The sequence below is a fragment of the Macrosteles quadrilineatus genome, unplaced genomic scaffold (assembly GCF_028750875.1).
Source record: "Macrosteles quadrilineatus isolate MER2022 unplaced genomic scaffold, UCM_ALF_1.0 Scaffold_1__1_contigs__length_201487025, whole genome shotgun sequence".
Taxonomy (NCBI): Eukaryota; Metazoa; Arthropoda; class Insecta; order Hemiptera; family Cicadellidae; genus Macrosteles; species Macrosteles quadrilineatus.
The window spans coordinates 73,586,325-73,866,635 of record NW_026542594.1 but is presented as its reverse complement, the minus strand read 5'-3'; the positions used below and the strand labels follow the sequence as shown (position 1 = coordinate 73,866,635).

The 280,311-nt window shown below is 36.2% G+C and overlaps 3 protein-coding genes and 1 long non-coding RNA gene across 14 annotated transcripts; 3 read left to right on the top strand and 1 right to left on the bottom strand.

Annotated features, from left to right (window-relative positions):
* The first annotated feature begins 23,211 nt into the window (after positions 1–23,211).
* On the top strand, positions 23,212–99,014 carry LOC128983597 (methenyltetrahydrofolate synthase domain-containing protein). Of its 2 annotated transcripts, none has more exons than XM_054402942.1 (10): positions 23,212–23,393; positions 24,646–24,881; positions 50,742–50,828; positions 53,612–53,729; positions 64,539–64,651; positions 67,719–67,909; positions 71,287–71,512; positions 81,633–81,794; positions 95,040–95,165; positions 98,088–99,014. In XM_054402942.1, the coding sequence occupies exons 1-10, from the start codon at positions 23,369–23,371 to the stop codon at positions 98,259–98,261; spliced, it is 1,458 nt and encodes a 485-aa protein (XP_054258917.1). In that variant the 5' UTR covers positions 23,212–23,368; the 3' UTR covers positions 98,262–99,014. The 2 variants fall into 2 exon arrangements, with proteins under 2 accessions (XP_054258917.1, XP_054258916.1); XM_054402941.1 differs by having other exon boundaries at positions 23,213–23,393; positions 71,287–71,536.
* Positions 99,015–120,859: 21,845 nt separating this feature from the next.
* Positions 120,860–121,705, top strand: LOC128998016 (uncharacterized). The gene has a single exon (XM_054423947.1). It carries the CDS (start codon positions 120,860–120,862, stop codon positions 121,703–121,705), a length of 846 nt encoding a protein of 281 aa, XP_054279922.1.
* Positions 121,706–152,011: 30,306 nt separating this feature from the next.
* On the bottom strand, positions 152,012–279,674 carry LOC128983591 (ELMO domain-containing protein 3-like). 8 transcript variants are annotated; one of them, XM_054402930.1, is made up of 9 exons: positions 279,614–279,674; positions 241,774–241,925; positions 240,185–240,338; positions 215,665–215,785; positions 209,684–209,805; positions 200,454–200,662; positions 180,489–180,616; positions 157,702–157,819; positions 152,012–153,744 (listed from the first exon to the last, which is right to left on the bottom strand). In XM_054402930.1, exons 2-8 carry the CDS (start codon positions 241,833–241,835, stop codon positions 157,746–157,748), a joined length of 870 nt encoding a protein of 289 aa, XP_054258905.1. In that variant the 5' UTR covers positions 241,836–241,925; positions 279,614–279,674; the 3' UTR covers positions 152,012–153,744; positions 157,702–157,745. The 8 variants fall into 8 exon arrangements, with proteins under 8 accessions (XP_054258905.1, XP_054258904.1, XP_054258902.1 ...); XM_054402929.1 differs by lacking the exon at positions 279,614–279,674 and adding an exon at positions 263,952–263,975; XM_054402927.1 differs by lacking the exon at positions 279,614–279,674 and adding an exon at positions 255,631–255,677.
* On the top strand, positions 261,531–266,226 carry LOC128983592 (uncharacterized). Of its 3 annotated transcripts, none has more exons than XR_008489873.1 (3): positions 261,531–261,620; positions 264,568–264,712; positions 266,082–266,226. It is a non-coding gene; the product is annotated as an uncharacterized LOC128983592 (long non-coding RNA). The 3 variants fall into 3 exon arrangements; XR_008489875.1 differs by lacking the exon at positions 261,531–261,620 and adding an exon at positions 262,801–262,822; XR_008489874.1 differs by lacking the exon at positions 261,531–261,620 and adding an exon at positions 262,883–262,962.
* Positions 279,675–280,311: the final 637 nt, after the last annotated feature.

Genomic DNA, 280,311 nt, shown 5'->3' with positions numbered 1-280,311 from the left:
AAATATATAGTTGCTAGGCAACGGTGACAATAACACAATTCTATTGAAATGCTATGGATTTTGATTATGTTTTTAAAATGCATTCATGTTTTAAGTAAGTAAGCGGACAGCTGATTTTGCGGCCCCGGCCTGTAAAAACCTGCTCGGTCCCCAAATTATGGACAGCTGGCATCGCCAGCAAAACGCAACTTTCGGCCACCAATTAACGTATGTAATACAGCCAAAAACATGATAGTGTGGTGAAAAGTAAATTTCATGACCATTTTAACATGGGTTAGATACACAAGAAATAAATTGTAAACAAAACACACCTCTACAGTGCACTGGATGGAACTAACAATAAAATTAATTGTCTTCAGCCGATCCATAGGGATGACAATTGACAAATCTACTAAGGTATCTTTGACTAATAATAGTCAATGCTAATATACGTAGTAGCAAAGAAAAATAATACTCCCTCAGTAGATTTCTCATCCTTATGGAACAGCTGAAGCCAATTTTATTGTTACAGTAGTTCTGTCCGGTCCACTATGTAGAGTTCGTGGTTCGGGGGAGCGAGCTGGTCTAGTGGTTAGAGCGCCAAATCACCAATGGATTTTATCTAAGTGATAATGCCGCAAACCCTAGGTCTAGCCTGAAATTGTGCCAAAGGAATGGATTAAATTAATATTTTAAATGTCAGCTGGTTAGATTTTATTTGTTACAGTATAGTTTCCAAATTATTATTGTTACTATAAAAATAAAAATAAAACTGTGTATCAAACTCTCTCAACTTATACCAATTTTATCAAACTTTTAAACTTATAAAACTATATTCGACAGAAGTAATGTGAAAAACAATCCTAGGCTCGTGCCTAGCGTCCTAGGCCAAAAAACTCTGGGGTTCGTGTTTTGTTTACAATATGTTTATTGTTATTTCAGTCTTTTAAAACTTCATTTAACCAAATATACCCCCGCCACAGCAAACCTGCAGACTAAGCGATTTTCCATTTGCCTGATAGGATTTACACTAAAATGTCTCCTTCAAAATGTAACATTTATTCAATATTTAAATAGAATTATAGTTAAACGAGTACTTAGGATTGCTGCAACAGGAAGGGTAAAAAAGTGTGTTTTTATTGAGTGGAGCGAGCGAAGCGAGAGAAGCTCTTTGGGGTCAACTTCAATGCAATCAATGTAACACTCTAACTCAATAACGGCTAACCACATTTCAGCCAAACTTTACAAGAATACTTTGACTAGTAGTGAGACGGTTTGTAAACAAACAAATTTCAATTAGATGATGCTAATGCAATTTAAAACGAACTTAATAAACGGTATCAGCATTCTGACACATACTTTCTCCCATAAGTTTGTCAAAAACCTTTATCATGTGTAAGCGGTGAGAGTAAATATACGGAAATGGGATTTGTAAGATTTTCTTCAGAATTTAAAGGACTATAACATACTAAATTTTTATCAAAATCGTTCGAGCCAATATTGGGAAAATATGATTTTCCGTTATTTTATGGGGTTTTTATGGGGAAATAACATAATTTACAATAACTTTTGAACCGTAATTTTTACAGAGATGGGATTTGTACCATTTTGTTCAGAATATAAAGGACTATAACATACTAAATTTTTATCGAAATCGTTCAGGCCATTTTTGGGAAAATCTTTTTTTTCCGTCATTTTATGGGGTTTTATGGGAAAATACCCATTAAAAATAAACATTTCTAAGAAATGAGAAAAACTATCAAAATTGTAAGGATCATAACATACTATGTTAAATAAAAACGGATTTTTTTGTCTAAAATCCTATTTTTCGTTATTTTATGGGATTTTTATGGGAAAATAACATCATTTACCATAACTTTTGAACCGTAATATTTACAGAAATGGGATTGGTTTCATTTTGTTCAGAATTTAAAGGGCTACAACATACTAAATTTTTATCAAAATCGTTCGGGCCAATTTTGAGAAAATCCGATTTTTCCGGTTTTTTATGGGTTTTTATGGGAAAATCCCCATTAAAAATCAAAATTTCAAAAAAATGAAAAAAACGCCTGGAGATACCATGGATTAGAACCTACATACCAAATTTCATCGAAATCGGACCACAGGTGTAGTCTCTAGCTCTGTACACATCCAGACACACAGACACACAGACACACAGACACACAGACACACACACACACACACACACACACACACAGACATCACTTCGAAAACCACTTTTTTGGGTCCAGGGGGGCCCAAAACGAATATATCCACTCAAAACTCAAACTCGAAAATTTTGACGAAAACAATACTTTCTCCATTTACTATGGTATAGGGGGAGAAAGTAAAAATTCCAATTTTTAACATTAGGCTTATGGGACTAAAGTAGCCATGACAGTTTTATGAATTAACAAGGTAAATGTAAACAAGAGAATCATAACATATGGTCTTAACAAACCATCTACAGTATTTTAGCAAATTACAACGTACAGTCCAAAAGAAAAGAACATTTGGATTTGGGCCTTGGATCATAGCAAAACTAACATTTAATTTATGAAATGTGAATAGTTGTATATCATTAAATACTACTCTGTAATATTAATCCTCATTTGGTATATAGTTGTAACTGGAAGTATGTATAGTCCGTGAATTGGCAATAAAATAACAGTATTTGTAGAGTGTTTGTGTATAATAAATGCAAATTATGGGAACAAATTAATCAAGTAATTGTAACAACAAGAACCACAATGGAATGTTTACTTTTACAATATTATGAATTGATTAACAATTATCAGCTGTTATTTTTAATTTTAAATGTGAAGGCTAGTAGAAAAAAATTACTAAAAGAACTGAACACTCCCGGCCTTGAAGTGTCCTCACTTCAACAGTTAGTTTAGAACAAAACACATTAACACAAAAGTTGGTTGTAAGCCGGCTATAGCAGCTGGTTGCTTTTTTCTATTTCTGCTTTTCAACCTATACCATCTTTGCTGGGAAACAACTTAAAAACTGTTGCTGGAGACCACCGCGAAGTCCTAGCTCGTTGAAATGTTGATCATCAGAGTTTTGAAGGAACTTTGGTGTTTTATGATGAGATTGAGTAACAAAAGTGAAGAAGTGTTGACAGTTTCATAACACATTTTTTCAATTCAAAGCACTCTTGTTTCAATAATTCAACAAGTAGAGATTACATACAAGCCAGGTTGTACAGTTCTAATCTACAAATCAATAATTCTGCCTTTGATTACCTATGCATCTCCTATCTGGGGATTATCTATATCAAAAAACAAACTCTTCAAAATGCAAGTGATCCAAAACAAAATTCTAAGAATAGCGGTGAATGCTCCCTGGTTTGTAAGAAACAGGCATATACATGAAGAGCTAGGAGTGGAGTCTATCTCGGCCTTTAAATACAAAAATCGTCAAAGGCTTCCTCAAGATCTTTTGGACGAATGAAACTTAAAGAAGATTAAATATTTTTATCTAAATTAATTATGTTACAGGGTGTCTCAGGTGTCTGGGTGAACCCACGATGTTCTTATTGTTATTTTCTTGTTTATTTTGTTAACACTTCTGTGAATAATGTCATCATTGAACCAGAAATAAATGCTGTAAAAAAAGTTTATGACATGATACATAAAAGTCCCCACATTATAGTTATGAAGTACTCACTTAACAGTATTTTGTGTGTGTACTCACTTTGATGACCAAAAACAATAGTCCTCAGATAGTCTGCAATTATTCAACTAACGGTCATTTTGTATATTGTGTCCTCAGTGCGTTGGACTATTTTCATGGTCCTCACAAAGTATGGTCCGTAACAAAAAAGCTCAAATTCAACGAACAAAAATAAGGTTTAAATAAAAATTAAGGAAAATGAAACGTTTTGAATTTGGGTTGGCATAAATATTACAATGGGAAAAATGCGCGAGAGCCTGGATAGTTTGATTTACTAAAAAGAAAACTGAATTAACACTGTGCTGCATTTTCTTAGTAATTATTGAAAGAGCTGATTTGCAAACTATAGAAACATAGGAAAGTCATAGAACAACACCAAGAAAATAGTAAGATATTTACAAGAAGTGTTGATTATATCGATCTGTTATGAACATCTTGAGTACCGGTATTTCCATAATCTTTGAGTCGAATCTTTTAAAGACATAAGAAATTATTACTTTCATTCATTTTAAAATAACGCCTGTAAAACTTAGCAATTGCTCGAATTCGAGCAACAGGTACACTAGTGTAGCTAATAATCTATACTATTATAAAGAAGAGGTGGTGTCTGTGTGTGTGTGTGTTTGTATGAGCTAATCTCAAAAACTACAGAACCTACTGGTCTCAAATTGCACACAAATGAAGCTACAGCTCTGAGGATACATATAGAACTATTCCCGCTTCGATATTGACCTTGGGCTCTGCCCCGTGGGCTTTCAAAAGTCGGAGGTGAGAGATTAAAAAGTAAATATTGATGGATTGTATCCATGGTAACAATGAACAAACCTAGAAAGTTAAAAAATGTAAACAAGCAGAACTAACTATCAAATGAATTTTGATTTCACAATTCCACACAGCTGGTTCAAACATTTATTTAAATACTGCACGAATATTAGATCAGAGAGGGTAAGGATCATATTTAAAATAATGATGTCACTAGCCTGAATGTAAACATTATTTAACATTTACTTAAAAGGAGCTGTCAAACCATATGTAATTTCATTATAATAGGATTCTTTCAGTTACATCATTTGTTTATGTTTATAATCTATTGTAATGAGTCTGTTATAACATTTGTGATATGTTGTAATAATATTTTACAGTGAATATTGTAAAAAGTGAAACATTGTAAAAAGAAATCATTCATGGATATAGGAAATAATTAAGATTCTACAATCATTGCCGTATCAACTTAGGCCCTTATCCTGAGTTGTATGAAATTACAGTTTTAGATTTATTTTTGTGTAAACAGTAATTTAATATCTCTGCTCCAGCAAACCTATAGACTAGCGAGTTTCCATTTGCCTGATTGTAATTTTCCTAAAACATGTTAGAAAACTACACTATTGACAGGTTTGGAACTATTGTGATAGATTTTCGTTTAAAGTCCAAACTATTAATCAGGTTCTTTCATTATGCCTTAAAATATATCATTATGGTTTTGTATACTAGGTAGCCTAAAATAAGTATTCACAGTATGAGTGAACAAAAAAGTACTAGACCTATTACTATTAGGCTAATACAGTTCAATTTCGTTTATAAAATAAATGGTAGGGAGTGAAACTATTTGGCATTTTCAAAGAACCAGCATTCATTTTTTCATACTGACCCCGTTGCAAGGCAAGGGTATAGCTGCTAGCAAATACGAATAGTAGCGCTGGTTGCAGTACCACCAGTCAAATTTTTAAGTGACTGACACTACTAATTGGGACCGACTAGCAATAAAAAGCTGTGGTACACAATGAGACCTTTACTTTTTTATATGGTTCAGGGGCAGTGGTAGAACATAAGAACGAAACTTTCTTAAACAATGTCCTCACCCATAACTGCAATAAGCATTTTATAGGCCTACTTCCTACTTTTATAGGGGTCCCAACCCCGTACGAAGGACGGGTACTCTGCTAGTCTAAACATATAAAAGTAAAAGCCGTCACTCACTCATTCATCACTAATTCTCCAACTTTCAGACTAGATATATAGTCCAGGCGCTGAGGGGGTTTGAGCATGCATAAAAGTGTAACGAAATTTGACTTTTGATTGTTGCTATGGGTACCTAGTAGATAAAGAAAATCGATGTTGTCGCATTTCTAGGTGGTTAACAACATGGGGGGAGGGGGTGAAGTTGGGGGGCCGCCCGGGGGGCCGCCGCGCACAAAATAGCTTATATCTCGAGAACCAAAAGTCATATGAATACGTTAGACATGTCAAACTGTGCAGAAAAATGCATTCTACAAATAGATTATGTAGTAGTTTCACGGAAATTGACAAGAAGTTACTAAAAATTATATTTTTTAAATTTACGATAAGTATAATCAGGAGTATAATGGTTTTTGTTGTTGTTTAGAACCACTAATTTTTTAATTGACAACTTTTTAGAGTAGTACACAATAGGTAAATAGTACTTCTGTATAATGAAACTATTGCGGTACATAACTTAACAGCTATACAATCCTCAGATCCAATAAACATAACACAATCAAAGGCGCAAAACAAAAGAAACTAAGGGTTCACAATAAAAGTTTACAAAGGGTGGCAAATGAATTTACTAAATTAAGCTTTAGGCTAGGCCTATTACAATAGTTCTAATTTAGGTTACGGGGTTATATTGCATGGATCTTTATCTCAGGTGGGGTGATCGAGCGGCGTTTGAATTTAATCTTGTGATTATATATAGCCTAATTAAATTTTGTTTTGAAATATAAATTATGTTCGAATTATTTTCTGAAAGGTTAATTAATTTATGTTCTATATAAGCTTCTATTAGTTTCTTGACTTTTAAATTCTTGTATAAAAGTTCAAAAGTTAGGCTTAAAAGTGTTGTAATGGCTTCGATCCAAGGAAAGAAAATGTCTACTGGAGTGATCTCACCAAAATTGATGTCTTCTTCACAGTTAAATTTCTTGATGTTGTGTAGTTATTAATGTTTGTAACGAGGACGGATCTTCTTTAATCAAATTTCACTAATTTATTCCAAATATATGCACTTAAAAAAAAAAAATTATATTAAAATATGCAGTTTACAAAGTGAGGAAGGTTTGATGCATTGTTGCATTCACATATGTCAATGCTGACTTTATCACGGAAAATTGTAGGCCACTGTTCACACATATATTATAACAATTTTCATTTGCCATAGAGCTAAATTTGAATTTTGACAAGTTAAAATTATATTGAAATTGAAGCAACTTTGTTACAAAAAGTTATAGGTTATTATATATTTACATGAAATAAGGTTATTTGAAAATGTTCTATATTATAATGTATTGAATCAATTACCCATTGGTCTGTTTGGCCATATATTATACAAGGTTTGATAAAGAGAGATGGATTGACATATTGATAAAAGTAAAAACATATGGTAAAAATTAAATTATTCTATTGAAAATTTTTGTGAAAATACTAAATTGTTACAGCAGTATAATATTTATTTACTGTTGATGCAATAAATTTATTTCTCATACAACAATTAAATACAATTTGGTAATTAAAATAGTTTGGTAGTTTTTTATAATTTTATTTTTATGCGTATTAAAAAAAAACATTGATATTTCTACGTAAGGAATCATATTTTACACAACCTTAACATTTGGATAATATGGATAAAAACATTATTTTTATGATTTTTGCGGGTTGATTTAGACATTTCTAAGTTGAATAATCCAAAAATTTGCAAACCTCTTGCTATTATGCCTAAAAGCATTGCTGAAAAATATATATTTTTATATTATTATATTCTACATTTATCACTGAAACATAATATATACCTAATAGATATCTACTTATATGGGCATGTAACTGTTCTCTGGTGAATTATATGGTACCACTACAAAAGGGCCAAAATATAACCACCACTGGTACCCAGATAGGGTCAAGGATTGAGAGATAAGAAGTAAAATTATAATGCTTCGAACTTCAACTATAACTTCAGCTGTTCAGGTCAATTTAATTGTTAACGATTGGTGCGATGATTCGTTGCATTACTGTCAGAGACAATGAGGGGTAAAGAAAAAATAACCTCTCTTTTTAAGTTTTGAGTAGTGGTTTTTGGTAATTAAAATACTGTTGCAGGTTAATTAATGCACACAACTCGCGTAAATAGTGTTAACGACACTCGTAGAAGTTTTTAAGGCACTCGTCAAGGCTTGTAATTAACATTTTCTACTCGTATCGTTTACACTACCTTTACGCGATCGCCTAAACAGCTGTTGCACCAATTGTGCAGCCTGGTCAGGTGATGGAAACGTTTAACTACCAAATTTTGTATAAACTCTCTTCTTTTACAAACTATATTTCTCGCTACATAATAGTCCCTCAATACTATTTTATATATAGTAAAAATGAATCCTCAGAATCTCCATCTTTCTAAAAGTATAATATAAGTCTCAGCTTGAACTGTACTCGCCATTAATAGTTACGGCAGCAGGAACAATGACCGCGACGCGTTTTGCGCCTTTGTTTATGTTATGTTTATTGGATCTGAGGATTGTATAGCTGTTAAGTTATGTACCGCAATAGTTTCGTTATACAGAAGTACTATTTACCTATAGTGTACTACTCTCAAAAGTTGTCAATTAAAAAATTAGTGGTTCTAAACAACAACAAAAACCATTATACTCCTGATTATACTTATCGTAAATTTAAAAAATATCATTTTTAGTAACTTCTTGTCAATTTCTGTGAAACTACTACATAATCTATTTGTAGAATGCATTTTTCTGCACAGTTTGACGTGTCTAACGTATTCATATGACTTTTAGTTCACGAGATATAAGCTATTTTGTGCGCGGCGGCCCCCCGGGCGGCCCCCCAACTTCACCCCCTCCCCCCCATGTTGTTAACCACCTAGAAATGCGACAACATCGATTTTCTTTATCTACTAGGTACCCATAGCAACAATCAAAAGTCAAATTTCGTTACACTTTTATGCATGCTCAAACCCCCTCAGCGCCTCGACTAATAAGGCTGAAGTTTGGTATACTGATTCTTTAAGCATTAAATAGGAAAAGTAGTTATATTGATCTGAATTTTGGGCTCCAACCCAGTGGTTCTGCAGTTTCGCATGTTCACCTTATGAGTATCCTAATATCTACTACGAGCAATGTCTGTTTGTCTGTCTGTCTGTAATATACTACTGTATATCTCGAATTTCAGCGAGAGGATTTCAACTAAACTAGTGACTTGTATGGACATAAGTCACTAAAAAGCTCAAATGTAAAACAAATTATCTTACTAATATTATAAACTAGGTGAAACCCGTCGAAATCGACGGTTACTTTCAAGGCTTACGCTAATTCATTTAACTGCGATTAATTAAGTGACATTATACATATTTTTAGCATTTAGAATTGGTTAAAGAGTAATAAGTGTACAAACAATAATGATAATAATTGCGTTAGTTACCAAATATGGTTGATCATTCAATGAATAAAATATTTCCCATACCGTACGTCATCGGAGTATGTTAACTGGTATCTCTTATTTTGAAAAACCTTTAAGTAGTATTAAAATCGTAATGGTGGATCTTTTGTAGTTAAAAACTTTCGCGATTTCATCAGTGTAATAAAGATTAATCTATGATTTTATTTGAGAAAAAATATCTGTTTGTTGAGAAGACACGTTCCAACTTCAAAAAGAGGTCCATCCGTTACAGCGTAAGTTGATTTTTCCCTCGTCACGTTGCGTCAGTTCATATCGTACTTCTGTGCCAATGAATAACCCTCTAGCATAGTTTTGAGAAATTGGTTGTGGGGTTACTTTTAAAGCTGATAAGAAACTTCTGCACTCGTATTATTTTGTATTGTATTACACAATCGAAGATTTTCCCAATGATTGAAAACATGTATGACAATAATCTCATGAACCTATGATGATCTGTCTAGAATTATATGATAAAATATAGCCAAAAGTGGTGAAAAAGGCAGACACCAACCCGTACAATAGATATAAGATAGTCCAATCTATATAATTAATACGCTACATGAAATTTTGTCGGTTGAACTCCTCCGCCATTTCTTAGCCGATTTTATCTATTGTCGTCTCATTGGAAAGAGCGTGTCGCGTAGATTTGCAAACTGACCTTACATTTTTTTTAAGTCCCTTGGGCTCTGCCCAGTGGCTTTTAAAGTTCCCATGTTATCCTTATGAAGAACATAATTGTTTACATTTTGATCAGCTGTATAATGTAATTGCTGTTGCTGTGCATTGAGTACATTTATTTACTATTTGAGTTTGTGTAAACAGCTGTTGCCACAAGAAAACTCCAAACCTTCCTCAACAAATGTCTTAGAACCATACTAAACATATGGTGGCCCGATGTAATTTCCAATGAAGATTTGTGGACTAGAACCCAGCAAGAGCCTATTATAAGGCAGCTGAAAAGAAGAAAGTGGGGGTGGATCGGGCATATCCTACGACAATCTACAGTGGCGAGACAGGCCTTGGACTGGAACCCCCAAGGAAGCAGAAGACGAGGGAGACCAAGAACCACTTGGAGACGGTGGAGAGAGAGTTGGAGGGACAAGGCATGACATGGGCTAGAGCAAAGGAACTGGCAAACCATAGAGACCGTTGGAGAGTGTTTGTCGAGGCCCTATGCTCCCCCTAGGAGCTCAAGGAAATAAGTCAAAGTAAGTCAAACATAACCCCCAAGACAGACCGTGTTAGTATGGTTGTATCTTAAATTTGTGTATTTATCGTTGTTTTGTGTCGCTATGACGGATCGTGTTAGCATGATTGTAACTTAAATTTGTGCATTTATCGTTGTTTTGTGTAGATATACAATTTGTTTATAATAGTCAGCACCTGACCTTGGACAATCTCAACCATTAGGTTACAAATGCGCCCTTAACACTATCCCAAAACGACTTTTCGTTCTCATTTGGCCCTCTATCAATGACCTGTGTTGCCTGTACAGCGAGGCATTTTGAGAAGGAGAAAACCGTCCGTAATGCTTTAGGTTTATCAATAATGAAGATAAACATGGTTTGAGTTACACACCGGTAATCTCTGAGTTGACTCTTTTAAACTCATTGTAAACATGACTGTTATTCGTTTTGAAATAACTCCTGTAATACTTTGCAATTGCTCGAATTCGAGCAACATGTACACTAGTCTTACTAATATTATAAATCTGAAAGTTTGTGAGTTTGTGTGTGTGTTTGTGTGTGTGTTGCTCAATCACGCATAAACTACTGGACGGATTGGGCTGAAATTTGGCATGATGAAAGCTCACATTCCCGATTAACATTAAGGCATATTCTTATCTCAAAAATCCTTTCGGGCTCCGCCCCAGTGGTTCTGTAGTTCCCCATGTTAACCTTATGAGTATCTATATATTTAATACACAGTTGTAACACTGTTTTCTCAGTAATTACTGGACCGATCCACAAGATCTATATGTCAAATTAATTGGGATAATGCATAGATTTGCCGAACTTCCTTAGAATTTACGTTTTTTCTAAGGACTACGACCTACAGCCCTTCAAAGTTCGAGTCAATACAATTCTTATTGATGAATATAATACACAGTTTATAAATTATTTGTCAGCTGTTTAATGTTTGTCAGACATTTGTTATTATTTTTATAACCTCGCTTTCAGTATGTTATTATTAATCTAGGAGTTCCTGTTTATAAACACACGATTTTGATCAAGAAAAAGTGTATTTGTTCTTTTTATACCACATTATTATTTATAAATGTATTTGAACATTATTTGTATGTTTTGGTGAAAATTTTGTATTTTTGAAAGTTTTTAGTTTTCCTGTAAAGTGATATGAAGGAAAGTGGTAATTGAGTTTAAGTTTGAGTATGGAATGTGAAATAATACCCATAGTAGAGCAAGGAAACTTATTGTTTTGATCAATATAATTTATTCTCTATAGCCACCAGAACAATCATAGGGAAATCCACTTGCAAGTTGTACAGATGATTGCTAATGAGTGGGAAACATACAAACAATTTGTCTTAGGTGATGAATCTTACTCAAGATCAGTGTTTGACGTTCAGTAGTACCAAATTTTACCTTATCGAGACGGCGAGTACGCTGGGATACGTGGAACTACAATTTATCAGTGAACTATACTCTAACTAATTTTTTCGAGTACACAGGGAAGTTGCTTGAGAAACTGTGGCTCACGAATTCGGTTCTGGCGAAGAAGTATGTGAATTGATGTTTAATGGCAATGTTGACTCGGGATCATTACAGCGTTATGAAACTTTATCATTAACCCCATGGTGTGAAAAGTACAAAAGGAAAAAGAAAAGGTAATTAAGGGCGTAAAGAGACATACAGAACGAAAAAAACACGTAGAGAACCATCGAACTAAAAAAAGTAAAGAGCAGTGATGGTGTTAAATGTGCTCTGGAAGTCCCTACAAAAAACACCGACTCTTTTGAATTGTGGTCGTTAAATTGGATTTTTCACTACTGCAAATCTATGAATTTTGAGTCAGAACAGACTAACAAGGACACAAATATATTCTCCTTACGTTGTCACAAGGGAAAGATAAAATTAGCTCCTTATCAACATTTTGAGTTAATGGAAAATCTTATCAACGGGGCTACAGCGACTATAAATAAAGTATTAAGGATCAAAAGAAACAAAAAAAACTATTTGAATAAAATAAGATCATACAACTCTGCATTTGAAATGGCGAGTTCTAAGTCTCACTTGAATCAACATCTTTCTGGTAGTCTATATAATTTTAAGATCTGGGACTTCTTTTACCATCGGATTGGACCGTTAATAACCTATAAAATTAAACCAAAGTATGCCCAACTTTATATATGCGACGTAAACACAGCTGTTACTAACGGAATGGGTCAATGATTTGTGAAATGCGACCAACTGCTGATGCGTTATTTACATGTAAGTATCTATCTTTATTCCGTACAACAAATGTATTGAACAAAAAAACAACAAAATATAGGAATATACATGAACAAATTATCTCCATAGCATAAGTAGATTATTAGGTTATAGCATTGCACAATTTGTATACTATTTATTTTTCAAATGAAACTCAAATTAATGTAAAACATTCATTTGGTTAAACTAATATATCGGTTTTATTAACATAAAATAGTGAAAACAGGCAAACTATCAGTTAGTCTATTTCATGTAAAAAAATTAAGCAGCCCCTAAATAAAATACGAAGATAAACAGTATTTGTTAAATTATTATGTATTTTATTGCTGACCATATTCCCGTGGCGGAGCACGGGCGGTTAACTAGTTCATATTTAAAGGGAATTACTGTAAAGAATTTAGTCAGCTGTTTTAACATTTTCAAGTTGGTTCTATAATATGCAATAACACTAAAAAGTTGTAAGGTTTCCCAACAGGGTGCAGCACTATTATTTTTTTTTTGCATAATATATGACAACAGCTAATTTGAACTAAGCAGCAACAACAAGCTGTGATACACAATGAGAACTGTCAAAGTAAGATTGTTTACAGTTAGGTTTGAGTTTTTAATTTAATGAATAATTGGTGATATTGTTCGAATGTTTGATCATTTACTTTTTTCTATTGTTTAGGTGCAATGGTAGATGTGTTATACTTTATCATACCATAAATTTATGAACCAAATTCTATCAAACTGCGTCCTGCTCCATTGCAAACGCAAAGCTTGAGTATAACTGCACTAAGCATTTTATACTTATATACCAACCCCGTACGAAGGACGGGTACTCTGCTAGTAAGAAATAATTGTAAGAGTTACTAGAGGATAAAAGGATTTTCCACTGATTTTGTAATTGAACGTTATGTTGCAAAACATGACATGATACAGAAAAAAATCAATTTTAAAATCAGAAAATAATTAATTTGCAAATACTTCTTTTGGACAATTCAGTAACTCCCAATAAAAATGTGTGTTGTTTAAGGGGATACGCCACTATCTCCAACTTTTTTTTTATTATTTTATTTTTGTCAACCTAGTTAGTATATTTTGTTTATACTAGACTTAGTTAGAAGATTTAGGTACAAAAATATTGAATTTATAACTTATTTACTAAATTTATATGCGTTTTTAGTTTTTTTCACCAAAATTTTTAAGAATTCGTTATTGAGAATAACTTTTCAACTACTGATCAGAATGACATATTCTATTTATTTCCTGATTCAGGATGAAATAATGAGTAATTCTGTGTATAATCGTTATGGTAACTAAAAAAACCAAATTTTTAGGACACCTTTTATTCAAAATATAAAAAAGCTGAAAAAAATATTTAAAATTTTTGCGTAAACATAAATATTTTTAGTAAATGTAATGCTATAGGGCTTACTATACACACAATCCTTTATTACTATATAAAGAAGGTCTGATGAAAATTTGAATACTATAAGTATAGTACTAACGGAGTTATTCAAACTTTTGTACAATAATAACCTAAAAAACACGGTATTGAGATAATCGCAGGTGATGTAACAGGTGGTTGGCAGGAGAAAAATTCCCATAACTACACTAATTTATTATTTTATATTATATATAAAAATAGCAAAGTACTTATTTTGTTTTACATAAATGTACCCTACTTTATACCTTCATAATACATAATTATGATACACAATTAAAAGTGTACATATCAGGAACAAAAAAAATAGTTCAAAATTTTGTTAAATTGCTGGTTGCGGCGTTTTATATTTTATTTTTTTTATACTAGAAGGAGTTGTCAGATTGGCAAACAATTTTAGCTAAATGTTCACATTTAAATGACCTATCTAAAAATGCAACTTTTGGAAAATGTAAAAAAAATTTTAAATATGGCCTACAGATAGTGGCGTATCCCCTTAAAATACAATTTAAAAATTAACAGCTGTTTCATTAAAAAGTATTATCCACATAGCCAACATGTAAACAAATCTGTGGAGGGATCTTTAAAGGCTTCTGGGGCAGAGCCCTAAGCGAATTTACTTAGTTTTTCTTTTGATAACTCATCTACAGACCAAGACCTTTCTTTGGACATTCTACCAAGTTTCTACGCCCAGCCGTTCTCTCAAATTAGTGGAGACAAAGTTTCCAATTAAATATTTAGATTACCCCCATGTTAATCTTATGGGAGAAAACTCAGATTTGATGGAAGATCCTGCCCAAACTAATAAAGTTATCAAAAAACAAAAAACACTTTGCAAAACTACAGATCAGGGCAATTTTGATATATATAGAATAGATGTGAAAGTATGTGTGTTTGTTTGTTGGTGTATTTGAAGGTCTATATATTATTAATATATAAATACGCAAGCAGTTTTCTTTTCACAGTCATAACTCATTAACGGCTTGATGGATTTTAAAGTTCGAGACGTTAAATCAAAGGTATTTTCACGTAGATGTGCAAATACGTCTGAGAATATTAAGAAAGGGTTAAGAACGTTTGAAAGGCCTGTTGACATTAGATCAAACTCATTTCCTTTTGTTCACAAATAACGTATGTACGTAGTTTTAAATATTTTTTAAGGTTAACCACAGACTGCAGGATTTAAAACTTCCAGTATATTTTATCATATTTTGTTTATATTATATTATATTTGTTTATTATATTGTATTACTAGCTGTAACCCGCGGGCTTTGCCCCGTTTAACTTCTTAATTTTCAAGATTATCTCGTTCGCATGGCTCAATCACGTCCTGGTTGAAGTTTGTTCGCTACGCTCACTCACCTTTAGGTTGGAGCTCGTTCGCTACGCTCACTCGCCTTTAGGTTGGAGCTCGTTCGCTGCGCTCACTTGCCTTCAGGTTAGCTCGTTCGCTACGCTAACTCGCCTCCAGGTTGAAGTTCGTTCGCTACGCTCACTCACCTTTTGGTTGCAAATTAGCTGTTGTCATAAATATAAAAGAAATAATAGTGCTGCACCCTGTTGGTAATCCTTGTAACTTTAATGCTATTGAACATCATAGAACAGAACCAACTTGTTTAATTGAAGCAGCTGTTAAGATTCAATAATTCCATTTCTCATAAGGTTAACATGGGAAACTCCAGAGCCACTGGGGCGGAGCCCGAAAGGATTTTTGAAATAAGAATATGCCTATATGTCAATCGGGAATGTGAGCTATCATCATGCCAAATTTCAGCCCAATCCGACCAGTATTTTTCGCATTCACTTGTCACAAACATACATCCATACATCCATACATCCAAACTTTCTCATTTATAATATTAGTAGGATTAGTAGGATATTTTGTTTCAATCTATTAACTAAGTCTGGTTCATAATAAAGAGTTTCACATGGAGTTTCACAGGGCAGTTATCAGGGGATCGACAATTTCAAGGTTCATGACACATTTTACCACCGAGTAGGTCCTCTAATTTCTCAGGTGATTATCCTGAATACGCATAGATATATAAGTAAGTGCAATAATGTCACTAGAACCCATAGGAGAATTATGCACAATTCAAACAAAAAATGCAATGAATAAATATGCGGGAAATAGGGTCACAATGCCCATTTGCAAATCTTTGAAGACTGTGGCAGACATTATGTAGGGACGAGAGCTCCGAGGAGTCAAGTGAGATTCTTATGTTATTTTATTTATTTTATTTTATGTACATAATAAGAGGCAGAATAAGTGTCTTCCCTCGCTACAATGGTGCTACCTATGTAGGTGTCACAGCAATTTTTAAAGTTGAAAACAAAGCAGCGCCTGGCCAAATAAATTGTATAGTTTTTTCCAATTCTAATAATGTTAAACGCGTATCCATTGTAGATCTGTCGTTAGATCCATTTGCTTACCCTCTTATGTTCCCAACCAGAGACTTGGGTTGGGCTCTCTAATTGAAACACGCCTAAAACAGAACATATCGTAGAAATAATTTAACAATGCTAGAATAAGAGTAGCAATTGTTGGCATCAAGAGAGGAATTGAGCTACATTAAGTCAAAAGCTCACTTTACAGTGTGTGGTTGACATCGACGAGCTGATAGAGTGCACCCGCCTACTATACATAAGAGATTACCAAACCAGTATGCGAGTGAATGTAAATTTAAATATTGTAGATTACTTTTATATTTTTTACATCATCATATTTTTTATATTCTATAATCAGTCAGATAAATTATTTTAGAGTTACTCTTTGATTAATGTCTTGCTGTTTATTTTTTGTTTATTCTTTTAATACAAGTTTCAGTTTTGCTCGATTTCGAGTAACGGGTTATCTAGTTTGAACTATCAATTATCAATTATCAATTATTTAAGATGGGGACGCCACTATGTGCGTATTTTAACCCAAATATGAGTGAAGGATGAGTGTAGGATGAGTGGCGCGATCTTGTAGTCTTGTTAGTGACTAAGGCCGACATGTTCCTTAGACACAGCTGTTAATTAATAGCCCATACAGCTAATGGCAACTAAAGGACCTACAGTTTATAGTGGAATCCGAACGACATTTTTTCCTTGTAATTTACGAATTGGTTTAATTATCAGGATAGTACTGCCATAGATAAAACATACTCCCTTAGTAGATTTCCCATCCTTATGGAACAGCTGAAGCCAATTTTATTGTTAGTTCTGTACGGTTTTCTGTAGAGGTCGTGTTTTGTTTACAATTTGTTTCCCGTTATTACAGCCATTTAAAACCTCGTTTAACCAAATAATACGGTCTAATCATAAACAATAACTTGTCCCTTAGTTATATAACCAAACAGTAAAGCACAAATCAAGAAATTAACCCTAAAATAATAGAAACAAAGTTTCGTCGACACTAGCGCCTTTGTGTCACGTACATGAACTAGACACGAAAAACGTGCTTCAAAATTTACAATGGGATGAGAAGTCTACTTGTGTTGGTTAGTCTATGGTACTGCGGATAGTCGTAGTACTCACTAGTGCGGACGTTAATCCATACACTAAGCAGCAACAAACAACTGTGATACGCAATGAGAACTGTCAAAGTGGGATTGTTTACAGTTATGTTTTTGTGTTTAATGTCATGAATAATTTGTGATGTTTTAAATTTTGTAATACTTTATTTTTCTTTATTGTTTAGGTGAAGAGGTAGAACATTATGGCTATGGTAGATGTGTAATACCATAGTATACCGTCAATTTAAAGAAGCAAATTTTATCAAACTTTGTCCTCCCCCATTGCAAACGCAACGCAATGAGTATAACTGCAATAAGCAATTTAAACTTATATACCAACCCCGTACGAAGGACGGGTATTCTGCTAGTTGTAAATATTTAAACAATCTCAAAATCAAATTATATATGTGTCAGGATGGATATCCCAGTACAAGATATATTTTGTGTAGAAAACAGTATGTCGTTTGTCTTTGTTTGATTTTGTTGATGTATTTTCAATAAATAATTTAAATTACTCCTGAGGCTTCATAACTCTGCTAAAGGCAGCAAACAGCATGTTTGTGAATAAATGTTGGTTTACTAAGGTAGCTTTGGTCTTTTGGTATAACGGCTTCCCCGATTGAAATATTGGAAATTGTCTTCGTCAAATATGAATAGGAAAATAAAGATATGTTGAGATAAACTTAGTTCTCGGTCAAAACCGCTAAATTAGCACCCTGACCAATTTCATTTCTAAGTTCTTACCCCGCTTTTGTAATAGTTTAAATAAAATAAAGCCTTCATTGACCAAACATAACACTAGATTTGTTTCTGTTCAACATTATAAACTAGTATTAGTTAGTAAACTAGTAGTATAAACTAGTACCGCAAAGTGTAAGTTCATGTGGTGTTATAATCCTCCTAAAGGTGAGGTTAGAGTTTGACTTAACATATTCCATCAACAAAGGGCTTAATCAACGCATGATTAATGACTATTTTGCGACTGGTTAGATCTTCATTACCCAGTTATCGAAAACGATCACGAAATTACTTTTCATCAGCATCTTCGAGATGCATATTTTGGGTTAGTTTTAAGAAACGGCAACTACCTCTAGGTTTTAAGTCAAGGGAATTAATTCTATGTTTCATAAAAGTCAAGTGGTTTCAGGAGTATTTTTTTTTTTTTTTTTTTTTTTTAGGGTGAGGAGGGAAAATGCTTTTACGCACACAGGTAGCCAGCCTGTAGTGTGAGACTCCTGAGTTTATCACAGACTACTCACTAAAAAACCCCCTCTACTCTGTTGGACACAGACCTGGAATTGTTTGTCACATTACTTCAAGTCAGGCCAACATGTGACCTAAGCCCACAGGGCTCGCACCGTTTCTGGCATTATTTATTTTTTTGACCTACACCGCATCCCGGTCGAAGTCAAGCTTCTTGGCGCGGAGAACACCCTGGATGTAAAGTGACACACAGGTCCAATTGTCCTCACCCTCCATCATCATCGGTATGACCGTGTCCACCGACAGCAGTCCTACGAACTGTTGAGCCTCTAGGCGGGGCCTTTCCCAATGCTGGCAGTGGAAGAAAGTGTGTTCCACGTCATCGGGAATGCCTGGACAGTATATGCAATCGGGTGACACGGCTTTGCCCATCCTGAACAAGTACGACCGGAAAAAGCCGTGACCCGTCAGAAATTGGGAGAGGTAGAAGTTCACCTCTCCGCACCGCCGATTAACCCAAGGTTGGACCTGTTGTATCAGTCGCCTGGTCCAGAGCCCCCTTGTCTCCTGTTCCCAGCTTTCCTGCCACAGCTGGAAGGTCCGGGCGCGTTCCTCAATTCTTGCCTGGTCCTCCCCACGGCGCTGATAAATTGCCTTCCTCTCCGCCGCCAAAAGTTTGACGGGGATGACTCCAGCAACCACCAGGACGGCGGGTTCGGACACTGTTCGATAGGCAGATGCTACCCTTAGTGCTGCCTGACGCTGCACTCGGGCGAGCCGCATCCTATATATCTCCTTATTGAGAGCGTCTGCCCAGACTTCCGCACCGTACAGGAGCACGGACTGGACCGCAGACATCAACAGCCTTCTGCGGCTGGACCGCGGACCTCCGACATTGGCCATTAACCGACTAAGGGAAGAAACCATTTTAGCGGCCTTGTCCGCCGTACGGGTGATCTGTTCTCGCCAGCTGAGCTTGCTGTCCACCATGACCCCAAGGTACTTTGTACAATGTAGAGCCCGACCTCTACATCCATGCCGCACTCCCTGACCAAGGACCGAAGTGGCTGGCTTCTCACGACTCACTGAGAATACCCATCGGCAGTGCAGAGCACACATCAACCCCTGCAAACACAACAGGGGCACTCCCAGGGACTCCCAGTGAGAGCGTCGGTCACCCTTTTAGTCGCCTCTTACGACAAGCCCGGGAAGGCTGCGGTTCTATTCTAACCCCGAAACCGCAGGGGGAGGTTTCAGGAGTATAGGACTACAGTACTTCAAAGAAATATTTATTAAAACTTGCATTGAAGGATTCAAATATTTACAGTTAATGTAAAACCAACTGAATAACATTAGGACCTTTAACTGTGCATTGTCTACTCGGTAAATAATATAATTGACTTTAATACAGCAAACAACTAAAGTCATGTTTAATGAAGCCAATTAACTTTTGTGGCATACACATAATTGGAGTATATCGGGTAGTACCTGAGTATAGAGGATAATATTGATGGCTATTTAAAAAAAAATGACTGAAACCCTCAACTACAGTATATGTATATTTGCGTCAATGGTGGTACCATGTAGGCTACATTATCATTAGCGAAAATGCACATGCAAAATAACATGTATGTGGCTATGTATGGGTATAAGTTGGGAAACGTTTGTAGAAAGCACTAAAAAGGTAATCTTCAAAAAAATGTTATAATATTTACAAGAAACTTTTCTTATACCGAACTGTTCCTAACACAGTAAGTAATTCCATTAGATACATAAACTTTTAGGTGAGTATTTAATTAATTGAAAATTATGACTGTTATATGTCTTAAAATAGCTCCTGTAATACCGGTACTTGACAATTGCTTGCGCTCGAGCAACGAGTACACTTGATACAAATTCAACAATACATTAACATAATAAGCTCTCTTTCACGCTGCACGACTAGTAAACGGCAGAAGCAGAACGGCAGAACGGCGGTACTGTATTGGTTTACCGTAAATGCCTGCCACGATGCGCTGCAAACCGCCTGACGTGGCTGCACGACTAGTAAACGGAGGAGTTAAAGGCCCACCGCACACGAGAGACTTTTTGTCGGCCGACTGTTGGCCATCTGTCTGGCTGGAGTCGGGTGGACAATCGAAAAGTCGTCAAGACTGTTTGGTCGTTGACTATGGGTGCGCACACGAAACGACTGTTTAGTCGTCTTTCGAGTGTCAAAAGGATGTATATGACAGAAACCGCTGTCATATGTGCGTTACTGATAAGATTTTGTGCAAGAAAACTTAAGAGAAAATACTGGGTGTATCCAATTTATAGTCCGAGAACCTTGAAAGGCCAGATTTACCTCTATACTCGGATTTGAGGAAATATCCGGACAAATTTTTCCATGTACTCTTGAATGAGTGTTGATTTTTTGACCAATTGTTAATACCCCGGCTTCAAATACCTCATCCCATAACCTTTAGGGAATAAGCTGACCAGTCTGCCGACTGTCGGGGCAGTTTGGTGCTGACCGATTTTCCCGCCGACTGCTCCCCGACTCAACTGTCGTGTCTTATTGAGGCATGGAGATAAGTTTGATCGCGCACACTGACGACTAAAAAGTCTGTCTGTCTGACAGTTGAGTGCATTGTTATCATGTGTATTATTATTGTTATTATGATAAGTATTATTATTTGTGTGTTATTGTTATTATTATGGCTTCGACAGACGACAACTACCAGTGCAAGCGTTTTGAGGGACGAGAAAGTTTATAAACTTATCCATGAAGTTGAGGCACGGTCCCTTCTTTATAAAAAGACTTTGAAAGAGTATTTGGTCATAATAAAAAAATACCCCCGCTGCAGCAAACCTGCAGACTAAGTGAATTCCCATTTGCCTGATTTAATTTTTTATTTAATCTATTTCAATGAAATTAGGATAAATGAGTACCTAGGTTTGCTGCTACAGGGAGGGTATTCAGGGTGTGTTTTAGTAAAACATTAATAGCTGACTATAACATAAATATATTTGCCAAGTTTTATCAAAATACATCCATAAACAAGCAAACTACAACAGTTTACTTGTTCTACATTTAAATGACATGACAATTTTAACTTTAAATATTTTGGAAGTTATCGTGTTAACGGACAAATATATATATATGTGTGTGTGTGTGAATTTGAACGGATGGTGCTTTTGGCCTCTGCGGACATCAAACCGAAAAGGTAAATAGGTCCCGGGACCAGGTCTCACCATGAGACATATGGTTACAGCTTATTCCCTAAAAGTTATGGGATGAGGTATTTGAAGCCGGAGTATTAACAATTGGTCAAAAAAATTTGTCTGGATATTTCCTCAAATCCGAGTATAGAGGTAAATCTGACTAAGGGTCTAAGGTTGAGGTGAGGTTGGTAAGGTTCTCGGACTATAAACTGGATGCATCCAGTATTTTCTCTTAAGCTTTCTTGCACGAAATCTTATCAGTAACGCACATATGACATATGACAGCGGTTTCTGTCATATACATCCTTTTGACACTCGAAAGACGACTACTGTAAACAGTCATTTCGTGTGCGCACCCATAGTCAACGACCAAACAGTATTGACGACTTTTCGATTGTCCACCCGACTCCAGCCAGACAGATGGCCAACAGTCGGCCGACAAAAAGTCTCTCGTGTGCGGTAGGCCTAAAGCAGAACGGCAGAACGGCGGTATTGGTTTACCAAACGCCTGCAACGATGCGCTACAAGCCACGTGACGTGTAGCTAAATGAACTGTAGTGTAAGTGAACCTCTTCATTCCTGAATTATTAAATACTGTACTGTAATTCATACGCTTGGCTAATAGGCACTATGATCTGAAGAGTAAGTGAACCTTCAATACTATTTACGAGGCTCGTATAGGCTATGATCTGTAGAGTAAGTGAGCCATGTGTTTTAAGAATTACATATTTGGAGGCTCATAGTGTCTACGATTTGTAGTGTAAGTGAAGCTTAACCGTTTTCTAGTTATAAACGCTGTAACTAAACACAACTTTTTTTTATATATTAAGATATGCCAACCCCGTACGAAGGACGGGTACTCTGCTAGTTCCCTATATATTGGAAATTCGCTAAAAACTATCTAATCATAAACAATAACTCGTCATCTGGTAATATAGTTAAACAGTAAAGCACTAATCATAAAATTAAACCTAAAATAATAGAAACAAAATTCCCTTGACACTATAGCGGCCAGTGTCATCGGACATGAACTAGAGACGAAAAACGAGCTTCAACATTTACAATGGGATGAGTAGTTTTCTTGTGTTGGTTAGTCTATGGTAGTATGTTTCATCTATGGGTTTATCTATGTTAATACACAATTTCAACTGGTCTTGTAATATTTTCTTGATTTGATAAATGTAGGCCTACATACTGTAATCTTAACTTGGTCAATCGTTCCAACTTCGTCTTCGTTCAGTTGGCAACTTGGATGTAGTGTATAATATAGCGATTAGCGAAAGCGCCTCTCTGACTGTGACTGTGGTGACTCTGACGACAAACAAATATGCATTGTTGAACAGGTGGTGTGGTGGTAAACCGATCTGTTAGAACTTAGAACATTAAGTAGAAGGGTAAGAATCATTCAAGTTAAAAGTTAATTTTGCTAAGTATCAATTAATTGAACCCTAACATTTTTTATTGGGATGACTTCGAAAGAGGCCCTTTCATGTAGGTATCATTTACTCAATTCTATAGTTTTTAATTTAGGTATCTTTTAGGTTAAGTACCTTAAATTTTGAATTTCAACATTTATATTTGATGGAATAAGAAATATAAACAATGTGTTATCCTATGAATAAGCTATTCTACTATATGCTCCAGAATTAGTTAATATCAGACTATATATACCAAACAATTTGTCAATTTTCTGTGTCCATTTACAACTAATTTGAAATGAATTTACAACCACTGCATGTAATAACCAGCTCAATCCCAGATTACAAGATTCAACATGATTAAACACCTTCAACAAACTTGATTGGGTCTACTGTACATGAAAATGACTACCTGTAGCTCAAATACCTACTCACCTAGTAGTACCATTAGTAGGGCCTACTCAAGTTCAATATTTGAAACAAATAGAACTTGGATGATGTCTTAATTATCAGGCTGATAACTGGTAACTTATAAAGTACCTACAATCTGTGATGTCAAGTAAATTTTAATGTAGGCCTAACCAATACAGAACAATGCCATCATCTGATAACTCAAGAAGGAAATAGAAAGGTTAACTTAATGTATAACTGTTTTTAATTGCCATTCTGGTAATATTTAGAATATGGAAATGTATTAGACCATCTAAGCCATTACTGGTTACCCTCTTTGACAAGTTATCAGTTTTATCAATCTTGATGAACACTCTGGACCCTGGAAAAATAAATTTTAACCCTCCTTTTTATCCTAAAAACGTGACTGAGTTTTTTGATAGAGTTATAGCCATTAAAAATGGACTTAGAAAGTCACCAAACGGCTTTAAAAATACCAAATTATCCTGGGGGGGAGGACTCCTGAACGGTCTCCCCTCTTAGAGGGCTGTGGGACACCCTCTGGTAGCCCATCTCTTGACAAGGTCGTAGAACCGCCACTGTGAACTGTGGAATGATCCGGTGTTTGTCAAAAACAAGGTTTTGAACCTAAAGATTAATTTTCAATTGTAAGTACCTAAATAAATTAATAATAAATACCTAGGCTATAAATACCTTAATACCAAGTAGTTAAAAAAATCCTCCACTTCCCTGGAGTTATGAAGAGTCGTCACAGCATACTCTTATACACAAACACAAGCTGTTCAAATAGTAGTAGGCCTAGGCCTACTGATAGCGGACACGTGGTGTAGCCGGTACCGGTAGATGGTGGTTCATGACTGCATAGGGTACTACTGTAACGTTTGTAGGCCTAACATTTTATGTTTGTATTTTAGGTACACCTCATGAAGATATTGTTTCTAAAGGAACATTTCGCTTCAAAGTTTGGAATTTATTGGAAAACAAAGATCTTGTACGATTTCCACGACCTTGTAAAGGAAGGATTCCAAACTTTGTTGACTGTGTAGCGGCTGCAAAAAAACTGTCATCACTTGACATTTTTAAAAATGCTGAAAATATTAAGGTTAACATTGACAAACCGCAGGAGCCAGTTCGATTTGCAGTTCTTGAAGTAAGATAAAACATTGATTTGGTTTATTATAAATAAACTAAGTATACCGTAACTTAAGAGAATCTAAAATACAATAGGATCTTCAAATTTATCATGTTTGGCTAAAATAGAAATCTATAATTGTGATTTGCAGTAAGTAAGTTAGTTGGTTTATTTTTGCTAACAGGTACCATTCTTAGCCATCTTAAACTGTTCAGTGGTCAAAGAGTTTAACTATAGCCTAAATCGTGCACTTTGGTTGAAGCATGAAGCCTTATTTTAGAATGAAGATAATACACGAGTCATCTTCTACCGTACAGCCGTTGTTACGACATATTGTTGCAATTTCTTAAATGTCCAAGGTTAGGCTATAAGCTGACATTAGATGAGGTACTTTCCTGTTAAGGGGAACATTCATTACTATCGATGATTGCTTTTCGATATATCGATATTTTTGTTTTCCTTTATGACCCGGATCCATATTCCATCAGTTTTAATATCTTCAAACGCATTTAAATTAGGCCTACAGACATAGCAAATATGTTTAAATTATAGGCCCTACTTGGTTCAATAACCGAGTTATTGAGTTATAGCTCGTTTTAGAGAATAGGATCAAGAACTAATCTTGTTTAGGCAAAAATATTAGCCTATATATTGGTCTAGCAACAGAGCCCGTTGTGGTTAAATACAACGGTCTCTCTAGTAAAATAATGGTAATGAAATGCATACCGGAGTGAAAATTTAAAAACGTACGTTTTCATGTCCCTGGCCTTTTACTTCGTAGATACTGGATTTGTAGTTTACTATTATGTGTTTTAATATTTTTTGGGACGGGGGCAACATGTTACACAAAGGACGCGTTGCAGAAAGTCAACAGTCCCGGAAGGTCAAATAATTTATACCTGTGCCGCTAGGTCAAAAACTACAATGTTTGCAGTGTCTGTAGATCAAAAATCCCAGTAAGTCAAACAGTACAGTCCGAGCTAAAAACGTGGTCTATGTTAAAGCAATTGACTTATTGGGAATTTGACCTAATGCAACAGCAGTTTTAATATAACGAAATAAGATAAAATATAAGTTCAGTTTCGCCGAGTCAACAGTGCCGGAAGGTCAAAAGTATAATCTGTTAAAAACAGCGATAGTCCTCTCGACGCATGACTTCAATAATTTCGTGTTTTGGTCTACTTAAAGTTGTGCTAAAATTTTGAAAATTGGCCCACAGCTTCTTGGTTAGTCCTACTCGATGACTATTTTGTTGGAACTTTAAACTATTTACCGATCTAATTAATAAAAATTGATATGTATGGTGAAATAGTTTTAAATCGTGATTTCTAGCATGAAAAAGTTAGCATGCGAGATTTTTTTTGTTTTTGGGTTAAGGAGGTTTTGTCTGTGGCAAAGTTGTAGCCAAAAGTGTGATGCGTAAAATATATTTTTTTGAATTTTTTACAATCAGTGGTTCAATAGATAACTTGGGTTGAAGAGGACGGCAAATTTAACATTTCGCAACGCATGGAAAGAACTACATCGTACGATGCAACTGCTGAGTGGACTTTTAATTTACAGTTCTAAGAACAAGAAAAAGATGAATATACAGATCACCAGTACATTCATATTATTTATAAAACATCTTTCTGTATTACCAGCTTACATTTTTCACTTATAAGAATACATCATAAACAGGGTGTTAAAAATAAGCGGAGAGATACTTTACCTAGTAATTCCTTGTGTCAAAATAAACAGAAAATGAAGTATAACATTTTTCCAAAATTGTTTCGTTAACCAGATATCCGCCATTTTGTATTTTTTACATACAAATATTTATCTTTACACTTTTCCAACCGATGTTTATGAAACTTGGTATGTATCCAACTTGGTATGTAGGTAGGAGAGACCCATGTTATAAAAAAAGATTCATCTCGATTCACCCTAAAATTTCAAAATTTAACTTTTAACTACAATATAATATACTTTACTGCACCACAATATTTACGTATCACCATAAATCTTTAATAAAATAAAACGTTCACATTTTTAAAATCCAAAGTAAATCAATATAATCATATAATCAATATAAAAAAGTGCACTAGTACTTACTAGTGTCCAATAACAATTTGATGGATTTAACCAAAACCTTTTCTGTTTAACTTATTTTCAGCTGTTAAATTTCAAACGATACGTTTTAGCTACATCATTAACATTATTATCATCATCATCGTTTGAGTTTGGGTTTGCGGCAATGTATTTTTATAATTAAAACCTTTAATTTGATACCTACCAAACTTGACCTCTGCTGCTATTAATTGACTATATGGACTATTAATTAACAGCTGTGTCTAAGGATTACGTCGGCCTTAGTCACTAACAGGACAACAAGATCGCTCCACTCATCACACACTCAACTCCATTCATACTTGGCTTAAAATGCATACATTTGTATGGTCGCCATTTTAAAAACAGGTAAAATAGTATTAAAATTATATAAGAATTTTGTCTTAGTCTTTGTGGTCCATCCCCCTTAAGGGATTAAACAGTGATAATAGCTTAAGACAGTAGATATTTATGGCTATTATATTATTGATATACCAAGTCTCACTACTTTATCTATATTGTAAAAAAAAAAAATAGCCAATCCAGGACTACGCCAACACGAAATTTTTCCGTTGAACTCCTCCGAATTTCTTAGGTGATTTTGACCATTCATGTCTCATTAGAAAGAGCGTGTCACGTACATTTGCAAACCAACCTTACATTTTTAAATCCCTTGGGCTCAGCCCCAGCGGCTCATGTTATGCCTATGAAGAACATATTGATTTATTTATATTAGGATCAGCCCAGTTAATTGCTGTTATGCAATTCAAGGAAATAATGTAGGTTACATTATTAACATGTTACTGATTTGTTTCAAATACTATATTTACTATTTCTATTTGGGTTTGCAGGATAATTTAATCCATTTTACCAAACAATAAAATTAATGGACAAAGTACTATATTTCATGAGCTATCATTGAAAGGACCGATTGAAGTCCTCATCGACCAAAATAATGCCTACTAAAGCAATTAAAATTGAGACGAACATGTAATGCACGAAATCAGGTGGTTCTTAAGTATGTGAAAAAATGTATCGCTATTCAAAAACAGACGGAAAACTTGTAAACATATTCGTGACAACGGGTGTAACATGGCTACATTATCAATGACAAACGTGGACAACCTTATACGAGTGTGAGTACGTCCGAAAACAGAGTAAGTCCGAAAACAACTCTAAAAAACAATAAGCAATAAATTGCAAGAACCATTGCTTATATCATTGGGTACGGTATACACGTATCCACTGACGTGTATACTCAATGCTTATATCGAACTGTTATATGTACATCGTGAGTTGTTCCATTAGTTGTTTCATTTAGTTGTGTGTCCATTAGTATAGTAGTTTAGTTGACTCTTTTAAAGTCGGCGAAAATTGTGACTGTTATTACCCTTGAAATAATGTTTGTGAAGTACTTTGCAATCCTATCAATGCTTATAGAATCATACGATTACAATTTTCTGGTTAGAATATGTCGCATAGAGTGGTGACTAATGTATCTTTTTGGTTTGCTTGTAAAACAGGATCAACAGAGATTTTCCATCGACTTACAATACGACTACGACACAATACGATACTCCCAAATTGTTCATTGCAATAACAAAATATCACACAGTTTGATGAATATTTGTGTGTAAACCACATACAGTACACCTTTATTTTATCTATTTTACCTTTTATTTTTCCAAGACTTTATAGAAAATCACGCATTACGTGATCAGTGAAGAAAAGGCTGTATCCCATGTGTTTTATAGGTAAAGAAGACAAGGGCGCTCCTAGACATATATTTTGGGGGGGGGTCACTGGGGGCCTGGGGGGTATGGAATACCCCCCCAAAAAGGAGGGGGTCTTGGGGTTCCCCCCAGGAAAAATATATAAATAAATATAGGCTATACAGGGTGATCAACTCAAGGAGGCCACCATTGGGATATCGGAAACGGTAAAAATTAGAGAAAACTTAAAATGGAAGACATTCCTTTATTTTTTGTGGCAGTTTAAAATATGATTTTAGTCGTTTGAAATTCAGCCGCCATTTTCCAAAATGGCGGCCAAATTTGAAATTTCTTATCGAACACCCTATATTTTATAATGTTTTCGGACATAATAGGCAATTTTAAAACTTTTTTATCCTAGACATTTTTTCGATAAACCCACTCGTTTAGGAGTTACAGCCTATGGAAAAATGACTTCCGGTGTACATATTAAATCATGTAGCTCCTAAACATGTAAGTTTAAAGCAAAAATACGAGGAGTAAAAAAGTCTTACAATTGCATCCACATTCCAAAAAGACCATAAAATTAATTAAAAATATAAATTATATTATAAAAAAAATGGCGGCAAACTTGAAAAGTGGAAAACTTTTTATTTTATAGTCTTTAAGGAATGAAGATGCAATTCTAAGACTAATTTACTTTTTGCAATTTTGCTCTAAACTTACTCGTTTAGGAGCTACATGATGTAAAATGTACACCGGAAGTCATTTTTCCATAGGCTGTACTCCTAAACGAGTGGGTTTATCGAAAAAGTGTCAAGGCTAAAAAAGTTTTTAAATTGCATATTCTATCCGAAAACATGATAAAAAAACTAAAATCATATTTTTAACTGCCACAAAAAATAAAGGAATGTCCCCCATTTAATGTTTTCTCTAATTCTTACCGTTTCCGACTTCCCAATGGTGGCCTCCTTGAGTTGATCACCCTGTATATATGAATTTGAACGGATGGTGTTTTTGGCCTCTAGGAACCTCAAAACGAAAAATTAAATCGGTCCCGGGTCCAGGTGTTACCATAAGTACTACGGTAATAGCTTATTCCCTATATGGGAAATTCGCCAAAAACCTAATAGTTATATAGAACAATATTACATTCAACCAGCTGTTAGTTAAAACAAATTATATGGGACTAATACAAATCGATGATTACAAAGATTCCTTTAAAAAATAATTTGAACATCCTACTATTTTTCTATGCAAATTTAAATAATCTGCCATTCTCATACCTAGGAATTGAATGTATCAATGGTCAGCATTACACATAGTATAAATAAGTCAACTCTAAATATGTCTTTAAATTTGTTTCCAAATGCTGAATTTGTGTCACAAATGCTGAATGTTTACAGCTGTTATGCTAAGCAAATTATATTGTACTAAAAGCTGGCTTAGAAAGTTAGCGTCGGCTACTAGACTTTAAAAAAATTAAAACTTAATTTCTAAAAAACTGGGACCCTTAATTATAATTATGGCTTTGACATTCCCTAGTTCTCAAAATTATCTTTCTTTCAACACAAAAATAATGAAAATCCGTCGACTGGTTGATTCAGAATGTGAAAAAACCCCATTTACATTTTATTAATATATATGATAGTTTGGACAGGTTTCAACCCTTCCGAGGCGTAATACATTTACACAGTTTATGTGTAGACTACATTATAACTTATAAAATAGTTCTAAAATTAAATGGATCTCCTTTTTACAAACGTATATAATAACAAGAAATTTCAGATCGTCCTTGCGTGTATTTTATGCCACAAATTTTGACGAAAGGCTTTTCATTACATAAACTATACCTATTTACAGTGTTGACCAAACAGTTGGCAAGAAGCATTAATAGATAAGCTATGTACCAAATATGATAATTTTAGCTCTATTCTAATTATGACAAAACACGAAGTAACTAAAAGCAAGTTTTGTTGGTGTAGTAAGCGTTGCAGGAGGTCTACTTTACACTGAATCGACGTTCACTTTTATTGCTTTTGATCTTCCGGCACTGTTGACTCAGCGAAACTGAACTTGTATTTTACCGTATTTCGTTATATTAAAACTGCTGTTGCATTAGGTCAAATTCCCAATAAGTCAATTGCTTTAACATAGACCACGTTTTTAGCTCGGACTGTACTATTTGACTTACTGGGACTTTTGATCTACAGACACTGCAAACATTGTAGTTTTTGACCTAGCGGCACAGGTATAAATTATTTGATCTTCCGGGACTGTTGACTTTCAGCAACATTCCCTTACACAAATTTATTTGGTTTTAAATAGGTTCTAGGTATTTTTTTTGTATTTTTAAAGTCTCGAAATTCACGACCGTGACGTGTCCCTAGGGTACATTTTCCAACTTTCACGCTGTTTTTAGACTAATTATTCATGCCGAAATATATAAAGCCATATTTTAATGTCATCAATGGTTATTAAATTTACATAAAAGGAACATATTATAATTTTATTGTCATTGCAAACTGACTACCATGACAAAATAAGTCTGTCCCTCGATTTGGCGTCACGACCATTTGGGAAAAATTTTCAACTTTGGAGCACGACAGTGGCAAGCCTGGCGTCGATGGAGTCAGTTGGTTTTAGAGACTAGTTCGGGGTGTACGTCAGGATTGTAGTGCCGGTCGTTTTGAGTTGAAAGGAGGAATAACAAGATTAATAAAGGAAAGATTGTGTTTTTTGTAATTTTGGTGTGTCCATGACCGTACGTAGTCATTCGATGAAGTAGACATGGTGTTAATTTTTGTTTATTAGATATTTCAATTGCTAGATTAACCTAGAAGTCCACTTTGTATCCTAGAACATGACGTGCAGGGCTACCGCCAGAACAGAGCAAAATAACACGTAATTTCACGACCAAAGTTTCCCGACCATCGCGGGTTTTTTCACGACCAATCCAGCCTTATGGATTATAGTGTGTTTGGTCGTGACAATAACTTTAATATAATTGTAAATTGAACAGTTTAGTTCAATTGAAACACATATTTTTTATTATAACTAACAGTATAATTGAAAGATTGTTTAGAAAGATTTAGATTATTTCAGAAAATTCACGACCGTACCGCTTGTCCCTGACCATCAAGTTTATGATTTCTATCATAAAAATTTCAAAAATTAAAATATCGTCATATTTCAATGTTTTATACACAAAAGAAGCACACCTCTATACAAACATAACGATTTTTCGGGTCTCAGGTAAGTTTTTTCGGAGTTATACAAACTTAAAAAGATTTTATTGGCTTATTTTCAATTTTTTGAGTTTTTTTATTTTTTTCTAGAAAGACCAAATATACCAAAAGCTCAGGGACCTTTTTATTGTATAATGGTCATAAAAGTAAATTAGTTTATAGCAAAACATAGTTATAAAAATAATATTAACCATTTTTAATATTCATTTAAATGTCCGTTATGGTCGTGACAGGATTTTGTGTTTTTCCACTAAAGATGCTCTTTAAAAAAAAAACTACCAAAGATATTGCGTTACCAAGAACATTTTATGAAACTTCAAATGTTAATGAAATAAAAAAAATAATAAAAGTTTTGAAAAAAGGGGAAACAAATTTGCAAAGTGCTTTTCCTGAAAACGTACGTTTTTAAATTTTCACTCACCGGTACACCACTTTACTCACTAATATTAATGGTACTGATTAAGCGCACATAACATTAGAATCGCACACTTAACATAAGGAACACACTTTAAACACAAATGCAAATTATGAACAACAACATGTAATCAAAGAAAAATCAATTAAATTACAATATACCGGTAACAATACCGGTAAGCTGTTCATTAATTATAAACACATGTTTCATATGATTAGATTATGCATAATGGTAAACCAATTATTGCCATCTATAAAATTTAATTGGTTTTTAGCGAATTTCCCTACAGGGAAGTAGCTATTACCGTAGGTCTCATGGTAAGACCTAAGCCCGGGACCGATTTACTTTTTCATTTTGATGTCCCCAGAGGCCAAAAACACCATTCGTTCAAATTTTTATATATCTATATATATATGTGTCCATCCGCACGATAACTTGAGTAATTTTTGTCTGATTTTGATAAAATTTGGTTTGAAGGTGTAAGCTGTTATAAACTTGAATGAGTTCGCGAACCAGCATGATCGGACTATGGGAACGGGGGTTTATGGGGGGTTTTATGGGGTAAAAATAGGTTTTTCCCATTTTTGACCCTAAAAACACAAAATTTTACAATTTCTTTTTAAACCATTTTGTAGAGCTTAAAAAAACAAATAATTTAGTATATTGAAGAGTTATTATGCGCCTTATTGTTACGGAGAAAATTCAAAAAAATTGTAATTTTAAAATTCCCATGTTATTCTTATGGAGAATAAGTCAACTGTTGCAGTTTGCTTGTTTATGAACATATTTTGATCAAATTTTGAAAATAAATTAATTTCTCACTAAACCACAGTACATTTTAATATTTTACATTTAAAGAAACTTTTTTACCCTCCCTGTTGCAGCAAACCTAAGTACTCATTAAACTAATTCTGTTTAAATAAGGGAATAAATGTGATATTTTTAAGGATACATTTTAGTTCAAATCCAATCAGGCAGATGGAAATTCAGGCTTTCCAATGACCTATTAGTTATTAAAATTGGTTCTGTAGAACTGTGGATTTAATTGTACAAAGTTTAACAACAATATCTTTTAATTCAGTTTTTCCTCACTATATAACTTCCCATTGGCCATTGGTTAGCCTACTGTTCCGTGATGGCTCTATTGGGCTCAAAAGTTGTATCACGGAACACTTCCGTGATGAGTACAATGCCACTTAAATTGGTAGCCTATTTTTTTTTATTATTTTTATTTTTTTTATTTTTTTTTAATTATAATAATGACTAAGGTTGATTGTGAAAAACATACAAATAATTACATCTTATTGGCTTAGGGTAGAAAAAATTAAATTCATATTAAATTTTTCTAATTTTTTGGTACCGTATTTTACAAAAACATATGTTAAATTTTTATTGATTTATCTATTTATTTATTTTTTTATTTTTATGTAGGGAATTGTATTTTAAATACATGTTAGGTGCAAAAACCTATATAATTAATACGCTACATGAAACTTTGTCGGTTGAACTCCTCCGCCATTTCTTAGCCGATTTTATCCATTGACGTCTCATTGGAAAGAGCGTGTCGCCTAGATTTGCAAGATTGGCTCTGCCCCAGTGGCTTTGAAAGTTCCCATGTTATCCTTATGAAGAACATAATTGTTTACTGTTATAAATCGGAAGATTATTATTTATTTTATATTACACCTCAAGATATTCAGTTAATATTATAAAGTCTAGAAGTGGACATTTGGTTTTAAACATGTAGCCTACATAATACAATAGCAAGAGGAAGCGCTCGGTTGAGACAATGAAGACGACCCTTGTACTTTGCCCTACGCTTCTGGAAAGGCCTAGAAACAATCGGAGCTTCAGTCGAGTACGAGACACAGGTACGCATAGACTCGCGTTTCTGCCTGTAGTTGTAATCCGTAATTTATATTCTAAAGTTATATTCTGATTACGTTTTTAAGTAACGTTCTAATAACTGGCAACGAGGAAGTGCGTATTCACGCGAGTTACGGTGAAAAGTATAGTACTGTTTAAACGTAATTGAGTGATTAATCAAATTATTTCGAGGACTAGGCCTGGATCAAGTTTTCGTGTTGAGACAAAGTGCTCCATTTCATGTTTCTTCGTGATGATTTTATGTTGCAACATCGTGAGCACATGTTTTATGGATGATTTTATGTAAGTTTTCTACAGTCTGTAACCATGGCAAAACAACTCATCGGCAAGGTTAGTGAGTTTAATCAGGATTTAGAAAGTTTTGAAAACTATGTGGAGAGACTTGAACATTTCTTTACTATTAATACCATTGAGGATAAAACCAAGGTTTCATTTTTTGTGTCTGTTATGGGGCCATCCTTGTATTCAACCTTAAAGGATTTACTGCATCCTAAATTAGTAAAAGATGAGAAATATGAAGATATTATCAAAGTTTTAAGGAAATATTTCACCCCTAAATGTAACATAACCTATGAAAGGTTTATCTTCAACAGACGTATTCAAAGGGAAGGGGAGAGTATTAGTGACTATTCTATTCAGCTAAAGAAACTTGCTGCCACTTGCAATTTTAGCTCATTTCTTGATGAGGCCTTAAGAGATAAGTTTTTATGTGGTCTGAAATCCTCACAGATTCAAAGTAAGCTCCTAGCAGAAGGGGATTCTCTTACTTTTTCAAAGGCTCTTGAAATCGCCTTGGTCTTAGAAAATGCTGATAGTAATGTTCGATCCTTGCATCCAGAAAAACAAATGACTTATGAAGTTAATTATGTTAAGAATAGTAGGCCTAGTCATAAGGTACCTACTGCACCATCTGCAGTTAGGCCTAAGAGTTTTGAGGTACGAACCAGGGGTAACCAACAAAAATGTTACCGTTGTGGGAAACAGCATGATGTTAAAACTTGTCCATTCGTAGATTTTACCTGTTTCCAATGTAAAAGGAAAGGTCACTTAGCCAGTGTGTGTCGGTCTAGAAATAAGTTTAAGCCTAGCGGCAATAGGCCTAGGCCTAATGGAAATATCAATTTCTGTGATTCTCATGAGGACAATGATGACGGTCCCAGTCCAGATATTGGGGAATCGTCATACGAACTTTATACCATAGCATATGCTAATGATAACAAACCAAATAGTTTTGTAGTCAATTTGGTTGTTAACCAGGTTCCAATCTAAATGGTTATAGATACCGGTGCAGTTGTCACCTGCACGCCAGACAATATTTATTGTAAAAAATTTCAAAGGGCTGGCTCGGAGTTGGAAGATTGCAACATTAAGCTTAAAACATATACTGGAGAAAATATTCCTGTTCTCGGAAAGTTTCAGGCACATGTAACCACACATCGAAGGGGGAATACAAGTTACCTGTCGTCGTCGTCAAGAGCTCCCGAGACAATCAACCTACCTTGATGGGACGGAACTGGCTGGAACAGCTCCAGTTGGATTGGAGGGCGGTTACCCCGGGTCGATTGGAATGTACCAATGAATGTGCCAGTAAGGATGTGCATCTCGTGAACGGTAAGTCCGTTCCAGAAAGCTATGATGACCTAGTCGCTAAGATAAAAGGGAAATTTGCTCCTGTTTTTGATCAAAGGCAGTTCTGTTGATATTATTTTGAAAGAAAATTCCAAACCGGTCTTTTGTAAGGCCAGAAGTGTACCATTTGCCCTTAGAGGGGCGGTTGAAGACGAGCTGGAGAAATTGCAGAAAAATGTGACCATTTACCCTGTAACCAAGTCCTCATGGGCGACTCCCATTGTTGTTGTACCCAAGAATAATAATGAAGTTCGAATATGCGGGGACTTCAAGGTCACTATTAATCTTTGCTTGCGGACGGATCACTATCCGTTACCGAATCCTGAAGATATCCTTACTCGGATATCAGGGGCAAAATTTTATTCAAAGTTAGATCTCTCTGCGGCTTATAGCCAATTAAGGATTAATGAGTCCTCACAAGAGTTGCTCACAATCAACACACATAAGGGACTGTTTCGTTACAAAAAGTTAGCCTATGGTATCACTAGTGCAGGGTCTTTGTTTTAAGCGACTATGGATCAGATTTTGAGTGGAATAAGTAACACAGTGTGTTATATTGATGATATTTTAGTGTTTTCAAAGAGCCTATCTGAAATGGGAGTTTTAGTCGAATTAGTTCTTAGTAGGCTAATGGAATATGGAGTAAGAATCAATATTAGTAAAAGTGAGTTTTGCAAGTCTAGCCTTGTGTTTCTAGGCTACCGCCTAGATGAATTGGGAATTCATCAGAGTGAGGAATTAACCAAGGACATATTAAATGCACCCAAGCCAGAAAATGTTTCTCAGTTGCGGTCATTTTTAGGGCTCATCAATTTTTATGGAAAATTTATTCCTAATTTGGCAACTTTGTTACACCCGCTCTACAGGCTTTTGAATAATGATACAAAATGGTTCTGGTGTAGTAAATGTGAGTTCGCTTATGAAGAAAGCAAAAGACTGCTAGTTAGGGACAATGTCTTAATACCCTATGATCCAAATCTAGATGTAGTAGTCACGTGTGACAGTTCAAGCTATGGTATCGGTTGCGTCATCGCACATGCCTTACCTGACAAGACAGAGCGGCCGATTGCATTCGCTTCGCGTACGCTAACGAAATGTGAAATAAAGTATAGCCAAATAGAAAAGGAGGCTCTTGCGTTAGTTTACGCTGTGAAAAAGTTCCACAAATTCTTATACGGAAGGAAATTTATGTTGGTCACAGACCACTGTCCATTGATATTTTTGTTAGGGCCTACTAAAGGTATACCGACACTTGCAGCAGCCCGCAACCAAAGGTGGGCACTGACCTTGGCCGCCTACCAGTACGACATTCGGTACCAGAAGGGTACAGATATTTCTAACGCCGATGCGTTATCACGACTGCCCTGTGACAAGGGAGAACTCGAAGGTGAGATTTCTTTCTTCTCTTACGCTCACCAGCTACCGATTACTTCAAGGGAGATATCTACAGCTACAAGGTTCGATCCAGTTTTGTCAAAGATAATCGACTATGTTACGAACGGATGGCCAGGACATGTTGAACGAGAAGATATGAAACCTTACTTCAATAAAAGCACTCAACTTTCAGTGGAAAAGGGTTGCATTTGTGGGGTAATAGGGTCGTAACACCTCCCACACATCAGAAAGAAATTATTTTCTTGCTCCACTCAGAACATCCGGGTGAGAGCAGAATGAAAGCTTTGGCCCGTAGTTTCGTCTGGTGGCCTGGATTGGACAGACAAATTGAAGACATGGTGAGTACGTGCTCAATCTGTCAGAAAACACGCAAGTCTGCCCCATTAGCTCCACTCCAAACTTGGACTTGGCCGAAACACTGTTGGCAAAGGCTACACTTGGATTTTGCCTATTTTGAAGGGAAAGATTTCCTTATACTAGTGGATAGCTGCTCTAAGTGGATTGAGGTATTTTATATGTCCACAACTACATCTCAGCACACCATTGAAAAGCTCCGTCATTGCTTTGCGGCATTTGGGCTACCTTCAACAGTAGTAACGGATGGAGGACCGCAGTTCAAGTCATCTGAATTCAAGGAATTTATGGGAAAAAAATGGTATACATCATATCCTGACACCTCCATTTCGTCCTGCTTCCAACGGCTTAGCCGAAAGAGCAGTACAAACAGTGAAGGAATCATTTCTTAAACAGATTTTGGCTTCATCATGCCAAATGTAATAGCAAGCGCTCAACGCAACACCACATTGACGCTTTTCTGTTCACGTACAGGAACACACCCCATTCAATGACAGGATTGACCCCATCTGAATTAATGTTCAAATTCAAGCCCAAAACACATCTGAGTCTTTTGAAACCTCACTTGACCAGTCAGATGGAGGTTAAACAAGAAGGCATTACACGTACGGCCAACAATCACCGTGGTAAGCCTCGGAGTTTTGTAATTGATGACAAAGTTTACGTCCGAACAGTTCGGCAGGAAAAGATCAAGTGGCAGCCAGGAGTTATAACAAAGGTTGTCAGTCCTGTGACATATTTGGTCAGAGTTGATGGTAGGGTTAGGTTTGTCCACGCAGATCATCTCAGAGCAAGGGCCGGTGAGGAGGAAGAAGAAGATGATTTTATTCGTTTCCCAAGAGAAGCCTTTCGATTAAGTCCCAAACAAACTGAAACAACTGAAAGGAGCCCTCAGAACTCGCCTTTGAAGAAGGCTATCACTCCCGCTACCCCTTCTTCACCGCAAAGGTCACCAGAACCAGTCGTCACATATGATGCAGACCAACGCCACGACCAACATCAAGAACAGGCTATCCTTCGATGCTCGCAAAGGCCCTGGAGGGTACCTAAGAGACTGGACATGTAAATAGAGGAAGAAAATCCTCCCAAGTTTTGTTTTGTTTATTTTATTTGATGGAAGCACATTCTCTTTTTGGTTGGGAGGAATTGTTATAAATCGGAAGATTATTATTTATTTTATATTACACCTCAAGATATTCAGTTAATATTATAAAGTCAAGAAGTGGACATTTGGTTTTAAACATGTAGCCTACATAACACAATAGCAAGAGGAAGCGCTCGGTAGAGACAATGAAGACGACCCTTGTACTTTGCCCTACGCTTCTGGAAAGGCCTAGAAACAATCGGAGCTTCAGTCGAGTACGAGACACAGGTACGCATAGACTCGCGTTTCTGCCTGTAGTTGTAACCCGTAATTTATATTCTAAAGTTATATTCTGATTACGTTTTTAAGTAACGTTCTAATATTTAAATTTTGATCAGCTGTATAATTTAATTGCTGTTATTTATTTTTCAATTCAATGAAATTCATTGAGTACATTTATTTACTATTTGAGTTTGTGTAAACATAACCCCCAAGAAGGATCTTGTTAGTAGCCTATGGTTGTATCTTAAATTTGTGTATATATCGTTGTTTTGTGTCACTATGACGGATCGTGTTAGCATGATTGTAACTTAAATTTGTGCATTTATCGTTGTTTTGTGTAGCTATAATTTGTTTATTTGTTGTTTTTTCTTTTAAATGCCTCCGACGTGACGACAACGAAACTTAGATAGGAGGCGTAATCGTGATTTTAACAACCGCAGCTACAGAACAGTGGTGCGTAATAGGCTTAACTCATCACAGTCAGCACCTGACCCTGGACAATCTCACCTATTAGGTTACAAATGCGCCCTAACACTGACCCAAAACGACTTTTTGTTCAATTGGCCCTCTATCAATGACCTGTGTTGCCTGTACAGCGAGGCATTTGAGAAGGAGAAAACCGGCCAGAATGCTTTAGGTTTATCAATAACGAAGATAAACATGGTCTGAGTTGCACACCGGTAATCTTTGAGTTGACTCTTTTAAACTCATTGTGAAAAATATGACTGTTATTCATTTTGAAATAACTCCTGTAATACTTTATTTACTTTTTTTATTTTTTAACACGTTAGCTGCCACGTCACCCCGATTGGCTTGCCACCAGTTGGCTCGTATGTGAGCACTGTCACCCCGATCGGGGCGACAGTTGTCATTTGTAATAGTTTTTTTCTTTGCCGCTATTTCACAGTCTTTGATGTTCAACGGCAGTCAAACATTGTGGCTTATAAATACATACTCCAAGCTAACTAGATATCAATGTTATATTGCATTCTTATGTTTATAACATGTCCAAACTTACGTCACAAAGTACTGAAATGTTGTCACCCCGATCGGGGTGACGCTATTTTTTTCAACAATTTTATCTACTCTTTATTGAAATATGTACCATAAAATGACGTAACGTTTATCTTATTCAGTTGGTGTTTATATTTTATACGAGTTTTTTGTATCTTATGACTGATATTATTTCCCTAACCTAAACATAAAAGTAAGTATTTGGGTTATACTGATGAAAAACAGATAAGAAAGAAAACAAACATATTTTTTAAATCTTTTATGATGGATTTCGAGTCTACAACGGTCACACAATAGTGGTCAGTAGAGATGTTTTCTTTGAACCTTATCAGAAAGGAGAGGTTGTCAGAGCAGAGGGCATCACAGAAGATTGGGCCAAGACTGTTCCTGATGAAGATAAAGAACTTGACAAAACCGTATCTATTCCTATCCTATGCGAAGACAAGAGTCAGCCAATAAATTATCAAGAGGAAAATGAAGAAGCTGAACCTGATGAAATTGAATATTGTGAACAACCGGAAGAGGAAGATCGACCGGGAAGACAAAGGCAACCACCTAGTTATCTTCAAGATTATGTTCTTGTAGCTGAAGCTGGACCAACATAAAATGAGGCCGTTAGTAGTGAAGAGTGGTTTCATTGGCAGGCAGCTATGAATGATGAGATGGCATCTCTTCAGAAACACCAAGTTTACAAGCTCGTACCGTTACCCAAGAACAAGAAAGCAATTGGAGTAAGATGGGTTCTTACAAAGAAGAAAAATCCAGATCGATACAAAGCTAGGCTTGTTGCAAAGGGCTACGCTCAGAAAGAAGGAGTAGATTATTTTAGCACCTACAGTCCTGTAGCAAGATTCGATACTCTCCGTACAGTATTAAATATAGCAGCACAGGAAAGCATGTTTTTGAAACAATTTGATGTAAAAACATCATTTTTACATTCAAAGCTAGATGAAGAGGTTTATGTCGAGCAACCTGAAGGTTATAACGACAACTCCGGAAGAGTGTGGAAACTACAACGTAGTTTATACGGCCTTAAGCATAGTCCTAAGTGTTGGAATAAAAGACTTTCTGAGTTCATGAAATCTCAAAATTTCAAACCGAGTACAGCAGATCCTTGTTTGTTCCTTCGTGAAGGAAATGGCGAAAAGATGTTCGTCATAATTTATGTGGACAATGGACTCATAAGTGGTACTTGTGAAAAACAAGTGAATGTATTTGTGCAGAACTTGAAACAAAACTTTGAAATCAAAGTATCAAAACCTGAAACTTAACTTGGAATCGAGATTGTTCAAACAAGTGATGGAATAGTTCTCAGCCAGAGGGCATACTTAGATCAAGTTCTAGAAAGGTATCGGATGTCAAACTGTAACGCAGTGTCAACACCATTTGACAAATCCGATGTCAACACAAATGCAAAGCCTCTATCAACAGAAGTGACGTATCGTGAAGCTGTGGGCAGTTTCCTATATTTGACAAACACTCGCCCAGACATCTGCTATGCATTTAGTATGGTGGCACAGCATGTGACTAGTCCAACCATCAAAGACTGGAACCAAGTCAAGAGAATCCTTCGTTACCTGCAAGGTTCTAAGGACTACGTTCTACGCTACACGAAGCAGAGCGATGAACCGAAGATTCTGAAATGTTACACCGATGCAGACTTCGCAGGTGATGAAAACAGCAGAAAGTCACGTTCAGGATGTCTATGTTTGTTTGCTGGCGGAGCCATTAGTTGGTTTTCAAAGAAACAAAATTGTATTTCACTATCAACCACTGAAGCGGAATATGTTGCTGCTAGAGAAGCTGCTAAGCAAGTAATATGGCTTAAAGGCTTGTTAGAAGAAATCAGCAGTTCATCGATCAAGCAACTATGTACATTGACAATGCTGGTGCAGTACAATTAGCACACAATCCTTCAACGCATGGAAGAACGAAGCACATCAGTGTTCGGTTCCACTTTGTTAGAGAGCACTTCAACAAAGGATGTTACAAAATGGAACATGTACCTGGAAGACTTCAGTTGGCAGACTTCTTGACAAAGAGTTTACCTTCTAGTCGGCTGAAGGAACTTTTGAACCTCTCAGGTTTGAGGGAAAATTAAAAAAATTTTGAAACCTGAGAGCCTGTGAGTTGAGTTGGTATTAATATTCTTTAAGAACATGTGTTGTTTATTATTGAATGATTCTCATTCTACTCATAACATGGGCTTTGTTAAATAAAATAAAACTAATTTCTTTATCCAACTTTTATTGTTTTTATTTTAATCGACCAAAGTAGATGTGATATTCTGAAAGTGAATAAAATTTACTACAAATTACTACTATGAATTTCTTGAAAATACTAAATAAAGGCAGACTAAAGCCACAGAAAACATATTACTATAACCCAGAATGACAACCGCAAGGTAAAAAGCATTAAGTGTTTCGAGAGAGCTTTGCCTGTCAATCGTAGGCAGCGCCACCAGCGTTGCCATGCACTCAGCATAGCAATGCTGGTGGCGCTGCCTACGATTGACAGGCAAAGCTCTCTCAAAACACTTAAAATGCTTTTTACCATGTGGTTGGCATTCTGGGTTATAGTAGTATGTTTTCTGTGCTAAAGCTGGCTACAAATAGAAACTTGAATTACAGAAACTTGAAAAAAGCAGTTTTTAATGTAGGCTATTTTTGTTATTTTTACTTTTTTTACCACAAATATTTGATAAAATCACACTTTCATAACTATTTGCAAATCTACATAAATTAGGCTTTCCATGAAACAAAATCGGTCTAGTAGAAGTCTAGATTTAGTTGTACAAAGTTTAACAAAAATATCCCTAACTCAGTATTTTCCATCGAAGTATATAACACAACTGGAACACCGGGTAGATAGGAGATGTGGGATGAAAAGCGCGCCGGTTGCAACTAAAAATGTTAAACAAATATCACACCTTTACATGAAAAAGTTACTAAGCGAGGATTTTTTTTATTTTTTGGTCAGAAGCAAACTTCAAGCGACAAAATTGTAGCTAATGAGATGATCTTCAGCATATAACTAAGCAATTTCAAATACAATTTTCTAGTCAAGTGTAATGGAGTAATTAGTAACGCAAAGAGGTTCTTTATAAATCGCGCCGCAGGCCGTTCTCCCTGGTTCCGCTGATCTTTTTGTTTACGGTACTATAAACGTTTTGAGTATAGCCTAGCCAATAGTTATATTGAATACATTTTTATTACAGGTAACACATAACTAAATAGGCCTACTGTATTATCATCTTCTAGGTAAACTATTTACATACAATGTAACCGTAAATTAAAATATAAAATGTAGATTTTATATACAGGGACAGGGACTGGTAATCCCCCTTTGTTTAGTTGTAACAAGGGATCGTTTACTATCTGCTTTGTTTGGTAATTAATGAGAAATTTCAAATATTAAGGTTCAGAGCAAGTAATTGATAAGGTCATAAATACTAAACCTAGGAACGTAAAGGCAATAACAAAAATTGAATAGTAAATTTACAAATCGAATTGTTAGTCGTGTTCCTTTGACAATATGAGTACGGTATTTGTATAATGTTGCAAAGACACGATTAGTAAAAAAGTGTTTTGAGTGTCATTGTTATTCTGTATATGTTTTAAAATTCTTATCATCACACACAAGAGAAAACAGTTTGGTTAATAATACTAAACAGTACTTCTAAGAATATGTTTTACTGCCTACCATCGTGCTTAAATATAGTACAAATGTTGCATTACATGTTGTGAAACGAAACCAATCTCTTCAATCTCTGCCTTACACCTAACTTATTTTTGTTACATTCATTCATAATGTTCCTAGCATTGGAGAAAGAAACAGTTTTGTAAAACAGTGTCCCTAACAGCTTCATTCATGGGCGGCAGCCCAGTACCGGTCGGTATTGATATTTATCTTCTGCAAATAAATTAAATATATGATCACATCCATAGAATAGTTGTATTCTTTAACTTATATCAACTATTGAAAAATGTTAACATTTATTTAGCTTTACAATGATCAAGTAGCAAAAACGTAAAGAGTTGCTGGAGCTGGACTGAGGAGGTTGGTGTGACATAAAATCAACCTCGTCGCGCTATCTATATATTAATACGCAAGCAGTTTTCTTTTCACAGTCATAACTCAATAATGGCTAGATGGATTTTAAAGTTTGAGGTGTCAAATTAAAGGTATTTTCATGTAGATGTGCAAATACGTCTCAGAATATTTGGAAAGGGCACCACTTATGTACAGTTAAGGGCTACGATTTGGAAGGCGGCGCCATCTGTTGACATTTGATCAAACTCATTTCCCTTTGTTTACAAATAACATATGGACGTAGTTTGAAATAGTTTTTAAGGTTAACCACAGACTGCAGGACTTAAAACATCCAGAGCAAAGCTGGAATTTATATTTTGTTTCAATCTGTTAACTAAGTCTGGTTCATAAAGAAGAGCATCCTATCAATACTAGACAACAAAGTGTTTAGTAAGAATAAATATTTAATTCTTTTTATTATTAGTTTTTAAGTTTGACCATAGACTGCAGGACTTATTTATTCCAGAGCAAAGCCGGAATTTTATATTTTTATCCAAACATCTGTTAACTAAACCTGTTTCTTAAATAAAGAGTTTCCTAACAAAACTTGACAACAAATTGTTTGTAAATAGTTGAATGTATTTACCTTACATCGTATTTTACTGAATTATCGTGTTGTTTTGGTTACAGTTTGGTGTAGTGATGAAATGAATGTTTGAAAGTGATTATTTCGAGTGCAGTTACATCACCATATCATGTACTTTACAATGTGTATAACAATTCCGTTGTAGTATTTTCTGTTGTTTTGTTAACTTTTGTAATTTATCTAAATTAAAAATCATATGCCACCAGTAAGACGAAGACTGGGAGTGGCTGGAGGAAACGCGAACGTGGCCGCTTGCATCAATCTCCCAATGTATCATTTGAAGATTACAGAGTGGCAACCATCAGGTGGTGTTGTTTACATTGTGGTGGCTTTCATTTTAAGCACAAAAAAAGAGTCTGGCCGATACAGTTCAATTGTTACTCTTTGTTGCCATAAATGAGAGAACCATTTACCTCATCTGCGGAATCCACCATACTTTCAGGAACTTATTGGAAACTCCCAATTTGAAATCAGGGCTGTGAGGCATGGATCTAGAAATTATTAGAATAAAATTTGTCAATTCAATTCCGCCTTTGCCATGGTCAGCTCTGAAACTCATTTAGATGAGAGGATCATACAGGGGATCTACAATTTCAAGATCCATAACACTTGAAAGGAAAGATTCAATGAAAAAATATGTGGGAAATATGGTGACATTGCCATTCCATTTGCCCAATCTTTTAAAACTGTGGCAGAAATGTGTAGGGACGAGAGCTCCGAGGAGTTGAGGGTGATTCTTATGTACATAGTAAAAGATAAAATAAGTGACTTCCCTCGCTAAATGATGCGACCTGTATAAATGTCGCCGCTATTTTTAAAACTGAAAACAGACCAAATAAATCTTAGTTTTTTTTTTTTTTTACTAATAATGTTAAACACGAATCCGTTCTAGATCCGTCGTTAGATCCACTTGCTTGCCCTCTAATGTTCCCAACTGGAGACTTTGGTTGGGGCCCCTAATTTATACACGCCTAAAACAGAACCTATCGTAGAAATAATTTAAGAGTGCTATATTACGTGTAACCCCACCTACAATACATAACAATAATGACCAAAGCAGTATGAGAGCGGATCTATATTTAAATATTGTAGGTTAGTTTTATAATTTGTTACAACATAATATTTTTCGTATTTCTATAATCAGTCATAGACTTTAGAATTGCTCTTTGATTGAGGTCTTGCTTTTTATGTTTTTGTTGTTTATTTTTTTTTATTACAAGTTGCAGTTTTGCTCGATTTCGAGCAACAGGTTATCTAGTTAATCATTAAAAAAAACTAAACACTTAAGAGTAAATTTCTTGATCACATGTTAAAAATCATCTCTTCAACTACAACTTTGTCGCTTAAAGTTTGCTTCTGGCCCAAAAATAACATACTTCCTTGCATACTAACTTTTTTCATGTCACAATGAAGAAATCGTTGACTCTCTTTAACTATGGAAATTCTATTTCAAATCAAAAGTAAAATTTATTTATAACATTACATTCTGTATTTAATGCAGATTACGAATATATAAACATTATTGTACTTAATCTTTAATATTGAAGGCTAGGAGCGAGTTAACAACTTCGCGCACTATTCTATGAATTGGCTAAAATCCGCCGGGTCCCACATGATGGTGGGGGAAGGCTGACACAACGGCGCACTTTCGTGAACATGTACCTAGCATTCCAGTTGTGTTATATACTTCGATGGTACGGTATTTTCTCATTACTATAATTTTGGAAGCTGCTTAGCTTTTTACAAATAACTTTTAAATGGTGAGGAAATTGACCAAAGTGGAAGGTGATATTCTTAAGAGAATAAAATTTCCTACAAATTGATACCATGCACTTCTTGGAAATACTAAAAAAGGGCAGCCAAAAGTCGTACACAAATAAAAAGTGTGAAAAACACTGTTTTCAATGTATTTCTTATGGAAAACCTTTTTTTTCACCATAAATCATGACAAAAACAAACTTTCATAATTATTTGCAAATCTACACGAATTAAGCTTTCCAACGACCCATCTATATATAAATAAAATTAGAGTTTTGTCTGTACATTGTTCAAAATTATAAATTTTTAGGTTATTTTTATGTTTTATACATTAAAGAAGCCGAAACAAGTCTCATCTCTATTTCTGTCTGTTACGGCCCAAGAGGCATTTTACGCGGCCTTCTCCTGAAAAACGAGAGTACCTATTAAGATCCAAATCATTTTATTGTATTCACTGGATTGGCGAGTGTGTCTTTAGCCATTAAAATATGGCCTCACTACTTTGTAAATAAAATGACGGACTTTTATAACCACAATTTCGTGCGATTTTTGTCAAGTTTTCTCCAAATGTCCCATCACATAATCATCTATGAAATAACGAACAGCTGTTCGTACCAAGATTATTTTTCTAGCTGTCACTGATATGTTTACATTAAATGTTGTTTACAAATACCACAAACATTTCCGATCACGTTTTGAAAGCAAAATCCAAACCAAGTGATTTTAAAAACAATTTTTCTTAGATAAAGGATTTTATTAATCGCAAGTTCAATAATGTGTATTGTAACAGTAAATGAAATTAGAGATTTGTTGTGTATAAAACTGAAGTTTTGATAACCGGGAAAAAGACCTTGAATCAGTGTTGTATATGGCTAGGAAATTTACATTTATTAAATTATCGTAACCTATAGCTTACTAACAAGGTTTCCACTCATTGACGGCACTTCAATGGCGGTTGTGTTAAGGCCGCAACCCCTAGGTCTAGCATAAAGTAATGTGAAAAACAATTCCAAACTCAAGTCTAGCGTCTTTTTAGGACAAAAAAAGTTTATATAAGACATCTTTAAATGAATTTACATAAAATAAATAAAATGAACTTTTATAAAATATAGTTTGGTTGTATGCCATTTGAACTTAATGAAATTTATATAAGATACTTAGGCCTAAAAATAAGTACTAAATATGATGGAACACCCAAATATTTTGGTTGTGTTGTTGTAATGTTAGGTTTATGATGACAACAAATTAAATACAATCTAGGAATAAGTTGTTTTCAGAAGTAATGTTGGATACAATAATGAGATTTTGTTGTTTGAATGTTTGTTCAATAAAAATGTAGTTGCAACTAATTTTCAATTTACCTAATGTGTGTGGAATAACGTATACCTACTTTGTATGGTCGCCATTTCATTGAAAAGTATTTAAGTAAAGTATTTGGAAAAGTAGTTAAAATTATAGCTTTAGCTACATTTCATTGTAGCTGTAGTTGTAGCAAACTACTTTTTTGGAAATGTAGCAGTAGTTGTAGCTAGCTACATTTTAAAATTAGCTTCCCCAACACCTTAAATTAGCAAACTTATTGAATGTTTACATTAACATATGTTCTTCTTCTCACTTTTAATTTCTGACAAAAGCTGGAGTTTCATAACAATGTTTGTTTCCCATGTTAATCTTATGGAGAAATACAAAAATTTAAAGTGCCCCAGGACCTCAATCTCTAATTATTTCCCTAAAAAGAGAGTTTCCTGCACAACTTCACGCTACGCTCTTTCCAATGACACCAAAAACGTGTCAATCGGTTCAGTAGTTCGGAGGAGTAATTGTCACAAAAAACCTGCTTGCGTATTAAATAAGTAACTAGCAGAGTACCGTCCTTCGTACGAGGTTGGCATATAAGTATAAAATGCTTATTGCAGTTGTAGTTTGCATTTGCAATGGAGGAGGACACATTTTGATAAAATTTGCTGCTTTAAAATTATGGTATACTTTAGTATTACACATATACCATAGCCATAATGTTCTACCACTTTATAAACAAAAAAAAAAAATGTATTAGTAGTTAGCAAAATATCACAAATTATTCATGAAATTAAAAACATAAACATAACTGTAAAGAGTCCAACTTTAACAGTTCTCATTGCATATCACAGTTTTTTGTTGCTGCTTAGTTAAAATAGGCAATGGATCAAATTAGCTGTTTTTCATAAATGCAGAAAAATTATAGTGCTGCACCCTGTTGGTAAATCTTACAACTTTCAATGCTTTTGCATATAATAGAACCATTTTTTTTAGTTGAAACAGCTGACTAAATTCTTTAATTCCCTTTAAATATGAATACTCATAAGGTTAACATGGGGAACTACAGAGCCACTGGGGTTTGAATATGCCTAAATGTTAATCGGTTGAGCTATCATCATGCCAAATTTCAGCCCAATCCGTCCAGTAGTTTATGCGTGATTGAGCAACACACACACAAACGCACAAACTTTCAGAATTATAACATTAGTACAGTAGACCCCCTCTTATCCGGACACCTTTTAACCGGACAATTTTTATCAGCACATTGGTTTAAAACCGGACTAGATTGGCAGGAAGTGGGCAGTACTGAAATGACTGTTCTCGTGGGAAAGATTTGAGACCAGTGATCACGTGTCTAAATACAATGATCTCCTAAATTTAAGTCGAATATCACAGTAAACAGTCTGTTTTAACGAGTTGTTGGGGACGTCGGTTTAACCGGAAAACCATTATCCGGACTGGCCTCGGTCCCGAGGAGTCTGGATAAAAATAAATCATTTTATAATGGCTATAAAATATATAAATACGTTTAGTTGGATTTCCACTTTCTGACTCATATCATGTTTGACAATGAGAACAACTCCCTGCCAACTGCTGTCAAAGGATTATGGTTTGCTTATTAAATTAAAACGAGTAATGTCCAGTGGTCGAAACTCGACCAAAAATATGTAATGTACTCACTTATGTTAATGTTTCACCCCACACTGTAAATAAAACATGTGATTGTAGTTTCTTCCATTTGTTTTGATTTTCTGTTTATATTTCGTTGTTATTTCGTCACCAGCATGGCAACGCATAAGATCCATGTAAATTTTTCCAAATTTTTAAACTAATTTTTTGCGCTTATCTTTGAGCCTATTTAAATTTATAAAGGGATTCTGCACACCTACAGGAAAATAGCTTTCTAACGGTATGCGTAGATTTTCCCTACGATGCACACGAGCTGAGAAAAAAGGTTTTAAAGAAACATGCTTGCCTATTAATATATAGATAGATAGATTGTATCTGCAGTTTGAGTTTTTTTTTTCTACCGTTCATTATGAAATAATTCTCAAATAATCTCATTGCCTATTAAGACCTATAATATTGTAGGTTGTTTAGGTTTGTTAATTATGATATATACTTGATTCATAGAAACTAGTATTATGATAATTATTTTACAATTTTTACAACATGAACATCAACATATAAGCTTGTGATGTTCCTCAAGCGTATATTGGCTCTCCTAAATAATTATGCCTGGGTCATTTGATTCTTTGGAAGAAATTGTCATACTGTGACAGTTTAATTACCGGTAGCGGTAGCTGTTTAGTAGGCTATGTGTCAAGTTAATTTTGAGAATGAAAAAATCAAACAAGGAATTTGGTGCAAGGAATGGGCACCCGTGTATTCAACACAAGTTCAAAACATGCAAACACTATATAAAAGGGATTTATAAAAAGCCGATGCAGAAAATGTCACGGCGGCCGCGACATACTAGTGGAATGGTTGGACGAGAATGTACGAGTGGAAAGGGTTAACTCTAGAATTATTGGGGCTACAGTAACTAGTAACATACTAATCATCTTCTGCTGCAATGCTGATTTCGTAACCTGATACAACAATGTGGATAAATGACAATTAATACAAAATTGATGTACAAGTGCACAACTGTGTAAATGCAGAACTGAAACATTAGGAACTGGTCCTTCTTACTACACCTTTTCCTGTAAATTTGCAATCAATAGACAATTTTATTCAATTTTAAAATACTGTATGGTCCATTTGATGAATAAATCAAATGCACTATTTTACAGAGTATACTTTTACCCATCAAATACTCACAATTTTAGATAACATTTTACACTTACTTTTTAAAATGGTCCATAAAAATAACTCATTTTTTATGTCCTAAATATTACGTGGGTTGCTCCCAGACATCCCCAACCCCCCCGGTCTGCTATGTGAACCCCCCCCCCCCCTTTACATATCCCTGGCTTCGCTAATGATCTAACATTTCTTTAACAATACATGTTCCATTATTATTTTTTTTTCAGGAAAATAAGACTCTTTTGGTTCCGATTCCTAGACTTGCAAATGGTGTGCTTATGAAAGTCTGTCTTCCTGAAGATGTCAATAGACATGTAAGTCTCTGGATTTTATTTGAGAATTTATTGTACTCCTTGCCTCGGGACACGAAGTTAAATAGACCGAGCAAGCTCTTAAATCTTACCATATACCAACCAACCAACGGTTGCTATATAATTTATTTTGTGTAAAGAAAAAAAAGAAAATACTCTGGTTTATATATTTAAATATATACTACTAATCTCTCTGCAATATTCTCAAATGGTCCTATAACAATTATTTCTTAACAAATTTTGGTTGCCCCTGGGTTGGAAGAACAAACTGAATAAAAATAAACAACAGAGCGTTGGCAGTGGAAGCTTGGTGTTAAATAAAAATTGAGTGGGCCCTGTAGAATAAAATCATTCCCAGAGATCCTTAGGGGACGTCCCTGGTACTGTTTAAAGTTCTTCCAGAGCTGAAAACAATCTTATATATGTACACAGACTCTACTTTGCGCACTACCACACTAATTTTAGTGTTGCACCGCAATGTGAATCTGTTGTAGTGGCTTCTTATTTACTATAATTACCAAAACTCTTTTGAACGAATTTGTATTGCTAAAAATGAAATACCAAGGTTGTTGAAACTCCGAAAATATATAACAATTTGATTTATTGCACTGTACTTTTTATCAATTGAACAGAATATTGGGTTTTTTGTTCTTCCTGCAATTACAATATTTTAACAAACAAATTGAAAAGTAGACTTTAATTTTATTATTCAAAACTTGAGTGCAATGACAAAACACTTGATGCTTTTTACCATGCGGTTGGCATTCTGGGTTATAGTAATATGTTTTCTGTGCTCATAGTTATGGTCAGAGAACTCTTAAGTTCACAGAAACATAACCTTTGATAGGTGACTTTAGGTTTGTGGAAGCCATAGATACAGTAGACCCCCCTTAATCGACCTCGTATTAACAGATAATCGTATTATCCGCCTTTGATCGTAAAATAATACACTGTGTTTTAACTGACCATGCTTTGAGAGCAGTTCGGTTTAACCACCGCTTTCTAGGAATCTCGACATTTCCGCTCCCAAGCTGGGCAATGAGAACCGAACCATACGCTTATCTCCACAGGATATGACTAAGAATAAGCTATTTAGTATTGATCACAAAAAATATAGCATATTGTCAGTTTGTCATCATAGTTCGTGCGAGCATATCTGATCTGATTTGTTATCTGTGCGGCAAATTTATAACATCGTAAATTGCGATTTTGAGAACTGATTATCTTATCGCTGGAGTAAACAAATAAAGCAACTTGTGGGGAGGGCAGGGAAGGGGGTTAACAACTCCAAGGTCAAGATAGTTTTTGTGCCTCGAGCCTCCAGTGAGAGGCTATAAATAAACATCCTGTCTTGTAACAAAATGGCTGCTTGTATCTTTAATTTGTACAAAGGGCTCTGTACTGTATTACGATGGATTTGGAAAGCATCAATTAATAAATTACAGTACTAAATTTATTAAAATAGGAATTTTTATTGCCTCTTGCCTAGTACTATAATATATAATTCCACTGAAAGTAGGCATATTTGAATTAACCGTTTTTTGTGTTTATTTGTGACTTTCCTATCAATACGAAAAAGGAGATAAGAGTAGTTTATTTTAATGTAAGACTAAATTACTAACGTAATTCCCGTCACAGCTCAATAAAATATGTCAATTCAGGACATGTTTTGGTGTTCACCATCGTCAGCTTCAGGTACATATGTAGAGTTGATCAGTTGTTAACATCGTCAGAAGATAAACACAGAACGAACACAAACAAATACATAAAACAATTAAACATTTAAGAAACAGGCCTGTTCTAACCAAAGATGACCGACCGCACAGGTTAGCAAGGGACAGCTACATATGTACCTGAAGCTGACGATGGTGTTTTAACACCGAAACATGTCCTGAATTGACATATTTTATTGAGCTGTGACGGGAATTACGTAAGTAATTTAGTATTACATTATGTCCAACAGCTCAGGGCTACACACATGGATTTTAAGTTTATTTTATCAAGTATGACTTCAAAATAATGATTATATAATTCCAAATGAATAGCACTTCATTGTGTTATGATTTTAAGGATTGCCCGTTTTTACCGACCTTTTGAGTTATCCGACCTAGGTCCGGTCCCATTAGGGTCGGTTAAGAGGGGGTCTACTGAACCTGAAGGCATCTCTAACGGCTTAATCTCGAAAATTATTTCTATCTATGGTACGAAAATTGCAATCCTTACTTAGAAGTTTAAGCTCTTGTAGATACTTGTCTATGATTTCTTCTTTCTTCTGCTTGTGGTTTGCTAGCATGTGTCGAGCATAAATTTAATTCTTCTAAGGATTATAAATAGTTTGCAAGATTTAAACTGCTGACTTAAACGTGGAACATTCAGAAATGTACTTGTAGCAAGAAGCAAGAAAATAAATCAACACGTTAAGTCTCCTCTCTTCAGTATTTTCTGAGTCAGATATGAAGTTTTTAAGTGTCCTGAACCAGTGTTTGAATGCTCTACTTGCAGATGGATTTTCAGGATTTATATCAAACCTGTCTGGTTTTAAAAGCCTTTCCATTTTTATTTGTATTATCTTAATAAATTTAAGTTTATTAAATTTGTTGTGAATAACTGAACCTTTTAAGAAAATAAGGCTTTAATAAACTTAAATTCTTACATAGCTGGAAAGGTAAACAAATTGAAATTTCTAATACAAACAAAAAGTAAATAAATACTTCAGCTGATTACTAAGAACAGTAATTCATAACACATTTTTTACACTCAAAATTATTCATGGGATTTTTCTACAGGTACTAAGAACAGCTTGCAAAATGCGTGGTATAAACCAATATGGTAAAGTTGTTGATCAAGATGAAAAAATCCATGTTGACATGATTGTTTTGGGATCTGTTGCAGTATCAATGGATGGTAAGTGACACCTAGTCAAACTTGATTTAGTAATCTCTTCTTCTAGTAGTGTAGGAATATTTGTAAATACAGGAAGGTTTGTGGGATTTTGAATGAAGCAATTGTATGATTGGTGGCAATAGATAGGTAATCACATGTAGAATTGTGTACTACCGGGTGTTTTGTCTGAAAATGTGGCCTAGCTGGTGTTTTCAGTCGCCATCTTGGATCCTATATTGGAAAATAATAATTAAATTTTTTAATGATGTACAAACTAGATTTTTAAATGTCTTTTTTCCGTTTGGAAGATATATTATTCAAATGAAAACTCTCCCCCATACATTTCTTATGAACGTTTCATACTTTGAAAATTTTTTTAGATTATTTTTCTTATATCTCTAGTTCTTATTAACGCTTGCAGTTTGTTGTAGCCTTAAAGTATTCAGTGATCTAATTAGTTAAAGACATACAGGGCTGGTCATCAGTGTTACAACAATTTTTTGGTGTAATTACAAAGTAAATGAACTGTCATGATGCATAAAAAGGTTCAAAGTCTAAAAATTGGCTTTCCAAACAATTATTTTGACTTTTTCTTAACAAACCATGTTTTAAACACAATACAGCAATTTCTTATTATTTAAAAAAAAGTTAAAATCTTAGTGAAGCCAATTTTTAGACTCGGAACCGCTGGGGGTGCGAGCTTGTGTAGTGGTTAGAGCGTGATACTTCGGTTCCTGAGGTCCTGGGTTCAAAGCCCGCAAAATCACCAATGGATTTCATCTAAGTGATAATGCCACAACCCCTAGGTCTAGCCTGAAGTAATGTGAAAAACAATCCCGGGCTCGTGCCTAGTGTCTTAGGAAAAAAAGTACACGATTCTACATATTCTACCTATCTATCACCACCAATCATAAATTGCTTCATTCAAAATACCACGAAATTACATATGCACCGCAACTATAGGCAGCATTTACATTACCATAATTAGGAGGTTGGATTGGAAATTTATATTACTGACATAATGGTTTATGTAATAAATATAAGATGATTATCACACGTTTTCTAGTTTGTCTTATCCTAGTAAGTTATAACAAGGTACAGCATACTTGTGATAGCTAATAATATTTACACTCAATTTATATGAGTAGGCCTATATTTATATGACAGTATTAAATATCCATGGCCACCCAACTAAGTACGTATTGGTTTTTATAAAAATGATAGGTGATTGATTATGTATAAGTTGTGTTTTCCAAGTATTGTAAGTTTTTATGGTTTTTAAGTTATTTTTTTAATAAATAACTCCTCAGTTCAACAACACATTTTACAACATTAGCTAGCCTTAGGCATGTGCGAAAGATGCAGTCGCACAGGGCCCAACATCTCAGGGGGTGCTAAATACTAAATACCCCCGCCGCAGCAAACCTGCAGACTAAGCGAATTTCAACTTGTCTGATTACATTTTTACTCAAATATTTCCTCAAATTAGACATATTTATCCCCAATTTAAATAACATTAGATTTAACGAGTGCTTAGGTTTGCTGCTACGGGTAAGGTAAAAAGTGTCTTTTGACCAACCGCCAATAGTATAGGATGAAATAAATAAATTTGCCAATTTGTATCAACATATATCCATAAACAAGTAAACTACAATAGTTTTCATTTTATCCATAAGAATAACATAGGAATTTTAAATTTACACTTTTTTTGAATTTTCTCCGTAACCACTAGGCATACAACAATGCTTCAATATACTAAATTATTTCTGTTTTTAAGCTCTACATAATGGTTGGGGAAGAAATTCCAAAATTTTTTGTTTTTAGGGTCAAAAATGGGAAAAACTCATTTTTGCCCCATAAAACCCCCCATAAACCCCCGTTCCCATGGTCCGATCCTGCTGGTCCGCGAACTCGTTTGAATAAACGTAGGTTTACACGTTTATACCAAATTTCATCAAAATCGGATGAATTTTGTTCGAGTTATCGTGCTATCGGACACATATATATCTTACTAATATTATAAATGTGATATATAAATATATATAAATTTATAAATAAAATATATATAAATATAATATAAATATATAAATATATATATATATATATATATATATGAATTTGAACGGATGGTGTTTTTGGCCTCTGGGGACCTCAAAATGAAAAAGTAAATCGGCCCCAGGTCCAGGTCTTACCATGAGTACTGGGAAATTCGCTAAAAACTATAAAAAGTCTGTGAATTTTACACTAAAAGAGTACAAATACTAATATTTTAAATTGATATTCGTGTTAGGTAGTATTGTTCAGCTACTACTTTTTTTATGGTAAAGGGTCCCGCTTGGAATGTCTGCACTGGTCCCCGCACCTACCAAGGCCGAATCTGCTTATAGAATTATGTAGGTTATTCTTCAAGACTTCAGCTGTGTAGAAAAAGTATAAGAGTCCCAGATGTGATAAGTTGAAGGATTGTTTGCTCCCGATTTTTGGTGAAATTCTAGTGTTTTAAGTGGTTTTTAATACAAAAATTTTGTTCTAAAGTGTGCAGTTTTTATTTTTCTAATGAAAGAAGGTATTTATTTAGTGAGTTAATTTGTATGAAGAAAATATAAACCTATTCAACTTTTAGAAGAATTGTTGGTACCAGACTGATCAGGATCCTTATCTGTCTACCAGATAAGAGCCAGTCCTGACCTTTGACTCTCTGCTGCTCTACACAGATAGCCTGTATCTACTTTATTCCTGGACTGTTGATAATTAATTGTTTAACAGATAACTTGGTTTTCACAATTCATTCAAGCCTTTGTGTCCTAAATTATTGTAAATGTTTATAAACATTTCAGGATTGAAACACAACTAAGCTCACTATTTACTATTTACTTTTTTTATCTCAAGTTTTACCTTTTATTTTACAATTTTAAACAATGCATGTCCTATTTAAAATTAAACTGCAACTGAAGTAGGTACCTTAAACCTTACTACTTAGTACATTACATATTTCAAGATGATCAACAAGAACAATGATTTTAAAAAGAGTGATCTTATCCTTGCCAAAGTCCGTGGTTATTCTGCTTGGCCAGCTATCATAGATGAAATAGAAGTAAAGAATAATATTAAACACTTTCACGTAATTTTCTTTGGGACAAATGAAACAGGAGTAGTTAAACAAAACAGTATTTCTCAATATAAAGGAAGCAAAATTCAGCTTAGTAGCTCACAGGAAAATAACCCTAGGTTTAAGCAAGCTTTAGATGAAATTGAAAAAGCCCAAAAACTGAGAAAAGGTTGTTCAAGTACACCAAAGCAAAAAACTCCATCAGTTAAACCTAAGCCTACACATAAAACACCAGACACTGTCATCAATTGTACAGACCTGCAAACAAGTGACTCAGGAACTGCTCAAAATGAAATTCTAAAAAAAAAAAATGAAAATGCTGCAAGTATAGGCCTACATACAACCTGTCTGTCTGTAATGGAACCACAATTTATAAATGATGAAACTATTAGATCATATTATGAGTTACTTTCAGACAAAGTTATTGGAAAAGAAATATTATTGATGAATTCTATATTAACACAGGCAGTCAAATGCTTAGATGAAATTGACATATTAATTGAACCTCTGCATATGAAAAATAAATCTTACATATTTTTTCCTATTAATGACTCAGTTGCCGATGAAAAAAATGGAGGTTCACATTGGAGCCTTTTATTACTTCAAACAACGAATAAAAACTGGTTCTACTTTGATTCAGTTGGGGAGTATAACTTACATCATGCGGAGCAGGTCATCAAAAAGATTTCACGACACTTAAGTTTAAATGAACACTCAACCTTGAACAAAGCTACTGTCCCACAACAAAGTAACAATGTGGATTGTGGAATATATGCCTTGATCTTCACTGACATACTCATCCAGCGAATAGCTCAAGATAGAATTGAAGAACTCAAGAGTAACCCTAAAAACTTCTGGCCGGAGGTTAGGGAGAGTGACGTATTAACTAAGCGAGCGCAACTAGCATTATTTCTCCACAATTGCAATAAGAATGCACTAAGCCCCAACACCGTAGCCGATATGATGTTCAAAGCGCCCATTTCATCCACTCCAATGATTAATCCAACATCTTCCTGTACAACCACTTCTACTGGAGATATTTCATTACACACAGTTTCTACAAACAACAGCAATCTAAATGAAGTTAGTTATAAAAATAAAATTGAAAATTGGGAGAAACCAAAAAAAGTATACAAAATAAACCAACACCCCAAGACTATAAGTCCGGCAAACTTCACTATGAACAATAAGTATGACACACTGGAAATAAATGAAAGTGTAGATTCAGACAAAGGCACTGTTCTTCAAAGCCCAAAAAAGTCACACACTAGTTTCAGAAGAAGACAAAAGAAAGAATATTGGAACCATGAAAATAAGCAATCATTTAGACACTCATTTGAAATAGAATTGTATGCTGACAGCCATGGAAAAGAAATACCAGAAATGATAAAAAATTGTAGCAGAAGTAAAGTTACAGTATGTGGTCAAGTCATGTCCGGCGCCACAACTGAGAAGATTTATAGCCAAGCTAACAGATCTCGACATAAGTCACTATTAATAATTGCTGGGACTAATGATGTAATTCAAAAAACAACCTCAAACATTTACAGCAATTTGGAAAAGTATCTGACACACCTAAGTGAGGATAAATCATCTGTATATATTACCACAATCCCAAATCGCTATGACATTAGCTCAAATGATCCACGTCATGATGATATCAACTTGTTAAACAGTTACATTAGGGAAATAGTCATAAGAACAAACAAAGTGCATCTTATTGACCTGGACGAACTACAATGACGTCATTTTACACGTCACGGACTGCACCTAAATTATAAGGGAAAGAAAAAGTTATCATTTATTGTTATAAACAACATTAACAAAGTAACATCAAAATTGGCATCAAGAGAAAAAAATAATCCTAGTTTATTTCCAATTAATGTAATTCAGACAAACATGAGAAACATGATAAATACATTTCGAAATGACGAGTCTGTCGGCTTTGCTCACACCATTTCTGCAGACCTTGAAGATGAAAGGAGTCTGAGTGCAGGTGTGGCAGTTACCTTCCGAAAAGAATTTGGTAAACCATTGCCTTCAGACTGCCTAAGCAGCCACCTGGCTTATCAGAAGGTAAATAAGGGGGCTAGTGTCTTTAGCTTGATAACCAAACCAAGATACTACCTTAAACCAACCAAGTTTGATTATGATTACGCTTTCCAACAGTTGACAGAACAATTCAAAAATAAAAATCTAAAAATGCTTATTTGTTCTGCAATGGGCTGTGTGAGGGATCAGATGTGGCCAGATCACTTTGTCAGGAATCTGGTTCAATTTCAGGAGGCAACAAAAGCATCCATTAAAATAATCTGTTATTTTCAGCACTCAAACCGCCCTTTACACAATGGTGTTCCTTACCAATACTTTGTCAAACGTTTGCAGCAAGTTATTCACCATCATAACATACAAGAATCTTCACCAGTCCATGAACATCAATTAACTTCAGCAACTGAAACTAGAATGGTAAATGAATCTATGGCTCACTCAGCTGCTATGGACACAACTTCAAGTAGCCCGTCTAGCAATGTATCAACCGCTTCTTCTGACAGAACGACTACTTCAGACTTAAGATCACCTGGACCAAGCAACTGCTCTTTGTGTCAAGTGATGGGGGGCTGTCTGTCAGGGGTTGTGTTAGTGTTGGTGCCATAACGCAGCTACACAACGAGCAGCCTCAGAATTATAGTGTGAGTGAAGTGTCGGTTAAAAAGCAGAGTACCGTTTTACAGTGTGGTGTGCCAAGCAGAGATAATGATGAATCACATGTAAATACTAGAAATAAGTTAGTTCATATGGATTATGTAAATACCAATACGAATAACAGTATTTTTTTAGGAGAAGAAACCTTGTACCAATGAGGGGAAAAGTTGAGTTTAAGAATAAATTAAGTAATTGTGTTAATATTTTACATTTTAATGTACAGGGATTTTTAAATAACCATTTGGAGTTACAATTGTTTTTGGAAAATCAAGCAAAATATGTTGATGTTATTTCACTAAATGAGCATTGGTTGGACAAAAAAATATTCAATTGCTGAGTAAGTTGGATAACTTTTTGATTTCTGATTATTTTTCAAGAATAGATCAGTTAAGGGGAGGGTCATGTATAATGATAAAAAAAATGTAAATTTTAAAGTACGAGATGACCTAAAATTTTTAAATGAACCAAACAGTTTTGAAGGGTCTTTTGTTGAAGTAAAAGAGTGGAATTCTATTTTTATCTCAATATACAGAATTCCTGGTGATGAAATAGATAAAATATTTTTGGACAAATTTGAAATTTTACTGGACAGACTAGCATTAGAGTCACGATGTAAAGATATTTTTATTTCATCAGATACAAATATTGACTTGCTTAAACAAAAATCAAGCACTTACAATTTTTTAGAAATTTGTGAGTGCTATGGGTTTACCCCAAACGTCTTAACTGTAACGGGTCAAATGTGTAGGGGGTAAAATAACGGCTAAACCACGAACTTTAAACAGCTAAACATAAGCTGTTGAGTAAGCCTAGTCGCGACACTAAACTGACATCGTACCTAACCTCAAATTCCAAGACCGCAGACGACGCTGGTGTCAGTTTGGTTGTTTGGCTGTTCGACTGCGTCTGAGGCCGGGCTGCGGGAGAGAAGATGAGCAGCGGGGTCACCTTTGAGCGGTACGCGGCTGTAAGCCTGTTAAAGCTGCCATGCGCCTGCCTTCGCTGCCAGTTTTTTTTTTTTTCTGTAACTCGTGGACCAATCAGGAATCGTTTTAACTTTCGTCTCGATTCTGAGACGAAGGTGAGGGAAGAAGAAGGATTGTGGAGGAGAATTGTGAATTGTCATTCGTAATCCCGGCTTTTCGTAAGTTTGTTTCGCTTTTGGTTCGTTCTCGAAAATTCGTGCAAGTTAAAGTTCGTATCGCAAGCTCTGAAAGCTTAAGTTCGTATGTATTGTTTCGTAGTGAATATTTTGATATAATTTCGTCATCGGGTAAGTTTTGTAACTAACTTACAGATTATTGTATATTACTTGACCAGTTTTCGTGTACGAAACTTGGTTGAACTTGAAGGCTAGGCCTGATTCGCAGACCTAGTCATACGCCTTAACCAACAATTTGAGTAAAGTACTGCAGTTGGTGAAATATATTTTCAATTACGTTTCATAATCCGTGTTGGGACTTTCTTTTTTAATTCTTAAAACCCTTTTTTTAAAGTTCCCCAAACGTACCAAAGTCTGTTCCAGCAGACAGGTTTCTGCTGGACAAGTTCTGTCGAAGTTGGTCTAAGTTGAACACGTGAGGAAGTTAAAGTTTTAGTTTTTCGTTTTTGGCTCAAGGAGCAGTTTCACCTTTTTAGTTTCGTTTTTTTGTTCGTTCCTCACCTGGACCACTTAGGCTAACTTGTTTTCTTATCATTTTAGTAAATTCGGACTCTGTGGGAGTTAGACTAGGTTAGGCCTATTCTTGTTCTAACCTTGTTTGTTTCAGGTTGACAACTTAACTCCGTAGGTAAGCGGAGTGACTACTTAGCTTACTTGTTGATTTGTTAAGTTAGCTAGTAGTGTGTCATTTAGATATTTGCCCTCAGAGTCAAGCCAAAATTATTAATTTCCCCACAAGCCCTAGGCTAGGGTGGTGATTTCTAGTTGGGTGGTTAGTAACCCGTAACGTTCGTCTCGAGCTCTGACAACCAGGGCTATCAAATTTAGGCTATCCGAATCACTATCGACTCCTGGGAAACTCCCCGCGACCAGACTAGGGCGAATCCTGGGATCCTCGTTTTATTACCGGTGGCTTAATTTCCCACTTGTCGTCCGCCAGGAAAATTACGTCACATAACTCCGACTAGAATAACTGAGACTTCTAAAACATGTATAGACAATATAATTTCTAATGTGAGAGCAATGAATATAAGTAAGAATGTTTTAGATATTGGTGTGTCTGACCATATGATTTTGCTCTTAGGCTTTGAAATACTGCGATCGCCTTCTCCAATTAATGATTTAAAAAATAAAAAAATGACACGCAAGTTTACTCAAAGTAACTGTGGGAATTTTGAAGCAGCTTTGGAGGGTACAGATTGGGGCTTTGATGATGCTTCATCAGCTGATGAAAACTATAACAAAGTTTTTCTCAATTTGTTTAATGAAGCGTTTCCAAAAACAGTTGAAACAAGAAATCATAAGTCAAACAAAAAAAATTGGATCACTCAAGGAATTAAAATTTCAGCAGAGAGAAAAAAATATTTACACCAAGTGTCAAAAGAAAATAACAACCCTACATTTTTAACTTATTTCAAAAACTATAAAAAAATATTTTAAAAAGTGGTATCTTTAGCAAAACTTAAAGCAAATGATAATTTTATCAAAAAATCAACTAATAAAATAAAAGCTTCCTGGTCAGTAGTGAAAAATGAGCTTGGTCTTAAAACACATTCTTCTGAAACTCCTGTTGAAATATAACAGTAGGAGATGGAACCGAGCAAAGCTACTTAATATCGTTGGCAAATCAGTTTAATAGTTTTTTTGTAAATGTGGCACATAGTGTTAATCAATCAACAGACATATGCAAAGCAATGGGTCTTTTTGATAAAGTTCAAGTAAATAAAAAACTTAGTCAGGATCAGTTACAATTTAAATTCAAAAGTGTCTCTGCTAAAGAAATTGAAGATGTTATTGGGTCTTTAAGAAACACAAAGTCTTGTGGGTGGAATGAAATTCCCCTATTTGTAATTAAAAAAGTCTCTAAAATCATAAAAAGACCTATTTGCAGACTAGTGAACCAGTCCTTGAAGCAAGGCATTTTCCCAAACAAACTTAAATTCTCTGATGTGAAACCACTGTTTAAGAAAGGAGATGTTAACAATCCTTCTGATTATCGGCCGATAGCTTTGTTGCCATGTTTTTCAAAAATCTTTGAGAAAATTATTAACATTCAATTGGTTCAGTATTTGGAAGAAAATAGCTTATTCAACCCATTACAATTTGGCTTCAGATCAAATTTAAGTAGTCAGAAAGCAATTTCCAATATGATTGACAACATCGCGATGGCCTTGGATGGATCACAACAGACGGTTGGTGTACTGTGTGATCTGTCCAAGGCTTTCGATTGTGTTGATCACAATATACTGGTTGAAAAACTTAGCAGACTTGGTGTAAAAAATATTGAGCTGAAATGGTTTAAATCATATCTAGATAACCGGCATCAAAGAATCATCATAAACAAATTTAAAACCTACTTCAAATCAGAATGGAGTAAAGCCCCGTTTGGGGTCCCCCAGGGATCAATTTTAGGCCCTTGCTTATTTATTATTTATGTTAATGACATTTGCAATAGTACAAAAATGAATATTTTTCAATATGCAGATGACACTGCTCTCATCTGCAAAGGCATAACCGACGAGCCGATGCATCTCATTATCACCAAAGAGCTTCAATCGCTTCAGAACTGGTTTTCAGTAGTCAAGTCAAGTCAAGTAAATGGGCTTTCAATGAATATGTCAAAGACACAATTAATACAGTTTTCACCCTCTAGTTTAAGTTCAAATATTTCAGTAAATTGTAACTCGTCTCCTATTCACACCAAAAACTCTGTAGACTACCTTGGAATAGCTCTTGATTCAAATCTTAATTGGTACCAACAAATTAAAAATGTTTCAAAACTACTAGTCTCTGCCACATTTGTTATTCGTGTAATTAGATATACCACAAATTTAGAAACACAATTAATGACATATCACGCTTATTTTTCTTCTATTATGAACTATGGATTAATTGTTTGGGGATCTTCCTGTCGGGCTAAACAAATATTTACCCTTCAAAAAAGAGCTATCAGACTGATCGCAAGAGTTCCTAAGACTACACACTGTAAAGAATTTTTCATATCATTTAAAATGTTAACCTTATACAGTTCATATATTTATCAACTCGCTTTAATGGTGAAGGGTGATATAGGATTATTCATGGAAAGCCAACAAAACCATTCTCATAACACGAGATTTAAAAATTTAATCAAACCGGTTCAACATAGGCTTCAATTGTTCCACCTCTCCCCTCAATATATGGGACCACAAATTTACAACAAATTACCCACATTCATTAAAAACACAGAGTCTGTAGCTAGCTTTAAAAAAACTTTGAAAAAATGGTTATTGGAGAAGGCTTTTTACAGTGTTGAGGAATTCTTATCAGAGCAAAAATAGATTTTAATTTTCTTATTTTTAATTTTAGTCTACTTTTAGTAATAATTAAGACTTATGGACAAATCACCTGTCAATTAACTTGATGTAATGTGATGATTGATAATAAATAAAATAAAAATAAAATAGAATTCTTTGTGATATGGTATTCTCTTATTGGCTTCCAGATACTGAAAGACATATCCAGGGGCACTTCCCCGAAATGTGTTGGGCTCTCACAGGCAATTGGGCTTAATAATCTAATCATGAATTTAACCTTAAAATAAAGTTTCACGATTAATAATACAAACTCTGGACTAAAAAAAAATGCTCCATATTTAAGTTATTAGAAAACCAATGAGCCGCAGTCGATTTTTCATAGACAGCATTATGTTATTTCTCCTGAGCAAGGGAGAAGTCCTAGGATGAGTATTTTTAATCTTGCTCAACAAACTAAGACTCATTCTAGCACAATTCTACATGTGAGTAACAGTTGCATGGTATGTAGAATAAGGTGTAGCAATCAATATGAAAAAGATAAATAAGAAATCTTCTTTCAGGCCAAAGGATTGGTAAAGGAGAAGGTTTCTCAGACCTGGAATATGCTGTTTTGGCTTCCACAGGAGCTGTTGATGACAACACTGTGTTGGTCACCACTGTACATGACGAGCAGGTAGGTCAACGGAGCCGTTGATGACAATACTTATTCTTTATGCCTGCAGTAGACTAAGGCCGAATATGAGTGCAATAGTGTACTCGATGTGCTCGTGTACATTTGGGGTAGTTCAATGGTCTTGGCCTGCCCCTTTTAGATAAGATAAGATAAGATCGCCAACATTCATGTTCGGGTGCGCTCACTTTTTTGGCGGTCTCCCATTACGGATCAAAGGAGACGAACTAGGATGAATGCCGAGCGCAGACCGACACAAACTTAGCCAGTACACACTCGCTGTCATTCGTACAGTATTTATTGCAGTGGTTGTGTAGTTAATGTTACTTGTAATCGATGATTTTTAATTATTTACTACAAGATATGTACATCAGTATATACAAGATATTTAATATGTCAACAAATTGACATATTATTATTATACATTATTAATAAATTCCATAAGAAAATGACTGGATCTTTGACAATCAGTGGGGCACGGCACGGGTAATTTAAAAATGGCTTAACTACAATCTAAATCAGCTTAGTGTGTGCGTATACATACTTGACTTGAAGTAAGCATAACTTTAGAACATAAACACAGGTATACAACAGCGTCCATGTTGCACAAAGCTTAACTTGAATGTTTTGCTGCGAATACGCAATATTGAGTCGGCACAGTTCGGCCGAAGTTAGCCGATAGTGTACTTGGTTAGTTTCGGGTGGTTACAGTTGCACATTTTTCAACATTTGCGGTCGCAATCTGGCCTGAATATTTGGCGAATGTTTGGCAATAGTGTATATTCAATCAAATTAATTTGTATTGGACAATTTAATGTACGTATAATTGTGTTTAATTAACAGAATTTACTGACAAAAAAGTCACCATAGTAAATACCATAAATGTTCATATGATGTTTAATATCAGTCCAGCACTCTTTTACAGGCACATTATTTTCAATACAATACAAGTCATCATGTTGCACTTGTCTGGCAATATAGTTTATATTTTATTGTCAGTCACTTCTTTTATTAAGAAGTACCAGGGGACCGAGCATTGCTTGAGGTGTTTGGTTTGTTCAAGAGGTTGAAAACATAAAACCTATAAGCCTTAAAATATTTCAGTTTTTCTACGATTAATTAAGTTGTAAAGTCAATTTGTTTTCAGTGGACATTCGCTCATTCTTAATTTACCTAACACACTTTTTCATGTGGACGAGCAATCTATATTGAAAAATGAAAATGTCTTTAATAAACTTCAATATAAAAAATCATTATACATAACATCTGTAGACCGTTATTGTGTTAGTCACTGGGATCGCGGAACGTCACAACTAATAACGGGATCGTGGAACAACGCATCAATTCCGGCGGCGCATCGTCGAAAACTACAAAACATCCTCGACCTTTCCTCTAGACTTTTAGTTCAATATTAGTGTACTTTATAATGTTTTGCAGTAAAAGACTTAGTTTTTGAACAGTAGTAATTATCCCCTTGGTTAGTAATACATCATACACCCAAAATGGATTATGTAATCAACTAGCGGAATACCCGTGCTTCACTACGGAAACTTTCAGATTGGTTGACATTTGAAATAAGTTAATAGTGTTTAAGTTCCAACAGCCTTCAGTCAACAATGCAGCCTTTTTTGCTCAAATCGATGTCATATTAAAGCAGCTATTATAATGTCTCAACCCGTCCCCGTCACTGTCGTATAGAATAAGTTTGAGAAGTGGTCCCAGTTTCTCGCATTTTCAACAATTGCTTCGCACACAGTTATTAGTGTATGTATGTGTGTAATGTGATCATAAATGAGAGTGAAGTAAATAAACATGCTTCATCTCCTCTGATCACTAAAAGTAGGCCTATTAATTTACTAGGTGGCGTTCGCAGAGGCATCCACTAAATTGAGCGGAGTCATCAAGGGTTCATAATATATTGTTTTTGTCATACTGCAGTAAAAACAGTCGTTTTTAATGCATGCGTTGCGGTTCTAAAGTAGCATTTTTACTCTTTAGGGAGTAAAAATAGTTTTTAGCCTCTATGGAGTAAAAATCAGCTGTTATCATCAACTCAGTTGTAAATTTCTATTGTAAACGATTCCATGTAACGAAATATGTATCGATTCGTGCTTCGTAATCATTTTAACCTACAGTCTACAGTCTCTTCCCATAGCATTTTAACATTGCAGATACATTAATCCATTCCCACACTCAACACTGCTCACCTTTACTACTTCCTTCACCACCCCCTACGTCGTGGACCTGTTTCCCTCTCTTCCCATAGCATTTTAGGATTGCAAATACATTAATGTAATTGCCAAAGACAGTTCCCACACTCAGCACTGCAAGCCTTACGACTTCCTTCACCACTTCCTACGTTGTGGGGCCTGTTTCCTTCCCTTCTCATAGCATTTTAGGATTGAAGATACATTAATCTAACTGCCACAGACGGTTCTCACACTATGCTCATACTTAACTACTTCCTAAGCCACTTCCTACATCGTGGCTGTTTTGATCACTTTCCATAGCATTTTAGTATTTTATATACGTTAATCTAATTGCCACAAACATACGCACTTAAAAAATAAAACTCCTTATTCACACACTATCAAAAATTATTTACTAAACAAACTTCCTCTTTTATAAATATAAATATAAGCTAATAATGCTAAAAATTTTGACAGTTAATAGTGCTGCACCCTGTTGGTACATTTTTTAACCTTTTAATGCTATTGATCATCAGAGAATCAATTTGTTTAGTTGAAACAGCTGTTAAGATTCTTTAATTCCATTTAAATATGAGCACTCATCAGGTTATCATGGGAAACTCCAGAGCCACTGGGGCGGAGCCCTTTTGACGGATCTGCACCAAGCTTCACACAAACCATCCTTGAATAATGCTTAATAATGCCTGAAAGTTTCATTACAATCTGTCGAGCGGTTTCGGGGTCCATAACGTTCAAATATATATATATACAAACTTATAAATATAGATGCTCAATAGCTTTCATAGGAATGTCCATTTCCTTTCTACTGTATTTTGTAATTTCCTACTGTACTGTAGATGATTCTATTGTTATTGTTTCAGGTATTCGAATCGTTACCACAAGACTTGTTTAAGCCTTTTGATGTGCCTGTTGATTATATAATCACTCCTACAAAGGTGATCAAAGTCGCTCCTCGTCCTGATAAGCCTAGAGGCATGATGTGGAATATGGTGTCTGACAGACGCTTGCAGCTAATCCCGTTACTGAAGGAACTGAGAGGGAAAGATATGGAGTGAGTGAATTTGCATACATGCAATAACTTTATTTTACATGTTCAACTGTTATTTAGATCCTTGATAGCAAAACTAAATAGGCAAGCTAAGCAGCCTGCAACTCGTTATTAATTAGTTAAGTAGTCTGTGCTACAGCACTAAAGAGAGTGAAATACTGGAAGGTTACCTACTGAAACGTGAATGTGAGTTGTGAGTTTTGTCAAACGATAAAAACCTGAATTGAGCCATGAGTTTTGTCAAACGATAAAAACCTGAATTGAGCCATGAGTTTTGTGGTTCCAATTCTTTATTTCTCAAAAGTTTCTTGATACTTCATGACTTAAGATTCAATAATGAATCAGTGGCGTACCTAGAACTGGCTTTGGGGGTATGAATGGGCTCAACTTCTGCACTCAATTGGCGGGGGGGGGGGGGGGGGGTCTGGGGAGAGTCGTCCTCTCCCGGAAAATTTGGAAAAATTAGACAATAGACAATGTTCTTTATTTACAATGCTCAAGATTTTTTTTATATAGATATGTAATGTGATAACACAAAGTTCACATTTTGATGTCCAGAGAGAGCTCTCGTCGGCGGCGGCGCTGTGTCAGGTGTTCAGGAATTCTGATTCTGAGTAAGTAGTAGGGTCTTTCTTGGAGCCATGCCGTTAGCTGGTTCTTGAAACGTTGGGGTGACTGGCTTCTTAGATGGTCGGGTAGGTGGTTGAAGAAGAGCGCTCCTTTGTATGAAGGTTTCTTCTCGAAAAGCTTTTGGCGGTGTAGTGGTAGGGTGAAATTTGTGGCATGTCTTGTGTTGTATGTATGGAGTTCATGATGTCTTAACTGTTGTGAGGTGACTGAATGCAGAATGGTTTCCCGAATGTAGAGTGAGGTTGCTGTGAGGATTTTTAGTTGTTTAAAAGATTCCCGGCTGCTTTCTTGGTAGTGAAGTCCTGCTAGGCATCTGATTGCTCTTTTTTGTAGAGTAAGAATCTTTTCCATATTGGATGCTGATGTTCCTCCCCATGTCACTATTCCATATCTTAAGTAGGTTTCAAAAAGAGCAAAGTAGGCAACTTTAGCTATCTCCAGGCCACATATTTGTTTGAGTTTTCTAATTACGCGGGTACCTGCCGAGAGTTTCTTGCCAAGTTGGTCGATGTGTTGCTTCCATGACAATTTTGAGTCAATTGTGATACCTAGATATTTGGTTATGTTCCTTGCTTCCAGGCCGGGGAGAGGTGCTAAGTTTGTACTTTTATTTTTTGTGTTAAAAATAATTTGTACTGTTTTGTTTTCATTTAAGACTAGATCATTGTTTTTACAGTAGTGTTGAGCTTGGTTGAGGCATGCAATCATATTTGTTTCAAGCATTTCAGTAGCTTTATCAGAGATGGTAAGCACGGTATCGTCTGCGTACATTATAGTGGAGCAGGCATCATTCATGCAGTTTGGCATGTCATTCGTGAGGAGGAGGAAGAGCACTGGCCCCAGTACAGATCCTTGTGGAACCCCTCTTTTTACACCAGTTGTTGGAGATAGGATTTTGTAGTTTATGTTATTTTGGGCGTGATTTATTTCTACCAGTTGCTTTCTTCCCTTGAGATAGCATTTAAACCATTCTGCTTCTTTACCTCCTACTCCTAGGGCTCTTAGTTTTTGTAGTAGCTGGTCGTGATTGAGGCAATCAAAGGCTTTGCTAAAGTCAAGAAACAGGCTGGTCACTGAGCATCCTTCCTCCAATTGGTCTATGACATGTTCTGTCAGCTGTATCAGGGCTGTTGTTGTTGATCTACCCCTGAGGAATCCGTGCTGTTTATTCGTAAGTAGGCTATGCCGTTCGAGATGGCTTAGGAGTCTACCAAGTACAATTTTTTCGATTATTTTTTAGAATGTTAGGATCAGGGATATTGGCCTATAGCTGCTAGGTTCACTTCGTGGCCCTTTTTTATATTTTGAACGGTAATCACGTTCAAAAGAACTAAAAAATCAACCCAATTGAGGCTGTCTCTGGCCGGTCGGATTCAGGAAATAGTATTTCTTGATTAAGAAGTACTATAGGTAAAAACATTTGCTTGGTTTTTACCAGCCGTATGCATGATTCCCAACTTATTACAGTTTCTCCAAGTTTTAGACTTGGCCGAAATACCCTCCCGACAGCCCTGACACCTTACCGGATAATAATACACAATACTGTTCACAACATTTTACTAAATAATATCAATGTATTTCAGAATGACCGGGCTCATTTAATATTTTTGTTACAAGTCTAAAAGTGTCAAGTGAACTAGAACTAACCTAAAAGCCATCTGCTTAGTGCTTAGCGCATGCCAAGTAGTTAACCAAGTGGTTACCAGTACCACTCTCCAAATTTACTCCTGCTGCCTGGGTGTATTCATTAAATAAACCTTTTGAAATTAGTTTATACCTTTAACTATATTACTATTCAAACCAACTAATAATTAACAAACTAGATTAATAAAACCAAATCATCAGTTTCTGTTATAAACTTCATGCAACTGTAGTTTAAAGAAGTAGGGTTGCTGTGATAGAAACATTTATTTTCATTTTAGGGTTCTGGGGAGGGGGCACTATCCCCCTCATCGCCCCCCATAGTTATGTCACTGCTATCAATCTTCTGAATCTCCAATGATTGCGACAAAATCCTTATCAATTATTGTGTCCACGTTTACGTAAACATCAATATAATAATCTTTAATCTCCTGAGCTGTGCTAATGTGAATGTGTGACTGCCCAAACTTTGGAAACGGCTGCAACAACCGCTTCTCCTGAGATTCCTCTTTAAAAAAGATATTAAAAATACAGTTAAAAAACAAAAATAAATATGGCTCAAATTTGTGGGTCTTACACATCCTTATTTGAAATATTCAGTGTGACATTGATCGATTATCTCTGCTGCCAATCGTCTCTATGTGTACGACTCTATTTGTCTCTGTAGTCTGATAAGACATATTGTGATGCTGCTGCTGCAATTCCTCCTGTACCCAGCCCCTTTCACATTAAATATGTAAGTATCACCAAGAAAGACCTAGAATTGACTTATTTTCAAGTTTGACTGAGGACCCCGACTGGTGTTTTTGTTGCAAATAACTAGGTGAAGATTATTCTCGTTTGAAAATATGACATTTAGTTATGAAACAGACTTAAAATTATAAGTTTTGACTGCTAACCATACTAACTACTATAACAGTTTAAGAAATCCATTTGGACATGGTAATTAAGATTAGGTACTACAAATTTATTCATGATTTTAACATTAATTTAAGAGGCATTGTTAAATTGAGTTTTGTATATTTTACTTTACCTGCTAACTATAATAGTATACACTGGTTTAGACTACATACTTAACTTTGAAACTTGATATGATAAATTTGTTGTAGCGAGGGAAAGGACTGCACATTGAAAGAGGTGGACTCTGAGCCAGAGGACCGGCCTAGACCCTACTTCCGACCACCTTTTCCTCCGTACCAGCGCCGGCGTCCTTTGTATTCGAGACAGCAGCAGCAGTACAGCCAAGGCTCACGTTCTCGCTCTCGTAGTGTGTCGCATGAACCCAGGGAAAGACGCACTCGCACATTCCGACGTGGTGGCCCTCGACCCAAGCAGGTGGATGGGGCCGGCGATGCCAATGTACCTGACATTTCTCTATCTTAAGTTCTGTTGTAGTTGGCAACTATTTATTGACAAGCCTTATTGTTTTAAGTGTAGAATACAATTAGTAAACAATAAGTTCACTGCTCTCACACTATCAGTTTATTGATCAAGTAAAAAGTACAGATAAATTATTAGTATTCACTGGAAAATTGACTAGGAAAGTGTCGATTCTCAATACCATCAATACATGAGTATTTGCATTGTTTTGAGAATCGATCATCATAGGTTAATACCAATACCTGATAGTTATCGCAATCGTAAAACCCGTCTGCGTAGATCACGTGATCAAAAAATTCACTTTTTTGCCACAATTTCGTAAAGCAATAATGAAGTTTTTGTGACTCTAGGTGAGGACGAGGATGTTTTCAATTTAATTCAAATATGCTTTCACAAATATACATGGTATAAATTACTTTTGTGCAGAAATATATTATACATTATTTACGAACAAGATAGTTTCCGTAACTGCGGGTGATATTCAGGGGATTGCTGCTATCACAGAAGACAATGGTTATTGGTTATGTTTATGTTTTTAAGTATTGGTATCGAGAATTGATGAATTTTGGTTTTGACTATCTCTACTATTGACCATAGAGCACAGAAATGATCACAATCATAACTACTACTTCATTTCAAATTATTGAATTTGATTTGGTTAAAACGAGATGTAATTTTTTTACCTGCCTAAGCTAATCATGGTAAAAACCATAAATCCTAATTTAAGTCCAATCCCACCTTACATTGATATGGTAGGCTATGCTTTTTTGTGCATCTTAACTATTTATCAGACGTAAAAGCCACATACATGTAAATTGCTGTCTAGGCAACTTAGAGTAAAATAATATTAGTTTATCACCCTTTTACAGGGTGTTTCCGAATTGTCTGGACATATTTTGTGGACTTGTTCCCTGGGCGAAGACAAACATAAAACACCATATAAGTATGGGTCTAAGTGCCTAGATTTCTGTCTGTCGGTGTGTTTGTGATTTTTATAAATTTATATCTTGGGCATTTTTCAAGATAGAGATTTAAAATTTGGTATGAATAAGTAGGTCTACAAGTAAAAGGAACTGTGAAAATTTCGTTTCAATATCTCTAGCCGTTTCAATATGGCGGCCATTTTAAATCTTTAATGCCAAATTTAATGAAAACCGTAAATATTAAGAACATCTTTTACCTTACCGAAACGATAGAGAATTTTAATGCAAATCAAATGAGGCCTTGTTTGTTAAAATCGGATAAAAAGTAAATGAGTTATCAGTTTTTTTATACATTCAGTTACGCAATTTAATAGGACTACCATACATGAGAACATGTACCTGGTCGATAAACAACAGTAAATGTAAACCTCTGCAAACGTAGCAACATTCTTTGCAACCGCTTAGGTGCATTGACCAAAGGTTTTTTGAAAATAGTCTCAAGAGGTTTGTGATCGGTTTCTACCGTAATATGTTTAGTTGATGTGGGTCAATACAAATGCGTAATTTGTTCGGTTTCTTAACGACAACCATAGCACTGACCCATGAGGAAGGTTCCGTTACCTTACACCTAATTCTTCAAGACGTTGTATTTCACTTTTTATCTCATCTTGTAAAACCAGAGGATATCTTTGAGGTGGAACCACTACAGGAAAAACAGACTCGTCAAGTCTAAATTTATGTTTACCCTCAAAGCATCCTAGACTTAGACCAATGTCTTGAAAAGAAGATAGAATGGAGCTTGTATTTGGAGAATTCTTTAACTCAAAAACATCCTCATCTACTGCAATAAGCCCTAACCGTAAACAGTCTTGAGCTCCAATCAATGGAATATGCTTCGTATTGATAACTTCAAACGTCATTCTTTGCTTAATATTCTTCCATATAACATGCAATGTTATTTTCCCAAGAGAAGCCTTTGAAGCACCACCATAGAAAGTAAGCGTTGTATTACTTTTTTGTAGGACTGGACGATAACTCCAACCAGCTCCTTTAAAATATCATAACACATTACATTGCGTGTCACCCCGCTATCAAGTTGACATTTTAGTATTCGATTACCTTTCCTAAATGGGACTTTCAAATGGACGAATAGACTTTTTTTGGAATGTAATCTTCCATTTAATATATGTCATTTATGTCTACATCATCTCCAGGAATGGTATCTTCACAAGCAGAGCTTACTACTTTAATCTTTTCTTTTGCTTTAAGGCACATTTCAGCAAAATGATTGTTTTTTCGACATAAACTACACGCTTTTCCAAACGCAGGACAGTAACTTGCTCCTCTTTGGTGTTTCCCCTCACAGAATTTACACGAAAGAAGTTTTTGATCACTGTTTATTCTAAACGACTCATTAACTATATTTTCCGCAGAAGGTTCAGTCTCGTTAGCTCTACGTTCATTGATTTTTTTAGCAAGATTACTAGCCTGCTCATCAGAAAGACATATGCTTGTTGCATTATCAAGAGTCAGATCTTTTTTTGATAAGAGCCGTTTTCTTAAGTCGTTATTTACTAAACCTACTACTAATCTATCACATAAGAGCTGCTCTTCAATTTCAAGCCTAGATAAATTTGACAGTAACTCAAATTCACAATTTCCTATCATTTCATGTAACCTGTTAATATACTCTTTACAAGACTCATTTGGTGATTGTGTAGCACTATTAAACATAAAGCGCTCAAAAGTAACATTCTTAGCATTATTAAAATAATCATCTAGTCTATCAATAATCTCATCAACGCTGGCCTTGTCATTGCATATTTTATTTATTAGCTGTAATGTTTTACCTCCAATGAGAGACTGGAATAAAGCTACTGTAAGCGCACGACTTGTTTGCGCGTGGCCCCTCCACCGCCTCCTTAGCCAGGAGGGGCCCCCACCACAGCCGGGCGCTTGGCGATCTGCTACTAGTCGCCCTAAAAATGTTGTCTATATACTACTTCTACTCCCAGCGGATGCGTAACACCAACACACCAACACACGGCACCTGCTGGTCTTATAATATTTCCATCGCTTCTCTGTGAATGGTTTACCCTTTTTTACGGGCGGTTGCCATGATATTAATTAATCTATGTTAGCCTAGCCGGACACTTTTTTAACCCACGGCTTAACAATCACTCATTAATTACTCAACCGCACTACTCATCTAAACAGCATAGTCCAATAAACTGACAGTCGATAGAACACGATAGAATACAATACTCGTCCGGTCATAAAATATAGTGTCATAAAATACTTTACGTACGACATTAAGAGACCGACTTTCGTTTTATCAACTTAGGGATATAAAATAAATATAAATAACTGCAAGCCATTAACCGTTTTAAAGGGTGTTCGGAAAACCCGTCCGGTATTTTAAGGTGTTATTTATTGTACATAATACGAAAATAAGCAAAAGTTTCCATAATGATATGTACTAAGCCTTATGGTTTTCTGTTTATTTGTATGTGTTTTTACATAAAATACTATATCTTAAGATATCGCCTATAAACTCTAACTATAAAAGTTAATAATTTACACCTAAAAAGTCAAACTTAACAATTAAATTGGAATATAGGCCTAATATGATTTTACCGTTTGGTGTACATTTAAATAAGTCAAAAAATAGTTATATCAAAATAAAATACTCTACTACAGTACCAAAACAACAATATAGAACCCTTAGTAATTACATTGTATGGTATTAGAATTAAATTCAAATTTAAATTCTAAAAAAATGTACGCAAAAAAGGAAAACAACGCGAACAGCGCTGGTCGAATGTTTTTAGGAAGCGTAGTCTGACCACTGCTACGGAAACTTTGGCTGCGTGGTGGGAGATTGGTACCGCTCTCCCCCCGCGCACCCGGCTCGCAAACAAGTCGTACGCTTACAGTACCTGAACTTTTTTGCTTGTTATCTTGCTGCATCCTGAGCCACCACACGCTTCAGCCAAACTTAGATAGTTGTTCCATTGGACCTTGAATAACATCCATTTCTCTGCTGCATTTGTTTTGTCCGAAATGTCAAGTGGATCTGGTAGAGGTATTCCATTCATTATTGTTATTCTTCTAATAACCTGACACCATGTTGGAAGGTTAATATAAGAAAAATTCACAGATTAACAAACACTTCTAGCTTTATTTTATTTCATGAACTCAACAGAATTGTGTATATAAAAAACTAAACAAAAACATTTTTTTTTTTTTTAGGGTGAGGAGGGAAAATGCTTTTACGCACACAGGTAGCCAGCCTGTAGTGTGAGACTCCTGAGTTTATCACAGACTACTCACTAAAAAAACCCCTCTACTCTGTTGGACACAGACCTGGAATTGTTTGTCATATTACTTCAAGTCAGGCCAACATGTGACCTAAGCCCACAGGGCTCGCACCGTTTCTGGCATTATTTTTTTATTTTTTTTTTTGACCTACACCGCATCCCGGTCGAGGTCAAGCTTCTTGGCGCGGAGAACACCCTGGATGTAAAGTGACACACAGGTCCAATTGTCCTCACCCTCCATCATCATCGGTATGACCGTGTCCACCGACAGCAGTCCTACGAACTGTTGAGCCTCTAGGCGGGGCCTTTCCCAATGCTGGCAGTGGAAGAAAGTGTGTTCCACGTCATCGGGAATGCCTGGGCAGTATATGCAATCGGGTGACACGGCTTTTGCCCATCCTGAACAAGTACGACCGGAAAAAGCCGTGACCCGTCAGAAATTGGGTGAGGTAGAAGTTCACCGATTAACCCAAGGTTGGACCTGTTGTATCAGTCGCCTGGTCCAGAGCCCCCTTGTCTCCTGTTCCCAGCTCTCCTGCCACAGCTGGAAGGTCCGGGTGCGTTCCTCAATTCTTGCCTGGTCCTCCCCACGGCGCTGATAAATTACCTTCCTCTCCACCGCCAAAAGTTTGACGGGGATGACTCCAGCAACCACCAGGACGGCGGGTTTGGACACTGTTCGATAGGCAGATGCTACCCTTAGTGCTGCCTGACGCTGCACTCGGGCGAGCCGCATCCTATATATCTCCTTATTGAGAGCATCTGCCCAGACTTCCGCACTGTACAGGAGCACAGACTGGACCGCAGACATCAACAGCCTTCTGTGGCTGGATCGCGGACCTCCGACATTGGCCATTAACCGACTAAGGGAAGAAACCATTTTAGCGACCTTGTCCGCCGTACGGGTGATCTGGTCTCGCCAGCTGAGCTTGCTGTCCACCATGACCCCAAGGTACTTTGCGGCACGAGTGGTTTGGACTTCAACGTTCCCCACCATAGCGTCAACCTTTGACCGTCCCTTCCTGAAGCCGTACTGACGAGGGGATAGATTTCCTGCAGCAACCACGGCTGAATTCAGTCGGGAACGGATCAACTTTTCCAAGACTTTCCCAGCAGTGTCCAACATACAGAGAGGTCTGTAAGAGGAGGGTAGGTCTGGGTTTCCTTTTCCCTTCCCCACGAGCACCAGCCTAGCTGTCCAGCAGAAGGGAAACTTCCCCTCGGCCAGACAGGCATTGTACGTGCTCAAAAGGATTTGTGGATTTATTGAAAAGACTTTCTTCAGGGCCTCACCAGGTACCCCATCCGGTCCAGGAGCCTTGTTGTTCTTCAGGAATAGAACGGCCGCCTGCAACTCCTCGAGACTGAAAAGCGGTACGTCGTCCACCCTTCCAAACTCCCGCAATGGGCGCAGTGTGTGAGTTGGGAAAAGGGACTTTACGATCCTCTCCATAGAGGCCCCGTCCATAACGGAAGGTGGAGAGCGGGTGCCAAGCTTCTTGGCTTCTTGTAACCCAAGCCCCACGGATCGGAATCGACATCGTCCCTTAATTTCTCCCAGCAACTGCGTTTGCTCCGGTTAATGACCCGGCGAAGAGACTTCCTAGCCACCTTGTAAGCGTCAGACTTAAGACGTCTATCTTCAGGTTCTCTGGCCCTGGTAGCAAGACGTCTGGCTCTCAATGCTGCCCGTCGCAGTTCTGCGATCTCGGTTGTCCACCAGTACACAGGTCGCTTATCACACCGGGATCTCCTGCAAGGCATTGACTCTTCGCAGGCCGAGACTATCAGCCTCATCAATGATGTAACTGATGTCTCTGCGTGAGCCACGCCAGATGCAGCAGGTACCACTGGCTCCCCCTGTAGTATGACTTCGGTGAATTTGGCCACGTCCAGCTTTTTGGTGTTCCACCGAACGGGCACCTGCCGAGACACGGTAGCTTGTCTCTGATGACTATCCAGGACATCAAAAATGATGTACTGGTGGTCACTGGCCGTATAATCCTCTAGGACTCTCCAGGCTCGTATCCTCGGCAAGAGGGACTCAGATGCAAGCGTGATGTCTGGGATCGTTCCCCTCATTCCGGGACGCTGGAAAGTTGGCGTGTTGCCTTCGTTTATGACAACAAGTCCAGCCCTGGCAGCAAAGTCCAGGATGTACTTCCCCCGGGAATTAGTGAGAGTCATTCCCCACTCGACAGCCCTAGCATTGAAATCCCCCGCCACGACAACGTGCCCGGCGGTATCGCGCACGCTCTCTTCCAGGCGGTCTATCTTTCCACGAAAGTCACGGATAGCCTCATTGGGGGTGAGGTATACACTAAACCAAGTGACATCCCCGCACCGGACCCAAACGAATCCTCGGCCCTTCGCGTGACTCCTCACCTGCACTTTAGCTGTATTACGAACCCAGAATGCAGCAGTACCAAGTGTATCGGGAAACCAAAAAGATGGGTCCCTGTCCCGGTACTGGTACTGTTCGCTGACCAAAAGCGCGTCAACACCGTGTTCGAGGGCAAGCTGACTGAGAAGCGCGTCAGCCGTCCTGGATCGATCTACATTGCACTGGAGGATCCTTATCTTCGTGGTTGGGCTTTCGCTTGTTGCAGTGCGCCTTTAAATGCATTGCACTGCCCAGACCCAGCTATATGTTTAGCGTTTTTATCATTGAGACCTTTCTCCCTACAGAGGAAACAGGTCTCAACTTTACAGTCCCAAACAAAAACATTGGCAGATGACTCATTTAAATCATTTAAATAATCAGCTGATAAAAGCAAGTAAAGACGATTTGAAATAAAGTCATTTTACCAACAAACTGGCTTCTCCGTTTCCCAAACATTTTTTTTTTTTTTTAAATAAACCATACAAAAACAATAGATTTCAAATAGGAATAAAGAAAGTCAATAAATAAGTTAATGAACTATGCACATAAAAATAAAAACACCTTATTACTACAATATCAAAAATTATTTATTAAATTAAAAATATAAACATAACTCTGTAAAAGATCAAAAGATCCTACTTTGACAGTTCTCACAGCTTTTTGTTGCTGCTTGGTTCAAATTAGCTCAAATTGGTCATCGATTTAAACAATTAATAGTGCTGCACCCTATTGGTAAACCTTATAACTTTTTAATGCTATTGAACATCACATATGTTAATTTTAAACAGCTGTTAAGATTCTTTAATTCCATTTATATATGAGTACTCATCCGATTAAGATGGGAAACTTCAGAGCCACTGGGGCGGAGGCCTTTTGATGGATCTGCACCAAACTTCACACAAACCATCCTTGAATAAGCTTAATAATGCCTGAAAGTTTCATTGCAATCTGTCTAGTGGTATCGGAGCCCATAACGTTCAAATACGAGGCATGTTTTTTAAGTAAGTACCGTTTTTAAATTTGTCCGTTCCAGAACTGCGATTGGCATTTTCAACATTTGCGCTGTGTATGGGATTCTATTGGTAAGACCTAGCCGGAAATTCGAGAAAAATCGGCCGTGTTTACATCCGGTTTCGAGCATTCAAAATGGTACCACCAATTGAGACTGCCGCCGACTGTGAAGTGCGCGATGTAATTAGATTCCTAAATAAAACACATGTTTTATTTGCAGTCTTGAAACACTTTTTTTGTTTGCTTTTTTTATTTAAGGCTGAAAAATTGATGTATGTTTTTTATTTTATTAACGGCTCATGTTATTGTGGTTGCAATAATGTAATATTTTTGTTTAAATATTCAGTTAAGAATTCTTTACTTTTTAAAGATTATTTTGTTGACAGTAAATCTTATAGTTGCCTATATTTTAAGCACTTTGTAATATTTAGTTATGTATATGTGTATTTATAGCATATTTGACTATATTCAATACATGTTATTTTATGTATGACGAATAAAGAATGATTTGACTTGATTTGATCCTGAACAAAGCCACCAGGAGTCTGTGGCCCACAAATCAGCGACGCACTTCATCGGGTATGCAGTGTAGAACTTCTAAGTAGTACTTTTTGGTAATTTTTTGTTCTTCAGGTGTGTACTATGATAAACTTAAAACAATCAGCATGACTTTGAATTTGCTTCGAACTTGGTGTGCTTTTTTGGCTGCGGCGATATGGAGTTTGTGTTTCCACTGAGAAGACTGCGCCTTATTTTCAGGACTAGTTATAACTGTTTTAAGAAAGTTTGGGTCATTCTGAAAGCTTTCCAGTATGTCTTGAGCAACTAAGAGCCCTAATTCCTTTTGTTCATCAGTATTTGGGACATATTTTACAGCAACTCTGTGCGTAACCAAATCTTCCATTAAGATTGAATGAACTGAACCAATACCGATTCTAACTTCCGTAGCTAGTTCACAAACAGTAATACGTCGATCCTCCATTGCTAAAACTTGAAATTGATCGATAACTTCATCGTTTTGACTTGATGGTCTCCCAGAACAAGGTTCACTGTCCACCGAAGTGCGACCATCTTTGAATCTGTTGTACCACTCTTTTTTCTGTGTTACACCCATAGCCCCTTCTCCAAAGGCTTGCTGGATATTAAGAATCGTTTGAGCTTGGGTATCTCCCAGTTTTTGCAAAATTTAATGCAGTATCGCTATTCCACCTGTTCCGTCATTTTGCTTAGCACAAAAACACAACGAACACTACGTATACAGTTTCACGTTTGGCGGCCGACAACAAACTGAAGCCATGTGTACTTGTACTTGTATTTGTGTTATTCTTGTATGCCTCGATCTACACACCAGGGAGCAGCTCAATGCGGTTGTTGGATTACTAGAGAAAAAGTAAGGTCGGATACATTTTTAACAGACCTCATATAATGTTTTTGTTGTATTTGTGTTATTCTTGTATGCCTCGATCTACGCACCAGGGAGCAGCTCAATGCGGTTGTTGGATTACTAGAGAAAAAGTAAGGTTGGATACATTTTTAACAGACCTCATATAATGTTTTTGTTGTATTTGTGTTATTCTTGTATGCCTCGATCTACGCACCAGGGAGCAGCTCAATGCGGTTGTTGGATTACTAGAGAAAAAGTAAGGTCGGATACATTTTTAACAGACCTCATATAATGTTTTTGTTGTATTTGTGTTATTCTTGTATGCCTCGATCTACGCACCAGGGAGCAGCTCAATGCGGTTGTTGGATTGCTAGAGAAAAAGTAAGGTCGGATACTTTTTTAACAGACCTCGTATATGTTTTTGAAGGTTATTTTTAAAATAATAGATTTAATTGGGTAATACTAAATGTGAGAAACTTCTGTAAGGTGGATAGTTAGTGTTACATTTAATTTTGAATGTATCAGTACGGATGTTAACTGATACATATTTAGGTTTAGACACCTGCTGATGATCAATTTGTAGCCTACGTCTCCATAGGAAACCTAGAAGGCTAAAGAAGGCCTAATCTTACTTTTTGAAAATTTGGTTTAGTGAGTTCCTACAATACTTAGCAGCCAGTGTCACTCCGTGACTTCAAAATCCGAGAAATACTTGAATTAATGTACAGTTTTCTATTGCTCTGAGTTAAGTTGAAAATTATCTATTTTTACGTGATAATATCATCAAGTTATCAATTAATTGTAATAATAACACCTTTTTCATATGGATATAAACAAAATTGTATAATGGCCATCTGTTTTGATGTAAACAATTACAGTAAACTTGAAAAAGTTCAGATGAATACAAAAATCCAACAAATTCTATTAAAATATAGACGCTAAGATAATTTTGTATACAATCCAATCAGTAGCATCTGTGAGGTTGTGTTTAGTTTCTTAGTATGTTAGTAATTTTAGTATTTCTATTCTACTATGGATTTTGTTATGTTGCCAGGTTATGACAAATGGACACAGAGAACATATTGAGACTAAGTTAGACAGGAAGCAAAACAATGATAATAAAGAAAATCAGCTCAACCAAACAAAGCCTCAACCTAGAAAAAGAATGCACCGCCGGTTTCTCAGGGGAAGGGTACCCTTGGAATTCAGCGTCAAGGTACACTTGAGTGATATAATGATTGATATATATAAACATATTATAAATACCACCGCCGCAGCAAACCTGCAGACTAAGCGGATTTCCATTTGCCTCATTGGATTTACACTAAAATGTCTCCTTAAATATATCACATTTATTCCCTATTTAAATAGAATTAGTTTAACGAGTACTTAGGTTTGCTGCAACAGGGAGGGTAAAAAAGTGTTTTTTAATGTAAAATGTTAATAGGTACTGTAGTTTAGTAAGAAATTAATGTATTTTCCAAATTTGATCAAAATATGTTTATAAATAAAAATAAGCAAACTACAACAGTTTACTTAATCTCCATAAGAATAACATGGGAATTTTAAAATTACAATTTCTTTTGAATTTTCTCCGTAACCCTTAGGCGCATAATAACGCTTCAATATACTAAATTATTTGTTTCTTTAAGCTCTACATAATGGTTTGGAAAGTAATTGTGAAATTTTGTGTTTTTAGGGTCAAATTTGGGAAAAACCTATTTTTGTATCCCATAAAATCCCCCATAAACCCCCGTTCCCATAGTCCGATCATGCTGGTTCGCGAACTCATTCAAGTTTATCCTGCTTTACACCTTTAAACCAAATTTCATCAAAATCGGACAGAATCAAGTTATTGCGTTCATGGACACACACACACACATAAATATATATACACGGCCGCGCCCGGGAAGCCAGTCACATAAAATATACACTGGAAGTCAGTCAGTTGCACCCCCCAATATATTTCAAGACTATGATATATATATAATATATATTGGTAAATATCTTAAGCCTAGACATATCTGAACGTATATATCTCTTTTTTTCTTAAAAATACTAAAATATAATTACGTAAAAAATGCTATGCTAATGCAGTCACCACCGCATTTGCATGGGAAAGCCAGTCACATAAAATTTGTGCTGCTAAGACAGTCACTATATATTTTACCGCGTACCACTGGAATCCAGTCACTGAAAATCCACCGGGTATCCTGTCACTTCAGTCACTTTCACCCCTGCCCTTCTACTTTGTGATATTTATTTGTTCTACAAGCTTGAAAATTCGCACCTCAAACAAACGGATTATGCTTCAGGCATTGAGCACTCTCATAACCCATCTTTCGCACTTCATTTTAATTAGTTGTCTTCCAGATTACTTAACAATTACTATTCTACAGATTAAATACCTAAATTTCAATGTAATCTTTGGTCGTCTTAATAGTCGTCCTGGCAACTGTGGATACAAATATGTACCGAACTAATTCGCAAGCGCAAAGTGGGAAGTTGCTTTATAGTCGCACAATTAGGCCTATTATTGAGTCCTTGGAGACAAGCGGCCATCTTGGATGATTTCAAATAGCTGCAAAATTTATCATCCAAAAATATTTTTCAAAAACCAAAGTGTTTATAATTTAAATAGCTAGTATACTGTGGGATTAGAAATGTTCTTTGTAGTTTTGAATTATTCTCCAAGGGAGTCCATAAAATAAGTTAACGGTCACGGTCGTCTTGGAAAAAGGCCAACCAATACAAAAACAATATCCTGTGTTGCGCGGGCCGTTGCACACAAATAGTTTTCCCGCCTCAAACAATCAAAGGTGCGTGGAACAAGGCAAAATTCTTGTCTCTCTTGCGGCGAGAGGTTGGGGCGGGCCTAACGGGTTCCATTGATGGGCTACCCCGGCTACCCGGCTACCGACCGACCTGGGGTAGCGACTAGCAAGCCAGTGGATGGTTAAAGGTTCTGCCGGTTATTTCCATCTTATTGCTGGTTCTCGAGCTTTTTGAGCTCGTTGTACAGTGAAATCTTACTTCCCTATTTTATATAGCCACAATCAAAGCGATTTTTACAAGAAAGAATGAAGATATAGACTCAGTGATGTGTGGTTACTTAATTAAATCATGTTCCTTGTAAGAGCCCATAATCAATCAACTTTTATTTATTTATTTTTTGATTTATTATCCATATCAATTTAAGAGGTAGCCCTGTACCTGGTTAACAAATATACCGTTTACATTTAATGTGTTTTCTTTGAGTTACGCCCCATGGGATTCCAAAGTTTCACAATGTTTACATTTTTGAAGAATGTAGATAACAGAATGTTTAACGAAGTCAGCTGTAAATGCTGTCAATGCAGTGCTTTGATTTTGCGGTCCAAAAGGTAGAAACGATTCGATTTGTGGAACTTTTAACTTTTGCTACGGGCCTGTTAATTGGAGATTGTGACTTTCTTAATTTAAGGAAGTAAACGTATTAACATGACGTGTTTGGAGTGGGATTTGAAATATGTGACGTGTATCAAACTTTTTCTCTTCAAAATCCTCTCCGATGTAAAACACAGGTACGGCAGCTAGGTTTATTAGAATTCAAAAGTTTTTTAATTGTCCTCCAATGTTTAGAAATTATTTTTCGATCAAGTTGTTTAATGAATAAATAATTGTTTTGCCAAATTATGTTTCGAAACCAGGAACTAAAAATAAATCAGGAAATAGATATTTTAGTTCAGAATCAAAGCCAATCAAATAGGCCTACGTACTTTTTAAATAAAAACACTGGTCGGATGGTTTTTAACTTTGCTGTTTATTTACTTCAATAAATTTCTAATAAAAATCACCACAGGTACTAATCTATATAAATAAAATTAGAGTTTTGTCTGTACATTGCTCAGAATCATCAATTTTTAGATTATTTTTACCTTTTAAACATTCAAGAATCCAAAAAAAAGTTTCATCTCAATTCCGTTATTATCTCAATCATCAATTATTATCTCAATTCCGTTGTTGTCTATCTTCCGTCTGTCACGGTCCAAAGGCCATTTTACGCGGCCTTCTCCTGAAAAACGAGAGTACCTATCAAGATCCTCGAATCATTTTAATGTATTCACTGGATTGGCAAAAGTGTCTTTAGCTATTAAAATATGGCCTCACTACTTTGTAAAAAAACTTACGGACGTTTAAAACCCAATTTTGTGCGATTTTTGTCAAGTTTTCTCACAATGTTTATCACATAATCATCATATGAAATAGCGAACAGCTGTTCGGATCAAGATTATTTTTCTCTAGCTGTCACTGATATGTTTACATTGAATATTGTTTACAAATACCGCAATCATTTCAGATCAAGTTTCAAAAGCAAATCCAAACCAAGTTGGATTAAAACCGTTTTTCCTTACATAACGGATTTAATTAATCGCAAGTGCAATAATGTGTAGGGTAACCGTAAATAAAAAATAGAGCTTCTTTGTGTATACAATTTCTATTGAGTTTTGGGTTGATAACCGGGAAAAAGACATTGACTCAGTGTTCTATATGCCTGGGAAACTTACATTTTTTACATAAGCGTTACCAATAGCTTACATATAAGGTTTCAACTCGTTGAGGGCACTTCAATGGTGATTGTGTAAAGTGTTTGGAGACAACTGCAGTGGGTGATTGTAACAGAGGTTTACGGATTATGCTCAAATCGTATTTCTAATGTGTTTTCTCAACGCTATGTGCTGCTTGCTGGACCATACGTCCAATAGACCAATTATCCATCTCTTGGGTTCGTAGGCTTAAACAATTATTAATAAGTTGGTAGCGCATATTACTCAGTGTTCCGTACGGACAGGACAAGAGCACCTCTTTGATAGTGAAATGTCCAACCTGAATGTTTAATGGCGAGGTTGAGGTATAGTATTTTATCTATATATCGTTTGGTTAGTTAGGTAAGGTTAACCTAACCTAATTAACCAAACGATATATCAAATTAAACAATCGAATAATCAATATTACTCATTTAGTTGGTTGTGCCAACAGATGTGGAAGTGTACCCCTCATAGATCTACTACGCATTTTTTTTACTTGAAACTGTCAGATACTGTATTTGTTTGTATATAATAGTTTGGCCAGCATATCTGAAAATATGCAAACCAATAGTTTTTCTTTATTTAGGAAGGTTTCAACTGTCCACTAGAGGATCCCCGGGCGTAGAACGGGCACACAGCTAGTAATTAATATTTAATTAATACATCTTATCTTACTAATATTATAAATGTGAAAGTTTGTGTGTTTGTTTGTTTGAAGTTCAATCACGCATTAACTGAGTTGTGCGTGAAAGCTGTACTTGAAGACTTTTTAAACCAACACATGGAGTACATAAATGGGATCTCACACCATAAGCTACCACAATGTAAACAACATAACCAATCAATACTGAAAGACTCAAATCAGACCCTAAACCATTTTTTAGGTGTGAAGAAACAAACAGACAACAAAACATAGAATCAACTTCCCCCCTGAATGACAACAACCAAAACACAAACCCCAAAGCACAAAGAAGAGATAATCAGGGAAATTTAGTTATTACACAAAATAAAACAACCTCATCACAATTTTTCACCAAAATGTTCAAGGTCTTAGGAAAAAGATTGAAAGAATAAATCATCTAATGAGTGAACTCAAACCCACTATCTTGGTGATTACTGAACATGGACTCAGCTCAGATATGTTATTACTCACTAAGATTAGTGGGTACAACCTAGTCACATATTCCTGCAGAGATGAGCATAGAATGGGAGGAGTTGCAATCTATATCCAGGAAACTGCTGCTATCAAGGCAGAAGAAATAGAAATCTCCAACCAAAGTTTAGAGTTAGTTTTTGAAGCAGCATTAGTGAAAATAAGGATAAAGAACAAAAACTTCTACTTACTTGGTATGTATAGACCACCAGGGGGACAAGCTAGGTTAGCCATTGACATCCTATCAGAAGTTCTGGAGTCACTTCAAGCTGACACCAAGACCGTTGTATTAATGGGCGATATCAATATAGACAGGCTAACTGAAAATGCCAGTAGTAACTATCTTGAAGAGGAACTGTCAACTTTTGGAGTTAGAAGACTACCACTCCCAGCGACAAGAATCACTAACCATTCAAGAACCTCTATAGACTGTATCTGTACGAATACACATGATAATGCTATAGATTTCGCTATAATTAACGCTGGAATAGCAGATCACACAGGCCAAACATGTACCCTAAAAATACAGAGTGAAGTTACTGCTAAAACGGATATGTCACAAAAAAGAATTTTTTCAATAAAAAACCTGGATAGCATGAAAGACGAACTCTCCAAAGAAAACTGGATAAAGGTGCACAATGCCCCTGATGCTGAAGAGGCATACTCTGCATTCCAAAGGACTGTAAGGCTCATACTGGACCATGCCTGCCCTATCAAAAAAATAAGAGCCAAGCAGAAAGGACAGAAAATTAAGGTTCAGTATGATGAAGAAGTCAAAATACTAAAAGAAGATTTTCTAGATGCCTTACACCGATACGAGCTTACCGGAAATGTAAATGATAAAACAACAATGTCGGAAAAAAAGAAAACATATGATTTAAAGCTCAGGTCCCTCAAGCGACAAGCCACTGCAGAATACATCACAAGTGCTGATAATAAATCCAAAGCTGTCTGGGAGATCATCAACAAAGAAAAACAATGTAAACAGAAGGAAGAACCAAATCTGCAGCTGGAAATAGAGGGAAAATATTAGATAACCCTACTGACATTGCTGAACACCTAAACCAATATTTTGCAGAAATAGCAGACTCCACTTTAGAGAAAAACAGAAGCCAATTCAAAAACAAAAAAATTACACATCCACTATTTCTACCACAAAGCAATGTCCAGCCACTAATTTTAACTCCTACAACTATTAAAGAAGTCTTAGCAACAATAGCCTCACTGAAATCAAAGCTGTCATGTGGAGTAGATGAAGTGCCATCAAAAGTTGTAAAACACTGTGCCGAACAACTGGCAGCCCCACTTGTCAGCATAATAAACAAATCTTTTAGCCTTGGACAATTTCCCTCCGCCCTAATGCACCCCCTTCTATTTATGCACGACTTACCACAAGAATTACACTCCAACATCTTATCCTCAACAAACAAAGCACTGCAGTACTGCCTTCAAAATGACCTGGCCATTAATCCATCAAAAACAACCCAGTTAAATTTCAGCCGAAAACATGAACAAATCCAAGAAACTCCGGAAATAACCGTTGAAAAAAACTCAAAACTGCTGGGCCTGACAATTGATGAAGACCTCTCCTGGAACGACCACATACACAACCTGACAAAAAAACTTGCATCTGGTGTCCATGTAATAAAGAGGATGAAATGGATAGGAGGTCTGGAAACAGCTAAGACAGCTTACTATGCTGTAATAGAATCGCATATAAGGTATTGCTTAATATCTTGGGGAGGAACATCAGAAGCAAACCTCAACAAAGTGTTGGTACTCCAGAAAAAAGCTGTCAGGGCACTCTCCGGCCTTGAGCGCTTAGACAGCTGCAGGGAAGCATTTAAATCCCTTAAGCTCCTAACAGTGACAGCACTCTACATCCATGGAGTTGTCCTGTACACAAAAAAACTTAACCTTCCCAGAAATGAGAATTTTCACTCCTACCACACCAGAAAAGCAGCTGACTACAACCTTCCGATCCACCACACTACACAATACAGCAGAAAACCCTCTTATATTGGCCGAAAAATCATCAACTCTCTTCCAAACAACCTCAAGAACGCAACAGGAAACCAATTCAAACAGCAACTCTGGAACTGGCTTGTGGACCGACCGGTGTACTCCCTTAAGGAATTCTTTGACCAATTATGAACTTTCAACACAAAAGAAAATGTAAACTGTTAAAACAATCTAAATGTTAAACATTCTGAATTTCTCTGACGCCATTGTATTTCTTAAAGAAATCACAAATAAAGAAAATTGTCTATTGTCTAACTACTGGCACAGAAAATATACTGTTTTTGATTTATAAATAATTTGTCATATTGTGCGAATCTTTGGTGATTTGCTTTTTTCTGCTGTTTAGGTGCAGTGGTAGAACATTATTATGGATATGGTAGATGTTTTATCTATCTATATATTAATAGGCAAGCATGTTTCTTTAAAACCTTTTTTCTCAGCTTGTGTGCATCGTGGGGTAAATCTGCGCATACCGTTAGAAAGCAATTTTCCTGTAGGTGTGCAGAATCCCTTTATAAATTTAAATAGGCTCAAAGATAAGCACAAAAAATGAGATTGAAAATTTGAAAAAATTAACATGGATTTTATGCGTTGCCATGCTGGTGACGAAATAACAACGAAATATAAACAGAAAATCAAAACAAATGGAAGAAACTCCAATCACATGTTTTATTTACTGTGTGGGGTGAAAATAGAGAAGTGAGTACATTACATATTTTTGGTCGAGTTTCGACCACTGGACGACCTCTCGTACTATATTATACCGTAGATTAAAGAAAACCCAAATGTTCTCAATACGTTTCCTCCAGCGTTGAATTTTTTTTTAAGGTTTGAGGCCGTTTGCTGGTTACAATATTTAATTGTTTTGTCCAATGTCCGAAATGTAAAAACATGACATTGCTATCCCACACGTCAACTTTTCGTGTCCTTTTTTGGACAAATACTAGATAGAGGGTTAACTATATAAAATTAAGTGTGATTTGAAATTTAAACAAAACTAGCGGACTCGTGCTGCTACGCAGCTTTAAAATAACTTAGCATATCCTAGAAATAATCAAATGTATGATACAACAGGACTGACGATAACGATTTGACGTAGAAACCTAGGTCTCCACTGAAAGATAGGCTATGCCTTCGATTTATGTCAAATTTAAGATTTTTTATCGAGTAATACTACAGTATCTTGGACTTAACTGTTTCAAAAGATTAATAGTTAAAATTAAAGCCAAAGATTAATAGCTCAAATTAATATAATTCACGGATTATTTTAAATCTAAAACATAAATAATAGTGGAACTATTGGTTTTTAACCATAGAAAACTCTTATGAAATATAAGTTTTATTTTGGTTATTCATCTTGTGTTTGCTTGAAACTCGTCCGATTTCAATAACTAATAGCTTAAATTAAAGCCGGTATTTCACTGAAGGTTCTTAGACCAAAATATATAGGATTAGATAAAATTGTAACTGGTGAAATGCATCTTAAATCGAAGTAGAAATAAAAAAAAAATCAAATATATATTTTTGGTGGAGTAATACATTAGATAAATATTGCCGATACTTTATGTGAAATCTGTGCGAGCATTCCTTAAACATAAGACCTCAATCATGGAAATCGGTCGGGTAGAAGAGCCAAACGAACTCGGAAAATAAAAACCAATTTTTTAAAATACATATATATAAGACTAGAGGACCTATGCTGCCCCGCAGTTTTGAAATAAATACCATTATTAAATAAATAAATATCAATATGCCGATGCTTGATGTGAAATCTCTGCGTGCATACCTTCAATTTGAGGCTTCAATCATGAAAATCGGTCGGGTGGAAGAGCCAAACGAACTCGGAAAAGAAAAACCAAAACTCCCATAGGCACATGGGAGTAAATTTAGTTTACGTATAAACTGAGTGATACAATTCGCTAAAACATCCTGTAGGCCAAACATATCTTGAAAAATCCTATTTTTGATTATCTACCAACTATGGCAGGCAAGATAAGTTTTAAAATGTGATACTTTTTTAATATTAATCACTACCCTACTAACAGTGAAATACCACCGCCGAAGCAAACCTGCAGAATTTGATGGTTCGTTATTTTATTTCCAAAGTAGCGAGGCCATATTTTAATAGCCAAACTCACTATAACCAATCCAGTGAATGCAGGAAAAAGATTTGAATCATAATCGGTAATATAGTTTTCTCGGAGTAGGCAGCGTAAATTTACATTTTGTCGGTACAGACAGAATGACAGAAAGACAGACTGACAGAAATTGAGATGAGACTCGTTAGAGCCTTCATAGCCTAGAAACGTAAAAAAAACCAAAAACTGCATCATTCTACGCAATGGACAGACAAAACTGTAATTTTATTTCTATAGAAGAAGACTACATTTGCACAGTTTCAAGCACTCGACAGAGTTGCTCGACAAGCTGGTATGAATCTGACACCATTGAATCACTGCAAGGGATGCGCGCAGAGGTAGAGGAACATACAGATGACTTCTGAGAATTTCAACTTTCTCGTTTTGCAATGTGCCGTTATAGCCTTACTTGGAAGAGGGGGATTTTTGGACCACGAATGAGTTTGTTATGTTTAGTTTTAAATAAATCCGACCTGAATATAAAATAGCAAATGCAAGTCCGCAGTAACAAAAACATTTATTTTTACGCAATTAACTTATAGTGCAGCCTAGCCCTAATTTGTCAGTGTCAATGAAATAGTGCAATATCAAGGACAACCAAACTTGGATATACAACCATGTTTATTCCTAAGGTTCCTTTTTGGTACTCACCAACAAGGATCAACCGTAATTGTTTTCAGTCAGAAAGTGTCCTGAGTTTCCAGAAAATTGTAACTTATTACATTTTAAAAATTAAGGGTAAATTAAACGTTTCGGTTCTGGTTTTGGAGCGAATCCAAGTTCTTGCAGTGACTAATACTTCAAAGGAAGGAAGGTGGGAAGATTTTCATACTGCTAATAGCCTTCTTTGAATTCAGCGTGAAAAATACTGGGCAATTTCTATAGTTTGGGCCATTTAGGGGAACCAAACAAATTTTTAAAAACTCTTCTATCTCATCATTTCAGTAAACTATGATATTATTATTTGAATAGAATTTAAATGTCAAGAAAAAAAATACCGTAAATTATTATTTTTGGGATAAAATTACATTGACCAAGGAATACTCTCAAAGTGTAGTGTAGTGATAAAGTTTCCCGAACAAAGCTCGGTCCCCAGCTACTTGTTGTCAAACAACGCAATAATGTACGTTATTTCATAAAATTTTTACCTGAGAAATTTACAAATGGAAAATGCATTTCTCGTAAGTGTAAGCAAATCTTTAAATGATAGGATTTGTAATGATACGATCTTAAAACGAGAAATTCAGTATTCTTATTCAAAACACCAAACACCCGCCACTGGATCAAAATATGCCCGCACGGCGCAACCCGGCACGGTAGGAAGCCCCTCTCGTACAATTTAAATTACTCACATAAGCCAAAAATTAAAAAATATGATTTAGAACATTTTACTTTTTGTATACAGAATCCACTGTTTTTAAACTTACCTGACCAAAAAATAAAATAAAGTAGTGGCCGACAAAAAAAGTTCCGTGGAAATTTGCCATGTCACGTTTCATAAAACATTTAAAATAATCGACTTTATTTGAATATTTAAAATGAAAAGTACCGGGAGACCGAGCCGTGGCTCAGTATGTTTATTTCGATTGTAAAAGATGTATAAAGGAAACTCGTGTTTTCTTTATAACTAATTTCGGCTTTTATTGTTTAAGTTTCGGTGGAATTTTAATTTACTATGATGTAACTTTAAATGGACAATGCAACACATTAATTTATTTTAATCTTACACATTTCTTTTATTGTAAATAAATCATAGAAATTTAAAAAAATAAATCATAGAAATTTAAAAAAATAAAAGTAGTATTTTTTTAAATACGTCCCTAATGAAGGAATTAATATGCGATCACAGGTTAATACAGTAGCAATCAACTACACAGCATTAAAACAGCACAGTGTATGTAAGGGGTGTGATTTATTTCTTGGTACTAAATTAAGTCATTCTTCAAGTATAAGTAAAACTTCAGCATGGGCATACTCTCTAACGTACTATCATATGATGGATTAGCTGAAGGCAGATAAGTCCGATTCAAGCTTATATTGCTTACTATAAAGATTGTTGTAATACAATTAACTTTAACTAGTGGTCGTCCAGTGGTCTAAAACTCGACCAAAAATATGTAATGTACAGGTTTCAAATGATTTAGGCCTAACACTTTTTTTCCTGTGTGAGTAACTAAGGACTTCTGGATAATTTAAATATGATATTTATATGTTTCTTACTCAGGAACAATGCCGTTCCGGGACACTATATAAATGGACGTTAACGTGATTATAAATTTGCATTTTACATAGTCAAAATACAATAGGTATTGCGCAACCGTGATATGTTAAGTCATTAACCTTGGTTCACTAATAAAAACTACACCGTATGCTTACTCAAACAAAACAAAACTTGCTTACTGTACAGCAATAAATCACGTAAAGAACAAAACAAAAGAAAATGTAGACTAGAAGACTACTGATACCGTAGTCATCCTAGGCTACTACTACATGATGTTTCAGAACAGAAGTATGGTTATAAAAATATTAAATAACTCATAAAACACCATAAAATCATAGTGCTGTACTTAAGTCTTTCTGGTAATAATAACAATGATAAAAATAAGATAAATATAACAATGATGTAAAACACCTCTTATTATTTCTCTTTGCTCTATTCTTTCTTTGGTTTCTCTCCATCCACAAGTTGTCATACTAATCACCCAACGACACAACCACAAAATATTGTAGTGTTGTGACAGCAGACAGGAGCAGACGATTGTCAGTATGTCAGTGTCAGTGCAAGATTGTCAGTCTGTAGGTGCGAGCGTATAGCTTGACCTTGACGCTACTGATCGATATTTCTCCGTTTTGCTTCCATCTTATTTTTGTCAACTGAACTGTAATATTTCAATAATTGGGAACCTACTGCACATAAAAATTACCGTAAATAGTTAAATATATCGTTCATATCGAAATATTAGACTGAAAAACACAGTTCATAAAACATTTTCTTGGGATTTGTGAGGTTATATAATATATAGGCATCATGATGATGCGACTCCAGTTAAGCGAGGTTCTACTGTATTTGCAAGTTAAAGTTACAAATAGAAAACCCATTATGGTTTGTATTCAATGACCGATGTATTATACAAAATAAATTATAACTTATTTTGATATTAATCAGAAGCATTTATTACAGCTTGCAGCACTTATTGGTAGGCCTATATATAAATATCCCAGTTACTATTACTTAAAAAAAAAATAAAACACGAAATTGTGTGGCCATTCAATTCTTATAAACACCGTGTTAAACATTTGACTCTGCAGAATACTGGATGAGAGAGAGAGAGAGAGAGAGAGAGAGATTTGATAAGGAATCTGAAAAGTAAACAAATAATCGTTTCTGGCGTTTTTTATATTGTACCCCCCTCCCCCCCACATTTGCACTCGTGACCACTTTTTGTTGCTTTCTTACCATTCATCCGTCCCAAAATAGAATTCCTGTAATAGTTTGTTTGTAAAATTAAAATTATTATAAAAATCTTTTATCTTTCGAGTGTAGTTTCATGGCTATTCTTATCAGATAGAATAATATCGTTGTCATATGTAATATAAATAGTTACTCCTTCGCGTTACGCAATTGCGTAAAAAAACAGTTCCCGTATCTCGGACAAGATTTCCGGTCCGTGGAAACACTGTAAATATTGTACTAGGATATAAAATATTGTATAAAGGAGAAGTTGACTAAAATTTCAACTGAAGGTAAAAAAAAAATAAAATAACTTAAAATATGAGATGATGAACGGGTAGGATCAAGATTCAACCAATTATAATTAATTAATATTCGACGATCCTTATTAGAGGTGCATCATATTTATTTGGAGTATGAACATGTTTAAACATTAACACGTAGTTAATCACTATCCCAACACAAATAGTAACAAGGAGTAAACGAAGGTTACAGACCGCTGGGTGTTACCGCTACAAAGTAGGGTAGGGTGCCGTACTTGGCTACACTACTCCACGATAGAACACACGATGAGACAGTCTCCGCATTGGTATTGCAGTTACGCTTATCGACACAGGCAGCAGCACCGGTTTGCTGTTTTCATACGTATAAAGTGCACGGGAAGCCATACCTGACTGGCTTATGGGAGAGCTGACTGGCTTTCGGGCGGGTGACTGCCACACCGAGTAAATTACCAGCGCACTGACTGCCAAACCGGGTGGGCACAAAAGTATATATATATATAAATCTATATATATATATATACATATATAAAAAATTTAACGAATGGTGTTTTTGGCCTCTGGGGACATCAAAATAAAAAAGTCAATTGGTCCCGGATCTAGGTCTTACCATGCCACCTACGGTAATAGCTTACTTCCCTATAGGGAAATTCACTAAAATAACAATATATATTCTTTTACGAGGATTTTTTGTGTTTGATTTTAGTGACACATGTTTAACATAGCGTTGTACTTTCAAAATAGCTAACCTGATAATTTTGTTTTGAATCTAATTTAAAATGTGCATAATAGTATTGCAAACAAATCAAATCACTTGAAAGTTGAATAGATACTTTGGTTACCTATAGGTGAGCAACATTGACTCCACAGTGAGGGTACGGGATTTGAAGAATGCTCTCATAGAGAAGGGTGTGAAGCCTCATGATATCACCTGGAAAGGACATAGAGGTGTTGCCTATCTTCATTTTGCCAAGGTACTAATAGTCTCAATAATAGTTAAATAGCCCTCAATGTATTCTAAATATAATTTTATTCTTATATAGGAACCAAGCTTTTAATGGATAATATGTAATTAATTGAGTGGTTCAGTAAAATATATGTTGTGTTTCTAATATCAAGGCCATTTATAATTTCTTCTAAATAGTCTGGTAATTTTCTATAAAATCAATGTTCTGTTTGTGTAATTGATTATTGGAAAGATTTACCTTTTATCCATAACCTAATGGGTAATTCCAATCAAGGTTTTCCGCCCGAACATAAATAAGGTTTTCATATAAATCTAACAAAACACCAAAGTTAAATGGGGTAGCGGATTTTTATCCCCTTGGAATTTTACCCCCTGGGCAAACGTGACGTCACAAACCAGGGGGTAAAATTCCGGCCGCGAACTTTTGAGTTTCGCGACATCAGCTCGATGGATTAAACGCGGAATTAAACGTATATTTTCACGGTTGTGAATTTAATCAGAACACATCAAATTATAAAAACCTAGAGTGTACGGCCCGGATTTTTACCCCCGAAATTTTACCCCCGGAATTCTACCCCCCAGATTTTTACCCCCGGAATTTTACCCCCTGGTCAGATATATAAATTAGTGAGAATGATTAATTATCTTCATTCTGTTTTAATTTAATAGTAAACATTTTATTATTAAGTAGCCTATATTAATTTATTTGTAACATTAACTAATCGAACAGGTTTTTAATTTTAATTTTGAGATTCTAGTATTAGGATTCGATCTTTGAAGCCAACAGTTGGTTAATATGACGTATAAAAAATCAACTGAATGATAATTGTTTCGAACATTTCTTTACAAAAAAATAAATAAAGATAGGCTATTAAATCATGAAATGTTTACAATTAATTAAAAACAGAAATAAGAAAATCAATCATTTAATTTCTAAAATCGGTCAGGGGTAAAATTCCGGGGGGTAAAAATACGGGGGTAAAATTCTGTTTTTTTTTTTCGCTAATCTAATTAATCACGCTCTGGCTATTTTCATTAGACTTCAAACCCGTGGGGGTAAAATTTCGGCCGCTAACAAGGTTAATATGACGTATAAACAATCAACTGAATGATAATTGTTTTGAACATTTCTTTACAAAAAAATAAATAAAGATAGGCTATTAAATAATGAAATGTTTACAATTAATTAAAAACAGAAATAAGAAAATCAATCATTAAATTCTAAAATCGGCCAGGGGTAAAATTCCGGGGGGTAAAAATCCAGGGGTAAAAATACGGGGGTAAAATTCAGTTTTTTTTTTCGCTAATCTAATTAATCACGCTCTGGCTATTTTCATTAGACTTCTAAATCCGCGGGGGTAAAATTCCGGCCGCTAACAAACTTTTGGCCACTCAGGTTACTACGTCATAGTGACGTCAGCTTTGCCCAGGGAGTAAAATTCCAGGGGGATAAAATTCCGGCGACCCAGTTAAATTAATAGCAGCAGTGAATTTTTAAATTAAAAACAAGAACTGCATACTCATTGAATTTAGATATAGAAATGTTATTCATTAGCCAGACAGTTAGTTGTCAGTACAGAGATCAATAGACAAAGAAGAATATTGTTTCATCTCTTAAATAATTCTATGCACCTTACTGTTTAGCACACATCTTACAGGATCACAGGCTCCTTGATGTAAGAATTCCTTGAGATTGAGAGTTGAACTGATGTGATATTATGCCTAAAATGGCAACCATAGTAACTTAGATTTTCAACAAGCAGAATATTTCATTTACTCACCATTAAAACTAGACTCATAAAAAATAAATTTATTTGAAATCATCCATTTACAATGAATGAATAAAACAATGTTCTGTCCATATACCAGCAGTCGCTGTGATATGAACAGTATTTTCAGCTAGACAGGTTGGCAACGTCAGTTTCCAATGCACCAGCCAATTTTTTTTTTTTCATGAAGTTGGCTTATTCTTGTAACATGCATGGATACCTGTATGTGAATTGAAGGGTTAGGTTGGGCATATGCTGAGAAGTAGGCGACATACCACACTCAGCACAACACACAGCAGAAAACTGCCCCGTTATCCTCACGGAGGCGCGCAAGCTGAGGCACTGGCGAGTATGTTTGTGGCACACACTTGGGCCGGCATATCAGTTTGTAGCAAAGATTTTACGCCTCAGGTGCAAGATGGTAACAAACGAGCGTCTAATTGAGTTGGTGCCAGAACTGTCTGTGCCTTATATGTTAACCACAATCATACAAAACTTGTTTTCCCATCTTTTGTGTTCATTCTTAGCTACTAGCAATCCGTTAAAAAATATGTTAAGCGTACTGTCATTTAATTAGGAAAGGAATTAAAGTTCCATATCAGACTTAGAGGAGTCACTATTGTTGTCAATCTTGGCGACTGCTTAGTCTGCTTGTCTTGTTCCTTGCATGCATTGTGTCAACTGTGTCAAAAGTCAAAGTCAAAGTATTTATTTGCACATAACATTTATGGGTTACAGCAGGTAACATCAAACTGGTGCATCGTCATTACATTTCTAAAAACAAACAATACAACTAACTATGACACAAATAAACATATCTAGCTGCTTTACATGGTTCGGTAATTTATTGTACATTCTTTTACCCAGCTCAAAAGTTGAATTAATTGTCCTTTGATAGTTACATTGGTCAGTTCTTAAATAATTTTTTTGCCTAGTAAAGTAGTTATGAACAGAGCTATTAGTTTGAAACTGTTTTAAATTAGTTCTAATGTACATTAAGCAATCCAATATAAACAAAGAGGGAACAGTCATTACTTTAAGTTTCTTAAAAAGTGGTTTGCAATGGGTCCTACGATTAACATTGATGTCTCAGCATACGTCCAGCGTTACTGTGAAAAGATAGTTGTTATACTAATATATTAACATTAAGCTTTTGTTAGTTGAAGACCCAGCCAGAAAATCCACCAGGAGTAGATGACGTCATTGCTTCTTTGCAAGGATTGAAAGTCAAGTGCAGATCTGAGGAACAGGAAGAGGCCAAGGAATCACTATTGTCTTTTGAAGTTGCTCAAACGAGCTCAAGAGTTGAAGATGCAGGAATCACTTCTGTTTAAGTTTTCTTCAAGACTGTTCTAGTATTCATCCAAAAAGGTTTTTTTTTGATACTCAGGTTTTAGTATCACTGGAAAAATGTTTTTGTTTGTTATGCTTTTTGTTATCTTATGTTTTTTTTATGTTTATATAAACAGTCTGATGATTGTATTTTTTAGTAGTCATATTTTATGATCAATGATGATGAAGCATACTAATTATGTTCAAGTATTTTAAGTGCATTGTTTCAACTTAAAACACTAGTCATTTACCAAAGATAGTCTTTTTTAGGATTCTAATATCTTAAAACTATATCTCAATATAATAATTACTGTTTTATTATGATACTTTTCTTACACCATGGAAACTTTTATAAAATCGATACATTCATAAGAATGTCAATAAGGCATCGTTAAGTTACATTGTTTACTTTTCTTATTACAAATCACCTTATAGGGATGATCTCTTAAGTCAATCTTAAGATGGTCTCTTAAGTCTCCTAGTCAATGTGGTGGGTAATACCCACCACACCTAGTCCTTGGCACCTTGGCTGAAAACTTTTGGACCTGAAAAAAACCTTGACTGAATTGTTACAAAGTTTACAGTACCTGTTTTTGAAGTACAAATTTTAGTTTTACTGCCAGTTATCTATTCTTACAGAAGTATTTTACAGGTTTTTGTTCTATAACTTGTCAAAATATTTAAGACAGCTGCATGACAATGAAGTTTAGTATTTTTATAATGGTTTTGTTATTTGTAATAAAAAAAAAAATTTTACATGTGGTTTTTTTGTTCAATATTGGTTTACGTAATGTTCTTCACTCATTTATTTAAGAGATATGATGTATTTTAAAATGTAACAACCAAGACCTACATGCTTCTTCTCAAAGTAAGCAAGCTGTACCCTTAAAAAATCATTGCATTTAAAAGTCAAAGCGTTTAAGTTTAGACTCATCAGTTAAAATTTATTGTGTGCATGTGCATGCATGGAGCTAGAACCCCTAAAATTCCGGGGAAATGACTAATCATTGACTTTGAATTAATTGTTTAAACTTTAATAGGTACCGGTTAGGTATTAGTCCAGTAAATATGTAAAAAAAAAATACGGGGTCGCTGTGCAAAAGGCCAGGTAGTTTTGATTTTTGGATATGTTGTTAGTGATGGGTCCACCCTCGAGGTGCCACTTGTTAACGAAATACCAAAAATGTGACCATTCCTATGGGTTTTCTCTCTATCTCGCTAACGGTTGGTTTTACTGAAAATATTACTTTATTAAATCAAAGGAGGATAAATTTGTGACAGTTTAAGCACAACACCACCGTATATAATAGCCGAAATACAGACCTTCAAAATAAAATGAACTAAAATCAATTTAGTCCAAGAAAAACTAAAAAAAAAACAGACACAGGGATGGTAAAATAATGCAAGAAAACATGTTATGGTTTATTTTGTAGTGTTGGGTGTGCAGAGTTACATACTAAAAGTTGGCCAAAATCGGTCCATGGAACCCCCTAAAATCATGATAAAAAATGGCGGCTTTCCCCAACATAGGGCAAATTTTGAAAAAAGGTTTCCACGTGAATTTGTTATGCACATCTTTTGAGAAATTTACTTGGGACCACCGCTGATATTTATTGGGTGGTTAGTACTTTTCACTTGGGAACACGTTTTCAGCCACCATTATGGTTATCTCTTCTCAGGTTTGGGTCAGTACTTCAGGGGATATAAACGGTTCCATTTGATGTGACATGTTATAGGTGGTTATAGGAGTATTTTTTCCCATTGTTCTGAATCACCTCCGACAGAGAATAGCATGTGCTGGTGCAACATCCCCTGAAATACTGACCAATCTGGGAGGAGGGAAAATTTTGCTTAGATTTATGACAGGCCACTAATGGTACTCATATCGAGTTATACTAAGTTTCTAATAAAACTTAAGCTTTAAATACATATTTAAAACATATAACATAGTCTCTTATTTGGTATCAGCATTTGCCTTTAAAATGTTTCAGTTTTTTTTCGGACACCCGGTATTGTGGCAATATTCCAAATCATGATTAATACAGAATGTTGTGATTATTCAAACCAACAGTTGGTGAAAGTAAACATCTGCTTTTAAATTATATTTATTTGTAAACATTGTAGTTCCAAAAGTCTGACATTGGACCCCATAAAACCCTCTGGGGCGGAGCCCTTTTGACGGATCTGCTCCAAACTTCACACAACCATCCTTCAATAATGCCTGAAAACTTCATTACAATCTGTCGAGCGGTTTTGGAGTCCATAAGGTACGTACATACATACATAGTTCCTCTTTTAGAATTTCCCTATAGGGAAGTAACGGGTGACTGCCGGGAACCGGACGAATTTGCAACAGCTGTTACATTGTTGCTACACGTGCTAGGGAGATTGAGGTTATGTCATTGTTTTGAGTCAGCATTACCATTTTAGTCACGATGGATCAGTGGTCAGTTCAGCATCGTGTTTTTGCATATGACACATTTATTAAAAATGGCGAATCCGTTATCAAAACACAGCGTATCTTCCGGCGCCACTTTAATATTGCGCGAAATGAAACGGTTCCAAGCCGGAATACATTGCTAAGATGGGTGCACAAGTTAAGAACAACAGGAACAGTATCAAAGAAAAAGCCACCCGGTCCAGCAAGAACAGTGAGAACACCAGACAACATCGCCACAGTGAGAACTGCTTTGATGAGGAGTCCGGGTCGCTCTGCACGAAGACACGCACAAGAGCTACGCATGAAGCGTGATTCTGTCAGAATAATTTTAAAATCAGATTTGAAATTTCATCCCTACAAAATACAGGTGGTACAGCAACTGAAAGAGAGGCACTATGGACAAAGAGAAGATTTCGCAGTACGTATGCAGGTGTTGTTTACTGATAATCCTGATGTAATGATGTTAGTGAGCGACGAAGCTCACTTCCACTTTAACAGTTCAGTGAACAAACAAAACTTACAATATTGGGCTCCTGAAAATCCATGTAACTTTCATGAAAAACCACTCCACTCTCCAAAAGTAACGGTTTGGTGTGCTGTAGGCCACTTTTTTGATAATTGGTCCGTATTTTTTTTGAGGAAAATGGAGTCACAGTGACAGTGAATTCTGCACGCTATGTTCACATGTTGGAACATATCTCAAGCCACAACTTCGGAGGCAAGGAATAAACGTGAAAAATGTTTACTTCCAACAAGATGGGGCCACAGCGCATACTGCCGCTGCATCGATGCGAGTTGTGAAGAAGATGTTCCCTGGCAAGTTGATTTCACGTTTTGGTGACGTGCCGTGGCCGCCGAGTCACCAGATTTGTCGCCCTGTGACTATTTCTTATGGGGGTATTTGAAAGCACGTGTCTATGTTCACAAACCACGAACATTATTGCAGCTAAAAGATGCAATCACCGAAGAGGTGAATTTCATTGGACAAGACATGGTTGATGAGAGTGCGTAATGATTTTCTCCAGAGGTTGGAAACCTGTATCCAGGTTAACGGCCATCACATGCATGATATCATCTTTAAGAAATAAACCCAAACTAGGATAAAAGGTTCCATAAAACATATGTTTTTTGAAATGGTTTGTTTTCACCAATATATATTCAACAATTAAATAATTTTACTATATAAAATAAGGTTGTACTATTCATTTAAAAAACGTCCGGTTCCCGGCAGTCACCCTTTAGCTATTACCGTAGGTGGCACAGTAAGACCTAGGCTCGGGACCGATTTAGCATTTTGATGTCCCCAGAGGCCAAAAACACCATTCGTTCAAATTTGTATATAAGTATATATACAGGGTGTAAATTAAGTCTGGCACACATTTTTTATCTTTTTTTCTATAGTAGATAGAAGAAATCAATTTGCGGGAATGATTAATAACAAATGTTAGGCACTTTTTAAAAATTTTGAAAATAAAAATTCCCTTAAGGGCAAGGGGGGGTGGGGGGTAACTAAAAATTTTCAAATGACAACCCCCATCTTGTGACCCCTCATTTTAAAGGTCATTGGAAGACAAATCCAAAGATGTGTCTAAAAAAATTTTTTTTGCACCCTATCCAAGATGGCGGTTTAAAATGTACTTAGGGTTGAATGGGTAAATTAGGTATGGCACACATTTCTTATCTTTTTTACTCTTTGTAGATAGAAGGAATTAATTTGCGGGACTGAGTAAGAACAAATGTTTGGCACTTTTTCATAATTTTGAAAAAAATATCCCCTTAAGGGTAAGGTGGGGGTGGGGGGTAACTAAAATTTTTCAAATGACAACCCTCATCTTGTGACCACTCATTTTCAAGGTATTTGGAAGACAAATTTAACGATGTGTCTGAAAAAAATTTTTTTGCATCCTGTCCAAGATGGCGGCTTTAAATGTGCTTGGGGTTAAACGGGTGGGGTCTGGTACACAATTTTATCTTTTTTGCCATTAATAGATAGAACTTATCCACTCGTGGGACTGAGCCAAAATTAGGCACCTTTTTAATTATTTGAAAAAATCCCCTAAGGGTAAGGGGGGGAGGGCAACTAACAATTTTCAAATGACAACACCCATCTTGTGACCTCTCATTTTAAAGGTATTTGAGAGACCAATTTAACAATGTGTCTAAAAATGTTTTTTAAGCACCCTATCCAATATGGCGGCTTAAAATGTGCTGAGGGTTGAACAAGTAAATTAAGTCTGGAAACACATTTTTTTTTACCAAAAATAAAGTTATAATAGATTTGATAGTTTATATCAGAAAAACTTGGACAATAGGACGAACTGCAATTAACAAACTTATGTAGCTCTTATCACTTAGTAAATAAATCTGATAATTGAGATTCCAGGTTTGGACGTTGCACTCACTTGGAATTCCTATCCTCTTTCTTAAGACTGCAGGCTAATCAGGTAACAATCTTATCAGTTTTTCCTTATTCCCCTTCAGTCTGTGTAGGTAGTTTCTTTGGAGTAGTCGTAAGTACATCTTTTATTATTTTTATTTTAACATGGCGTTGTTAACAACAAAACAGAAGATAGAAATACTTGTCATTGTTGGCTATGGAGATAAAAAACGGACTCAACTTGAAGCGTGTGATATTTTTAACAACTTGTACCCTGATCGCCAAATTAATCGAGCTACAGTATCTAAGATATGTAATAAGTTTGCTGAAACGGGGGATGTTGCAAGTAAACCAAGAAGTGGTAGGCCAAAATCTGTACTTACTGAAGAAACTAGACTGAATATACTTCTTAGCGTTGAAGAAAATCATCACACATCGACACGTAGGATTGGAAATGACTTTGGGATAAGTCACATGTCGGTCCACAAAGCCCTTAAAGCCGAGAAGTTTCATCCTTTTAAGGTTCAGTTAATTCATGAATTGAACGAGGACGATTTTGACCGCAGGATTGAATTCTGTGAACTCATGATGCAACGGTGTACTTTGGATCCAATGTTCAAAAATAGAATTGTATTTTCAGATGAGGCTTCATTTAGTCTTCATGGCCACGTGAACAGACAAAACTATAGGTATTGGTCTCCTGAAAATCCGCATTGGGCTCAAGAATGCCATACTCAAAATCCCCAAAAAGTCAATGTTTGGGCAGGCATTGTCGGGACCAAATTAATAGGGCCATTCGTGATCGAAGGAAATCTAAACGGAAACCGTGTAACGGGTATGATCAGATTTTTCTTATTTACTAGAATCAAAAATCAAAATACCTCTTAACTACATGAATGACTGATAGCGCGCTCTACTATGCGACTTAATTCAAAACTCGGCCACTAGGGGTCAGCACTCTACGGGGCAAAACGTCTAGTGGACGAGTCCAAAGCCTGGGTACGGGGGAGTAGCGTATGGGGTGAGAGACTAAAGACCTAAGAGAAGGAGAAGACAGATGAGAGGAGCTTGGTGTTGAGTGAGGGTGTACAGAGTTAGTCACTGGATGTTAGTTTAATTTGGATCATCAGGACAGGCTAGTTAGTGACGTGTTGCCCTGTGCTAACTATTTTCTCAATAAATACTCATTACTCAACACAACTTGTCTTATTACTGCTACCGGTCTTGACAACTACGAGGGTGTGGTAAAGGTAGTCGTGAAGCCGAGGAACAAGATGGCGATAGGCCTACAGGTCGACTGAACTGTACTGGACTACAACGACGGAAATCGAGGAGCAAGATGATGACACCGGTGATACAGGTGACCGATTGAATTGGACCACAACTACAACGACAGGTGATTGACTGAACTGGACTACAACTTCAACGACGGAGATCGAGTAAAGACGAAGTACTGTAACCTACGTAGCGACGCGACGAAGCGCCAGGGGACTAAGGGAGTCGTCCGACCGGAGCTTCGACGCAGGAAGCGGCATTAAGCTAAGTGTTAAATTATAAGAATTCAATAGATTAATAAGAATTAGGCCTACATAACATAATAAATAAATAATAATAAAAAGACACCGTAACAACCGTTATCTGGAGTTACTGCGAGAGTCGATAGTACCTGCCATTGCCCATGAGTTTCCTCCGGAAGACGAAGAAAATGTTGTCAACGAGAACATTTGGTTTCAGCAAGATGGCGCACCACCTCACTATAATGCTGAAGTCCGAAATTACTTGGACGAAGTTTTTCCAGATCGTTGGATAGGGAGGCGGGGAGCTATTGAATGGCCTGCCAGATCACCCGACTTGACGCCGTTAGACTACTTTTTGTGGGGCCACCTAAAAAGTAGAGTATTTGTTAACCGCCCAGAAAACATCCAGGATCTCACAGCAAGAATAATAATGGAAGCACGATCTATTAATGAAGAAACGCTGTCCAGGGTGGTTAACGAATTTTACAATCGGTTGGGGCTCTGTCAAGTTTCTCTTGGGCATCAGTTTGAGCATTTGTGAATATTAACAAGTACGTAAAGTTGATTATTGGAATTACATTTATTATTTAGTTTAGGAATTCTATTAATTTTGATTGCTATTATGTTTTTGTTGTAGTATTATTGTAATTATTTGGTATTCTATTTTATTGTAATTATTTGGTATTATATTTTATTGTATTGGTAATCAATTTTTACACTATCAAACATTAGAGTATAAAGGAAAAAAGGTGTTCATTCACCCGTTCAACGCTAAGTACATTTTAAGCCACCATATTAGACAGGATGCAAAAAAAAAAACATTTTCAGACACATTGTTAAATTTGCCTTCCAAATACCTTTAAAATGAGGGGTCACAAGATGGGGGTTGTCTTTTGAAAATTTTTAGTTACCCCCCCCCCCCCTTACCCTTAGGGGATTTTTTCAAATAAATAAAAAGGTGCCTAATATTGGCTCAGTCACACAAGTGGATAAGTTCTATCTATTAATGGCAAAAAAGATAAAATTGTGTTCCAGACCCCACCCGTTTAACCCCAAGCACATTTAAAGCCGCCATCTTGGACAGGATGCAAAAAAAAATATTTCAGACACATCGTTAAATTTGTCTTCCAAATACCTTGAAAATGAGTGGTCACAAGATGGGGGTTATCATTTGAAAATTTTTAGTTACCCCCCACCCCCACCTTACCCTTAAGGGGATATTTTTTTCAAAATTATGAAAAAGTGCCAAACATTTGTTCTTACTCAGTCCCGCAAATTAATTCCTTCTATCTACAAAGAGTAAAAAAGATAAGAAATGTGTGCCATACCTAATTTACCCATTCAACCCTAAGTACATTTTAAACCGCCATCTTGGATAGGGTGCAAAAAAGATTTTTTTAGACACATCTTTGGATTTGTCTTCCAATGACCTTTAAAATGAGGGGTCACAAGATGGGGGTTGTCATTTGAAAATTTTTAGTTACCCCCCACCCCCCCTTGCCCTTAAGGGAATTTTTATTTTCAAAATTTGTAAAAAGTGCCTTACATTTGTTATTAATCATTCCCGCAAATTGATTTCTTCTATCTACTATAGAAAAAAAGATAAAAAATGTGTGCCAGACTTAATTTACACCCTGTATATATATAAGTATATACGTCCGTGAACTTGAGTAATCTTTGTCCGATTTTGATGAAATTTGGTTTAAAGGTGTAAGGCCAGCATGATCGAACCATTGTAACGGGGTTTTACCGGGGGGGGGGGGGGGGTTAATGGGGTAAAATATGGTTTTTCTCATTTTTTACCTCCAAGACACAAAATTTCTCAATTTCTCTCTAGACCTTTTTAAAGAGCTGAAAAAAAAAACAAAGAATTTAGTATATCAATGTGTTTTTGTAAGGTTATTGGTAATGGAGAAAATTCAAAAAATTGTAAATTTAAAATTCCCATGTTATTTTTATGGAGAATATCGTAAGTTTGCTTGTTTATCGATATATTTTGCTCAATCTTAGCAATTTATTTATTTTATACTAAGCTATTAAAATTTTACTAAAAAACACACTTAAATAGATTCCTTGTAGCAGCAAATCTAGGTACTCGTTAAACCTAATGATATTTAAATATATTGAAAAACAATTCAGGCAAATGGAAATTCGCTTAGTTGACAGGTTTGCTGCGGCGGGGGTATTATATATATAGATTAATGCTGTGAAATTTATATAACCCTCTAAGCGCCCAACAAAGACGCCTTGCTGTCAAGCTGTTTTTTATTGATTTGCAGGATTTTATTAATAACTACCTAGAGCCTATTTAAATGTAAGAAACTATATGTTGTATACCATTTTGTTCACAAGTTCATGGGCTATAATAGTTCTAGGCCTACAACTATTTGAAGATAGCCACTTTGTCTGGAATTTTATGTAGAATACAGAATATATATAAACATAACTACAGTTAAGTCCCGATTATCCACGGGATTGACTGGCGTGAATACCGTGGATAATCGAATTTCGCGGATAAGCCGAAAAATTTCTGGTAATGGTTAAACAAAGGTCTAACGGTACGTCCAGAGTGCACGCCCATTCAGATTCAGATTTTGGTGGCAGGAATGGCACTTGCATTCAAATGGAAGTGGCTGTAGTGGCCCGTGCACAGGCACCTGCTTACCGGAATGAATTCTTCATTCTTGTTTCAGATTCCGATACAGATTTTGCTCGTACGCATACTATTTAATTAAATAAATTTTGTTTTATAGTAAAACTAGCAGTTACCCGGCGCGCGTTGCTGCGCTTAACAACTATTATTTTAAATGGTTATTTATTCTTTAAAAATAAATGGTCATTTATTCTTTAGTGATAACAGTGTGTGGCGTCAAATTAGCCACATCTGTGATGCCTTTGGTCTATACTTAATTTAATATTTATTATGTTACAGCTGTTGCTAGATTGTTTTTGTTAAACATTTTCAGTTTTGACTATGTTATGATTCAACACACTAATTCATTCGTTTGTAAATAAAACTTATAAAATATTCGTTCATATAGTGGTGATATTATTTCATTCAGATTAAACATCGCTATATATTGGTGACCCTGAACAACGACAACAAGAAGTACGACATTCCTTCCTCAATATTACTAATGTCGCTAGAAGAAATCGAAGTTCAATTGGCGAATCTACGAGAGCAACAAAATGAACTCTCAACCAACGTTCAGCAACGCAACGACCCTGTATCAGTAATGTATTAATGTATCAGTTAATCGAGTTGCAGTAAAGCTTCCACCATTCTGGGCCGATCGACCTAGTCTATGGTTTGCTCAGGTAGATTCACAGTTCGCCATCTCAGGCATCACAAGCGATGACACTCGGTTCCACTACATCATTTCTCAGCTTGAAACACGTTATGCAGGAGAAGTAGAGGACATCATCACACATCCGCCTGCAACAAATCGTTACGTGGTACTTAGTTCGAAGCTTATTGAAAGGCTGTCTACTAGTGAAGAAGAATGCGTTCGCCAGTTGATAAGCGACGAAGATATCGTAGATCGCAAACCATCACAGTTCTTACGCCATCAAGTACTCTGATCGGTCCAGCCCAACTACAGGACATCATCCTTTGAGCACTCTGGCTACGTCGTCTCCCTGTTAACGTTCATGCGATTATCACAGCTCAAAATGAACTTCCACTTGATAAACTTGCAGAAAAAGCCTATAAAGTCATCGAAGTTTCTCAAGAACACAACAAGTATCAGTAAATTCTACAAAAACTCGTGAACACACACAGTCTAATGATGACCTCACTGCTGCTTTTGAGAGACTGACGCAAAGGATTGACGCACTTGAAGTATCCCTCCTGCACAATCATTCGACCAATCATGACAAGAAAACATAAAAAAACGTTAATAAAGATCAGCACAGATCTACAAGCCATATCTGCTGGTATCATGCTAAATTTGATGAGCATGCGTCAAAATGTATTTCTCCTTGCTCTTACATGGGAAACTCCAAGGACGGCCAGTAACAGCGGCGGCTGACTGTCAAGCTCCCAGCCGCAGAATCTTTGTCTCGGATCAAAAGTCGAATCTCCGGTTCTTGATCGACACCGGCTCTGACGTATCATGTTATCCCAAACGTCTTCTACGAGACTGTCGCACATCTAAAGACTTTGAACTAAGTGCCACCAACGGTAGTACTATCAAGACTTACGGAACCTTTTCTATAACATTGGCCCAAGGCCTTCGCCGTAGTTTTGCATGGCAGTTCACAGTTGCAGATGTCAGTGTTCCAATCATTGGCTCAGACTTCCTCAGTTACTACCATTTGCTTCCCGACTATCAAAGTCAAAGTCAAAGTCAAATAAACTTTATTCGTATGAATACATAGCAGCATCAGAATAGAGTCACATATAACTAAAAATCACATACTTTAACTTTTACCACTTTTGTGACTTTTGTCGATTGTTGCGTCTTCACGATGCCACAACTGGACTTATTACAGGAGGACAAAAATAAAAATAGAACATTTTACTTAATTGCCAGTGGATAAACAGTGTTTTTTTTGTTTTTTCATTAGGTGTATAACAGGTATGTACAGCTGTCCGTGTGAAAAACATGCTTTTTCCTACAGTTACCTAACAATGTACATGTTCTCTCACTGATTTTAACATTGTCTCACTCTAATTACTTTGTCTCACTCCAGATTTTCAACGTGAAGGCACGAAATAGTGAGCGCGTAACATGCATGCAACGTCGTATGCGCGCCAAATACGTTGGCAGCACTGGCTGTAAATCAGCTGGTCAGCTGTTGTACTGTTGTATTTGTCACTTCACATTAAATGTTATATTAAAAGTTCACTTCTGTGTAAAAATAGGTTATGTTTCTTCACCAATTTATTTGTTTTATGGTAACTGTAGGAAAAGTATAATGTGCAACTCGAGTTCAAAGTACAATTGCCTCACTCGAGAAACCATTCCCAGTAAGGATTTCTCTCGAGTGAGTCAATTGCTCACTTTTCTCACTAGTTGCACAAATAACTATTTCTAAATTTAAATCGACGATAGTCAGGGATTGCCCTAGTGCCTTACAATGGTGATTGCAAAAGCAAGACACAAAGGAAATTGTAGTTGCTTAAATTCAGAGGGTAGTTCGGATGAAATCATCAGTATTCTTGGGATTAAGACTATTTCTCCTTTTAACTTACCACTGATAATTTTTGCTTCAATCAATTTTGGTGTAATTTTTTTATTGTCAGTCTGGTAACGTTGCACAGGTTCGGTGGATTTAAGTTTCGCATTAGTATTATTGGAGTTAATTCTTTTAATGACAGTAATGCGGTGGGTGGGTTAATGACAAATTTTAGAAACATTGGAATACCCGAGATAGCACGCACGATTATTATTCACTTAATAATTTATGTTCGATTGTGTGGGTATAGAACAAAAGATAAAAATATTAAGGCATTGCTCTTTGATAAAGGTTTTTATGTTGACATATTTAACATTAAAGAATTTAAACGTTGTTGAGGTGCACAGGTATGCTGCGATTGGGGTTTAATATATTTGGACTTATTCAAAAGTAAAATAGTTTTCTGTGCTGCACTCTGTAGAAACATTGTGGTACTATTTCAAATCATTACTAATACAGAATGTTGTGATATTCAAACCTACAAAACAGTTGGTGAAATCAAACATCTGCTTTTAAATTATATTTATTTGTAAACATTGTAGTTCAAATAATCTGACATTGGCCCACTTAAAACCCTCTGGGGCAGATCCCCTTTGATGGGTCTGTACCAAACTTCACACAAACCATCCTTGAAAGATGCTTAACACGTTCATTAACAACGTGCGGCGTATCTCTTTACAACGTTGTATCTTTACAACGTTAATAAAGATCAGCACAGACGGGCGTTGTATCTTTACAACGTGCCTACCGCTCGCCAGGAGAGAATGGGAGCTTTATTTTGGTGTAGGTTGGTAGTAAAATTTCCCGTGAATCCCGTCTGGCAATGCTTTTGTTGCGGTTTTGGGGATTTTCTCCCTCTTTTATTTGGGGGTCAAACTGAAATATATGAATGCCAAATGCGATCGCTGATTCGGTGGCGCGCCGCAATTGGCAAGCGCCTGTTTTACGTATGCCGCAGCGAACGTGTTAATAATGCCTGAAAGTTTCATTACAATCTGTTGAGCGGTTTTGGAGTCCATAACGTATATACACTGCGAGTCCCATGCTTCACTTTAAATTTAAGTTTCCTAAAATGTTTCACACTCGCTTAGCTTAGTGAAGACGTGTTAGGTTAATGAGACATAAGACTGCTTAAGGGTGTTACTCAACGTGTAATGAACAAAAATTTAAATTTAAAAGAACACCAAGTAAAAAGTGATACAACAGCAAAAGAAAACTTTGAAAAGGCAAAAATCAACAATAATAAGATAAACTAATTTACAACGTTAAATTTACAAGAAAAGAAAAACAATTGAAAATTTAAAAGAATTAGTTACTGACAAATTACATGACTTGTATGTTTGACAAAACTTTAGTTATATATTTTATCCTTATTACATACTGTTAATTGTCCCAGAAGCACACGCACCGATACACGCATTCCGAAACTCCTGATCTTCTTGGTCCCTGTGGTGGCCTGTGGTGATCTCCCCCTCAATTGTCCTCTCCAGGTCCTCCAGCTCCGTGACTCCTGACCCCTCCATCTTCTTCATTAGGCCTTCTTATTGGCTGATTACCGATAGGGTGTGTGGCTTATAGGTTAACGATGTTTCTCCGGGAAATAACCTTGAATTTGAAGGGACCTGGAAAAAGCCGGGATTTTTATTTTAGCCCCGGTAGAAGATTGTAGTCGTAAAATGCGTCTTGCCGCGATTGCGGGCGACGACGATGACGTTTTCGTGACCGCGGGAGACGACGATGACGTTTTCGTGACCGCAGGATACGACAATGTTATCTACACGTCCGCGGGAAATGTTCATGATTTGCCGCGATTGCGGACGACAACGATGACGTTTCCGTGACCTCGGGAGATGACGATGACGTTGACAAGGCCGCGGGAAATATTCATGATTTTACCGAGATCGCGGACGACGACGATGACGTTTCTCGATAACTGCGAGAGGCAACGATGATGACTACACGGCCGCGGAAGATTTTCGTGATTTCCCGTGACCGCGAAAGACGACGATTATGATTTCTACACGGCCGCGTGATATGCTCATGGTTTTGCCATGATTGCGGCCGACGACGATGACGTTTCCGTGACCGCGAGATCAACGATGATGTTTTCACTGCCGCGGGAAATATTTATGATTTTACCGAGATCGCGGACGATGACGATGACGTTTCCGTGACCGCGGGAGACGACAATGATATTTACATGGCCGCGGGAAATATTCATGATTTTGCCGAGATCGCGGACGACGACGACGATGACGTTTCCGTGACTGCGGGAGGCAATGATGATGTCTACATGGCCGCGGAAGATTTTCGTGATTTGCCGTGCCCGCGAAAGACGACGATGATTATGTCTACATGGCCACAGATGTTCATGATTTTGCCGCGATCGCGGACGACAACGATGACGTTCTCGTGACCGCGGGAGACGACGATGATGTTGACACGGCCGCGGGAAATATTCTTGATTTTGCCGCGATCGCAGACGACGACGATGACGTTTACGTGACCGCGGGAGTCAATGATGGTGTCTACACGGCCTCGGAACATTTTCGCTATTTTGCCGTGATCGCGGACGATGACGATGACGTTTACGTGACCGCGGGAGTCAATGATGATGTCCACACGGCCGCGGAAGATTTTCGTGATTTTGCCGCAATCGCGGATGACGATGATTACGTTTCCGTGATCGCGAGAGACGGCAATAATTTATACATACCACGGGAGATGTCCAGGATTTTTCTATGATAACGTAAGACTGTGATGACGTTTACGTTACTGTAGGAAGCGACCACACGACCGCAGGAAATATTCAGGATTTTATCGCCGTTGATAATGTGTTCATAAAAAATGAAGATAATATTCAGGATTTTGCTGCTATCGAGAGAGACGATGTTTCCGGTGACCTTAAGCAATGGTGATAATGAAAATTATTACTATAATAAGGATTGTTATTTTTTAAACCCTAGCTCACTGGACTTTGAAAAAAATTTGATGTATATTGTATACTTAACCTGCAAGTCTTAAATTGATTATAGTTTAAGTGGAACCAAACAGATACGCGGAAACCTGGAAAAACTTCAAAAAACCAGGAAAAAACCTGGAAAAAACCTGGAATTTCACTTTAATAAAATAGTATACAAGTAGATATAATAGGACAAAGATACCTCACTTTCGGCGTTTTAGAGGCACTTTTAGGGCACTTTTTATAGGGGAAAAATGAGAAAAATGAGTGGCTCATTTTTTTGGCCACTTTTTTAAAGACCCAGCTCTCGACCTATACACCCCTATATAAATTTTCTACTTTTTTAATACTAAAAAACACGTCTGGAAATGGTGGGCATTTTTTAGCCACTTTTTTTAAAATCCTGCCCACGGCCTTTACACCCCTATATAAATGTTCAATACCATTGTACAACTTCATTACTATTTCAAATCCACATGCATTCACATGTATATTCTCAAAATCATCAACTTGACAGTGCGAGGTTTGCACGTGATCTCGGGCGTGCTCCCGGCTCATGGCGCGCTCCCTTGGACATCCTTAGTGGAAATCCATGAATTCTGGCTTCTTGGGAATCCAAGCCATTTGACATACTATAAATCACCTTTTCTCCTAATTACCTTTTCTATCAAATACATGTCTTTATACTTGGTCTTTAACAACTCCTCTGTATAGAAGCCTCCCCTGATTATATTACCATTTTCATCTTTCAAGATATAAGTCACAGGCTTTGTATTCTTAACTTCTGCTATTGTAAATAGTTCTCCTGTCCAATTCGGAGTATAACCTTTACTAAAAACATGTTTATACTTGGAAATCCTCACACTATCACCTACCTTATATCTTGGCTTTTTAACTTGCACTACTTTAGAACCTACCTTAGTCTCATGCACATATTTACTGTTCTTAATACTCACTTGGTTAGGCTTCATTCCTATAGATCTATGCACTTTATTATTATATTTTCGAATTAACTTTGGAAGTAAATCCAACCATTTATAACTTCCCTGAGCACTAAATTCCCTATATAACCAATTCTTTAAAGTTCTCTGAAACCTCTCCACAATTGCAGCCTTAGTTGTAGAAAATGTGTGATAGTGATTAATATTTAATTTTTTCATTAGTTTGCTAAAATATTGATTAAAAAAATCTTTTCCATTGTCAGATTGAATGTTTTTAACCCCCTTTGGTAGAATGGTTTTAATGGCTTCTGTAACCACCAACCCTGTCTTATTCTTTAGTGGAGTAGCACACAGCATCCTTACTATCTGTACCTTCTATCAAATTGCTAAGTTTCTGTTTCTTAGCATTCCAAACACCATTCTCTGATTCTAAAAATTCATAATTATTATCATCTTGTACAAATTTACCATCTTTTCGTATTAAAGTCTGTTGTAAAGTGGGCACATCATCTAAACTTTCACCCTTTTCCACATTAGTAATTTTCCGTTTCTTAGCATTCCAAACACCATTCTCTGATTCTAAAAATTCATAATTATTATTATCTTGTACAAATATACCACCATCTTTTCTTATTAAAGTCTGTTGTAAAGTAGGCACATCATCTAAACTTTCACCCCTTTCCACATTAGTATTTTTTTGTTTTTTAGCATTCCAATTTTTATTCTTGGATTCTAAAAACTCATATTTAGTTTTACCTTGTAAAAAAACATCACCTTTTCTAGTTAATGTCTGCCCCAAAGTTGATGCATCATCTACAAACTCTCCATCTTTAACATTACCAATTTTACGGTTTAAACAATTCCAACTATCGTCTTGTAAATTTAAAGTAGGTTCATTACTAGCCCTGGGTTCTGCAGGCTTATTATATGGATTATATAAACAATAAAATTTATCTATAAACATATTTTTATTTAATAAATAATTCCACTTTCCCTCAATTCTTCAATAATGGAATCTATTTCATTATCCACTCCTGAGTTACCAGCTTGGCGACTTAGCCAAAGAAGTCTTAACCTATCTACAAGACAAGCTCATTAGGATCATCCCAATAAATATAGTCTATTTTATTACCAGTCACTTGTCTCAAACCTTCACCAACAGACTTAAATAGAGGTTTAATTATATTAAGATATTTAGTATGTCTATTACTTGAAATTGGTGCACTATCTTTGTAACTCTTTAAATGTCCATTTGTAGCTTCCAAAATCTCTTTATAGTTTTGCAAATCAGCCTGAGTATAATCCTCAGGTTCTTTTAACGTTAACAATTCCCGCAAACCTTTTGTCCCCTTGTAGGTTTTATTTGCAATTGTAACATCATCATTGGCAATATCAACTTCCTTATTTCCAATAAAAAATTTATTTGCTTCTCGTCTAATACCATATGTAGTGTCTGTCATACTACTTTTACTGAGGTAATTTCCTAAATAGTCTGATGCTAAAAGACCAAAATCTAATTTCTGTGGGGTGGATTGTTGTAATGGTTGTAATCTTGGTATTATTGGTATTCTAGATGGAGTCATTGGGAGAATCTCCATTCGAGGCCTCTCTGTTTTGGCGATTTTTTGTAATTCTTGTAATGGCTCTATTAAAGGTTGGAATGTTTGGAACCTCTCTTCAGCCTCTAGAAACTTGCCACGTTTTAAAGCTCTATATTTCTCTCGTATTTGATTTGCAGAGTCAACCAATTCTTGTTGAATGTTTTTCATCTTTTATTTACATTTTATTTATCTCATTTGACAAAGGATTGTACTCAAACACTTTATCGTGTATTATCAAACAATATGCAGATGTATTTGCTGGTACATTTTCTGCAGTTTCAATCTCTAATTTAATATCAACAATTCCTTCCTTCACTGTTTCATTCTGTCTAGAACAGTCTATTACAATTAGTGGATATTTCCTTCATAAACTCAGCCCTACTAATCATAGGATCTGGGATAGTATTATAGTAAGTCACTCTAAACCTCATAAACATCTCATAAGCTTTAGAGACATCTCCATTTTCAAAGTCAAGATTTAAATCACTATAAGGATAATATTCAGAGTTTAGAAATACTTTGAAATTTTTTAACTTACAGTGATCAAATTCATCAGTTCTTTTTCCTGCACTATTATCCCTAGCTGTTTGGAAACCAAATATAATATACCTAGGCTTCTCCAAACTTGAAGATGTCTTTACTGACCATGTATGTCTTGTAGTATTGGGATATGATGGAAGTTCATGCAACTCTAAACTTCTAAATGCAATTTGTAAATTTTTATTTTGCAATAACATCTTTTGTAATTGTAACTTCTCTCCATCTGATGGTATCACATGTGGCATTACCCATTGAATTGAGTTAAGTGTAATTTTAGGAATCTTATCAGCAGTGCCACTGGCTGGAGCACTAGTGGTTGTTAATATACAATTCAAATCATTTTTGGATCTTTTCAACACCAATTCTTGTTTGACATTTACTAATCTATTATACTAGGTGAAACCCGTCGAAATCGACGGTTACTTTCAAGGCTTACGTTAATTCATCTAACTGCGATTAATTGGGTGAAATACACATATTTTGAGCATTTAGCATTGTTTAAAGAGTAATAAGTGTAAAAACAATAATGATATTAGTTGCGTTAGTTGCCAAATATGGTTGATCATTCAATGAATAAAATGTTCCCCATACCGTACGTCATTGGAGTTATTGTTAGTATGTTATCTGGTATCACTTCTTTTAGAAGAACCTTTAAATAGTATTAAAATCGTATTGGTGGATCTTTTGCAGTTAAACACTTCCGTGATTTCATCAGTGTAATATGATTTTATTAGAAAAGAAAATATTTTTTGGGAAGACATATTCTAATTTCAAAGGGAGGTATATCCGTTACAGTGTAAGTTTGATTTTCCTTCGCCACGTCGCGTCAGTTCATAACGTACTTCTATGCCAATGAATGAACCCTCTAGCATACTTTTGAGAAATTTATTTTGGGGTTACTGTTGAAGCTGGAATTCCTTAACATGGGGAATGACAGTTAGTTGTCTCAGCCTTATCAATAACATAAAGTTGTCAATATAATCTCTCTATGGAATGTTAGGTGTAGTGGAATACTTGAAGTGAAGTTGGATTTTATTCTTGAACTGTCAGGGGCCTCCTAGTTCATACGGCCTTGCGGCTTCATTGGCAACAAATAATGCAAATGACATAGCAATGGGACATTTCCTAAAAGCAAAAATACTGTAAATTGGCTGTTACGTATATATTGACGTTTACATATTGTTAATCAACGTACCTATCTTATAAAGTATTATGTGATTGATGTGTTATTATCAATTTCCTAGATCTAACAATTTCCATCCAAAACAACAAACATTCTTTTAACATATTCAGAAAACCCACAACTACAGACATAATAATTCCAAAAAATTCGAATCATCCATGGACACACAAAATTGCAACTTTTCATTCATTAATACACAGATTAGTCAATGTTCCTTTAAATAAAGAAAATTACAAGAAAGAAGTCGACACTATAAAATATCTAGCTGAAAAAAATGGATATAGAAGCAAAATGATCGATAATATGATCAAGAAGAAAATTAAGAAAAGAAATGAATTAAAATCAAACTTAGAAAACAATTCAAAACACAAAGAAGAAAAGAAATTCATGTGCGTCCCATACAACAACAATTTTAACAAAGCAATCAGGAAAACATTCAAACATACCCCAGTAAAATTAAGCTACAGAACAAAAAATAACATTTTTAAAATAATACACAATAAAACCAACAATCCTATAACAAACAATACAGCAAATATTTAAAATGCATCTGGTATATATACAAAATTAAATGTTCTGACTGTGACAACTACTACATTGGACAAACCTATCGAAATTTTAAAGTTAGATTCAACGAACATATACAGGCATACAAATCGAAGAACAAAACATCAATGAAATCAAATTTTGCAGATCATTTACTAAAATCCAAACATAAGTTTACTAAGATCGAAGAAAACTTAACAATATTAGAAATTGAAAAAGACAGAGAAAAATTGAATGTAAAAGAAGAAATTAATATTTATATGAACTACAAAAATAACAAATCAAATATTTTAAATACAATGATTCCAAAATTGAATAATCCAATATATGAAACAATAGCAAAATTGAGAAAATATTAATGAAAATAAGTACAACACATCATATAGTATATAAATTAATCAATGAAGACAAAATTTTGTTACAAGTTAGATAAGTTTTATAATATATGTTATTTATTTATTTACATATCTTATTTTGATTTTTGTTTACTTTGAAAATGGCCTTAGAGCCGAAACTATAGTCAGTAAATATTTTAATAAATAATTTTACTTGGGTACTAAGTTTTTTAATGTTTAATCTTTATTTATATATAGTAGCCCTATTTTTCTATTTTTCACATATAAATATATATATATATATATATATATATATATATGAATTTGAACGGATGGTGTTTTTGGTCTCTAGGGACCTCAAAACGAAAAAAAAAAATCGGTCCCGCGTCCAGGTCTTACCATGAGTACTACGGTAATAGCTTATTCCCTATATGGGAAATTCGCTAAAAACAGCTGTTTATAAAAAGAAACTCATTAGCTTTTTGAGAGTAAATAAATATTAATGTTTAAAATATTCAGTAGGTTAAGACCAAGTTAAACAGTTAATCAGTTTTGTTGGATGAACGGAAAATGCCTGAAGTTCAAAGAAGAAATATTGAAAACGGGAGGAAGAGACAATTAATAATAAGGTATCTTACGCGTATAAGGAGAGTAGAAAAAGAGAGGCCTGGTCCAACACACACATCCATATACACATTCACTTGGTGAGATGAATAATATTTGCCAGTTCTGCTATGCAATTTACTTTGGAAGTCAAAAAATATACAAAGCACATAGTGTTGTCACGGTGGTAAAATAAACTTACCTAATGTCAGATCAAATGAATGTAGGCAAGAAATTCTTATGACACTGACAGTTCGAGATATTTCAAAACATTTAGTAGAAACCATGATAATGCCTTGAGTTGATAAGTTCAAGTAGTAAGATTAGGCCTATACCAAATCTTGGCGGACCTTATGTTTTTATTGTAAACTTTTGTATTAGGTACTCGCTCTACTTTAATTGAGGAAAAATACAAATGGATTGTTTACTTCTAGGTTATGTTGCCAGTTCCTTGGACAAACTTATACAACGTTTTTTGACTGAATTTTAGTGGCAATATTAGACATAAGTGAAGGAAATAGTGTTTATGTATTCAACGACCGAGTAGTTACAGTCGTTTATTTTTATGATTCAGGAGAGGCAAATAATATACGCCGTTCAAAAAGTGAAAATGAAAATTGCTATCCAAATCTTATAGCTACAAGAGTTATCCAACCTATTTCGACAAATGAATCCATACTTTCAAAACTTTGGGACAGGTATTAAGAGAAACCCCACTGAACAACGTGGATGAGAAAGTTCTGATGCGGAGCATATACTGTGACTAACACACAACACGTTAAAATACGTTAACAAACTATCAATGGTGTTGCTGCTTTAGCCTATTCAAAGCAGATTATGGCTTTCCAGTTGATAACCCAGAGTTTGGGGGTAAAAAATTGAGCACTTTAAATGGTTGATATCACTCCACTTTTCAGGATTATCTACGGAGAAAATTCGTTTGATTAGGGGGATGTCTAGGCAACAGTTTTCTTCAATTCTCTCTCAATGCTGGAAAAACTTTGTTGCAAAATGTTAGCTCGAATTGAAGCAGATCGTTAAGCATTAATTAGAAGTTATCAGTTAAAACTGAGAGCAGAAATATAGTAATAGCAAAACGGGAGTGCCGATGGAGACCAGGTCAAGTCCCTTCACACGCACGCACCCCCACACTCACGGGCGCAAGGGACAGGGTTGGCCGATGAATAGTTGGGGTGGCCCGGCCTTTAAATCCCATTAGCTACGCCTCACCGAATACTCTACTTAATAGCCGAAATTTAATAAATAATTATTATTTACCAAAATACTTGATACTGTATTGTTTGTTATCATAATACAAACAATTGTGTGTTTGTCCCATGTTAATCGGTCGACTTTAAGGGTTGTAATAAACCATTATTATTATTTTAATGTAACAAATTATATTACAAAATTAATTTGGTTTTTATGTTAGCAAACCACAAGCACCGATGGAAGCCGGGTCAAGTGCCGTGACAAACACGCACCCCCACACTCGCAGGCGCAAGGGATTAGGTCCACGCTTCCTTTGACCCCTATGAGTAACTGACCTAGTGTCAATAGCAAAGTACTGGCTAATATGATTCATAAGTGTGAGTCAGAGAATTTTGCGTTTAAGCTAACGGGTTGTTCGAGTGTTGTCATATCAATAGCAACTTGGTATTCGGAGTGTGCAGCAATGTGAGTGCGGTCAATCGGTTTCAGCAGCCCGTTTTTCATTTGCATATATGTGTTTTTTTTACTAATTATAGTTGTATGCGTTTAGTGTGTATGCTTAGAAAATATGTCTTCTGCGAAAAAACGCCAAGTGATTCATTCGCAGGCAAGGACAATCATATCGAGAGTTATTAATTATTTTGAAAGTGAGAAAATAAACAAAGGACCGTTACTTGACGTTAAAAAGGTGTTGCAACGAACTGCAGACGTATGCGGCATTTCATTGAAAACTGTTGGAAATATTAAAGCACTAGTGCGTGAGGTTACGAAAACTGCTGCAGCTGATAATTTAGATTTAACGGATGATGGAATGGATGTTGTGGAGGACCAAATTCCAGATCAACTCCCCATTTCTACCAACGTTGTTCTGCGTACTCCAAGAAAAGGATCACATATGAAAAAAAGAAGAGTGACGGGTTTGGATGAGTTTGACATGGCAGCAGTGCGTCGTCACATTATGGCATATTAAGATAAAAAAGAAGTACCGACTTTGTCGAGGTTAATACAGTCCTTAAAGAACGCCGACTTATTTCATGGAAGTTACGGCTCGCTGCGAACTCTTTTAAAGCAACTTGGTTTTAGATATAAAAAGTTTGAAAAAAGGAAGATTTTGATCGAAAAACCATCAATCGTTTTGTTGAGGTGTCGTTTCCTACGCAAAATGAAAAGTGTGGACCTTTCAAAAACATATTTCCTGGACGAAACGTGGGTGAATCAGAATGAAAGCAAAGATAAAGGTTGGACGGACGACTCAGTGAAATGCACCCTTGCTTCCCCCTTGGGCAAAGGTAAACGCCTGATTGTTTGTCATGCAGGAGGTTCCAGTGGATGGATTAAAGCACCGCCTCTACTATTTCAATCAAAGAAGACAGGTGATTATCACGAGGATATGAACAGTACTGTGTTTGAAAAGTGGTTTTTTAGCACCTCAATTCCAGTTCTTCCTCGTGGTGCTACAATAGTGATGGACAATGCGTCGTATCACTCGAGAATAAAGGAGAAGACGCCGACTTCATCGTCGACGAAAGCTGTGATGATAGAGTGGCTGGAAAAGCGAGGAATTCCCTTCGCAAAAGACTTGAAACGGCCTGAACTGTACCAGCTTGTACGTCTCAACAAGCCTCCAGTGCCTACCTACGTGATTGACGACAAGGCTGCTGAAATGGGATTTCAAGTTATACGTCTCCCCCCATATCACTGTCAATATAATCCTATTGAGATGGTATGGGCACATCTAAAAAGAATTGTCAGGGATAGAAATACTTCTTTCAAAATACAAGATGTTCAGGAATTATTCTACGAAGCCACGAGCACCGTGACACCAGGAATGTGGAAAAAGTATGTGGACCATGTCGAAGGTGTATTGGACGAAGATTGGAAGAAGGAAAGACTTGACCAAAATTGTGTGCAGCAGTTTCTTATAAACTTAATTCCTGGAGAAAGTGATGAGGACAGTGACGAAGACAGTGATAGTGAAGAAGACGATTTGGGCGTCACTCCACTGTAAGTTTTCCTGTATAAGATAACTCATAATGTATATAGTTTGACAATATGTGAATATTAATTTTTTCTAAATTATAATATTCATTTTCTGACATCGACGTTGGTTTGAAATACTTAAATCTGTATTTTTTGGACAAATTTTCATTTAATTTCTTCACACGTTTTAATCTTATTTATATTGATCATTGTTGTTGTTAATTCATTTGTCCTATTTATTAATTTTTTTTAAGTGTTACACGTCCTATTAACGACCGATGTAGTATGACACATTTATTTGATGACGGTTAGTATTTTATGTATTTTAATTTAAATTATGTAAATAAATAACATTGTTAAATTGTTGTTAAATCATGAACCATAAAAATAGCATTAATTTAATTCAATTCTGTTAAATTATTTTCGGGCATTGGACGAATCTTAGTTCACGTTTAATGTGGATATATTTTACTCTTATTTTTGTTGACTAAAATTTGTCCTGTTTATTTATTGTTATTTGTGTTACACGTGCTTTTAACGCCGGTTGTAGTCTAAAACATTGATTTTATGATAGTTAATAATGCATTTTACTGTAAATTATGTAAATATAATATTATTTCTATTTGAAAATTATTAATAATCCATAGTTATATCATTTGTTTTGTTCAGTAGTTTTTATCGGGCATCCAATATTGTTTAAACAATTTAATAATATCTTTCCTATGACTCATTTTAATTTATTCTGTTTATTTGTCTTTCAAAAAAGTGTAAAATATCTTTTGTAACTTTCGATATAGTTAGAAATATTTATTTCATGACATTCTGGTATTAGTTATGTATTTGAAAATAAAACATGCTATGTAAATATTATAAGTAAATTTTATTTGTAAATTTTTTTAGTGTATATTTTAATGAATAAAAAATTAAATTTTTTTAAATTTACACGAAGTTTGAGTTTTTATACCTGGAATGCTTGTAGATTAAGGACGTTATCAAGTTTTTATTAAAAGTGATTTAATAATAGGCCCTATGAATGGTAAATATACAGTTATCTATACGTTATTTGGTATGATTTTTCATGTTATAATGCGAGGAATTCAAAAATAATAAACATATCAAAATAAAATTACAAATAACAATATTTTTATTTTTATTGGTTAAGAACAATAGAATATTTGGAGAGGCGGAAATACGGACGGTCCTAATCCCCTGCGCTTGTAAGTGTGAGGCCTGCGTGTGTGTGAGTGAAACTACCTGGTCTCCATCGGCACTCCCGTTTTGCTAATACTATAATGTAGGTGAACCTTGACGACGCAAATAGAGATATTTAAAATTAGTTTCTAACAAGTGTTTAAACAACTCTAAGATGTAACTAGAATTAACTTACTCAAATATTTAAGCATAATGTTTTCCTCGGCGTTATGTTTCATACTATGCGGTTCATTGAGCCGCACAGGTTCTCTAGTTTCCTAATATTATTCAAACAAGATGACTTAAATTTAAAACATGTATATCACAATCATGTTGGTAATGACTTTTCATTTGAACAATTTAAAAATCTCTGTCATCAATGTTGGGATAAAACTAAATATGGCTTTTTCGTAATAGACAAAGAAAGGTCAAAGAATAATGGCAAATATAGATTTATGTTTGATCAATTTATAATGACCAAGCGCAAGAGTATTGATGCCATCTTCCAGAATAAACCTCTTGTCATCGTCAAAGGATAGTACTTTCTTGTTCATGGTCAAGGTTTGAAGATGATGATTTGTAGATTTAATTCTTGTCACATTCTCATAGTAATTTTGTCCAGTTATAAGACAGTTCAAATAATGTTGATGTCTGAGGAGATGTTTAACAAAGGCATTATCAGCTCCCTTAGCTTTTTTGACCTCTAAAGCTTGCTTGTCTTCTTCATATAACCATTTTTTAGGAATATAAGAATATAACTTTGGTCTTAAACCACAATATTCATACATAATATGACCATCTAATTTGTCTTTAAACTTGCCAGTAACTTTTTTATTTTCATCAGAGTATAAGAAATGGTCTTTACTATATCCAGAGGTATCAAAATAGTGCAAGTCACATTCTATTTCCTTGTAAAAGTCCTCTGTAACTATAGAATACATTAAAGAATCTGTATCTGTCATAAGAAATCTTTTGTTCTTAAATTTTGACATATAATTATAGTGGACATCATACATTATTACTTTACTAATATCCAAAATGGTCATTCCCAAATATATAGGTTTATTAAACTTTACAACTAATTTATTTAAACTAGGTGAAACCCGTCGAAATCGACGGTTACATTCAAGGCTTACGTTAATTTATCTAACAGCGATAAATTGGGTGAAATATACATATTTTGAGCATTTAGCATTGTTTAAAGGGAAATAAGTGTAAAAACAATAATGATTTTAATTGCGTTAGTTGCCAAATTTGGTTGATCATTCAAAGATTAAAATATATCCCATACCGTACGTCATCGAGCTCATCGGAGTTATTATTAGTATGTTATATGATATCTCTTCCTTTGGAAGAACCTTTAAATAGTATTAAAATCGTATTGGTGGGTCTTTTGTAGTTACACACTTCTGTGATTTCATCAGTGTATAATGATTTTATTTTAAAAGAAAATATTTTTTGGGAAGACATATTCTAACTTCAAAGGAAGGTATATCCGTTACAGTGTAAGTTTGATTTTTCCTTCGTCAAGTCGCGTCAGTTCATATCGTACTTCTGTGCCAATGAATGAACCCTCAAGCATAGTTTAGAGAAATAGATTGTGGGGTTACTATTAAAGCTGAAATTCCTTGACATGGGGGATCGGGGATGTCAGTTAGTTGTCTCAGCCTTATCAATAACATAAAGTTGTCAAAATAATCTCTTTAAAGAAATGTTAGGTGTAGTGGAATACTTGAAGTTAAGTTTGCTTTTATTCTTGAACTGTTAGGGTCCTCTTCATTTATATGGTCTTGGCGGCTTCATTGGCAACAAATAATGCAAATGACATAGCAATGGGACATTTCGAAAAAGCAAAAATACTGTAAATTGGCTATTACGTATATATTGACGTTTACATATTGGTAATCAACGTATCTTATAAAGGATTATGTGATCTAGTTTAAAAGGAATATGACCTTTCTGTCATGACAGTAGCTGCTTAAATAGTATTTTCTCTTTGTGCTATATTTTACAGCCAAAATGTCGTGTTATTTTCAATAATGTTACCAAACCAGTGCGCCAAAGTCCGTAATATAGGCAGGTGCAAATAATTTGTCAAGATGGGTACCATTTTAGGCAAGGTGATTTTAGGGCATGTTTGGATTTTATTAGACACGATAAGAGCAGATATTTCTACATAAATATTTGATATGTGTAGAATAATATGATAAAATGTAGGCAAAAGTGGTTAAAAAGGCAGACACCAACCCGTACAATAGATATATGAAAGTTCAATAAGAAATAATTTAAGAATTGCTGTGATTAGCTAGGATAATTTTGAATTAAAATGGGGACCTTCGCAAATACATCATTATGAAAAAAGGATTTTCGACTGATTTCGTAATGGAACGTTATATTGCAAAACATGACATGATGAAGAGGAAAATTAATTTTAAAATTAGAAAATAACATTGCAAATACTTATTTGGTACAATTCAGTAACTCCCAATAAATAATGTGAAATACAATTTAAAAATGAACAGCTGTTTTATTAATAAGTATTATTCACATGGCCAAAATGTAAACAACTCTGTGGAAGGATCTTTAAAGGCTTCTGGGGCAGAGCCCTAAAGGATTTTGCGTAGTTTTTCTTTTGATAACTCATGTACAGACCAAGACCTTTCTTTGAACACCACTACCAAGTGTCTACGCCCAGCCGTTCTTTCAAATTAGTGGGGACAAATTTTCCAATTAAATATTTAAATTCCCCCATGTTAATCTTATGGGAGAAAATCCAACTTTTATGGCCTGTGGGGCAAAGCCCGAGGATTTTTATTACAGGAATTGCTGAAAGAGGGCGTCTACACAAAAAATACTTTATTTTGACGCATCGTTTGTAAAAATCCGTCCATTATTAACGGAGGAGTAGTGTTTTGTAGAAATCGCCTTCACGTATTATATATAAGGATATATAGCATGTAAATTGTTATCGAACTTTTTGCTACAGTCAAACCTTGGATTATTGACATATTTTGTTAATAGTGACTCATCCTTGAGATATATATCACGAAACTTGCGTTGGTTCATAATTGTTCGACCAAAGAGACTATTATTTAACAATTTGTAAAAGTCTTTTTCAAAATCATTTTTAGCACATTTGCGTTTTTCAATATTAAAATTAATATAGGGTGCAAGCCATTTTGATTGTCTAAATTTTAAAATTCTATGATATTTTGTAGCAACCAAACCCAATTCCTAATATTTTTGTAATGCTTTATAATGTAAAATATATTTAGTTTTGTCATTTAAATTAGGTATTAATTTGCCATTCATTTTCTCAGGTGCTAATGGATAGTCATTATGTAAATCATGTAAGCTTTTATCATATTTTAAATCAACTTCTAAAATATATCCAAACTCATCATTTTGATTGTTTTTGTAGTCTATCTCATTCGTCCAACGAAATCCATCCACGGGTAGTGGCTCACACATAGCTGTGGAGTATAGTGAGTTACAATCTAAATATATTAAATACACACTTTCTTGATTGGGATCATAATGTTTGCCCATATATTTATTATTTCCCCATATATTATTTGCCCATATATATATTATTTGTTGTGTGCGACCAGCATTCAGTGGGCAAATCCTCGACTTTGGAAGTAACCTTTCCTGGAGGTGAAAACGGGCAAGTACCCGCAGCTCACGGGGACACTCAAGGGCAACGTAACTTTCCGCAGTGTGAGGGCAACGGTTTGTAGGTACTTATGCAAACCAATCCCTGTCTCTGAGCACGGACGGTATGGTTATCTTGAGTGTGGGGGGTTCTTCCCGGAACCTCAATTGAGTCAAGGGTGTCGCCACCTCTGGTGGATAGGTTCATCCGGGTGGGTCCCACTTCTATACCTGCCTCCTTTTGGGAAACCCTGATGGCCTGGCAGTGATGTTGGGTCTGACGGGCAAACGAAGTAGATCGGGTGCTGGGTCCGAGCCCGCCAGGGGTATCTGGGGATCTATCGCTCTGGTTATCTCTGGTTTCCCAGCAATGGGTAAGGCCTCGATCGGGCAGCGGTGTAAATGGGAGGTTGGGGTTCCCCCGTCAGCGTGCTGACGGTCCCCTTCCTCCTGGCTATTGATGGCGGGTTCTGCCTGTCAGGGATTAGATAGGTCCCGAGTGTTGCTTGCACTAAATGCGTCGGGGCGCTCTACCATGGACCTCTAGGTCTCGACCTAGTGGAACCCAGGTGGAGTGACGCTTAAACAAGCAGCCGGAATCCCTGGTTAGGATTGAGGGGCAACCCTCCTTCCGAAGGGTCTGCTTCGGCAGCCGGCGAGCCTGATGACCTTAAGTCATCCACCCATGATGTGCTAAAGGTTAATGCGTAAGCTTCGGCCTACATCATGGGGCCCGGGTATGTCCTAAAGGATAGGTACCGGGTATGCAGTCAGGGGGCTTCGGCTCTCATGACAAAACGAAATGGAATGGAAATGGAATGGAAATGGAATATATTTATTATTGGCTTTAGCATAACGTGTGGAAATCATACTGACTCCTCCTCTGATTGCACTTTCTATGAACAAATGCATGTCAATATCTTGAAATAATTGTAATTTTATACCAGTCATTCTAAGACAGGCCTCCCATGTTAATCCAGGGAGTGAATACATATGTACGGGGTCAAGTTTGTAATCCTTTAAACACAGGTCTCTAATGTCTTAAACACATCAGCCAGTAGCAATACATCTGTTTTAAGATATAAATCATGATATTCTTGTAAATTATGTATATTAAAATGGGTCCAGACATGTTTTGCATGTTCATATTCGATGGGAGAGATATGTTCTTTAGTTAAAGTACTGTAAAATGTTTCAATTGGGGGTAGAGACTCTGCAAACTTATCTGGTCCTGTCATATATTCATAGGGAAATACGCCTTTGCGTTGTAGTAGTGGATTGTCTATAAATCTAAATGTATTTAAATTGGAAGCTAATTTGTATAATGGAAGGGATAGAAAGTTACAGGAATCTAAAAATACTAAATCATCAACAGAGAATGAAATGTACTTTTCCATATCTTTTGGCTATGCAATTTAATTTACGATTATATTTTCCCAAGTGTTGCATTATTAAATGTCCATCGTAATTTTTCAAGTTATGGAAGAATACTGGTATTTTCTTTGTTACTTTATAGTTTAAATTACAATCATTGTGGGCAGCTCCACGGTATTGGCCATTTGAATGACAATGTTCTCGTACCCTATCAAAATATAGAGGCTTTTCGCAAATATGACAATGTGTTGAGTTTTGGAAAGATGCCTCTTGCTCAGGAGTCATTACAAGGGTAATATATATCGCCATTTGACTTTTAATAAAATCATAAGTCTCAAATAATCTTTCGAAAAACACATCCATAACATTTGCACCTCTATATAACTCTTCAGAAATAATCTTAGAATCTCTCACTACAACAAATGCAAATCCAGATGGAGTATGGTTGTTAGAGTTTATAAAACATACAAAATCTGCATAAATTACAAATGGGGCTTTAAGTTGATATTTATAATTTTTAAATTGTAATGTATCTTGTTTAGACATTTCCACTCGTTGGGCATCAAAGTTTTTACAATATGTTATATGACGTTCTAATTTATCATTAGTGTAAAAATGTTGCAAACACAACTTGCAAAAATACTTCTTGTGGTCTTGTTTTGTAGACCGTAGCATTAACCTATCAAAATCACAAATTAAACAGTAATGTGATTTACGACCTTGTTGTAATCACTGAGCTATAATTCTAACTGGAGGTAGCACTGAATGTCAAAGATGCGTGTCGCCAGCCGCCATGTTTGCGTGAGGTGTGAGTTATAAGGAAGCCATGTGATTGGATAAAAATACTCACTGCTATGCAACCTAGTTATAGAAGCCAAGTTATTGCTATGACAAGAAAACTCGCTGCTATACCAACCTAACAAAATCAGCGACACGCTTTTGACAGACTTCTGCCACGGCAGTGCTACCTCCAGTTATAATTTTAGCTCAGTGGTTGTAATAATAATAGATCTATATGAGTATTACTATTCAGTTTGGTTCTTCTTAATGGATATATAAATTTTCGGTCTTCAGCTCCAAATACATTAACACTTATATTATTTTGACTTTCAAATTTATCTATATCAGATATTTTAACAGGATACTTTATGTTTGTCATATTTAACTGATTTTCATAGGGTGCATATTTCTATACCCTTTCAGAATTTTTAGCATTCCTTGGATGTAAAGCTGCTCAAATTGACCAAAGGAAGAATTTATTATCAACATTCTTTATATTTAAAACTGTATGTTTTGATTGAATACTTTTTGGTGTGGGAATGTATGACTTTGGAGTTAGGGGCTTATACTTGTAAATATGTAACTGCCAATATTTAGTATAGTCATATATCCATCCACTACCTTGGGATTGGTATTTGTGCATGGAAGTGTCAATCTTTAAAAGAGCATTTTCAATTTGAGGTTTTAAATCTCTTTTCTCAATGGTAAGGATAGTAAGGCTTCTAAAATCTTTAATACTTTCTTATGAAATGGCGACCATACAATGTAGGTATTTTAAGCCAAGTATGAATGGAGATGAGTGTAGGATGAGTGGCGCGATCTTGTAGTCTTGTTAGTGACTAAGGCCGACATTCCTTAGACACAGCTGTTAATTAATAGCCCAAACAGCTAATGGCAACTAAGGGACCTACAGTTTATAGTGGAATCCGAACCACATTTTTTCCTTGGTATATACGAATTGGTCTAATTATCAGGATAGTACTGCGGATAGTCGTGATACTCACTAGTGCGGACGTTAATCCACACCAGGGAGTATCCCATCCACAGTGCATACCTATAAATATCCACAATCCGTGACCTCCTAGTAGCTGGATTATAGGACGACGCCACCCGTCCCAGTCTGCAATACATTCTTTCTCATTAACTAATTTTCCGTTTTGATCCGTTGAATATTTTATAAATTTGATTCTCCTTACTAAAGTCCATTTTATCGGTAGAGGACAAAACTGAAGAGTACTTTTAAGTTCAGTTTTAATCGATTCACCGACAAATTTAATCATTGTATATGGACATTTGTTACAAGAATTTACGTGTCTTTTAAAATGACCAACAACATTTCTTTTACAGAAATTAAAAGTCTTATGAGTTTGTAATATATGAGATTTTAGAGCTATGTTACTATCACAGATTAAATCACACAGTTTACATACCTTCATTTGATGCATTACAAAACAAAATCCTAAATCTTAAATAAAAACTCTTTTAAGCAGAATGCTGAGTCTACATTTATACAGAGTTAGTGTTAGTTATATAGAGAAGACTACCTATGAAAAAATTATATAGATATTGAATTTCAGCGAAGTTTTTAAAAAAGAACTTGTACACACTTTTGACTCAAAGTCCCTCGGTGTCTAAATTTGGCCAAGTGTTTAAAAAATAACTTGTTCACACTTTTGACTCAAACTCCCCAGTGATTGAGATTCGGCTAAGTTTTTAAAAAATAACTTGTACACACTTTTGACTCAAACTCCCCCAATGATTCAAATTCGGCTAAGTTTTTAAAAAATAACGTGTATAAACTTTTGACTCAAAGTCCCCCGATGAGTGAAATTCGGCTAAGTTTTTAAAAACGAACTTGTATATATTTTTGACTCACTGAAAAATAGTAATAACAAAATAAGTTACTTTTTTATATAGAGAAGCAGCACACAGTTGACATGTAACTAAAAAAGAATTGGTGGAAATTACATTTTAGACAATTTCAATTAATAAAAAATAATAATTTAAATCATAATTGTAAATTTTAATTTTCAAAACAATTAATTTTATACAATAATATTTGGCAATTGTTATTTTCTAAATCAAAACTAAATTCTAAATCTTAAATAAAAAATACTTTTTAGCAGAATGCTGAGTATACATTTATGCAGAGTGAGTGTTACCTATGTTAAAAGGAACTTGAAAAAATTCTATAGAGATTGAATTTCAGCTAAGTTTTTTTAATTGGACATGTATAAAGTTTTAACTCAAAGTCCCCCAGCGAGTGAAATTCAGCTAAGTTTTTAAAAAATAACTTGTACACACTTTTGACTCAAACTCCCCCAGTGATTGAAATTCGACTAAGTTTTTAAAAATTGACTTGTATAGGCCTACATTTTAACTCAAAGTCCCCCAGTGAGTAAAATCCAGCCAAGTTTTTTTAATTGGACATGTACAAAGTTTTAACTCTAAGTCCCCCAGTGAGTAAAATCCAGCTAAGTTTTTTTAATTGGAGATGTATAAAGTTTTAACTCAAAGTCCCCCAGTGTGTAAAATCCAGCCAAGTTTTTTTAATTGGACATGTACAAAGTTTTAACTCAAAGTCCCCCAGTGAGTGAAATTCAGCTAAGTTTTTAAAAATTGACTTGTATACATTTTAAGTCCCTTAGTACATATTAAAATATACTCTAAGTTTAAAAAATAAACTTATATACATTTTAAGTCCCTTAGTGACTGTTAAAACTACTCTAAGTTTAAAAAAAATAGACATATATACATTTTTTACAAGTTCCTTAGTGACTGAATTCGGCTAAGTTTTTAAAAATGGACTCAGAAAATTAGCTACACTCCTAAGTTAAAAGAAATACAGAGTATGAGTACAAACATCAATTACGCGACCAATTGATCCCATGACCCAACACGCGACAACATATTACAACAGTCTAGCTTAGATGTCAAAGACTTACCAAAACAAGAAGATCCAGGTGGAAGAGTGAGTGATGATACCATAGAATCCCCCCCCCCCTTTTATACCACAAAATTGTCTAAATTAATTTAGAACTTAACAATGGCATTTGAACAAACTGAAATTGAACAATTGAATAATTGAGGTCAATCAATCAAACATATTTGGTAATTGTCTAAACCTGCCCCAGACAGACTGGCGCCAGACAGGCAGAGAATGTTGACAATTGGTTTTGATTGGGGTCATTAGGTTACACTCACAGTCATTTATTTGAGTCGGGCATAGTTTACACATAGCCATAGAGTGTGCAAAGTTCTCGTGCAAACCTCGCATGATTTTGAAAATATACATGGGAATGGATGTGGATTTGAAATGTTAATAGTATTGAACATTCATATAGGCTTGTATTGGACGAGAGCTAAATATAGTCGGTCTTTAAAAAAGTGGCCAAAAAAATGAGCCATATTCCAGACGTGTTTTTCAGTATTAAAAAAGTAGAAAATTGATATAGGGGTGAATAGGTCGAGAGCTGGGTCTTTAAAAAAGTGGCCAAAAAAATGAGCCACTCATTTTTCTCAAAACGCCGAAAGTGAGGTATCTTTGTCCTATTATATCTACTTATACACCCTGAAGTCAGCCCTACCGGTCATCGCCTAGCTCACATCAGCTGGGAAAGGAATTTGTAAATCGATGCTCATGCTACTGTTCAACTCTGTTCACACCAACTGGTCGACTAAGTGTAATGTGAACAGAGTGTCTGCATAGATGAGCACCATGGGTACGGGGTTAATCCCCTTTCTTACACCCCCCTGGTTAAAACGTCAACCTACCACCGGTTGACAATAAAAAAGAAAAAAAACAACTTAAGGAGATACGCGGAAACATCAATCGCGAAGGTGGGAATCGAACGGATATCTTGATGTGCGTTCCGACTCTTCTTCCCCCCTTCCTCCGACGCGACGCGATCTTGAGGATCGGCGCATTTGCTTGTTTCACGACCCTTCCAGCGACGCGGTAGAATGAGCTGGTGGTGTATAGCTCATAGTCGCTCACGTCTTCTTTCGCCCCATCGAGTCTCCTTAAGTTAATTGATTGTCTCATTAGTTTTGAACTAATTAAATATTAGCTGTTTGTTAAGATGTTTTTATTTTTTTAATTATTATTATAAATTATTTTTTGATGTTGAGATTATAAATGATTTATTCTGTGTAACACTTTGTTATATTAATAGTCTTTTTGAGGGGTTTGAGGTTTTGTGATTAGATTCATTTTAATATTGAGTATGTGCAGGGGTGCCCATCCCCCCCAAAGCTCACGTCGCAGAATCCCCCCCAAATTCGTTGTTTAACCCATGCCGGAAGGTCTGGGGGCTAACCCATAGTTATGTTTATAATGCGGGGAGGGAAGGGGTGCCCCCGACACTTCTTTAAATTTATGGGAATTTAAGCATTTGAATCAAACTTTAACCCAATTTAAATGGACAATTTTGATTTAAAACTCTAGTAGCAAACTATTTTTTAGTTTAGTTTTAATTTAAATGAGTTGGATTTTTTACATGCACACAATTTGAATCAAAATTGGCCATGTAGTTTTTTTTTTATTCGATTTTTCATGAATTAATAGGTTTTAAAAGGGAAAATCACAAAAGTTGCAATAACTTTTGAACCATAATTTATACGGCATCTAGAGGGTTTATACAATTTTTGTCATAGTCAAAAAGTATAACATGTTAATTTTTAATCAAAATCGTTCGGGCCAATTCTGAGAAAATTTTATTCATCCTTTATTTTATAGGGTTTTATGGAATATCACTATTAAAAATCCAAAATGAAAAAAAAACATCTGGAGAGACCATGGATTGGTAGGTACCTAAAATACCAAATTTCATCAAAATCTGACTCGGACCATAGGCGTGGTCTGTAGCTCTGTACCATACATACACACATACACACATACAGACAGACAAACACAACACTTCGAAAACCACTTTTTTGGGATCAGGGTTTTTACATAAACAATTCTTTTACCATATTAAATTGTAGGGGAGAAAGTACTTAAAGTTAGGTCAAAAAGTTTGAGATATTTTCTAAATTGCCCTTTAATCCACTTCTGAGTTTGGTCCTTTTTAAATAAGTGTAAAATTTTCAGTCTCAAAAATATTACTAGGCCTAAACTTAATAGTATATTTCGTGCCTAGGGCCAAAAATGAGGTTTTGATGGTTCGAGATAGTTTTTAAGTTCGATACGAAGTCGAGGACTTAAAACGATCGAGAACTGCAAAACCATTTCAGTCCGTGGTACGAATGCTATTATTCACCACACTATACCCTATTACCACTAATTCACCTCAATGATAATGCACTGCACACTGATATAATCAACACAACTACAACTTTAAGGTCATGTGGATAAATAATTTGAGGAATCAGCAAAAATAATAATAAATAGTTGCTAGGCAGCGGTGACAATAAAACAACTCTATTGCAATGCTATGGATACTGATTGTGTATTTAATATGCATTCATGTTTTAAGAAAGTAAGCGGGCAGCTGATTTTGCGGCCCTAGGGATGTAAAAACCTGCACGATCCCCGAATGACGATGACAGCTGGCATGGCCTGCAAAACGTAACTTTCAGCCACCAATTAATGTATCTATATGTAAAACAGTTAAAAACATCATAGTGTGGTAAAATAGTATATTACGTTACTAGTCCTGAATCCCGTGCGAGACGAAGTCGAGTAGTGGTTTTTTTATACGAGTCCGGCCAACACATTTTGGACGAGTGACGTACAATAGTTTACGCCATACTACTAAATCAGTTCAAATCCTTATATATTACCACCAATTAAAGGACTACAAATCACTAGTCATAACCTCTAAGAGAGGTTATGTTTTTGTTATAACCACTCATTGTCACTCAAATACAGTATAATCAGCTGATTGGTGTCCGGCAAAACTCATTACAGTACAGTAGTACTGTATGAAACCCCATTTGATTAAGCTGGCGACAAACAGCTGTTTTCTGGACTAAATCCTTGCATGGGAAGTTCGTCAAAATAGAGTAGTGTGGCGTAAAAAATAATTATATATCTATTCTAAGACTAGTAAAATTTGTTTGAAGCTCTTTCTAGATTCAAGAAAAGACAATAAAAAATACAATTTAATTAATCCAGAATCATGTGTTTCGATTCTTGAAGTTAACGTAAACACATAGCCTATCAAAAGCCTTAATTAAATATTGTCACAGTACTGTATGTCAATTTCTTCCAATGAATAAATGACCCAGGCATAATTATTTGGGAGAGCGAAAATATTATCACAAGCTTTCATGTTGTTGTTCATGTTGTAAAAAAAGCAAAATGATTATCATTATCATAATACTGGTTTTTTATGAATCAAGTTATATATTATAATAAACAAACCTAAAAAACCATCAATAGGTCCTCAAGGCAATGAGACTATTTGAGAATGAGTTCATAATGAAAGGTAAAAACAAACTCAAATTGCAGATACAATTTAATAAGCCAACCACAATCCTTTGACAGCAGTTGGCATGGAGTTGTTCTCACTGTCAAACATGATACGAGTCAGAAAGTGGAAATCCACATAAAAGTATCTATATATTTTATAGCAATTATAAAATGATTTATTAATCAAGATAAAATGTCAAACGGGATGTTGATTGCATAATTACCCCAGTAATAAATTAAGGAGGTCGTAAAAATTATCTGATTAATCTTTTATGTGCTTTTAACCAACCACTGGCTTGAATCCCCCCCAAAATCATAAAATCCCCCCCAAATAAATTTCTGATGTCGCATTTTGCGACATCAAACCCCCCTGTGGACACCCCTGAGTATGTGGATGAAATATGCTGAAATAATGAGTAAGATTGTTAATATTACTATCCAGACTAATAAAATGTGCATAATTACTCTTCTATCATTTAAGTTTGTTTGATTTTACAGTTTTGAAGTTTTGTTTGATGTAAGCTGTTTCAATCATGGGGACGGGATGTATGATGAGATTTAGGGATCGATTGGGTTAATTTAGTTCGATAATTAATTTGGTAAAACGAAGGTGCGACAGAATGATATAGAGTTACGATTTATGAGACTTTATTAAATTATTCCGGTCACGATATGCGTTGGAATTTTCGCGCCAGCTGATAGAGTAGGTTGCCATATGAGAAGGATAGCGGCGAGCACAGCTGGGACGGTGAAATGGGCAGCATCACGGCGTTGGGGTTGAATGGACGGCGGGTGCTGACTATGCGATGAAGATGAAGTAATGTCGTGTTGCGGTGACCTTGTACTTGCTGTTTGCTTCAGGGACTCCAGCTCCGAGACTCCTGACCCCTCCATCTTCTTCATTAGGCCTTCTCATTGGCTGATTACCGATAGGGTGTGTGGCTTATAGGTTAACGATGTTTCTTGGAAGTCAGCCCTACCGGTCATCGCCTAGCTCACATCAGCTGGGAAAGGAATTTGTAAATCGATGCTCATGCTACTGTTCAACTCTGTTCACACCAACTGGTCGACTAAGTGTAATGTAAACAGGAGTGTCTGCATAGATGAGCACCGTGGGTACAGGGTTAATCCCCTTTCTTACAATACATATATATATACATACATAGTTCCTCTTATAGATATAGACTAGCTGTACCCGCGGGCTTTGAACTCGCTTAACTTCATAAGTATTCGCATGGCTCAATCACGTCTTGGTTGAAGTTCGTTCCCTACGCTCACTCACCTTCAGGTTGGAAATCGTTTGCTGCGCTCACTTGTTTTCAGGTTAGCTTGTTCGCTACGCTTACTCGTCTCCAGGTTGATGATCGTTCGCTACGCTCACTCACCTTTTGGTTGCAAATTAGCTGTTGTCATAAATTTAAAAAAGTCATCCCTTTTATTGTTTATAATACTTTGATAAAGGTTTTTAAGTTTTAATATTTAACATTGGAGAATTTAAACGTTGTTAAGTGCACAGGGGTGCTGCGATTGGGGTTTAATATATTTGGACTTATTCAAAAGTAAAATAGTTTTCTGTGCTGCACTCTGTGGAAACACTGTGGCACTATTTCAAATCATGACTATTGCTAATACAGAATGTTGTGATTATTCAAACCTACAAAACAGTTGGTGAAAGTAAACATCTTGGTGCATTACACCTTATATTTATTTGTAAACATTGTAGATAAAAAAGTCTGACATTGGCCCACTTAAAACCCTCTGGAGCAGAGCCCTTTTGACGGATCTGCACCAAACTTTTACAATCTGTCGAGCAGTTTAGGAGCCCATAACGTATATACATATATACACACATACATACATACATAGTACCTATTTTATAGATATAGATATTTAATTATTTCATCCTTACTTTTAGCGTTACTACTGAAGCTTTCCACGAAAAATTGTTTTGTTTGTGTAGGTTACACAAGTTTCTTACAATACGATTTCCAATTTTAATAATAAGTTTCGGTGGTTTCAGGCTTCATTCAAAGCAACATAGAAAGAAGCTCTATCATTTATAGCTGTGGGAAAAGATATATATATAATTATAATATCATGAACACCATTTTCACCAGCTGTAACTTCACAAAAATTTCAGACATTATCATTTTACACATTTATTCCTCATTAGACAATTCCATAACAACGACTGACTTGCTTCTTTGCTAATCGAGTCAGTACCGGTGGCGTATTTCCTGCTTCCACTGTGACGAACAACAAAATATCTGACTCAGATTAACCAATTGCCGAAAATGTGAATCTGAATCGGCATGCACTCTAGACGTACCATAAGGCACTAAAAAACAACACACAAGTGCTTTAAAAAAGTGTATTACGAGTATACAATAGAAAACTTAATAAATGTCATCCATAATATTGATGACATTTAATGCATCACGAATTAAATGTCACTATCGGTGAATTTAAACTGGACTAATGCTGTAGTGATGCACGTATTGCAGGGAAGGGGGAGGGTGAGTCAACGGTGGCGAATGACCACGCACATGCAGATTACTCACCGGACACATGATTCACTCGCGCTCTAAGTAAACTAAGATCTGCAGTGCCGCTGGTTGCGCCCAAAACTGCTCAAGCACACACCATGTTCAGTGGAGACTGATAAACTGAGTCCAATCGAAATTGATTACCACTTACCAACTTTTATATGTATTTACCATCTTGTAAGTCAACAGTATAAGTGTAAATATATTATTACAAGTGTTATTAGACGTATATATTTTTACTTTTTTCAACTGATATACTGTACAGTAATACTGAACTACTGTACACGTTTTGTACTGTGCATTATTAAGTTTACTCAGTACTTGTGATTTACAATTTTTATTGCGTTTTTTTTTTTTACCTACGTGCATCTGCGGATAATCCGCAAAGCAGATAAACCGCCCACGGATAATCGAGAGTTTACTGTATGGATAAAGTATAGTAACAAAAAGTACTAGTACTTCTCAGTACCTAGCAACAGGCCCGTTTTTGACCCTGTTAGCGCCCTAGGCACAACTAATAGTAGCGCCCCTTTGCAATATATACATAAGGGTGTCCACTGACCGGGAAATCCGGGAATCATGCGGAAATTTTATGAACCGGGAATTATGTGTGAATTTTGTATTTCTACCTGGAGTTTTCAAATTACCGTGATCGCGCATGACAGCAGTGACCTCGGGAGACTATAATATGTCTACACTCGGCCGCGAGATATTCAGAATATTGCCACGATTCACGGAAGACGATGATAATGTCCACACGACCGCGCGAAACAGCAAGAATTTTACCGCGATCGTGGAAGACGATGATGATCTCCACACAACTGCGGAACATGATTAACATTTTGCTGCAATCGCGGGAGACGATTACCATGTATACACGACCGCGGGAGACGGTTACGATGTCTACAGGACCGCGGGAGATACAATAATGATTTACACGGCCGCGAGGGACGATCGGAATTATGCCACGATCGCGGAAGACGATGATAATGGCCACATGACTGCGGGAAAAGTTCAGTACTTTGCCTAATTTGCGGAAGAGGATGATGATCTCCACAAGACCAAGGGAGATGATAACCATTTTGTCACAATCGTGGGAGGCGATTAATATGTTCACACGACCGCGGGGGACGATATAATGATGTCTTCACGGCCGCGAGGGGTGGTCAGAATTTGACCGCGATCGCGCAAGACGAAGATAATGTCCTTACGACCGCGGGAAAAGATCAGAATTTTGCCTCATTCGCGGTAGACGATGATAATCTCCTCACGACCGCGGGATATGCTCATATATCGCTTCGATCATGGAAGACGATAATTATGTCTAAACGACCTGACCGCTGAAAATAGTAAGAATCTCGCCGCAAACGCGGGAGACGATTACGATGTCTACACGGCCGCGAGGGATTATCAGAAGTTTACCGCAATCGCATGAAAACAACCACCAACTTTTTTTCCAAATTTTTGGCGCCCCCCAAAAAAGCCAATTGCCTCGCGCCCTAGGCACGTGCCTACCGTGCCTATTCGGTAAATCGGCCCTGCCTAGCAACTGACAACAAACTGTCGTGCGCCAGGATGGCAGGGCAAAGTGTTGTAAATTAAAACATCTCAACAAGAGTAAAGTAATATTTATTTAATACATCTTTGGTAAAATATTAAAGCATAATATATATCTTACTAAAAGTACTTCAAATATTAGTACTACCAGGCAATGGGATTGACATAACAGATGGTCTTGGCCCTAGCAGAAGTAATTTAGAAAATACTTAGTCATCTGAGTTGGAGGAATAGGGGGCTACTTACAGACCCTGGTGTGCTGCTCGATGTCTGATAATGGAATGAATTATGTTACTGACAAAAGTATGAGAATCGCAAAATCCCCACCATGTCAATTCAACATGACCACAATACCATATGGTAAAAGCCTTGAAATAAGAGCTTACTATTGGCCAGTTCATTTTGAGGACAGATAAGCACAACTCAGGATGTGCATATCTAAAAAGTAGCGCGTGTACACTGATAGCAAACCACGATGAGCTGAATCTTCCATCCGCAAACGTCTTATTAAAGAAAAACGCAATAAATGTATAAAATTATAATAATTTTGAAAAATAAACAAATAGATTATATTTTCAATGTCAATTGATGTATATACTAGCAGCAGCATCACATTCGCCCAACCAAAAGGAGAAAATCATCTCCTTGGGAGGTGATTTTCTACAACCCAAGCTAAAAAGTTACTATTAAGAATTTACAACCATTGACTAGCATCAACGGATAGAGCGCGATAGCTTTATCATACCACAAGATGATAAGACAGTCACAACAACTGCCACTGAATGACAAGATCCAATCCCATTCCCTGTATACTTTACGTATCCAACTTAACTACACAGCCTCGAGGTGAGCATACAATATCACAATTAAGAATAAAGATTAAAATACAATTTCATATATACCTTCCATTACATAATATAAATATTGATACATATATATTTATAATCTATACTTCATTTTATTCAAACTCAATGAAGTTCATGAATCCTATACTCTAATACGAGCAATGTTTGCTTGTATGTATGTATGTATGCTTGCTTGCTTGCTTGCAAAAAAGATCTCGAAAACGGCTCCGACGATTTTCTTCAAATGTTGTAAATAGTTTATTTCTGGCCTAAAAACGAGTTTACTGCAGTAAGAACTGCCAACAAAAATCTAATTACTTAGAAAAATGAAACTGAAAATCACATTTTTTAACATTAGTCTTATGGGTTGCTAGGTAACCATGTTGGATGAATTAAATAACAAGGATAAAGTAAACAAAAGACTTGAAGTTGTAGCATGTGTTCATAATAAGCCAACTACCCACAGTATACTAGCAAATTAAAAATACAGTACAAAAGGAAAAACATCACTTGTTAATATTTAGCAAAGATTATACTGTAGATTACTCGATTCGATACATTGTAGTCCATGGTGGAAGGAAAAAACATAGGTGTGCTATTCCCACATATTCTGACGTCACTCGGATTGCAAACAAAAGATCATCTGATTGTAACTGTCAAATTAGTATATGTATTTGTTTTGATTTAGTTGTTATTGTTTTTATTATTATAAAAACAATAACAATCAAATAAAAACAAATACCTACTAATTTCACAGTTACAATCAGATGATATTTTGTTTGCAATCCGAGTGACGTCAGAACATGTGGGAATAGCACACCTATGTTTTTTCCTTCCACCATGATTGTAGTCAAGGGTAGCAGTGCGAAGTCTGGGATCTGTTTATGACGATTAGATTAGATTAAGGTATCTGCAATCCTAAAATGCCAAGGGAAGGGAAGGAAACAGGTCCGCGACATAGGAAGTGGTGAAGGAAGTAATAAAGGCAATCATAAAATGCTATAGGAATAGAGGGAAACAGGTCCGTGACGTAGGAAGTGATGAAGGAAGTAGTGAAGGCGAGCAGTCCGGAGTGTGGGGAATGTTTATGACGATAAGATTAGGGTATCTGCAATCCTAAAATGCTATGGGAAGGAAGGAAAACAGGTCCGCGACGTAGGAAGTGGTGAAGGAAGTAGTCAAGGCGAGTAGTTCGGAGTGTGGGAACTGTTTATGACGATTAGATTAAGGTGTCTGCATTCTTAAAATGATATGGAAAGGAAGGAAAACAGGTCCACGACATAGGAAGTGGTGAAGGAAGTAGTCAAGGCGAGCTGTCCGGAGTGTGGGAACAGTTTATGACGATTAGATAAGGGTATGGGCAATCCTAAAATGCTATGGGAAGGGAGGGAAACAGGTTCGCGACATAGGAAGTGGTGCGAAGGAAGTAGTCAAGGCGAGCTGTCCGGAGTGTGGGAACTGTTTATGACGATTAAATAAGGGTATGGGCAATCCTAAAATGCTATGGGAAGGGAGGAAAACAGGTCCGCGACGTAGGAAGTGGTGAAGGAAGTAGTCTAGGTGAGCTGTCCGGAGTGTGGGAACTGTTTATGATGATTAGATTAAGGTATTTGCAATCCTAAAATGCTATGGAAAGGGAGGAAAACAGGTCCGCGACGTAGGAAGTGGTGAAGGAAGTAGTCTAGGTGAGCTGTCCGGAGTGTGAGAACTGTTTATGACAATTAGATTAAGGTATTTGCAATCCTAAAATGCTATGGAAAGGGAGGGAAACAGGTCTACGACGTAGGAAGTGGTGAAGGAAGTAGTCAAGGCGAGTAGTCCGGAGTGTGGGAACTGTTTATGACGATTAGATTAAGGTATCTGCAATCTTTAAATGCAATGGGAATGGACGGAAACAGGTCCATCACGTATGAAATGGTGGTAATGGCGAGCCGTGTGGAGTTTGGGAATGGATTTATGTATCTCCAATACTAAGGTGCTTTCAGAGTGAACTAATGATTTTCCCCGAGCAAAGCTCGGTCCCCAGGTACTATTTATTTAAACATCAATAATAATATAAAAAAAAAACAAATACAGCTGAGTAGATGAAAATTACAAATGTTAATTCCTTACAAACGAAAAATATATTAAAATATATGATTAATCAATCAAATAGACAAAATAGCAAAATACAAAAATATCAATCACTTACAAACATACAAAAAAAATATATTATAAAATACATGATTAAACAATCCAATACATAATTCAAATAAACCTTTATTTTTAACAAATAATACTACAGCATAACATATATAATATATAAGAATTATCACATAAGCTTATGTCTGAGCGTGATAAACTAAATAACATTTTCAAAAGACAAAAACTGGATTTAAAAAATACCTCTTTGGCATAGTCCATAAATTCAAACAAATAGAATTGCTACAAAATAAATCATATACATTATTATTAAAGCTTTGAACCTAATACAAATATCTTGGAGTAATTAAGATTCTCACTTATAAATAACATTACAATACTGTAGATAATAATTACAAATTTATAATAGTTTGTTAAGGCCAATTTCAGCCTACAGAGTTCATTGTAGTCATATAAACCAGTAGGCGTTTTATCTACGTCCGGGAAGTTCCAGAACCACACTCAATGTAACAAAGTTCTCCAGTCCACGGTCCGCAGTCGCTAGTGATGATTGTGAGCTTTCCTCTCGACCTCTTTACTCGGATCGCCCCAAGGGTAGCGCCAGAGTGGTACAGGGTGACGGTATCATTGAACACCGAGACTCTGCAGTCAACTGTTCAGGTCATCCGGGTTGCCGACGGTGTCTGCGTCCAAGGTTTCTTGTTCACTGGACACCCTCCTCTAGCCGTTGTTGGAGGGGCGCGAGAGGTGCCGCCGAGCCATCGCTCTCCACAGACGGAAGCGACGTATATAGAGCTGGAAAACTCATTGTCCCAACCCCCGACCCCTCCACCACGCCCGACATCGCCAGTTTCAACCTCGTCATCGTCTTTGCAGCGGCCTCTCCGACGTGACTGGCCACCATTCTGCTTCAGCCGCAGACCCTTCTAGTGGCATGTTCCCTTAAACTCAATAATTCGTATTACAACATTATATGTTATAATTTCAAAACAATACTAAATTTTCCTTGTAATGATGCGTTGACTGAATTCTTGACTAGGATATTGACTACAATGACTCATATAAATCAAATATGGATATATGCTACAAAAAAAATGTGAAGATAAATACTACAAAAACTTGATAGTTTAAAACAATAAATAATTCCCATAACTTTGAGTAAATAAATACACTTTGCAATATACAGATATACTCCAAGTAAATAATCAAACTACTTCTCAATCCAGCCCTTGATATTTTAATTCATGAAATTGATTATCATCACACCTTTTTTTCTGTAACCCCCTTTTCAACCCCTCAAATGACGTTGCCAATTTAATTAGGAAATTATATGTTTTAGGATAAAGTCTAAATTCCATCGGTTCCATAACAATGTTCATTGGTTTTTCTTATAAACTACATTTTCAATAATTTCAACAATTCAATTATTCCTAATATCACAATCTTACAGGGCAACTAAAGAAAACATGAAAATTACAAATTATATCAGGATTGAACACATAGCCCACAACCGTATCAATGAGTTATAAACTACGATTTCATAACACAGCATCAATTAGTAATCTCACTGACATTAGAACATTCACAAAATATATATATATATATTCAATATCAGCAAAATTTTATTCTGAATAAAACATAATAAAATTTATTCCCAAATTAAATTTTTTTTCCATTTATATATTAAAACATTGAATATTCCAACAAAGTAAATCAATCTACTTGAACCCTAGACCTAGTTCGATATGCGGGACCATCTACATCTTGAGCTAAATTTTGTTCAGGGACAGGTCCTTCCGGTTCCCAATCGACATCTCGATGATCATCTGGAGGATATTCGACAGTACTAACATCTGATTCGAAATCTATTGGTTCTATTTCATGAACAACGTCATCCACAAAATTATCCTCCACTAATATGGGACCGTCTACCCAATTCAATTGCCCTGATGTGACGTCCTCTATATCCGACACGTCATTGCTACCACTGTTCCCGCTTATCGCTCCCGGCTCGTCTGCGGTCGCCGTGTTATCTTCCCTGACCTTCCGTGCTCTTTGTTTATTTACTTGAGTTTCTTTACACTTTTTCAATTGATTAACATGCAAGTTCACTATTCTACTATTTACATCGATTGTGTATACTAATTCACTAAGCCGACCCACCACCTCATGAGGTCCTGACCAATACGTAAATTTTGATTTTACTCCCTTTTTGATATCAGGATGATATACATAAACAAAGTCACCTATACTCAGTTCTAATAAACGAGTATTCTTATCATAGTATTCCTTGTTTCGCAATCGCAATTCCTCTGTGTACTTGGCGGCTAGCTCGTTGGCTTCGCGAATTTTATTAGCTAGTTCGTCCACGGTAGTTCCCTGATCACCTGAAAACTGATAATCATCGTCGGCAGGCATTCTCATCTCACGACCATACATGAGAAAGAATGGAGTATTCTTGGTTACGGGATGCTGCGTATTTCTTAACGCAATAAGGATGTATGGAACAAAGTTATCCCAATCCCTACTGTCTTTGCGGACATAATGAGATATCATAGCTGCTATAGTTTGGTGTTGTCTTTCACAAAGCCCATTACTGATAGGGTGCATTACTGTTTTTTGTAATTTTGAAATCTTTAACAAACTACATACTTCTTTAAATAATTTAGAAAGAAAATTTGTACCACAATCCGTTAACAAATATTTTGGAACACCTAGTCTTGCTACTATAGACATGACAAACGCTTTTGCTATTGTCTCTGCCGTTTGATCTGGTATGGCTATAGCCTCAACCCATCACGTCGCTGAATCAATAAAAGATAGCAAATATCGATTTCCTGTCTTCGTCACAGCTAATGGCCCTACTATGTCCATGCTAACTAAACACATTGGTTCCTTTACGGTTTCAAATACCCCCATCGGTGTGGTATACCGTTTTCCCGGTTTTATCAGATTACAGGAGTGACATTTACTTACATACTCTGTTACATCCCTATTTAAAGACGGCCAAAAATATTTTTATAGCAGATAGGGTTCGTTTAATACCCTGATGCCCACTAAACACATAGTCATGATATGTTTCCAATATTTTGGTGATCATCCCCCGAGGTACCACCATCTTATTTCCATCATCGGCTTTAATATATAACAACCCATCAAGGTCGTGTACATAATTTCCATTTTCTCCTTTCTGAATTTGTTTTAAAATTTCCTTACAAAATGGATCAATGCTTTGTCCCTGCAGGACAGCATCCCGAGACCATATAGGTCTACATACTGTTCTAATTCTAGACAAGGCATCTGCTGCCTGATTGAGTTTACCCTTACGATGCTCAATTTGAAAATCAAACTCTGATAGTTTAAAGCCCACCTAGTCAAACGACTGTTCGGGTCCTTAAGTGAAAAAATCCATTTTAAAGCGGCAGAATCAGTCCTCAACGTGAACTTATGGCCATACAAATAACATCTCCAAACTTTGGTCAATACTACTACTGCCAAAATTTCGCGTTCTGTTGCACCGTAATTTTGTTCCGCTTTTGAAATCATCTATATATATAAAATCCAATGTATGTTTGTATATTTGTATGTTTGTATATTTGTATGTTTGTCCTTTATGGACTCGAAAACCGCTCGACAGATTGTAATGAAACTTTCAGGCATTATTAAGCATTATTCAAGGATGGTTTGTGTGAAGTTTGGTGCAGACCCGTCAATAGGGCTCCGCCCCAGTGGCTCTGGAGTTTCCCATGTTAACCTTATGAGTACTCATATTTAAATGGAATTAACGAATCTTAACAGCTGGTGCAACTAAACAATTTGATTCTGTGATGTTCAATAGCATTAAAAAGTTAATAGGTTTACCAACAGGGTGCAGCACTATTATTTTTTTAAATTTAAACCGCTCGACAGATTGTAATGAAACTTTCAGGCATTATTAAGCATTATTCAAGGATGGTTTGTGTGAAGTTTGGTGCAGACCCGTCAATAGGGCTCCGCACCAGTGGCTCTGGAGTTTCCCATGTTAACCTTATGAGTACTCATATTTAAATGGAATTAACGAATCTTAACAGCTGGTGCAACTAAACAATTTGATTCTGTTATGTTCAATAGCATTAAAAAGTTAATAGGTTTACCAACAGGGTGCAGCACTATTATTTTTTTAAATTTATGACAACAGCTAATTTGCAACCAAAAGGTGAGTGAGCGTAGCGAACGAACTTCAACCTCGAGGCGAGTTAGCGTAGCGAACGAGCTAACCTGAAGGCAAGTGAGCGCAGCGAACGAGCTCCAACCTAAAGGTGAGTGAGCGTAGCGAACGAACTTCAACCAGGACGTGATTGAACCATGCGAACGAGCTCATCTTGAATATGAAAATGAAAGAGCATGTGACATAAAACCACAATAGGACAGGACGACGTCTGTCGGGCCAGCTAGTCTTAGAATAATATGCAACAGGCTTCTCCCCAACTTCGTGTTCTTGACTCAAAATCCCGCCTATACAATATAAGCTAGCATCACTCATAACGATAAAAGGTTTATCAATTGTGGATAAGCTAACACTGGCGGTGTAGTAAGAGCTTGTTTTAGGGCCTTGAAGGCCTCGTCCTCTTGTGTTCTCCACACAAACTTCCTATCTTTCTTTGTTAAATCGGTTAAAGGTCTTGCTATGTCTGAAAAATTGCCAATAAACCTCCTGTAAAATGAGCATAACCCAATAAATGATTGCACGTCTTTAACATTGCGTGGTACAGGGAAATTTACCACTGCGCTTATCTTATCCTCTTCCGGTAGAATACCATCAGCACTGATTACATGACCAAGATAATGGACCTGTTTCTGTGCAAATACACACTTTTCTGGTCTACATACCAGATTTGCGTCTCTCAACCGGCTAAAAACTTCTCTTAACCGAACAGCATGTTCCTCAATGGTACTACCATATACCAAAATATCGTCTAAATACACTAACGCTCCTGCTCCCTTTAAGCCCAAAAGAACGGAATCCATGACTCGTTGAAATGTCAATCATCCACGGACTCCTGGACACTACTAGTTCCATCAAAACAAAGGCTTGGGACGGGTACCCTGTCAGAATCACCCGCGCCAGCCCCATCAAAATTTAGGCCAGGAGCAGGTACCCGTGCTGGCAATCCTGCTGCTGCCTTTTCACTGACTACATTCATTATCATTCGTGGCAGCACCAGCGATCTGCTTCTGTGCTGACCCTCAATCACACACACATTCACTCGCCTTTCATCATGTACAACTGGGGTAGCTATGGCCACTCGCCCTTAATAGTATTACCCTTAATACCCGGTTCCTTAAAAACTCTACTTACAACGTGCGCACCAAAAACTCCTGTCATGTCTAAATCAAACGGTTGAACATAAACTATTTCCAGGAAAGCTAAGCCTCGGGATTCAGGTAGTGCTTTCAGCACTGCCCTGACCCTTATCTCACTTACCGGATCCAGAACAAATTTCTCAGGCAGGACCACCTGCCATACTACACCATCCACTGGAGGCGGATTAGCTACTTCCTCCTCCTGTGAATGATCATCATCACAATGTAATGGGTCCCCCTCAAACTCAATTTTATCTTTTCTTAAATCAATAATGGCTCCTATTGTCCTCAAAATATCTAAACCTAAAATTCCTCCATATGTTATTTTTAAATGTCCCACCCGAAATGTCACAGGATAATTTTTGTCCCCCATACTAATAATAGGCTAGTCAAATTAAGGGTAAAAAAGGTCTAACATCAAACTAATTGTAAAAGAAACAAAGTAAGGTTTTTTAGATGCGGAATGGTGTCTTGAACAACATATCAAAAGTCTACCAAAATCCACGCGGGGGAAGTCCGCCATATTGGCCGCCATCTTTGATTTTTCAAAAAATCTGAGACTTATGAGTATTATGGCTCTTGAACGACCAAATATCAACCGAATAAGGCAAACTAAGTGTCTATTTAATGTAGAATTAAACCAGCTTTTTGATTATGTATAACATGTAGACATTTGACAAGCCAAAATTTAGCAAATCCTAAAAAAACTTCGAAATAAACGGATTTTTTAATATTTTTTCTCTTTTGTCCCCTGAAACTAAATAATTACTCAATTAAACAGTTGATCAAATCAATAATAATTTAAAAAAAACATTCTAAGAGGCTTTTGATATATATATATATATATATATTTATTTATATATACCAATATATCATCAAAATTGTTTTAGCCAAACTTCAGTGAACCGGCTTTCTCATACTATGAACACTCAGCTCTTTTGCTGTTTAGAGGAAGTCATGAATAATGGTTGTTAGAACTAAAGAGCCAATATGTAAGTTTACTTAAACACATAATATAGTTTTACAATTGACAAAAGTAAATATTAACACGGGTTTCTTAAGTCAAAGTTGTTTATATCTGTAAATAAAAAAAAAAAAAAAAATACCGGCACTTATAACCCAGTAACCTTATTATAAAAAGCAAGGTCTACCTTTTTTTATGTTGTTTGTAATAGTGCCGAGGTGCTAAATCCAAATTTTTGGCCTCGGCGACCTTCCGGATCACCTCCAAAAAGCTTAAAAATCGGCGGAATTTCGCACCATTTTTACGTTTGTGTGATTTTGACCCTGAAGCATCACTTTTTCATAGAGAACAACCATAATCATGTTTTAAGTACATTAAATTACCTATCGTTTAAGACCAAAATGGTTAATACAGGCCTAATAGGTTTCAAGATATGACCCAGCAAACAACGGCTAAAATTATCAAATTTTGAACTTGTTTAAAGTTTGGCTACGTTAACCCCAAAGCATAATTTTTTTATTATTTTCCATTAAAACCACCATAATTACATTAAAACTACATTAAATTACTCACATTTTAAGAATAAAATGGTGATTATAGGCCCAACACATTGAGAGATATGCCTCTTCAAGGTTCCTAAAATCTTCCATAAATGATTGTATTTTAAGTTTCAAGCTATTTAATTTGGTCAAATTTTATTAAAGAGCCATAATAAGAAATAAACAATTTTTTTTCATTTCAACAATAGATTGTTTTATAAAAAAACTGTTACTGTAAAATGGAAACAAATCCATCATATCTATCTACATAGACACACACGCACATTATTACCATAAATGGTTCTCGTGGATAGAACACAGGCCTGTGTAGAACGGTATTTATTGTATTTGTATTGACACGTGAGCTGGTTGGAGAACACTGAGGGCGATGGCGTCTGTGATTTGGTGATCCTTGTACCTTTGGACATGAGCTCGTCTTATGGGGGTATCAGTTGAAGATTGACTTGAATGACTAAGTTGAGACGTTTGGATGTGTGCACTATAATTTAGTTTTTCAATCAATTGAGACAAGGGTAATGGTGAAAAAATATGTGTGAAGAAGTGCTTTAAATCTTCATCCGACTGCTTCAGGGCACATAACCTGTTAAACAATGTGAGGGGGCCAATAATCACCTTTATATTGCCATCAGTCACAGGATTAACTTCAGAAGAAATATATACTACTCTATTCTTCCTTTTGTATCTGACTTATTCATATTTTTGTCAAAAAACTCTTAACATCGTTTCCTTGTCAATATCTCTAGCCATTGACAGTTTCCCTCCAACAATTCCACTGCTTAAGAACATTATAACGCCAGTTTTAGGGAACGGAGGGTGACGTGACGAAGTTACCAGTCACACAGCTTCTCTGTATTCGCTTCAACTCGAGTGACTCGTGAGGGTCTCATCTCTACATGCTACTCAGTTGTATGTGCCTTAACATTGCAGAAGGCCTACTCCTCAACCTCAGCACTTATATTCTACAGATAAATTATATCATTCCTAATGTCCATGGGGTGAGCGCGGTGTCAGTTATACCACGGTTCCGACTCAAACCTACATAGCTTTTCATTAAGCAAATGAGCACCTGCTCTATAGTCATGTCCGTCCAAACATCTGTCTAGAACTTTTCAGAACGCACAATGGTGAAGAACCCGTTGGTGGTAAATAGTGGGTGTTTATTGAAATTCATCTTGTTTCCTAATTTCAACATATCCTGCAGGTACCGATGCAAAAACTTAGCATATAAGAAGTAATATGTAGCGTGGCAGAAGCGGCAGCAAAGTTAAAATCTGTTTTCACTGTTGCATCTTCATTCTTTCTATCAATTCCTCTTGATAGTATGTACATTTTAATTACAATAGATTTCTTCCATCAAAAAACTTATAATCTGTTGTTGAAATGAAATAAATTTGTTTATATTCTTAGTTTTTATAAGATTTCACCAAATTGAATAGCTTGAATCTTAAAATATAAACATTTATGGAAGATTTTATGAACCTTGAAGAGTCATATCTCTCAATGTGTTAGACCTATAATCACCATTTTGGTCTTATATTGTGAGTAATTTTATGTTGTTGTTTAAGTAATTATGGTTGTTTTAATGAAAAAATATGAGAAAGTTATGCTTTAGGGTTAACGTTAGCCAAACTTTAAACAAGTTCAAAATTTTATAGTTTTGGCCATTGTTTGCTGAGTCATATCTTGAAGACTATTAGGCCTGTAATAACCATTTTGGTCTTAAACGATAGGTAATTTAATGTACTTAAAAAATGATTATGGTTGTTCTTTATGAAAAAGTGATGCTTCAGGGTCAAAATCACACAAACGTAAAAATAGTGCGAAATTCCGATAATTTTTAAGCTTTTTGGAGGTGATCCGGAAGGTCGCCGAGGTCGAAAATTTGGATTTAGCACCTCGGCACTATTACAAACAGCATAAAAAAAGAAACCTACTACCTCATTTTATGCAAGGTAGACCTTGCTTTTTATAACAAGGTTACTGGGTTATAAGTGCTGGTATTTTTATATTTTTTTTTATTTACTGATATAAACAACTTTGACTTAAGAAACCCGTGTTAATATTTACTTTTGTCAATTGTAAAACTATATTATGTGTTTAAGTAAACTTACATATTGGCTCTTTAGTTCTAACAACCATTATTCATGACTTCCTCTAAACAGCAAAAGAGCTGAGTGTTCATAGTATGAGAAAGCCGGTTCACTGAAGTTTGGCTAAAACAATTTTGATGATATATTGGTATATATATATATATATATCAAAAGCCTCTTAGAATGTTTTTTTTAATTATTATTGATTTGATCAATTGTTTAATTGAGTAATTATTTAGTTTCAGGGGACGAAAGAGAAAAAATATTAAAAAATCAGTTTATTTCGAAGTTTTTTTAGGATTTGCTAAATTTTGGCTTTTCAAATGTCTACTTGTTATACATAATCAAAAAGCTGGTTTAATTCTACATTAAATAGACACTTTGTTTGCCTTATTCGGTTGATATTTGGTCGTTCAAGAGCCATAATACTCATAAGTCTCAGATTTTTTGAAAAATCAAAGATGGCGGCCAATATGGCGGACTTCCCCCGCGTGGATTTTGGTAGACTTTTGATATGTTGTTCAAGACACCATTCCGCATCTAAAAAACCTTACTTTGTTTCTTTTACAATTAGTTTGATGTTTTTCCTTAATTTGACTAGCCTATAACTAATTTTTGAATATCCAAAATTTCCAAATTGTTTCCGGTCACTCCCTTCACAACATCATTACTCTTCATTAAAGGTTGGCTGCTGACGCCCTCCTTAAGCAAGGATAGTATTGCCCCTGTATCCACTAATAAGGTAACCTCTTTATTTTCAATTATACCAATTACAGTAATAGTAACAGTTATTTAATATCAACATAACATTATAGACTTTCAGTCCTACATACTAATTCAAATTATGTTTTGGTTAAAATAAACAATACTAGATATAGCAAAGTGTTTATTTCAAAACATTACATCACATCACAATCAATACAAAAACGGACACAGATACAATTAATTAAGCTTATTGTAAATAAATAACAGATTTTATTTGTGACTAGATAAATTTAGGTTTTTATACCTAACTGTTATAACTCATTCAGAAAACAATTCAAATGTTATACCAATTCCTATGCAAATTAATCTTCTGACGTCATAGAGAAAGGTAACTCCCCTGCATCTTTCTTGCTAAATTATTGCTAATAATAGTAATATTGTGGCATCCATCAAAAATTAAAATAACTAACTTAATTAACTGTTTAATTAGATTATTAAAGTAGGCCTATGTTCATACCTTCATGTCAACAGTTCAACAAAGTAGTAGTCAAACTCACAACATTTTTCACCTATTCAGACACAAGTGATCTCCTTTTCAAGAAATGTTTCACTAAAATATCAGACTTGTCAATTAAATTTAAATAAATACACACATACGACATAACAAAAATCATTTCAAAGTGGGCCTACTATTAACCCGTCGCGGTACGGAGGCAGACTCTAACATGTTGTGATTTTGAACGCTACTTTGTTGAACTAAATGTAAAGGTATGTACCTTATAATACACTAATTAATTGATGACAGTGTACTCTGACAAAAATTTATGGTACAAACTAATTGAAGTAGACATTTCTGATTGATCAATAGAATCAAGCAAAATTGTTTCTTTTGAGTTGTAAAATTGAATCAAACATAGAACTGATGATTTCCGATTTATGGAAAGAAGCTTGCAAAATTGTTTCTTTTCATTTAAAAAGATACAAAAAATGTATTATTTTGTTTTAAGGCGTGTTTACACATTACGATAAAACATATAACTTTTCTGCAACGACAAATCACTGTGTTTTGTCGGATGTTGGGCCGTGCTGTTTAGACGTTTTGTCTTTTACAAACGCTCCGCTTCCATCTTTGAGATGAGCGTCTGGTCAACGATTCGTTTGAGTAGCCGTTTATACGCACCAACCTGTCGGTACGTCCTCAAGAAATTGATGGAGTTTTGCACCAACCTTTCAATCCGACTCTAATTCTGACAAGACAAATCGGAACAGACATGGAGGAATTGTGTCTTGTGGTTTACATGTTCCGATTTGCTTGCAACGATTTGTCTTTGCTGACAAAAGTCGTTATGCTTCATTGTAGTGTGTAAGCCCGCCTTAAAACAAAATAATACATTTTTTATACCTTTTTAAATGAAAAAAAAACAATTTTGCGACTGTAAAAAATGCCTAGCGTTATTGGCTCGGTCGTCAGAGAACCAGTTAGAATCAGCTGGTTGTAGGCAGTGAGTGGCTAAGCTACACAAGGCATCTTACTCCATTATACATCTCTTTAAGTTAAAAATTGCTTATGAACTGAGCATACTACACAGTGAATGTAAAGCAGTACTGGGGCCATATTCCAAGCATCACTTGCATAAATGTGATATAAAACAATCAAAATTGTTAAAGCAAATTGTTATAACAATAAAATAGCCATATCACAGGTTTATTACTATTCAAAATAAACTTAATTTCACAAATCACAACCATAAAAACCATAAATAATCACACTAGTAGATGAAGGCTTGGCAACAAAACTGCTTTGTTAAATGTCAGCAACTTGTAGCTTTGAGATTCCCTTAGGTTTGTATTTTTGTTCGTCAACGCCTTCTAAGTTCTGGGATAAGTCATACTGAATGTACCTAAAAACAAGTCCAGATTACAAATTGTCCTTAAAGTTATTTCAACAGATTTATCTTAATATTTGTAAACAAACAATTTCACAAAATTAATTTTTCCTACAGTCACCTGACAAAGTGGCCTTCGTTGCACTGATTATATAGCACAGAAAACTGCTAATTGCTGCATTTACTTACTTTTACCGCACTTTTTTCCGCACACCAGTATTCTAACCAAACAACACAAAACAGAGTGATTTTATTAGACTCGTAATATGTGTACGCTTTAAAATAAGTTGGCAACACTTAAAGATATTATGACTACGATCAGCTGGTGCAGCCTTTCCCATTTCGTTCAATGTTTGGATTTAACCTAACCTAAAAACGTGTTGAACAGTGTTTGAAAGACTAATTATTTATATGATTTATTTTATAGTAACTGTAGGAAAAATATAATGTCTAACGTAACGTGAGTGAAAACTGCCTTTGCTGCACTCGAGAAACTTTCCACACTCGGGTACGGCTTGTGTGTAAACATTTCTCTCGTGTGCAGCAAAGTGCCACTTATTCCTTCCGTGAGGCTAAAATTTACTGAATATTTTGCTACATTGTAACATTTAGCAAAGTACAAAATATTTGTTTTTAGCAAAAGCAAATGTTATTTGTTAGAAGAATTATTATGTTTAAATAATTAATCACTATGTTAACAATTTTTATTTTGGCCATACTGTGCGCAGCAAAAACAGCCGTTCTTAATGCATGTGGGTCTAAAGTAGTTTTTTTCTCTCTAGGGAGTAAAATTAGGTGTTGTCAACTCAGTTGTAAATTTTAATTGTGAACAATTACATGTATCGAAAATATGTACCTATCGATTGTTTAATTGTGGATATTTATAGGTACTCCCTGGTGTGGACTAATGCTCACACTAAAGGAGTACTACAACTATCAACAGTACTATCCCAGACCTATACCAGTACTATACTAGACCAATTCGTAAATTACTACTAGGCAAAATGTGGTTTGGATTCCACTATAAACTGTAGGTCCCTTAGTTGCCATTGGTTGTATAGGCTATTAATTAACAGTCCTATCTAAGGAACATGTCGGCCTAAGCTGTTGTCTAGTATTACTCAAGTTCGCCGCTAGAGCGCGTAAGCCTCGACCGGACTGTGATGAGAGGATTTGACTTCAAGACAGAATATTCCTTCGTAGACTGTCTTCGAAGTCACATCGTCGTTACACGTTACTTACACTTTACGCAGATCGTTGATTTATCACGAGGGTTAGCTAAATACTAGTTAGGCCCTTTTTACGTTTTACGTTATTTTTGTTTTATCATATGCATCCTTAACCTATTATACATTTTTGTTTTCTTAAAATCTCGATTCAAATTATCTAAATATAATAACTTAACTTGAGTCTTGACCGGCCAGTTCCTGCCTGCCAGTGACTAGCGTTGGCTGTCATTTGGTTTTATATTAATTAGTAACGAAATGATGATTAACCGGTTCGCTGAACGAATAATTATTGCATTAAATTATTTTAGTTATTCAATGTTTTTGATACCCCAAGACTCGTCGTCTGTTGTGACTTTGAATTAGGGTTAATAATTGCACGCATTTGAACAAAATTTTTTTTTTATGTAATATTTATAAACTGAAAATTGAAAGGTTAACATTGATCTACATTGTTTTATAATTAATGACAACAGATGATCATATACAGTATAAAGGATACTACAATCTCCCCCACTTATTTTGAACTCATTTTGAAACATAGTCTTTAAGGTAATCTGGAGCTTTATGAGTGCGGGTTGAACATCGTATTCGTGGTCGTGGTGATGGTGGTTGTAAGTTCTCTTCAGCTGGTAGTCTAATGACTAATTCTGGAACTTGTTGTCTTGATAATACAGGAACTTGCATTGGAACTTGCTGTTGCGGAAGTATGGGTATTTGCATTGGAACTTGTCGTGGAATTACGGGAACTTGATTAGGTGCTTCTTTAGATTCATTGAAACGAACCTTCTTTACTTGAGTTTTTCGGAGTTGGTCTAGATGACGTTTCAGTGTTCTTCCAGAATCTAACCTTATGATATAGTGAAGAGTCCCTAGTTTCTGTATAATCTCACCAAATGTCCATATATATTTATTATTTTGTGAATACTCCCTAATGAGAACTCTCTCCCCCACATTGAATGTTCAAACTCTTATCATCGAAGGTGGATTCTTTGTCGGATGGTAAGGTTGAAGAGCATCCAGCTTGATGCGGATTCTACGATGAAGATATCGTTCTGTAGGTAATTGTCACGTTGTGTTGTAGAGAGGAGTGGCACGGTATTGTTGAAGAATCTCTTGAACCTTTGTATGTATTTGACGATGATCCTCTTCTAGTGCTTTTAATCTTTGCTTCAAAGTCTGGATTGTTCTTTCAGCAAGACCATTTGTGGCTGCATGTCCAGATGCATTCAGTTTCTAGAAAATTCCATTGGATGAACAGTATTTCTTGAATTCTGAGCTAGTGAAGGTTTCAGAATTCGACCGCATCGAAAGGAAAGATCGCCAGACCCTAGGCGATTGAAATCTACTTTTGACTGAGAACGATAAGTATGACCATGGTTTGGTTTGTTACGGTAGTTTGCATGACTTCTCTGATGTTTTGTGCCTACATTTGAAAGTTTATTGATATCTACATCAGTTGGAATCGAATGCTGATGTTTGTTCAAAGCCTGGGTCTCCAATCGGGAAGCTTCCAACGCAGTAGCTTTGGTTAGAATGTCTTTGAATGAAGTAGTGTCTGATTGTAATAATTGTTCTAAAATCCAGTCATCTTTTAAGCCTCTTATGAATTGAGCTCTTAAAAATATATCTGAGACTGAAACTTGTTTTGTACATTCACACTGAACTGTAAATTCACATTCAGACAGGTCTTTTTTTAGTGAAGCTACGTACTCAGGAATTGATTGATTTACTTTTTGATAAGTATTTAAAAAGTAATGTTGTGAAACTACAACGTTTCTGTGTGCTGAAATCATGTCACTTAGTGATTTGACCAAAGTAGCAAAATCTAGGTCTTTGATAGGTTTTTCAGGTCCAATTAATGCTGAAAGATTATTGTACTGAACAGAGCCAATTGAAGCGCAAAGAAGTTGTGCTTTTTTCTTTTCATCTGAGATGTTTTTGACAGCAGGATAATTGTCAAAGCGTTCCAAATAGTTTTTAAATTTTTCCTTTTTCTGATCAAAATTTTCAAATGGTTGAATACTTACTAACGTATTACTCTGCTGTAATGGAGGTTGAAGTTGAAGTTTTTCTGTAATCTTCGTTGCAAGTGTAGCTGCAAGTGTGACTTGGCTCTCAGTGAATGCTTTCAGTAGTGCTGTAAATTGTTCTGCTCCATGTACAAAATCGAAATTTGGAAAATGTTTTAAATCCAAATAATGAGTAGAAATTTTGAAAAACTTTTTCTCGTCGCCAATTGCTGTGACTTTGAATTAGAGTTAATAATTGCACGCATTTGAACAAACTCTTTTATTGAATGTAATATTTATAAACTGAAAATTGAAATGTAAACATTGAACTACATTGTTTTATAATTAACTAGCCACCATACCCGTGCTTCGCAACGGGAAGAGAACACTTAAGAGAATAATTACTATTCCATAGATCTGCTTTATGTTGATAAGCTTTTAGTAATCCACTAAAAGTATTAACTTAAAATACTGGCTACTTTCGTTTCCCAGAGATTGTTTTTTGAGAAATAAACCATACGAATACAATAGGTTTTTATAATCATTTTGGATAAAAGAAAGTCAATAAGTTAATCAATTACGCACTTAAAATGAAAACTCTTTATTCACACACTATCAAAAATTATTTATTAAATGAAAAATAAAAACATAAACATAACTGTAAAAGAACAAGAGGAAAGTTTGTAGATAGGGAGAGCCTTAAATAATATACGTATATTATTTTGATGACTTACTTATAAAAAAGGAAGGCACTTTATTAGAAATCCAACTATATTCTTTAATGTTTGCTTAAAGCTGTTGGTAACTCACGAACCAATCTCCGGACATGCTTGTTACAATATCTCTCTGCATCTGCAAAACAAGGACACTGAAACTTATTAACATTACTGTGAGATTAGCTGTTTAAATACTCTTAGGATGTCAAGAATCAGGTCGGTTTCATATCTTGATATGCAGTTATAATTGCAAGTTAAATTACACATGTATTGGATTATAAAAGTTATTAATTGTGTAACCCAGCGGTTCCCTAAGTATGGGTGGTGACCCTGGTGGGTTGCACTGAGACCATAATTAAAAATGTTTTTTTTTTTGGGACTCCGGACTGGATGTACGTACAGTGTGCATTACAAGTTTTCAGAATATTCACTGTTTAATGTAATTGGCTTGTTTTAACTTTACACTAGGAATTTTAAATGCCAATTGTTCAGGAAACTTTTATTCCCAATTTCTATGTGTGGTTTTAAATAGTTTTTCGATGTTTTGGGTGTCAATAACGCTCAAAGTGTCAATAATATTGCGATAAAGGAAAATGTCTTCAATGATTTTGCGACCAAAATTTTACAATATTGCCGCAATATGCAAAGGGCCAATCTAGCCCATTATTTGGTTTTTGGTCGATTCTTTATGACGCGTAGATAAATGTGGTGTTACTACAAATGTGTACGAAGATTACGATGTCACCGTGATTGTTGAAGATGATGACCTTAGTGACGCGATTACAGAAAATAGTTAATATGGATTTGTGATAGATACTAAGGGGCAAGACCCTGGAATAAAATCTCGGCACATGCTTAGGCCATAAGGTGGCAGCCCCACCATAGCACTAGGAAGCTGTAGGCTGATAATCTGCACTTCTGAAAGCCTCTTATCACAGAAACAGAAAGAAGAGTAAACCGGACGGACATTTTGGCTAGGACCTTTGGCATGAAACAGGCTACAAGAGTTGGTTTTTGGAATGTCAGAAAACTCAAAGAGACAGGAGGAAAAATTAGACAATTAGAGAAGGAAATGGAAAATTACAAATTAGATATTCTTGGAGTCAGTGAAGTTAAATAGAAAGATTTTGGTGAGATACGTACAAACGGAGGAAGAACCTTTTTGTATTCAGGACAGGTTGGTGAAGAAGTTGAGAGTCAAAATGGAGTTGGACTGTTAATGACAAAAAGTGTGCAGAAGAGCATGCTCAAATGGGATCCAATCTCAGAGGTTGATGTGGGTTAAATTCAAAGGCAAGGTACGAAACATTACATTTTTTGTGTGCTATGCACCAACAGAACTGGCTGAACAAGACATAAAAGATTAATTTTATTCCAGTTTAACCCAAGTGAACTAAACAAAGCAAGCAGGAGAGACATAAAAATAATTATTGGAGACCTAAATGCTAAGGTCGGCAGTGAGAACGATGGCTTAGAAAATGTAATGGGAACACATGGGTTGGGAGAAAGAAATCAAAATGGAGAGATGTTCATTAATCTTTGTGCAGAACATGACTTGGTAATTGGAGGAACACTATTCCCGCACCCCGACTGCCACAAAGTTACCTGAGTTTCACCAGATCATATTACATAAAACCAAATAGACCAAATTGCTATCAGCACAAAATTCCAAAGCTCATTGTTAGACGTGAGAAACAAACGTGGAGCAGACATTGGGAGTGAGCATCACCTAGTATTGGCAATCTTGAGGATCAAGGTTTTAGTAAACATGGAAAAGCACCAATGCGTAAACAAAAAACTTGATATAGTAAAGCTAAAAATCCCAGCCATCAGAGAAAGTTTTAGCATCGAGTTAAGTAATAGATATCAAGTCCAAGCAAATAATGGTGCTCTAAATACTGGGGTTGAAGACACTTATTTAAAAAAACAGACACTTGGAAAAATGAAAGAGATGCTCTGCAAGAAACAAGGGAGAATATTTTGGGCTACAGGAACAATCAGAAGAAAGAGTGGATGACAGTAGAAACCTGGGATGAAGTGTTGAGTAGGGTGGGCTGAAAAAAATTGATTTTTTTTCAAAATTCTAATAGTGCGGAAAAGTTGCGACTCATGCAGACAACAAAAAAGAAAAAAAAATTATCAAAATCGGTTAACATTTTCCGGTTGCGCATAGGCCCTAAAATTTGAAAAAAAAATTGAAAAATCATGTTTTAAAAAAAAATTCTATTTTTTTAATTAATGTTTACGTAATGTAATAGTTTGTAACGTCTTCTGAATGAGCCTTAAAACATTGTGTTTTAGTTTGGTTTATATTAATTGATATCTTCCGGTCGCGCATAAATCTCACATTTCACCAAGATATTGGAAAATTACACATTTTCACGCATTTATTGAATTCGATAAATAATATTGATAATTAGTTTTTTATAAGTAATGACCATAGTAGGCCAACTTTTTTGTTGAAGATATAATATATTCATATTATAATGTCCATAATAATTATGTTAGAAAAGAACATATGATGTTTCCTTGGTAACAGAGTTTAGTTGTTTGTTATATTTTGATGAAGTAAGATGTATACACAAATCTAAATTTTTCATTCTATCAGTTTTACTATTAAATTAACTTAATTTTTGATCCACAAGACGCCTTGTTATTTTAGACGATATTTCCAACATGGTAGCAGAACAGAGTGGTTAAATTAATTGAGAAGAAGTTAATAGAATAGTGAATGATGAGTAATGAAAAACAGATTGAAAAATTAAGAGGGACTGAGAATTTCACAACATGGAAAATAGTCATGAAGGTAATCTTAGAATGTGAAGGAGTTTATGGAATTGTTAGTGGAGAATTCGGAAAACCAACAGCAGGTACACCAAATTATGACGAAAAATTGGTAAATTGGTCAAAAAATGATGCAAAAGCCAGAAAATATATTGTTTTATCCCTTGAGACGAATCCTCTACTTAGAGTAAGCAATTGCTCTACAGGAAAAGAGATGTGGGAGAAACTTGTCCACATTTATGATGTCAAGTCAACTGAAAATATTGACATATTGAGAAATAAGTTCCATAACATTTCTTGGGAACCTACCCTTGGGATGAATGGTCATCTGGAAAAGTTTGACGAAATCCAAAACCAATTAACAATATACGGTAAGCCTATTAATGAAGATGATTTGTGTGCTCGACTCCTTCAAACTCTACCAAAGGAATATGATCACATATATGTGACTTGGCACGACTCACAAAGGGAGGTGAAGACATGGGACATTCTACAGAAGAAATGTCTCAACTTTGAATTACGTCTAAAGGACAGAGACGAGATGGATGCAGCAGTAGCCATGGTTTCCAAAATAAAAGTAAGTTCTAAACAGCCAAAATATATGGGAGCCAAAAATGCCAAAAAGGGAGTCTTGCAAAAATTAGGAGCGATAAAATGTTTTTCATGTGGCAAAAATGGTCATCTATCTAAAAACTGTCGAACAGGTGTAGTTTGTTTTAAGTGTCACACAAAAGGACATAAATCAAATGAATGTGGGTACAATGTGAGATACAAAATGCTGCAATGATGACTCGATCAAATCTAGAGGTAGGCCTAATTGATAAGTCATTTTTCAGTGAATGTGACAACTGGCTTGTTGACAGTGGTGCTTCTCACCATGTGACAAACCGCAGGGACTGGTTCGCCACTTACAAACCATTTGATACTCCTAAAAAGATGGACAGTGCTCGCCAAGGTGTTCATATTCAGGCCTTGGGGTCAGGAAAAATAGACGTTATGGTTTTTGATGGTAAACAGTGGACTTACAGGTACTTCGAAGATGTTTGGTACTGTCCTGATGTTGCTTGTAACTTATTCTCTGTGAGGAAAGCAGGTGAAAAAGGCATTCACCAGACTGTGAAAAACAATGGTAAGTCATGGGTGTTTTCTCAAAATGGAACAATCATTGCTTTGGCTATATCTAATACAACTAATCAATTGTATAATATGGTTGTTAAAGTCATTCCACCAAAAGAAACATGTTTTATTTTGAAGAAAATAAATAATGATTTGCAGTCTTGGCATGAAATACTGGGGCACCAAGATCATAGATATGTTCACAATTTTTTAAAATCACGAGGTATTGATGTAAGATTTGATAAACCGTTTTGTGAGGGATGCGTGTTGGGGAAATATCAACGATCTCCATTTAAGGAACGGCAAGAAAAATCACATGAACCTGGACAGTTAATTTTTGCCGATGTGTGTGGGCCAATGGAAGAACCTGACTTACATGGTCATCGCTATTTTTTAGTTTTTAAAGATGATTTTTCCAGTTTTAGAGTGACTTTCCTTCTAAGGAAGAAAGATGAAGTTAAAGATAAATTGCCAGTGTATTGTGAGATTGTGAAGAATCAAGCTAAAACAACAATCAAAGAGCTGAGAACTGATGGTGGAAAGGAATTCAACAATAGAGATGTTAAAGAATTCGCTGGGAAAAATGGAATTCACCACTCTTTGACTTGTCCTTATACACCTCAACAGAATGGGGTTGCAGAAAGGGAAAATCGAATTTTGTGTGAAATGGCCAGGTCATGGATGACGTCAGCTCCTCACTTACTAAAAAGAATATGGGGAGAGGCTGTGCTTGCTGCAACACATACTCTCAATCGCACTGGACCAACAAAAATCAAGAACAAAACCCCAATTGAGATATTTTTAAAGGGTGAAACAGACTTCAAACATCTAAAGACTTTTGGAAGTGAGTGCTATGCTTGGATACCTCAACAAAAGAGGAAGAAATTTGATGCTAAGTCCAAAAAGGGTTATTTGGTTGGGTATAGTGACTGTGGATACCGAGTATATTTCTTAGATAAGAACAAAGCTGAAGTGTGCCGTGATGTAAAATTCAATCCTGAGTTTTGTCAAAATAACGATGATAAACACTACTTTAACATTGAAGAGAGTAGCAATGATATTGACAGGCAATCAATTCTAAATGATGAGACCAGAAATCAGCTTGTTGACAGTAATCAGGACAATATATTCCATGAAGAAGAGCAAGATATTGTGTATCCAGGAACCAATGATACTGATGAGCAAGACATGTTGTGTCCTAGTGATGATAACGCTATTCCAGGTGATATATTACAAGAGGAGACTTATAACCTGAGAAAACGTGATGGAATAAAAATACCTATGAGATATAGAGATGATTCTGTCATGTGTGTCAGTGACAGAGATAAAAATGAGCTTTTAGCTTCTGCAATACTTACAAACGAAGTACCGGAAAATTATGATGAAGCAATTAGATCTGAGCATGCCATCGATTGGAAATCTGCTATGGATGAAGAAATAAATTCATTAATAAAAAATAAAACTTATGATTTGGTTGATCTACCAAAAGGAAGAAAAGTCATCGATAATCGCTGGGTATTTACACTGAAAACAAATTCTGAGAACGAAATCATTCGTTACAAGGCGCGTTTGGTCGCAAAAGGATTTACTCAGCGTCCTGGTATTGATTATGGTGACACTTTCAGCCCTGTAGCTCGGTTTGAGACGATGCGAACTATGTTAGGCTATTCAGTTCAATACAATCTTACTATCAAGCAGTTTGATGTTAAAACAGCATTTTTGAATGGCAATCTTGAAGAGACTGTTTATATGAGACAACCATGTGGATATGAAGACGGAACTAATCGTGTATGCCATTTGAAAAGAAGTATTTATGGATTGAAACAAGCATCAAAGTGTTGGTACAAGTGTTTGATTGAATTCTTGTTGAAATGTAATCTGAAAGAGAGTAATTTTGATCCTTGTTTGTTTAGTGGAGATAACTTGTTTGTATTTTTTCATGTAGATGATGGGATGATAATTGGCCAGGAGACAGCAGTTGGAGGTTTAGTAACAAAGCTAAAATCAAGATTTGAAATTGTTGTACATGAAGCTGGCTATTTTTTAGGTTTACAAATCAAAAGAAACGGGGACTACTTACATATTAATCAGACTGGCTACATCAACAAGATCCTCGAGAAGTACGGCATGACAGATGCTAAACCTTTGCTACTACCCATTGAACCTGGATGGACTTCTGGAGATTCTCCACTGGTAACGGATGCCACAAACTACCGTCAAATGGTTGGAAGTCTATTATACTTAGAATCTGCGACTCGTCCTGATATATCTTTTGCAGTTGGGATTGCATCAAGAGCACAAGATAAACCAACTCAAGCTCACATAGGTTTGGTGAAGAGAATATTGAGGTATCTAAAAGGAACAACAACTCATGGAATTGCTTTTGAGAAAAGCAGAAACAATTCTATTGAAGCTTTTAGTGATGCCGACTTTGCTGGAGATAAGGAAACTAGACGATCAACAAGCGGGATACTTGTAAAGCTTATTGGTGGACCAGTTATTTGGAAGTGTAAGCTTCAACGGTGTGTTTCCCAATCTTCAATGGAAGCAGAATATGTTGCTGCTAGCGAGACCTGTAAATCCCTTGTATGGTTAGATCGTCTTGTGAAAGAGATTGGCGCAATTGAAGAAAAGTCTATTCCTATACTACATGTGGACAATCAAAGTGCGATTAAACTTATGAACAATCCAATGTTCCACGATCGCTCTAAACATATTGAGACGAGATACCATTATGTTCGACAGTTGGTCTCTGGGAAACAGATCACTGTCAGATACATTCCAACAGAAGAACAAACCGCTGATATTTTAACAAAGGGCCTATCATCATTGAAACATGTTAAAATGAAAACTTTCATTGGGATGGTGACCTCTTAACCAAAAACTTACTTTTCTAAAATGTTTTATGGACATTACGGGGGTGTGTTGAAGATATAATATAGTCATATTATAATGTCCATAATAATTATGTTAGAAAAGAACATATGATGTTTCCTTGGTAACAGAGTTTAGTTGTTTGTTATATTTTGATGAAGTAAGATGTATACACAAATCTAAATTTTTCATTCTATCAGTTTTACTATTAAATTCACTTAATTTTTGATCCACAAGACGCCTTGTTATTTTAGACGATATTTCCAACATTTTTCAATGGAACTGGTCGTGAGTCACTTGTCTAGCCGGGTTGAACGACCTCTCCCCTCCATTCCACCCCCCCTACATTCCTAAGATCACGCCACGCGTCTCCCTCCCCTTATAGTTTTGTCAGTCTGCATCTGTCAGTTGTGATTGCAGTGTCCCACTGTTTAGTTAAATATCAGTTTTTTGTTTTGCAACTGTTTTGGTGTTTTGTGTATCGTATTGCTGTGTGTTACTGTTGACATGACTGTGTGAATATCGATGCAATTACGTCATGGCTCTGCCGAAGAAAGTGATAACAAGACAGACATTCGACTGCCCCATTTTTGGTACTCCAAAAGATCTCCCAACAAACAAGCTACCTACGGGCGAGGAAATCATTCGGGGATATTCTCAAGAAAAGTTTAATCTAGCATTAAGAATTAATAATAAGAGCGTGAGTTTCAAACAGGTTACCAGTACAGTAACTAACAAAGTAATTAGCTTATATGAAAAAGCATCTATCCCTACAGTTACAGAGACGAGAATTACGCAGCTCATAACTGCATTGCATGATAAGTATTGTGGCCTGAGGAAATCATATACACAGGGCAAAAACAATGCTTCTTTTAAAAAACGTGTTGATGATTTTAAACAAAAGTGCTCACTTCTTACTGATGTAGCAGCCTGCAAATGCCCAATCGCTGTTGAATGCACTTGCGAAAAAGTCCCAGATCTGTGCCAGTGCAAAGTCACTATTGATTGCAGTTGTGAAAAATCAAAGAAAATACCCCCAATTGAACTAAAATTTGTATACTTAATGCGAAAGTACGGATTAGGGAAAATTGGCCTGGTGGACATTAATGAAACAAACAAGCGTAAGAAAGCATTGGAAAGGTAAGAAAGCATTGGAAAGGTAAGAAAGCATTGGAAAGGAAGTCAAGAGACAGTCATGAGAGTTATGTAGAAGAAGTTGCAAAGCCTTCGTCCTCAGATACTGTTTTAAAATTAGTCGAAACTGAAGAAATACGTTGTCCTTCAAGTTTGGACTCAGACACAGGCAGTGATAACGACCAAGATTTTACAGTTCAAACAAAAAAAGCTTCAAAACCCATTTGGCAGATGAGAGTTCAGTTGAAATCCACTGCAATTATAAGCAACCGTTATGGCGTTTCCGATCGTGCCACTGCAGCGATCGCATCAAGTGTTTTGCATGACTTTGGCGTTATCAGTAATTCCGATTCCACGCATGTTGTAGATAAGAGCAAAATAAGACGTGAAAAGCAAACTGTTATGGCTGAATTGTGTGGTAAGTCTGACTCACCTCCACTGTTAGGTCTATATTTAGATGGACGAAAAGACAACACGTTGGTGATTAAGCAAGCTCATTCTGAGACGTGCGAGTTGACGGTTTAGGTCTTCTATTACATATAAGTTTTTTTTTTAAGGCGGAAGTGTCCGCTTGTTTCATTCGCAGGTCGTTGAGCTTCTAGAAGGTTCTCGAACGTTCCAGTTTTCTCGTCAATTTCCGGTTTCGTGGGGCCGTTTTGGGTTGTCGGCTACGGCCAGTCTTCTTGGGTTACGTCAACGACTCGCCACCTTTTCTCCGTATTGTGGATTTTGGTTAGTGGTAATGCCAGTTACTATGTGGTCTTCAAGTTTTGTTCGTTGTTTCATCAAAGGGGCGAGCTACTAAAATGTCGCCGTGAAATGAATTATGTTGGGTAAGTGATTTTCATCGTTAATTAATCAATTGAGTTAGTTTTTTCTGTTGCTCCACACACTGGCAGGATTACCACGTGTGGCCACAATGTTAAAGTTTTTATTTTCAGTTGTGGTAAGTTTGTTCAAGTATTTTATTGTGACTGACACATTATCTATTAATAAATAATGTGTCAGTATTTTCTTTTGTAACTTAGCCTAGTTAGATTTTATTTCAGTTTTCTTGACCGGCCTAGTGGGCACAATTGGTTAATCTTTGTCTCTAAATTTTACTGATTCGGCCTCTCATTCTAAATTTGCCCCTAGTGCTTAAGTTAGGTTCTGATATAAATTTAAAAATATTTCATTTGAAATCTTGTCTATTTTGACTTTGTAAATCATCATGTCACGACTTACGCTCGATCGTTAATCGTTCAACTGTTTAAGGTGAACTATTCACCCATTTTGTAGGCCTAACCTTTCAATATCATTTTGTCATTTCTATGTAGGTACTTGAATTTATTAATTTTGTAACCAGCAAATATTGAGTAGGCTACTTTGAATGGTTTGTAATGATACTTGTGTATATATTTTGACTGAAATTAAATGGTATTTTGTTATTTCTGTGTTGTTTAATTACCTCCGGAGCTTTGTGACTGCTTATGGCGGTTGGGCAGCCATGGGTCGAACCTGGTTAGGTTAGGTTAAGGGTCTAGTGTGTTTCAATTCAAAAAGGTTTCGTAGAACTATTAAGGAAGAGCATTACTCACTGAATCAAGAACCCGGCTCACACTCTACGTTGGCCACGTCACTCCAAGTTCTGGAAGCTCTGAAGATATTGTCAAGTCTGTAATTTCTTACCTGTCTGAGCGTGATATTTCTCTTGAAGATCTCATTGTCATCGGATGTGATGGTACTGCTGTCAATACCGGATGGAAGACTGGACTAGTACGCCGAGTTGAACTTTATTTAACAAAACCTGTACAATGGGCTATCTGCCTCCTCCATTTCAATGAGTTGCCATTTCGCCATTTGTTTGAGTACCTGGATGGCAAGACAACGGGGCCAATTGGTGAAAAGTTAGTTTCCTGCCAAAAACTGCCGGTGGTTAACTTCCAGAGAATTGATTGTCAGATTCCACAGATAGACAAAAACGTGCTCAGCAAAGATCAGCAATACCTACTTGATATTTCAAAAGCGATAGTATCAGGAACCTGTAAAGAAGATTTGGCTGAACGGGATCCTTGGCACTTATCACATTCAAGGTGGTTGACAAAAGCCAATCGAACTCTCAGATTGTATGTAAGTGAGGAAAACCCTTCCCCTGAACTTCAAGATCTAGTTTTGTTTATACTAAAATCGTACATGCCACTATGGTTTGCCATAAAAACTAGTAAAAACTTCACAGACGGTCCAAAACTTGTTTACCAGGCAATACAATCAACAAGGTATTTGCCAAAACCTTTGATTGATGTCATAGACCCTGTAATTGAAAGGAACAGGTTTTTCGCCCACCCAGAACATCTCCTATTATCAATGACTCAAGATAACAGGAAACACGTACGAGAGCTTGGACTTCGGAGAGTTCTAAAAGCAAGGCAGAGGGACACCAGAAGGAAGAGGATAAGAACATTTACTCCACCAAAAATAAATTTCAGCGCACAAGAATACACAGAAATTATTAACTGGATGGAATGTGACCTATCCTCGCCCCCATTGTTAAGAAATATAAGTGATGATGAGATCAGATCACAGATGGAGAACAAATCAATTCCTGACTGGAACATTCCTTTCGCGCAATTCCCAGTTCATACACAGGCTGTTGAACGTTGCGTGAAGCTCGTCACGGAAGCCTCTGGAAACATCTGTGGAGCTGAATCCCGAGACGGATTTATAAGAACCACTCTGCTGTCCAGATCGTCAATGCCTAACTTCGCCAGCAAATCGGACTTCAAAGTACTGTCGGCTACAACATAGAAAATAATCCACTGGACTGATGGATTCAATTGAGATAGACTATTTATTCAGTGTGCTTTATTCTATATTCTATTGTTATATTCTATTGTTCTATTGTCTATTTCTATTGTTAAATACCAGTCTGTACCTTTGATACTTCCTTTTAAATACAGAAAAAGTCAAAAAGTATCATTTTCGTATAACTTTTATTACCCATATTGTCATAAGCCTAGTCATAAAAAAGAGGAATTTTCAATATTTTGATAAGTTTTGGAACTAATGCGCGACCGGAAGATATCAACTGATCTAAACCAAACTAAAACACATTGTTTTTAGGCTCAATCAGAAGACGTAACAAACTATTACAATACAAAAACGTTAATTTTAAAAATTAGAATTTTTTTTTTAATCAAATTTTTCAATTTTTTTTCAAACTTTAGGGCCTATGCGCGACCGGAAAATGTTAACCGATTTTGATAATATTTTTTTCTTTTTTTTTGTCTGTATGACTCGCAACTTTTCCGCACTATTAGAACTTTGAAAAAAAAAAATCGATTTTTTTTAGCCCACCCTAGTGTTGAGAAGGAAGACTTTAAAACAAAAATATGACAGCTCCAAAACTACAGTACAGAAGCAGATTGTATTCCAAGAATATTCAGAGGCAAATCGAAATGTGAAAAGATATGTATGTAGACAAAGGAAGGTGGGTAGATGAATTAGCACAAGAAGCAGATGACACAGCTAGGCAAGGCAACAGCAAAAAACTTAACGGCATCACTAGGAAACTGTCAATAAAAAGATTTTCCAGGGAGAAACCAGTAGAAGATAAAAATGGACACATGTTGATAAATGAAAATGATTAATTGAACAGATGGCAGGAGCACTTCAGTGAGTTGCTGGGTAGAGTGACATACATCAAGAGGAATTCGTACCACCTCTCCCAGCACAGGCCGATCAAGACATAAATCTTGGAAGTCGCAAACTTGAGGAAATCAAAAATGCCCTTAAAAGCATGCAAAATAGTAAAGCCCCTGGACCGTACAAAATCCCAGCAGGACTGCTGAAAACTAGTGATGCCGCTGCAAATGACATACATCCACCAATCAAACAGATCTGGCATGAGGAAAAAGTAACAAATGAGTGGAAGCAGGGTACCATTGTGAAAATACCAAAAAAAGGAGATGTCACTCAGTGCAGTAATTAGAGAGGCATTACACTCTTTTTGGTCCCAAGCAAGGTTTTAGCTAGGATTATTTTAAACCGCATTCAAGAGTCTGTTGAAAAGAAGTTAAGGAAGGAACAGGCAGGCTTCCGTTCAGCAAGAAGTTGTGTTCACTTGATCAATACTCTCAGCATCCTCCTAGAACAGTGTAAAGAGTTTCAAGCTACTTTACCTTACGTGGACTTTGAGAAGGCATTCAACACAATAAAAAATAAGGTGCTGTGGCATGACCTACAAGAGTTATGGGATTCCGTGTAAAATTAGAAAATTATAAAGGACATGTACCATGGGTATGAATGCCGAGTGTTGCACCAGGGGGAAATTAACTGGAGCAATCCCAGTGAATGCAAGTGTTCAACAGGGCTTCATCCTGTCGCCAATCTTGTTCCTTTTGGTGTTGGACTCAGTGATGAGGAAAGCTACAAGTAACAGGAGAAGGGGAGTGCAATGGGGGCTGAGAGAGCGACTGGAGGATCTTGACTTTGCTGATGATATGTTTTAGGGGTGTGCGATGCATCGAAATTTCGATTCGATTCGATACATCGAATCGCGATTCGATTCAGTGGTGGTCAAAAAACGATTCGATTCATGAGGGAGTCAGTATCCATATACGAAAAACGCCTGCAGAAAGTCAATGCAATACCCGCAATACAGGAGCGCGTTGCTGTTGCGTTTCCTTTACGAAGGAGTTCTTATTTAATACATTCTTTGCATTAAATATAGCTTTAATTGTTTTCTATTTTTTTGTTTTGACACTGTAAATGATGAGAGGTTTTGTTTTTTGTCTTGATGTAAGCAGTGTAAAAATATTTTACTACTGTAAACCTAGCCAAAACAAGATAGGTTACTCTAAAATCATTTTAAAAATAAGTCTGAAAAATTGTTACTTAATACTTAACTAGTAAGATTAATGTTATATACTGATACATTTGGTATTTTTGTTAGGGGTCTGCCCCGAATTTTTGTTCGGGCAAAAGAAAAAAAAAAGAATCATTTATTTCCAAAGAAACACTCTTATATTATTATATCTATTATTACAGAGGAATTAAAATGTTCAAATGAGAATTAAAGATTAAGTTGGCTCACGACCTTTAAGAATAAAGACACAACAGAGCAATTGCCATTTGCCGCACTGCCACTAGCCAGAGCCAGTCTAGTCGTCTACTGACAAGAGTGAAAAGACAAAAGCCGTGAAGCAACACTAACAGTGCAAAGACAACAAAGTCAAAAGAATAGAAAGACTATTTATCCAGACATACTACTGTAGTTTAATCATGTATTGTTTATTCTATACCTAATTAAAAATATATTTTAGTATTTTACATAATAAATTATAAACAAAAGAAATATCTGATATAGTGAACAGATCTGTATCTTGGTTAGATGGGGTTAAAAAAATATATTTCTAAGATCCAATACAATATTTACAACAACTCACAAATTACAATGAATTAATTTCTTTGAAAATTATCTGTGAGTTTTGTGTTTTTGAATAAAGAAATATATTTTTTGTCTCTACTTCCTTGCTTTATCACTTGCATTTTGTCAGCAATTGAAGAAACTGGGTAGCAACCGCGGGTGGTGTAAGAGGGGAGGGGGAGGGTCTATGACCTTGAATGCACACATCGTTGCCCGGGCCTGGCTGGTGAGAGTGATTCGTGATTCATTGTTTTTGTTGTCATACTACTACCCTTCCTTCAGAGAAAAAGAACCTGCTGTTCCAAAAACATTGAGGGTAGTTTAAAAACATTGACCTGTGTTGCCAAGGGCACTAGAAGTTAGCATTTAACTTTCTTATCTCTTGATTTAATATTATGTTAATCTTCTATATATTATTTAAGAGTTACTTTTCGGGTACCTAATTAATTGTGATATTGTTTGGCTTTATTTTATGGATTTTTAATTCTTTTCATTCATTAGCTATCAAAATCAGTTGTTTTAGGATTTTAATCTCTTGCAGTGGTAGGTCTATACTTCTGTATGACATGATATGCATTTTTTATAGTCCTTAATACCATAATAATTAATACCATAAACAATGTTTGTGTGTTATTTACTGTTTTTGAGTTTTATAGTAAATTAGTTTACACAATATCTTTTCTTCAATGAGTTCTCCACTTGTCATGTTGCTTAGCCTATTACTATTTTAGGCCCTATAAAAAATAATGCCTATGTAAAGCTGTAGGCCTACTGATGCCAATAATAGATAATTCTTAATTATGATGATGTAACAAATAATGTAAGTGTGAGGTTATTATACTAAGGAGGTTAGGAGGCAGGGAATGAATGATACATATTGCATGGTGGAAACATTATTTTTATTTTCTTCTTGCTTGCAGTCCTGAAGCCGGTCCACAGGCCCTAAACTTGTGATATGTAAATGTATTTCTTAATGGTCTTTTTATATTAAGTTCCATTCAAATTTGTTGTAATTTAGCTACCGGTACCTATTTAGTTATTTAAACAGTTATTAAAATGAGAATGAATGTCTTGATAAAAAAAATATTTTCTTCTTTCTTGCAGTTGAGCCAATTCCAAGTAAAATTATGAAATAGGCAAGTAAAGCAGCTCACTGGTATTTCCAGCAATACAGGTTATTCTAATCCCTATGATTGAAAATAAATATTTTTTCACCTAAAATTCATATGTTATGTATGAATAGGCCTAATACCACATCAAACAAAATTTGTATTACACAAATGTGGTAAATTTTAATTATTGTTAATCCACTCAATTGACAATTATGAATAGAAAAATACCGTGTTGCTTCGAATCGAGTTGCATCGAATCGAATCAAAAATCTTTTGAATCGAATCGTTGCTTCGAATCGAAAATTTTTTGCTGCTTCGCACACCCCTAATATGTTTGCTTAAGCCCAAACTTATACAGACATTCACGCTAAGTTGCCTTCTCTACAAGAAGAGGCTGAGCTTGTTGGTCTTAAGATAAATATAAACAAGACTAAGGAAGTGATATTAAACACTAGAGCAGCGGGTGCCTTGGATTTGAATGGGAAAGTAGTAGAGGAGGTTGTATTGTTCCAGTATCTCAGGAGCGTAATCACAGCGGAAGGAGGAGCAAAAGAGGATGTGAGGAGTCGCATTAGGAAAGCTAATGCGGCTTTTATTCAACTATACCCTATTTGGCAAAACAGAAATTTATAGACCAGGACTAAGATCCACATTTTTAACTCCAATGTCAAATCGGTCCTCCTGTATGCCAGCAAGACTTGGAAGATGGATAGAAATAGTACCTCACAGCTCCAGGTTTTTGTTAACAGCAACAGGTGCCTGTGGCGCATATTAGGAGTGTTCTGTCCAAACACTATCTCAATTGAGCAGCTATGGGAATGCACAAGGCAACTAAAGATAGACATAGAGATTCGAGGGAGGAAGTGGAGGTGGCTGGGACACACCATTCGAAAGCCCGATGCTGCCATTGAGAAGAAGGCGTTAGAGTGGAACCTGCAAGAGACACGAAAGAGAGGAAGACCTTGCGGCATCTGGAGAAGAACAGTGGAGAAGGAGGCTGTGAGCAAAGGAAGGACATGGGGTCAGCTGAGCGACCTGGCACAAGATAGGGTTGGATGGCAAACTCTTCTGGACGTCCTATGCTCCTAGCAAGGAGCTACAGGAGATAAGTCAAGTAAGTCAAGATAGATACACAACATTGTGTATGCAAACTTATACAAAATTTACTAAAGAACTTGTAACATATGAAACATATTTTTATACCCCCATCTTTTCAAAACTTGAGTTTATATAGTTGAATCGACAGGAAGGCTTAGTTTAATAATTGTAAACAATTAACCTCATATTTAACATTTCTGACAATGTTTAATCTATAAAGAGTTTCTGTCATTGCAATTTAAAGATTTGTTTACGAATTGTTTATAAGAAAAATGTTGTAGCCTGTAGCTATATTACAACAGATTCTTCAATTATCTTTTTCTTTAGTAAAAACTAGATATCGGATATTGTTTAAATTTTGAGCATGACCCGAAGTAGGCTATATGTATAAACTTTTAAAGCCTCCTGTTTTACTGAATCCAAAGAAAATTGTCATATTTTATGACATATTTATTCATCTATCAATAACTGAAGAGTTATAAAAAAAGATTTATGAACTAGTTAATGTTCAAAAACACGTTTAGAGGAGCACCAATAAAAAGAAATTGTATCAGTTCAGTATCGAAAAGGGCTAATTCAGTGGTTAAAATTGTATTTGTGTGAAAGGGAAACCTCTTTAAAAATTAAATACAGAAATAGGATATGTTTGGAAAATGCCCAATTAGTCGTCAACATTCAATCAAGATAAACTCTCTTGTAAATTAAGCATAAACTTCAGTTCTAAAATTTAAAATTTGTCAAAAAGTAGTATTTTGGACTAGAAATTGTATTTTGAATAACATCGTCCTCACGATTTCCATTTAGTTTTGTGTTTTTCAATGTGCATGATTATATTAAAAAATGTATAAAAATAAATAATCATAGTCTAATAATACTATTTTATAAGTGGATAGCAAGAAAAAAATCCAAGGTGGCGGTGGTTTGCCAGACCAAAATGTTTGGGAACCGCGGGCGTAACAGTTTTTTCTACCAGCTGCTTTTTTATCAAGATTGTGATTTTTTCACTTGAAATAGAAGTAAACAAATCATATTTTTCTAAATTCCTATTAGTGATGGCAGAAAAATAGGGCCAATGCAGGTGTCCCAATGTTAAACAACTGTACACTAAAAACAATGTCTCAGAATCACATCCTAAACACAGATCATGATTTTAAGTTATTAGTTTTCTAAAAAGATGTTTCAATAAGTCTGAAGAGAAGACCTACAACAGTCCTAGTGACAATCATGTCACATCACATGTTTTGGTGTTTCAAAATTTTAAAATAATTTGTAGGTAGTTTAGTTTTGTCCTACAAAACTCCCTAGATAGACATTTGGTAAACCTATACAGTATTCTAATTCACGTTTAATTTTATAAGATGAAGTTAGTAGTAAGAGAAATAAGTTCATAATTAAATCTAAGGCTTACCTTACGATCCAATTTAATATATAGTGGAGACCTAGGTTTCTACGTCGAAACGTTATCGTCAGTCCTTTGTCTCATAGGTTAGCTAAACATTTTGTTTGCCATCTCTTGCTTGAGATATTGTCGATTTGGTGTAATTTGTACATACATTGGTCACATTTAAATATTTACAAAGACATATATAGAAACAACACAGATACATGGCCATGATCTTCGTCTTCATCAAACCTAACCTCCAAAATTGGGATGTGATGACTTTCGCTTCTAGCAGCATGGTCTTATCACTCCATAGAGTTATGTATTTTGCAAACAGGTGTTTGATAATACTGTATTGTATTATTTATTTTTAATTTCAATTAATGTATCAAACATGATGTTAGCGGCGAAGTTTCTTTGGTCATTTAGTATGAGGGATGGGTCTGTTTTGGTAGCGTTATATATATGAAAATGTTCTATTGTATTTAACTTGTTGCTTTTGGGGGCTTTATGTAAGATCTCTAAGTTGGCATCTATTGAGGTGTAGGAATGGTTTTCTGAAATAAGATGTTCGGAATAGGTTGATGAGCTGGCTGAATTCTTTCTGGGGAGATGTTCTTTGAAACGCTGGCGGAAACTTCTGCCCGTTTGCCCGATATAAAATTTGGGGCAAGAGCCACAAGTTAATTTGTAGACCCCCGTACCTTCGTAGTTGTCTACAGTTGTCATTTGCTTTTTATTTAGCAAGCTCCCGAGGTTGTTAGTCGATCTGTAGGCAACTTTGAGTCCCTGTTCTTCTAAGATTTTATGGAATGAATTGTTTATTTTTCCGTGGTAGGTGGTAGTCACAAATTCCTTGTTAGCTTTGGGCTCTTGTTTTCTTTGGTTTCGTTTTTGTTTCATTAAAATCTTTGAGATAAGGGTTGGGTGATAACCATTGTTAACCGCTATTTGTTTAATGATGTTCATCTCTTTATTATAGTTCTCTTCATTAAGTGGGACATTTGTAAGCCTATAAATCATACTATGGAATGCTGCGAGATTGTGTTGGGTTGGATGGTTTGAATGGGCATGTATTACGTGGTCTGTGGCCGTTGGTTTTCTATAAATATTAAAGCTGAAGTTGTTTTTTGTTCTGGTAATGGTTAGGTCTAGGTAGTTGAGGGATTTTTTAGATTCTATTTCTAGGGTGAACTTTAGTTTTGGATGGACGTTGTTCGTGTATTTCAGAAGGACATCGAGTTGTCTTTTATTGCCTTGGAATGCGACTATGATGTCGTCAGCATATCTGTGGTATTCTAGTATTTTAGAGGTATGTCTGTTCTTCTCATCATTCAGGATTTCGGAATTTTCAATGTGGTTTAGGAAAATTTCGGACATTACTGCTGATAGGGGGGAACCCATGGCTAGACCTGTGTTTTGGGAAAAGAATTCGTTATTATATTCAAAGTAGTTTTGTTCCAGGACTGTTTCTATTAGATTCGCAAGGTCGTTGATGTAGGCGGTGTCTCTAATTCCCTGTTGTACTAGATTTTTTCTCAGTATTTCAATTGTTTCTTTTATAGGTATGTTTGTATAGAGGTTCTTTACATCAAATGATGCTAACAAAGCTGTTTCAGGAATTTTGGTGTTTTTTAGTTTATTTATCAAATCTAGCGAGTTTTTTTAGGGATCTATCATTGTTCAGTTTTATTTCTTGGCGGATTATTCTGTCAAGTAGTTTTGAAAGTCTGTAAGATGGAGAATTAATGGAGTTTACCAGTGGTCTAATAGGTTCTCCAGGTTTGTGGAGTTTCGGCAGTCCTCTGAATTTTGGAGCATTTGGTTTGATTGTTCTGCAATGATATTTTTGGTTGTCTGCTAATATTGTCGATGACTTTTTTTATGCGTTCGTGGAAGGATTTTGTTGGGTCTGACTGTAACTTTATAATGTTGTTTTCATCGAAGAAACTCATTATTTTGTTATGGTGATCATTATTGTTTACTATTACCACTGTGTTTCCTTTGTCTGCCTTTGTTATAGTTGCGTTTGATTCCTGAAGTTTGGTTTTTATGTTTTTCAAAGTTTGGAGTTGGGATCGTGCTGTTTTGTTTTTTGGTTTTTTAATGTGTTTCATCAATTTATTGTGAGTGAGGATTCTGGTTTGATTTTGGGTTTCTTTAGGTAGAGTTTGGATGGTTGACTCGAAATCTATTATAAGGTTGGAGTCATTGTTTTGGGGAATACTGTATTTCAGGCCTTTGTTTAGGAGGTCTTTTTCATCATTGTTAAAAGTTATTTCAGTTTTGTTTATTAATCGTGGATAGAATTCATGGTCTGAGAATTGTTGTGATGAATCAGGTTTTTGGCTACGTAGCAGTTTGTCAAGTTTTTTGTTTTGAATATTTTGCTTTTCTTTTATTTTGTTTTTAAGCCAAACGTCAATGTTTTCTAGGAGGGATTCTATTTCTATAAAATCTAGACATTTGAAAAGTTCTAGGTGCAGTTTAGCTAGTTCAGTGTTTAGATGATGAGTTTTTCTGTAGAGTGAATTTATTTCGTTATCTAGCCAAGTTTTTTCAGCTGCTTTTTTAGCCAGTTGAGCTGATTCTGATTTGTTGTTTATTTTTACCTGGATGTAATTTGGTACGATTTGGTGGTCTTTGCAATATTTATTGTATTTGATGTCCTCTAGGGTTGTATATAGTCGTAGTTTAGCTTTCCTATATTTGTAGGCTACATTAGCGGTAAACTTGTTTTCATTTGGAGATATAGCCTCTGGATCGTTATTGAACATAATTAAATCTAAGGCTTACCTTACGATCCAATTTAATATATAGTGGAGACCTAGGTTTCTACGTCGAAACGTTATCGTCAGTCCTTTGTCTCATAGGTTAGCTAAACATTTTGTTTGCCATCTCTTGCTTGAGATATTGTCGATTTGGTGTAATTTGTACATACATTGGTCACATTTAAATATTTACAAAGACATATATAGAAACAACACAGATACATGGCCATGATCTTCGTCTTCATCAAACCTAACCTCCGAAATTGGGATGTGATGACTTTCGCTTCTAGCAGCATGGTCTTATCACTCCATAGAGTTATGTATTTTGCAAACAGGTGTTTGATAATACTGTATTGTATTATTTATTTTTAATTTCAATTAATGTATCAAACATGATGTTAGCGGCGAAGTTTCTTTGGTCATTTAGTATGAGGGATGGGTCTGTTTTGGTAGCGTTATATATATGAAAATGTTCTATTGTATTTAACTTGTTGCTTTTGGGGGCTTTATGTAAGATCTCTAAGTTGGCATCTATTGAGGTGTAGGAATGGTTTTCTGAAATAAGATGTTCGGAATAGGTTGATGAGCTGGCTGAATTCTTTCTGGGGAGATGTTCTTTGAAACGCTGGCGGAAACTTCTGCCCGTTTGCCCGATATAAAATTTGGGGCAAGAGCCACAAGTTAATTTGTAGACCCCCGTACCTTCGTAGTTGTCTACAGTTGTCATTTGCTTTTTATTTAGCAAGCTCCCGAGGTTGTTAGTCGATCTGTAGGCAACTTTGAGTCCCTGTTCTTCTAAGATTTTATGGAATGAATTGTTTATTTTTCCGTGGTAGGTAGTAGTCACAAATTCCTTGTTAGCTTTGGGCTCTTGTTTTCTTTGGTTTCGTTTTTGTTTCATTAAAATCTTTGAGATAAGGGTTGGGTGATAACCATTGTTAACCGCTATTTGTTTAATGATGTTCATCTCTTTATTATAGTTCTCTTCATTAAGTGGGACATTTGTAAGCCTATAAATCATACTATGGAATGCTGCGAGTTTGTGTTGGGTTGGATGGTTTGAATGGGCATGTATTACGTGGTCTGTGGCCGTTGGTTTTCTATAAATATTAAAGCTGAAGTTGTTTTTTGTTCTGGTAATGGTTAGGTCTAGGTAGTTGAGGGATTTTTTAGATTCTATTTCTAGGGTGAACTTTAGTTTTGGATGGACGTTGTTCATGTATTTCAGAAGGACATCGAGTTGTCTTTTATTGCCTTGGAATGCGACTATGATGTCATCAGCGGTATTCTAGTATTTTAGAGGTATGTCTGTTCTTCTCATCATTCAGGATTTCGGAATTTTCAATGTGGTTTAGGAAAATTTCGGACATTACTGCTGATAGGGGGGAACCCATGGCTAGACCTGTGTTTTGGGAAAAGAATTCGTTATTATATTCAAAGTAGTTTTCAGTCCTTTCATCTAGTACAACAGGGAATTAGAGACACCGCCTACATCAATGACCTTGCGAATCTAATAGAAACAGTCCTGGAACAAAACTACTTTGAATATAATAACGAATTCTTTTCCCAAAACACAGGTCTAGCCATGGGTTCCCCCCTATCAGCAGTAATGTCCGAAATTTTCCTAAACCACATTGAAAATTCCGAAATCCTGAATGATGAGAAGAACAGACATACCTCTAAAATACTAGAATACCACAGATATGCTGACGACATCATAGTCGCATTCCAAGGCAATAAAAGACAACTCGATGTCCTTCTGAAATACATGAACAACGTCCATCCAAAACTAAAGTTCACCCTAGAAATAGAATCTAAAAAATCCCTCAACTACCTAGACCTAACCATTACCAGAACAAAAAACAACTTCAGCTTTAATATTTATAGAAAACCAACGGCCACAGACCACGTAATACATGCCCATTCAAACCATCCAACCCAACACAAACTCGCAGCATTCCATAGTATGATTTATAGGCTTACAAATGTCCCACTTAATGAAGAGAACTATAATAAAGAGATGAACATCATTAAACAAATAGCGGTTAACAATGGTTATCACCCAACCCTTATCTCAAAGATTTTAATGAAACAAAAACGAAACCAAAGAAAACAAGAGCCCAAAGCTAACAAGGAATTTGTGACTACCACCTACCACGGAAAAATAAACAATTCATTCCATAAAATCTTAGAAGAACAGGGACTCAAAGTTGCCTACAGATCGACTAACAACCTCGGGAGCTTGCTAAATAAAAAGCAAATGACAACTGTAGACAACTACGAAGGTACGGGGGTCTACAAATTAACTTGTGGCTCTTGCCCCAAATTTTATATCGGGCAAACGGGCAGAAGTTTCCGCCAGCGTTTCAAAGAACATCTCCCCAGAAAGAATTCAGCCAGCTCATCAACCTATTCCGAACATCTTATTTCAGAAAACCATTCCTACACCTCAATAGATGCCAACTTATAGATCTTACATAAAGCCCCCAAAAGCAACAAGTTAAATACAATAGAACATTTTCATATATATAACGCTACCAAAACAGACCCATCCCTCATACTAAATGACCAAAGAAACTTCGCCGCTAACATCATGTTTGATACATTAATTGAAATTAAAAATAAATAATACAATACAGTATTATCAAACACCTGTTTGCAAAATACATAACTCTATGGAGTGATAAGACCATGCTGCTAGAAGCGAAAGTCATCACATCCCAATTTCGGAGGTTAGGTTTGATGAAGACGAAGATCATGGCCATGTATCTGTGTTGTTTCTATATATGTCTTTGTAAATATTTAAATGTGACCAATGTATGTACAAATTACACCAAATCGACAATATCTCAAGCAAGAGATGGCAAACAAAATGTTTAGCTAACCTATGAGACAAAGGACTGACGATAACGTTTCGACGTAGAAACCTAGGTCTCCACTATATATTAAATTGGATCGTAAGGTAAGCCTTAGATTTAATTATGTTCAATAACGATCCAGAGGCTATATCTCCAAATAAGTTCAAACCTTAACTAACTGAGGATTCTAGAAGCAAATTGACTTAGGCTACATGCAGATATTATTTTGGGGTACTTAACCAGGAAACCACCATTTACTGGAAAGCCTACCTTTTAAGAGCACACCAGAGTCCTTGAGGGATTTATGCTCCCCAGTCCACCTGACGTATATATAGTTGATAACAACTGTGTAGAAGAGATTGAGAACATCAAACACAGAATGTCTGGCATTGCACTCCCTGCAAAGATAACAGAAGTAAACAACATTTTCATCACTCTTCTCTAGCTGGTTAACTTCTCTAAATGTACAGTACCGTTAGTGATACATTTATTTATTATCCAGCAGCGGATTAACTGTGATTTAAAATTCACTGTAATGGTAACTGGTCAAAACCTAGCATAAAGAATTTCAAGTAAAATATCAAATTTGATTCAGGATATGCGGTGATGTTATTTTATTAACATGTATTCTGATTAAGTATTGAAGTTTTGAATAGTGTTTTAACAGTTATTAAAAATCAAAAGTTCCTTAAATAGGTTTTTATTGTAAAATTACCAAACATAAAAAAAACTGATGACCATTGAAAAAATATAATAATCCAGTGCGAGTAATATTTAATAAATTGGAAGATATCTGCTACAGTTGGCTATTTTAAACTACGGTATATACTAGGGACAGCTAAGTAAAAACATTATTAATTTTTTAGCTAATTTCCCTATAGGGAAGTAAATAATACCGTAGGGGCACGGTAAGGTATAGGCCCGGGACTGATTTCGTTTTTTTATTTCGATGTCCCCAGAGTATATTAAGTGGTTATTTTTACCTTTTATACCCTAAGAAAGCAGAAACAAGTCTTACCTCAATTTCTGTCTGTTCATTTGTCTGTTTGCCTGTCATTGTGTCTGTAACGTAAAATCCCAATTTACGTGGCCTACTCAGAGAAAACTAGAATACCGATCATGAATCAAATAGTTTAATTATATTTAGTGAATTGGCGAGAGTGTCTTTAGCCAATAAAATATGGCCTCATTACTTAACGGACGTTCAAAACCCCAATTTTGTGCGATTTTTGTCAAGTTTTCTCCCAATATTTACAACATACGTCATTTATTAATTACCAATCATCAACTAAAATCGAAAATAGTTAGGCTAATTGGTAATACAATTTATAAAAAATGTTGTATGGGGTACACCATAAAACATGGTATAAACTAAGGGGTACGTAATCAAAAAAGTTTGGGAACCCCTGCTTTAGATCTAAGCCCTAGAAACATTAGGTTTCAATAAAGGTCTAAGTTATTCACATTTCAGCTGCTACCAATAGGTTGACTCTATGACCAGTCAAATTCTCGAGGAACTAGGTTGAATGATAAAAGTTAATTAACGGTGGCGACGTCCTGTTATCCAACTACTAGGAGGTCACGAATTGTGGTTATTTATAGGCATGCACTGTGGATGCAATACTCCCTGGTGTGGATTAACGTCCGCACTAGTGAGTACTACGTCTATCTGCAGTACTATCCTGATAATTAGACCAATTTGTTGATACCAAGGCAAAAATTTGGTTCGGATTCCACTATAAACTGTAGGTCCCTTAATTGCCATTAGCTGTATGTGCTATTAATTAACAGCTGTTTCTAAGGAATATGTCAGCCTTAGTCACTAACAAGACTACAAGATCGCGCCACTCATCCTACACTCATCTCCATTCATACTTGGCTTAAAATACCTACTTTGTATGGTCGCTATTACAATGAAAAGTATTAAAAGTATTGAAGTATTAATTAAATTTGCTGAAAGTTTAGAGGATGACAACTAAAATAGGTTGATAACTTAGTTAGGCCAGCTACTTGACTTCCACTATTGCCAGTGTGGATAAAGCCTTTGTGTTAAGTTTTTATTAGGCCTATATTAACTCAAAAATACTATTTTGGAATTTATATAAGACAAATAGTTGCTCTCTTCCTTAATATTAGTACATTTTGTTCAACGGTCGACACTGGAACAAGTACAGTAGAATGGCGGAGGGTTGCGATCTAAGTTAGGCTAAAATGCACTTTTACTGACAACCACCGTTCAAGAGCAGATACTAAGATAGTTCACTTTACATTGTTACATTGAATACATATTTCGTAAATAATGCACTTTGCAAGGTTAAATTTAAGCTATTCGTGTATTGACGGGAGCTTCAGTCGACGATCAGTCCAAAATGTCTTCGTTCTCCTTTAGACACCGGCGTCTCTACAAATCATTCTTCCTGAAAGACGCGATCCCATTGGCCATTGAGCATTCTATACACTGCTTCTGATTGGCTCCCTGGTTTGTATCAGACACCACCTTCCACAGCATCTGCTCAGACCCCCAACCGTCTCAAAGAAAAGATAGCAAATTTTAGATTGTAAATTTGATTATATTAACCCTTTGAGAATGAATTTTTTCCCCATTTTTCGGCGAGTATAGTTTGCCATTTTAGCTTTCCGTAAAATGGCGCCCGGCAACCTATACTCACCATTCGACCTAAAAAAACTGACTTTTTAAATTTTATTTAATTTTATTTTTTTGTTTCTATAGGTTGCCATTTTTGAGCAGTCGGCAAAATGGCGGGCAGTGACCTATAATCGCCATTCGACCGCAAAGGATTAATTTGTATAATTATGATCATTTTCCTTTTTCGTAGCATCGTTGCCAAATTTTACCAAGAGTTAGAAAACATAAAATAACGAAGATTATTGTCAGGTTATTTCTCGATCAGAGTTATAGTTACTGAGATAATTGACATTTCAACTATTCTGAAATTAACGGATTTACTGTAGTGCAATGAAATGAGTTTGGAACTCACTTTTAGCGAATGTCCCATATAGGTGAAGCCGACGGGCATCAGCTGGTATATATCTATATTTATAAAAGAGTAAGTTTGTATATTTGTCCGTATATATACAGCCCGCCCTCGCCCCTCGCTAGTCCGACGCTTTGAAATCCGACCCGCCGTCAGGCGCCGCTACGGGAGCAAAAAATCAAGCATGCAGTGACATGAAACACTGTGACTCACGTCTCGTTGCCGTCGGAGCACTTCCGTTCAGTGTTCAGTTGACTTTCGGGACGTGCAGTACACTTTCCCGGTGCAGTGGTATTTTCTTTGTTAGTAAGTGCAAGTGTTCTTGTACAGTAGTTGTGTGAAATGGCTAGTACAAGTGGTGTTAATTGGAAACACAAAACTTTAACAATATCGGAGAAGTGGGAGATTATTAAAAGAAAAGATAGCGGTGAAATGCCGACTGCAGTAGCGAAATTTTATGATATCGGACGGCCTACGATTTATGATATAATGAAGAATAAAGAAAAAATTTAAGGGTTTATGAAGTCTGTTGAAGACGACGCTTTAAACAGGAAAACCCTGAGAACAAGCGAGTTTCCTGAGGTGGAAGAAGCACTGTTCATTTGGTTTAAACAACAACGCACATGGAATGTTCCTATTTCCGGATACATACTTAAACAAAAAGCTCAATATTTCTACAAATAAATAACGAAAAAGAATGATTTTCGAGCTAGTCATGGATGGTTCAAAAACTTCAAAAACGCCATGGTATACGGTTTATGAAGATGTGTGGTGAAAAGGTATCTGCTGACAAGTCTGAGATTGATGCGTTCATTAGACAAAAAAATTACTGAGCTTGGAGTTCCCGAGCAACTGTACAACGCAGATGAAACCGGGTTAAATTGGCGACATCTCCCGGCAGAAACATTGGTAAGTGATGAGGAAAAAAAAGTGTCAGGAAGGAAATTGCAAAAAGAACGACTCACGCTTATGGTATGTGCTAATGCATCAGGCACTCATGCTTTAAAACTGCTTGTTGTAGGAAAATCGAAAAACCCTCGAGCATTCAAAAATGTCAAGGTTGAATCTCTGCCAGTAACTTACAAGTCACAAAGTCGCGCTTGGGTCACAAAAGAAGTTTTTCATGACTGGTACACTAACAGCTTCGTTCCACAAGTTAAGGCTGAATTAAAGAAGATCAAGTTACCAATGAAAGCCCTTCTTTTACTGGATAATGCACCAGGACATCCTAAAGCTGATGAATTGAAAATCAAAACTGCTGATGGCTACATTAAAGCTATGTACCTACCAAAAAATACCACAGCTTTAATCCAGCCCATGGATCAAAATGTGATAAAAACTCTCAAGGCTCACTACAAAAAGCGCATTCTTATGGATGTTGTCAGTCAACCTGATGCTGATATTGCAGCGATTTTGAAAGCTTTTAACATTAAGGACGCCATTTTGAACGCTGCATGTGCTTGGCAACAAGTAAAAAGCATTTAACTTCGATCAAATCTTGGAAAAATGTATGGCCTAACAATCCATGTCTTACAACATGTAATCCTACATCCAGCAGCGACCCAGAACCCGTTTTGGAGGCTACATTGGAACTTTGTAACGAAGTGCAACTTGCCCCCGCATCAGTTAGTTGAAGAGCTTAGAACATGGATCATGGAGGACAACCTTGATGCTGACGTGACAGACGCAGATATAATCCAGAAAGTTACAGCAGCTGATGACGACGTGATCGAGGACGCAGCGCCGGAAAAAACCTTCACCGTCAGCTGTGATGAAGCTGTATCGGCAGCTAATACTTTGTTACGTTGGTGCCAAGAGGGAGATATGGACATGACAAAAATTTTAGTTTTAAAAGGATTGCAAGAAGCAGCAATGATGGACTGTGTACAAAAAAAGAAGCAGAAGTCAATCACAGACTTTTTCAACAACTAAATACCGTGCTGAAACACGTATGTATTAATTTTACAGGGGCCTACTTTTTTAATGAATTGTGTACTTTTATGCATGCGTATTTTTTGGTATGTACATACAGTACTGTAATTGAAATGCCCGCCTTGTTCGTAACACTGTAAAATAAGTTTAGCTACATAAATTAAAATTGTGTTTCCTTTATTCTGTGTTTTTAATTCTTCCCAAGAATTTAATGGTGATTAATACATTGTTTAAAATGATAGTCATATCTTTTTGGCAATCAAATGCATTACAGAATAGCCATTTTCGATAATCCGACGTTTTTGGTAATCCGACACTACGTCAGTCCCGTACCTGTCGGACTAGCGAGGGCGGGCTGTATATATATATATATATTTGAACGTTATGAGCTCGGACACCATCGTGTAGAATTTCATGTAATAGGTTTATACACCATCAATTTCGTGATCCGTCCAATCGGCTCCGCCCCAGTGGCTCTGGAGTTTCCCCATGTTAACCTTATGAGTACTTATATTTAAATCGAACTAAAGAATCTTAACAGCTGTTTGAACTAAACAATTTGATTCTGTTATGTTCAATACCATTAAAAAGTTAATAGGTTTACCGACAGGGTGCAGCACTATTATTTTTTTTTTAATTTACGACAACAGCTAATTTGTACCAAGCAGAAACAAAAAGCTGTGATACATGGAATGGATGGATTTTTTAAAGTTATGTTTATGTAGCCAGTTAAAACTAATAGTGAATTAATAAAGGTCTATCTACATAAAGCAGATCTAGGGAAAATAATAATTGTTCTATTTAGCGATCTCAAGCTGCTTGCCATTACAGTTAGTGCAATTACAGTAGACTCCCTCTAGTTCAGCCACCTCGGGACCGGACCACTAGCCGAACTACAAAACGGCCGGACTAACCGGATGTAGTGCATTTTACATCATCAAAATACAAATCATAGTATTGCGCAATCGTGATATGTTAAGTCAATAACCTTGGTTCAGTAATAAAAACTGTAACATTAAAATCACGCTTACTCAAGCAAAACAAAAATTACACAACACTGAACGTACAACAATAAATCACGTAAAGAACAGAAAAAAATGGTTACTAATCACCCAATCACAAACTGTTTGTGAGATAGCAAACAAGTGCACAGCAGACATCAGTTGTGTAAAGAACAGATGATTGTCAGTGCAAGCGGATAGCTTGACCTTGAAGCTAACGATGGCTATTTCTTTGTTTTGCTTTAATTTATTTTTGTCAAATAAACTGTGGTGTTTCAAAAATAATAATGGGAGAACCTACCGCATAAAAAAAATGGTCCGAAATATTTAATTATACACTGCATTTCAACTTATTAGACCGAAGAGAAACTATTTATAAAATGTTCTCGGTATTTTTGAGGTTATGTAACATAGTTTTACATAGGTAATATGCAACAATTCACCCATAGAAGCACCCGTCAACTAAACTGACATGAATTGTTTACTTCTCTGGCCGGAAACTAAACATTCAAGTTAAATCCTGTCGAAGGCAATTCCCCCGTGACGATGTGACTTGTCCCCCTGAGACCAGGCCGGACCATCCGGCGGCCGATCCAACCGAAGTCGAACTAGAGGGAGTCTACTGTATTTTCAAGGAACCAAAATTGTCTCTTCCGCATCTTGGCCCCTTTACAAGGCATGGGTATACCGGCTAGTATGTAATATATATATATGTATGACATACTTTTCAGTTGTATTATGAACCGGCTGAAGTTGTGACTTCACTACAGGGCTAACATGACCTTTTAGATTATTTTTCTGTATAGTAATTAACAGTTGTTAAGGATTGAATCCGTTCTTATATAGCCTAATCACCTAAGCTAATTTAGACATATGGGACTACTGAAGTCAAACTAAGGGAGAATTCTTCATTTGAAAAATTAACTCGCTTTCTACCAAAAGCTTCAAACAACTCTCTCAGGAATAAAGTCGTAATGTTTTAGCGAATTTCCTTATAGGGAAGTAGCTATTACTTTAGGTGGCACGTGTTAAGTTCTTTTAGTAAATTTTTTCTACTAGCCTTTACAATTAAAAAAAAATTTAAAACAACAGCTGATCATTGTTAATCAATTCATAATATTGTAAAAATAAACATTCCATTCCGGTTCTTCTTGTTACAATGACTTGATAAATTTTCTCTCATAATTTTAATATATCATACACAAACACTCTACATTATTTAATGGTCCTTCAATCCAAGATATTACTTAAGCAATTTGGAATTACACTCATCCACTAGACTTGACTTACTTGACTTATTTCCTGTCGCTCCTTAGCGGGAGCATAGGGCATCGAGAAGAGCTCGCCATCCATCCCTGTCTTGGGCCAGATCCCTCAGTTGACCCCAGGTCTTCCCGACACTCGAGGCTTCCTTCATTATTGTTCTCCTCCAGGTGTCACAGGGTCTTCCTCTCTTTCTTGTCCCTTGGGGATTCCATTCCAGGGCCTTCTTTTCAATTGCACCATCCGTCTTCCGAAGAGTGTGACCCAGCCACCTCCACTTCCGTCTTCTGATTTCTAGGCTGATCTTGGTTTGCCCTGTTGCCTCCCAAAGCTGTTCATTTGATATAGTACGTCATGACATCATTATACATCTGAGACACCTGTTTACAAACACCTGGAGCTGAGAAGTACTTCGCTGATCCATTTTCCAAGTTTCACTGGCATATAGAAGGACAGACTTGACGTTTGTGTTGAAGATGCAGATTTTGGTTTTCATTGAAATATTTCTATTTCGCCATATTGGGTAAAGCTGAATAAATGCTGCATTAGCTTTCCCAATGCGGCTCCTAACATCTTCCTTTGCTCCTCCGTCTGCTGTGACTTTACTTCCGAGGTATTGGAAAGAGTCGACCTCTTCAATCGCTTTCCCATTTAGTTCTAAGGCTTGGGCTACTCTGGAATTCAACCTCATTTCCTTTGTCTTATTTATTTTTATCTTAAGACCCACCTCTTCAGCCTCCCTATGTAGAGAACTTAGTTTCGCCTGAATATCAGTGTACCTCTGGGCAATCAAGCAAAGGTTGTCAGCAAAGTCAAGGTCCTCCAGTCGCTCCCTCAGTCCCCACTGCACTCCCCGCCTTCTATTATTTGTTACTCTCCTCATAACTGAGTCCAGCACCAAAAGGAACAGTATTGGTGATAAAATGCAGCCCTGGCGAACACCTATTTTAACTGGGATTGCTCCTGTCAACTTTCCTTGGTGCGAAACCTGACACTGGAAATCATCGTACATTGCCTTGATGATATTTATGATTTTAGGGGGTATCCCATATTCTTGTAGAACATGCCACAGCACCTGGTGTTTCACTGTGTCAAAGGCCTTCTCGAAATCTACAAATGCCAGGTAAAGAGTACTTTGAAATTCTTTGCTCTGTTCAAGTAGGATTCGGAGAGTACTATTTAAATCCACTCATCCACTAGAACTCTTCTTATATTAATATTTTCTCATTTTACCCATTGATTTCTGTGCATCTGAACTCTTATTTCCATATTGGAACTCTTAACCCTCTCATTTAAACTTTGTGAATTTTTGGCATTTATCTCCTCATCTTTGTACAATGGCATCTCCAAAAAGTGATTTTAAAATTGAAACTTATACACCACTCACATCTTTTATTAAAACTTGTGCATGTAACCAAACCAAACTTATCAAGTGAGTTTCAAATCAAAGGCAACAACATTATACAACCTGAAAAAAAACTAATCACAATAAAGAGGCCAGTGACAATCACAATGCCTAAGTTCGCAAACTCTATAATTAGAGATACCACAAAGACAGTGACAAAACCTCAACCAACAAATACAGATACGACAGTGAGTTCAACTACCCAAGTGACAGTGCTGTCATCCAACCTACCAACATTGCTGTCATCCCAAGAGACAGTACTGTTATCCATCCTACTGATAATGATATCACCCATCCTACCGACCGTGTTGCTGTTAAACCAACCAACAGTGCTGCCGCTAACCCAACCGAGAGTGAAACCACTACAGTCAAGACAGTCAAGCAATCCAGGCAAGTGGTTGTATCTTCCGATGAAGCTCTGGACAAAGGCTACTCTTCACTTGTTCACTTCTGTTACTCAATCTCATCATAAATAAAACACCAAAGTTCCTTCAAAACTCTGATGATCAACATTTCAACGAGCTAGGACTTCTGTGGTCTCCAGCAACAGTTTTTAAGTTGTTTCCCAGCAAAGATGGTAAAGGTTTAAAAGCAGAAGTGGAAAAAAGAAACCAGCTGCTATAGCCGGCCTACTACAAACTTTAGTGTTAATGTGTTTTGTTCTAAACTAACTGTTGAAGTGAGGACACTTCGAGGCCGGGAGTATGTTCAGTTTGTTTAGTTAATTTTTTCTACTGGCCTTCACATTTAAAATTAAAAACAACAGCTGATCATTGTTAATCAATTCATAATATTGTAAAAATAAACATTCCATTCCGGTTCTTCTTGTTACAATGACTTGATATATTTTCTCTCATAATTTTAATTTATTATACACAAACACTCTACAGCACGGTAAGACATAGGCTCGGGACCAATTTACTTTTTAATTTTGATGTCCCTAGATGCCAAAAACACCATTTGTTCAGATTTTTATATGTGTATATATAATATACACCTATATACGTCCGTGAACGCGATAACTTGAGTAACTTTTGTCCAATTTTGATTAAATTTTGTTGGAAGGTTTAAGGCGGGATAAACTTGAACGAGTTCGCGAACCAGACCATGGGAATGGGGTTTTACGGAGGGTTTTATGGGGTAAAAAATGGTTTTTCTCATTTTTGACCCTCAAAACACAAAATTTCCCAATTTCTCTTTAGACCTTTTAAAAGAGCTTAAAAAAACAAATAATTTTGTATATCAAAGTGTTTTTGTACAGTTATTGGCAACAGAGAAAATTCAAAAAGAATTTTATTTAAAATTACCATGTTATTCTTATGGAGAATACTGTAAAATGTTGTAGTTTGTTTGTTTATTAATATATTTTGACCAAACTTTGCAAATTTATTCATTTTATACTAAGCTTATAATATTTTACTAAAAAACACACTTTATTAGTTTCTTTGTAGCAGCAAACCTAGGTAGGCCTACTTGTTAAACCTAATGTTATTGAAATAGATTTGATTGAAAATTAATTCAGACAAATGGAAATTCGCTTAGTCGGCAGGTTTGCTGCGGCGGGGGTATTTTTAACAAATTACAGTACTACTGTTCTATCTCATTGCAGCAACAGTTATTAAGGATTAAATCCAAGTGTATACAGGGTGATTATTATATATATGTGTGCCAACTGTTTTATTCGAAAGTTCTAAGAGATATAAAAAAATGTTAAATTGTAACAACTGCCTTGGATTTTTTATTTAAAAAATTTTGGTCAAGTTGAACAAATAATTTTAGTCGCCATTTTTCCAATATGGGCACCAACTTTGATTTTTCTTATGGAAGACCCTATATTTTATGATTTCTTAGGAAAGTAAATAAAATTAAAAAACTTTGTTATTCTTGAAATTTTGTTCTCTAAAGCTCATCCAGCCAGCGCATTTTTTTACTCTAGCTCTAAGCCTATTTACGAAATAAGTCTCAAAATTGCATCTAAATTCTAAAAAGATCGTAAAATAGTTTTCTTATTTTCAAATTAGCTGCCATTTTGGAAAATGGCGGCCATTTTTTACCAATGAAATAAATATTTTTTGTATTTACAGTAGACTCCCTCTTATCCGGACTCCTCGGGACCGAGGCCAGTCTGGATAACGGGTTTTCCGGTTAAACCGATGTCCCCAAAAACTTGTTAAAACGGACTGTTTACTGTGATATTCGACTTAATTTAGGAGAGCATTGTACTTAGACACGTGATCACTGGTCTCAAATCTTTCCCACGAGAACAGTCGTTTTAGTACTGTCCACTTCCTGCCGATCTAGTCCGGTTAAACCAAAGTGGTGATAAAAATTGTTCGGTTAAAGAGATGTCATTTCCGCCGAGTGTAGTCCGGTGAAACCAATGTCCGGTTAAAAAGTATCCGGATAAGAGGGAGTCTACTGTAATGGTCTTTTAAGAATGTAGATGCAATTTTAAGACTTATTTCATCTTAGCATTTTCTCTCTAAACTTACTCGTTTAGGAGCTACACGAAGCAGAATGTACACCGCAAGTCATTTTTTCTAATTTTTAACACGCTGTAACTCCTAAATGAGTAGCCTAAAAAATGCCAAGAATAAAATGGTTTTAAAATTGTATTTACTTTCTAATAAAATATAGGGTCTTTCTTAAGAAAAATCAAAAATGGCGGCCATATTGGAAAAATACTGGCTAAAATTATTTTTTCAACATGACTAAAATTTTTTAAATAAAAAATCCAAGGCAGTTTACAATTTAACATTTTTTTATCTCTTATAACTTTTGAATATAATGGCTGGCACACATATATCAATCCCAATCTGTATAGTTAGATATTAAAAAAGATAATTAGATAGAAAAGTTTGTTTTGACAGGAGCAAACATTTAAACATGACATTTGATCTAGCTGTCATGATTTTTATCTTTTTTTTATCAAAATCTGTTGAGAATCGGGTGAGTATGCATGTTTGCTATAATTTCACCCTGTACAGTATTAAGTTTAGATTTTAGGTTGGCTAGTGGTAAGAGCAAGAACTAAAATGGCTAGTGGTAAGAGCAAGAACTAAAAAAAAGGTTCAGAGTAGGAAATTTGAAATTTTTTATGAAGTAACAGGTTTTATTTGGTCTTGCTGCTGTACCCATACTTTGCAACAGGGAAAACAAAACAAAATAATAGTGCTGCAATCTGTTGGTAAACCTTGTAACTTTTTAATGCTAACATCATAGAACCCAACTTGTTGGCTTATTTGAAACAGCTGTCAATAATATTCTTTGATTCTTTTTAAACATTCTTTCAAAATCCCTGTCATGGGTACCTTTAAGATGGACCCAGGGCTAAGCCCTGCAAGTTATCAAGAAATTGATGGTGTATAAACCTATTCCATGAAATCCTACATCTATATACCAAGTTTCGTGGCCTTCGGTCCAGTGGTGTCTGAGTTTATCACTGCCAAATATATATGTACATATATATATATGGAAAATAGAATAATAGGGCTACTATATATAAATAATGATTAAACATTAATAAACTTAGTACCCAAGTAAACATTATTTATTAAAATATTTACTGACTATAGTTTCGGCTCTAAGGCCATTTTCAAAATTTTGTTGACTTTGAAAATGGCCTTAGAGCCGAAACTATAGTCGGTAAATATTTTAATAAATATTTTTTACTGGGAACTAAGTTTATTAATGTTTAATCTTTATATATATATTATATATATATATATATTATATATATATATATATATATATATATATATACAGTAGACTCCCTCTTAACCGACCCTAATGGGACCAGACCTAGGTCGGATAACTGAAAAGGTTGGTTAAAACGGGCAATCTGTATACGTCCGTGAAAGCGATAACTTGAGTAATTATTTTCCGATTTTGAATAAAAAATTTGGCTTGAAGGTGTAAGGCGTGAAAAATTTGAATGATTTGAATGACCCTTAAAACATAAAATTTCCTAATTTCTCTTTACCCAATTTAAAGAGCATAAAAACAAATAATTTAGTATGTTGAAGTGTTCTGTACGGTTATTGGTTATGGAAACTATTCTAAAAAATGTAAATTTAATATTCCTATGTTATTCTTATGGAGAGTAAGTTAACTGTTGTAGTTTGCTTGTTTATGGATATATTTTGATCAAACTTGGCAAATTTATTTACTTTATAGTAAGCTATTAATATTTGACTAAAAAACACACTTTATTACCCTCCCTGTAGCAGCATACCTAGGTACTTGTTAAATCTACCTAATGTTATTTAAATAGATTTAATGGAATCAGGTAAATGGAAATTTGCTTAGTCTGCAGGTTTGCTGCGGCGGGGTATATTTTTGTTACAGTTTTAGTTTCTAGTTTTTTTTACTTATGAATAAGTTCAGTTCTATTTTATTAAACTCATTTACCTAACAATTATTTTCTTCAAACATAAAACTGGTGACAAGGATGGGATTATTAGTGCAAGATAGTTTATATTCAACAAGCTGTACCCGCGGGCTTTGCCCCGTTTAACTTCACAAGTGAGCTCGTTCGCATGGCTCAATCACGTCCTGGTTGAAGTTCGTTCGCTACGCTCACTCACCTTTAGGTTAGAGCTCGTTCGCTCTGCTCACTTGCCTTCAGGTTAGCTCGTTCGCTACGCTAACTCGCTTCCAGGTTGAAGTTCGTTCGCTACGCTCACTCACCTTTTGGTTGCAAATTGGCTGTAGTCATAAATTTAAAAAAAATAATAGTGCTGCACCCTGTTGGTAATCCTTGTAACTTTAATGCTATTGAACATCATAGAACAGAACCAACTTGTTTAACTGAAACAGCTGTTAAGAAATTCCTTTTAAATATGTAAAATCATAAGGTTAATATGGGAAACTCCAGAGCCACTGGGGCGGAGCCCGAAAGCCCGATCAGAATAAAAACTACTTAGTTTTTCTATTTAATGCCCAAAGAATCGGTGTACCGAATTTCAGCCTCCTAGGTAAATGGGAAGTGGGAGAATTAGTGATGAGTGAGTGAGTGAGTGAGTGAGTGAGTGAGTGAGTGAGTCAGTCAGTGAGGGCTTTGCCTTTTATATATTTAGATTACACAGTCTAATTCATTATAATGCTATGTTGGTAAGTCAACCTAGATGTGAAAAATGTAACCCTAATTCATGTGACATTGATGTTTGGAATATTAAATTCAAGATTAATCAGTGTGGCAGATTGCGTGTAATAAATATAAAGGTTACTTACAGTCTTCGCAATCCTGTTAATTGAGCACTACGGCCGTTTCGGAGATAACTCCATCGTCGGGTGCGTAGTCATTATACACTAATCTGAGCTATTTACATATTTACATTTTTTACGTGGTTTCTTCATTTTCATTGCGTCAAAGTTTAATAAATAGTACATACAACACAAAACACGAACACGACACGAAAACATTAAGGCACGTGCACGGCTAAAAACTGACGACCGACTGATCGAACTTTATCACTGCAAAGGTTTGGTGGACGACTGGAACAGCTGATAACACGTGTACCAACATAGCTGCTCAAATTATACCTTGTCCTGTTTGATTTGTATTATTTTCTCAAAAATTGGATTGGCTGCTGAATTAGTCTGGGAATTAATTATTAAGTTCGGTTCTTTAGCTGTACTGGTGTAAATGTGGAAATTTTCAATACAATTAAGTTTGTGACCTTAACTACCAATGTGGAGTATTTCTAAACTATTAATTTCAGAGTAGTCGTGGCAATACTGTTGGATGTGTTCTGCATAATTTGAGACAGGATTTGGTTTCTTGATAGCACTTATATGTTCTTTATATCTGGTCTTAAAACATCTACCAGTCTGTCCGATATAGTAGGAATCACATTCTCCGCATTTAAGCTTATACACGCCTGACTTCTCTAGTATAGGCGTAGTATCCCTTTGTCGTGGAGCTGACAACTTACGTTGAAGGTTGTTGCTAGTTCTGTATGCAACTGAATAGTTATGCCTACTAAAAGGACGAGTTGCTAAACGTTGGTTGAGTTTACAGAACTGTAGTGTCACGTACTTTTTATCAGTTTTTTCTTTGGCAATTTTATTATTAGCTTTACTCTTGATTCTCCTGTGCAGTTTATCAATCATGTCAGAGCTGTAACCGTTATTCAAGGCAATGTATTTTATTGTGTTAAGTTCATTTCTATAATTTTCTTCACTTAAAGGTATGTTAATCAATCTGTAGAGCATTGAATTGTAGGCTGCAATTTTGTGAGAGTGGGGGTGATTAGAGCTGCTATGGATGGTTGTGTCTGTACTGGTCTGTACGTGTTATCAGCTGTTCCAGTCGTCCACCAAACCTTTGCAGTGATAAAATTCGATCAGTCGGTCGTCAGTTTTTAGCCGTGCACGTGCCTTAATGTTTTCGTGTCGTGTTCGTGTTTTGTGTTGTATGTACTATTTATTAAACTTTGACGCAATGAAAATGAAGAAACCACGTAAAAAATGTAAATATGTAAATAGCTCAGATTAGTGTATAATGACTACGCACCCGACGATGGAGTTATCTCCGAAACGGCCGTAGTGCTCAATTAACAGGATTGCGAAGACTGTAAGTAACCTTTATATTAAATTCAAGGCAAATTTTCGTTTGGGCAGTTTAACAAAAATTGAGGGTATTAAAAGATGTTTATTTATTGACTACAGTACCTGGATAGTACAGTTCTCAAAACATTGGTTTCTATTTGCAAGCCAAAAAAAATTAGTGAATTCACTAATGAACAACTTTATGAACTTTTGGTTAAGCATTAATTACAGTTAATGACATTTCAAGTACAGGATTTCAAAGTTCACTGCCAAGAAATGAGCTTAAGTAAATTAATTTTCTTTTAATAAGGATCTCTTTGTAAGTCTCTTTTGTTGGCCATTGCACAAAATTCACGGCACACTTAATCTTAAAGAAAGATGATTCTCCTATTTACAAAAAGGCAAGACCATTAAGCATTTGCAACTGTGCCGTGCACGTCACCGTAATATATATGTACTCGGCACGCAAGCAGAACGTACTGGCTGAAATCACTTTCAGTCTGGCCTAGTAGTGCCAAACGCAGCAGAATGACAGCGAAATAACAAAAGTCTAAAAAACCTCTCTTGTTCCTTCTCAGTTCTCAGTCGTGTAAGCTCGACAATCCGGACAACTTCTCTCCATATAATTAAGTCGATGAGAATTTAATATATAAGTGATAATTATTAGGTTGTCAGAATTAGCAACATGATATAGTTAATTTTTAGTTAGGAGTTGCCGGGGAGAAACCAGGGGTTTTAGGATGTAGTTTTATAATTTAATATGCCGGTTTCTCCTTAAGAGGAACTGGCATTCAGCTTGTTAACAAAGCTCATCAAAAGCTGGATAACAGTGTTAACGGCAATGGGCACGATCAACCTTAGGGCGAATCACTTTGTAATGAATTATGTGGCAATTCGTTGATTTTAAGCTCCTTGATTCAGTCTCTACCCAAAAGATCCTGAGTGCCACCCTCAGCCTTGTACAGCTTTAGCACTCTTTTAGTTTTCCTGATTACCACTTCAACTGTTTGCTACCCAATCAAGTTTATGCAATGGCCACTAAGTCAATTTTGTATTTGAATGTAACAAGAGAAATCTTCCCAAACTTTCCCAAGTTCGCCGACACATAACAGAAACACAACTTCCTGTATCTAGTTGCACAATCACGTATGTTTTTGATAAAAGTTCTACAATTACTACCCTTTTCATTGTCAGTTACATTTACTTCTCGGTTGTACATTCCTTTTCCATGTCCACCAATTTGTTTGTTTTGAAAATCTGTTCTACTTTTAATTTTGCAAACTTTTGCCAAGTGACCTTTTGTATCACAATTATTAAATATTGCATTTCTAAATCTACATTGTTTCCTTAAATGGCTACCACCACAAGAATAGCATAAATAGTTTGAATTTGTAATTAGAACCTCTTCATTGCTCTCATTATTGGAAAACGAAATTAATTTTTTTTTGCTGAAGGGGTGAAAACTGAACTTTTTTTAAGGGAGAGGAGGGAAAATGCTTTTATGCACACAGGTAGCCAGCCTGTAATGTGAGACTCCTGAATCTATCACAGACTACTCACTAAAAAAACCCCTCTACTCTGTTGGACACAGACCTGGAATTGTTTGTCACATTACTTCAAGTCAGGCCAACATGTGACCTAAGCCCTCAGGGCTCTCACCGTTTTTGGCATTATGACCTACACCGCATCCCGGTCAAGGTCGAGCTTCTTGGCGCGGAGAATACCCTGGATGTAATGTGACACACAGGTCCAATTGTCCTCACCCTCCGTCATCATCGGTATGACCGTGTCCACTGACAGCAGTCCTACTAACTGTTGAGCCTCAAGGCGGGGCCTTTCCCAACACTAGCAGTGGAAAAAGGTATGTTCCACGTCATCGGGAATGCCTGGGCAGTATATGTTAATTGAAGTCTTGTTTTCCAGTTTTTTCACTACTTTTGTACTGACCTGTGATTTTTTTCTGCTTCTCCTGCATGTAAGACATTGTATTATTCATGTAAAAATGGTGCAACCGTTAACAAATAAATAAATAAATAAATAAATATGCAATCGGGTGACACGGCTTTGCCCATCCTGAACAGGTACAACCGGAAAAAGCCGTGACCCGTCAGAAATTGGATGAGGTAGAACTCCACCTCTCCGCACCGCCGATTAACCCAAGGTTGGACTTGCTGCATCAGTCGCCTGGTCCGGCGTCCCCGAGTCTCCTGTTTCCAGCTCTCCTGCCACAGCTGGTAGGTGCGGGTGCGTTCCTCTGTTCGTGCCTGGTCCTCCTCACGGCGCTGATAAATTGCCTTTCTCTCTGCCGCCCAAAGTTTGATGGGGATGACTCCAGCAACCACCAGGACAGCGGGTTCGGACACTGTTCGGTAGGCGGATGCAACTCTTAGTGCTGCCTGACGCTGCACTCGGGCGAGCCGCATCCTATATACCTCCTTATTGAGAGCGTCTGCCCACACCTCAGCACCGTACAAGAGTACGGACTAGACAGAAGACATTAACAGCCTTCTACGGCTGGACCGAGGACCTCCGACATTGGCCATCAACCGGCTAAGAGAGCAGACCACCCTAGCGGCCTTGTCCGCCGTACGGAAAATCTGATCCCGCCAGCTAAGCTTGCTGTCCACCATAACCCCAAGGTACTTGGCAGAACGAACGGTCTGAACTTCCACGGCCCCTACCCTCAACGGCACACGATGGTGTCAATCCGTTTTTTTGTTAATATCACGATCTCAGTTTTGCTCAAAGCAAGCGAGAGACCGTTGTCTGTCATCCATGCGTTTATGGTACGCATAACTCGGTTCAGCTTTAGCTGAGCCAGCTCAACGCTACGTGCAGCTATCAAAACTGCAACGTCGTCTGCGTACCCAACCAAAACAGTTTCCTCAGGCAATTCAGACCTCAGGAGGCTGTCATAGGCGACATTCCAGAGGTCTGGGCCGAGTATGGAACCTTGGGCGGCACCGGAAGTGACACTCATCGTCCGTGGGCCCTCTGTAGTTTCTTACATGAGGAGGCGGAACAGGAGATAATCCTCTATGATACGCATGAGGTATGCCGGAACGTGGAAGGTGTTCTCCAGAGCATCCAGCATATCGCACCACCTCGCAGAATTAAATGCGTTTCGCACATCGAGAGTTACGAGCAGATAATAAGACTTTATTGTTAATATCATAGAATACAAAATTACTATCACTTAAAGATGGCAGCTTCCTCTGGGGTACAGTGGTTCACTTTGTTTGGGGCACAATGGGTCCCATTGAAAATGCATGATATAATCAGAAAAAGCATATGAAGTGATATACATGAGAAAAATGTTGCCAACTCACAATTTTGTGTTCGATGAAGAAGGAATTCATTTGGCAGACCATAAACACATTGAGAGAAAACAACCAAAACCAAAACCAAAGAAGTTGACATTTCCACAAAACTTTGAATCCTATAACACGTGCATTAAGACATTTATTTTCTATTGAGCAACATTTCTGAAAATAGCTTTTTCAGATTTGCAATTGTGTTTCCAGGAATACAACATGTTGGTGTGATAATTTGTTCTTTTTTTCTTTATGACCCATTGTGCCCCACTATGTGACCCACTGTACCCCTACACGGTAATGTTATAGAAAACAATTTATCTAGTGTAGTAAAACTTAATATTTAGTTGCAAAACAATTTTTTTATATCAGAAGAAATGCCAAGCAATAACAATAAATATTTAACTCACCCTAATGAAAAATACTATGAATTAAAATTATAAAATCAAAAAGTGACCCACTGTACCCCGCCCTCCCCTAATTGAATAAACTATCTTGCACTCTAAGATGTTAATAATCCCATCCTTGTCACCAGTTTTATCTTTGAAGAAAATAATTGTTAGGTAAACGAGTTTAATAAAACTGAACTGAACTTATTCATAAGTAAAAACTAGAAACAAACACTATAACAAAAATATACCCCGCCGCAGCAAACCTGCAGACTAAGCAAATTTCCATTTACCTGATTCCATTAAATCTATTTAAATAACATTAGGTTTAACAAGTACCTAGGTAAGCTGTTACAGGAAGGGTAATAAAGTGTGTATTTAGTCAATTATTAATAGCTACCATAAAATAAATAAATTTGCCAAGTTTGATTAAAATATATCCACAAACAAGCAAACTACAACAGTTAACTTACTCTCCGTAAGAATAACATAGGAATTTTAAATTTATATTTTTTAGAATAGTTTCCACAACCAATAACCGTACAATACGTCTACTCTTTCAGAATCAATTGTAGCTTTGTTGTTTTTGCAGACTTGCTTAAGCTTAGTGTTGTTGTACTACTTGTACTACTACCATAAATTTTCTGTAACATAAACATAACTTAAACGCGTACAATATTTCCGGTATTTGATTTTAAAGTAGTTACAAATTTTCCTTTTTGCAAGAAACGTTGATTAGGGCCTAAACCATAAGAGATAGAAGAAAGGTTGTAATAACTTTTTTAAAGGAAAATATACTTAGGTGTAGATAGACGCTTAAACCACCTTTCTATCATTAACCGTTTGAGAGTTAGATTCGGAAACGTAAACCACTCACACGCACAACTTTCCCCCACGAGTTGTGACCACCCTAGAAATGCGAAATCATTGATTTTTTTCATCTACTATATGTTCTCAACAATAATCAAAAGTCAAATTTTGTCAGACTTTCAGTGCATACTCAACCCGTATGGCGCCCGGCCTAATAGCTCGTATTAGAGTAAAGGATAATCATGAGGTTAACACGGTAAACTTCAGGGCCACTGGGGAAAAGCCCGAAAGTCCGATCAGAATAAAAACTACTTAATTATCCTATTTAATGCCTAAAGAATCATTGTACTAAATTTCGCCTCTTAGGTAAATGAGAAGTAGGAGAATTAGTGATGAGTTAGTCAGTCAGTCAGTCAGTGAGGGCTTTGCGTTTTATAGGAATAGATAACACGAGCGTAAAGTCTCTTTGCTACACTCAAGAAACTTTCAAGTCTGCATTTAACTTCACTCTCTCAAGTTCAGCAAAGTGCCACTTTGCACAATTGTTACACAAAAATAACTATTTCAACTAACTTGTTAAGTCGTCCAGCTCGTAAAGCGTTGAGAGCTATGTTGGTGACATTGAGACTGAGTACGGCTAAGGGGAAGGGTTGTGTCTCTGAGTTGGCGACTGTGTGGAGCTTGAGAGACAGTGGTCTAGTGGGTGTGTTGGTGGCCAGGTAGAGAAACTGCATCAGTCCCAACATGCCTACGCCACGTAAGTCTGTACTGGGGTCTGAGCCCTGCAAACAAATTTAGACAGTGATCTAGTGGGTGTGTTTGGTGGCAAAGTTGAGAAACTGCATCAGTCCCAACATGCCTACGCCACGTAAGTCTGTGCTGGGGTCTGAGCCCTGCAAACAAATTTAGACAGTGATTTACTGGGTGTGTTTGGTGGCCAGGTAGGGGAACTGCATCAGTCCCAACATGCCTACGCCACGTAAGTCTGTACTGGGGTCTGAGCCCTGCAAACAAATTTAGACAGTGGTCTAGTGGGTGTGTTTGGTGGCAAGGTAGAGGAACTGCATCAGTCCCAACATGCCTACACCACGCAAGTCTGTGCTGGGCTCTGAGCCCTGCACACAAATTTAGACAGTGGTCTAGTGGGTGTGTTTGGTGGCAAGATAGAGGAACTGCATCAGTCCCAACATGCCTACACCACGCAAGTCTGTGCTGGGCTCTGTGCCCTGCACACAAATTTAGACAGTGGTCTAGTGGGTGTGTTTGGTGGCAAGATAGAGGAACTGCATCAGTCCCAATATGCCTACGCCACGTAAGTCTGTACTGGGGTCTGAGCCCTGCAAACAAATTTAGACAGTGATCTAGTGGGTGTGTTTGGTGGCAAAGTTGAGAAACTGCATCAGTCCCAACATGCCTACGCCACGTAAGTCTGTGCTGGGGTCTGAGCCCTGCAAACAAATTTAGACAGTGATTTACTGGGTGTGTTTGGTGGCCAGGTAGGGGAACTGCATCAGTCCCAACATGCCTACGCCACGTAAGTCTGTACTGGGGTCTGAGCCCTGCAAACAAATTTAGACAGTGATTTACTGGGTGTGTTTGGTGGCAAGGTAGAGGAACTGCATCAGTCCCAACATGCCTACACCACGCAAGTCTGTGCTGGGCTCTGAGCCCTGCACACAAATTTAGACAGTGGTCTAGTGGGTGTGTTTGGTGGCAAGATAGAGGAACTGCATCAGTCCCAACATGCCTACACCACGCAAGTCTGTGCTGGGCTCTGAGCCCTGCACACAAATTTAGACAGTGGTCTAGTGGGTGTGTTTGGTGGCAAGATAGAGGAACTGCATCAGTCCCAATATGCCTACGCCACGTAAGTCTGTACTGGGGTCTGGACCTGCAAACAAATTTAGACAGTGGTCTAGTGGTTGTGTTGGTGGCCAGGTAGGGGAACTGCATCAGGCCCAACATGCCGGGATCACATCATTTGTCCGAGTTTTCAACTGTCCGAGTTTGTTAAAAATTACAAAATATTTGAAAAATCATTTGTCCGAGTTTTCAACTGTCCGAGTTTTGATAAATAACTAATAATAATTAGATAAATCAACTGTCCGAGTTTTCATTTGTCCGAGTTTTTAAATTATTTAAAAAAATATCAAAATATCATTTGTCCGAGTTTTCAACTGTCCGAGTAGGGGCAACATCAAAATGTGACACTGCGCGCCGAGACTAGCGTGTCTAAAGCGCCTGTTCAGAAGTCGATGTGAACCCCTTCTGTGAAGGAGTCAGGCATCGTGCGAGCCGCGAGAGCCCCTCACGTCGAATAAGAAAAATTATTTTATTTTTATATGAAGCCCTGCACACACCAGAGCGATACTCCGTGCGATACTGGAGCGGGCGCGATACTTTTTCTTGGAAATTCTCTTGCGATACCAGTGGTCCGTGCGATACCATGGAGCCTTATGGAGCCGCACACACCAGAGCGAACCGCGATACGCGATACCGAGGCGAATGCGATACCGTAGCGATAGTATCGCGGTAACGCTGCATGCACTGTTTGCAGCGCTGTATCGCAGCGATACCAATGTGGCCAAACGATGAACTACTCAGTTTTGTCTTTTCTCTGTACGTGTAAAAACAACAACAACATGTCGTGTATCACCGAACATTTACTTGAAGTTGTTTATACATACTCGATGCACTATGATTTATATCACGTTTTAGCAACTATAAATTTAAAATAGGGTTCGTCTTCATTATTTGTTATTAAACTACGTTTTTCTGAAGAATTTACAATATAATTCCCAAACATTCAGACATCTTGGATTTATTAATTATTTTAACACTTAAACATTTGATTTGAATTCTCAATAGTTTTTCCAGTGCCGCTGTCAATCCAATGTTGGGTGATTGCTGACAGAATAACGTATTTAATACTGGTTTGATGATGATTCAAATTACTATTTAATAGTTCATACAATATTGTATTAGCTATAGCACAGCATATTGTAGAGGTTTTGCTGGTCAGACTAGACGAACTAGGGAGATGGTAGGTAATGGTAATGTTAATGGTAATGGAGGTGGGTGGAATCTATATAATTAATACGCTACATGAAACTTTGTCGGTTGAACTCCTCCGCCATTTCTTAACCGATTTTATCCATTGACGTCTCATTGGAAAGAGCGTGTCACGTAGATTTGCAAACTGGCCTTACATTTTTGAAAAAGTCCCTTGGGCTCTGCCCCAGTGGCTTTGAAAATCCCCATGTTATCCTTATGGAGAACATAATTGTTTACATTTTGATCAGCTGTATTATTTAATTGCTGTTATTTATTTTTCAATTCAATGAAACGCATTGAGTACATTTATTTACTATTTGAGTTTGTGTAAACATAACCCCCAAGACGGATCGTGTTAGTATGTTTGTAACTTAAATTTGTTCATTTATCGTTGTTTTCTGTAGCTATAATTTGTTTATTTGCGTTTTTTTTCTTCTTTTAAATGCCTCCAACGTGACGACAACGAAACATAGACAGGAGGCGTAATCGTGATAACGAACGCAGCTACAGAACAGTGGCGCGTAATAGGCTTAACTCATCACAGACAGCACCTGACCGTGGACAATCTAAACCATTAGGTTACAAATGCGCCCTAACACTAACCCAAAATGACTTTCCGTTCTCAATTGGCGCTCTATCGTCCTGTATCCTACCTGTGTTGCCTGTACAGCAAGGCATTTTGAGAAGGAGAAAACTGGCCGGAATGCTTTCGGTTTATCAATAACGAAGATAAACATGATCTGAGTTACACACCGTTAATCTCTGAGTTGACTCTTTTAAACTCATTGTAAATATGACTATTATTCGTTTTGAAATAACTCCTGTAATACTTTGCAATTGCTCGAATTCGAGCAACATGTACAGTAGTGCTAATTGATCCGTCAACTCATTGAAAAATATATCTACATACCAGTCTTACCTTTAAGTGATTGGGGAGCGAGCTGGCGTAGTGGTTAGAGCGCGGGACTTCAGTCCCTGAGGTCCCGGGTTCGATCCCCACCAAGTCACCAATGGATTTTATCTAACTGGTAATGCCGCAACCTCTAGGTCTAGCCTGAAGTAATGTGAAAAACAATCCCAGGCTCGTGCCTAGCGTCCTAGGAAAAATAAACCTTAAAGTGATTGCTAGCTGTTCTTTGGCACTCGCTTCACGGTAGTGGGTACTTTCCTTTTCCATAATGCCAGAAATCAAACTCAGCAACTCGTCAAAACATTCCTGATTAATTCCAGAATATGTAGAATCTTGTTTAATCTTTTCTTAACTGGGTCATGAGCGTATATGGTACTCGCCAAATCGCAGCCGTTCTTTATTTATGTCGTATACCCACATTTTCCTTGCTCTCTCATCTTCTATAATAGCACGGCTAGTTAACAGAAAAGCTTCTTCTTCATCAGACCATGTCATAGTTTTAAGTTTACACACAGTACAGTATACAAACACTAACTATAACATAACACTTTTGCAACTAGAGAGTCTCACAACCACCGCACCCTCTGAGGTGTACTGGCTTTCCCGCGCGTCCCTTTCCCGCTCTGGTGTGGAAGCACCTGTTTTCGCTGCGATATTATCGCCCAAGTATCGCAGATAAAATTCTAGGAATAGTATCGCGAGTCCCCAGCGATAAAGTATCGCTCCGGTGTGTACAGGGCATAAGACTAATTTTACAATTATTAATTATAAAATTAAACTCTCATCACCTAACACAACCAACCAAACTTGCTGATAATATAAAATACCCCCGCCATTATTATATTATCAGCAAGTTTGGTTGGTTGTGTTTTTTGATGACAGTTTAATTTTATAATTAAAAATTGTAAAATAAAAATAATGTAATTTTTCTTAAGTCGACGTGAGGGCCTCTCGCGGCTCGCACAATGCCTGACTCCTTCACAGAAGGGGTTCACATCGACTTCTGAACAGGCGCTTTAGACACGCTAGTCTTGGCGCGCATTGTCACATTTTGATGTTGCCCCTACTCGGACAGTTGAAAACTCGGACAAATGATATTTTGATATTTTTTTAAATAATTTAAAAACTCGGACAAATGAAAACTCGGACAGTTGATTTAACGAAATATTATTATTATTTAAACCATACTCGGACAGTTGAAAACTCGGACAAATGATTTTTCAAATATTTTGTATTTTTTAACAAACTCGGACAGTTGAAAACTCGGACAAATGAACCTCACCCAACATGCCTACACCACGTAAGTCTGTGCTGGGCTCTGAGCCCTGCACACAAATTTAGACAGTGGTCTAGTGGGTGTGTTTGGTGGCAAGATAGAGGAACTGCATCAGTCCCAATATGCCTACGCCACGTAAGTCTGTGCTGGGGTCTGAGCCCTGCAAACAAATTTAGACAGTGATTTACTGGGTGTGTTTGGTGGCCAGGTAGGGGAACTGCATCAGTCCCAACATGCCTACGCCACGTAAGTCTGTGCTGGGCTCTGAGCCCTGCACACAAATTTAGACAGTGGTCTAGTGGGTGTGTTTGGTGGCAAGGTAGACGAACTGCATCAGTCCAAACATGCCTACACCACGCAAGTCTGTTGGGGTCTTAGCCCTGCAAACAAATATATACAGTGGTCTAGTGACTGTGTTGGTGGCAAGGTAGACGAACTGCATCAGTCCAAACATGCCTACACCACGCAAGTCTATACTGGGGTCTGAGCCCTGCAAAAAAATATAGACAGTGGTCTAGTGGGTGTGTTTGGTGGCAAGGTAGAGGAACTGCATCAGTCCAAACATGCCTACACCACAGATATCTGTACTGGGGTCTGAGCCCTGCAAACAAATATATACAGTGGTCTAGTGACTGTGTTGGTGGCCAGGTAGAGGAACTGCATCAGTCTAAACATGCCTACACCACGGAAGTCTGTACTGGGGTCTTAGCCCTGCAAACAAATATAGACAGTGGTCTAGTGACTGTGTTGGTGGCCAGGTAGAGGAACTCCATCAGTCCAAACATACCTACACCACGGAAGTCTGTACTGGGGTCTTAGCCCTGCAAAAAAATATAGACAGTGGTCTAGTGACTGTGTTGGTGGCCAGGTAGAGGAACTGCATCAGTCCAAACATGCCTACACCACAGATATCTGTACTGGGGTCTTAGCCCTGCAAACAAATATATACAGTGGTCTAGTGACTGTGTTGGTGGCCAGGTAGAGGAACTGCATCAGTCTAAACATGCCTACACCACAGATATCTGTACTGGGGTCTTAGCCCTGCAAACAAATATAGACAGTGGTCTAGTGACTGTGTTGGTGGCCAGGTAGAGGAACTGCATCAGTCCAAACATGCCTACACCACGCAAGTCTATACTGGGGTCTGAGCCCTGCAAAAAAATATAGACAGTGGTCTAGTGACTGTGTTGGTGGCCAGGTAGAGGAACTGCATCAGTCTAAACATGCCTACACCACAGATATCTGTACTGGGGTCTTAGCCCTGCAAACAAATATAGACAGTGGTCTAGTGACTGTGTTGGTGGCCAGGTAGAGGAACTGCATCAGTCTAAACATGCCTACACCACAGATATCTGTACTGGGGTCTTAGCCCTGCAAACAAATATAGACAGTGGTCTAGTGACTGTGTTGGTGGCAAGGTAGACGAACTGCATCAGTCCAAACATGCCTACACCACGCAAGTCTATACTGGGGTCTGAGCCCTGCAAAAAAATATAGACAGTGGTCTAGTGGGTGTGTTTGGTGGCAAGGTAGAGGAACTGCATCAGTCCAAACATGCCTACACCACAGATATCTGTACTGGGGTCTTAGCCCTGCAAACAAATATATACAGTGGTCTAGTGACTGTGTTGGTGGCCAGGTAGAGGAACTGCATCAGTCTAAACATGCCTACACCACAGATATCTGTACTGGGGTCTTAGCCCTGCAAACAAATATAGACAGTGGTCTAGTGACTGTGTTGGTGGCCAGGTAGAGGAACTGCATCAGTCCAAACATGCCTACACCACGGATATCTGTACTGGGGTCTTAGCCCTGCAAACAAATATATACAGTGGTCTAGTGACTGTGTTGGTGGCCAGGTAGAGGAACTGCATCAGTCTAAACATGCCTACACCACAGATATCTGTACTGGGGTCTTAGCCCTGCAAACAAATATAGACAGTGGTCTAGTGACTGTGTTGGTGGCCAGGTAGAGGAACTGCATCAGTCCAAACATGCCTACACCACAGATATCTGTACTGGGGTCTTAGCCCTGCAAACAAATATATACAGTGGTCTAGTGACTGTGTTGGTGGCCAGGTAGAGGAACTGCATCAGTCTAAACATGCCTACACCACAGATATCTATACTGGGGTCTTAGCCCTGCAAACAAATATATACAGTGGTCTAGTGACTGTGTTGGTGGCCAGGTAGAGGAACTGCATCAGTCTAAACATACCTACACCACGGAAGTCTGTACTGGGGTCTTAGCCCTGCAAAAAAATACGAGGGGTGTTCAATAAAGACTGACAGTAGCTTAATTGTAAACCAACAAAGTCAAATAATTAGTTTTTTATAAGTTGGTATGAATGATTGAAGTATTAGCAACCACGAAATCAGCTGTTAACATCAAAGCATTGTTGCATTGTTGTCATAGCATCCGATTCATAAACAGTTGCACATTTTTGCCTCTAAGGTTTACTATGGCTGATTTTCGTGAGCAAAGATATGCGATAAAGTTTTGTTTAAAATTAGGGAAAAGTGCTACGGATACTTACAGCGACTTGAAAAAAGCTTTTGGTAATGATGCACTGAGTGAAAGAACCTGTTTTAGGTGGCATAGACTTTAAAAATCGACGGGAATCATGTGAGTTGGAAGGTGGGCCTGGCGCCCCTGTTTCTGCCCTTACCGAAGAAACAATCAACACTGCGGGTGTTATGATTCACACTGATCCACATTTGACTATTAGACAGCTTGCTATACTGCTCGATATATCAATTGGCAGTGTCCATACACTCATGCACGATCATTTTAATATGACACGTGTCTGTGCCCGTTGGATACCACGTCTGTTAACACCAGTTCAGAATCAAAATCGCGTTGAAATTTGCCAACTTTGGTTACAGTGCGTGCGTCGAGAAGGTGATGCATGGTGGAAAAACATTATTACTGCTGATGAAAGTTGAATTTATTGTTATGATCCTGCAACAAAACAACAGAGTACAGAGTGGGTGGAAAGAGGTGGACCAACGCCAAAAAAACCTCGTACTCAAAAGTCTGCTGCAAAGGCAATGGTGATTACGTTCTTTGATTATCGTGGTATGGTGTACACCCATACTGTACCACAGGGTCGGACAATTAATACGGATTACTACATTTTAGTATTGAAGCATCTAATGAAAGATCACATCCCCAAAAAACGGCCTGACCTTGTTGGACGCTGGAAACTGCATCATGACAATGCTCGCCCCCATGTTGCCAATACTGTGCTTCAGTTTCTAGCCAAAAAAGAAGTCGAAACTGTGCCACATCCACCCTACAGCCCTGACTTGGCTCCAAATGACGTTTTTCTCTATCCTCAGGCCAAAAAGGAGCTCAAAGGCCGCCGTTTTCCAACTACTATTGCCGCTATTAAGGCTTTAGAGGCGATTTTGAAGGTCCTGGCAAAGGAGGGCTTTGAACACGTCTTCGAGGAGTGGCAGAGGCGCTGGGACAAGTGTGTGGCTTTAAATGGTGACTACTTAGAAGGAGATACAAGTGTGAAAGTATAAGCTTTTATATTAAAGGTATTAACACGTTCGCTGCTGCCCATCAAATGGCAGGCGTAGCCCCAGTGCGGCGCAGCCTGCAGCGTCGAACAAACTCGATTGCCGGGCTTTTGGCTTTCATATTTCGGTATGACGAATATCAAATAACGTGTGGTGATGTCCTGTTTCATGACAAGAGTCGACGTAGTTTGCTAAACACCCACAGAAGATGCCATTATTTTACAATAAAACAAAATTAATATAGCACAAAATTACAGTTAACAAACGTAATGAGTGAGTCAAAATCCACCAGGTATAGTTTCAGAACGAGTAACGATAATTACAAATGGATTGCACCACAAAACTGCTAATGTCATACACGAAGCACGGACAAAAATACTCCGACCTACACCGGAGTGCGGCTGCACTCAAACGGAATAAGTTTGGCGGGTGCACATTACCGCCCGGGCGGCGCGCCGCAGCGTGGCAGAGCGCGGAGCTACCGCTCGGGCGGTAACCCGCAGCGAACGTGTTAAAAGAGTACTGTCAGTCTTTATTGAACACCCCTCGTATATACAGTGGTCTAGTGACTGTGTTGTTGGCAAGGTAGGGGAACTGCATCAGTCCAAACATGCCTACGCCACGTAAGTCTGTGCTGGGGTCTGAGCCCTGCAAACAAATATAGACAGTGGTCTAGTGGCTATGTTTGTGGCCAGGTAGAGGAACTGCATCAGTCCAAAGATACCTACACCACGAAAGTCTGTACTGGGGTCTGAGCCCTGCAAACAAATACAGACAGTGGTCTAGTGGCTATGTTTGTGGCCAGGTAGAGGAACTGCATCAGTCCAAACATGCCTACACCACGGAAGTCTCTACTGGGGTCTGAGTCCTGCAAACACACATAGACAGCAACAACTAGTGAGATGGTTTCTGACGGTTGAGATAACAGTTAGTTTTATTTACACTGTTAAACTAACACAAGAGCTTAATAATTTCTGTTATAAGAGACTGTGAAATTAACATGTAAATCAAAGTGTAAAACCAGCAAATACTAACCTGGAAGCCAATCTCCTGCCAGTGACTGCCAAACTGAGGGCAATCGAGTTTGGCTCCGGTCAGCTGTTTGTATATTGTCTGCACCATGCGCCAGTGAACTGAATCTGACCAGTCAAAACTACCTGTGTGATACACAATGTGTTAACACAATTATTGAAATAGCTTATAACAACAAAACTTTTGCACTCATTCTATTTTCATTTTTTAATGTGGGTAAGGCTACCTTAGGTTTTTACAATGTGTGTCGAGCGAGTAGAGAAAATATAATCGGGGAAGACGCCAAAATCAATACATAGTAATGTTTTATGATCTAGTGAGTGACATCAATGTTTAGTGGCCATATACATGAGGCAAATTGGCACTTTTCCTCAAACCTCTCTCATATTTTGACTATTGACATTTCATTGCTTCTTCCTTTACACAGTGTGATCAAAAAACCCCAGAACGGTCTGCTTTTGGCAAAAGTCCTGTAATTAATCATAGCTGCACATAGCAATCATTAGTTTATCTTAGGCTCAATTACATTTTCTTAGTATATTTTACAGCTCTTTCAAAGATTCTAAATACCCAGGCCTAGACCTAATTATTTAGGAGGGCCTATATAAACTGAGTAACAAACAATGAGGTTATAATAGCAGCAAAGTCACTATCATCGTTCTAGTTCATAAGATCTAGATTGCTTAAAGCATAGCCAACAACACAATAAATAAATATAGGAAACAAAAAACATTGAAACCTGAACAGCTAACAAAATAAGACAAAGATAGGCCTACAGAAAATGCAATCACATGATTTGAGACCAAGTAGGTCTGCGTAATGATGGCAGTAGGCAATGGCCAGCAGCAAATTGAATCTTCAAGATGAAAGTAGGCCTACAAGTAAGAAGTTGAATTAACAGCCATTATAAAACCATTATTTCCATTATAAAATTGCTTTGGATCTAATAATAATTACCCTAGTATTAAATAATGAAGTTGTAAAGGAATAAAAGTGATACAACTTTTATGAGCTAAGCTGAGTCAACGAGTTCTTGGAAGTACTTGACTTGACACTTGATTGTCGTGATAAAATATTAATGGGTTCTAGACTGCTAATGGGGTTTTTATTGCATAATTAACTTACTCTAGTAATAAATTATGAAAATGTAAACAAACATCTGATATAGTATATTTCGTACCTAGGGCCGAAAATGGGAACTTAAAACGATCGAGAGCTGTAAAACCATTTCGGTCCGAGGTACGAACGCTATTTTTCACCACACTATACCCTATTACCACTATTCACCACAATAATAATGTACACTAACAGTCAACACAACAACAACTTTAAGGTTATGTAAAGAAATAATTTGAGGAATCAGCAAAAATTAAAATAAATAGTTGCTAGGCAGGTGACAATAAAGCAATTATAGTGCAATGCTATGGATACTATTGTGTATTTAATGTGTAATTATACACTAATGTTTTAAGAAAGTAAGCGGGCAGCTGATTTTGCGGCCCTAGGGATGTAAAACCCTGTTTGGTCCCCAAATGACGATGACAGCTGGCATAGCCAGCAAACCGTAACTTTCAGCCACCAATTAACGTATGTAAAACAACTAAAAACATCATAGTGTGGTGAAAAACCTTTTATGTGCTCCTAACGAACTGAATTGTTATGCCCTACTTAAAATGGCCCATAAAACTATTTAAGGACATAGTCTGATATTTAAGGACAATTCCCGTACATTTCATGGCCAATAAAAGATTAAGTACAATTCCGGTTATCCCGGATTTCCCGGTTGGTAGACACTCTGAAAAAGCCTGGGGCAGATTTACTTTTTCATTTTGATGTCCCCAGAGGCCAAAAACACAATCCGTTCAAAATGTTTTATATATATATATATAAAACATGCCATTGTTTTCAACATGTCATATTAAGTGTTGTGTTCATAAACACGATAGCTTAAGCAATTATGCTCCGATTTTGATGAAATTTGGTTTGAAGGTGTAATGCAGGATAAACTTAAAATGAGTTTGCGGACCAGCATGATCGGACCGTGGGAACGGGTTTTACTTAAAAATTGGTCATTTTTGGCTCCCAAAAAACAAAATTTCCCAATTTCTCTCTCTCTCTAGACCATTTTAAAGTGGTTAAAAAGCAAAAAAAAAGGTAGCCTATATCAAAGTGTTTTAGAACGGTTATTGATTACAGAGAAAATTTCAACAATTTTAAATTTAAAATTCCCATGTTATTTGTATGGAGAATATTCTAAAATATTGTAGTTTGCTTGTTTATATATATGCAGGGTGGTCCACGAGAAACGGATGGATTTAAAAAAAGCTATTGCTCTCAAAGTTTTAAACATAGAAAATTTTTATTGTCATATTAGAAATGAAGGAAAAGTTATGCCATTTACAAAATAAAAGTACCTGGGGACCGATCTTTGCTCGGGGGACTTATTAGTATACTCTGAGAGTATTCTTTTGTCAAAGTCATTTGTCCAAAAAATATTGTTTTGCAGTCTTAACTTCTGTTAAAATAATAATAATGAAGTTGACTGAAATAATGAGAAAAATAGAGACAACCTAAACTATAGAAAATACCCAGTATTTTTCACGCTGAATTCGAAAAAGTATACAAGTAGAAAGAAAATCTTCACCTTGCTTTCCTTGAAGTATTAGCATAGATTAAGCATACCACTAAGGGAGTATTTTTTTTTTTTTTTTTTTACAGAGGGCCAGGCTTACAAGTGACCATGGGATTGCATCGCAGCTAGAACAGCTTATTGTGCACCCTCATTCACAGGTTCTCATTATCCGTCAAATACCAGGTCCTTAGTGAACCGTGAGAACCTTTTGACTATGGTAACCTGTTCTTCCCTTTTATCCCCGCAAATAGGCCAAGGGATCTTATACGTAGACCTTGTAGGGCTGGGCACATAAATATCACAAAACGCTGATACCTTCACAGCTTTCACAAGGTCTCTAGCTGAGGCAAGCTGTAGCGAGATTTCCCTGAAGGGACTCAGCTCCTGAACTTGCTTGACCAGCCAATCCTCTATGGCTGCGTTAGCACAGCTAACCACCAAGGCCTTCAAGATGGCAGCTGCTTATCCTGACATCTTTGCCACGAATGGCCCACCTGGACAGCTCCCCCTTGATTTTATTAGCTTAATTAAGCCTCCATCCGTTTCTAGTCCGGGTGTTCAGATTTGGCAAAAGCCATCTTCTCCACAGACAGTGTCTCCAAATAGGTGGGTGTCGGTGCTCTCTGGTTAACACCCGAGCCCTCCTCCTTTTTCGTCGTCTTCTTTTTTCGCCCCCTCTTTCCATCTTTCTTCCTGGAGGCTTCATTAGAGTCAGCTTTGGGGAGGCCGCCCTCGCCCTGCTTTTTTCCCAGCATCCTGGTTCCCGGAGGAACTGGCTTTGCAGGGAGCAGAGTTAGGGTGCTTGGCAGCCCACGCCAGCCTCCTCTCATTTCTGGATAGCACCTTTTCGCATTTGGCTAAGGCATCCGCTATCCTCCGTCTTCACAACTCGCACCTGGAAAGTCGTTTTTTTTTCTTTCCTTTCCGGTTTCCGCAAGCTTGTCGTCATCTTCAGATCCAAGCAGACATTCCTCCTCCATTGGGGTCAGATGGTCTAAGTTGTTCCCACGAATACCGGGTATCTAAGGTCCACCTCACCAGTGACCCGATTAGAGAGGTACATTCGACTGGGTTCCCCCTGGTTCCCAGAAGGCTCCGTTAAGACACTGAATATTAGGCCCCCAGTGCCACAAGACTCTCGGCACGGATCACAATACACCTTATGCCCCTTATTAGCCTCCCTGTAGCAGCAAACCTAATGTTATTTGAATAAATTTAATTCAAAATCAAATCAGGCAAATGGAAATTTGCTTAGTCTGCAGGTTTGCTGCGGCGCAGGTATTATCCCTTGAGGGGGACGGCCTACGCATGGTTGAAATACTGGAGTGCAGCAAAAAATCAATGCGGAAAAAGTAAGTAAATGCATCAATTAGCTACTTGGCGTACTATAACCAGTGCAAGGAAGCCCACTTTGTCAGGTAGGTTTTGTAAGGTTTTGTAGGTAGGTGTTTGTAGGAAAACATTTATACAGTTCCAAGACTTTTCAATCACACTGTATAACACCAATATGCAATCACAACATAAGTTTTAAAATCTGAAAAAAAACATAACAGACTTATGAGCATTTTGTCAGTCTTTAGGAACAAGGACTATTGGGCAAATAGCTAAAGAGTGTGAAGGCTAATGTAAGCAAAAGCGAGACTTGAATGGTGATCTTGTGTGACCTTCAGCAACATGTTTTCTTTATTTATTTGCGTTTTCAAATTAGATATAGTAAACTTAAGTATTCTGTATAAAATATTGTAAACATTCTAATGCCTATGTTTTTTAAAATAATTTTTAAAGGAAACTTTACAAAATTGAACAAACAAACCATGGATTAACAAGCAAGGGCTTCAAGTACTCTCCTGCTCAACCAGTAAAAACAGGGAGAAAAGAGGTTTTAGAACATATAAGAATAAGAAACAGTTTATGTCTAATACCATACAAATAACACAGTTTGAAATATAATGTAATACCAAAATTTCTTTTTAAATTACATCTATCTATCTATACTATTATAAAGAAGAGGTGGTGTCTGTGTGTGTGTGTGTGTGTGTGTGTGTGTGTGTGTGTGTGTGTGTGTTTGTATGAGCTAATCTCAAAAACTACTGAACCTATCGGACTCAAATTGCACACAAATGAAGCTACAGCTCTGAGGATACATATAGAACTATTCCCGCTTCAATATTGTCCTAGGGCTCAACCCCGTGGGCTTTCAAAAATCGGAGGTGAGAGATTTCAAAGTAAATTTTGATTGATGGTATCCATGGCAACAAAGAACAAACCTACAAAGTTTAAAAATGTAAACAAGCAGAACTAACTGTCAAATTAATTTTGATTTCACAATTCCACACAGCTGGTTCAAACATTCACTTAAATACTGCATGAATATTAGAACAGAGAGGGTAAGGATCATATTTAAAATAATGATGTCACTATCCTGAATGTAAACATTATTTAACATTACTTAAATGGAGCTTTCAAACCACATGTTAATGTCATTTCATTAAAATAGGATTCTTTCAGTTACATAATTTGTTTATTTTTATAATCTATAATCATTGACAGCTATGATACTGAGTCTGTTCTAATATTTGTGATATGCTGTAATAATATTTTACAGTGAATATTTAATTGAAAAAGAAATAATTCATGAATAAAGGAAATAATTAAGATTCAACAATCATTGCTGTATCAACCTAGGCCCTTATCCTGAGTTGTATGAGAATTATGTTTTAGATTTATTTTTGAGTAAACAGTAATTCAATATCCCGGCTGCAGCAAACCTATAGACTAGCGAATTTTCATTTGCCTGATTGTCATTTCCCTAAAATATGTTAGAAAACTACACTATTGACAGGTTTGGAACTATTGTGATAGCTATTCGTTTACAGTCCAAACCATTAAACAGGTTCTTTTATTATACCTTAAAATATATCATTGGTTTTGTATCCTAGGTAGCCTAAATAAGTATTCACAGTATGAGTTAACAAAAGTACTAGACCTTTTACTATTATCAAGTTAAGTAGGCTAATCAATTTTTTTTTCTAAAATAAATGGTAGGGAGTGAAACCATTTGGTATTTTCAAAGAACCAGCATTAACTCTTTTGCATACTGACCCCATTGCAAGGCACGGGTGTAGCTGCTAGCGAATACGAATAGCAGCGCTAAATTGCTGTAGTACACAATGAGACCTTTACTTTTTCCCATGGTTCAGGGGCAGTGGTAGAACAAAAGAACCAAACTTTCTTAAACCATGTCCTCACCCATAGCTGCAATAAGCATTTTATACTTATATGCCAACCCCGTACGAAGGACGGGTACTCTGCTAGTGTACATATAAAATATAATTTGATACAGATTACTTACATTGAGCAATTGCAAATACTAAATCATACTCGGGTTTCAATCCAGAATCTAACTTTGGCGGTGCTCTCAACCAATGAAACATGTCACTCCATTTGAGTCTATCAGGCCCAATGAAATGATGCTATAAAAAAATACAAGATATAAAAATGTATAGGCTACATAACATGGGTTATTCCAAGTAATTTAGATTTCCCAGAATCTAGTTAACTTGTATCAGTGTTCTACAAAAGATTTCTAGAAAAACAAAACCCAGTGGCGTACTGTCATAGTGGGGGGCCTGTGGCGGCTTAGATGAGAGGGCCTTTTTTACATATACATATATATAAGTGAAATAATAAATACCATAGTACCCTGTTTAAAATAATTTTATGATTAAAATAATTTTAACCAGGGTAGGTACCATGGTGTTTATTAAAAAGTAACCCTAAACAGTTATTAGAACTAAAAAGAAATATATTCTTTTATTGTATTTTGTATCAACGATTAAATGAGCTTACTTCCACTATTTTAAAAGTAGGCCTAACCTATTTTTTTTTATTTGAGAAAACTTTAATGCTAAATTGAGTTTTCCGTTAAGCTTTTAACATTTTACGTTTTTATGAGTTGGAGATTCGTAATGAGCACGAGCACATTCCTGTATTTATGTATTGTACTTAAATAAATAAAGTTAAATGAAATGAAATGAGCACAACAAGAAGTAACACAAATCGGGTTTTTTGCTGTCACTTCTTTTAATTTTTTTTATTTAGGACTACTATTTAGGCCTACTATTTTTGTATAGAATATATAATTATATTATCTTTATATTATACATTATATTTTGTACTATAGTTGGTCCAAACGACTTCTGCGGTCGGGGCAAAAATTAACGATATTGTCCTCGGTGAAGACAAAATCGTGTTTTCAGGGTTGTAATCTCCATCTCCCGCGGTCGCGTGGGTTATCTCCGAGACCGAGGATAAATCGTTCCTATGTTTACGGTGAAATAGTGAACAACTTTCGCGTACGCAGGGATATATTCTACATGCCGAAGTCGTTAACATATCCCGCGAACGCCCTGACAACATTATCGTCCCCCGCAATCCCGGAAAATCATGAACACGGATCATCTTTTACGGTTGCGAGACCTTATTATCGTCATCCGCGGATCGCGATCCCTAGGAGTCGTGATTTTCGATCGGGCAATCTTTGCAGACGCTTGCGGCAATTGTAAGAACAGATTATTATATTCTAACAGCAAAATTTAATTCCCAAGAGAAAAAACGTTATTTGAGGCCCAAGGCCCTTTCCTAGGCCGATGAGAGGCCCTCAGCTATCGCTGCACCGTGTCCGCCGTTGGGGGAATACGGCCCTGATTTGGGGGCCTATGTTGGTGTGGGGCCTGGGGCGGACCGCCTCCCCCCCTCGCCCCCCTGTCGGTACGCCACTGACAAAACCCTTTTTTCAAAGCAAAGCTATATTTACATAAATTTGTGTTGAATAATGAAATAGAAATATTAATAGCAAATTTCATCAATTTATTAGCTACACAGAAATGTTCAAATCTATTGGTACCAATTACAATGTGCAAGAGGTATACACATGCAACTTCTCACATGATGTATCTCCTGTATGAAGATATTTGTTGATACGCCAGACACTCTGTGAGCAAATCATGTTAAAATACTAGAGGACTGAGCATTGCTCGGTGTAGTAGGTCATCAATATAAAGCATATATATCCATAGTTTCTAACATATTTTGGATTTAACTAAAAACAATTATATTATAAAATATTGTTTAAAATATGTAATTAAACAAACTGTATGAGAACATTTATTTGTCCTACCAAGGTATTAGAGCTGTTCATACAACATTTTAGCGAATTTCCCTATAGGGAAGTAGCTATTACCGTAGGTCTCATGGTAAGACTTAGGCCCGGGACCGATTTACTTTTTCATTTTGATGTCCCCAGAGGCCAAAAACACCATTCGTTCAAATTTTTATATATGTATATATATATATCTAATATCTAAAATTCTCGTGTCACAGTGTTTGTCTGCAAACTCCTCCGGAACGACTTCACCGATTGTTATGAAATTTGGTGTGTAAATTCTGTAGGTATGCGAATCGGACGTAAACTATTTCCCGTTTCGAAATTCTTAAAAGGGCTCCGCCCCAGTGGCTCTGGAGTTTCCCATGTTAACCTTATGAGAAATGGAATTAATGAATCTTAACAGCTGTTTCAATTAAACAAGTTGGTTCTGTTCTATGATGTTCAATAGCATTAAAGTTACAAGGATTACCAACAGGGTGCAGCACTATTATTTCTTTTACATTTATGACAACAGCTAATTTGCAACCAAAAGGTGAGTGAGCGTAGCGAACGAACTTCAACATGGAGGCGAGTTAGCGTAGCGAACGAGCTAACCTGAAGGCAAGTGAGCGCAGCGAACGAGCTCCAACCTAAAGGTGAGTGAGCGTAGCGAACGAGCTCCAACCCAAAGGTGAGTGAGCGTAGCGAACGAACTTCAACCTGGAGGCGAGTTAGCGTAGCGAACGAGCTAACCTGAAGGCAAGTGAGCGCAGCGAACGAGCTCCAACCTAAAGGTGAGTGAGCGTAGCGAACGAGCTCCAACCCAAAGGTGAGTGAGCGTAGCGAACGAACTTCAACCAGGACGTGATTGAGCGATGCGAACGAGATCATCTTGAAAATTAAACGTAACGGTACTTTCTTTCCATCGGTCTGTCTTAGGGGAAACCTATAACTTAGGCGATACGAAGTTCGCCGGGTCAGCTAGTATATATATATATATATGTCCGTGAACACGATAACTTGAGTAATTTTTATCCGATTTTGATGAAATTTGGTTTGAAGGTGTAAGGCGGGATAAACTTGAATGAGATCGTGATCCAGCATGATCGGACCATGGGAACAGGGTTTTATGGGGGGTTTTATGGGGTAAAAATTGGTTTTTCTCACTTTTGACCCTCAAAACACAAAATTTCCCAATTTTTCTCTAAACCTTCTTAAAGAGCTTAAAAAAACAAACAATTCAGTATATCAAAGTGTTTTTGTACGGTTATTGGTTACGGAGAAAACTAAAAAAATTGTAAATTTAAAATTCCCATGTTATTCTTATGGAGAATATTGTAAAATGTTGTAGTTTGCTTGTTTATGGATATCTTTTGATCAAACTTGGCAAATATATTCATTTTCTACTAAGCAATAATTATTTTACTTAAAACACACACTTTATTAGTTTCCTTGTAGCAGCAAACCTAGGTACTCGTTAAACCTAATGTTATTTAAATAGATCGATTGAAAATCAATTCAGCCAAATGGAAATTCGCTTAGACGGCAGGTTTGCTGCGGCGGGGGTATTATTTACAATTTTCTCATCTCAGTTATTAAGAACCGTTGTAAATAAACTTGCATAACTTTTATGATTGAGAAAAATAGCAAAATATAAATATAACTAGTGGCATGTAGGGACATAAGTCCCTAAAAAGCTGAAATGTAAAACAACTAATTTCAATATTTAAACTAACTAAGAATCAAATTATTTATTTGTCAAGATGGATATGCCTGTACACTATATCTTTGTCTAAAAAAGTCCCTCTGTTTGCTTTGGTTGTTGTGTTTTGTTGTTGTTGGATATGACGAAATTCCAACTAAAATTCTAAAAGAAGCCAAATCAGTTCTATTAAAGCCATTGGTTCACGTTATAAACTCTTCCCTTATAACTGGTGTTTACCCGGCACAGCTAAAAATTTCCAAGATAATTCCTGTTCATAAAAAGCGGACACTTCAGGAGGTTTCTAATTATAGACCATTAGCAATACAACCATCACTTTCCAAACTCTTTGAGAAAAGTATACTGTACCAATTAATAGATTGTTATGAAAAAAACAATATGTTAGACTCAGAACAACACGGCTACAGAAAAGACAAGTCTACCACATCAGCATTGATATCTTTTATTGAAGATATTTTAGATAATTTAGAAAGACAATTGTGTTGTTGGTGCTTTTTTAGATATGACTAAAGCTTTTGATAGTGTTCACCATACCACATTAATCAATAGGCTTGAAAGTAATGGTATTTCTGGTAAAGAGTTAAACTGGATTAAGTCATACTTAGAAGGGAGGAAACAGTATGTTAACATTAAATTTGTAGACAACAAAAATGAATATGATGTTAAATCTAAGTTAAGACAGGTTAAATACTCGGTCCCTCAAGGATCTGTTTTAGGGCCGTTCTTATTCTTGTGTTATCTGGGAGGTATGCAGGAACTTTTGACAAATAAAATTGATAATATTGGACTATGTCTGTATGCAGATGACATTAGCATGTCAATTCATGACAAAGACAAAACTGAAGACAATTTACTATGCTCATATCCATTCACATTTATCAAATGGATTAGAAATATATGGTGGTACAAGCGACTATAACTTAAAAAGAATATTATGCTTACAGAAGGAGGCTATTAGATGCATGCTAAATTTAGAAAGAGATGCCTCTTGTAAAAACTATTTTAAAGATTTAGGGTTTCTAACAGTTTATAGTTTATACATTTACACAACAATACTTTATGTGAAAAAAAAATGAATCAAAATTACAGCGACAACAGGACATTCATGAGCATGACACAAGGAACATACAAAATTTTACAGTTAAAAAGCATAAAAAAGAAAAATTTAAACAAAGACCAGATTATATTGGCATCAAATTTATCAACCACCTCCCAGAAAGCATTAGGAGAGAGCTGAGTATGAATATGTTTAAAAGAAAATTGAAAACATTTCTAATAATTAATTCTATTTATAGTAAAGAGGATTTTTTTAAACTATGAGTAGACTATTTATTTTAATTTTTAACATTATGTGTGTATAACAATGCAACAACAATTTAACAATGACGCATTCATGTGCAGTTATGAACGTTCTGAATAAATATTTGATTGATTGATTGATTGTTACCTATATTATACTAAATAAAATGTTTGTCCTTGTTACTTAACGACCATCCGATCGTGATGTAACTTTAGGGAAGCAAATAAGTACCATACAAAATTAACAGTTTTATTAGCCACATTGAGTAATATTTTATGGTTTTGGGGTTCTATTTCACAGTTTTCGGAGCCAATATTTGACAGTTGGTTCAAAAATCTTTGGTTTGGTTTTTGGTTTTCAAAAAGTCTCAATTATAGATACAGTTATCCCTGGTTTTAATATAGTATACATTGGAATGCAAAGTTAACTGGCTAAGAAGTAAACCAACTACGTGTATTGAATACTGACTTGGAAATATAGTGGGATATTAAAGTAAACAAAAATCAGCTGTGTATGGCTTCCAATGGTATTCTTATGGAGGACATTTTACGTTATATCTCATTTTGTGTTACAGTTTTGGAAATTCCACTATTTTTCCCGCCGTCACGGGATAGGGACCTTTAATTTGAGCCCTCTCCTGTCGTTCTACGACATCCCAGTTGTCCACAATTTTGACGCAAAGATTCGCCTTACGTAATTAATATATAGATAATATCAACATTTGAAATAGCAAACCAATAGAAATAGTTTGTGAAATGGCTGCCTTAAATTTGTCCATCTATCAGGTATATTATGCCTACTATATCTATGGCATGAAAACAATAAGCTTTTTTAAAGTAAAACTAAAAATTACTAAGCCTAAGTGTTATAAATTGTAAGTTGTTTTGGCTACTTGGTCATTGGGTTTGAATTTACAACAAATTTTAATTGCTGTTTCTTTCCAAACTCTGCCTCAAAACTATAGAACAGCTACGGTATGGCTTTTCCTCAAGACTCTAAGTTCAATATTAGTGTAATGTTTTGGGGTAAATACCCTACTCTACGTATTTGAACAGTCTTATTTATTTCATTGACCAGTAATACACCCTAAGATGATGATTGATGCTGAATGGTATCCATCGGAATGTCCTTTTCTTTTATAGGCTACAGTATTTTGTTAGTATACTGTACATAGTTTGTCATAGACTGTTATAATTTCTAATAGACTGCATATTAATTACCAGCTGATCATCTATACTTGTTTAATACGCAAGCAGGTTTTTTGTGACAATTACTCCTCCGAAACTACTGAACCGATTGAGATGTTTTGGTGTCATTGGCGTAACGTGAAGTTGTGCAGGAAACTTTCTTTTTGGGGAAATAATTAGAGAGTGAGGCCCTGGGCCCTTTAAAGTTTCGTATTTCTCCATAAGATTAACATGGGAAACAAACATTGTTTGAAACTCCAGCTGTTGTCAGAAATTAAAAGTAAGAAGAAGAACATATGTTAATTGTAAACAGTTAATAAGTTTGCTAATTTAACAGTTAAGTTAGCTACAAACATTTACTGACTTGGTTGAAATGAAATATTTAATTTTTGAATTTGGGTTGGCGAATATTACAAATTGAAAAAAGCGAGAGAGCTTTTTTTAAATTTATAATCGTTATTATTGTTAACCTAATGCGGCTATGAGTAGGGCTATTTGAAGAAAACACTAAAAAACATGATCAGTTTTTGAAAAATGATAATATATTTACAAGAAATGTTGATTATATCGATCTGTTATATACATTTTGAGTATTTCCATAATCTTGGAGTCGAATCTTTTACAGTCATCAGAAATTATGACTGTTATTCGTTTTAAAATAACGATTTTAATACTTTGCAATTGCTCGAATTCGAGCAACAGGTACACTAGTATGATAATTATTCTATGAATAATTGTTGTTGTTTATGTTTAGTTTCTATTCTTTGTGTTAAGGCTAAACATCCCAGGATTAGTTCCAGTTCCAAAATCTGCCACCACGTCGCAGCACCAAAGCGGAGTAATTTTGTATTGGTGTTTATTGGTGGAATTTTCGTCTGATATTCATTTGCAAAACTGATTTCTGAACGGAGTAAGATTAGAATTCACGCCGATGAAGCAAAATTTTAATTAAGTTGCTGGTTAGAAAAATAATAATAAAATAATTGTGTTAGAAAACAAAAATGCAATTCGCAGGTAGTCATTTCAAAGACAATATTTTTTATTAATTTTACACTTTTAATTTTTGAAATCATAATTAAATCTAAGGCTTACCTTACGATCCAATTTATTTTTATAGTGGAGACCTAGGTTTCTACATCAAAACGTTGTTGTCAGTCCTTTGTCTCACAGGCTAGCTAAACTTCTTGTTTGCCATCTCTTGCTTGAGATATTGTCGATTTGTTATAAGTTGTATAAGCTTAGGATTGATAAAGACGAAAATCATGGCCATGTATCTATGTTGTTTCCATTTATGTCTTTGTAAATATTTATCTGTGTTCAATGTTTACAACTTATACCAAATCGGCAATATCTCAAGCAAGAGATGGCAAACAAGAAGTTTAGCTAGCCTATGAGACAAAGGACTGACGACAACGTTTCGATGTAGAAACCTAGGTCTCCACTATAAAAATAAATTGGATCGTAAGGTAAGCCTTAGATTTAATTATGATTAAAAAAATAAAAAGTGTAAAATTAATAAAAAATATTGTCTTAGAAATTGTCGATTTGGTATAAGTTGTATAAGCTTAGGATTGATAAAGACGAAAATCATGGCCATGTATCAATGTTGTTTCCATTTATGTCTTTGTAAATATTTATCTGTGTTCAATGTTTACAACTTATACCAAATCGACAATATATCAAGCAAGAGATGGCAAACAAGAAGTTTAGCTAGCCTATGAGACAAAGGACTGACGATAACGTTTCGACGTAGAAACCTAGGTCTCCACTATAAAAATAAATTGGAACGTAAGGTAAGCCTTAGATATTATTATGTTCAATAACGATCCAGAGGCTATATCTCCAAATAAAGCATGTTTTTTAAATCGTCTGGCTGGTTTAGTCAGTATCGTTGTTTATACATTTACAGTAATGAGAACAAACGCGAGAGTGATACGAAGCAGGTACATGGCCACTGTGATTCACTCGCGCCACCCCCCCCCCCCCCCCCCCCACCTCAACGCAGCTCAGATGTTGCTCTGGCCCTGCTCGTATACATATCAATGATAGTTTCCCATGCTTCCATCCATGCTCTCCTGCGATTCTTCTTTGATGTACTATTGCGTCGCCTTGTAATTGGGTCAGTAAAATTGGGAATTGAAGGAAAAAAGTTGTGCATTGGATTTAATGCAAGCAATGAGCTCCCCTACTATTGAGTTACATTTGTATATGGTTGTTAGGTTTCGCAGTTTTTTATAACTATAATTGTATAGTAAATTAATTGTTACGCTTATTTAACTAAGTTATTGTTCGATTTTATTTTTTTTATTATGTGAAGTGTGAAGAACTTTTATTTTGATTTTAAGCAGCCAAATAAGGACTCTATCACGCACAGGTCATTGTGACCCATGTGATATTTTTTTATTTCCTTTATGTAATGCTGCAAAATAATTTGTTGTAAATAAAGAATTTTTCTCTCTCTCTCTCTCTAATTATTGTTATTAAGAACGTTATTTCGTTGAACAATTTGTTTTACCAAATTTCATTGTACACAATATGAGTTACATATTTTATGTTCGGTTTACATGGAGGCTGAGTGATAGTGATTTAATATTGAGTAACATAAAAGATTAAGCCGATTGTAACTGTTGTACCAACAACTTTAAAGTATCCTAAACTGTAGTAAAAAACATGTGTCTTCAATTCTTTATTATTGTTTTGTTGTGTTTGTAAACAAGTCGATTATAATTCAATATGTAGTATTGTTCAAGTTATTAAAAACCTTTCTAAAGGTAATAAAAGTTCTTTTTAATTCATTCTTACTCTCATTACAATTTTAATAACTTGATATTGTGAAATGGATACGATCCTAAAGCCAGACAAGTTTAGTGTAGATCCAAACTCATCATCTGCAAGTAAGGGTTGGACACATTGGCACAAAACATTTCAGAATTTTGTTACCAGCATCACACCACAACCATCCGACTCCGATAAACTCAAAATACTTATAAACTTTATTACTCCGGAAATCAACGAATACATAAGTGAAAGCGGTACGTATAACGATGCTATATCTGTGCTAAGAAGTATCTATGTAAAACCTGTAAATGAAGTATATTCCAGACATAAACTATCTGCACGTCAGCAGCAACCTGAGGAGACTATTGACCAATATCTCCAGGCTTTAAAATTACTAAGTAAAGACTGTCAGTTTAAAGCTGTCACAGCTGAAAAGAATAGGGATGATTATATCTGTGACACATTTATTGCTGGAATAAAATCTTCTGCAGTTCGCCAGCGCTTACTAGAAAATGTTTCGTTGACACTAGATCAGGCATATAGTCAAGCCAGATCCCTAGAACTTGCACATGAGCAATCATTAGCTTTTCAATCTTTCCAATCTATAGTAAATGCAACTTCGTCCCAAGAAACTCAAGCGAGCAATCAGAATGTTGATGCAACTTCAAGCAGTTTAGAAAAGTGTTCTCTAGCTGCTGTAACTGAAAAATGTTTCTTTTGCGGTAATCTAAGACATCCTAGGGTCAAATGTCAAGCTAAAAATACAATTTGTCATAACTGTGGTAAACAGGGGCATTTTGCTAAGGTCTGCAGGGCAGGTAAACAACAAACCAAGCAATTGGATAAATCTAAAGAAGTAATGAACTCTATTGACCTAGCAGCTTCGCCCGGTGGGTTAACAAAGAGTACAGTACAAGCCCTAGTTAATGGTAAATCTGTCTCTGCTTTGATAGATACGGGAAGCTCTCTAAGTTTTATAAACAAATCTACTGCTCTTAATTTAGGTATTCCTATAAAACCAGGTAGGGGTACTGTCTCAATGGCTACTACATCAATCACATCCGACATAACAGGTTAGTGCAAAGTAAATCTTGTCATTCTTGATCACTTTTACAAGCAAGTTAATCTTTCATTGTTACCAGATCTTTGTGCAGATATAATTGTTGGACATGATATTTTGAAAAACCATGCAAGTATTAAAGTAGTCTTTGGTGGCAACAAGTCACAACTAACCGTATGTAGCGTGGCAGCCTCAACTGTAGAACCGGTATCTTTGTTTTCTAATTTAAAACCGGAATGTAAGCCAATCGCTATCAAGTATCATCGCCATAGCACCGATGATTTAAAGTTTATTGAAAACGAAGTAAGTAAATTGCTTAAAGACGATGTTATAGAGCCTAGTATGTCTCCATGGAGGGCTCAAGCATTAGTAGTTACTACTGAAAATCATAGAAAAAGAATGGTCATTGACTACTCCAGGACTATAAATCGTTTTACATTACTGGACGCTTACCCACTACCTAGAATCGATGATATCGTTAACAAAGTTGCAAATTATGAGTTTTTCAGTACTATCGACTTGAAAAGTGCGTACCACCAAGTAAAGATAAGAAATGAAGAAAAGCACTACATAGCTTTTGAGGCCTGTGGTCAACTCTACCAGTTTAAGCGTATCCCGTTTGGGGTCACTAATGGGGTGGCAGCATTCCAACGTGTAATTGACCAAGTCATCCGAACAGAACAGTTACAAGACACTTACGCCTATCTTGATGATGTCACAATCTGTGGAAAAACACAAGAACAACACGATATAAACTTAAAAAAGTTTATCGAAGCTGCATCCAAATACAACCTAACGATTAATAATGAGAAGTCTTCATTTTCACTGCGATCGATCAACTTGTTGGGCTATCATATATCAAACAAAACTATCAAGCCTGACCCCAGTCGACTAGATCCTTTGAAAAATTTACCTCCACCCAGAGACACCGCATCACTGAGGAGGACCCTTGGTATGTTTTCACATTATGCATCACTTATACCAGATTATGCTACCAAAGTGATTCCACTTGCGCGTACTACATTCCCTTTGTCCAAAGCAGGGCTCCAGTCTTTCGAAACTATAAAAAGTGAAATCATCAGATCTGTAGTAAGCTGCATTGACCCTGAAGCACAGTTCATCATAGAAACTGATGCATCTGAGAGTACCATTGCTGCTACTTTGACTCAATCAAACCGTCCAGTCGCATTCTTCTCAAGGATACTTTCTCCAGCAGAACATAGACATTCAAGTGTCGAAAAAGAAGCACAAGCTATTGTGGAAGCACTGCGGAAATGGCGTCACTATTTGGTTGGTAAACATTTCAAGCTGATTACTGACCAGAGGTCGGTTTCTTTTATGTTCGATAACAACCGTCATGGCAAAGTGAAAAATGAAAAGATAATGAGGTGGAAACTGGAATTGTCGTGCTTTCATTATGATATTGTATATAGACCCGGCAAAGATAATATGGCTGCAGATGCCCTGACTAGAGTATGTTCTTCAATCCAAAATCAAGAAAAACTGTTGATTGATTTACATGCGAATCTATGTCATCCAGGTGTGACACGTTTGTACCACTGGGTTCGAAGTAAAAACTTGCCCTACTCGATTGATGAAATCAGACGAATAACAAACTCCTGCAATGTGTGTGCTGCTGTGAAACCTAGATTCTTCAAACACAAAGGGATTTTGATTAAAGCCACTTCTGCATTTGAACAGCTAAATATCGATTTCAAAGGCCCGCTGCCTTCATCAAGTCGAAACCGTTACTTATTAGTAATAGTAGACGAGTTTTCACGGTTCCCTTTCGCTTTCCCGTGTTCAGACATGTCGTCGTCAACAGTTAAGTCAAAACTAAAAACATTATTTTCTACTTTTGGGGTTCCTAGTTACATACATTCGGACAGAGGAACATCATTTATGAGCCAAGACTTAAAAAGCTACTTGAACTCACTTGGAATCTCAACTAGTAGAACCACTGCGTACAATCCAGCAGGTAATGGGCAAGTTGAAAGGTATAACGGCATTCTATGGAAAACAATTGAACTGGCGTTGAAATCACTTAACTTAGAAATAAACCAATGGGAGACAGTTTTAGAGGATGCCCTCAGCTCAGTGAGATCATTACTTTGCACAGCCACAAATCAAACTCCTCACGAGCGTATGTTCTTACATCCATTTAGATCTGGGAACAATGGTGTTTCAGCTCCTTCATGGCTTCTCAATTCCGGCCCTGTCTACTTGAAGAGATTCAATCGTACGTCCAAGTATGAGCCCCTTGTTGAAGAGGTCCAACTTCTTCACGGGAATGCCGAGTATGCTCATGTTAAGTTGCCTGACGGAAGAGAAACTACCGTGTCTACACGTCATCTTGCTCCGGTTGGTGAGTACCAAACCGACATAGAGCAAACAGATTTTAATCAAACAATCAAAATAAGTTATAGACAATAGGTGTAGCCAGGAAAAATCTATTTCCGCTGTAATATGAGTACAAACTTTCAAAAATTTAACATGGGACTTATGGAATGCTATTCCACCATAACGGCCGACTGATCATTATTTTATTTCATCAATCACGTAAACATGATTGTAACATGTTTATACAGACCAAAAGAAAAGAACAATCAGAATCATACCATAGAGAATGATACTACATAAATGAATAACAAATTAGGCTAATGTCGAGTGGTAAAACTAATGAGAGAATAAATAGAAAGAATAGGCCTACTCTTAACTGTAACTCATATCTGTTTTGAAATTTATTAGAACGCAGATTTGAAATAATTTATTTCAACTTAACTATTATGACATGTTGAATTGCACAACATTCCCTATTGTAATGCATCCTATAATAAAGGTTAAGTAGTAAATTATAATTGAATCGTTTATTGCATAAACCCCATAACCAACTTTTTTTTATTTTGACTTTTTAGTAGGTATATTAATGATATAGAGATTTAAATAAATCGTTTGGTGCAGAAATCACACAACTGCGAAAAAATTTTGGCTACAGGGTTTTTGCACATTTATTGCCTTGAGCAGATTTAAAACTCTGGAAGGAATTAAATTATTTATTGAAAACTAATAACAAAACACCAAGGCAAACAAAGAGAATGTTTTCTCTTAAAGGATATGGTGTATAGGGATATCTATCCTGACACATTGATGAATTCATTCTTAATTTGCTTAAATATTAGGCCTACAATAATGTGTTTTACATTTGAGATTTTTAGGGACTTCTGTCCCTACAAGCCACCAGTTAACATTAATTAAACAAAATTAAGATGATAAACCATTCTACACTAATAGCCTACGATAATAGAAATTTACAAATTGTATTTATGCATAGGATAATTTATTAAAATAATTAATTAGAAATGATCTAGAATAATTTTTAATACAATCCATATAATATATGGATTGTATTAAAAAATTATTCTATGCATAAATACAATTTGTAAATTTCTATTATCGTAGGCTATATACATTACCATTTTAAAATGTATTGATTTATATTTATTTAAATTCAATAGCTCTATTTAAAAATATATTTAACACTACTACAACGCATTTCTGTAATGACGTTTAACGGGTAAATTTTATCGGCAAGTTAATCCTCACAATTCTAGGCATTATTAGGTCTACTGCAATTACTGGAACTTATATTTTTACAATATCTAATTGTTGGTTGCCTCAAATAGGATAGACAACTACGATTACTGCCTCAATTTTTGTAAATAGATTATGTTTCCTAACAACATAATGTAAAAACATTAAAATTCCTTTGTTTGGCCAAAGTAAATACGCAATATTGCAATACATTTTAATCATAAGAAAAATAATAAACATACTTCTGAATATACAATGATTTTATCAACTACATCGCTCTTACTCCTAATTATTTGTAGGATACAACATTATGGTACCGATACAATTGTAGGTACCGGTACTACACTTTCGGCAACACTGGCCAACAATCTTCGTGCTTGGCTCCCATTGGACGGAGCGGGATGCTTCTAAATGGGAGTTAGCGAGTTCTGACAAGGGACTGGGTTAGCAACTTCTGTACTAGGAAGGATATTGCTAACCCGGATCTAGAGCGGGTTCCAGAGTTAGCCAATTCCGAAACCAAATTAGCGAGTACTTCTCATCGACCAAATTTGAAGATAGGGCGTTTAAGATAGGGTTAGCGAGGTCCAGAGTTAGCCGATTCCGCGGACCCGTTAATTTGTAAAACTTTCATGGCCACTTGGCAACAAATTTAAGGTCAATGTTTAAAAATATTAGCCTATAATTTCATTTAAAGCTTCTTACAAAAATAAATTTTCCCAGAACAGAGCCTAGAATAGATATATTGTTTTTAGCCCAATACTAAGATGTTTCTCAGAATTTAGCAGAGATCACAGAGCTGATCAAGAAGCTATTTAAATCATTGAGTGCGTAAGTTAAATGTTTCTCGATTATAGTATAGGATAACTAATCCTCTACATTTTTAACCAAATACAGTAGTGAGAATAAAAAGTGGGATTGTTTAAAATATTGTGAAATTATGTTAAAATTATAACTTTTTGATCAGCATTGTACAGGTTATTAAATTTTTTGAAAGTAAATAAGAGATAAGTCTAATAACACTTAAAACATATATTTACACTTAGGCCCGATTTCACCAAATTCACGCTAACGATGGTTTAGTTAAACTTCGGTTAAAACTAACTGATGATTTAAACCACAGTTAAGGAAATCTAGTTTCACCAGCAAAATCGCGTCAAAACTAACGCTGGTTTTATAAACGAGAGTTTAGAGTAAAATCCAGGTGGCGGTGGCTGTAAAAACTGTCATAACCGGGTTGTTATGGGAGCAATAAGTAAACATAACCTAGAAAATAAATCGGTATTTATATGAGGTACCGGTAGTGAAAACAAAACTGGAGACAGCAAGATTACAAGTAGGCCAGATTCTGAGCAACAAGAACGAAATAACAACAGAAAACAAGAATAAATAGCTAAACAATTAACATGAGTAAATAAAGGCAAAGGAATGTCGATAAAACAAATTCAATTGAGGAACAGAGGATTGAGTTTTGCTGTTGAGTGTTGAGTCAAGCAAGACTCAGAATCTAACCTTTACGGTACATTTAAAATATGTAGTGAGATAACTTGAGGCAAAAAGAGTTACAAGAACGAGACATAATAAAGATACCATAAAAATAATGATATTCTATAAATACTAGCAGAATAATGACAATTTAGGTTTAGTTATTCATTGTCATTAATTACGTCTGACCGAACTAAATTAATTGTTTGACCGACTAATGACCGTAGGGTTAGGGTTACTCAAACTACTTTTTTCGAACAAATAAAAGATGAATTTGATATTGTAGGTAGAAAAACACCTTTTCAGCCGGGACAAAAGAGTGGCTGATCATACAGTCAGGACTTGCCAAGGTTTTTGAAAGGGTGGTGCTAAGGAATGTAGGACCATTCTTGTACAAACAATTAGCTCCAATTCACCATGGATTTGTCCGTGGCCGGTCTACTTCTACGAATCTTATTTCTCTTCAGAACTATGTAGTGGATGCCTTTGGTAGAAAGGAACAGGTCGATGTCCTTAATTTGGATTTTTCAAAGGCTTTCGACAGGGTGTGTCATCAGCGCCTACTGGACAAACTATCGGCTTATGGTGTTAACGGAAGTCTACTTCAGTGGTTTTCCAGTTATCTGAGTGACAGGTGCCTAAGGGTAAAATTTGCTTCGGCACTTTCAGATCCTTTCCTTGCGACTTCCGGTGTTCCACAAGGGTCAATTTTGGGACCAACACTGTTTTGCGTCTTTATCAACGATTTAGTTCACTGCATCAAGACCAACAGTTTACTATTTGCAGATGACATAAAGATATTTAATTCAGTGAAACTGGTTAATGATTGTGAATCCCTACAGGATGACCTTCAAGCTGTTCACAAGTGGAGTAGTGATAACAGGATGTGCTTTAATCTTAAGAAGTCTTTCAGTTTTTGCTTTCACAGAATCCCTTCTCCACTTAATTTCAACTACAATGTTAATGGAACTACCCTGGAAAGGCCCTTGACAATTAGGGGCCTTGGAGTTGTATAGTGCTGAAGCACATGTAAGCAGGATTTGACTACAGGCTAACCGTGCGTTGGGACTCCTGGTACGCTCATCGAGACATCTTTCCCAACTTCAGACAGTTAGAACCCTATACTGCTGCAATGTAAGGCCTTTGCTGGAATATTCATCTGTAGTCTGGGCACCCCATCAGTCTACCCTTGGTGATAGCCTCCAGAAGATCCAGAATAGATTTCTACGATTGGCTGGACTCAGACTTGGATTTGCCTTCATGGAAGTCCCCTTGGATGTTTTGGCTGCTCAGATGAGCCTACCAACTTTGTAGTCCAGACGTGAAACTCAGGATGTATTGTTCCTTTACAAGATTTTAAATGGACTGGTTTGAGGACTGGTTGGATGGTTTGCAGTGAACTGCTCGGTAGGATAAACTTCCACGTACCAAAAGCAACTAGATCCAGGGACCTCTTTAGTAGACAGCACTCCAGTACAAACTATGCGCAAAACTCCACTATGGTCCGCATCCAAAGACTAGGGAATGTAGTTGCACCACAAGTTGACTTCTTCAATTCTAGTCATAAGTCTTTCAAAGTCACTGTAAATGAGCTGTTGTGGAAATCCTAGTTACTGGAGACATGTATTTAGTTAATGTCAGTTGCTTTATCAATGTTTTTCTCTTTTGTTTTGTTCAACACTATTGCATGTTTCACTATGGCTGTGTTATTAATGTCATTGTTGTCAATTCTCAATTATTTTGTCTGTCTTGTTATATGTATTGCAATCATCACTTTGTTAAATTTTCATATTGTAGCCATTAAGCAAATATCTATCTTTTGTGTAGTTAAGCATGTAGGCTACATAACACTTACATACATTTATTATTATCTATTGTAAAAATATGTCATGATGTTAACGCACCATACCAATGTAAGCCATCAAATTTTTCATATGTATTGTTTGTTAGAATTTTTAGCATATTAGCATATTATTGTAAATGGTTGTTACCGTCAATAAATAAATACCTAGGGATACGCCTTTTCTGAAAATCTTGTGGGATAATCTAAAGAAAAGGGCAAAACATTTTAGTAATTCATATATATAGTGTTCGGTATTCATATTTTTAGAGTATTTAGAAATTAATCATTGTGTTAATTAAGTCACTGGTTAATTAATCATGCTAATGTGTATATAAATCACCACATTTATTGTAATATTATTTAGTCTCAGTAACAATTTATTGTAAATAGACTCCCGCTTTCAATATTCAAATGAGATTGCTAAGCCCATTCGAATTTCCCGCCACAGTAAGGCCTATTTTCCTGTACTACATACCCATGAATCACCTGACACCGTGTTTGCTTCAATCGCATTTCCTATTGGCCATCGAATTCCTAGACCCCTCTAAACCGCAATTGCATTTTTCAAAGTGAAGCCGGTGATCGGCGTCTGTCTGTCCACGGTCGGCGTCCATAACTCACGGTGTATTCCGTTTCTCGTATCTCGGGACATTAATTGCCCATTTTTACCTCTCTTTAACGTATTTTTAGGCTATAGATTAATTATATCTGGCCTCTCTCTCCTCTATAGTACATTTAACTATATATACATTTTAATTTCCCCCTTTTGTTTGTGATTAAATTACTTTAAATTGTGATCTAGTGCTTTCAGACTCTTCAAACCTCAAGACAGTGTGTGCGCGTCCGTGTATTACTTCTAGACTTTTCGTACGTTTTCACCGCGACTTCCGCGTATTAGTGAGCTCTTTGTGATTATGAACTTGGGTGCGTTGCGTTCTCCAAAATTCTACAAAACAGAAGCACTCGGTCTAAGGACTCCGCCATCCGCCATCGCTCCACCATAGACGACGCCGCTGCCATACTCTCCACCTTTGGATAATTGGACTCAAGGTACAACCTTAAAGTTTTGTGTGTGTTTTAATTAGACTCTAAAACTAATCTCATTTGCCTCTCACAAGACATTTTATTCCATCTCGGGACCTCAGTGCCCTTCAAATTGCAGATTCGCCATTTTTCTCTAATTAAATTATTTTTCTCTTGAACTAGTTAATTAGTTCTGGTCCTTCGAGTTATTAATTATTTTCATTTCACCCATTACGCCCTCAACATATAGTGTAATGGTCAAATTGTGTAGGGGTAATTTTTTGTATTTTATATACACGAACGATTCGAGGGCGGCGGTTTGCCACGACGGCAACAATGATCCACTTTGTCAGTGTCTTACATAGTTTGTGACTTGGCCACCGCGACCTCGGGGCGCTGACGTAGACGTGGTGAGGAGAAGCCGAGACCAGCGGACAGTGGTCAGTTCTTGAGGCAGTCGATGGCGAGCGCTTGTTCGCCAAACACCCTCCCTCAAGAGCAGGCAGTCGGCGGCGAGCGATAGGTTCGCGCACACCAACCCTCCTTAGGCTGTGTGAGCGAACTTAATAAAGTATCCAGACGAAGGCATGAGTAACTTGGATGCAAATCTGGAAGTATCGTGTTACGTAAGTACACTGTCTATAGCTAGCGTATACATTGTATCCCTCCTCGTATCCACTTTGGCGAGGGACTTTTGGGACTTTTTTTTTTGGGACTTTTTTGACGTTATTTATGAGGCTATTCTAGGCCGTTTATCGTAGTTTATCGACCGACGCTGAGAGTGTAGTGTCGCAGTAGCCTACGCCTTCTTTTAGGTATCCAAAGCGGTTTTGTTTTATTTCAGATCAAGAGTTTTTATTTATTTTCCTTAAAGCCAAGAAGAATTGGCATATAAGCTGTCTACGTTTTATTTTATTTCATTATTTACTTATCGCGAGTTAGCGTCGTTTTCTTTTAATTACGAGAAGATTATTTTAGTTTTATTTTGAGAACCGATTCCTTTCGTTAAGCCTAGGAGCTGGCTCTTTATTTTATTTCCTAATTTTCGCCTATTTATCTATCGGCCCCTAGTAGTTAGCTGCAACTTGGTTTTGTCAGTGCGTCGCTGTGCTGATACCAAGTTATAGTAGTAACTATAGTTTGTGTATTCATTTGTAGTGAACTGACAGATTTATCAGCTGACAGATGTTTTAAATAGTTTATTGAATTTTGGTTGGTATGAAAAGAAAAATAAACAAAAGGACATTCTTTTAGGCTTTTCAACCAAAGTGGTTCATTTTTATTTGCTCTAAACAATTAATTGTTAATTACTTGTAAAAGTATGATAAATTAAACAATAATATTTAGTGAAACCTCTAGACTTTTATTTAAAGTATTTATCCTATTTAAATTGAGGTTCTTTTCACTAAAATTGGTGACCCCGATTTGAACACATCAAGAATACATAATGGAAGTCAATGAACAAGTATTGGCAAGACTAAAACTGATGGAAGAGCAAAACCAAAATCTCAGAAAACAACTTAATGATGTAATTGGAGTTGACTCTGAACATTCAAGACAAAATCATGATTCAGAAGAAGATCTTTTGGTTAATCCAATGAATCAGAAAACTCAAGAACGAAACAATTCAGTAAATCCAAGACCGTCTGAAAACATAACTTCAATTCAATCTCCACAATTAAAATTTCCCCATTTTTGGCGTGAGAAACCAGCACTTTGGTTCATACAGATTGAGGCAATTTTCTCTTTATGGCACATTTTTGATGAGAACCTTCGTTTCACACACGTTGTGACACACTTAGATGAGATGACTGCTTCCGAAATAGAGGATTTACTCTCAAACCCAAATCTGGAAAACCCTTACACGAGCCTGAAGAAAGAATTAATAAGAAGATTATCAGTCTCGGAACATAAGAGAATTAAACAGTTACTCGTAGAAGAAGAACTTGGTACAGATACGCCATCACACTTTCTCAGAAGACTGAAATTGTTAGCTGGCAGCAGCGTTCAAGATGACTTGCTGAGGATAATCTGGATGCAGCGACTTCCTGCGCATATTCAAGGCATCCTCCAAACCCAGTTAGGCGCTGGGGTCAGTACCAAATCATTGGCCGTTACAGCGGACAAGATCCAGGAGGTTCAACCTTTGAGTTCACCTGCAATGAGCTGTGACGCTATTTTGTCAAACCGAGGTAAGCCAACAAATACCTTTTCTCAGAACCCACATAGTCACAACAATCTCAATCAAGGAGGAGGTTTTGAGGCAATTTTGGAGAAACTTTCAATGCTGGAGGAGAAAGTTAACTGTCTTTCAGACGACTTGATGACATATAAAAATAGTGAGTTCAGATCGCAAAGTCAGAGCCAGCCCAGTAAACAGCATAGTACCTCACCCCACAATGACATCTACTGCTGGTATCATAAACGTTATGGATCACGAGCCACCAAATGCGTGACTCCTTGCACTTATCCTTCTACAAAAAACGAGCTAGGCAACTAGATGCGGTGTCGACTAGTTGTCATGTGCCTAGACGCCAAACTCATGAATCACCCGGAGTTGACAGCAACCACAGCAACAGGTTACAAGTACATAATTGATAACAATTCAGGCTATAAGTTTCTGATAGACACAGGTTCAGACGTAAGTTGTATACCACTAAATTTAGTCAAAAGACCCTTAAAACCATCCGGGATAGAACTCAGAGCTGCAAATAACTCTGAAATACCCACTTATGGTAGTTTATGTCTCAACTTAAATATTGGTCTACAAAGAACTCTAGTCTGGAATTTCACAATAGCTAAAGTAAGCACTCCAATCATTGGTTCTGACTTCCTAGCTCACTATTCTTTATTACCTGATTGTAGTAACGGTTTCTTAATTGACAACATTACACAATTAAAAAGTAAATGTCAGTTCATGAATACTCAGCAATATAGTATTAAATTAATTACTTACGACCCATCAAACTATCCACTGTTATTGGAATTTCCAGAAATCACAAAACCTTTAGGATTACCAAGATTTATTCCTCATAACACAGTGCATTACATAAATACGACTCCTGGCCCACCAGTCTCATCAAGACCAAGAAGGTTAGCTCCAGATAAATATAAAATTGCCAAATTAGAGTTTGAATCCATGGTAGCAAATGGAACTGCGTGTCGTTCCAAAAGCCCATGGTCATCACCACTTCATATGGTACCTAAAAAGAATGATGAGTGGCGACCATGTGGCGATTACCGAGCATTGAATGCCCGCACTATTCCAGATTCTTACCCTGTTCGACATATCCATGATTTCTCAAATTGTTTACACAGTAGTAAAGTTTTCACTGTGATAGATCTTGTAAAGGCATATACCCAAATCCCGGTTAATAAAGAAGACTGCAATAACGACCCCATTCGGTCTCTTTGAGTTCCCGTTCATGTCTTTCGGTTTGAGGAATGCTGGTCAAACTTTTCAAAGGTTTATTGATGAAGTTGTAGAGGGACTAAGTTTTTGTTTCCCCTACATTGACGATATCCTTGTTTTCTCAAAAGATCCTGTCGAGCACGAAGAACACCTCCGTATTCTGTTCAAGAGGTTAGTCAAATATGGCGTCCTTATAAATGTGAAGAAATCTGTATTTAACACTGACTCAGTAGTTTTTTTGGGATATCAAGTAACCGCTGACGGAACCAGGCCTGTGCCTGATCGCATTGACGCCCTTCAGAATTATCCTTTGCCACAAACTGCCAAAGGTCTTAGGCGATTTTTGGGAATGTTGAACTTTTACCGCAGGTTTATTCCTCACGCTGCAGAATTTCAAGCCCCTCTCCACACTGTCCTTTTGTCATTAAAAGGGAATCAGAAAGTCCCTTGGACCGTTGTATTGACTGAAAAATTCAGTAAATGTAAGGATCATTTAGCCGAAGCTACATTACTTTGTCACCCCAACGCTAATGGTAAATTAGCACTTTTTTGTGATGCATCGAATACTGCAGTAGGATCAGTACTACAACAATTGAATCAAGATGGAATATGGGAACCTCTGTCCTTCTTTTCCCAAAAACTAACACCTAAGCAAGCCAGTTGGCCCGCTTATTATAGGGAATTGTTTGCCATCTATTCGTCTGTTAAACATTTCAGACATATATTAGAAGCTAACTCCTGTACTGTCTATACTGATCACAAGCCCATCACTTTCGTTTTTCAACAAAAGAAGGACAAACTACCTCCTGTTCAAACTAACCATCTCTCATTTATCTCACAGTTCACGACTGACATTCAACATGTTTCTGGTGCTTCAAACATAGTAGCAGACAGTTTTTCTAGGATAGAATCTATTTCTGCCAACAAGACTAGTAAAATTGATCTGCATCTCTTGGCAGATTCTCAATCTAATGATGAGGAACTTAAGTCTATTCTCGAAAACAGTACTTCACTTTGTCTTCAACCAGTTCCAGTTCCTGGCTCTGATGTTTTTGTCTACTGCGATACAAAGAACGGTAGTGAACGATTGTATATCCCCAAATGTTTACGCAGAGAAGCGTTTAATTCAATCCATAACTTAAGTCACCCTGGGATAAAATCCATGAATAAAATGTTAACTTCAAGATATGTTTGGCCTTCAATAAATCGTGATTGTAAAGAGTGGACCTTGTCCTGTCGAGAGTGTCAACGTTCAAAAATTACTCGTCATGTTCAAACACCTATCAACGATTTCCCTTTGCCAAATTGTAGATTTGAACATATTCATGTGGATATCATCGGCCCGTTACCCCAAGTTGGTAATCTTCGTTACTGTCTTACAGTAGTAGATAGGTTCACCAGATGGCCGGAAGCACACCCCTTGCAAGGTATCTCTGCCGAAGAAGTCTCGTCAGCTCTTTTCAATTGTTGGATATCAAGGTATGGTGTTCCCTTGCGAATAACAACAGACCAGGGTAAACAATTTGAATCTGCACTCTTTGCTGAGTTGGGAAAATTGTGTGGATTTTCAAGATTAAGGACAACAAGTTACCACCCGTGCGCAAATGGCATGGTGGAACGTTTCCACAGACAACTCAAGGCAGCCATCATGTGCCACTCCGCCTCCACGTGGGTCGAATCCTTACCCACAGTGCTTCTTGGAATAAGAAATGCTTTCCGTGTGGATCTGAACACCTCGTCTGCTGAAATGGTTTTTGGAGAGGTTTTACGCCTCCCTGGCGAGTATTTTATGCCAACAACCCAGCTAGCACCCTTAGAGGATCCGACTAATTTTGTGTCTCGATTACGACTCAAGATTTCATCATTAAAACCAACAAATATCAAGAGACACGGCATTAACCGAAGCTTCATTTTTCGTGATTTGGACACATGTTCGCACGTTTTTCTGAGAGTAGATGCTGTGAGAAAATCTTTACAACATCCATACACCGGACCTCATCCAGTGATCAAGAAAGACAGTAAAACTATCACAATAAAAGTGAATGGTTCTATTGTTAAAGTTAGTCTTGACAGAGTTAAACCGGCCTATGTCCTTCAGAATGATGAAGTTAAGCCCTCAACTGTATCTCAAACTTCAAAGGATGTGGATTTTCAAAAGTCATATACGACAAAGTCTGGAAGAAAAGTGACATTCAAGAATCCAATTTCAGTTTGATGGAAATCGCCTTTGTCCTTGCTGTTATTATTTTTTTTTATTTGTTTTTTTTTTGTGTGACTTTTTGGAACCCTCCAAAACTCCATGGACTTCCAGTCTTCGTAGGGGGCTCCTGTAGTGAACTGACAGATTTATCAGCTGACAGATGTTTTAAATAGTTTATTGAAATTTGGTTGCTATGAAAAGAAAAATAAACAAAAGGACATTCTTTTAGGCTTTTCAACCAAAGTGGTTCATTTTTATTTGCTCTAAACAATTAATTGTTAATTACTTGTAAAAGTATGATAAATTAAACAATAATATTTAGTGAAACCTCTAGACTTTTATTTATCCTATTTAAATTAGGTTCTTTTCACTAAACATTGGTAGTAATTCGTGTTAGGTGCGTTGACGTGCCGATGTACACAGTGTGTACTTGTGTACTAGTAGATCGACGCAACAGTAAATTCACGAGGACCGAGGAGCAGTGAGCCTGCGACGAAGACTGTTAGCGAGACCCTGGACTACTCGAGCTGTCCGAGCAAATCGGAGGTAAGTTTAGGATAGGTTGAACCTACCCGAAATAAACATCTCGCAATAGTAATAAAATTAATTTTGTCTTAGTAGACGGAATGTTTTCGTCTTAGTACGGTCTTCATTGACTTTTCTCTTATCCACCTAGTTCGGCGAACAACAGGCTACTCTTATAGCTGATATTTACTTAACGAAAGATTAAAGAAGTTAACCGGTCAAAATTGGGCAGTTAATTATCTAACGACGGTTTAGCTAAACTAGCGCTAACGGCGAGTGGTGAAATCCGATTTCGTCAGTTAAGAGCTAACTGCAGTTAGAGCAAGGCTTAACGGCGGTTTAAAAGTGTGGTGAAATCGGGCCTTATACTGTTAACTCACAAGATGGTATACACAAGATGGACACTCCAATCATTTGGGACACTCTCTTAACACAATTGGGTCTGATGACGATTGGAGTGTCCAATCGAAATCGATCACCACTTACCATCTTGTGAGTTATCAGTATTAGTGTAAATCTATGTTTTAAGTGTTATTATTAGACATATCTTTTATTTAATTTCTGTTAAAATTATAATACTTTGAAAAAAGTAAACTTACTTCGGGAATAGGAAGTTCTGAAGATCGTAAATAACAGAAAGCTTCATCCACAGTAATTAACATAGTTTTTACTGGCTTCGTTTCCTTTCCATTTTCCTTTAAGCCAAACGTTGGGACTTGGTTCCATTCTTCACCTATGTCTTCCAAGGATGGCCTTAAAAATATTTATATTAGGCTAAGTGTTTTTCATGATAAACATTATTTGGGTTTTATGTAGCTTTAGTTGTTTGTTAAACATTATTTGGGAATTATTATGTAGGCCTAGCTTTAATTGTTGGTGACACATTAGGCGATTGAAGGAGGTGAAGTTTTGAGTTTTTTTTTTATCTGATTTGAGTTTTAAACCATAAGTTGAATAAGTTACCAATAACAGATTGCTCTATAAAACTATGCCTAATAGATCAGAGTAAGTTACCAGCTGAGATTTTAAAGCAGCCATCTATGTAATTATAACTTAACTAGCAGAGCACCCGTCCTTCGTACGGGGTTAGCATATAATTATAAAATGCTTATTGCAGTTATACTCAAGCTTTGCGTTTGCAATGGGGGAGGACACAGTTTGATAACATTTGGTTCATAAATTTACGGTATGATATAGTATAACACATCTACTATTGCCATAATGTTCTACCACTGCACCTAAACGATAGAAAAAAATAAATGATCAAACATTGACACAATATCACAAATTATTCATTAAATTCAAAACTCAAATCTAACTTTAAACAATCCTACTTTGACAGTTCTCATTGGGTATCACAGCTTTTTGTGCTGAGTTCAAATTAGCTGTTGTCATATATGCAAAAACAAAATAATAATAGTGCTGCACCCTGTTGGGAAACCTTATAACTTTTTAATGCTATTGCATATTATAGAACCAACTTGTACAGTTGAAACAGCTGACTAAATTCTTTAATTATTCCCTTTAAATATGAATACTCATAAGGTTAACATGGGGAACTACAGAGCCACTGGGGCAGAGCCCGAAAGGATTTTTGAAATAAGAATATGCCTAAATGTTAATCGGGAATGTGAGCTATCATCATGCCAATTTTCAGCCCAATCCGTCTAGTAGTTTATGCGTGATTGAGCAACACACACACAAACTTTCAGATTTATAATATTAGTAAGATAAGATGATTTAGTGCCAGGAGGACCGAGCGTTGCCCAGCTTTCCAGCCCAATAAAATCAACAGGCCACCGGTTTACACACTAACTCAAGTTGTAAGGATAGTGTCTCACTGTCCTCCAGTCATAAAAACATTTTTCGTTTAAGGTTTGTTTGAATCTGCTGTTATATTTATTTATTTTATTTTATTGATGTTTAGGCCTTTGATTTTTGTTGCCAAAGTAGTAGATAGGCCTAAGGGTTACCTACTGTTAAAATTTTTTACTTTCAATTTTCAATTTTTTTACGTAATTAGATTTTCATTGGCATTTTTAACTCATGAAACACGTTTTAAGGCCATAAATAAATTATTTACACCTAACATTTGGAGCAAATCGTCAAAGCAGTTTTTGAGATATTTGTGCAAGCATACATGCAAGCAAACATTGCTCATAAAACATTATAGGATACGTTTAATTACCTGCAAATACGGTTCAAATTACTTTTGTTTTTTAAATCTCCTGACCTAAATTTGTCCTCCATAAGTTTATATTATACTATATTTCCGTCTCGTTGTGCTTCTTAAGTTCCAGTCTATTGCACAAAGGGCATATCAGTTTTCTTTAGGTCAACCTGAAAATGAAAGAGCTAATTATAGATGGATCAGCTCATAGGATGTAAGTTATCAACTATTTATGGTAACATATTGAATAACCCTTGTGTAGGTAAAAAAATATATCTCCTAGAGTAAACTCATTTGATTCAAGAGTCAAAGTCTATATGATGACTAAGTTAATGGATTAATTTTGTAGGCCCAAAGTTAGCAGTTTTGTTCCAGAAAACAGGATGGATAAGAAAGATAGCTTATTCCCTATGTGGGAAATTCGCTAAACAAAGGAAATGAGGGGAATCGGGGATAGATAGGGTGAAAGAGATGTACACTAAATACAAAAATTTCAATGATAATTGCTTCAAGCCTGCTGACTAGGCAAATTTCCATTACCTGATCAGATTTCCACTAAAATAGTCAGATTTGTTTAATAATTAAATTTTAATTTTAATGAGTAGGCTACCTTGAATGGGCTACTTAGGTGTGCTGCTACAGGGAAGGTAAGAGTGTGTTTTTTATTCAAATGTTAATAAGTTAGTTTGGTAGGCAGAAATAAAATCAAACTAATAATAAGATTAGAAATAAGATCAAAATATATATATACAGGGTGCGGCAAAAAAACCGATCCATTTTCAGAACCATCCATTTTCCTTGTTCAGCGATAGGTCGTCTGAGGGTGGTGGGAGTAGGCTCGTTGGAAAGCCTATGCAATGCCATTTTTTGTAGTCATAGAGCAGTGGTCGTATGAGCTACGTGCGGTTGTTATAGAGTCGTTTTAAAAAAGTAATGATTTAGCCATTGCAACTCAGCGGCAGTTCCGTGCTTTTATTCAATTAAGCTGGGTTTTTCTAGGCGCGGAAGTGGAGAGCGGAGAGAGGAACGTGGAGAGCGGAAAAGAGATTAACATGGTGTTCCGCACCGCTTCTAGGAAAACAGTAACATTAAATTACCTAAGACAAGTGGAGTCCGCTCTCCGCTTTCCTCTCTCCCCTCTCCACTTCCGCGCCTAGGAAAACCAGGCTTTAGGTCGACATAGAGAGGTGCCGTCTAGATTATCTGTATGGATGATTACCAAATTATACAGATTATTATTCTAATCCATAGGGATGAAAATTAGCCTCAAAATTCGTAAAACTGAGCGGTCAGACATGTTCAAGGCAGCTGCTTGTTTTCAGGCGGGCCTACGAGGACTGTTTTCCACAGCAGCACGCACTCTATCGAATGTTTGTTGTCTGGCGTCCGATTTGACTTTGGAAGGCCTGTCACCTCCCTTTTCAACGCAGAAGCCGTTGTCCTTAAGCATGTAACCCACTGCATTATTGTGTTACGCAATGGAACTTCTCCATGTCGCCTTAATTAAAAGAATGCATGAAACTGCCGCTGAGAGGCAATGAATGAACTCACTATTTAATAAAAACGACTCCATAACAACCGCACTAGTTCAGGCGAACACTGATTTATGACTACAAAAAATGGCATCGTGTGGGCTTTCCAACGAGCCTACTCTCACCACTCTCGGACGACCTGTCGCTGAACAGAGCTCTGCAGAAAATAGATCGGGTTTTTTGCCACACCCTGTATATATATCTGTAATAAACAAGTAAACTAGGCCTACAGTGAACTTATTATCCATAAAATTAACATGGGAATTTCAAATTTAGAGTTTTTTTTTCTGAAACCATTAGACTCTTAACCGTACAACAACTCTTCAATAACTTATACTAAATTTTTTTAGCCATACAAAATGATCAGGAAATAAAATGTGAAATTTAATATTTTGAGGTTGAAAAATGGGAAACCCAATTTTCACCCAGTTAAACCCCATACCTATAGTTCGATCATGCTGGCTCACAAACCCGTTTGAATAAATGTACAGTAGACTCCCTCTTATCCGGACTGCTTTTAACTGGACATCGGTTTAACCAGACTACACTCGGCGGAAATGACATCTCTTTAACCGGACTATTCTTATCAGCACATTGGTTTAATCGGACTAGATTGGCAGGAAGTGGGCGGTACTGAAACGGCAGTTCTCGTGGGAAAGATTTGAGACCAGTGATCACGTGTATAAATACATGCTCTCCTAAATATACGTTCCACGCACAGATCTGTAGTCTATGTGGACGGGCAAATGCAAGAAGCCGCCAACCTCTTTTTATAAAAAAAAAATTTAAAAAAATGTAAGTCAAATACCTACTGCATAGTGCATACAGTATGCAGTTGAACGGTCCGTTTTAACATGTTTTTGGGGACGTCGGTTTAACCGGAAACCCGTTATCCCGACTGGCCTCGGTCCCGAGGAGTTCGGATAAGAGGAAGTCTACTTTAGGTTTACACATTTGTACCAAATTTCCATCAAAACTAGATGATTTTTACTCAAGTTATCGTGCTAGTTAAAACCTATATATTACAAGTGGGCCTGTATATCGTTATAGGCCTATAATTGGGTGAAAACATTTCTACGGGACAATCACTAGGTCCTTGTTCAAGAAATGAATTGATTAACAGTCAAATGTTGATATTGCTTCAATAAAATATGCTGGTAGACAGGTTTGCTAGTAACCAATATGGCGATCCTGGCATTTTGGGTTATCTCGTAAATAATAATTTTTCATCATGACATAGCGCCGGTCAAATAACAAGCAACCGGCACTACTGTCCACGAGAGTTAAGAAGTTCCTTGAGCCAGGGCCAATGCAGCAGTGTTTGGAGGTTATTGCATACTATTTTCAAGCGCTAAGGATGAGGGCTTGTATGTATCTACATACTCGGCATAGCCTACTGTATGTATCTGTAAACATCTGTTGTTTAAACATCATTACTCATATCGTTGTTTGGGTGGGTGGGTGGTCGCATCATTTCATTTGCTTCACTGCTCTCTTGTGTCTTCGCACAGAAATTTTTGTTTTGATTCGTACTTTGCTTGCCGTTATAGAAAAACAAAAGCTGGGTTTCCTATAAGAAAGCGTGGTTTGACCATAGTGGAGAGAGGGCTTTAATTAGACGGGGGATTGAGATCTGTGACAATGAGTGTAAAGACAAAAAGTCATTAGGGCCAATAGAAAAATCAACATAAATTCAAACTATTGCAATGTTTCAGGAAAAAATATTATCAGATTTGTTTTAAGAGGTTTGATTAGTTGTTTTGATTAGTTTTGATAGGCCTGTATAGCTATAGGACAAGCTGTCTATCATGACAAAAATTTGATGAATAGAAATTTAACGTTCCAGAAATGAAGATGTAGATTGTGTATTCCCTGATATAAACGGGTCAAGCCTCGTGATTGCCGTATGTATTGGGTCAAATTAAGGGTTTTTACAAGACTTATTTATAAGGCAAACAGTGTATAAAAGGAGACTAACATGGCCAAACCACATATTTAACTTTTTAAAAGATGGGGCAAGACCAAGACCTAGCAACAGTGGTAAAGAGTCTGGTTGATAAGGTGGATAGTATAAAAACAACTGATCTGGCTGAAATTAAAAAAGATATGAAAGCTGTTAATGGTAAGTTAGAGTCTATAGAAAACAGAATTACCAGCTCTGAAGACCGAATTAAAGCATTGGAAGGTAAAGTTGAGGCATTGGAGGCCCCCCATAATGATCCTGTTACTGAGTTGGGCTTCGTTGTCGAGATAACTATGGAGGAAGTTAAAGAAAGAGCATTAAGAGCTAAGAATGTCATGCTGTTTGGTTTAGTCGAAAGTTCAAAGAAAAATGCGGAGGACAAGAAGAAGGATGATAGTACTCATATACACAAACTAGTGGATACTGTTTTACCAGATGTTGATGCCTCAACAAAAGTAGGCCTATTCTTGATTCAGAGGCAAGAGTGGTTGAGTTACTTAAGATTGCTTCTCATGAGTTCCTTCATAATTTGGATCCAGCTTTTGCTGGAGTGAAGTTAGCACGGGACAAAACCAAGCGTGAGTTGGAGTATTTGGATCATTTGAAAAAGAAGCTGGAGGAGCGTACTGGGGCGGTTGAATCTGATCTTACTATTAAATATGTCAATGGCACACCCAAAATTGTTATTTCAAAAAACGCTTAATTTCCCACGGTCAACCTAAAACCACTTTGCTATACCAGAATGTCAATGGCCTCCGGACCAAGATGGATTTACTGTTTGAAGCAGCTTCTATTACCACTTATGATATAGTTGTTCTTACAGAGACCAATTTGAACTCTTCTATCAGCACTTCTGAGTTGGGCTTTCACAACTACACTGTTTACAGAAAGGATAGGTCCTTGGAAACTAGTAATAAAACCTCGGGTGGAGGTGTCTTATTGGCAGTTCGAAATAACATATTATCTACAGAAGTCTGAAACACTGCTTATGATAATCTTGAAGCTTTATTTTTAACAACAGGTGCTGGCACATGAAGATTGTTACTATGTGCTGCCTATATACCTCCAAATCAGTCAACTCCCTATTATTCCCTTTTTGCTGATGCTGTTGTTGATATTACGTCAAGATGTGGCGAGTTTGCCTCTATTATCATCGTTGGGGATTTTAATCTTCCTGGCTGCAAATGGACCCATGATGATCCTGTGAACTTGATTGCAAGTGAAAGAGTCCTCCGTGAACTGTCATCATAACTGTTCTCCAACCCGTGGAGATCGTTGCCTCGACACGGTCGCTACAAACCTGGACATCTGGGCCTATGAGGTGGACGTGACCGAACATCTAGGTGCTGATCACAAAGTGGTGACTATAAGGACAAACATCGCCTCGGTGAGTACCATTTCAGATTTTCCTAGTTGGCACTCAGAATATAGTAGAAGTTTTAGAAATATTAAGGAGGTATTCTTCCACATTTCAGACATACTTTGTCTCTGGTAAACTGGACTGTCTTATTAATGGACTTAAGTCCTGAGTTAGCCCTAGAAACATTTTTTTATGAAATAAATTACTTATTTAACATCTACTTTCCTGAAAAGATTAAGGCAAAGGGCCATAGTACTAAGCCTAATTCTAAGTATGTGGAACCGAAAGTAAAGGCTAACACGTGGTAGGCCTAAACTCCTGAGCTGTCTAGATTTAAGGCTTTAGTTTTAGCCATAAGAGATAGGTAGGTATGTGTCGGCTACATGTCAGGAAACTAAAGAACGTCTTAGGCCCCTATTAGCCGTGAGCAACATGTGGCGCAGCTAGTGGAGCCGCCGGTGGTGACGCCGGTGACCCACAGCGTTTGGAACCTGGACACTAGTCGCGCGACACATTCGTAGCTCGCTCCAACACCAGAATTCACCACAACACTCTAATGTCAAACATGACGTTGATTGACTGCATCCACAATTTGCACGTCACTATTAGCACTAGACAAAGTTTATCTAAACTAAAGACAACTAAAAACGTTAATGACAAAAAAAGGAAAGAATACACTGTTAAAAAGGTCACTGTTAAACAAAGTGAACCGAAGTCACTAATGAATATAACAGCAACGTGGCGAGGCACGTCTCAATCGACTCAAACCATGATGTAGACTGTGTGACAGGCTTCGTTTTCACGTTAATAACGCATGCGAGCGCAGTCAGTGGCGTCGCATGTTGCCCACGACTAATAGGCTCCATATACTGCAATGCCCCCTGACTGCCTGGACACTAAAACGGTCGCGACACATGTTGCCGGGCAAAATCACTCCCGGCAACACCTCGGGCAGCTTTTTCGGCGGCGCCACCGGTCTCTCCACAGCTAATAGACACCATTTGACTCCATGCCCCTCTACACGTCCGACACCGGCAGGTCCACTAGCTGCGCCACATGTTGCTCACGGCTAATAGGGGCCTTAGACGCGTGTACGTCAAAACAAAGAATACGTACAAGGTTAAGGTCGATGATGCTAAGAAACTCGATAATATAAGTAAGATTGAAGGTGCACTAAATCCATGTAAGGCGGCTTGGTCGTTAGTTAATAGTAATAGAAGCCTCTCAAAGCCAAATACAGTCCTATGTAAAGCTAGCCCAGACGATTTCAACAAATTTCGTTAGGTAACGTTGAGAAACTGGTTTCGGAGATTCCATCAGTGGCTGACGATCCTGCTGAAAATGTCCCACGTTCAAATGTCAACCTTGTACGATGGCAGAGTGTAACTCCTTTGGAGATAGTGAAGATCGTGTCGGGGTTTAAATCCTCACGTAGCCTGGATATCTACGGCATGTCAACTGTTGTCCTCAAGGCCATAGTGGATGAAATTGCTCAACCTCTATCCATGATTATAAATGGCTGTCTGAGCATTGGAATTTTTTACGATCTTTTTAAAGTTGCACGAACGGTCCCCATCTACAAAAAGGGCGATCCTTCAAACCTAAAAAGCTATAGGCCTATTTCTGTAATTCCTGTGTTTAGTAAAGAAATAGAAACCATCATTAAGAATCAACAAGTAAATTTTTTTAAATCAAACAACCTTTTTTCCGATCTTCAACATGGATTCAGGCGTAATATATCTACGGTGACTGCGATGGCTGAACTTGTACAGGAGTGCAGGATGCTTTTGAATCTTCAGACACGTTGGCATTGACACTTTGCGACCTGAGCAAAGCATTCGATTGCATCTCCCAGAAAATCCTAATTGACAAACTCGAACGTTATGGTGTGGGTGGTGGGCAAATTGGGGCGTTAACTGTGTGAGTCAGTATAACTGTTTATTTTATTTTAGAAGGCAAGTGGTCTCTTTGAGTGGTGCAAAATCCCAGGCCATGACTGTAGCCCATGGAGTCCCCCAAGGTTCGATTATGGGGCCTGTACTGTTCCTTGTCGCCATCAATGACCTCGAATTAAATGGTATGGCCCTTAGATTTGCGGATGACACTACCATTTTCTCGTCTGGTGCAAATCCTACTCTTGCACTTGAGACAGCTGATATCCAATTTGAGGAAGCAAAACACTGGTTTGCGTCCAACAAATTAAAACTGAACGAAGACAAGACGCAGAGACTTACTTGTACTCTCAGTCACCACGTACAAGATGTCAAAGTCAAAGTCAAATAAACTTTATTCGTATGAATACATGCAGCATCAGAATAGAGTCACATATAACTAAAAATCACATACTTTCATGCTATATACCTAGCTAAAATACAATATATTTAAAACTAATATATAAAACCCAGGCAACCAGTAGTGGAGCCCTCACTTAAGGAAACTCTGAAAAAGAATAGAGAGCTTTAATAACAAGATATTCTTTCAGCAAGTTTTTTAATTTATTGTAATTTTGCTCATTGCTCATTCAGATGTACCAACCGTAAATCTTCTTGGTTTTGCAATTGATCCAAAACTTGCTTGGGATAAACACATTCAATCAGTTGGTAAAAGACTGTCCAGGGTGGTCCATCTACTTCGGAAGTTGACTAGGCTTGTCAGTAAACCTTATTTGATTATAGTGTACCACGCTCTGTTCCATAGTAGCCTATTTTAAGCTATGGTCTCCTTCTCTGGGGCCATGCACCATCATGTCTTGAAATTCTCAAATTGCAGAAGAAAGCAGTACTTATTTTAACTTCTAGTAAAAGAAATGACAATTGCAAACCTCTGTTTGTCAGCACCGGTATTTTAACTATTGTCAGTGATTACATTTTTTTGTCAGCCGACCATGTGAAGGCAAACCTACATAAATTCCCTACAAGAAATACTGTTCATAGCCATGGTACAAGACATCGCTCCGACCTGGACATACCTTTCTGCCTGCTGTCTAAAACCAAAAACTCTTTCCCAACGCTTGCCCTGAAGATTTACAACCACCTGCCTACGTCAATCAAAAACCAAAGGGAAACGGCCTTTCGTACAGCCCTGAAAAACTTGTTGAGGGAGAAACCATACTACAGCCTACAAGACTATTTTGATGAAAAAATTTAAGTCAATAAGCCTGCGGCAAAATCATTCACCACCAAAGTACTTTTAATACAGTTCATACTTCAATCTATGGAAGTTTTTTATGTATATAGTGTAAATAGAAAATTGACGCAACCTATCCGGCTCTGCTGGTCTCGGTCAAGGAGGAGGTAATTAAAGGTAAAAAAATAAAGGTAATCATTGTTGGAGTTGCAGCAAATTAGCCACGTAAAGAACAACAGGGGCGTCCAGTTGGATCTGGTTTTCAGTTCAACACCAAAGTACCACAGGGTCATTACATATGAAATCAACCAATGGTCTAGAACCTGAAATCACAGAATTCAATGACAATTTTTTTATAAGTTATACTATTAGAGAATATGAAAAATACCAAGTTTTAGATTTACAGGACGGTTAGTTAATGATTTTATTTCTAAATAGGTTTTTTTAAAAGGTTTTTCAAGATAAAAAAAAACATTTTTAGTAGCCTAGCGTACAAGTTATATTTTGTATAACCTAAAAGGAAAGTGCCTTCAGCATTGCAGAGGAACATTCTAGAGTAATAGAGATGGGTGGATGTATATTCTCATAAGGCAGTAATGGATCAGAGGAAAGGGAGACGCTGTGGGGTCATTCCATGTCAAATCAACCAATAAAAAAATAATTTCAGAACTTAAGGTTTTCAAAATGGGTAATATTTGGTAATTTTGCTCTATACCTCAAAGTAATAGAAAATACAAAATTTTAGATTTTTTTGACTTTTTGTTTCTGAGTTATACATTTTTGAAAATCTAAAAATCGGCCGATTTTTGACGCGTTTGGAAATCTTTAAATACCTCTATCTACAAAACCATTCAACTTGGAGAGTTCAAACCTTCACCATTCTCTTTAGAATTTCAAGAGCTACAATTTGATATGTCACTTGACTATATTAGCTTAGTAATAAAAATTTTCAAAAATCCAAAAAAAGTTTTTTTGAAAAATCTTAAAATCGAAATGCTTAATTTTTTTGGGGAAAAATAGTTATTTGTGCAACTAGTGAGAAAAGTGAGCAATTGACTCACTCGAGAGAAATCCTTACTCACGAGCCGTAGGCGAGTGTGGAATGGTTTCTCGAGTGAGGCAATTGTACTTTGAACTCGAGTTGCACATTATACTTTTCCTACAGTTACCATAAAACAAATAAATTGGTGAAGAAACATAACCTATTTTTACACAGAAGTGAACTTTTAATATAACATTTAATGTGAAGTGACAAATACAACAGTACAACAGCTGACCAGCTGATTTACAGCCAGTGCTGCCAACGTATTTCGCGCGCATACGACGTTGCCTGCATGTTACGCGCTCACTATTTCGTGCATTCACGTTGCAAATCTGGAGTGAGACAAAGTAATTAGAGTGAGCGTTTCTGATGAGCGAATTGGCCACTTTGCTTTCTCAAATCAGTGAGAGAACATGTACATTGTTAGGTAACTGTAGGAAAATATGTTTTTTGTACTTCTTATTAGAGTGCATGTGCCAAATTTCATTATGGTACTCCAATGGGATCATATTTTTAAAAATACTACTGTGTAGTTAAGCATGTAAAATGAACACCTAAAAAGTGTTTATTGACTATAGATGCATGACGTAACATAGTAGGCCTACCTACTGTAGCAAAGAAAAATTTATTGTGAAAATACATCTAGGCTAATTATAAAGAAAGATCTATATTACAGTGGAGTAAAATAAACTTTAATAATGATACTAATAAAATAATAACTACATTGAATACATTTTACCAATCAGTAGGATATAAGCCTATGCCTGCCATTGTATTTTGTAGCAAATGATTCATAAAAGTCATTGATATTCTTACCACCTCTTTATAATCATGAAATTAATTGTTATGTTTTTTGAATACAGTAATGTCTTTTTCATTTCAGGCTATCACTTTAAAATAACCAATTTAATGTTGTTTATTTATAAAATATTATTTATGATAACATTATATATTTAAGATGGTCATATTTTAGTGTTCAATTTATTTACAATAAAAAACATTATCATCTAGTAAACTGATGTGAACACAAGCCACTGTCTTGAAACCAGTATGTGAATGTTTTATGCATATAGGCTAATAATTGCTTCTTCTTTTATAAAATTTGGGAAGCTTTGGACATCTTGTCGGCATATAATTTGTATGTCCTACCAGTTGTCGTGGTTGGATTAACACTGCATTAATAAAATTATGTGGCACTGTTAATACATCTGGTCCTCTGGGATATGCAAAAGAAGGAGGTGGTCCAATGAGGATGGAGAAATGGTATTTTTGTCTATGGTATAACTTAGTAAGTTCTTTTTCAGATTGGTTTTTAGAGCACACAAGCTATCCAACATTTTCTGTTATATGCACAAGCAACAAATCCATTTATTTCTTCAAATGGTACATCGTTAACTTAGCATCTGGAGCAACTTGTACGGCGTGAAGATCCTACTTTTCAGTTTCAGATATAATTTTTATATTATATCATATCAATGACTTTTTTATGAATCATTTGCTACAAAATACAATGGCAGACATAGGCCTAAAGCCTACTGATTGGTAAAATGTATTCAATAATGTAGTTATTATTTTATTAGTATCATTATTATACTATCATTTATAGTATTTTACTGCACTATAATACAGATCTTTCTTTATAATTATGTATTTTCACAATACATTTTTCTTTGTTCAAACCTATTAAGATTACAGTACACTATAACTTGTCATGCATCTATGGTCAATAAAAACTTGTGTTCATTTTACCTGTTTAACTACATAGTAGTATTTTTTTAAATATGATCCCATTGGAGTACCATAATGAAATTTGGCACATGCACTCTAATAAGAAGTACCTACAAAAAACATATTTTTTCCCCAAAAAAATTAAACATTTCGATTTTAAGATTTTTCAAAAAAACTTTTTTTGGATTTTTGAAAATTTTTATTACTAAGCTAATATAGTCAAGTGACATATCAAATTGTAGCTCTTGAAATTCTAAAAATAATGGTGAAGGTTTGAACTCTCTAAGTTGAATGGTTTTGTAGATAGAGGTATTTAAAGATTTCCAAACGCGTCAAAAATCGGCCGATTTTTAGATTTTCAAAAATGTATAACTCAGAAACAAAAAGTCAAAAAAATCAAAAATTTTGTATTTTCTATTACTTTGAGGTATAGAACAAAATTACCAAATATTACCCATTTTGAAAACCTTAAGTTCCGAAATTATTTTTTTATTGGTTGATTTGACATGGAATGACCCCACAGCGTCTCCCTTTCCTCTGATCCATTACTGCCTTATGAGAATATACATCCACCCATCTCTATTACTCTAGAATGTCCCTCTGCAATGCTGAAGGCACTTTCCTTTTAGGTTATACAAAATATAACTTGTACGCTAGGCTAATAAAAATGTTTTTTTTTATCTTGAAAAACCTTTAAAAAAAACCTATTTAGAAATAAAATCATTAACTAACCGTCCTGTCCGCCTACATCTCAAAAACTGGAACACAACCTGGAAACTTGTAAGTAATCTGTATTTTTTTATACAGTGTTTCTGGGGTTGGCAGCATAATTGGTTTAAAGAATAATCTTTGATGAGAACCAAAAATGTGTTTCTTTTACAGGCGGGGTAAAAGTGAACAGCATTCACAATTGCCCCAAGATTAGGTTCACAATTACCCCCACATATTTATTGAGGGTAACTTAATTGTGAATTTGAAATAAAAAGAAAATTGCTTACAGGATGGATATGAGGATACTTAATGCATTATACATTTGAAATTCTTTCATAATTACTGGTTTTCATGTCAATCTGACTTTTACTTTTTTCACACAAAAAATATTTGCTAAGGTCTACGCAACTTGTTTGTCAACGAAAAACGCAACTTTTTTTCAACCTAAACATAAGTAAAAAATTGATTTCTACTCAAATCAACAATACACTAAGAAATTACAGCCCTAGTTCACAATTCCCCCAGTTCACATTCACCCTAAGTAGACCCCCTCTTAACCGACCCTAATGGGACCGGACCTAGGTCGGATGATTCAAAAGGTCGGATAAAACGGGCAATCCCTAAAATCATAACATAATAAAGTGCTATTCATTTGGAATTATATAATCATTATTTTTAAGTCATACTTGCATTATTTATAAAATAAACTACTCTTTAGAAATGTCACAAATAAACACAAAACACGGTTAAGTCAAATAGGCCTACTTTCAGTGAATATTATAATACTAGGCAAGAGTCAATAAAATTCCTATTTTAATAACTTTACTACTGTAATGTATTAATTAATGCTTTCCAAATACATCGTAATACAGTAAAGAACCTTTTGTCGTAATTAAAGATACAAGCGACCATTTTGTTACAAGACAGGACGTTTATTTATAGCCTCTCACTGGAGGCTCGAGGCACAAAAACTATCTTGACCTTGGAGTTGTTAACACCCCTTCCCTGCCCTCCCTACAAGTTGCGTTGTTTGTTTACTCCAGCGATAAGATAATCAGTTCTCAAAATCGTAACGCACTTTATGATGTTATAAATTTGCCGCACAGATAACAAATCAGATCAGATGTGCTCGAGCTACGAACGATGATGACAAACTGACAATAGGCTATGCTATATTTTTCGTGATCATCACAAAATAACTTATTGTTAGTCATATCCTGTGGAGATAAGCGTATGGTTCAGTTCTCATCGCCCAGCGTGGGAGCGGAAGTGCCGAGATTCCTAGAAAGCGGCGGTTAAACCGAGCTGCTCTCAAAGCAAGGTCGGTTAAAACAAACTGTATTATTTCACGATCAAAGGCGGATAATCCGATTATCGGTTAATACGAGGTCGGTTAAGAGGGGGTCTACTGTATGGTGATTTAGACCTTAGTGGTCATCAAAACGAAAAAGTTAAGTTATGACAGTTACTCCTTTGACTGTTCATTGACTGTGGTTGCAACATAATAAGCACTGATGAGGTAATATTATACAGAGGATATGCGTCCGGTAACCAGACGTAACTTAAGTACATTAGGCATCCGGCAGTGACGTCACCGGATACCGGATTGAGGGGGCCGGGAACGCCATTACCACAACAATACGACAGACATCGGCGTTCGTAGTGTAGTGGATAAAGTGCTCGGCTGATATGCAAGAGGTCCCGGGTTCGAAACCCATCCTATCTTTAACTTTTTGTCAAGGATTTTGCTTTGAATGCATTTGATCTTAACTGTACATCTTATTTTATAATTTTTGGCATTTATAATTTTATTTTATGAACAGAATTTAACCTTCATTCGATTTCTCATTATCAGCAAGTTTGGTTGGTTAGGTTAGGTTATAACAGTAGGGTAACTAAGTTACCGTACGCCTAATCCACATCCTCTGCATTAATCATTACTTCATCTAGGCCTATAGCATAAGAGCAAAAAGGGCACTAAGCACAAATGATAGCTTATGCCAACATTGCCAACCAGAAGGAAAGTCTAAAGATCCTACCATAGACTAACCAACACAAGTAGGCCTATGTTTTATCTATGATCCTACTTAACTCGAGATGAATACCTACAAGTCAGTAAAACCATAGATAAAACATACTCCCTTAGGTAAAACATGGTAGATAAACCATTTTTTTGTTTGTTATTCATTATTAACTGTAGGCCTACTTACTGTCTAGACTACAGACATAGAACCAACTACAGATTAAGCCTATTAACTCTTCCATAGCCACAACCACAACACGAACACCATAACGATAACAACAACAACATGAACATTAACTAACTAGAAGTTCAGTTCTAGTTCTAGGTAGGTAGTTAATGTTCTTTACTTTAGAACAACAGAACCTAAGACAGACAGGAGCGGAGACTCACCGTCGTGAAGTTAGCGGCTCTCTTCATCGGCGCTTTTTCGGATTGTGTGTGTAAAGAACAACAGAACCTAAGACAGACAGGAGCGGAGACTCACCGTCGTGAAGTTAGCGGCTCTCTTCATCGGCGCTTTTTCGGATTGTGTGTGTAAGAGATATGGGTTGGTACGCCTGCGGGCGCCACAAACGTGTTTTGCAGGGATGTCGGAAATGCAATTCAATGACAATACGGTGCGAAATTATATGTTTTTACATTTATATAATGTCAATTATACCTTGACAAAACGTGTATACACGTTAAAACTAATTAATTGACGTATTTTAAAAGGCATATTTGAGACCATACTGTACATTATACGTAGCTATGGCTTAACGTAACGCGACCAATTAAAACTCCGTACATAAAAAAGTGCACAATCTTTTTCCTAAGCCCATCACATCAACTTTGAGGTACCTATTCTAATGGTAATATACAATGTGATCAGTATGAGTATGATTGAGGCAGTTCCCCAAATTACGAAGTTATATGGCAAAATGTATATGGTTGATAGGAACTCGCATCAGGAAAAGTGCACAATCTTTTTCCTAAGTCCATCACATCATCTTTGATGTATTGTAATGGTAATATACAATGTGTAGAATACTCAGTATGAGTATGATTGAGGCAGTCCAGTAAATTACGAAGCTATATAACAAAATCTATATGGTTGATAGGAATTTGAGTCAGGAAAAAGTGCACAATCTTTTTCCTAAGCCCATCACATCAACTTTGAGGTATTCTAATGGTAATATACAATGTTTAGAATAACCAGTATGAGTATGATTGAGGCAGTCCCCTAAATTACGAAGTTATGGCAAAATGTATATGGTTGATAGGAATTTGAGTCAGGAAAAGTGCACAATCTTTTTCTTAAGCCCATCACATCAAATTTGAGGTATTCTAATGGTAATATACAATGTGTAAAATAATCAGTATAAGCATGATTGAGGCAGTCCCCTAAAATACCAAGCTGTAAGCCAAAATCCATATGGTTGATAGGAATATGCGTCAGGAAAAAGTGCACAATCTTTTGCCTAAGCCCATCACACCAACTTTGAGGTATTCCAATGGCAATATACAATGTGTAGAATACTCAGTACAGTATGAGTATGATTGAGGCAGTCCCCTAAATTACGAAGTTATATGGCAAAATGTATATGGTTGGGGAGGCCTTCTTTTAGGCAACCTTTCATCTAGGTACCATTTCACTTAAATCACATATCAAGTTGGTACCGACAACTCAAATCGGTCAGCTAGGTCCCGGCCCCTCCCTTCTGGGGGAAGGGCGTGGCTTCGCTGTGGTCACGTGTTTCTGTTGGAATTTATTTATAATCTTGTTCCTCATTGCCTTCTTGGTACTAAGTTAGAAGCAGCTGTCATGTGTTAATTATATGCCATGTGATTGCTATGTTTATTAATTTGTTGTAAATAAACATCATCACTTCCACTATGGACTTTAGAAACCATACTGTGTAGTCATTTTACTCCTAATTATTATAAAGGAAAACCAATTATAAACAAGTGGTTATGGGCCCAGTTTCACTTTTATTGTAACATGTTCTCTGTGGCCGATTTTGAACTGTTTAATTTTTGAAGGAAGTGTTTAAGAAATATTATAGTAAATTTCATTGAACGAACACTTAATTAGTATGATGGGAGACAAAGTTGTATACTCCACATCAGCCCCTGGAATTTCGAAGTTGAAAGGGTCAGCCAACTATGCCAGTTGGAAATTTGATATGAAGATGGCTCTAAAGTATGAGGGATTGTGGAATTGCATTGAACCACGTAGGACTATTGCAGAGACAACACCGCTAACTGTGGATCCAGACAAAGATGAGAGGGCACTCGCCAAGATTGCCATGCACCTGGAGGCAGCTCCAAAACTACATATCAGGACGGCCATATCAGCGAAGGAAGCATGGGACATTTTAGCAAAGCAGTATGAAGTCAAGAGCACAAACAGGAGAATATTTCTGCTGGACCAGCTTTTAGATTTGAAGTTGGAAGTATGCAACAGCATGAGTGAGTATATTTCTAAATTTCTTGACCTCAATGCTCAACTTGCTGACATAGAGAAACCCGTAGACGATGAAATGAAGGCGTGTCTACTTCTAAGAGGTTTGCCTGAGTCTTACAGGGCATTTAGGATGGCAGTCGAGAGTACAGATAAAGTAGAATATAGTAAAGTACTAGAAAAATTAAATAGCCTGGCTGAAAAGGATACCACTGAGTCCTCTGTAGTATTTTCAACTTTTAAAAGCAGTACTGGGATGCATTTTCTATCAAAATCAAATACTAATCAAGCTAATTTTAATAATAGCTTAAAGACGAGGAAGCCTTTTATTACTACTTGTTACAAATGTAGAAAGGCAGGCCATATGATAAGGGATTGTCCTGAAAATAATCAAGCTAATATTAGTAATAGCTCAAAGATAGGGTCAATTTCCAAAATTGATAAGTCAGATGGTAAAGACAAAAATAAAAATGTAGGTTGGATAACTGCCCTGAATGTAAAGGTAGAACCTGAAAGCTGGTACTTAGACTCGTGTTGTTCTGACAATCTTTCTAAAAGTAAAGAAAGTTTTCAAACGTTTAACTCGAATGAGGGAGTTAAAGAGGTCACTGTCGCTAATAATACCAAAATTTACTCTGCGGGTTCTGGGAAAGTTTCTGTGAATCTTAAAAACTTTGGTGAGAGAGTGATATCGAATGTGACGTATGTACCAGATTTATATACAAATTTGCTATCTGTGAGCAAAATAGCTAGTAAAGGGCAAGTTTTAGTTTTTGATGACAAAGGGTGTAATATTTACTTAAAAGATGGGTTTTCAGTAAGAGGTGAAATCTGTGGAACTGGAACAAATGTAAACGGACTGTATCGGTTGGATACAGAGAGTAAATGCAACATTGATCCAAATTATGACAATTTGGCTATGTCTACTCAAGTTGACCAGTCAGTTAGTGTGGACCTTCATAATTTATGGCACAGAAGGTTGGGTCACTTGAATCATGTTAGCATGGGTATTTTGAAAAAGGGGATGGCTTTGGCTATCGATTTTCCTAATCAGATGCCAGAATCTTGCATTCCCTGTGTAGAGGGGAAACACTCCAGAGAATCTTTCCCAACCACTCCAAGTAAGAGAGCTGAGGCAAAACTAGAGTTAATCCATATGGATGTCTGTGGGCCTATGAATGTTCAGTCTCTTCAAGGTAATCACTTCATGCTAATATTTATTGATGACTTCACCAGAATGACCTTTGGTTATTTCTTGAAATCAAAGGATGAAGTAGTTGATTGTTTTCTCAAGTTTAAGACTTTAGTTGAAAATCAGACCAACCAGACTGTAAAAACTGTTAGGTCAGATGAAGGCGGGGATTACATGAATGCGAGACTAGAAGAAGTGTGTAATAGATTTGGAATAAGGCACCAGGTCACTACTCGATATAGTCCTGAGCAGAATGGGGTAGCAGAGCGTGCAAATAGAACTATTATTGAAAAAGCTAGAAGCATGCTAAGTGACTCAAATTTGAGCAAGGGGTACTGGCAGTATGCTGTGGAGGCAGCTATTTATCTTAAGAACCGAAGTCCTACAAAAGCTGTTTTCGGAGTCACTCCACAGGAGAAATGGACTGGATCGAAAGTGGACCTCAGTCACCTTAGAGTTTTTGGGTGCATAGGCAATGTACATGTGCCTAAGGAGAGAAGGACCAAATTGGACTATAAGAGTGTTCCTCACATTTTAGCGAATTTTCCCATATAGGGAATAAGCTATTACCGTAGTACTCATGGTAAGACCTGGACGCGGGACCGATTTTTTTTTTCGTTTTGAGGTCCCTAGAGGCCAAAAACACCATTCGTTCAAATTCATATATATATATATATATATTTATATATTTATATATTTATATATATATATATGTGTCCGTTAGCACGATAACTCAAGCAAAAATGATCCGATTTTGATTAAATTTGGTACAAACGTGTAAACCTACGTTTATTCGAATGAGTTCGCGATCCAGCATAATCGGATCATGGGAACGGGGGTTTATGGGGGGTTTTATGGGGGTAAAAATAGGTTTTTCCCATTTTTGACCCAAAAAACATAACATTTTGCAATTTCTTTCCAAACCATTTTGTAGAGCTTAAAAAAACAAATAATTTAGTATATTGAAGCGTTATTATGCGCCTAATGGTTACGGAGAAAATTCCAAAAAATTGTAAATTTAAAATTCCCATGTTATTCTTATGGAGAATAAGTAAACTGTTGTAGTTTGCTTGCTTATGAACATATTTTGATCAAATTTGGAAAATGTTTTTATTTCTTACTAACTATAACATTTTACAAAAAAAACACAGTTTTACCCTCCCTGATGCAGCAAACCTAAGTACTTGTTAAACTAATTCTATTTGAATCGGGAATAAATGTTATATTTTTAAGTAGACATTTCAGTGTACATCCAATCAGTCAAATGGAAATTCGCTTAGTCTGCAGGTTTGCTGCGGCGGAGGTATTGTAGGTTACAGTGAGGATGTCACAGGTTACAAATTGGTCGATCCTAAGTCTCCCCGTAGATTGATTTATTCTAGAGATGTCAAGTTTTTTGAAAACTTATTTTATAATGGGCGTGAAGAAAATAATGGTGATGAAACTATACAACCAGTCAAGACCATAGTAAGCATCCAGACCGCCAAACTCGATGAACCCTGCAGGAATCCTGAGGCAGAAGAGGAGAGCTTAATTCTTGATAATATCAACATTCAGCAAGATGATGACGATGTTGGAACTGGAGGATCCGCTGAAGGGAATTCGGGAAATGATGAGGAAGGTGTTGAAATTAATGTTGGGAGTAGGTACCCTCTAAGAGTAAGAAAACCTAAAATGTTTCCTGATTTTGTTACCTACATGGTTACCTGTGAGGATCTAGAGCCAAGTAGTTATCAAGAGGCAATAGAAGATCCGAATAAGAATTTGTGGAAGCATGCTGTGGAGGAGCAAGCTGATGAAGAATTTCTACATGGTTTTGTTGATGCCAGTCATGGAAACAACTTTGATGGGAAAAGTTGTACGGGATATGTTTTTAAACTGAGTGAAGGACCTGTGTCTTGGGGAAGTATGAAACAGAGATGTATGACTGATTCCTCAACAGAGTCAGAGTTTGTAGCAATGGTTCAGGAAGCAATGTTTCTGAAGCACTTGTTGGAAGAGCTGGGAATATTTCTTGAGCATGTAAATTAGCATTGTGACAACATGCCAGCAATGAAGATTTCGCAGAAGAGAACCGTGAATGACAAGACCAAACATTTAATTCGTAAACAGTTATTTGTCAGATACATAATCAAGAGAAAAACTAGTTGTGCTGAATTACGTTCCAACTTCCAGGATGGTAGCGGACATTTTGACAAAATCACTTGGCAAAATCAAGCATGATGGTTTCATGACCGACCTTGGTCTTACCCCAATGAAGGATCAAGATTAAGGAGGGGTGTTGGAATTTATTTATAATCTTGTTCCTCATTGCCTTCTTGGTACTAAGTTAGAAGCAGCTGTCATGTGTTAATTATATGCCATGTGATTGCTATGTTTATTAATTTGTTGTAAATAGACATCACTTCCACTATGGACTTTAGAAACCATACTGTGTAGTCATTTTACTCCTAATTATTATAAAGGAAAACCAATTATAAACAAGTGTTTCGCGGTGCGGTCGCTTACCCTCTACACTTCTGAAAATTCCCGCGACTTCTTTGAATTACCTCTACTCCACCCAAATTTCAGCCTTCCTTCGTCTCCGTCTCGTTTCGTGTTCTGTTCTGCGTTTCTTCTTCTTCTTCTCTTCTTAGATCTGCTGCTGCTCTAGCTCTGTCTAGTAGTAAGTTTGAGGTTGGATTTTGGAGAATTTATTGTTTGTCAATTTCAATTGTCAAATTGTCATACAAATTTGTATTTTAGGTGTGTATTTTCAATTTAGGCCTAAGTTACAACAACTACTACAGTTTAAAGAACCATTTTTGTCATCACAAAATTGATAGGTGTACCTTATTGACATGAACATGGTCATTAGAATATTAACGTTTCAAGCAAATTCAAATTAGTTTCTGGTAGCCTCCTATAAAATAAATTGGGGGTACAGTTTCCTGGGCTTCGCTAATATAGATTGAAACTATCAAATTGAAAATATTGATTAATAATCGATATTTAAAATATATCTATTTTAAAATTAAACTGCACTTTATGCCTTACGTCCTACACTATAATTCGAATAAATATATCGAGCAATAAATCGATTATTTCATTCAATATATCAAGTTTGGTTGGTAAAGTTAACCTAACCTAACTTAGCTAACCGAATGAATCGATACATCAAATAGGCCTAGTCTATCCATTAGTTGCATGAGTATGTTTTATCTATGGTTGCATACTGCGCTTTTAGTTGGATTTTTAAACTCATAGAAAATTATGACAATTAGTTTTAATATAACTTCCGGTACTAGACTATTGATCGATTTTGAGCAACAAGTGCACTCGTTTTGGTAATTATATTTTTATTTTTTATACACAGAGGATACGCGTCCGGTAACCAGACGTGGATTAGGCGTCCGGTAACCAGACGTGGATTAGGGGTCCGGTAGGGGGTCCCGGAACGCCATTACCACAATGATACGATGTTCAGCCATCCCATCAGTGTTCGTGGTGTAGTGGATAGAGTGCTCGACTGATATGCGAGAGGTCCCCGGTTCGAAACCCATCAGTAACTTCAACTTTTTGTCACAGATTTTGCTTTGAATGTAATTTCTTCTTAACTGTACATCTTTTGTTAGAATTTTTGGCATTTATAATTTTATGTTATGAAGAGAATTGAACCTTCATTTGATTTTTTTCACTATCAGCAAGTTTGGTTGGTTAGGTTAGGTTATGACAGTAACTGCCGGACGCCTAATCCACGTCCGGTTACCGGACGCGTATCCTCTGCGTTTTTTATAAGATGCTGACAAAGTATAAAGTTTTTCGTATGACAGTTTTAGTTTACCAATTGAGTTTTTAGCATTTTAGCATAGCCTATACGTATTTGATACTCTCAGCAGCTGGAGTAGTGTGATTTTTTCTGGCAACGGCCATCAAAACATTTTTATGTGTGATAATAAACCTTGTAGGTTAGTCTAAACTTAGTTGATACTACTAACAAAATTACTTAGCCATCTTAAAGACATCAAGTAATTAAGTAGGCCCATTTTATTGGTCGTTGAATAATCACTGATTACTATAGACTTCGTCTGAGACACATTAACTCACGGTATATAGGCTACTTGATCAATAGCGATATAGGCCTATTATCACAGTCACATTTTTTATGCATAGCCTATCAAATTATAGGCTCTATCACAGACGTTAAAATAAATAATAAGTATAGTTGTGCAGTTAAATAGATCAGGGGTAATAGTACTTGTTGTAATATGTAGTTCTACTTCATCAAATCCATTTCAATGCATCAAGCAAAAGAGCTGTAACCCCATGAATAGCCTAGGCTAGTCTAATAATATTTAAAGACATTTTTATTTTATGATATTAAAAACATTAGGCTACACTAAGCTAATGAAATCTTCCCATAAACTTAGCCTACTCGGCTTTTAATTTTTGCTTCGATTTTGACTGCCCTACCCGTCAATGAGGTTAAGGGTATTAGGCCTAACCTATACGAAATCCTGCCTTAATCTGAATGGGAAAACATTATTATTTGCAGATGATACAACGATGCTGTCCAGAACCTTTAGGATTATTACAGTTGTGTGGCATTTGGATCATTGCCGGCCAATCTTAAAGGATCTTAAGCTACGTTTCCATTCCTGCAAATTTGTGCCGGCACAAATCTCCAAATTTGTAGGAATGGAAACATCCTGGCTCAAGTCGCGGCACAAATTTGTGCCCGCCGACTGCGCGACAAAACATGTGCCCGAGCCGCGGGCACATGTGCCTGCAACTCGCGCATGCGCAGGTCCTCCAAACTACCGCATGCTCATAAATGACAGGTAATCATAACCTCAAATTTCGTTGAGTCCGTTGGAGGAAATTTTCAAAGCCACTTTGTACGCGCAAATCTCTCATCAATTGATTAAATGCACCTTCCAATGCTCTTTTAGCCAAAAAACTTCTTATCCACTATCTAGGTAGTTTTCTTCTAAGTTCATTGTATGCACCAGCCATAAATAAAAAAGCAGAGGCTGTTATGTCATCCATGGTGATTTGTAGAACACAATATAATCAAAATCAGCCACCGAAACTCACCACATCACAATAAAAGAGAACACTGCCTTGTCTGCCAGTTGTAGTCGCGGGACTTGTGCCTGGAATGGAAACGGCATGACAAACTACGTGCGACATGTGCCTCGTCATGGTCTCGACATGTGCCTCGACTTGTGCCTGCGACTTGTAGGAATGGAAATGTAACTTAAGGGTACTCACGGCGTAGTGCTTGATATCCTGACCCTAGAAAAGATGACGTGCAGTCAGTGGTGGATCTAGAACAGTCACAAGGGGGGGGGACCAGGGTGTCTGAGAGGTTCGGGGGTACCCCCTCCCTCCCCAAAAATTTGTTTAAACTAAGTCTTCAAAAATGGCAGTTTTATACCATTTCTTTGTCCTAAGTTAGTGTGACAAATTATTTTACGCAATTTGTACGCACTACTGTATTACATGCAGTCAAAAATATATGACATATATTTCCAAACTGCGACTGTCCCCCCCTCTGGATCCGCCACTGGGGTGCAGGAGTACTATACCAGAAGAGCACAAAATATAGACTTTTCCTGCTGTCGTCTCAAACGTACCTAGAATAGCTATCCTCGTTCTACCATGTTCTACAACTCATAACTACAACTCATAACTGCCTACTCATTTGCAGGAGATGGATGCACCCTCCTTCAGAAGGCGCTGAAAGGAATACTAATTATAGGCCGCTGTACTCCGTAAAAGAACTTAAGGAAGAGCACCTAGTGAGATAAGTGTATGTCTGCCATATCATCCGTTAAACAGCCAGGTTTTTGAAGGTATAGTTTATTGTAAATATTATATATAGAGTTATTTATTAAATCACTTAATAATTTACTAGCTTCTGTGCCCGTGCTTCCCAACGGGAAGATGAACTATACCGCCTAATCTAAACAGTTGTTAAGTAGTCTGAATTTATGAACAAAAGCCACCAAATGTTGGCCTACTGTATAAAAACAATTATGACCAATATTGTAATTGCCCTACTGTTTACGTTAAAATATATCAATAACATAATATTCATTTTCATATTTGAGTTGTTTTGTCTCAAGATCAATGAACCAACTATAAAAGGTATAAAATTACCTCAGTACTGCCAGATTGATCCTGTTAAGTCCTTATAGATTACGGGTTTTAAGGACTTAAGTCCTCATCATGAGATCTTGTACAAGAACATTTAACACTGTAACTTCGAAAGGGTCATCAAGAGTTTAAATGCGAAACACGGACATATACTATTTACAGTCATAGACGTTTTATGAACAAAACGAGTAGGCTTAACCTTGTGCGCACAGTTGCAGATGAGGGTCATGACTGCGATGCGGAAGATGGTTGGGCAGTGGACTTTGTATAGCTCGGCTCCTTGTTCATCAGCTGTTCTTGTTTTTTTATTAGAGTATCATACAGAGCGTTAGACTGTAAACTGATTTTGTCGTTTAATAATGTGTTAGCTTGAATTTTGATTGTTTTATAAATTTCAAATTCTTTCTAAAGCATCCATTCCTGTATATTGCTTTTACAATCAAAATAAACTATGCCATGGCTCGGTCCCCAGGTACTTATTTCAATTCAGGAAATTAAAGCCTTTACAACTATTATTCAACAAAAACTTCTTTGCTCTAACTTGATCAGGGAAATATAGGCCTAGACAAAATATAAAAGGTTTAATTTACCTGTTGCTGATCCTGTTAAAACTGTTAACAGGGGCAGGCCAAGACCATAAAGCACTTCATCCAAAAATAAAATTATTGCGCACCCCATACAGTTGTTTTCTTGAAGTTACAAGTTCAGGCGTCCGATAAAAGCCTGTAGCTTCCCAATTAGATCCTCCTCAGGAAGATATCTACCTCTTGCCACATTAACAAGAGTTATTCTTCTAGCAAGAAGAATAACTCTTGGTAATGTGGCAAGAGGTTAACATGTGTCTTTAACAAGCAATGAAAGCCCCTCAAAGATCGAGTTTGTGTCGCACGTTTGTAGGCGGAATAAACCAGTTAAAAACTTTTAGTTAAGGGTACCTATGGTAATTTATTGTAAAATAAGACCTTTTTATTTGAAACTACCAACTACACCAACCCGCATAATTTGGCACCCCTGAGTATTTTAAAATTGTGACTTTCTTTACCAAGATTAAAATGTTTGTTTCAGGAAGAAAGATGTAGCCCCAGCTCTGGACAAAAATATTATGGAGAAGGTTGGCCGCTGTACAGGGCAGCTGTAGTTATTATTATATGTTGCCTTTTATTGTTATGTACTGTTTTTATACTTTACCAATAAACCTTATATTTATCTATAGCAGTTAATTTTGTTAAAATTCTTACCAATAAACTTCTCTGTAATTTGTAAAGAAAACATGTAAAAATGATTATATATTTTATTTTGATCTTCTAACTATTTTGACAGTTTTATAGATAAATTTTTTTTTAGATATATTTTTTTATTGTTCTTGTTCGTACATGTCTCAGATAACTATACATAAAGATAAAATGATATTTATATTTATATTATACATGCGAGTGCCAATCTTAAGAAGCAAAGTTAATATATAGCTAGTAAAATAAAATAATGTTGGTGTTTAATGACTAATGAGTGTACTGTAAAAATGAAATAAGTAATTCAAAAGTTGAAACAAAAACTCTATTTAGCCAACCCAATAAAATCACTCAAGAATTTTCCTCTGAATAAATGTTTGAACTTCATAGTCTAGAGATGTTAGGTTAATGAGACATAAGACTGCTTAAGGATGTTGCTCAACGTGTAATGAACAAAATTAAATTAAGAAAAAACAACAAAAGTAAAGCAAAAGAAAACTTTAAAAAGGCAAAGATCAACAATAATAAGATAAATAAATTTACAACGTTATAATTTACCAGAAAAGAAAATCAATTAAAAATTTTAAAGAATGAGTTACTGACAAACTATATGACTTGTTTGTTTTACAAAACTTTAGTTATATATTTTATTCTTTTTACATACTGTTTATTGTCCCAGAAGCACACGCACCGATACACACACTCCGAAACTCTCGATCTTCTTGGTCCAATGGCCCGTGGTGAACTCCTCGATTTGTTTCTTCAGGTCCTCCAGCTCTAGCTGAGAGACTCCTCACCCCTCCATTTTCTTCATTAGCCCTTCTCATTGGCTGATTGGGTGTTTGACTTATAGGTTAACGATGTTTCTTGGAAGTCAGCCCTACCGGTCATCGCCTAGCTCACGTCAGCTGGGAAAGGAATTTGTAAATCGATACTCATGCTACTGTTCAACTCTCTTCACACCAACTGGTCGACTATAGTCCTCGCCACCCTAAGTTGAGGCAGCCAAAGGCCGCACTAGATATACACCGTGCGGCCTTGGGCTGCCTCAACTTAGGGTGGCAAGGATAATTGTAATGTAAACAGAGTATCTGCTTAGATGAGCACCGTGGGTACGGGGTTAATCCCCTTTCTTACAATGTAAATCTATGTTGTAAACTTCTTGACATACGAGAACTACTTTAAGGACAATTTATACTAGGCGTATGCTCATTCTTCCCGTATTGGGGGCCTAAGACATTGAAAAAGGCTGTGCTGGTAAAAGCGACCAGAATACACAGTAAGACAGAAGACCCTAGTTGTTGCCGCACATAAAAATTATACTGGATATATAGCAGGTATGGATACAAAAATCATGGATGCTCAAACAGTGTCTTGCACAGCAGATCATTTTGAGAATGCCAGAGGTCTTGGCACAGATGTGCTGAATGTCTGGCCCAAAGCCCAAACGCACATGGCGAGTCAATAAGAATCTGGGAAATAGTCAATATCCAGAGAATTTTGTTAATGCCAACAATTTTTAACTTATTCTTGGTGGAATCAACCATTATCTTTGGTCAAGTCTTAGCTAAGACATCATTAAGAGACTGAGACGGTGGTGTCATCCTGTTCAGCTAGGAGGTCACGAGTTGTGGATATTTATAGGCATGTACTGTGGATGTGATACTTCCTGGTTTGAATTAACGCCCTTACTAGTGAGTACTACGACTAAGCGTGTATGTGACACAAATTCAGCATTTGGATAAAACTAGGGTGGTCTGCCGTAACACTTTAGACGCATAAATGAGCGAAGCATTATTTAAAGATTGTCAATGGCTAAAGCAGCTAACACCCTACAATATGTTCCCTTTCAACAGATTCGCCGTTTGTTTGCCCGATATTATTTAAGTTCTAAAGAATGACAAATTTATCTGATAGTTCATTTTTCTAGTAATCGTGGTTCATACTGTACCTTTGTAGTGAAACTGGCCATCCTGACCATTTGCTTGTACTTTGTAAATGGGCATAGCAGGATGTACTCGTGCAATCAACATTTGTTCTACAATCGTCAAGTCAGTTAATTCGTTCAGGACACTTGACACATCCATATTATTTAACGCCGTGAATTTAGTTGCATTTGAACGACAATGCGAACAAACCGGTGATTGGTTTGAAGCTGTTAGTGTTGCCGATGACAGTTAGTGCAAGTGTAAAATTTTAGTGCATCTAATTCATGTTGGAATTGATTAGCTAACTGTCTATCATTATCAGCTTCTTCCGCCACTGCTTCATCTGGTTCTTCTTGTTCACAACGCCACTCTCTTACAATATTTGCATTATTGGTGCGACGACCAATATTACGTTGGGCCTTTGAGGCATGCTCAAAACAAATATATAGCAAAACTGTTACTTCCATTGATAAACTGTTACATTTCAACTTTAACCTAGGATGAAAGTAAACATTGAAATGTAAACAAAACAGTTACAAACACTTAGCATATGTTTATCTTATTTAAATGAAACGAGATAAACCCATATGTCATAAACATAAACCCAATATAATTTTTCTTTCAACTTACATTAAAATAAAAAGCGAAATTGCGTGACCCGTAAAATAAAATCCAGAAGGAAATTCGCAAATATTTTTTGCTAAAACATTTTGCTCAGTATTCTTTAGCTGTTGGCCAAATTTCATATCAATTGGTCAAGCCATTACATTCTGATGCTCTTACAAAGAAGTTACAAAGTGAGGGAAAGTGAGCTTCGCTCAATTAAAAGACATACTTATTTATACTTATTTGGTTGACTTATTTATACTATGTGCAATGCTAATCATTGATAAGTAGATATAAGAGGGTGACAGATTAATATACATAATAAAATACTAGAATGTTCAAAGGATTTGTTTAATCTTTGTAATCTTGCGAAGTCGTAGAATGACGGTAGAGGACTCAAATTAAAGGTCTCGATCCCGTGACGGCAGGAAAAAATCATGAAATTCCTTAAATCTTAACACAAAATTATATATAACGTAAAACTTTCTCCTTAATAATAGTATTAAAAGCATGAAATAACCACATTGACTAACGACTAAATAATAAACGATTCAAGATTAAATGGAACACTTCTGCTTTGTTTTGATTTCAAAACATATGTTCAAGATTTCTTCTACCCTTTCTTTGTAAACTAGGTAAAACACGTGTTGCTTCCAAAGTTACGAATCAAAATATTGAAAAGAAAACGCAGCCGTGCCGTTTCGTTCAGAGTACGTATTTCTTGTGGGCATCATTCGGTTCGGTTAGCTTTTAACTCATTGATAAAGCATTGCATATGTTCATGGTTATAAATAACTTTATCAATGGCTTATTTTTATTTATTTTTTTTTTATATCAGAGTCTTATCACTATCCAACTATCCTTTATATAATCAAGTTCAATTATTTTAATTCAGATATTCTTGCTTACTAACTAAACATATGTAGTTCGTTAAAACCAATTTAGTTTAGTGACATCATCTGCAGCTAAGACATAACAATTATGACGGTGTCTTTTTAGCGCAACAACAAAACGGTTGCTAAAATAATGGGTTTGAATCACCCGCCAAGGAATATATTCCTTCGCGCCGGAGGAAACACCAGTTTCTACATATGGCCAGGAGAGCGCGGGCAAACCCAAGGCAAACCAGTGACAATTTCCCATTGAAACGTGCGGAACATGCCTTCACTTAAAAGCATATTTTTTTGTTACTGTTTGACTTAATGATTTGAAATGTATTTTATTTTAATCCTAATAACATTTCGGATCATGTTTGCGGAATAGTTTCTTCTATGACGTCCTAGCAAAGCTAAAATAAATTGTTGAATATATGGGTTTTACATTCTATATTCCTAGAAATCTCTTTATTTAAGTTAAAAAGTCTCCTGCAATAATGATGAGTATTAAATATGCCTTTAATTTGAAACATAAATCATCATTTTATATTGGCAAATAAGTGAGATATCAGGGTTTAAGTTTAACATTGTTCTTATGGAGGTAAAAATCCAACATGGCCACACTCCAACGCCCTCAGTTTATTATAGTAATATGTTATAAACCACAGACGAATAAGACGTTAATATACCATAATAATATTATGATGGACTACCATTACACATTTAAGGCATCCTTGAGTTAAGTAAACTCACTTACTTCCCATGTAGCACAGATGGTTGGGCCAACGTTGGTAAATTGTGGAGCCACACAGTTGGCCAACGGTAGAAATGTCACCTCTTTAAACTGTTTTCCAGCCAACCATTGACCAACCGTTTTATTTCACACAAAATAATAAAGATTTAGTACGAAAAGCATAATTATTAGTTGAGTAAATTGATTAAATAGTTCATAAAAACAAATTTTGAAAAAAAGCTAGAACAAAATTTTTTGGCCCAGACGGGTCTTGAACCCGGGTCCTTCGACTTATGAGCCTCTTACTTTACCACTGAGCTATCTGTGATTGTTGATATAGAGAGTTTTCAAGCGGTGAAAGAGTAGCCGACAGTTGCAATGGTCGCAATACTTCAAACATTTTTGATACTACACAGTATAATATGATTCTGTTAATCTGTTAAGGCATCATAAGTAATTTTTTTTTTTTTTTTGGAGTTAGAGAGGATACTGGTATTTGAATATAGATTAATTAATTACTGTTAGATTATTAATGCTATTATAATTGCCTGTTATATGATTAATTACTCTTTCCCCTTAAATTGTTGCAAATAAGTTAAAGAATATTAATTTAAAAAATATTTGCATTATTATAATTATTAAAATTCATTGTTGTAGCCCCGGAACTGTAATATATAAAATATCTGGTTTTACAATACCTTTATCAGTTCCAAAAACTTTTGGAAACTTTTGGAACTGATAAAGGTATTGTAAAACCAGATATTTTATTATAATTATGTTGGGAAAGCTAGACCCAGAGAATGAAAGTCGTGTAAACTCAACTATGGACCATCGTTGGTCCAACAAAAGTATCTTTTGTTGGTCCAACGGAGTGAAAAACGGTTGGACAACGGTTGGCTTGATGTATGATACCCAGCAATGCATATTAATGTATTTCATAAACAATGAACCAATGTTGGTCCACAGTTGTAAATATTGGTTGGCCCAACTACGAGATATACAGTTGGACAACGGTTGGTTGGTTGTGGAAGCTCCAACCAACCATCGACCAACTGTCCCACAGAGTTGGCCAACGTTGGCCCAACCATCTGTGCTACATGGGTTACCTCAATGAACCACACGATCACAGGCGATAGGATAGATGTATGGGTATTAATCTATCCTATCGCCTGTGATCGCGTGGTTAGACTGTTAGAGCATGATTATTGTATAGTTAGGTCAACCATATACATTTTGCCATATAACTTCGTAATATAGGGGACTGCCTCAATCATACTCATACTGATTATTCTACACATTGTACAGGGTGGCTGGTCATCAGTGTGACAACATTTTTTTGGTATAAGTACAAAGTAAATGCAGTGTAATGATGCATATAAAAGGTTCCAAGTCCAAAAATTAGCTTCCCAAAGAATTATTTTATTTTATTCAAAAATAACTGTGTTTTCAAACTTAATGCAGCTATTTCTCAATTACCTGTAAATGGATTTGAGTAGACAATGTCATTTTCATGTTCTACATTAAATTTTGAATAAGAATAACAGAAAATGACGGAGGATCAGTTGTAAAAACTCCATTGTAAATAGATTCAAAGATAAAAATTAATATATTGATAAAAAATTAAAAAAAAACATTGGTCTATTGTATTTGTTCACATCCTGTATACAAGAAAGTGTCCGAATATGTTAAAAGCTGCGCCATTTTATAAGCTTTCCAACCATATGCTACACTATTGAGGTTTAGATATTCTGTTGTTTGTTTTAGTGGTTTGAATATATGGTTGGAAAGCTTATAAAATGGCGCAGTTTTTAACATACTCGGACACTTTCTTGTATACAGGGTGTGATAAAATAAAATAGACCAATGTTTTTTTTTAATTTTTATCAAACATCATAATTTTTATCTTTGAATCTATTTACAATGGAGTTTTACAACTGATCCTCCGTCATTTTCTGTTATTCTTATTCAAAATTTAATGTAGAACACGAAAATGACATTATCTACTCAAATCCATTTACAGGTAATTGAGAAATAGCTGTATTAAGTTGGAAAACATAGTTATTTTTTAAAAACATAACATAATTCTTTGGGAAGCTAATTTTTGGACTTGGAACCTTTTACATGCATCCCCCTAGTAGCACAAATATATATTAAATACATATGAATAAATATATTTAAAATCTATTTTATACATCTCAAGTGTGTATTAATGTCAATTTTATATAATATTTAAAATATGTAAAAAATATGTTCCAATAATATATATTAGTGAAAAATATTTTAATTAAAAATGTATTTAATATGTCTTCCAAACATCCCATGGGGCCTAAACTTAAAAACATAAAATAATAACGATTTAGTATGAAAAGCACAATTATCAGTTGAGTATATTGATTAAATAGATCATAAAAACAAATTTTGAAAAAATTACTGGATAAAATTTTATTGCCCGGGTGGGTCTCAAACCTGGGTCCTTCGACTTTTGAGCATCTTACCTTACCTCTGAGCTACTTGTGGTGAAAGAGTGGCCGTCAGTTGCAATGGTTGCAACACTTGAAAAATGTTTGATACCACAGTATAATATGATTCTGTTAATCTGTTTTTCCGTAATTCGTTTCTTAAAAGATCGCCAGTCACTAGCACCCTTTTCTAGCCAATCATTCAAGATTTCTATGATCACATTCATTGTCACATATTGCAATTAAAAAAATAAAACCCCTAAAAACTTTTTTTTGATTGACCTAAATGTAGCTGTTGAACATGACGTATACTGCCTCTTAACTATATGCATAATTTTATCTTTACGTGCATGATAGAGTGACACTATTCAGAGTACGTATTATTAATAACTTAATTTTAACGCTTTCACAATAGCAATTATCATACAAAAAATGCATGTATAAATTGATAGACACTATAAAAAACAAAAAGATGCAAATTATTTATTTGCTAATTATAAAAGATTATAGGCTATATATTCTACATTAGAATAACTCAAATTTGATTTGATGGGCTTAGGGTCAACATTGTGCAGTGTGCACTTTTTCCCGATGCAAGTTCCTATCAACCATATACATTTTGCCATATAACTTCGCAATTTAGGGGACTGCCTCAATCATACTCATACTGAGTATTTTACACATTGTATATTACCATTAGAATACCTCAAATTTGATGTGATGGGCTTAGGGTCAACATTGTGCACTTTTTCCCGATGCAAGTTCCTATCAACCATATACATTTTGCCATATAACTTCGTAATTTAGGGGACTGCCTCAATCATACTCATACTGAGTATTCTACACATTATATATTACCATTAGAATACCTTAAAGTTGATGTGATGGACTTAGGAAAAAGATTGTGCACTTTTTCCTGATGCGAGTTCCTATCAACCATATACATTTTGCCATATAACTTCGTAAATATGGGGACTTCGTATATTTCGTAAGTTAGGTGACTGCCTCAATCATACTCATACTGATTATTCTACACATTGTATATTACCATTAGAATACCTCAAAGTTGATGTGATGGGCTTAGGAAAAAGATTGTGCACTTTTTCCTGACTCAAATTCCTATCAACCATATAGATTTTGCCATATAACTTCGTAATTTAGGGGACTGCCTCAATCATACTCATACTGATTTTTCTACACATTGTATATTACCATTAGAAAACATCAAAGTTCATGTGATGGACTTAGGAAAAAGATTGTACACTTTTTCCTGATGCGAGTTCCTATCTATTGGTTTGATATGATAAAATGTTTTGTTAAATGTTTTTTAAAAATCTTTAAAAAAATAACTACCCTATAACCTTGCTCGCTGCCTATAACATACTTGAACTTGAACACTTATCCTTATTTACTAAATATAATACGGATACAGCTAGAAAATGGCTGGACTGCTTCCCAGATAAGCCAGCTGCGTTCACTGATGGTTTTAGTTTTAGTCCATGATCATTACAAACTGACCCTTGACCCTGCACTGAAAATCAAATACCTCTCACTCTATACTAAAATAAAAAAAGACTAGAGTTCCAAAGTTAGGTTAGCTACCCTAGTGGAAGAGATCAATATATATCATTACAAAAATTGTATATTGATACGTATTGATACGTATGTGTATTTGGGCCAATACACATCAATACACATCAATACATATCAATACAAGTAAATAGGATCCGAGTCATTAGCTTAATTGAAAATAATTTGTAGCTTGTTAAAAAACAATTCTTAATTTGTTTCAACACATTGAATCACATCTACTGATCCTGTGACCAACTACTGATAGCTCATCTACTGATAGCTGGTGACTTCAACATCGATGTTAAAGATAACGTGTCTCATGTCTGTCAAGATTTTTGTAACTTAATTACAAGTTTTGGGCTCAACATTATGCTAAGAGACGAAGTAACTCGACCCAGCCTTTTAAGGGTGTTTGGTCAAAAATTTGATGTCTTATTTTTTGTTATTGTTCAATTGTACTAAAAATTAGAGATACAAATATATAAGAAAAAATTATTTATTTTGAATATTAAGCGAGATATGGAGCTTGAAAGTAGTAAATTTTTAATCTTTGGTACCAGTTCACAGGGAGAATGGGTAATGCGATTCTCACCAAAATTTGCATTCAGGTGTGGAAAAATAAGATAATAATCACTAGCTATTTAAAATAAAAAAATTTAAAAAAAAATTATTTTTTATTTTTTATAAATTTTTTAAAAAATTAAAAAAAAATTTTTTTAAAATTTAAAAATAGCTCTTTGTTTTTGGGAAAAATGTATCTGTATGTTGGAATAAAAAAAAATGTGATATGTTAACTCGTTTGGGCTGTGAATTCGTACCTTTGATGCCTTGCGCTGTCGGAGCACTACTCGTTGAGAGTGTGTACACTAACACCGGGGCTTTAGAATACAACGATAAACGTATTCTTTCAATGTTAAAGGATGTTAATAATTACGTGATGTTAAAGTATTCTAAAGCCCCGGTGTTAGTGTACAAACTCTCAACGAGTAGTGCTCCGACAGCGCAAGGCATCAAAGGTACGAATTCACAGCCCAAACGAGTTAACATATCACATTTTTTTTTATTCCAACATACAGATACATTTTTCCCAAAAACAAAGAGCTATTTTTAAATTTTTTTAAAAAATTTATAAAAAATAAAAAATAAATTTTTTTTTTAATTTTTTAATTTTAAATAGCTAGTGATTATTATCTTATTTTTCCACACCTGAATGCAAATTTTGGTGAGAATCACATTACCCATTCTCTCTGTGAACTGGTACCAAAGATTAAAAATTTACTACTTTCAAGCTCCATATCTCGCTTAATATTCAAAATAAAACATTTTTTCTTATATATTTGTATCTCTAATTTTTAGTACAATTAAACAATAACAAAAAATCAGACATGAAAATTTGCGACCAAACACCCTTAAATATGCTTGATGGTTCGTGCATTGACAATTATGTAACCAATTTGCATCCCTCGAGGTGGAAGGCTACTGTTATTCCGACTACGGCGTCTGATCACTACATCGTAAGTTCGTCTATGTGTTTGGACTTGGCTCCTGCTTCCACACAGTCACATCCTCCGAGGTCCATGGGTGCGTCACAGTCTAGGCGCAGGGTGTCAGGCGATAACGCTGGTGTTTTTTGTAATCATATCAAGGATACAAACTGGAATGAAATCTACAGCGCAGATGATGTAAATACTAAGATATTGTTATTTCTTAATCTAGTCATTATTTTTGTAAATTGTTGTTTTCCTTACGTTAGGCCAAGATCTGCTAAACCACGCAAACACATTGGTAATTGGTATACTGGTGAACTTAGGAAGTTAAAAGAAGAATGTTTAAATTATTTTTATCTAAGTAAAGATACTGGTTGTGAAGCTTTTAAGGTTAGGTACAAGTTATTAACAAAGGTCTATAATAAGAAAGTAAAGGAAGCTAAGTTATTGTTCAATAACTCATGTATTTCTAATGCCTGCAACAAGCCCAGGGTAATGTGGAATATTATTAGAAAAAATATCTCAACAAATGAGCGCCCAGTTGTTATATTACCAGATGTTGATTCACCTTTAAACTCAGAAAATTTTAACTCTTTTTTTGTAAGTAGTATTGATGATATTGTTGATAACATTCCTGTTAGTTTAACCAGTGCCGATGAGTATATGTCTAGTGTTCCTTTGTGTAATGTTAAATTTGAATTTTGTGAGGTATCAGTAGAATGTGTACATAAAGCTATTTTGTCTTTAAGCAGCAGCAGCAGTCTTGATATTTTTGGTTTAAGTTCTCAGATTCTAAAGTTTGGTAGTGATTATTTATGTGAAGTCATTGCACACATCATTAACTCCTGTATTACGGGAAAAACTTTCCCAGACAAACTTAAAATTTCTAAGATAATTCCAATATTTAAAAAAGGTAATAGATTGGATGTTAGCAATTATAGGCCTGTGGCCTTGGTGCCCACTCTGTCGAAGGTCATTGAGAGGGTGCTTTCATGGCAAATAGTTAACTTTCTGGATTCAAACGGTTTGCTTTCGTGTGCGCAATTTGGTTTCCGCAAGCACCGATCCACGACGGAGGCGGTCTTAAATTACATTCAGGACACTCTAGAGGCCATGGAAAGAAAACAAGGTGTTTGCTCAAAATTTTTTGATCTCTCAAGGGCCTTCGACACTGTGTCTCACAGTGTTTTACTAGGAAAACTAAAGTCATTTGGTTTTTGTGATAATGCCGTGTCTTTGATTGAGTCATATCTGAGCAACAGATTCCAGGCTGTTTATTTCCAGGATTCACTGTCAGAGCTTAAACACACTCCCCACGGAGTGCCACAAGGGTCCATTTTAGGCCCCCTACTCTTCATTATTTATGTTAATGACTTACCTTTTAATGTCCAAAGTAATGATGTTTCATGTTTTATGTATGCAGACGATGTGTGTTTGAATATCAAGTCTACTAAGTGTATGCAGGACAGTGTAATTTCTGAGTCTGTTAAAACAATGTCCGACTGGTGTAAGGCCAATAAGCTGTCTCTTAACGTAAACAAAACTCAAAATCTGGAAATGACCTATGGTAACTCTAAGAATTCTCAAACTCCAGTCAAATTCTTAGGTGTGATGATACAGAGCAACCTAAAATGGTTTTCCCATATTGATTTTATCGCTCCAAAACTCTCCAAAGGAATTTTTATTTTAAGAAATTTAAAATCAATTGTTTCTCCAGATGTTTTGTTAACTGTGTATTTTAGTTATGTTCATTGTCATTTAGTATATAGTGCCATTCTCTGGGCTAATTGTAGCCATGCCAACATCTTGTTTGTTTTACAAAAAAGAGCCATTAGACTGTTAAGTAATGCTCCACCACGTAGTCATTGTAAGCCTATATTTAAGAAATTGTCTGTGATGCCCTTAACCTGTATTTATATTTTTCAATGTCTGTTATATGTTAAAAACAACTGTGATATTTTACTTTGTAATAAGGATGTGCACAAGTATGCCACAAGGAATTGTAATAATTTAAGAATAGATCAGTGCCTTTATGCCACCACTCAAGCTAGCTTCAAATATACCGCTACCAAATTGTACAACAAGTTACCAGTTAAAGTTAAAAAGTTACCATTAAATGTTTTTAAAGTAGCCATCAAGAGAATTCTTCTAAAAAACTGTTTTTATAAAATAGAAGATTATTTTGCCTCAACCTTAGATTAGTTTTAAGTTGTATTATATTGTTGACGCAGCCTATACACTATTGTACTTTTCACAATTTGTGTCTATGGAATAAAGATGATTTGATTTGATTTGATTTGATACTATGCACTAAAAATAAAATAAAAATGAAAAAGTAAAAAAATTCTTGGCAAAAAGCTCTGGATGTTCCCGTGATTTGAACCTGGGACTCCAGCATGGTAGCCGGTTGTCTAAGCCATTACGCCACAGACGCTTCATGTCTGGCTATGTAATGATAGCCATTTTGAATGCGAGAAGCTGTGTTAGGCCTCATAATTTAACTTTAAAAAGATTTTTCAATGGCATTTGTGTCATTTCAAGCATGTACCTATATGCTTTAACATGTTTCAAAACTGTTTTATTACCAGTTCAAACTGTTTTCTTGCTACTTGGGTGATGTGAATAGTGTCAATACAATTTATTTTTATTGATTTATAGAAATAAGGAATTCAATAATCAATTTGTGAGTGATTTTTATCCCTAACAATAACCCATTAAGAAAGAAATTGTTAAAAGTTGTTGAAAGCTGTATTACAATTGTTGTATAACAATTTTAAAACATTTTGATTTAAACTTCATATTACAACAATGTTGATATAAGATTGAAACAATTTTAAAAATGTTTAACAATAAGTTTTTTGCAGTTGAAAAAAATAAGTTTCAATACGAGCTGTAACTGTTTTACAACAATTTTAAAATTGTTTTACAATCACTTTTTTGAAGTTTAAGAAAATTAGTTTCAATACAAGTTGTAAACTGTTTTACAACAATTTTAAAATGGTTTAGCAATCAGTTTTTGGCAGTTTAAAAAATAAGATTTAATACAAGTTGTAACTGTTTTACAACAATTTTAAAATGATATATTTTAAAATTATATTGAGTTTTAGGTACCTCAGCTAACGTCTATGACCTAAAACTAGAGTTTTTCCTTTTTTTAAAAAATAACATTTTTATTACTGTTTATTTAACCACTTTACATTGATATTTTGTATAATCCATAATGCTCATACGTGATACATTTTAGAGATATATTTTGAATTTTATTTACCCGTAATGATGTCTATTGATTTATATTTACATCTAACATATTTAAAAAATATTCTCTATTGATATCAATGAACGATTTGTTTGCTCTAATGATCTATATTGATATATTTTATGTTTATAGATGTCTAGTGATATGTATTGACTAAGTTTTCAGTGATGTCTATTTGTTTGTATTTACTTGTAATGATATCCATGAACATCTATTGATATCACTAAGCATCTAGTGATATCAATAGATTATTTCTATTGATGTCTTCCACTAGGGTAAGAAAATGTCAAATGCTCAGACCATCTTGAATGCTCCAAATTCATGTAAAGCCGCTTGGGGCATCATCAATCAACACAGATCATCCACTCATGTACCATCATCTCCATCATCATCACCCGACGACTTTAATGACTATTTTTCTGGTATAGTGTATAATATAATCTCTGACCTACCTTTGTTACAGCCTAACTCAGTTGACTACCTCTCGGACCTAACCCCAACTGTCACCCTTAGAAATTTGAAAAAGGTGAGTGAGAAAGATCTGATTAAAATAGTACACAATTTTAAGGATTAGTCAAGATATAAATGGAGTTAGTCAAGATATAAATGGAGTTTCTAGTCATATTCTTAAATCTGTATTTAAATCGATTGCTGCCCCTCTTGCTTATTTAGTCAACAGCTGTTTGGCCGAAGGTGTTTTTCCCGAAAACCTGAAGATAGCTAAAACCATCCCTATCTACAACCCATGTAGCACAGATGGTTGGGCCAACGTTGGCCAACTGTGGGACAGTTGGTCGATGGTTGGTTGGAGCTTCCACAACCAACCAACCGTTGTCCAACTGTATATCTCGTAGTTGGGCCAACCAATATTTACAACTGTGGACCAACATTGGTTCATTGTTAATGAAATACATTTATATGAATTGCTGGGTATCATACATCAAGCCAACCGTTGTCCAACCGTTTTTCACTCCGTTGGACCAACAAAAGATACTTTTGTTGGACCAACGATGGTCCATAGTTGAGTTTACACGACTTTCATTCTCTGGGTCTAGCTTTCACAACATAATTATAATAAAATATCTGGTTTTACAATACCTTTATCAGTTCCAAAAGTTTCCAAAAGTTTTTGGAACTGATAAAGGTATTG

Bases quoted from the DNA above. Each gene is read 5' to 3' on its own strand.
- LOC128983597 (XM_054402941.1), top strand. From the start codon at position 23,369: ATGACTTCGAAAGAGGCCCTTTCAT. The intron at 23,394-24,645 runs GTAGGTATCATT...TTTGTATTTTAG, and splicing joins TTCGAAAGAGGCCCTTTCAT to GTACACCTCATGAAGATATT. The intron at 95,166-98,087 runs GTACTAATAGTC...AGCTTTTGTTAG, and splicing joins CCTATCTTCATTTTGCCAAG to TTGAAGACCCAGCCAGAAAA.
- LOC128998016 (XM_054423947.1), top strand. From the start codon at position 120,860: ATGAAAAGTGTGGACCTTTCAAAAACATATTTCCTGGACGAAACGTGG.
- LOC128983591 (XM_054402930.1), bottom strand. From the start codon at position 241,835: ATGGAGGACAAATTTAGGTCAGGAGATTTAAAAAACAAAAGTAATTTG. The intron at 240,339-241,773 runs GTAATTAAACGT...AATATTTTTAAG, and splicing joins AATTTGAACCGTATTTGCAG to GCCATCCTTGGAAGACATAG. The intron at 157,820-180,488 runs GTAGGCTTTCCA...CTTGTTTTGCAG, and splicing joins CTCTGGTGTGCTCTTAAAAG to ATGCAGAGAGATATTGTAAC.